The 275,756-nt window shown below is 40.2% G+C and overlaps 2 protein-coding genes across 5 annotated transcripts; one reads left to right on the top strand and one right to left on the bottom strand.

The window, feature by feature from the left end:
- Positions 1 to 32,574: 32,574 nt before the first annotated feature.
- FYB2 (FYN binding protein 2) lies at positions 32,575 to 163,847 on the top strand. Its single transcript, XM_079928988.1, has 19 exons — positions 32,575 to 32,754; positions 76,831 to 77,572; positions 81,674 to 81,835; positions 83,651 to 83,684; positions 105,232 to 105,332; positions 113,459 to 113,493; positions 115,768 to 115,799; positions 119,817 to 119,919; positions 122,926 to 123,085; positions 132,472 to 132,583; positions 132,680 to 132,720; positions 141,607 to 141,667; positions 142,749 to 142,847; positions 147,282 to 147,310; positions 149,072 to 149,132; positions 157,434 to 157,520; positions 159,448 to 159,529; positions 162,561 to 162,717; positions 162,823 to 163,847. The coding sequence occupies exons 1-19, from the start codon at positions 32,746 to 32,748 to the stop codon at positions 162,858 to 162,860; spliced, it is 2,145 nt and encodes a 714-aa protein (XP_079785114.1). The 5' UTR covers positions 32,575 to 32,745; the 3' UTR covers positions 162,861 to 163,847.
- Positions 163,848 to 170,080: 6,233 nt separating this feature from the next.
- On the bottom strand, positions 170,081 to 232,412 carry PRKAA2 (protein kinase AMP-activated catalytic subunit alpha 2). 4 transcript variants are annotated; one of them, XM_079919032.1, is made up of 11 exons: positions 232,286 to 232,344; positions 213,932 to 214,090; positions 200,314 to 200,455; positions 190,278 to 190,371; positions 189,553 to 189,697; positions 188,226 to 188,313; positions 186,585 to 186,809; positions 178,413 to 178,917; positions 176,572 to 176,698; positions 175,098 to 175,302; positions 170,081 to 170,704 (listed from the first exon to the last, which is right to left on the bottom strand). In XM_079919032.1, the coding sequence occupies exons 2-11, from the start codon at positions 213,936 to 213,938 to the stop codon at positions 170,602 to 170,604; spliced, it is 1,641 nt and encodes a 546-aa protein (XP_079775158.1). In that variant the 5' UTR covers positions 213,939 to 214,090; positions 232,286 to 232,344; the 3' UTR covers positions 170,081 to 170,601. The 4 variants fall into 4 exon arrangements, with proteins under 4 accessions (XP_079775158.1, XP_079775157.1, XP_079775155.1 ...); XM_079919031.1 differs by lacking the exon at positions 232,286 to 232,344 and adding an exon at positions 215,108 to 215,974; XM_079919029.1 differs by lacking the exon at positions 213,932 to 214,090 and having other exon boundaries at positions 232,286 to 232,412.
- Positions 232,413 to 275,756: the final 43,344 nt, after the last annotated feature.

Raw genomic sequence — 275,756 nt, 5'->3', positions numbered from 1 at the left:
CTCCACGGTGTGTGTGTGTGTGCGCGTGTGTGTGGTGTGTGCGTGTGTGTGTGTGTGTGTGTGTGTGTGTGTGTGTTAGGGTTGGGTTTGACTTTCTTCTCCCTGCAGAAACCTGCAAAATATTCAACACAAGACCTGGCACAAAGTCTGCAGGCAGTAAGTGAGCAGCTCCCGTCATGTCCACTACCTTGCCTTCCCTACCCTCCTTTCGAAACCCTTTGTAAGACTGCGTGTCTCTGACATCTGCTTTTCCTCCTGATTGCTTCATCAGCCCGGGGCTGTGGCCAGCAGATATCAGTGGTGGGTTTTCAGCTGGAAATGAAGTGGAGCTGGTTTGAGTAATTGGTCTCCATCAGAGGCTCTACAATGGGTGGGCTAATGCGCGCCCACTGCTCCCACTTCCTGGCGAAGCTCTGCACTTGTATTTAAGGGCGTAGGATAGGAGGGAGCCAGTGTGTGGCTCATTGGCATAGAAATTAAAGACCTTTCCTCAAAGAAGGCATGGAGCGCTGTCAGCACCTCTGGCCAAATCGAGGTGGTCCTTTGGGAAAGTCCTCTTGGACTTTGGCTGCAATAAAAGCCAGAGTCCATTTTACACCTGAGCAAGTTCTCCAGGCGTCATCAATTGATCGATCGTCTCCTTTGTGAAGCCTCCACTCACAGCATGATGCACGAAACCACTCTCCTCTGCTCCCGCTGCGCCCTGGCCACATCCCCCTCTCTCCGAAAGACCGCCAACTTGTGATTCTGTGACCCTTGGAAGACAGGGTGGTGCTGGCCCAGAGTCTCCGTGCACCAGATGTGTGAGAGTCTGGGAATGGAACTAGCCTTCCACAGCCAGACTGACTTACTGTGCCCCACAAGCAGGCAATAAGGGACCACGGTGTGTGCACAGATATTAAAAACAACACTAAAGCCCACTAGAAGTCAGTCAGCTTTCGTTCGATCACCATGTGCAGGCAATTCTAAACCATGTCTGTGGCGAAATCTCCTTCCCCACAGCCTTGCATGCTCCGTTTCCCTGCCAGCGCCACACTGGGAGAGCTGGTTCCTTTCCATCCCCCAGGACACTGGGAGCTTCTTGAGGGCAGGGGCCATGTTTCAGTCACCTTTGTATCCCCAGTGCTGACACATAGGAGGTGCTCCATACTGCGTTTTATGCAGCACAGTAGGAAGATGACAGTTTTCAAGTCCAACATACCTGGATTGAAATCCCAGCACTATCATGAACCAACTGTTGCAACTTTGGACAAGCTATTTCACCACTATGCCTTAACTGCCCCTCCTGTATAATGGGTTTGATGATATATATACATATATATATATATAACACACATAGACACACATAGTACCTCATAAATATTTGTTGAATTGACCTAAATTAACAGGCATTTCCAGGCAAAATCATGATGGATCCTGTTTTTCTTTGTAATCCTCTCACTTCTTGCCCTCTCTGTCATGACCCTCTGCTCCAGAAACACACTCCTGTGACACTCAGGTGGGGGCTTGCTCTCAGTCCCATGACATCTGAGGAGTCAGTGATGCAGTGAGGGTCACTGAGAAACTGATACAGTAGACCTATGCATGTGTCATTTTTCTGTACGTTAGGCATCCCTATGTTATCAGGCCGTAGGTATATACCGCTTAAATGAGGCTTCTTAAGGATAGCGGCGCCTTTAAGCCTCAAACCAACGGTGACCCAGGGGATTGATCAGTCAGACCATAAGCTCTGGGAGGGCTACCCAAGCGTGGTGGGTTTTTTGTTTTTGTTTTTGTTTTTGCGGTACGCGGGCCTCTCACTGTTGTGGCCTCTCCCGTTGCGGAGCACAGGCTCCAGACGCGCAGGCTCAGCGGCCATGGCTCCCGGGCCCAGCTGCTCCGCGGCACGTGGGATCTTCCCGGACCGGGGCACGAACCCGTGTCCCCTGCATCGGCAGGCAGACTCTCAACCCCTGCGCCACCAGGGAAGCCCCCTAAGCGTGTTTTGTTCCGCATTGTACCACAAAGTAGCTGCATGTTGTAACCAATCAGTTTATTACCTTCCTTCTATCAAGGATTGGGGCTCAGCCCTGTGGGGGGCACTAAGTACTCAGGGATGGGTGGAGAGAATACAGCCCCTGCCATCACTGTGCCCTGCCCCAGATTGAGTGTGCCATGGGGACTTGCAGGGGGACCAAGCTGAGAGCATCCCAAACGGTTGCTTGTCTGTGATTTGAGCTTTGAAGAAGGCGGTGGGTGTGCAAGGGTAGAAGTTTCCTTAGACAAAGAGGCGAAGAAAGGGCATTTCAGATGGAGGAAACAGCATGAGCAAAACCATGAAGATGCAAAGGGACATGACCAGTTTGGGGATCAACAGCTACCTGGTAGGCAGAAGCACAGGTAAAGGCCACATCAAAGGGTTTTTTTTTTTTTTTTGGCCAAGACTAAGACGTAGATTTCACCCCTAAGCACGTGGAGGGGCTACTGAATAAATTGATGCAGCAGAGCCCCGTGATCAGGCTCTGGGAACACCTGGAGGATGGACTGGAGAGGGCTGAGCCCGAGGCAGAGAAACCAGCTTAGAGACTGACCCCCGGGCGCTGACACGGAAGGGGAAATGCTTGGGGGTGAGGGGGGTCGGTGGGAACTCAGAAGCTTGGGAGTCAGGCCTCAGGATGCGTGTGCCGACCTCTGCAGGGTGGCATTGCATGACCTTGGGACAATCACCTCCGTGTCCACACCTGAGGGCTGACTCCTCTCTACAGCCTCCTTTGGGTCTGAAATCTTAGGCTTCTGTGATCCTGATCTGAAACCTTCCCCTTAGAACTGCAGGGCTAGGAAACAAATCTCTATCTATTTCCAAACGCTTCAAGCTTCTCTTAATACTTTTATTCAGGACCCGTCTTCCCAGGAGACACTCAGGGCTGTCAGCCTGTAATTAGACTTTCTCCCTGCTCATACAGCCAGGCTGTGCGGCACGGCAGCCGAAGCTGGATTAGCCCACTGTAAACAAATTTGGTCAGTCCCCTTCTCGCCGGCCTCCATTCCAGTTGAGCGGATTTCAGCAGCTCCTGGGTGAATGTTAATGCCTCCTATGTACATGGCTGCAAGAAAATAATCACGTGTGCCTCCCTTTGTTGAGATGCTGTGGCTTTCGCTTCTCAGGTGTCCAGGTGACACAGTGGGGTGGAGGTAGGGGTGGGAGGTGAGAGGATTGTGAGGGGGCAGGGAGACAGTGCAAAGAAACTCGAAAGAGCCTTCAGGCAGGACATGGGGGACCTGGGTTTCAAGGCAAGCTCAGCCACTAATTTTCTTTGTAACCTTGCAAAAGCTACTTCAGTTCCCTGGGCCTCAGGTATGTCAACCGTAAAATGAGGCCGAGAACACCTGCCTCGCAGACCTGCTGCAAAGGGTAATTGAGGTAATGGACGTGAGAGCCTTTGGTAAAGCTTTGTGGCCGAGGGGCCAGTGTCAAGGATCACAGGCTTAGCTTTCCTGTGCAAAGGATAGGGGAGTCAGGGCAGGTATAGAGCACGCAGGAGAGCTAGCTTCCAAATTCCTTTTGGCACCAGAGTCCTAGAAAACAGAAGGAGGGGTGCAGATCGGATGCGCCGTGAACTGCCCTCCGATTGAAATTGCCCTGAAACCGCATGTAGGTGTTCAATCTACAAGAAGAGTATTAACATTTACTGAATACTTGTGTTCTTCCTGTGATCTTTATGGTAGCTTTAGGTGAGGATTCTTATACCCAGTCCAAAGATGGGGAAACTGAGACCAGAAGAAAGTGATGGGAGGGAGAGAGGATTTGAGGCCAGGTTAGTCTGACTTTAAAGTCTGTCTCTACTCCCTGTCTTTGGAATTACAAGCAGATGAAGGTCAGATTTAGATAGGGGACAGATACATAGCACGTTATGAAAAAACAAAGGATGTATTTGGTGGAGAACCACTAATCTTTTCCCAGGGCATCTAGGAGGATGAAGCCATGTCATAAACTGTAAGTGTCATGAGGGCAGGGGCTGTATTCATCACGACGTCCCCAGCACACAGAACGCTGCCTGGGACAGAGCAGGCACTCAGTAAATATTTGTCGAATGAATGAATGAATCCCATGAGGCTCACAGTCATCCCCTTAGCTTTTCTGGCTGATCACAAATAGAAAGGAAAAGAAAGTCCTTCACAGAAATTGTCCAAGGAATACACACCTTTGTTGTTCCAATTGTTTCTGTGTCTACAGCTGTGTAACAAACCCCCCAAAATTCAGCGGCTGGAAACAACGTTGCTTTATTATTTCTTAGGATTCTGGGGAGGGTCACTCATGGGGCCGCATTCAGCTGAGAGCTGGAACGCCCATAATGGCCTCTCTGCCTTCCAGATTTTTCTCTACAAGTCCTCTCATCACGCAGTAGTCTAGCCTAGGCGTCTTTCCAGCAAAGCAGCTGACTTCCAAGAGAGAATGCTCTGCTTATATCATGCTCGCTAACGTCCCATTGGCAAAGCAAGTCACATGACTAAACCCAGGATCACTGTGGGAGGAGACCGCACAAGGGTGTGAATCTCAGGACGTTCATGGAGGCCCGTTGCTCAGTCTTCATGAGCAGCACATAATAATGAATGTATGTGTGTAAAGCAGTTAGAAATGCGCCTGGCACTTAGTTTCTACTACTTCAGTATTAGTAATAGCTAATTATTATTAATAGATAATTACTGTAACTAAGTTAATCACTGCAGTTGCCTTTATTTTATGGACTATGAAATAAGAACCCCCACTAGGGACACTCTGGTGTATCCCTCGAAGTCTGAGCACAGTAACCCACTGAAACTGTGTTTGAGGAGCTGCATGAGCAACAAAATATGAAGTTGAATCCTTCTTTCACCTCTTTCTCTACTCATTTCTTTTTACATGGTTTCCCTAAACGTGGGTATGCTTTTTGCTTATTCCTAAAAGTGATGTCGGAACCTACAGGAGGATTACTCATTTCTGTAAGAATCCATTCACTCAACAAGCATTTGTCTAAGCCATTGTGGTATCTCTTTCCCTTTTCCAGAGACTCTTTTGGAGTTGGACAGGGTACCCAGTTCCAGCAGATGAGACGACAGAAAAATTTGTTGAGAACTTCTGAGGAAGACTGTCCATGCTGATGAAAAGAAAAAGGTATGCAAGGGGAATCCTTGGGTCCTTTCCTGCTTTTGGACATAGCCATATGAGGGCATGATAACTAGAGATGCCCTTTATGCCTCTGTTATCACCGTGAGAAGAATATGCTCTGGGTAGCCCTCTAGTCCCAGAGGAAAAAGACATGAAACAGAACAACTCAGCAAGCCTGCAGAACTTCACCTTGAAGTAGATTTGCTCAGTCAGATCCAGACTCAATCTAGCTGCCACCCCCTAAAGCAGAGCTGCTTAGCTGGCCATAGCTAGATCTGTGGTGAGAAAAAAATGTGATTTAGGCCACTGAGTTTGGGGATAGTTGTTACGTGGCATTAAGTGACAATAGCTAACCCATACAGTATCTTATTCCCTAGAGTCTGCTGTCTGCTGAGCTGTAGAACCTGAGGTCTCAGCCCAGCGCCATCCTGAAATGGAGGAGAATACAGTAAGAAAGTTCTTGAGAGAGGTGCCCTTGGAGTCTAGGAATTTAGGAAAACACAGGGACTTGTGTCTGCTTCCCTCCAGGTTTCTGAAGACCAGAGACTTGCTGACACAGCCCACATAAGCAAGGTTGAGTAGGGACCAAGGCGTAGAATGGTTGGGACAAGGAAGTTAAAATACTGGACTGAGTCTATCCTAATAGCAGAGAGCAACCAAAATGCTCTGGATTTACAAACAAAATATGAGGAAGCAGATTTAAACAGAGCTTAGCTGAAGTCCATGACTGGAAAAGAAGTGAAACTATATCTGGTTGATACCCCTCCGTGTAATTATTCAATAGATCTGCTCCACTTGGTACTTCTCTCTGCCTCAAAAATACAGTGTCACCTTCAACATGGAAATTTCACGGTGCCCTCTTTCACCCGAGCTGTCGGTGAGATTGCGGGCGCTGCTCTCAATATGGCTTCCTTTCTGTTTATGTTTTACTTTCTCACTTTGTGCCAATACATGACTTATATACCAGGCTTTTGCAGGAGAAATCTTTCAAATGGTATTCGAATGTATACAGAATTTAAACCTTGTCTCCGAGCTTCCAGAATATTAGGAATTTAGTCAAGTGTGATCAACACTGTTATTGCTAAAATTAAAATCATTAATGGCAGCAGCAGCAGTGACTACAATTTCCAGGGCACTTTCTACGTGCTTAGCTCCGTGGAGGTGTTTTGCATGCAATTTATTCCATTCTCCTACCAGTTGATTAGGTGGTTATTATTATTCCATGTTCTTCTAATAATAATAAAACAACATCTGTTTGGCACCAGGTATTGAAGTGAGCCTTTTACATGCCTTGCCTCACCACCTTCTCACACAGCCCTGTCAGCTGGAGTAATTATTTCCCCGTTTGTCAGATGAGAAAGCTAGAAGTCCTGACAGTAGAGGGACTTGCCCACAGCACACAGGCAAGAAGAGGCAGTGCCAGGCTTCGAACCCTGGTCTCCCTGCTTCTAAATCCATATTCAGTCGGCTTCATGATTATCTCTCAGAAACAGACCACGTTACCCATCCTGCGACTCTGACCTTTTCGCTCCAATCTAGATTGGTCTGCTCATTGGCTCCAGAAATCTCCCCTAGCACCAAAAAAACTGGATTACAGGATTCGAATGTAATCCCATGTAGATGAAATCCACTGACTTCAGGGTACAAGGCAAGCACAGAAGGAAAGGAAAAGCTAACGCCCAACTAGCAGCTCCATTTTGTAGCTTCTGCCTCAGAGATCAAACTATCACCAGCCCCAGGGCGAAGGGGACCCCACCCTGCTGATGCTGGGACGTTGGCTGGGGAGCGGCCAATGGACGTTAACAAAAGAAACAAACACACACGTTTTTCTTTTGCAAGGTGTTACAGCTCACAAATCCCTTTTGTATATTTTGAGCTATGCACTCACTCTGTGAAATAAATATCTTTATGCCCAATTTATTTGCATGTCTCAGATTCCAAATTCAACTCTCCTTTATCGAAGACCTAGTATATGTCAGGAAGATTTCTGGGCTGTTTCCAGGACAACACCTCATTTAAATCTTGCAAAGTCTCTATGAAGTAGAGATTATTAGCCCCATTTTGAAGAAAAGGGAATGAAGGTTCTGAGCAGTGGAGTGACATATTCAATACCGCCCATCAGATCAACGCTAGAGTCTGGATTGGAACCCTGGTCACCGGTGATCACCCCTGTGCTCGGTCCACGGCACTAGGCTGCTGCAGGAAACCTCCCCGCTAGGCTCTGACACAGCAGCCCCGCCTCTGCTGAGTGCTGATGCTCTGATGGTTGGCCATGGTCTGTGTCAACATTGTATGAGGAGGCAGGCGTCCAGTCTTCTTTAGCTGCCAGGACCTCTGATCAAGAAGGAGCTGTATCTCAGGTCTCGTATCCAAGGAGCCTCACTGACACCTCGACCTGATTAGACGACAAAAGCCTGAACCCAGCACCCTATCCAGAGGAGACTTTCTGGGGATATTGGTAGGTGCTGGGTATAATTAGTCTGTGGAATAATATAAATAATTTGTGGCCAGAGGACAGATTAGGGGTGAGTGGGGGGCTGTTTTAAAACATCCCCAAACCCACTGATGCTCTTCCCACTAAGAGGGGATCCTATGTCCCTTCCCCTTGCATCTGGACTCTGGAATGGCTTGGCCAGCAGAATATGACAGAAGTGGCATCGTGCCAGTTCCAGGTTTAGGACTTAATAAATTGAGCGCTTTCGCTTCCTGGGTCTTGGGACACCTACTCTTCACACCTAGCCATCACACTGTGAGGAGACCCAAGCCATGCTGCAGAAAGACCCACATGGGAGGCACCGACAAGCAGCTTTACTGGCCACATGGGTGAGCCGTCCCGGAAGAGGGTCCCCAACTGAGGCCCTCAGTCGTCAGTGCTGTATGTATGGAGCAGTCAGTGCTGTATGCATGGAGCAGTCAGTGCTGTATAGAGCAGTCAGTGCTGTAGGTATAGAGCAGTCAGTGCTGTATGTATGGAACAGTCAGTGCTGTATGGAGCAGTCAGTGCTCTATGTATGGAGCAGTCAGTGCTGTATGTATGGAGCAGTCAGTACTATATGGAGCAGTCAGTGCTGTATGTATGGAGCAGTCAGTACTATATGGAGCAGTCAGTGCTGTATGTATGGAGCAGTCAGTGCTGTATGTATGGAGAGTCAGTACTGTATGTATGGAGCAGTCAGTGCTGTATGTATGGAGCAGTCAGTGTTGTATGTATGGAGCAGTCAGTGCTGTATGTATGGAGCAGTCAGTACTATATGGAGCAGTCAGTGCTGTATGTATGGAGCAGTCAGAGCTGTATGTATGGAGCAGACAGTGCTGTATGTATGGAGCAGTCAATCAGTGCTGTACGTATGGAGCAGACAGTGCTGTATGTATGGAGCTGTCAGTGTGCTGTATGGAGCAGTCAGTGCTGTATGTATGGAGCAGTCAGTGCTGTATGTATGGAGAGTCAGTGCTGTATGTATGCAGTAGTCAGTGCTGTATGTTTGCAGCAGTCAGTGCTGTATGTATGGAGCAGTCAGTGCTGTATGTATGGAGAGTCAGTGCTGTATGTATGGAGTAGTCAGTGCTGTATGTATGGAGCAGTCAGTGCTGTATGTATGGAGCAGACAGTGCTGTATGTATGGAGCTGTCAGTGTGCTGTATGGAGCAGTCAGTGCTGTATGTATGGAGAGTCAGTGCTGTATGTATGCAGTAGTCAGTGCTGTATGTTTGCAGCAGTCAGTGCTGTATGTATGGAGCAGTCAGTGCTGTATGTATGGAGCAGTCAGTGCTGTATGTATGGAGAGTCAGTGCTGTATGTATGGAGTAGTCAGTGCTGTATGTATGGAGAGTCAGTGCTATATGTATGGAGCAGTCAGTGCTGTATGTATGGAGCAGTCAGTGCTGTATGTATGGAGCAGACAGTGCTGTATGTATGGAGCTGTCAGTGTGCTGTATGGAGCAGTCCGTGCTGTATGTATGGAGCAGTCAGTGCTGTATGTATGGAGAGTCAGTGCTGTATGTATGGAGCTGTCAGTGTGCTGTATGGAGCAGTCAGTGCTGTATGTATGGAGCAGTCAGTGCTGTATGTATGGAGCAGTCAGTGCTGTATGTATGGAGAGTCAGTGCTGTATGGAGCAGGGATGAGCTGTCTCTGCAGAGCCCTGACCACACTGTAGATTCATGAGCAAAATAGAGGATTGTTGTGGTTTTATGCCATGATGTTTGGGGGTGGTTAGTACAAAGCAAGTGGTAATTGGAAGAGAGGTGAACCTGACGTCTGTGGAGCCTCTACTATACAACAGGGTCATTACAGCGATGATCACTTTGAATTGTTAGAGAAACCCAGTGAAACAGATGAAGAAACTGAGACTCAGTAAGGATAGATGACCTGCTTGAGATCCCAGACCTAGTAAGTGGATCACCATGGATTTGGATTCAGTCTTGGTAAGGTCTCCAATCCCCTCCAATCCATGAAACCACAGAGAAGTGAAACAGAGACAACCACTCTCCAGCTCTGTGACCACCCGTTACCTTTTTCTAGCAAGATCCTGCATGGGTTGTAAATGCAAAACAAATGAACCGGACAACTGTTTTTAGTTTTTATTTTTGTTTTTCATGGAAAGGCATTTTATTTTAAATAGAGCAATGTGTACATGTCAGTTCCAAACTCCCAGTCTATCAGACAACTGTTTTTAGATTGCATGATGCTTATTTGGGATCAAATTCCAGACACACCTCCAGGGAGCACCCCTTGGTGTTGGTGGTCAGTTGAGCAACTTTCTCTCTTAACTTCTCTGAGCCTCAGTTTCCTCATCCATAAAATAAGGACAAAAACATCAATCTCATAGAGTTATTATCGGGATATAATGAGGCCATATTAGGTAAATGACTTCACATAGTACCCGGCCCCAAATAAACATTCAGTACATCTTGTGACCCTGACCTTAAGGCTTTAAAGTCAGAAGGGTTTTCTTTGTTCATTTCTCCTTACCCCAGAGACAGACTCCCTAGGGTCACAATGAAACAGATGCACCCCACCCCTGAGCATCATTTATTTTAACCTCAAAGACTGAGCTCTTTATGCCTGCACTCCTGCAGCCCCTCTGGACAAGAAGAAAGCACAAGCCACAGCCAGTGAGCTTTGCTCACAAATTCCTCCTTCACGACTGACTGAGCCCCGATACCGGAAAGAAACATTCCGTTGAATCATGTAAATCCCCACTCATCTCCAAATTGGGTGCTGGAGTGCCTCGGGGAAGCGATTTTACAAGCTCGCTGACTCCAGCCAAGGTAGTCGCCAGTTGCTGTTGAGAGATAATTCAGCCTGACCCCCACTCCCGCCCCAGCAGCAAGATTGAGGGGCTCCCTCCCTTCTCACTAGAGAAATGGCCCCCTGAGCTGCCAGGGAACAGTCCCTTCCCCCAGGAGGCAGAAGGAGAGAGGCCATAAGCCGCTTGCCTCCTGTCATACTCCCCAAACAGCACAGGTGGAATTCAGTGACTCGTGGCTCACCTTCTCACTTGAAAAAAGGATCTCTGATACTGATGGAGAGGACTGTCTCGAGAGATGGCGTCTGGAGTACGAGGTCAAGGTTGCCTGTGCTTTCCCTCACAACCTCCTGGATTTCAGAGGCAGAGGGATGCTATGATGGACCCAGCCACCGTTGTGACTCCGGGCAAGAAGATGCTTTCTAGCCTGCTGTGCCTCTAGGGAGAACTGTTATCTTTTCTTGTATTGCTGCCTTTTTTAAAAGTTTATTTCCAAAGCTCAGCTTCACGAATAGATTATTCAAGCCACAGCCAGCCCTGTGTAATTCAAGACGCTGTGTCTGCCTTGTCATCGATGGCAGGACGCCCCATTTTGTTTGGAAAGATTATTTCCTTCCTAAGTCTTTGGGAGCCCAAGTCCAATCTAATATTTAGGAGCAAATATTAGAAGATAGGTCAGCAGCTCTACCGTGCTCATAATCATAAAAATTACTATCCATTTCTGAGAGCTTGGTCTCTAAGAATTTGATACCCACCCTATCATGGATTTCTTGCTTCCACTCCAAAAGCTAGAACTTACTGTCTGTATTTTGTGTATGCAGAAACAGGTTCAATAATCAAGTAATTTGTTTAAGGTCACACAGCTAATACATGGCAGAGTTGGGATTTCCATTCTGCCATCACTGACACTGCAAAAGTCTCTGGGGAAAGTCCTCCTCTGATGGCTGTCCACGCTAAAGAGGAACTTGCTATCGAGACTGGCTAAGCGACAGCACTTGCCTACCCCAGGCTCAGCTGGAGTCCCCTTGGATCTCCATCCATAGCTCACCTTCTCCATGTCCTGAGTCAGTATGGAACAGGCCAGAGTCCTGCTCTGTCCTCACCAGCAGATAGTGTCTGGGATTTGCCTTGCAGCCTCTAGCTCACTCTCTGGTATGTGGGGGACAGTGACCTCACCAAACCTCAAGGCCTACTGTTTTGGCCCAGGCTATATTCCCTCTGCTGTCTGCATTCTGCTTTCAGGGCTAGAGTAGATCAGCAGAATTCCTTGCAGAGGATGGAGCCATAGAAAAGACTCCCAGGGGCCGCAAGGGACCTGAATCAACAGATGTTTACAAATCATCCACAACTTCTTTATGAAGAGCACAAATGATTGACAGCGTTGCCCACGTACACCTCCCTCCCCGCCCCCACTCCACAGCCCCCTGAGCTGCCACATTTAGCATGTGACTCCCCGGGAGCCTGTGACTGCACTAAGGGTGGACAAAGGCCGGCTCCCAAGTGGCCAAACATGGGAAGCTCCGCCCAGAGAGAGGTGAGCTGGCCAATCAGATTTTCACTCTAGGGAAACTGAATTGAAAGATATAAGGAAAATCCAGTTATGAGTAGCAGAAACTAAGGCTGGTTGGATGCCCAGAGAAAGGCTATCAGGTAGAACAGAGGCCCTAAATAAACTGATGTGAGGTGCAAACAAAAGTCATGACGATGTGGAAACCCGAATAACTAGAAGCTCTAAGGAAGGTGAAAGACAAGTGCAGAAAAAGAAGCAGAGAGAAGCCACTCCTTGGACAGAGCTCAGCTGTGCTAACGGCAGAACATAGGACGGCGATCCAGCCGTCACTTCCTCGAGGTTCTGCAGGGACCCTGGATCCAGGCCAGGACTGGAGGGCCCAGCCACGCTCTGGTCCTGCTCTTAGATTCCCAGGGTACCCTCCTCTCTGTCACTGCCAAGGCCATTATTATGGTGACAGCCTCCCCACCTCCTTCCCTTTCTGGCGCTGTCTGCACCACCCTATTTTTGTAACCTAGCAGGACCCTAAGGGGCCTTCCCGGGACAGGCCCTTACCCCGTATCCTCTGCTTTAGCTCCTCCCTGAAGAACTTAGGTAACAGTATTTGATGCACATTTCCTGAGCTGTTTTATACAGAGGTGAACCCCCCCCCCCACCACCAAATGGAAGATGTTAACTACTTGATGACCTTGAGCACATAGCCCCAGGCCTCCTGGAGCCAAGGGTTGATACTGTTAACCCCTGTGACACCACCCCGCTACCTCACCATCAGCCAATCAGAGAATTGTGCAAGACCTAATCCCATAGCCTGTGACCTCCCTCCCTCACCTGGCTTTTAAAAATACTTTGCTGAAACCCTTCTGGGAACTCCAGCATGAGCCACTCATCTCCTTGCAAGGCCCTGCAATGAACCTTTCTCTCCTCCAAACGCCGATGACGTTTCGGTGAGTTTGTTCTCACTGTGCATCCGGCACACGAACTTGTGCTAACATTTTCATTACAGCTGAGAGAAGGCTGCTGAAACTCCTATCTCCAAACACTTGTGTTTGTGCGGGTAACTGACTTATTTGTATTATTTGTATTTTATAGACTCGGAACTTAATAGATGCGAGACTTTGTGGGAGAGCAAGGGGCTGCGTGTGTGGCCTGCCAGTGATCAAGGGGGGAGGTTACGATGCACGCAGTTTTCTTTTTTTGTGTTTTTGCGGTACCGCGGGCCTCTCACTGCTGTGGCCTCTCCCGTTGCGGAGCACAGGCTCCGAACGCGCAGGCTCAGTGGCCACGGCTCACGGGCCCAGCCGCTCCGCGGCATGTGGGATCTTCCCGGACCGGGGCACGAACCCGTGTCCCCTGCATCGGCAGGCGGACTCTCAACCACTGCGCCACCAGGGAAGCCCCCCAGTTTTCTTACTTTTATCTTTGGTTCCAAAGCATGCCCTTCTACCCACAGTTTTTAATTCCACTTTTAACGTTGGTGATTTCATATCTTATATATCCTGATAAGCTCCTTTCTAAAACAAGATAATATATAAATAATAAATATTCATAAAGGGATGCTATATCCATCAAGGCCCTGGTGGAAATCAGAATTTAGGTTGGGTCATTCAAAAGGAGAGATTTGAATGATGGGGCCTCTCAGGGAGGTGTGGATGAAGTTGAGGGAACTGACAAGGGGCGTTGAGGCAACCAGAGATTAGCAAGAGCAGGAAGCTGTTACCACCCATATGGCTGGAGGAAAGGTGGTGAATAGAGCCCAGTGGGTACCTGGCCAGGAGGAGGGCAGTGACGCTGTAGTGATGAGAGGACACAGGTGCTTCCAGAGACACCACTGCAAGCAGGGAGAGGGGCCAGGAGACAAATGCCCTGACCTCCTTCTCATCTCACCTTAGGAGTTCCCACTGGCGCTCCACAGCCTGAACCAAACAGTGAGGAAGGCCAGGTGATGCAGTCTGTGCAGGTCAGCCTCCCAGGGCCCAGAGAAAGGCTGAGGGAAGTGGCGGAGAGTGGGGGAGGTGGAATTGAGAATAGGCAGTCGTTATGCACACGGGGTCACAAACAGGGATCAGACAGGGAGGAGCGGGAGGGAGCAGAGGTGAGTGTAGGACCAGCTCTGGGAATGGAGAGCTGGCTCTGGGCTCTCCAGGCGGCTTGCTGGCAGTCCCTGTGGCATAGAGGACCTTCCTCCTAGGATCATCACTTTTCTCTCAGTTCTGGGGTGCTAACCTGATTCCCCAGAGTCCTGGCCCTTGCAGGATGCCTGCAACCCACCCTCCTTCCAAGCCCTAGGCCTGGCATGTCTGAGTTCCCCAGATGCTAGCTGAGGCTCTCAACTTCACCAGCTCCTGTTCTGCTTTTCATGCAATCGGGGAAAAGAGTGTCTAAGTAACCATGCCAGCTGGTGGAGAACGTGGGGTTTATGTGTTCTTGTTCCCACCTCTCTGCTCCCTTGGTCTCTGTCCTTAAAGCACTTGTTAGCTCAGTTAAGTGCCTGGGTCCCCTGGAGAGCGCACACCCCAACAAACAGGCTGCCTGTTCCAGAGCTAAGGGATCCGGGGAGAGAACTCCCGCTGTGCCTTCAAAGTAAGTCCTCATGAATCCAGGCCCACAGACTCAGAATTTGTTAAAATGCGGAACCAGACTCCGTTCAAACTTACTTGTTGCCCTCTTTAAGAAAACAAGGGGGCTCATCAAAGAAGAAAGCTGATATTCATTGACCACTCACGATGTGATGGTTACTCACGCATCCCACTTCATCTCATCTTAGTGCTCATTCTGTGAGATGGGTTTTGCAGAAACTGAAGATCAGAAAGGTTAAGTACTTTGCTCGAAGTCTCATTTTTACTAGCCCACAGAGGCAAGATTCCGGCTGTCTCTCTGGAGCCGAGGACCACGCTTGTCTCATTACCCCCAGGCTGCTGCTTAGCAAGAGTGCTGCTCAGAGGATCAGCTGGACAGGGCAAAAGGGCCTGTCTTAACACAACAACCTGGTTTATGAAAGCAAGACCTTTTGAGCCACATTATTTTGTTTGTCTATAGAGCTGGGAATACCAAAACTATGCTTCCTAAAATAGTTCTATAATGTTCATCATTCAGTTGTTTGGACAAGATTATTCTGCCCTACCTCCCTTGTGCTGGGAAAGAATAAGGAGTCAAATGGGGTCAAATTCACTGTGGTTGCGCACACACACACACACACACACACACCACACACACACCACACACTACACACTACACACACACACACCACACACACACCAAACACACACACACACCAAACACACACACACCACACACCACACACCACACACTACACACACCACACACACACCACACACACACCACACACCACACACACACACACCACACACCACACACACACCAAACACACACCACACACCAAACACACACCACACACACACCAAACACACACACACACCACACACACACCACACACACCACACACACACACCACACACACACCAAACACACACACACACCAAACACACACACACCACACACCACACACCACACACTACACACACCACACACACACCACACACACACCACACACACACACACCACACACACACCAAACACACACCACACACCAAACACACACCACACACACACCAAACACACACACACACCACACACACACACCACACACACACACCACACACACCACACACACACCACACACACACACCACACACACACCACACACATACCACACACACACCACACACACGCTACACACACACACCACACACACACACCACACACACACCACACACACACCACACACACACACCACACACACACCACACACACACCACACACACACACCAAACACACACCACACACACAACCACACACACAGACCACACACAGACCCCACACACACACACACCACACACATACCACACACACACCACACACATACCACACACACACACACACCACACACACACCACACACACCACACACACATACAACCACACACACACCACACACCACACACAGACTACACACACACCACACACACCACACACACACACCACACACACTACCCATACACCACCCACACACCACATACACACACCACACACAAAGCACACACACACCACACACACAGCACACACACACACCACACACACCCCCCACACACCCCACACACACCACACACACACACCACACACATAGCACACACCACACACATACAGCACACATACACCACACACACCACACACACACACCACACACACACACCACACACACACCAAACACACACCACACACACACACACCACACACACACCACACACACACAACCACACACACACCAAACACACCACACACACACACCATACACCACACACACCACACACACACACCACACACACCACACACCACACATCACACACACCACACACACCCCCACACACCCACACACACCACACACCCACAGACACCACACACCACACACACCACACACACACCACACACACACCACACACACCACACACACCACACACACACCACACACACCACACACACACACACACCAAACACACCACACACACACCACACACACCACACACACACACACACCAAACACACCACACACACACCACACACACCACACACACACACCACACACACCACACACACACCAAACACACACCACACACACCACACACACACCAAACACACACACACCACACACACACCACCCATACACCACACACACACCACACACACACACACACCACACACACCACACACATGCTACACACACACCACACACACACCACACACACACACCAAACACACACCACACACACAACCACACACACAGACCACACACAGACCCCCCCCACACCACACACACCACACACACATACCACACACACACCACACACATACCACACACACACACCACACACACACCACACACACCACACACACAGCACACACCACACACAGACTACACACACACCACACACACACACACCACACACACACACATCTCACACACACCATACACCACACACACACACACACACCATACACCCCCCCACACACACCACACACCACACAAACACACATCACACACACCACACACACACACACCACACACACCACACACACCCATACACACCCACACACACCACACACACACCACACACACACCACACACACACCACACACACCACACACACCACACACACACCACACACACCACCCATATACCACCACACACCACATACACACACCACACACACCCCACACATACCCCACACATACCACACACACACACACCACACATAGCACACACCACACACATACAGCACACATACACCACACACACCACACACACACACCACACACACACCACACACACACACACCACACACACACCAAACACACACCACACACACAACCACACACACAGACCACACACACACACCACACACACACCACACACACACAACCACACACACACCAAACACACCACACACACACACCATACACCACACACACACACCACACACACCACACAACACACATCACACACACCACACACACCCCCACACACCCACACACACCACACACACACAGACACCACACACCACACACACCACACACACACCACACACACACCACACACACCACACACACCACACACATACACCACACATACACCACACACACACACCACACACAAAGCACACACACAGCACACACACAGCACACACACACACACCACACACACCCCACACACACCCCACACACACACCACACACACACCACACACACACCACACACACAGCACACACACCACACACAGCACACACACAGCACACACACACACCACACGAACACACACCACACACACCGCACACACACACACTCTCCAGCCACCTCCCCCAAGCCCATCAAATTCTACTGCCTTCAGGGAAATAACTCATGTCCACCAGGGCCAGAATTCACATCCTCTGATTTGAGTTTTAAAGACAGGGATTTACACAGGATTACCTTTTTTTTTTTTTTTTTTAGGTTGTGGTTGCTTCCGATTTCCATTGTCTGAATCATAGCCATGGAAATAATTGAATCTTTTTCTAACATAGAATATATTACTCTTGAAATAGTAGGAAGTGTTGATGATTTCCTTTTATTGGACTCACAAATAATTTATAAGTTGGTCCGGTTTGGAAAAAATATCATAGTCCTTTATTTCTTTGGCTTCTTCCTTGAGGCTAGGAGCAGCCTCTAAAATAGCTGCCTGTGCAGGGATGGGCCTAGCGCTCCCCCTGGTGGCCGTTACGTGGGATTGCGGGTCCAGTAAATGGACCGAAAGCTGCCGACAAGACATTTGAATAATTCTTTCTCCCCTAAGTACATAGAGAAATTTGATTTATTCTTCACAGTCATGTCTGCATTACAGAACACTTCTCCTTATAAAGTCCATCTGCTTTGAGGTTAAGTAAATGATCAATCCCTCATATACATTATCATGCAGTGAGCACTTCTCTGAGGTAGTAACAGCTTCTGTGGTTCTACCAAACGTCAGGGAAGCTGGGAGTTTCTTCTTTCCTTCAGAAGATACTGAAGAAAAATACAAATTGACCTGTATGTAACTGCTTACAGAGGGAATTAACAAAAATGTGAATGTGTATGGTGGCCGGCAGGCGGGGGTGTTTAGAGGAGGAAAAAGGAGAAACCGGAGAAACAGAAGGCTTTGGAAACACAATGCTCAGCTTAGAATCCTGGCTCCGCTTACAGAAGGTGGTAGGCGGCATCCTGAGATGGCCCTCCACAAGGGAGACAGACAGACATGCTCCCTCTTCCCTGGGGCACTTAGGAAGACTCTTCCCAGCCCACCTTGCAACTGGGAGCCATTGACTGAGTTCTGGCCAGTGGGATGTGGGCAAAAGTGATGCAGCCCTTTCAGACCTTATCCCTAAAGCATCCCTAGTGATTTTTCACACACTCTCTGTCTCTGTATCCACACCGATGGGAACAGAATAATCGAGGATGTCAGGGTCACACAAGGGAAGTGAGTCAAAACCGTGTGTTATCACTTAAGGACACTCACATAGGAGAACCACCTGATTACCTTCGAACTGTGATGTGAGCAAGAAATAAACTTATATATGCGAAGCCACTAATTAAGAGGTATTTGTTACAGCATCCAGTGTTAATTATCCTGCGAAAGCAAGTCAGGTCACCTGTTTCAGCCACAGTTTCCTCAACTAAAAATAGGGGTAAGGTATGAAGATTCAATTAAAAAATGTATATGAAAACATTTGGCACAGACTCAGGGCTCAATAAGTGCTGGTTTAAGAGCAATTGTGTCTCACATAAGCAATATTTTCATTCTACAAAAGAATTTTGTATTGTTATCACACAGGTTTCTATCACAAGAAAAAGAAGACCCAACTCCAAATGGCAAGCCAAATGAGGACTTTATTGGCTCCCAGAGCTAGAAATTCCACGTGTAGATTAAGCCTTAGGGCTGGTTTAATCCATCCAGCAGCTCGAAGGACCCATGTTCTTTCTTCTGCCTGGTAAGCTTAATTCTTTTTTTTTTAAATTTTTTATTGAAGTATAGTTAATTTACAATGTTGTGTTAGTTTCAGATGTTCTAAACCTGACTCTCCTGATGGTCAAAGATGGCTGTCAACAGCCCTCACTACTACATGTTCCTAGTGTACTTTGAGAACAAGAAGAAATCTCATTCCAGTATTCTAAGAAAGAATCCCCCAACTCCTCTGATTGGATTGGCTTAGATCACATGATCACCACTGATCCAATCACTTTGTTGGGGTGGAGGCAGGTGCTGATGACCTGTCAATCAAGACCCATACCTGGAACTAGGGGTGGGATCAGCTTTCCCAAGATCACATGGGCTTGTGGGGGAAGAATGAGCGCATACATTTTTTTGAAAGAGTATTTTTAAGCAGGAGAAAGAGGGAACCAGGGGAAATGAGTGCTAGCTACCAAAAGTGTGTGCTGCAATTGGTATGTTTATTGTCCTTGAAGCAAAAAAAAAAGTTGTAGGAGTAGATAGTAAATGTTATTTTGTGATCACTCGGAATGATCATCCAACCTTTCAGAGATCTGAAAGTTAACTGGACGTTATGGTTTTCAACTTCCAAACCTCTGACAATGAGTTCCCTAAAGTATCCTCAGGTAGTGACGTCTTGAAATATATGCAGATATTGACTTCCTGTCTCTCTTGACAGTGCAGTGTTAAACAATTGTCTCTTAAGAATAATTTAGTTTCTTGCCCTTCTGCCTCCTTTACCTATCTTTATTTCTTTGTAATTTCCTTGGATTTTGTGCAAGTGTTTTAGAAACCATGAGATGCTATACCAATGGGAGGGGCTGTCCTTTTCATCTGCTCTTCATGCCTCAACTAAATCATAACGACGCTCAATCATAAAATAATGAGACTGACTTTTAAACAGACTCCTCAGATATAAGAATGAGTACCGCTCTTCTGCGCAGCCACCTAGAGAAGTGACCTTCACAGTCCAGTGATGGAGCCACAGCTCAGACTGTATTAATTACACCTCAGTTTTAGCCACAAAAGCACAGTGGCTTGTCTGACCACATTCTTCCTCTGATTGGATTCCCAATCCCCTGTGAGGTTTTCAAAAAAGTGAACCTGTCCTCCAAAGCAAAGTTGTGCCTTTTCAGAAAATCTATCTTGAGATCTGAAGACAGTTGTCAGATCAGAGGATTCCAAACCTATTTTGAATAAATGTTAAAAGTGAGCATTCAGGAGGACACATGCATTTCCCACTGGTTTAGTAGGAGAAGAGAGGATATTGGGGTATTAAATGTTTCCTGTACAATGAAGATGATCTGCAAAGTCACTGGACAGCTGAATTCCCCAGGCCTCCAGGCTAAATCTGAACACAGCAGACCCTTCAGGCCTCGGGCTGCCCCTACATCCTGCTGTTACCTCCTCGGGGCTGCTTTCCTGCCCACATGCCCTGCCCTCCTTAAGGCTCTCTCTGCTCCCGGGGATGCCAGCACCTCTACAGAAGCTGTGGTCCTCTGCATGCCATCGCCTCTCCTGAAATGTCCCCTCCCTGCTTTCACTTCATCCTCTCATGCCTCACTGAAGACCTGGCTCATCTGTCATCTCCTCCAAGAAGTTTTCCTAACCCTTGCCCTCCACAAAAAAGGCACGTTGTTACTCTATCTTTTTTTGGTCTTGCAACTTTAGAAAAGAAGTCTATTATAGCGTTGACTTTTTCTCTCCTGGTATTTGTATTTATCCTCTGTGCTTGACCTGGGTGAGATTGCCCACAGATCCAATCCTCACCCGACCCTGCTCTCTCCTGGGTGGCAGGGTGTCTGACCCTGCGGGCTGCATGGCTCAGGCCCTTGCACTGACTGGCATCTGCCTGGGTTTGTCTACTGGGAGGCACTGACAGGAGACAGGATGGGAGGAAGGGAGAAGCCAGGCTGATTGCATCCTTTCTATAGAAGCCTCAGGAGGTATATGTGCCAGAGGCCATTTCTCTCTCATCGCCTCTGTGTGATTCCAGTTCCTGAGACCTGATAACACCACCTTTTCTTTTTCACTTCAGCCTAGTGGCTTCCAGCTGTTGGGAATCTCTAGGTTTCCTCGTGGTCCCCATTTTGGTCCTAGCTCTTCCATCCCCGGTGTAACCAATTCTTTGTGTTAAATCCCCTCTATTTCAAACATTTAGAGTGATTTCATTTTTCCGTACTGGACCCTGACGGATACATCAGCTCATGTCCCCCATCCAGCAGTCAAGAATGGTTGGTTAAATGAATGACATCAGTGAATGTATGAACAGACGACCATGTTTACCTGTCATACATAATTTGTATATTTCTATTTCCTAAGACACTTTTACGACTCTTCCTATCGATCTTTTTTTCCTTCTGCTACCCCTAATATTTGTTTTCAAGCTCTATCCACTTCTCCTAGCTGAATTCCCCAACCCCAAACCCCTTGTTCAAGTTTACCCACACTCAAGTCCGGCATGGCCTCTGCGTCACTGACAGATGGTGAAGACATCAGGTGTAGAGTGAGATCATCAAGATGAGAACAGCTGCGGAATCCAACAAACCCAGGCTGTTGGCCGGGACCCACAGGATGACAGTGGAGGATTCATGATCTCTCCACTCTTCAGGTCTGTCTGTGACTTAAGCCAGAGCCAGGCCAATTCACAGTGACTCCTGGAGCCCAGTGCAATTTGCAGATAAAGGGAAGATGCACATTTGTGGCCAACGTGGAAGATTCGAGTATTAGCCTGGCTGCTAAAATGCTCCCCTGTGCGTGAGACCAGCACATGGCTCGTTGGTCTCCACAGCGCTGCCCAGAGCACCATTTTATTGCCATGGTCTGGAGGCCAGGTGAATACAAACCAGGCATTAGGAAGGGATCTGGGAGCAGCTGGAGGTTAATGCTCTGCTCCATGAAGAGGGAGGTGCCGCCCACCTTCCTGCCCCTTCCTGCCCCAGGCGTCTCTCAAATCACTTTGACCCCACATGGTTTAAAAGTTAGTTGCAATGTAGCTTTGCAAAAGTGACAAGAAAATGGGCTTCCTGCTGAGGACAGTTTCCTGCAAAGAGCTGCTTACAGCAGGGGGACCACCAGCCTAAACCTACACCCCCCCCCCCATATAGGGGATGGAGGGAAGCAAACTAGTTGAAGAGATGTTTTTGAGTACTCTTGTCATTTTCTGAGGTGAAACTAGACTGTAAGCCTCTTGAGGGCAAGGATGGTACCTCTTTTGTGCCAGAAAACCTCAAGTGCCTAACACAGGAATGGGCAAATATCTGTAAATATCTGTGAATGTTGTTGAATGAGGCACAGTCAATTACACTTGAAAAGTGAGGATTGATAGGAGTCAGGAATAGCAAGATTTCATGAGCTGTTTGTACATTTTGGAGATTAATCCCTTTTTGGTTCCTTCATTTGAGAATATTTTCTCCCATGCAGCTCAATATCAAAAACACAAACAATCCAATCAAAAAATGGGCAGAAGACCTAACTAGACATTTCTCCAAAGAAGACATACAGATGGCCAAAAAAGGCCATGAAAAGATGCTCAACACATCATTAATTATTAGAGAAATGCAAATCAAAACTATAATGAGGTATCACCTCACACTGGTCAGAATGGGCATCATCAGAAAATCTACAAACAACAAATGCTGGAGAGGGTGTGGAGAAAAGGGAACCCTCTTGTACTGTTGCTGGGAATGTAAATTGATACAGCTACTATGGAGAACAGTATGGAGGTTCGTTAAAAAACTACAAATAGAACTACCATATAACCCAGCAATCCCACTACTGGGCATATACCCTGAGAAAACCATAGTTCAAAAAGAGTCATGTACCAAAATGTTCATTGCAGCACTATTTACAATAGCCAAGATATGGAAGCAAACTAAATGTCCATTGACAGATGAATGGATAAAGAAGATGTGGTACATATATACAATGGAATATTACTCAGCCATAAAAAGAACAAAATAATGCCATTTGCAGCAACATGGATGGACCTAGAGATTATCATACAAGTGAAGTAAGCCAGACAGCGAAAGACAAATATCATATGATGTCACTTACATGTGGAATCTAAAAAAATGATACTAATGAACTTATTTACAAAACAGAAACAGACTTCAAAAACAAACTTATGGTTACCAAAGGGGAAAGGTGGGGGGAGGGATAAATTAGGAACTTGGGATTAACATATACACACTACTGTATATAAAATAGATAATCAAAAAGGACCTACTGTTATAGCACAGGGAACTCTACTCAATATTCTGTAATATATGGGAAAAGAATTTGAAAAAGAATATGTATATATATATATATATATATATATATATATATATATATAAAAACTGAATCACTTTGCTGTACACCTGAAACTAACACAACATTGTAAATCAACTATACTCCAATATAAAATAAAAATTAAATTCAGTTTGAAAAAAGGAATGGCAGGTTTTCTGCTTTGGAAAGTGGGTGAGCTTGATGCCATTTGAGTGGGTTTAGGGCATCGGGTTATGGCATTGGCTCAGTTATGGCCCTGTTGAATGTGAGGTGTCTATGGAGCGCCCAGGTGAGCAGTCCATCAGGTAGTTGGATACATGGATCACTGTTATACAGAACAATGCCTAGCGCAACAAATAAACAAATCTTTGTGGGGGCGAATGAATGAGTGAATGGGTCTGGAATTCAGTTATGACCTAGACTCCTTAACCACCTTCTACAAAGTGGGGCTCCTTGTCATAGTGTTTCCTGTTGTTTTCCTTCACAGAAATGATGGGTATGAGTCATCAGATGACAATTCACCTGTTTGTTGGATGCCTGACTCCCTGACTAGACTGCACGTTCCATGGCAGTGAGCACAGTGTGTGTTTTGTTCTTCACTGGATGTCTTGGCCTGACCTAGCTCAGAGTCAAGATTAGGTCAATACTGGTTGAATGAATGGAGGGCCAGAGATGTGGATGTAGGCACAGACAGGATGTAAATGCAAGCCAAGGGAAGGGATGGGTCTTGGTGAGCTGGAGCGTCCAGGTTCAGTTACTTGTTTGTAACATTTTTTTTCCAACTTCCTCCATTCCCTCCTCTTTCCCCACATGCTACTTCCCCCAAATCTAACCCTGATCAAGTCCTTTCAAGTCCTTCTCTGAGCTGCTTTTCCCTCATCTGTATAAGGGGGATTTATTATGTGCCCTGGTTGTGACATCAAATGAGGTAATTCAATTCACCAAATGTTTACATAGGTGATTAAATGCCATGGTGAGAAATGCCTTTGAATAAGTACACTGACCTCCATGCTCTCTGTTACACCTGGCTGGAGGCAGCATCCTCTGCTCTGGGAAAGAGTGGGAAAGATACATGCCACCCCTCTTCCCAGGAAGCCCTTCACTGCAACGACAAAAGGCTTTCATCTTGCAACCCGAACAGGGGCCGAATGGCCTGTCCCGTCCAACAGCCTCATTCAGACTTGACTGAGGTCTTTCACACAGGGCTTGGGGTGGGGGTGGGGGCCTGGCTGCAACCCACCTCCCTGCAAGCTGTTGGACCAGCTCTTGGTAGTGTGGGACCTGAGCTGCTGGCCGCTCTGCTAGCGTAGCTAGTGAGCAAGACACCAGCATTAGAGCAGAAAAGAATGCGCCATCACAGGGCTGCTTTCCGGACGACAAAGGGTCGGAGCAGCAACTCCTGAAAGCAGAGGCCATAAAGGGCCTGCTTGGGAGGCTTGGTTGTTAAAGGCAGGCCTTTGCACAGGCCCCTTTCTCCCTCTGGACTGTCCTCTCCTTGACTACTCTAGCACTAAGATCAAGCCTTGTTTCCCTCCCTGAAGCCTTTCTCCACCCCCTGGGCAGAGATACATAACTCCCTCTCTATGGAGAGAGAAGAGGGGAGAGATCCAGCCTTCACCGAGTGCCTACTAGGTGTCAGCTACTGCACGGGATTCTTTATATTACCTTTTACCATTGCATACTAGAACCATCTGAGGGGTTGAGTTTGTTAGACCCCTTTTACAGATCGGGAAGCTGAGGGTCAAAGACACAGGTCACTTGGCTGAAGGAAAGCTCGTAAGTGGCTGAGGCAGAATTGGTCAAAACTCAAGTACCCAGTGGATTTGCTTTCGCCATATTTCTAACAGAACACTAATTGTGTGGCTTTGGTTGATCTGTTCACAGCGGGTGCCTCAGAGCCAGAATCCCCTCTAATCCATCTCCCCTCCTGTCCCAGCTATACACTGAGCAGGTCTAGAGGCCTTTGCCCACCAGGGCTCAGACCCTGAGCACCTCCTAACCAAGGAGGAGGATGGTAGCGGGCATCCACACCAGCAGGGGAGGGCTGGTGCTAATTTGCTACTCTGATCTGGTGTCCATTGTTCTCTGGGATGAATTTTCTGTCACCAGTGTGCCATTGTGCCTCAGCTGTCACCCAGCCTTTGCTGTGTGTACCTTGTTCCACGGATGAAACATTTGCCTCTATTCTTGGTTTTTACTCTTTTTGCTCTGTGAGTCCTTAAACCCTAGTCTGCTTGCCTGATGCCCTAATAACTTTTCTAGACGCTGCAGCTTCTTTCCCTAGGTGTTGAAATCTATCCCCCAGATGCTGCCAATAATCCCCTAACGAATGAATACCATCCCTCCCCTAAAATCACAACGATGCCACCCCTGTGGGCTTCAGCTTGGCTACAACCTATAGATTGTGATCAATAGCACTTGACCCCAATCGAACAGATGAGTTTGAACCCAATTCTGCCTTTTATAGGCTTTGTACCTAAGGGAAAAACGCTTAGTCTCTTTGTACCTCAGTGTCTTCATCCATAAAATAGGAGTAATGACATCTACCTCCTGAGATTAATGAGAAGATTGAATGGTGTATGTCTTTAATGTATATAAGGCAATTTGATATATGTAAAGTAATGACCACTGTGCCGGATACAACACAAGCACTCAATAAATAAAGGATGTCTGTTGTTATTCCCAGCAGCCCAGAGAATGTCATTTAAGCATAGATATCTGGTCTTCAATTCAATCCTCAAGAAGTTGGCTAAACCCACCCAAGGATTAGTTTCCTTATTCCCTGACCCAACTCTTCCTATTTCCTCTGCTTTTCCTACCAGCTCACTAATACATTTCACTCGTCAGAATAAGATAGATTATGCTGCAGGAACAAATAACCCCCCAATTTTAATAGCTTTATATAGCAAAGATTTATTTATATCATAATCTGGTGACTATTGGACAGATCTCCTTAGTAGCTCTCTTAGAAGAAGGGACTTTGGGATCCAGGCTCCTTCTGTTTTGTGATTCCACCATCTTCAGCTCATGGCTTCTGAGATTGCTGCAAAAGGAGAAGAGAGAAAGTGGACAATTGAGCAGGCAGTCCTTCAAGTAACATTCACTCATTCTTCCCACCTCCCGTTGATGAGAACCTAGTCACACACCTAAATCTAATTGCAAGGGCGGTTGGGAAATATAGCCTTCTCACGTACCCAAGAAAAGGAGAGGGAATTGGGATTTGGTGGATACAAAGCATTTTCTCTGCTCATCTTACCTCCCTTAATAAAATAACCTCCATAGCCCCCAACAAGTGAGAAGAGGTAGCTGTATCTCAGAACCCTGAGTCTTCCATCCCCTGTCCTCCAGGCTCACCAGCACTGAGTCTCTCATTAATCAGTACTGCACACATCAGTACCTTTTCTACATCAGTACACCCATCAGTCATCAGTACTGCTGACCTCAGTGGACACTGCTCTTCCTTTATTTAACATTCCATCCCAAATGTGGACCAAAGGTGTTTCCTTTTTCACTATGCCAGAGCTGAAGTTAAATATCTAACAATATTAGATTTTACCAAAGATTGGGGGATGATATATGAGGAATTAAACAGAGAGTATACATGTCGATCCCAATCTCCCAATTCATCCCATCTAGCCCCCCTTGGTATCCGTACGTTTTTTCTTTACATCTGTGTCTCTATTTCTGCTTTGTAAATAAGATCATCTGTACCGATTTTTTCAGATCCCACATATATGCGTTAATACACGATATTTGTTTTCCTCTTTCTGACTTACTGTATGACAGTCTCTAGATGGGGATTGACATATATACACTATGGACACTATGTATAAAATAGGTAACTAATGAGAACCTACTGTATAGCACAGGGAACACTACTTAGTGCTCTGCAGTGACCTAAATGGGAAGGAAATCCAAAAAATAGGGGATATATGTATACGTATAGCTGATTCGCTTTGCTGAACAGTAGAAACTAACACAGCATTGTAAAGCAACTATACTCCAATAAAAATTTAAAAAAATAAACAGAGAGTAAGTTACAGTTGCTAATTTGCTTTTTTAAAATGGATTTTATGCATCTTCAACTGAGTCTTCCGTAGGACCACCTGCCTGCCGCACTCCTATCCCACAGCCACAGGTCAGGGGCCATTTGACCCCTCCTACCCAGAAATGCTACACAGGTGTCTTAAGTCCACAAAACATAAGCATGGCATTTGAGGGAGAGTGGCTAGAAAGAGAGGGGGATGTGTACATGGGTGGAGGAGAGAAGTTATGCCTCCCTAACTCCTGGCAAGGAGAGCAAATCCAATTCTTATCCTTTGATAGAGCTTTCAAATATATATAAAATCAGCTACCCAAATTATGATTCATGAGTCACATGCCAATTGACCTGTACCACTCCTATATCTTAGTACTCCGAGCTTCCAGGTTGCAATCATATGGTATTCCTGTGCCTTGAAATCCAGACCCAAGGAAACATGACCAAAGAGAGAGAGAGAGGAATTCCTGCTTGAATTGTCCATCTGAGGACCCCTTTTTCTGGATGATGGGATATGGGAATGGCTGATACTGGGAACAATTCCCTACTTCCTGGCAAGCCCCATCTCCTTCCCGCAGAGGAGTGGTATTCCTTTGATCTCTACAAGATAAGCAGATCGGAATACATCTTAATCATTCATCTGAGTGATGCATACATAATGTAACTGGCATTAGTGGAGGAAGATGAGCCTAAAGGGCTGCTATGTCTCCAGCTCCAAGCACAGCACTTGACATAAATAGGTGCTTAGATTCTTGGTAAAAGGCTGTTAAAGGGAAGGCAACTTGGCTTGGTCATGTTGTTTAGCATCCTTCAAAAAAGCTCTTACTAAATTATGATATAGTGTTAAGTTGATACCTTAGATGAGCACAAAATTCAGCTGTGAGCTTCCTTCCAGGCAAAAGAGAAACCAGCTGGCTTATACAGTTTTTGCAAACCAGTAGAAAAGAAGCAAACCCTGTTTTGAACCCACATACCTCCTAAGATAATTTCAGGTATTTTATCCTTAAATGATTTCCATTTAGATAACTGTATACCTTGTAGTAACCATCCCATATTTCTGTACTGTTTATCCATCCCTTCTGCCTTCGCATGCACCCTGTCCTCTATATGGCATTTATCTTCCTGTTCAACCATCTTACTTTATTTGGCTTTGTATTGCCCAATCCTTCAAGTCCTCTGGTCGCAGCATGGAAGGGAGGAAGGAGCCATGTGTGGAGGCAGGGTGGAATCCAAACAGAGAGTCAGACTTGGACTCTTCAAGGCCAGGGTATCTGCCTTGACCTTCCAGAGTCTCATGTGCTTCACTTGTCAACCAGGGATAACATCTCTTATCTCACCATCATGCAAACCGTGTAGCTTCTTACACAATAGACTCTCAATAAATTTAAGTTCCCTTCCTCTTTCCTTCTCTCTGTTTCAAAAGTAGTCAGGATATAAATTATACATAAATAAATCATGCATTGTACTGGAAGTCCTCAGAAATGATTAATGTAACCAATAATAATTTCAATATTAATCATATGTTGCCCTAGCAGCACCGTCCTGATTCTGACAATCTACTTGCTCCACCCTTGTCCTCATATAACAAATGGTGCTCAAAGTTTACCCTAGAAAGAGGTGAATGCACGTGATTTCCCACTTTTGGATATTGTTTAAAATCTTTTCTACATCACAGTATTCTGCTACAAACCATTACTTATGGTGCAATTTGTAGCAATATGTTTGCCGAGAAATGAAAGACAGGAACGGAAACACTACAAGTCTACAAGCAGTATCTGAGACTGAAAGTAAGGTTTGGCAGCGTGAAGAATGTGCTGGAAATACTGATATCTACTGCTCAGTATGCCCAGGAATGGGCGGGACCTTGTTGGAGAGTGTGGTCCATTATCCCCATTACCACGGGGGCAAGCTGAAGCTAGGGGTTTGAGAGACAGAAAGGTCTAGAAGATATCGAGCCTAACTTCAGCCAAAGTATCTGCTAAGCTTTCTCACTGAATGAGAGGAGGATTCAAAGAACCCTTCAAGCTCACAGATTCTGTGAGTTTATTATTCTGCATTTCTCTAAGATTTAAATGGGAGCAGCCAGAGTGGTGGTGAGTGTGGGCTCTGGAGCCGGACTTCCTGGATCGCAAGGACTGCTCTCCCACATGTTAACTATGTTGCCCTGGATTGGTGACTTTAACTGGTCTGTGTCTCAGTTTCCTCAACTGGAAAATGAGAATCATAATAAGAACTAAATAAGGTGATGTTTCTAAGGTCTGGGAGACCATTCCCAGTGGGCAGTACACCCTCAGTCAGTCACTTCCTGGTCCATAATTAAGTGCAGATCACTGAAGCTCACAGTGGGCCACCAAAGCACCTTGTAGATAGAGGAGGATCTCATAGTTCTTTATTCAGTTGAATTACTTATTCCTAAAATGTAGCCAGAGCTAAACTTAGATCAAAACCCATCCCCCCCGCAATGTCTGCACTTTGTACCTCCCTCCACCCTCCCACATAAGCCTGTGTGAGTTCTCCTTGTATCAAGCTGGATGCAAGGACCTGTGTACTCACGGCGTGGGAGCTCATGAGCAAAATGGGATCATTATACGGAAATAAAACAATGCTCTTTCACTAGTACATCCAAGTGCAACATGTGCATTTTGACAGTGACATAACCACCATGAATTGAGAAGGAGAAAATAAAGAGAGGAACCAATATTTTTGGTGCTCGTTAAGCAGTAAGCACTGTAGAGATTTTCACCTGGCACAGTAATCCTCAAACTAACACCGCCAGCCCTCTTTTCTAGTTGTACACAAGAGAAACGTACATCCTAGGGGTTTGTTGACATCCCCAAGGCCAACATTTAGTGGGAAAACTGAGTTTAGCATCTCATAACGTAATAACAGGGTTCTAACAGTCATGGTTCTTAATCCCACTTGCAAAAGACTCCTAACAGCTACCGATAAGTAGTGCCCACTACATCCTATGACCTGCCACTGTAACTTGTCCTGACCCAAACCAAAAATCACAGAGCTGCCAGTCCTGGCAGGTCCAGGGAGGTGAGAGCCCTTCTGACCTAGTCCATCCGTCTCTGCCTTTGTAGGCTGGTCTGAAGCCACCAGGGGGAGCCCTTGCATTAAGAGCAAAGGAAATTTGACAGCCTAGTTATCACCTGGGATTGGGAGACGGGCTCAAGCTCTCCTGAGGGCTTCTGCCCTTGACTCCTCACTGTATCCTGTACACATGTATACAAGAAATACTTGCCTTTGACCTGAGTGAAGGCCAGGCCGGGAGGGAAAGTTACAGAGAACCTTGGGCTCGTGCCCCATGTAGCTTGGAGGAGTGGGCTCCTAATCTGATTGCAGGCTGAGCCCCCATAACGACAGTGTGGATCAAACTGTGAGTCATGAAATCAATGGAGTGGGTGTGTTGACCATTGATTTTTTAATTAAATATCACATCATGGCTCAGAAGAAAATAGAAAATATCACTGTGATCACACACAGCACGAGTGATTATTGTTTTGAGAAATTTTAATTTTAGTGTGTGTGTGCCTGTATGCTGACTCATGATGTAAAAGATAGGTCTGTGAGTCATTTATTATTAAAACATCTTGACCTAAAAAAGCTTATTGAAATCCAGATTCCCAGACCCTAGACTAGAAGAGTGGGCTCCTGTCTGCCCTGGGGCCTTGAAGCCTGTATTTGTAACATATTCCCTGGCAGCTGTGATGATCAGCACGGTATGGGAGCCACCTGTTAGAGGAAATGGGCAGGCAGGTGGGCTCTCCTCACCTGCCCTCCCCCCCACCTCTGCCCTGGACAGGGCAGGAGTCGCTTTTCACTTCATGAGTTTGGCCCTAACAAAGCAAGAAAAGTCACACAGACTGCCTGCTGTGCTGGCCTCCCAAACTCCAGGACAGCTGTGAGCTCTTAAGAACTGGGAATTGACACGGGTTCGTGCCCCGGGCCGGGAAGATCCCACATGCCGCGGAGCGGCTGGGCCCGTGAGCCATGGCCGCTGAGCCTGCGCGTCCGGAGCCTGTACTCCGCAACGGGAGAGGCCGCAACAGTGAGAGGCCCGCGTACCGCAAAAAAAAAAAAAAGAACTGGGAATTGGGTTTCCAGCACCAGCTCTGTCAGAAAAGCGAAAGAGCGCGCACACACACACAAACCCACACAAACCTAGAAAAATAAAATCCCTTTAGAGTCAGCCAGACCCGTGTTGAAACCCTGATCCTTCTACTTACTACCTGTGGGGCAGGTTACTGGGTCTCTCTGCACCTCAGATTCCTCCCCTTTTGAATGGGATTATAACACTTCCCAGGGCGATTGCAGGATTTGGGTAGAATAATGTATCATGCTTAGATAGTGCCTGACCCCAAACAGATGCCCTATTATAGCAGCTCCCTTTCTGGCCTCCCTGAAATCCTTCTATGAGTTTGGGCACTACCTGCCCCCGTTGGGCTTCGGTTCCCCTGTCCTTTTGTGAGGGTGAGTAGCCATCCGCAGGGTCGGCCGGGATAGGCCGAGGCTTTTACTGAGGAAGATTACATGGTCGGGCCTGAGCCTGCTGCCCTAACGGGAGCCCCGCCGCCCCGTTCCCCAGCTACTCCCCCGAGCCTCGGGCACAATGTGAACTCCCTGCAGGGTGACTGTCGGCCCACCCTGAGGGAGAACAGTGCGGAGAGCCGCTTGCCGAGAAGGGCCTGAGTCTGCAGATCTTTGGTCGGAGAGATCCCTCTCGACCCCGGCAGGTGCCGGTCCTGCGAACTCGGCGGACGGAGGCCGGCGCGCGCCCCGCCGCGGGCAAGAGCGCTCCAGCCGCAGCAGAGGGAGGAGCTGCCGCCCAGGTGGGGCAGGTGGGGAGCCTGGGCTCAGGTGTGTGCGTGGCGGCCGGGGGAAGCGATTGCTTCCTGGCCGGTGCAGGCGGAGCAAAACGGACCCTTGGCCCCAGGATCCAGACTCTGTCCCCCAGACTCTGCCTCGGAGGAAAGCCATGGAAGGGGTAAGTCTTGTGGGTTTGGCTGTGGGCTTTCTGTGGATCTTTTCTTGCCGGGTCCAGTTCCTCCCAGTAGAAAGCGTGGGGAGAGGCTGCCTGTGCACCTCCGCCGCCCCATGGAGAGGAATAAACAGGATGTGTTATTTGTGTTAGTGCCGCCCAGCTCACACTGGCCTGGCGTGGGGGTGGGGGGGACGGAAGAGGCGTATGTACCCTTCCTGTGCCACCTTGGAGGCTGAGGGCACAGAGGCTCTCAGGCGTGGTGGCATGAGGGACCCTACCTCTAACCCTGCGAGCTGGGCTTCCAACCTCCCCTCCTCCCCCCTCTCCCCGCCCCCAGCCTGGGTGTCAGTGAATGTTGGCCTCTTTGTTTGCTTGTCCTTGGGGACTGTGCCGGCCCTCCGGAGATTCGTGGGCTTCCTGGTCAGAGGGCAGGGCCGCGGGGGCTCTCCTGTGGCTTGTGACTTTCCTGCCGGCTCTGCGTCTTATAAACTGTGTGGCCTGGGGCCAGCAAGTGCATCTTCCTAAGCGTCTGGCTCCTCGCTGGTAGAATAGGATTACTTAGAATAACTCGCTTGTGAGATGATTGGAGCTGCTTGTGAAAAATAGACATGACCTATGGGGACGTGCCCAGCACAGAGCACGTGGGCTTCCCTTCTCCTTGGCTGGCCACGTGCTGTTTGCCTAGTTGGAGTTTCTCCGCCTGACTGACCATAGTTTCCTTTTTCCTTCTCTAATTCGCCACCCCCTCCCTTCCCCCCTTCAATGTCAGTTTCTTTCCAAGGGAGCGGGGCAGGGATGCGTTTCACCTCCATACCGTCTTTTTTATACGTTTGGAGTCAAGTCGTTTTCTCCTGTGAATCAGGCGGCTTCCTTCCCAGAGGGACATTGGGATGGAGGACCCACTTCAGCAGTCACCCATCAGGAGAAGCTCCCCTTTGTCCCAGGGCAGCGGACATGTGTCTCTCTGTGGCCGACCCTCCAGTCTAACTAGCTGAATTTTGGAAAAGAGAGAGCAAAGGCACGCTGGTATGGCTTCCGTCTCCCCTCCTCTGAATTCTCTCTCTCCCCTACCCTGCGGTTTAGCAACTTCTGAGAAACTCCTCCTTGATGGAAAAATGGCAGGCTGAATAGATCTAGTGTGATTGTGAGAAAAAGAAACGGACTTATGTTTTGCTCTCTCTGATGTGCCAGGATATGCACTGGCATCCATGATTTCAGTTTACCTACATGACAACACAGTGAGGTCAATGCCAATTGCCCCAGCTCTTATGGCGGGAAACGGTCGGAATGTTGTCTGTTGCTCAATATCACACAGTAAGTAGCACAGGCTGCAATTTGCCAATAATAAATATTGAGTGCCAACTGTAAGCCAGGTATCACTAGCAAGGATGACAAGAAAACAGGTGGAATGTTAGGCAACTGAGGAGAAAAATGTACCAAAGGGCATGTTAGCTCATAACATTTTTATGGGGGAAGATAATGCAGTTATGGGGTAAGCTGATATGGTGATGCAACTTTTTCTGCTCAAAGAGGGAAAAAAAGATCAAAAGAGAGATAGGGGTTATTTCTCATTTTAAAAGGAGGATTTGGTTTTTTTCTTAAGTCAATAAAATATCCATTCAATATGTATTACTAAGCACCTGCATTGTGTTGTCAGGCCTGTTTCAGGGGCTACAGATGCCTCAGTGACCCAGTCAAAAATGCCTGCCTTTATACAACTTATATTCTAGTGGCGAAGACAACACACACACACACACACACACACACACACACACACACACACACACAGACACAGTATATATATATATATATATATATATATATATATATATATATGTATATATATATTAGGTCAAATGGCAGTGAATTCAACATAGAACCACAGCATGAGGAAGAGTTTAAGCAAGGGGAGGCACCAAGCAGGAGAGGCTGCTATTTTAAATGGGATAATTTCAAGAAAGGCCTCAATGTAAGGTGCCATTTGAACAGAATTTTGAAGCAGGTGAGGAAGATGGCCCTGTGGATCTCTTAGGGAAGAGTACTCTGCAGAGGGATAACAGCGAATGCAAAGGCCCTGGGGCAGAAGCTTGTCTGATGTGTTCAAGGGGCAGTAAAATGGCTGGCGAAGAGAAATCAAAGGACAGAGTGGTCAGAGGTAGAGGTCAGGTCACGTAGGGTGCCGGAGGCCATTGTCGGAATTGCAGGTTTTCCTCTGAGTGAGATGGAGAGCACCTGAGTGTCATGAGTGGCAGAAGGGAATGATCCAACTTACTTTTTAAAAGGGTCACCTGGCTATTGTTTACAAACTCGATGATAGAAAGAGCAGGATTAGCAGTTGGCTGACCAGTTAGGAGGCTCTTGCCCTAATTCAAGCAAGAGAACATGGTGGCTCAATCCAGAATCTTAGCGGTCAAGGTGGCTAGAAATGGTCAGATTCCAGATATATATTAAAGGTAGATTCAACAGGATTAACTGAAGGATTGGACCAAAAAGATGTGAAAGAAAATGACTCCAAGGTGTGAAGCCTGAGCCCCTGGAAGAGTGCAGTTGAGGTTGAATGAGATAATTTAAGGTAGCACAGGTTTGCAAGGAGATCAGGGGTCAGTTTTAGACATAGTAAGTTGTAGGTTGAGGGGCTGAGTAGGCAGTTGGATATTTGGGTTTAGAGTTCAAGGTAGAGGCCCAGGCAGTAACTATGATTAAGAGAGTAAACTTTCATTGCCTAGCAAATACTGGTGCATAGTAGTGTTTAGTATATGTTACCGTGGTGGTTTTCAAACTTGGCTACATATTTTCTGACATTCCTCCATAAAGAGGTGGAGTTTGCGTTCCCTTCCCTTGAATCTGGGCAGAATCACGACTGCTTTAGCCAGTAGACTGCAACACATGTGACATTATGTGACTTCAGAGGCTGTGACATAAAGGGCTATGCAGCTTCCATCTGGTTTGTGGGAACCCTCACTCTTGTAGCCCTCAGCCTCCACATAAGAGGTCTTTGGAGACACCTCAGGTAGGTGCTCTGGTTGAGCACCTAAGCCTAGCCTTCCAGCATCCCTGCAAGACAAGAACCAGGGCCCTGCAGACCAGCCCATCCACCAGTGAGGTACCACTGGGTCAATTTCATCAACACCCTGTGGAACAGAAGAGTCACCCAGCTGAGCCTTGCTCAAATTCCTATCCCACAACATTGTGAGATATGGAAAAATGGTTATTGTTTCAGGCCACTCAGTTCTGAGGTGGTTTGTTTTGCATCAATAGGTACAAGGTACATTTTTTTATATATATAAAAATATAGTTTATATAAAAATATATAAAATATATTAAAAATATATAAAAATAAAAATATATATATATAAAAATATATATATAAAAATATAAAAATATAGTTTATTATGTAGTTTAGCTACCCAAAGAGAGATTGATGAGCTTTTGTTTTTCTAAATCTGAGAGTGAAGTTCTACCCTAGTGCACTCCCTCAGCTGGGTAGCCCCACAGTCTTGGCAAGAGAGAATCCTAGCATTTTTGAGCTGGGAATGCTAGTAAGCTTAGAAAATGGTACTTGAATTTTTGATCAATGAGCATTGGAGTTGGAGTTGAAAGATCCATATTTTGTTTACTTCTGCCTCTTAATAGGCAAGTGATTGGAGCCAGCCATTGAAAAATAAAATGTAGGAGTTGGGAGATTTTTCAAAGACCAGCCAGTCTAACAACTCCCATTTTAGAGATGGGAAACTTGGGACCCACGGGGGATAGTGGGCACATGCTTTGTAACTACTTCCCCACTGTGCCTCACACAGAGTGGATGCTCTTAAATGTTGTTAATTTTGAGAGTAAACTCCGAGCAGCAGATGCCTACACTCTCCCCTTGCATTATTTGATAGAAATTCACCAAACAGCTTCTCTGAAGCAGGCCCTTGCTTAGAATTTCTGAGAGGGGACCTATCATAGATGCCCTCTAGTTGTTCAGTTTTGCAGGGGAGAGTGTCAAGAAAACAGACAGCTGCAGTATTAATGAAAAGTCGAATAAGGAAGAAAGGCTCAGGTTTCAACAGGAGCACCGAGAATAGGGGGCTAACCCAAAGTGCAACCATCCTGGGCGCATTGGAGGACTTGGTATCTGACTTGCACGTCAGAGAACTAGGTGGCCCTTCATCAGGGAAAGAGGAAAGGAGGGGAGGAAAGCAGAGCATGGACAAAGGAGCAGAGCTGAGCAACATGGTGGGGTGAGAATCCAGGAAGGAAGGAGCTAGAATCAAATCCCAAGAAGTAAATAGGGACCAGAAAGCCCCTGAATGCAGATGTACTTCAACCTGGAGGCCAAGGGAGCCACTGAGGGACGGCACCTCCCAAATGGGACTAAACGTCCCCTGCAGTCTTCTCATGCTCTGATGTCCTGGGACTGCAGGACCTTCTCAAGGTCTTATGTGGCTTATTTTTGACAGCACTTAGTCTAGAACCTGGGTTCTAAATGCCTGTGAGACCACTTAACAAGCCCTCAAGAACAATTTCAGGGTTTTTTCCTGAATATTCTGATTTTTAAAAAAAATTTATTAAAGTATAGTTTATAATGTTGTGTTAGTTTCTGCTGTACAGCAAAGTGATTCAGTTATTATACATATATCCACTTTTGTTAAGATTCTTTTCCCATATAGGCCATTACAGAGTATTGAGTAGAGTTCCCTGTGCTATACAGTAGGTCCTTATTAGTTATCTATTTTATATATAGTAGTGCATGTATGTCAGTCCCAGTCTCCCAATTTATCCCTCCCCATGCCTTATCCCCTGGTAATCATAAGTTTTGTTTTCTACATCTATAACTCTATTTCTGTTTTGTAGATAAGTTCATTTGTACCCTTTTTTAAGATTCCACATATAAGTGATATCATATGTTTGTCTTTCTCTGATCTTTAATAAATAGGTCATGAGACAGGGTAACATCTGAAAAAGGGGATGGGCCCTCTGAGAAGGATGTAGCCATAAAAATGGTCTCCCAGTCTGTTCTTGGGAGAGTGGAGTTCACTGGGGATTCAGATCAGATCGTTGGGGTGAGGCTTCTTGGGAGGTCCAAGAGAATATCTGAGAAGGGGACAAGGAAAGATCACCCAATTATTCACGATTCCTAAAGACTGGCCACCTCACCACTGTCTTTGCAGAGAAAATGTGCTGCAGGGGCCTCTTGAATTGTGTTGCTTTGTCCTTGACCGTGAAACATCAAGTGGCCTGCACAGCTGCAGGGCTGATGTCCGGTCTTAACCAGCAGCTTGCACCCTGGATTTACCCAGTGTTACCTTGACATTGAGTCAAGCTTTCCCTTCCCCAAACTATGCACCTACATTTCTCCACTGGAGAGGTGGTTCTAACAGGCTAATCTGTTCATGTCACACCCCTGCTGAATCTCCTTCAGTTGTCCCCTGTTGCCTGTGCAGGTAGAACCCAAGCCCCTTCACCTGGCTGGCAAGGCCAAGGTGCTCCCACCACAGCCTCCTGGCCCTGCACCCCTTGTGCTCCAGCCTGTTCTACCCCATGCACACTCCTCTCTCCAGAATCCTGATTGTCATTTCATTAATACTCAGCTCAGGTATCACATCCCTGAGAAGCCTTCACTAGCCCCTGGGTCACAATTGGTCCTTCTCCACCTTGCAAGACCCCAGCCCTTTGAACAGCCCCAGGTTTGGACTGTGAGATCCCAGAGGCAGCACAGCCTGGCACTTAGAAGCACAGACTCTGGGGCAGCCCAGCTGGTTTCAATTTCTGGCTCCACCATTTACTAGCTGTTCAGCTTTGAGCAAGTTACCTAACCTCTCTGTGCCCAGTTCTCATTTGTAAATGGGATAATAATAGCTACCTCTCAGCAGTCAACTGAGTTTTATATAAAGAGCTTAGGACAGCTCAATGAGCTCAAAGGGCAGGTAATTCTACAAACTAAAATAGCAATACGGTACAGTAATAATAAGTGGACCATTATGGGTTGAACTGTGTCCCCTCCCCACAAATCCATATGTTGAGGTCTTAACCCCCACTGCCTCAGAAGGTGACCTTATTTGGAAATAGGGTCTTTACAGAGGTCACGAAGTTAAGGTGAGGTCATTAAGGCAGGTCTAACCCAATATGACTGGTGTCCACATAAAGAGGAGGGATGTGGACATGGAGGTACACACAGAGGGAGGACAGCATGAAGATAAAAGGAGAACATCTTGTGAACATGAAGACGGCCATCTACAGGCCAGGGAGAAAGGCCTGGAACAGAGCCTTCCCTCACAGCCCTCAGAAGGAACCAACCCTGATGACACCTTGATCTTGGACTTCCAACCTCCAGAACCGTTGTCTGAGTCACACAGTCTGGGGTACCTTTTTTATGGCAGGCCTCGCAAACTCTTACGTGGACCTGACCAGGAAATTAAGAGAATTTATGTGAATACCCAATGCAGTGCCCTTCCTCCATCGACCTGGGAAGGATTTTGTGCCATGTTGTCGTTTTGACTTCTCAAAAAACAGACAGCTGTGCTTAGCTCTTCAGAGAAGAAATCTGAGAAGTATTTATTAGTACCCCGCTTTGGAAATGGAGTGACATGCTCTCAGGGCCAGGGGTCCGTGTTCCTTTCTGATCACTGACTCTTGGGTTTGGTTTTCCTCGTCTGTGAAACTCTAAAATAGCAAGCTCTTGGGGTGATTTTTTTAAATTAATACTAGTATTTTGTTAGGACATGCTAAATACAGGCAAGTTACAGATAACATGCTTCAGCAATAATGAACAGTTTTGAATCATAATACTGGGAAAAGTTAAAGTTTTACTCCTTACTCTTCACTCTATTACTGTTTTCATCTTACCCATTTTGCAGATAAGGCAGACTCAGGACTCAAACTCAGACATATGTGACTCAGGGTCCCTATTCTTTTTTTTATTATTATTATTTTTTAATATTTTTTGCGGTACGCGGACCTCTCACTGTTGTGGCCTCTCCCGTTGTGGAGCACAGGCTCTGGACGCGCAGGCTCAGCAGCCATGGCTCACGGGCCCAGCCGCTCCGCGGCATGTGGGATCTTCCCAGACTGGGGCACGAACCCGTTTCCCCTGCATCGGCAGGCGGACTCTCAACCACTGCACCACCAGGGAAGCCCCAGGGTCCCTATTCTTGATCCCTGGTTTGGTTCCTTTTTAGAATGATCACAGTGAGTGGTTTATCGGACAGAGGTGTTTAGAAATGTTTCAAACAGAACGCCTGAATTTGAGTCTAGGTCTGCCATCCCAGCCACTTGTTATGTGGCCTTGAACGAACCACTTGTGTCTAATGATACCTACTTGATAGTTTGTCCGTGAGGATTACATAGGATAATGTATCTGAAGGTACTGTTGTAAATAATAAAATTCCATACAAATATTCAGAATTGTTGATATCATTACAATTCCCCAACCAAAATTTGAGCAGAGAAGACAGTAGAATTCAAAGCACTTTCCGAGCCCTGCACTCTCCACTTTCTGTGAGCCAGCCAAGAGCTCATCTCAGAGATCCGTGTGTGATCTCAGGTAAGAAAAAGGAAAGAAAAAGGAAATTGTAAGAAGGAAATCATACTTGGGAAAGGTGTTTAACCTTTTGAAGTTGATACACAAAAACAAAGCAGCATCGTCATTTAAATGTTTAAAGGATCAGTACAGGAGTACCACCTTCCACACCCTTAAAAATATCACCCCAAAGCCTCCTGTGTTTTGTTTTTCACCCGGTGCTGTTCCTGAGTACATGCTCTGGAGCTTTTCCCCAAGCTGCGGTACCCAGGAAAGGACACTGAATTGGGAGTCTGAGGACCGCTTTCTGAATTTAGTCTCTGCCGCTCCCGCCTGTGTGCGCTGAGGCAAATGTTTCATCTCAGGGAGGGCTCAGTTTCCTCACTTACTAACGAGGATTAAAGGAATGAGGTGACATATTGCAAAAAAGCAGCTAGCATCAAATATATCCATGCACTCTTAGTCTAACCTGCTAGTCCTTTTAAGCTGGGTGGTAAGACCTTAGGAAGAATTTAAGATGTTTCTGCCTCATTCTGATCTCCATGTCATGGGCAAGGGACCCTAATGCCTGGCTCTGTAATTCTCAGAAACAAATGCATTAACAGTAGATGTGCTCTAGCCAGCTCTGTGCTCTTAATTCCCCTTAGCGCCCACCCATGTGCCTTGCTTAGTGACTGTTGTGTTGAACTATGTTGCAAGAAGGAAGGAAGGCAGTATTGATGGAGGACCCACTCTGTGCCAATCCCTGCCTAAGTGCATTATTTCATTCAAGCCCACAAGTCACCTGAGAGAAATATTATCCCCATTTTACAGACGAGGAAAAACAAGTTCTTTGGGGTTACGCGGTTTTGCTATTGTCATTATTAACAACAGCAGCTAACAGTGAGCACATCTGTGCATCAGTCATGACTCTGAGCGATAGATATGTATTAACTCACAGCCACTCTAAGATAGGCTCTGTCATTAGGGAGGTAGACACTCCCTCTGAGAGACCCGGAGAGGTTGAACAGTTTGCTGAAGGTCACACAACCAGTTGGTGGTGGCACTGGGATGCAAACCCAGAAGCTGCAGTTTTAAAGAACATGTTCTGTAAGAGTTCCTCTCTCCCAGAAACTCTAGGATAGTGGTGTCAGGCTGTCAAAAGTACAGAGCTAGCTGAAAAAGGGGAGGTATCCCAGCACACTGATGCCGTGAAACCCAAGGACACAAGTAGCTTCAGTCTCTGCTTGGAAAACCCAAAGCAGTTTTGACCATATACTACCCCCAGGGAAAATAGCATAGTCAAAACATTCTTACCGTTCCTCAAGCCTCTCTTTCAGAAGACATCTCTGCATAGCATGCATTCACAATGAAAAACAGTAAGAAATCTCCCAGCAGAAAAACAGAACCTGGTAAACGCCCTTCATCTGAAAAGTAGTTTCCAAATGTATCTGTAACTGTTTTGAGTACTTTCCAGTTAACTCCTTCAACAGGCAAGGCATTCATCTTTGCCTCACGGGCTATAAATCTCCCATATCTTTACTAGTGCTGAAGACAGATTTCTATTGACTTTTAGCTTCACAAGACTGATTTAGGAGAGAATATTCGACTGGCAGACTCACTGTTGGGATGTTCCCTGTTTTCTCCTCCAACCCAGGAGTGCAGTGTGGACCTGGGGGCGGTAAGGGATGAGAAGGAATCCCATTATTGCCTTTCCATGCTACCAGCACTGATGGAGAGAGGGCCACGTCCACCCAGATGAGGCAGTGTGGTACAGGTTAGGAGCCTGGGCAGGGTTCCAGAGGCTGAAGGTTAAGCTGTACCCCTTGGGACATTAACTCCATGGACCTCAGTTTTTAAAACCTGAAATGTTGGAATAATATCTGAATCTATCTTATTAAAATGGTGCAAAGATTTACATGGAATGTCTTTCTCTGCTTCAATTCTCCCACCCAAAATGTTAAGAAAAGTGCTGTTTTGAGAAACAGTCTTGGCCTTGGCAGGAAATCTACGTGACTTTGGGCAAGTCTTCAGAATCTTCATCTATAAAACAACAGGTTGACTCAGAATCTTCAGTTACCACTTTGAGTGCTGACATTCAAAGATTTTATACCTAACATCAAGGGGAAATTTCTGGTTCGTGGGGCGGTTAAGAGGGTGAGTGACAGTTACTTTATTCATTGGTAAACCCACTGTTTTACCAAGTAGAATATGAAGCAACAACTCCACATTTCTTTTTGCTTCTCTGGCTAATGATCTCCAAATGTAGGATCGTAGTCAATACTGAGCATCTAATAGCTTCAAGTCAAACATTTGGTTCAAATTGTAGCTCCATGACTTTCAAGCCATGTGTTGAGAGGGTGACATCACTAGATGGCAGGTCCCTCAGTGAGGATGAGGAGCAGAGTCACTTCCAACTCATATCAGACATGTAGTGTGTGTGTGTAGTGTGTGTGTGTCTGTGTGTGTCGTGTGTCTGTGTGTGTGTCTGTGTGTAGTGTGTGTGTCTCTGTGTGTATGTCTGTGTGTGTGTAGTATGTGTGTGTCTGTGTGTGTGTAGTGTGTGTGTGTGTCTGTGTGGTGTGTGTGTCTGTGTAATGTGTGTGTCTCTGTGTGTCTGTGTGTAGTGTGTGTGTGTGTGTAGTGTGTGTGTGTCTGTGTAGTGTGTGTGTCTGTGTGTGTGTAGTGTGTGTGTGTCTGTGTGGGGTGTGTGTTTGTGTGTGTCTCTCTGTGTGTAGTGTGTGTGTATTGTGTGTGTCTGTGTGTGGTGTGTGTGTGTATGTCTGTGTGTGTGTGTCTGTGTGTGTAGTGTGTGTGTGTCTGTGTAGTGTGTGTGTCTGTATGTCTGTGTGTGTAGTGTGTGTGTGTCTCTGTATGTGTGTGTAGTGTGTGTGTCTCTGTGTGTGTCTCTGTGGGTGTGTGTAGTGTGTGTGTGTCTCTGTGTGTATATTGTGTGTGTGTCTTGTGTAGTGTGTGTGTGTATGTGTCTGTGTGTGTGGTGTGTGTGTAGTGTGTGTCTCCGTGTGGTGTGTGTGTCTGGGTGTGTGTGATGTGTGTGTGTCTGGGTGTGTAGTGTGTGTGTGTCTGTGTGTGTAGTGTGTGTGTGTAATTTGTGTGTGTCTGTGTGTGTGTAGTGGGTGTGTCTCTGTGTGGTGTGTGTGTGTCTGTGTGTGTAGTGTGTGTGTAGTGTGTGTGTCTGTGTGTGTGTGGTGTGTGTGTATGTGAGAGAAAGAGAGAGAGCGAGAGAGAGCGAGCGAGCCTGACCTTGAGGTTAAGCCGCTGAGATTGAGCAGTTGCTTGGTTACAGTGAAACCTCCCCATCCTAACCACTATATGCCGCAAAGTTTTATTTCAGAGCATGTGTACTAGTTTCCTGTTGCTGCTGTAACAAATTACCATAAACTTGGTGGCTTAAAGTACCGCAAATTCATTCTCTTACCGTTCTGGAGGTCATAGGTTTAAAATGGGTCTGCGGGGCTGCGTTTCTTCTGGAGGCTCTCGGGAAGAATCTGTTTCCTTGCCTTTTTCAGCCTAGAAACGACCCACATTTTGGTCTATGGGCCCTTCCTCCAGCTTCAAACCGGCAGCAGAGTATCTTCTCTATGACCTCTGTTTCCGTCTTCATATCTTCTATGACTTTCCTCCCTTCCTCTTATAAAGGTCCTTATAATTATATTAAGCCCACCTGGATAAACCAGGATAATTTCCCCATCTCAAGATCTTTAACTCAATCACATTTCTAAATCCTCTTTTACCATGTAAGATGACATATTCACAGGTTCTGAGGATTAGGGCATGGATATCTTTGGGAGGGGACATTATTCAGCCTACCACAGTCCTAGCCTATCCTGACCATATTCACCCCAAAGTTGTTGTGTTTTCTTTTTCAGAGCATGTGTCACAGCTTTTTTTTTTAAGTGTAAATATCTATTTAATTTCTCCCATTCTAGGTTGTAAATTCCATTAGGAAGAAGCAGTGCCTACTTCTTGTTCACTGTTCTCTCTCCTGATGGTTTAAATGATTAAATAACAACAATAATGACAATAGATAACATTTTGGAGTCTAAGCACTGTGTCTAGCTCTTCCTTTGAATAATATAATTTAATCTGCCCAGCGATCTGGCAAGGAGGAGTAACATTACTGTTCCTGTGAGTTTAAGTGAGTTTAAGTAGCTAGACCCCAAAGCCACACAACTGTTAAGTTGATCCAGGAGTTGAACCCAGATCTTTCACTTAATAGACAAGGTGCTGAGGGACCACAAAATCAAACACAATTTATACCTTCCTCAAATTGCTCAGCGTTTAATAGGGAAGATGTATAAAAATAACAATTATCATACAGTGTGACAATTATAACAATGTGAACAATGACACTATGTTCAAGTAACTGAGGGAGCAGAGAGAAAGAATCTTTTAACTAGACCTGGGTAAGGTAGAAAAGGCTTTCCCAAGGGAGGTAATTTCTGATTTGGGTTTTAAAAGATGAAAAGCGTTCACCAGGCAATGGGGGATGGGAAAGGGAAAGGCATTCACCAGGCATAGGGAATAGCATATACGCAGGAACTGAGGCAGAAAATGACATGGCGTGTTTGGGTACAAAGGGACAGTGGCATAAGGAAAACTTGGGGACTTGTGTGCCTCTGCTGAGGACTGCATCCTCTGCACAGCAATGGACAAGTACTAGGGTGAAGAGTGTGTGTGTGGGCTGACAGCAAGGATAGAACAGATTCTGAATTAACTAAGTCCTTTCCCCCTTCCTCAAGTTGCTTATGAGCCAGCGGATATGTGGTTAGGGAACTGCTTAGTTTCAAAGTTTCAGATAGAGCTTCATAGACTCGTTATACTGAGTCCTGCTTTACGCCATTCTCCCTCTTTTTACCCCAGCCCCCCCATGAGGTTTATTCATCTATTCATTAATTTAGTATGTACTTTTGAGTATCTACCACGTGGTAGCTGCCTTGTTGAACACTGAAATCCCAAACTAGTTGCCTCTCCCCTTTGGTAAGCCAATTCCAAGGGTTAACTGCTCTTTCCATCTGGAAAATCCTTTTGTGTCAGATCTATAGCATTTATACACGTTTTAAGATAACGTCTTAAATCTGTGTTGCATTCCGTTTATCTTTCATTTTATTCAAAGTGTCCTCATGATTAATTGTATTTGATATTTATAAGGACTTTGTGAGGTAGACAGGACAAATACAATTATTTACATTTTAAGTATTACAAAAAAAGAATGATTTTATATCTTCAATTGGTCAATATGTGTTTTAGCTAACTTCTTCAAGCCATGGTAAGTGCTGTGAGAAATAACTTCTATATGGTTGAATAAGGTTGTGGTTAGTAAAGTTCTTGTATGCATGTTTCTCTAGTCAACATAAATTCATTAACTGTTTACTGTGTGATCAGCATCAAGTTAGACTCAGGGATTTCCAATCCTTACCACGAACTTTCAAAAGCAAGGTATCCTATTCTATAGATGAACAAATTGAGGCTCTGTGAAACTAAATGACTTCTCAAAGATCACAGAGTGACATAGATATTCACCCCTGGGCTGATTCCAATATTATTTCTATGTTCAATTTGGCCTCAGTGAGTCAAAAGCTTACATATTCTTCACAAGGACCCAAGGAGATACACCTTAAAAATCAGCTAGATCACTTCTGTCCTAGTTCTCATATTTCTTCTCTCGAAGTTAGGCAGTTTTCAATGTTTTTTTTTTTTGTGTGGTACGCGGGCCTCTCACTGCTGTGGCCTCTCCCGTCGCGGAGCACAGGCTCCGGACGCGCAGGCTCAGCGGCCATGGCTCACGGGCCCAGTCGCTCCGCGGCATGTGGGATCTTCCTGGACCGGGGCACGAACCCGTGTCCCCTGCATCGGCAGGAGGACTCTCAACCGCTGCGCCACCAGGGAAGCCCTCAATGGTTATTTTTTGTTTGCCAGCGTCATCTGTTATTAAAGCCTTATTATTTCCTCTGGTCACTTAACACAAAGAAAAATCTCAGTTAATGTACCACTACGCCATACATTCTCCTCATTTTGCCCTTCAATTATTCTGCCTGTTTACCTCAAGCTAGTATCTCTGAGCTAAGTGACAAAGTCTGACCCAGCACCCATGAGATCAGTACAAGGCTATCTCCATCTAGTTGCCTTGTCATTTTTTTTCTTGCTTGGGGCCCCTTTGGTATTTCTAGATTTAGCTGCCAATAAACAAGAGAAGCCTTCAGGAGGGAGTGCAAATGTAGATTGAGCCTAAGTAAAGCCACACTGAATGTTTGAAAGGTGGGTCCCGTATTGCCGTCCATTATTCTGAACTAGCTTTGTTGGCTGGGTTGGGGCACGGGTGGGGAATGGAGAAGGATACAGAGATTTCACAAAATGAGTAGAACCAAGGGGTAAAATCCATGGATACTTCAGGTCAGTGAATGCAGAAGAAGAGGGGGGTCAAATGGAAGCATTTCTGTTACTGGAAACCAAAATGCCACCAATTAGAATGGATACAATTTTTCCATCTGAAATCATCAGGCCAATTAATTCTGTACCTATTTCCTAAGCATGTGCTCTTTGACACAGATAATCATTTCATCATTGTCAAAATCACCATGATAATCATGATCGTCAACATCATGGTCCTCCTCCTGTTCATAATCATCATTCTTTTTATCTATATTACAGCTCTTCTCATCAAAATGTCGTTACTGGAGGCCTGCTTTGTGCCAGGCCCTGGGCCAGTGTTGATGCCATGGCGGTTCTATGATGTGAATAGTTGAATCTCCAACTTACTAACCTGGAAATAGGGAACAGAGAACAGAAATAGTTTTTTCAAGGTGACAGAGCCAGAATTCATACAGATAGGGTTTTTTTTTTTTTTTTTTTTTTTTTTTTTTTTTGTGGTATGCGGGCCTCTCACTATTGTGGCCTTTCCCGTTGCGGAGTACAGGCTCTGGACGCGCAGGCTCAGCGGCCATGGCTCACGGGCCCAGCCGCTCCGCGGCATGTGGGATCTTCCCGGACTGGGGCACGAACCCGCGTCCCCTGCATCGGCAGGCAGACTCTCAACCACTGTGCCACCAGGGAAGCCCCCAGATAGGGTTTTAACCTAAGACTTTCAACTCCAAACAAAGCTTACATGCTTAATCCTATTGCTGCACTTACAGTAGCTCTTAGTCTAGGAAGGAAGGAGAAATGTAAAAGACAATAACTATGTAATCAACGCTGCAACTGAGAGAAGCACAGGATTTCCGGGAGCAGAGAGGAGTCAGTACCTCTCGCTGCATACTTGATGGACGGCTTCCTCAGGGAGTTACAACTGAGCCGAGTCAAGCAGTGCACCATTTCAGACAAGAAAAAAGGAGAAGAACATTCTAGGCAGAGGGTGAAGTGTGTGTGTAAGCATGGAAGCATTCATTCCTTCAGTAAATATTTACTGTCTTCTCTGCTCCAGGCACTATGTTAGGAAACCCAAGGGTGAGTAAGAAAGAAATATATCCAGTGCAATGGATGCCCTAGAGAAGATAAGTCTGGAAGCTTCAAGAACAATAAGAATTTAGAGGGGGAAATGAGAGGAAAACAAGCTGTTGATAATATCCTGTATTATGATTTAGCGTGCCTTTTCACATGCCTAGAACACAACCTAGTACATAATAGGCATTTGACTAGTTAGTGAACGACTGAATGAATTACCTCTCTTGACCTTTAACACAATCCATTTGCTTATAATTAGTCCCACGAGGACAGAGAACATTCGCTCACCGCGATCACCACTTGTATCTGCAGGGGAGCCACTGAGTGGCAGGTCTCCAGAGGACACTGTCTACAGGGTAGTCTATGTGAATGGTCTGTGTCATCACAATGTGACAAGTGCCCCTGGGGATGTGCAGCTTGGAAACTTGGGTTCACATCTGCTCCAGGGAATTCATATTTGTTGATTGAATAAGCTAACGAATGAAGAAGGCAGGAAGGAATGCTCAACAGGGATTAGTGTTATTCAGCCTCTTAGTCATGAAAGAGGCATTAGTTAACGCTCATGCTGTAAACCAGCATGTCTGTTTCACAGATGGGGAAGAGATATAAAGGGCCTCCCTCAAAACACACATCTAGGGAGAAGAGCCAAAAGAGAAACCCAGGCCTCCTCCAGTCAATGCTTCTCTGCTACAGTGTGCCGTTTCTCTGTAAATCCATCAGTGCATGGTTTCTTCCAAGGGGCCGAGGTTGCCTCTTTCCTAGGAAATGGCTGGGTTGCAGTTTGTCCCTGGTCCCACACAGCTGGCACCCTCCCAGGGTGAAGGAAATTGGGAGCTGGTGCCGGGAGCCTGTGTCAGGGATCAGTGTGTAAGTAAAATTGCTGCGGCAAACCTCTCACCAGAGGCTTTGCCTTCACTAGTTCCTTGAGTAAAGATCCCGAGGTTCAGTGAGTGCATCAGCAGGATATGTATTCAGAAAGTACAAAGATCGCTGAGCATCAGCTGTGGATGAAGAAATCTTGTCCCAGATAAAGGGCGTGGCAGACACTCTTCTGTTGCATTTCTTGACTGTTTTCAGACAAAAATTGAGGCTGCAGGAGTGTCTTAGAGATAACTGGGGATGGTGGTCCCAAGGTCTAGGGTCAGCCATTTCTTAGCTCTTTGATCTTAGGCAAGTAACTTGGTCCCTCCAGTTGAGTCTCTTCATCTGTGAAAAGGAAGTGAACCACTTCTCCATGGCAGCGTTGAGTAAACAAAACAGTGTATGAAAAGGGTCTCACCCAATGCAGTAGAATGAAAGAGCTTGAGTTTTGGAATCAGACTTGATTTTTAAATTCAAATTTACCTCTTAATAATGATGCAAACTTCGACAACACCAGTAATAATAATAACAATAATAATAATAGCTAAAATTTATTGAAAACATGCTATGCACCAGGCCCCATGCTAAACACTTAACAAGGATTGTCTAAATTAATAGGCAACAGTAGAGTAAACACTATTGTTGTTTCCCTTTTATTCATGAGAACTGAGGTGATAAAGGTAAAGTTGGACATCACCTTGCTGAGAGTGAAAGGACAGGATCCAAACACACGAAGTCCACAACATGGTTTTTTTTAATTGAAGTATAGTTGATTTACAATATTATGTTAGTTTCAGGTATACAGCATAGTGATTCTTTTTTTTATGCAAATTATATTCCATGATAGGTTATTATAAGATATTGGGTATAATTCCCTGTACTATACAGTAAATCCTTGTTGCTTGTATATTTTAAGTACAGTAGTTTGTATCTATTAATCCCATACTCCTAATTTATCCCTCACTCCTCTCTCTCCCCTTTGGTAATCATAAGTGTATTTTCTATGTCTGTGAGTTTGTTTATGTTTTGAATATGGATTCATTTGTATTATTTTTTAGATTCCACATATAAGTGATATACTATTTGTTGTTCTCTGACTTACTTCACTTAGTATGATAATCTCTAGGTCCATCCATGATGCTGCAAATGACAATATCTCATGCTTTTTTGTGGCTGAGTAATATTCTATTGTATATACATACCACATCTTCTTAAGCCAGTCGTATGTTGATGGACACTTGGGTAGTTTCTAGGTCTTGACCATTATAAATAGTGCTGCTGTGAACACTGAGGTGCGTGTATCTTTTCAAATTAGAGTTTTCATCTATTCCGCATAGTATGCCCAGGAGTGAGACTGCAGGATCATATGCCAACTCTATTTTTAGTTTCTTAAGGAAACTCCATACTGTTCTCCATAGTGGCTGCACCAATTTACTTTCCCACCAACAGTGTACGAGGGTTCCCTTTTCTCCACACACTCTCCAGCATTTATTTGTAGACTTTTTATGATGGCCACTTTTTGATGATGGCCACACCTGACTGGTGTGAGGTGATACCTCACTGTGGTTTTGATTTGCGTCTCTCTAATAATTAGCGATCATAGCATGGTTTTTAATCTCCTAAGCTAAACTGTTCTCTCCAAACCTCAGTTTTCTTATCTTTAAAATGGGGATAATAACACCGGCCCAGCCTGGTTGGTAGGAGGTTATATCTGGAAAGCACCTGTTGCAGGGGTCCACACAGCTTAGTGTGTGGTATGGTGGTGGGGCCATAGTGGTAGAGGTGGTGGAGGGGATGGTGATACCCATGGGGATTTTTGGCACTGCAAATCTTCAAGGTGACTTCTATTATTGGAGAGAGAAGATACTGAATGGACAGAAAAGGAGATAGGAACTGCTTTCTCTTCTTTAGAAAACAAAAACAAAACAAAAACATCAAACACCTGTAACATCTGTTCCCTGTTGCATTTAGAATGATGTCTTTGATTTACTGTTTCTTCATGCAGCTGGGACTCTAATATGAAAAGCAAACCTAAGAAATTAAAATGGCCGCATTGGCTAAGGAGTTTATCTCACACGCCGTAGGGTCAAAGCAATAAAGCGGCTCAAAGAAGTTATTCAGCCCTTCTCTTTCCAGTGTTCAGTGAATTGCGCTTTAAATAAAACTGTCACAAACCCAATGGACGCTGAATGACTGTTCTGTCTGGGGCACGAGAAGACGGTACGGAGAGCAGGAGCGTTTTCAAATAAGGACGCTCTGTGGTCGATTTTTCCAACTTGCTGGCAGCCAGTCTAGGGAAATTTCCCTGTTCTAGCTCCAACTTTCAGTGCCAAACAAGCAGGGAGAATGTAATGAGGAGGCTGGTAATGGGGTAGTTTAAGGACTGGCTGCCGTCGGAGATCATAAATTCTGACTTCAGGCCGTTATCCCCAGACTATTAACTCAGTCATACTTGAGCCCCTCTGCTGGGAGCTGCATTTTGAATTAGGCATCTGAGGATGTATGGCCCAATATTTCCTCTGAGACCTTCACCCCACCACAAAATGCCCGTAAAAAGCAACATTTTGGTATCTTAAAGCAATCTCTAGACCATTGCGGTTTTTCTGGTTTAGGTTGTTTTTTTTTTCTTCCGATTTCCTAAAAGGCATCATAAACCTCATTTGTTTGAAATGAATAGCTCCCTCCATTTTCTTCATCTTGTGGGTTTCTATATTGCTGTGACTTGAATGAGGGTACATTGCAAAATATTGATTTCTAATTTACCATTTCCCTGTATAGCCTGTGAAGGTATTTAGAACCATAAAAATGCAAACATGTAAACATGTGTTGAGGAGTTTGTTTTTAATGGCTTGCAGGGCCTTTCAGGTTGCAGCCTTGGCCCAATTTCTTACCTCTCCCCATCTCACATTTCAACCACACTCTCCACTTTGGAAACCCACACATACCAGACTTAGGTCTTATAAATGTCTCAGTTCTTACAAATGTCTCTTCTGCCTAGAATGTCCCCCACCCTTCTGATGGTCAAGCTCTGGTTTGTCCTTCACATCTGGTTTTCTCCAGGAAGGACTTTGCACTCCCCAAACCTGGTTAGGTTTTCCCTCTGCTAGCCCTGATGCTGCCTGGTCACAGTGACTGTTGGGTGCTGTTATCATCTGTTTACTTGTCCGTCTTTTCCATAAGACTGTGAACACCATGAGGGCAAGGCCTGTGTGTGTTTTAATCATTTATGTTACCCATAGTAGGAATGCAATACACAATTGCTGAATAAATTTGGGGAAAGACAAATGAAAGCCTGTCACAGAGAAAAGGCATGCTATAGCATAGAGTTCATTTTAAAACATCACAGGCTTTAACTGTTTACAGTAGCCAGGACATGGACACAACTTAAATGTCTATTGACAGATGAATGGATAAAGAAGATATAGTATATATATACAATGGAATGTTACTCAGCCGTAAAAAAGAATGAAATAATGACATTTGCAGCAACATGGATGGACCCAGAGATTATCATACTTAGTGAAATAGGTCAGACAGAGAAACACAAATATTATATGATATCGCTTATATGTGGAATCTAAAATATGACACAAATGAACGTATCTATGAAACAGAAACAGACTCACAGACATAGAGAACAGACTTGTGGTTGCCAAGGCCAGGACGGGAGGGAGGGATGGAGTAGGAGTTTGGGGTTAGCAGATGCAAACTAGTATATATAGGATGGATAAACAAGGTCCTACTGTATAGCACAGGGAACTATATTCAATATCCTGTGATAAACCATAATGGAAAAGAATATGAAAAAGAATATGTATGTATAACTGAATCACTTTGCTGTACAGCAGAAATTAACACAACATTGTAAATCAACTATACTTCAATAAAATTAAAAAAAAATAATAAAACATCACAGGCTTTAATATCAGGACTGGGTTCCGCCCTTGGCTGGGCACTCATTAGCTATGTGACCTGAGCAAGGTACAGAAAACTTTGATCCTTGGTTTGTCCTCACCTTCAGGGATATAGCTCAGAAGACCATTATAAGGATTCAATTAACTGAGAGGAAATACATGTTGTGTGCACAGTGCCTGGAAGCTCAATACATAATAAGGATTCAATGCACCTTTCATTTTTTTTTTTTTTTTTTTTGCGGTACGCGGGCCTCTCACTGTTGTGGCCTCTCCCGTTGCGGAGCACAGGCTCCGGATGCGCAGGCTCAGTGGCCATGACTCACGGGCCCAGCCGCTCCGCGGCATGTGGGATCTTCCCGGACCGGGGTATGAACCCGTGTCCCCTGCACCGGCAGGCGGACTCTCAACCACTGTGCCACCAGGGAAGCCCTTTCATATTCTTTTATTTGGAATTATTCCTAACTTGCCCTCAGTTTCCTCCATCTATAAATCCATCCAAATGCTTTCTAATCAGCTCAGTTCAATTCAAAAGAACATATACTGTCCATCTAAGTTCAGTGTGCCCAAGCACAGTGACAGAAGCACAAGTAGAAAAGAATATAGTCTGGTCCATGACCCTGAGGACCTCACAGTGTGAATGGGATGTGAGTAAGCAGACATAAATATAGAAGATTTTAATAAAATTAAACAAATGGGAAGGTAGAGGTAAGCCAAAGGTGCTACAAAATTTGGATCAGGTATTCCTAGCCCAACCTAAGAGCTGGAAGGTGCTTCCGGGAGAGATCGATAACTCAGCTAAATCTCAAAAGATGAATACGTTTAGCCAAGTGAATAGGTATGGGAAAGGCATTCCAGGCAGAGAGAACGGCATGAACAAACGCACTGGTGCAAGTTCAGTTTTGCTGGAGGGGTGAGTTAGAGGCAGGAATTGGGAAACGAAGCTGGTGATAGAGGCAGGAAGATATCAGAGGTTCTTATATGTGTGGCTGAGGAAGGTATGAGTTTTCATCAGGGTAATGGGGAACCACAGAAGGGTTTTAACAGGGAGTGACATAATCAGAACTGCATTTTAGAGGCAGCATTGGCATGAACTTGATTTATAAGTCTCTAAGAAAGTCTTTTTAAAGAGCATCCTGGGACTTCCCTGGTGGTCCACTGGCTAAGGCTCCATGATCCCGATGCAGGAGACCCAGGTTCAATCCCTGGTCAAGGAACTAGATCCCACATGCCCCAAGTAAAAAGACCCTGCATACCACATGCCACAACTAATGCCTGGCGCAGCCGAACAGAAAAAAAAGAAAAAGAGCATCCCCTCTAGGTCATTACCCCAGAAACCCATTTATTTGTTTCATTCAGTATTCATTTGGCAAATACTTATTGACTACTTACTAGGAGTAAAGCACCATGCTTGAGCCTGTGGGCTCTACAGAGGAACATATTATTGTTCTACCTGCTGCCAAGGAGTTCACAGACTATTGGGAAGACGAGGCATCTATTTGAGTAATAGTAGTAGGACATGAAAAGTGATAAGAGGCATGAGACCAAAAGAGATATGCAGATAAAACTCTATAGACATGTTTCTCAATCTATTCCTTGGACCAGATGCAGGCTACATCATAAGCCCTCAAGATGATTCATAATACATGGGCTGTCCAGAAATTCTGTTTTAGTGGGGCAGGTTTAGGAGTCCCCAGGACATTCCAGTGCACAGCCAGATTTGAGAACCATTGCCAGAGAGCTCTGAGGAAGGAGAGGTTACATTTTTAAAGGGGCCGGTAATGAAGGGCTTCATGGAGTAGGAAGCATTTGAGCTGTGTCTAGACAGGTGAGTAGAATTTGGACAGCAGATGTCTGGCAAGGCCATTCCAGGTGGCAGGTGCATAGGCTATGATGGGATGTAGGAAAATAAACCACACATTGGGAGAACCCCAAGAGTTGTACATGACTGTAACATAAAGAGGTATAATGGTGGTTTGGGACCAGATCAAGGAAGCAAAGGAGTTGATACTTTAATTGCTAGATAATTATTAAACATTACTAATTTTTCAAAAAATGGAATGACATAACCAGAACTGTATTTTAGAGCCATTGGGTCACTGAAGAAATGTCTGAATGAGGCTAGATCACCCGTTAGAAAATGATTGAAAAAATCTTAGTGGAAGATGACCAGCTGAACAAGGGATAATTATAGTAACAGCTACCATTTACTATGCTTGGAGTTAAGATAATTGTTTTGCTTTATTCTCCTTCTTTAAGCCTTGAAAGAATCCTAGGAAATGAATAGGAACAAGTCCATGATTTCTTACCCATAATTCCAAAATCCAATAAGCTCTAAAACCCACAAGGTTTTCATAAAAGGTAGGCTTTTTCAGAAGCCTACCTGAGCCAACATGAGCCATGTTATAGTCTTTATTTTTGCTACATTAGATGAACGTTAATATGTCTTACTACAGAAATAGTACCACATTTGATCACAGTATGCTGCCTTAGACCGCATGTATAGAATTTGTAATCTGTAACCTTTCAAAAATTGAAAAATTTCTGAATTCTGAAGTACATCTGGCCCAAGGGTTTTGTAAAGGGATTATAGACGTAAATTAACATTGTTTTGTAAAGGCTGAAACTAAATATTAGAGAACCCAAGTAATTTTCCAAGGAAAGAGGAAGAAATGGGGCCTGAGCTCCTATGAAGGGGGAGATGTGGATGGAAGAGGCTTTACAGAGGTAGCGCTAACAGGATTTCATGTTGAATGCAAGGGAGGCGGTTATGTATGTTGGTGTCAAAATACGATTGGGATTCTTGAATGAAAGTTCTAATGGCTCTGTAGTTAGAGATGGGTGGGCAGAAAGGCCCTCATGAAGAGAAGGGCGTAGGTAGATGTAGATAAGAAAGTAGCAAAGTGATAGGATATTAAATCTTCCAAAAGGCTCTCTGCACCCAAATATCTTTTCTCTCTTATTGTCCATCAAAGGCAACTAAAATTTCTTATTACTTCTTTTTTTTAAAAATATTTCTTACTACTTAAAAAAAATCGTATTACTTCTTCTTTTTTTAATATAGTTGTGTAATTCCAGAAAGTTTCTCTTATATTTTTTTTAAAAAAATTTAATTAATTTATTTATCTTGGCTGCATTGGGTCTTTGCTGCTGCTCACGGGTTTTTCTCTAGTTGTGGTGAGCGGGGGCTACTCTTTGTTGAGGTGCGTGGGCTTCTCATCGCGGTGGCTTCTCTTGTTGTGGAGCACGGGCTCTAGGTGTGCGGACTTCAGTAGTTGCGGCACGCAGGCTCAGTAGTTGTGGCTCGCAGGCTCTAGAGCACAGGTTCAGTAGTTGTGGTGAAGGAGCTTAGTTGCGCCACAACATGTGGGATCTTCCCAGACCAGGGCTCGAACCCGTGTCCCCTGCATTGGCCAGCGCATTCTTAACCACTGCTCCACCAGGGAAGTTCTCTTATTACTTCTTTGAGTGAAAGCTTTGAAGGCCCTAAGTGAGAAGGGCTTCAGGGAAGAATAATGCCTTTCTCCTTCCACCTCACTCACTCTGTCTACTCGCCTGAAAATACAGTGGACCCGCATGCCTCCTGCCTTTGCCTATGCTGTTCCTTTAGCCTCGAATTCAGAGCCCCTGCCTCTCTCCAATGAAAACCCACTTATCCTTCAATCTTACCTCCTTTGGGAAAGACTCCTTGAATGCGCCAGGCCAAACTAATTTTTCATCTCACTGTATTTTCATGGGTCCCATACACAGACTTTGTTAGGTAATTGTTTACCTAAGTGCCTTCACTAAACAGGGATCAAAAGTTTTGAATTGGTCTGTTTAGCTAGCCTAGCAGTCAACTGAAGTCACAGTGATGGAATGACATTGTCTTTGCCCTGGAAAAAGATCCCACGGGTCAGTAAACATTATGATAAGCTGGAGTGTGATAAGCACTGAGACAGAAGTCAGCAGAGGGAGGCACTTGGCCTAGAACTGAGAGAGGACAGGAGGTTTGGGAAACAATGCCTTGAATGAGACTTGAGTGTGTAGGGGTTACCTACTGTGTCTCTTTCCTGCTTACAATCTTTAGAGGCTTTCCAGTACCTACAGAATAAAATCCTAAATCCTTAACTCAGACTCCAAGTTTCTGCATGCTCCTACTCTAATAGTTAATTCCAGCTTTTTATATACTGCAAGGTAGGAGCTACCCTGGGTACGCTACAGGTACAGATAAAAAGTAGGAAGAGAGTTTACACAGGGATAGAATTATAGGCACATTTTATGCCTTCATCTAGGCATAAGTAATGGGAAGTGGGAGGGAGGCAAGAGAATTGATATACATGAGAGTGATTACAGTGACCATCCATGGGATCTAATCTGGGCGTACGGGGAAATGAAGACAGCAGGGGAGACTAGACAGGGAAGAAGTATTGGGGCCTGAGGATTAAGGTGATGGGGCCAAAAAATTGCTGGAGTTGAGGTACCAGAATAGGCAGGCTGAAATAGGAGGTGGTGATGCAGGAGTAAGATACTTGAAATTGATGTGTTGGAGATGGTCCAGTTATTGGTAAAGACAAAGTCTAAGGTGTATCCATGGAAACCAGTGGCTGAGGTCGGGGTGAAGACAAGGTCATCAGAAATGAAGCCAGGGTGTTGGAAGGATTATCTCTATGGATTCTGAATTTACTTGTTGTTATGGGTGTCGTAGGGAAGGGAGAGGAATGAGCCAGGTGCTAAAATCGTCATTAAAGAAGAGGATTGGCCGGGGATGTTGTAGATGACTTCCATAGGGAGCAGTGGGTTTAGTCTGGTATCCTGTTAGTAGCAGTTGGTATCTCTAAGGAAGAAGAAGTGATTTGGAAGCAACAGTGAAGAGCTAAGAGAACACTTTACCCACCTCCTGGCCCAGGAGTAGAGGAACGTGGCCGAAAAAAAGCCACACTTGGGAGAGCCTCAGGGGAAGCTGTGTCTTCAGGGGAGACAGCAGTTTGAGTTACAGTGAAGAGGCAGAGGGCGTGTTCCTAAACGAAACTGAAGATCTGAGGAATTTTCCTGACCACTGACTGTGATTTCCAGATTGCTCAGTGGAAGGATCGGGGAGGTGAGGGAAGGGTGAGAAATGGGATTCAACTGCGGATGTTGTAAAGGTCTGTGGGAGGTAAAGCCCTGTGCTAATGGGCTAGCTTGGCTTTCCAACAATGACCAAGGTAAACAGGGATATAAGGCATGATGGCCTGTTGTTTTAGGGGACGCTGAGTCATTGGCTAACTATTGCCCACTACAGCTTTCACGGTGATGCAGGGGATATTGTCGTGAGGGAGACACGGTAGTCTTCTTAGGACCACATGGGAATCTGTGGGCTGCTTTTAAAGGTGGCGGTGGGCAGTGTCATGGCTGGGACAGGAGGGGTTTTACAAGTAGCATGGGGAGCTCTAGATGCCTCCATGCAGCACATGTGGTTGCAACCACAGGAGGGGCAGTCTCACCAAGAGCACTGGCCTGGGGCTGGGCACTTACCAGGCTTCGTACTCATTTGACTGAAACCTTACAATAACTCCATGTCTCGGGCATTATTAGCCCCATTTCATACATGCAGAGAATTTAGTAGCTTACTCAGGATCACGCATCTGGCAGAGCTGGGCTTCTTGCCCATATCTAACGTGAAGGATGAAAAGTACTGAATTGACTTGATGGGTAATGGAGAGATGGTATGTGCAGTTATTGGTTCTTGCACGTGTATGATGGAAGCTTTTAACCTTTCTATCCTAGGTCTGTTCAGAGGGCAGGTGGGAGGATTTTAACAGCACTTCTATGCTCTGTTGTTCCTACCCCTTCCTTGGGGGCTTTGGAATCAATCATTGGTACCAAGAACACAGACCACTTTTCCCTTGTTACAGCTCTTGTAGTATTGAGGATTGAATCAAAGCCCTTTTATTCATAAAGGCTGACTCAGATGCTAATATTAATCAACTTTTACTTCTTTACATCTTAGGTAGGATTTGACAGCTCTTTTCTTGGGCCTGTAATTTTTTGACTTCTACTGCCTTCCCCAAGCCTTGGATTTTGAGTCTGCATTCTCTTTAAGGGTCTTGCATTTGCTTACCAGAAGAATGTTCAACATTATAAAGTGTTCCCATTTGATGTTGGTCATTGTTTCTCCCTGTGGAAGGCACTATTCAGTGATCTGCAGAAATTCAGGAATGAGTTCACTTTTCTTTTTAAATCAGCATCTAAACAGTGTCTTCTCCTTTGGGAACTTATTTTATGTATATTTTGATGGCGACTTTCACTTCCTGAGTCACTGCGAATCCACTGAGCACCTGTAGTCCTCGTTCACTGTGCTGGGATATATGTCATTGTAGATATAAACTCAGGGAACTGTGACGCAGGAGCGGCTGCCACAGCAGGGCAAACTCCAGAGAAGGTGGAGCAGCTCCCTGTACCATATTTTATAAACCAGAAGTCAGGACATGTGATTTGACACAGAATTTACTCTCATTTGCAGGTCTATTTTGAAAGGTTATAACAACACTAACTTGTATTTTGTTATCTGGTTCTGCATTTTTTTATCACCTTTTAAATTACGTTAAACCACTGCCTTGAAAATACAAGATACCTGGTCATGGTGTAATATAGTTAAGTGGTTTTATTTTTTAAATTTTATTGAAATATAGTTGATTTACAATGTTGTGTTAATTTCTCCTGTACAGCAAAGTGACTCAGATATATATATATATGTGTGTGTGTGTATATATACATATATATATATTTTTTCTTTTTCATATTCTTTTCCATTATGGTTGTCACAGGATATTGAATATACTTCCCTGTGCTATATATACAATAGGGCCTTATTGTTTATCCATACTACATATAATAGTTTGCCTCTGCTAATCCCCATTCCCATTCCTTCCCTCCCCTCCCCACCCTTCCCCTTGGCAACCACAAGTCTGCTCTCTATATCTGTGAGTCTGTTTTGTTTCGTAGATATGTTGATTTGTATTGTATTTTAGATTCCACGTATAAGTGATATCATATGGTATTTGTCTTTCTGACTTATTTCTCTTAGTATGATAATCTCTAAGTCCATCCATGTTGCTTCAGATGGCATTATTTCATTATTTTTTATGGCTAATATTCCATTGTATAAATATACCACATCTTTTTTATCCATTCATCTGTTGATGGACATAGGTTGTTTCCATGTCTTGGCAATTGTGAATAGTGCTGCTATCAAAATAGGGGTGCATGTATCTTTTTGAATTATAGCTTTGTCTTGGTATAGCCCCAGCAGTGGGACTGTTGGGTCATATGTCAACTCGATTTTTAGTTTTTTGAGGAACCTCCATATTGTTTTCCATAGTGGCTGTACCAGTTTACATTCCCACCAAAAGTGTATGAGGGTTCCCTTTGCTTCACACCCTCTCCAGTATTTGTTATTTGTAGACTTTTTAATGATGGCCATTGTGACTGGTGTGAGGTGATACCTCATTGTAGTTTTGATTTGAATTTTTCTGATAATTAGTGATGTTGAGCATCTTTTCATGTGCCTATGGGCCCTCTGTATGTCTTCTCTGGAGAAATGTCTATTTAAGTCTTCTGCCTATTTGTTGATTAGGTTGCTTTTTTGTTGTTTAGTTAAGTGTTTAAACAATGCCTGGCCCACAGTGATGTCATGTAAGGCATGTGTATGTCAAATAGCATGTAATGCCTGTCTTGGTTATTATTATTATCATCATCATGATCATTCCTTAGATTCCTGAAAAAGAAATACTGAATGAGAGACGTCTGTTTGATGGAGTCTTTTCCCCCTAGTTTGACTATACATATTCCTGTAGGTATAATAATACCACATTTAGAGAATGGGAGTTCAGACTTGTAACCTTCTCACACTGGTCTCCCTGTTCTTCTAGAATAGCAATGTCTTTGTTTTTCTTGGCTGATTCCTACCTCTTTGGTTAATTTCCATATCAAAGAGATAAATCCCTTCTGTTAAGAGGACACCAGGGTCTCTTATCTTCGGTTGTTCCTTCGATATCTGGAATTGTTTTGGTCTTTGCTTCCCTGATGGGGTATCTGAGTCTTGTTCCGTCCAGATCAGAAGCATGTAGATAACTTGTTTCTATGTGCATCCTAAGCTGTCCGTGGGAAAGAAAAGTTTTAAATTCTGTACAGTTACAGTGCATGCATTATATGAACCAGCTAATTTTTCTAAATGTTCATTCACTCATTCATTCATTCAACAAACATTTGGTGCTCCCCAGGGCTCTAGTACTGGGGGTACCAAAATAAATGAGACACTATCCTTGTCTTGAAAGGATGTTGAAAGACTTGTAAATCAAGGATTCATTCATTCACCTCATTTTACTGAGCACCTGCTACGGGCCAGATATGCTTTGGGGCACTGGTGCTATAGCGGTGAACACATACTGACAAAGTACATGTCCTCAAGGAGTTTACATTCTGATGGAGGGATATAGATGGTATATTGGGCATTGATAGATGCTATGAAGAAGTGTAAACGAAGATGTACTGTCAATGGGTTTTGTTGTAGACAACCAAATTTGTAGTTGCCAGTTTGAGCAGAAAGGATTTTTAATAGGTTATGTTACCACTGTCTGCACATTTCTCTTATCTGTCCCCTTCTTCCATTCCCGCCAACATTGCCCAAGTCCAGCCTCTCATCATTTTTACTTGACCATTGTAGTGGCCTCTTAATTGGTTTCTGGTCTCTAATCAGCATGAAATAGAAATCGAACCATGTCATATCCCCATGTAAAACTCATCAGTATCTCTCCATCCACTCTGAAAATTAAGCTCAGCTACTTTAAGGAGACTTGATCTGTACTTCCTTCTCCAGCCTTACACACTGAACACTGGGGCTCCAATAAGATGGAATTCCTATTCTTCCTATATGTGATCTGTTATTTCACATGCCATGTCTCCTTTGTTGATGCCCTTCTCTCATCTGAGCTGCCTTTCCTGCTGTTCTTTGCTTGACTGCCTATTTTATCCGAGGAGTTATCTCTAGGAAGCCTTCTTTGTACCCTCGCCCCCACCCCGCCCCCGTTGGCATCATGATCTCTTCTGATCTCTATGTTCTCAGAACAGGCTTTGTGCTGTGTACCTAATAACTTTCTGTTTTATGCCAGAATGATCAATTTGCATCTGCCTCCCTCATTCCACACGCTTAGAAAGGTCAGGGACTGTTTTTCCTCTTTTTTTTTTTAATTGAAGTACAATTGACATAAAACATTATATTAGTTTTAGGTATATAACATAATGATCTGATAATTGTATACATTGAAAAATGATCGCTACAATAAGTCTGGAAACATCCATCACCATACGCGTAGTTATAATTGGTTTCTTGGGATGAGAACTTTTAAGATTTGCCCTCCTATAGCAACTTTCAAACATGCAGCACAGTGTTATGAACTACAGTCACCATGCTGTACATTACATCCTCATGACTTACTTATTCTATAACTGGATGTTTCTACCTATTGACCCTCTTTACCCATTTCTTCTACCTCCCACCCTCCCACCTCTGGCAACCACCAGTCTGTTCCCTGTATCTATGAGCTTGATGGGGGTTTTGTTTTGTTTTCTTAGCTTACAAATATAAGTGAAATCATACAGTATTTTTCTTTCTCTGTCTGCCTTATTTCACTTAGCATAATGCCCTTAAGTTCCCTCCATGTTGTCAAAAATGACAAGATTTCCTTCTTTTATGGCTGAATAGTATTCCATCGTGTGTATGTGTGTGTGTGTATCATTTTCTTTTATCCGTTCATCTGTCAATGGACATTTAGGTTGTCTCCATATATTGGCTATTGTAAATAATGCTGCAGTGAATATGGGGGTGCTTATGTGTTTTTGAGGTACTGTTTTCCTTGTCTTTAGAAAAATAACCAAAAGTGAAATTGCTGGAGATCATATGGTAGTTCTATTTTTAATTTTTTTGAGGAATCTCCTTACTGTTTTCCACCAATTTAAGTGGCTGCACCAATTTACATTCCCACCAACAGTGCACAAGAGTTTCCTTTTCTCTATGTCCATGCTACCACTTCTTAGTTCTTGTCTTTCTCATAATAGCTGTTCTAACAGCCATGAGGTAATATATCATTGTGGTTTTGATTTGCATTTCCCTGCTTATTAATATATTATGTTGAGAAACTTTCATGTACCTGTTGGCCATCTGTATGTCTTCTTTGGAAAAAGATCTATTCAGATCTTCTTCCCATTTTAAAATTGGATTCTTTGTTTTATTACTATTGAGTTGTATGAGTTTTTAAATATACTTTAACCCCTTATCAAATATATGATTTGCAAATGTTTTCTCCTATTCAGTACATTGTCTTTTCATGTCGTTGTTGGTTTCCTTTGATGTGCAGAAGCTTTTTAGTTTGATGTAGCCCCACTTGTTTATTTTTACTTTTGTTGCCTTGGCTTTTGGAGTCAGGTCCAAAAAATCATCACCAAGACTGATGTCAAGGAGCCTACTACCTGTTTTCTTATAGGAGTTTTATGGTTTCAGGTCTTATGTTCAAGTCTTTAATCCATTTTGAGTTATTTTTTGTGTATGGTGTAAGATAGTGGTCTGATTTCATTCTTTTGCATGTGGCTGTCCAGTCTTCTGAACACCATTTATTGAAGAGACTGTTATCCCCATTGTATATTCTTGGCTCCTTTGTTGTAAAATAATTGACCATATATGTGTGGATTTATTTCTGGGCTCTCTGTTCTATTCTGTTCATCTATGTGTATGTTCTCATACCAATACCATACTGCTTTGATTAATATAGCTTTGTAATAAAGTCTAAAATCAGGACATATGATACTCCAGCTTTGTTGTTATTTCTCAAGATTGCTTTTGCTATTTGAGATCTTTTGTGGTTCCATAAAATTTTCAGAATTGTTTGTTGGAATTTTGGAATTTAGATAGGGATTGCATTGAATTCGTAGATTTCTGTGGGATATCTTTCCATTTATTTGTGTCTTCTTCAATTACTTTCATTAATGTCTTTTTTTCTTACTTGATTCTTTTTAAAAATTTTTTTATTGGAATATAGTTGATTTACAATGTTGTTACTTTCTGCTGTACAGCAAAGTGAATCAGTTATACATATATATACATACACACTTCTTAAGATTCCTTTCCCATATAGGTCATTACAGAGTATTCAGTAGAGTTCCCTGTGCTATAGAGTAGGTCCTTATTAGTTATGTGTGTTATATATAGTAGTGTGTATATGTCAATCCCAAACTCCCAATTTATCCCACCCCTCCCCCCCTTTTCCCTCCTGGTAACCATAAGATTTTTTTCTACATCTGTGACTCTATTTCTGTTTTGTAAATAAATTCATTTGTACCATTTTTTTAGATTCAACATAGAAGTGTTATCATACTATATTTGTCCTCCTCTGTCTGACTTACTTCACTCAGTATGACAATCTCTGGGTCCATCCATGTTGCTGTAAATGGCATTATTTCATTCTTTTTGATGGCTGAGTAATATTCCATTGTATATATGTGCCACATCTTTTTTTTTTTAACATCTTTATTGGCGTGTAATTGTTTTACAGTGGTGTGTTAGTTTCTGCATTATAACAAAGTGAATCAGTTATACATACACATATGTTCCCATATATCTTCCCTCTTCCATCTCCCTCCCTCCCGCCCTCCCTATCCCACCCCTCTAGGTGGTCACAAAGCACGGAGCTGATCTCCCTGTGCTATGCGGCTGCTTCCCACTATCTATTTTACGTTTGGTAATGTATATATGTCCATGCCACTCTCTCGCTTTGTCACAGCTTACCCTTCCCCTTCCCCATATCCTCAAGTCCATTCTCTAGTAGATCTGTGTCTTTACTCCCGTCTTGCCCCTAGATTCTTCGTAACCTTTTTTTTTTTTTAGATTCCATATAAATGTGTTAGTGTACAGTATTTGCTTTTATCTTTCTGACTTACTTCACTCTGTATGACAGACTCTAGGTCCATCCACCTCACTACAAATAACTCAATTTCTTTTCTTTTTATGGCTAATATTCCATTGTATATATGTGCCACATCTTCTTTTTCCATTCCTCTGTCAGTGGACATTTATGTTGCTTCCATGTCCTGGCTATTGTAAATAGTGCTGCAGTGAACATTGGGGTGCATGTATCTTTTCAAATTATGCCCAGGAGTGGGATTGCTGGATCATATGGTAGTTCTATTTTTAGTTTTTTAAGGAACCTCTATACTGTTCTTCATAGTGGCTGTACCAATTTACATTTGCACCAACAGTGTGGAAGGGTTCGCTTTTCTCCACACCCTCTCCAGCATTTATTGTTTGTAGATTTTTTGATGATGGCCATTCTGACCAGTGTGAGGTGATACCTCATTATAGTTTTGATTTGCATTTCTCTAATAATTGGAGAAATGATGTTGAGCATGTTTTCATGTGCTTTTTTGCCATCTGTATGTCTTCTTTGGAGAAATGTCTATTTAGATCTTCTGCCCATTTTTTGATTGGATTGTTTGTTTTTTATTGAGCTGTATGAGCTGTTTGTATATTTTGAAGATTAATCCTTTGTCCATTGCTTTGTTTGCAAATATTTTCTCCCATTCTGTGGGTTGTCTTTTCATTTTGTTTATGCTTTCCTTTGCTGTGCAAAAGTTTTTAAGTTTAATTAGGTTCCATTTGTTTATATTTTCTTAATTTAATTACTTTAGGAGGTGGATCAAAAAAGATCTTGCTTTGATTTATGTCAGAGAGAGTTCTGCCTATGTTTTCCTCTAAGAGTTTTATAGTATATGGCCTTACATTTAGGTCTTTAATCCATTTTGAGTTTATTTTTGTGTATGGTGTTAGGAAGTGTACTAATTTCATTAGTTTACATGTAGCTGTCCAGTTTTCCCAGCACCACTTATTGAACAGGATGTCTTTTCTCCATTGTAAATTCTTGCCTTCTCTGTCATAGATTGGTTGACCATAGGTGTGTGGGTTTATCTCTGGACTTTCTGTTCCGTTGATCTATATTTCTGTTTTTGTGCCAGTACCATACTCTTTTGATCATTGTAGCTTTCTAGTATAGTCTGAAGTCAGGGAGCCTGATTCTTCCAGTTCCATTTTTATTTCTTGAGATTGCTATGGCCATTTGGGGTCTTTTGTGTCTCCATACAAATTTTAAGATTTTTTTTTCTAGTTCTGTAAAACCTACCATTGGTAATTTGATAGAGATTGCATTGAATCTGTAGATTGCTTTGGGTAGTATAGTCATTTTGAAAATATTGATTCTTCCGATTCAAGAACATGGTATATCTCTCCATCTGTTTGTGTCACCTTTGATTTCTTTCATCAGTGTCTTATAGTTTTCTGGGTACAGGTCTTTTGTCTCCTTAGGTAGGTTTGTTCCTATGTATTTTATTCTTTTAATGTGACAGTAAATGGGATTGTTTCCTTAATTTCTCTTTCTGATCATTTGTTGTTAGTGCATATGAATGCAAGAGATTTCTGTGTATTAATTTTGTATCCTGGAACTTTACCAGATTCATTGATGAGCTCTAGTAGTTTTCTGGTAGCATTTCTAGGATTTTCTATGTATAGTATCATGTCATCTGCAAACAGTGACAGTTTTACTTCTTCTTCTCCAATTTAGATTCCTTTTATTTCTTTTTGTTCTCTGATTGTCATGGCTAGGACTTCCAAAACTATGTTGAATAAAAGTGGACATCCTGATCTTGTTCCTGATCTTAGAGGAAATGCTTTCAGTTTTCACCATTGAGAATGATGTTTGCTGGGGGCTTCTCGTATATGGCCTCTATTATATTGCGATAGGTTCCCTCTATGCGCACATTCTGGAGATTTTTTTTTATCATAAATGGGTGTTGAATTTTTTCAAAAGCTTTTTCTGCATCTATTGAGGTGATCATATGGTTTTTATTCTTCAATTTGTTAATATGGTATATCATATTGATTTGCATATATTGAAGAATCCTTGCATCCCTGGGATAAATCCCACTTGATCATGGTGTATGATCCTTTTAATGTGTTGTTGGATTCAGTTTGCTAGAAATTTGTTGAGGACTTCTGCATTTATGTTCATCAGTGATATTGACCTGTAATTTTCTTTCTTTCTTTCTTTTTTTTTTTTTTTGTGGTATCTTTATCTGGTTTTAGTATCAGGGTGATGGTGGCCTCATAAAATGAGCTTGGGAGTGGTCTTTCCTCTGCAATTTTTTGGAAGAGTTTGAGAAGGATGGGTGTTAGCTCTTCTCTAAATTTTTGATAGAATTTACCTGTGAAGCCATCTGGTGCTACAATTTTGTTTGTTGGAAGTTTTTAAATCACAGTTTCAATTTCATTACTTGTGATTTGTCTGTTCATAGTTTCTATTTCTTCCTGGTTCAGTCTTGGAAGGTTGTACCTTTCTAAGAATTTGTCCGTTTCTTCTAGGTTGTCCATTTTATTGGCATATAGTTGCTTGTAGTAGGCTCTTTTGATCCTTTGTGTTTCTGTGGTGTCAGTTGTAACTTCTCTTTTTTCATTTCTAATTTTATTGATTTGAGCCCTCTCCCTTTTTTCTTGATGAGTCCAGCTAATGGTTTATTAATTTTGTTTGTCTTGTCAAGGAACCAGCTTTTTGTTTTATTGATCTTTTCTACTGTTTTCTTCATCTCTATTTCATTTATTTCTGCTCTGATTTTTATAGTTTCTTTCCTTCTGCTGACTTTGGATTTTGTTTGTTCTTCTTTCTCTAGTTGCTTTAGTTGTAAGTTTAGGTTGTTTGTTTGAGATTTGTCTTATTTGCTGAGGTAAGATTGTATCGCTCTAAACTTTCCTCTTCGAACTGCTTTTGCTGCATGCCATAGGGGTTGGGTCATTGTGTTTTCATTGTCATTTGTCTCTAGGTGTTTTTTTATTTCCTCTTTGATTTCCTTGGTGATCTATTGGTTGTTTAGCAATATATTGTTTGGTCTCCACATGTTTGTGCTTTTTACATGTTTTTTTTTTTCTCTTAGTTGATTTCTAATCTCATAGTGTTATGGTTGGAAAAGATGCTTGATATGATTTCAATTTTCTTAAATTTACCAAGGCTTGATTTGTGGCCCAGTATGTGATCTATCCTGGAGAATGTTCCATGTGCACTTGAGAAGAAAGTGTATTCTTCTGCTTTTGGATGGAATGTTCTACAAATATCAGTTAAGTCCATCAGTATCTAATGTGTCATTTAAGGCCTGTGTTTCCTAATTGGCTTTCAGTTTGGATGATCTGTCCATTGGTGTAAAGTGGGGTGTTAAAGTCCCCCACTGTTGTTGCACTACTGTTGATTTCCCCATTTATGGCTATTAGCATTTGGCTCATATATTGAGGTGCTCCCATGGTGGGTGCATATATGTTTACAATTGTTTTATCTTCTCCTTGTATTGATCCCTTATCATTATGTAGTGTCCTTCCTTGTCTCTTGTAACAGTCTTTATTTTAAAGTCTATTTTGTCTGATATGAGTATTGCAACTTTTGGTTTCTTTTGGTTTCCATTTGCATGGAATATCTTTTTATCAATCCCCTCACTTTCAGTCTGTATGTGTCCCTAGATCTGAAGTGCATCTCTTGTAGACAGCATATATATGGATTTTGGTTTTGTATCCATTCAGTCAGTCTGTGTCTTCTAGTTGGAGCATTTAAACCATTTATATTTAAGGTAATTATATTGCCATTTTCTTAACTGTTCTGGATTTGTTTTCGTAGGTCCTCTTTCTTCCCTTCCTCTTTCATTCTCTTCTCTTGTGATTTGATGACTGTCTTTGGTATTGTGTTTGGGTTGCTTTTTCTTTTTTGTGTTTGTATCTATTGTAGTTTCTCGGTTTGCTGTTCCCATGAAGTTTTGATATAGCAGTCTGTGTATGTAAAAGGTTGTTTTAAGTTGCTGCTCTCTTTCCCGCCTAAAGAAGTTCCTTTAGCATTTCTTGTAAGGCTGGTTTGGTGGTGCTGAATTCTCTTAGCTTTTGCTTGTCTGTAAAGCTTTTGATTTCTCCATCGAATCTGAATGAAAACCTTGCTGGGTAGACTATTCTTGGTTGTAGGTTTTTCCCTTTCATCACTTTAAATATATTGTGCCATTCGGCTCTGGCCTGCAGAGTTTCTGCTGAAAAAGCAGCTGCTAACCTTATGGGGATTCCTTTGTATGTTATCAGTTGCTTTTCCCTTGTTGCTTTTAATATTTTTTCTTTGTCTTTAATTTTCGTCAATTTGATTAATACGTGTCTTGCTGAGTTCCTCCTTGGGTTTATGCTATATGGGACTCTCTGCACTTCCTGGACTTGAGTGAGTGTTTCCTTTCTCATATTAGGGAAGTTATCAGCTATAATATCTTCATATATTTTCTCAGGCCCTTTCTCTTTCTCTTCTCCTTCTGGGATCCCTATAATATAAATGTTGGTGCATTTAATGTTGTCCCAGATGTCTCTGAGACTGTCCTCATTTCTTTTCTTTCTTTTTTCTTTATTCTGTTCTGTGGCAGTGATTTCCACCACTCTGTCTTCCAGCTCACTTATTTGTTCTTCTGCTTCAATTATTCTGCTGTTGATTCCTTCTAGTATATTTTTCATTTCAGTTATTTTATTATTCATCTCTGTTTGTTTGTTCTTTATATCTTCTAGCTCCTTGTTAAACATTTCTTGTATCTTCTCGATCTGTGCCTCCATTCTCTTCCTGAGTTTTTGGATCATCTTTACTATCACTACTCTGAATTCTTTTTTAGGTAGATTGCCTATCTCCTCTTCATTTAGTTGTTCTGGTCAGTTTTTATCATGTTCCTTTGTTTGCAGCATATTTCTTTTTCATCTCATTTTGTCTAACTTTCTGTGTTTGTGGTCTCAATTCCACAGGTTACAGGATTGTAGTTCCCCTTTCTTTTGGTGTCTGCCCTGTCGTGGATGAGGTTGGTCTAGGAGCTTGTGCAGGCTTCCTGGTGGGAGGGACTGGTGCCTGCCCTCTGATGGGCAGGGCTGTGTCAAGGAGCATGTTTTGAGATAACTGTGAGCTCATTATGACTTAGGCAGCCTGTCTGCTGATGGGTGGGGCTGTGTTCCTACCTTTCTGGTTGTTTGGCCCGAGGAGTTCCAGCTTTGGAGACTGTAGGCTCTTGGGTGGGGCCAGGTCTTGGTTCCCAACTGGGGACTTCTGGGAGAGCTCACACTGAACAATATTCTCTGGGGCCTCTGCCACCAGTATCCTTGCCCACACAGTGAACTACATCCAACCCCTGCCTCCCCAGGAGACCCTTCCAGACCCCTAGTTAGGTCTAACCCCTGTTCCTATGTAAGTATTGCTTTGTGCTGTGTCCCAGCACATGTGAGGTCTTGTGTGCACCCTCCAAGAGTGGAGTCTCTGTTTCTGCCAGCCCTCTGGAGCTCTTACATTCAGGCCCCACTGGCCTTCAAAGCCAAATGCACTAGGGGTTCTTCCTCCTGATGCCTGACCCTCAGACTGTCTTGGAGGGCTATTTTTATGTGAGAACGTCCCTGTGTAGTCTGTGTGTGTTTAATATTTTTTGGTGCAAGGGCTGTTTTTAGTATGGATGACTGCCCCCTCTTTCCTCTGTATGCTGGCCATTATCCCCTTGATAGGCGGTGTGACTGATGTTGTGGTGAACTGAGCCTGCACCAGATATTCATCAGGGCCTCCCCTCTGCTCTGTGGTTGTTACTGCCCTGTCAGAGGCAGGGTCTGCTCCCTGGTTGCTGGAGTAGAGGCCCCCAGATCTGTTTCTGGGCTGTGTTTCTGATCTGCAGTGTGAGGTAGGTGGGATTGGAGCACTCCCACTGGGAGAAAAGCCACTGAGTTTTCCTTCTCTGGAGCTGTTCACCTGTGAGTGTACTCTTTTGTGTCACTTTTCACCCATTGTGCTGGCTCACAAATTACACTATTGTTGGAAGTGCTCTCAGCCCCACCTTAACTGTGGGTATGCCAGCAATTGGCCCTAGTGTCTCTCAGGAGTTGTTTTCACCAGGCCACCAACACGGATCCAACAAAGTCAGGTCCCAAGACTGTAATAATCATGTACCTGGATCCCCTGTGGGAGCTATGCAGACAGCTCAGATTCTGGCCTGGTCCAATCCCTGCATGTACGTGCCTACTAAAGCTGAGCCAATCTCAGCTGTGGGATCACTCATCCATTCAGATGTTCCGCAGGTGCTGGGTTTACAAAGCCAGCAGCGGGAGTGTAAATCCACGATTCCTGCAGCTGTGAGGAGAGAATTCAGCTCTTCTTTCTTAACTGCATGGCCCCTGGGGCTCAGCTGTGGTTTCAGCCCCACCTCTGCATGTGTTCCTCCCACTGGTGTCTGCTTCCCAGGCTGCCCCAGAGCACATGCACCTGCCCAGGCAGGCAGGGGTGGAGACAGAGACAGGCGGGGCACGCGAGCCCACTGGGGGCCAGCAGAGCTGGAGGAGGCATTGGTGGGAGGGTGAGCAAGACTGCTCAGGCGGGCAACCCTCCTAGTGCCCATGGAGGCAGGGGCTGGCACAAGGGAAAGGGGGCTGCAATGCAGCCCAGCTGCTTGTGTGCCACTCAACAGTGACGCCTGGCTACTGTGGTGGCCCAGGCTTCTTCCACAAACATTCCCGGTTGTGGAGCTCCTTACACCTGCCCCTTAGGCTGTCTCTTCGCAGCCAACAGCTGTCCTCTCCCTGGGTCTGCTCTCCAAACCCATGTTGCAGCACCCAGCCCCACTCCATGCCAGCAGACATGACTCAGGCTGGGCCGTGCAGGGCTGCAGCATGGACCATCCATGTAGGTCTTACTCGGTCCTACCTGCCACAGACTGGTTACTGTGCTCTCCTCCAAGCTTCTGAAGCTCCCTCTCTGTCCCAGCTGATCTCCCCACCTGTTAGGGGGCTTCTCTGAGTGCAGAAACCTCTCCTCTCCTGCAGCTGCCCCTGCAGGGGTGCAGGTTCCATCCCGTTTCCTCTTTTCTCCTTTTTCTTTATTTTGTCCTACCTGGTTTGGCAAGGATTTTTCTTGTCCTTTTAGCGTCCAAGGTCCTCTGCTAGTGTTCAGCAGGTGCTCTGTGAGAATTGTTCCATTTTTAAATGTATTCTTGATGTACTTGTGGGGAGAGGCAAACTCCATGTCTTCCTATTCCTCCATCTTGACTCCTCATCTCATTAATGTCTTATATAGTTTCAGTGTACAAGTCTTTCACCTCCTTGGTTAAATTTATTTCTAGGTATTTTATTCTTTTTGATGCAGTTGGAAATGGGGATGGTTTCTTAATTTCCCTTTCTGATAGTTCCTTATTAGTGCATAGAAATGTGACAGAATTTTGTATATTGATTTTGCATCCTGCAACTTTACTGAATTTGTTTATTAGTTTTGTTGACAAAAATTTAATTACTATCAAGTTAAGAAGAAAGAAGGGAATTTTATTTGAGCCAAACTGCAGATTATAACCCAGAAAGCAGATTCTCAGAAAGCTGTGAAAACTGTTCCACCTTTTAGAAGTCAAAGGCTTAGTCATATACATTTTTGAGATAAAGGATCATCCATCAAAATGACATACTGATATTTTACAGAAAGGTCACCAAGGATACATAGTCCAGGTAAGCATGTACAAAGTAAGCAGCAAGTCACCATGACCCCCTACAGAGCTGGCTAAGAACACTGTTCTTTTAAGAAGTTACACTGCTTGCGTCAGAAGAAAGAAAAAATGATCTTTATGGTTGAGCAGACACTCCCATCTTTGAGGAGCTTTGGTTAATGTGTAATGCAGATGCACACTGCATATTAGGGAGAGAGAAAGCCCAAACAAACACACAGAGAGAATTTTATGTTTGATTTTTTTTCTTGCCCTGCCTTAAAATATAAATTTTATTTCATCAGTTTTTGGTGAAGTCTTTAGGGTTTTGTATATATAGTATCATGTCATCTGCAAATAGTGATAGTTTTACTTCTTCCTTGCCAATTTGGATCCCTTTTATTTCTTTTTCTTGCCTAATTGCTCTGGCTAGGACTTCTAGTTCTATGTTGTGTAAAAGTGGTGAGAGTGAGCATCCTTATCTTATTCCTGATCTCAGAGGAAAAGCTTTTAGTTTTTCATCATTCAGCTTGATGTTAACTGTGGGCTTATCATATATGGCCTTTATTATGTTGAGACATGTAACCTCTATACCCACTTTGTTGAGAGTTTTTTTCTTATCATAAATAGATGATGAATTTTGTCAAATGCTTTTCCTGCATCTATTGAGATAATATGTTTTGTTATCTTCCTTTTGTTAATGTGGTGTATCACATTGATGGATTTGCCGATGTTTGACCATCCTTGCACCTCTGGAATAAATCCCACTTTGATCACGGTGTATGATACTTTTAATGGACTGTTAAAATTGGTTTGCTAATATTTTGTTGAGGATTTTTGCATCTATGTTCATCAGTATTGACCTGCAATTTTCTTTTCTTGTGCCATCCTTGTCTGGCTTTGATATCAGGGCTCAGGAAATGTCTTATTCATCTTTGTAACCCTATTGTCTAGCACATAATAGGAAACCAATGAGTATTTTGAGGTGCCACAAGTTGAATTTTGAACAAGTAGGAATTTGCTAATTCAAGAAATTGGGTGAAAGGTGGGCATTCCAGGCAGAGAAAATGGCATATTCAAAGGTATAGAGACATGAAAGAGCAAAATAAGTTTGGGAAAATGTAAGTAGTTCAGTGAAGTCAGAAGGAAGAAAGCATGTCAGGGAGGGGGCCAATATGATGTCAGAAAATTAACAGAGTTGGGATTTGGGGGTCCTTAGGTACTAAGCAAGAGTTTAAGCTATATTGGAAAGCTTTGAAGAAGCCAAATTGAAGGATTTTAAACTGGGATGTACATGATCAGATTCATGTTTTCAGTCAGATTTGTCTAACAGCTGGGTAAATGGTAGATTAGAGGGGCCTAGAGTGGAGGCAGGGAGGCCAGAAAGAAGTCATTTTAAGCAAAAAGTAAGGAAGACTCAAAGGCAGTGGCAATGGCATGAAGAAGAGGCAGGCTCATGGGCTTTTAAGAATTAAGATAAGCAGGATGTGATGACTGACTAGTTGTGGGCCCAGAAAAGTGGGGCATGCTTTTAACCAGAATGTCCCCTTGGCCACCTCCCAACCCATCCTCATTCAATTTGCTTCATACCCTCAACCCTCACCTCCCACCAATGGATGATGTATGATAGATGATAGTATGTGTAACTTTTATTTCCCATAGCAAGAAAAATAAAATCCAAATGTTAGTGATAGAAGGGGTCTTGGAGATCACCCAGGCAATTCCTTGAGTAGATAAATGATTGAACTCAGAAGAAGGGAATGACTTTCCTACGGTACCTCTGAAAATCAGTGGTAAGCACCCACTCTTTATCGAGTCATCTATTTAATTCCCCACATAGAACTTATCTCTAATATTTTCAGGTGTATTTGCTTATTTTTTGTCTCTCCCTGACATTAGAATGTGATATATAAAAGCAGAGCCCGTGACCGTTTAAAACAGTGTTTTGCCCATATAGTAAATACTTAATGAGCATTTGCTGAAAGAGGAATGAGCTAGGTATAATCAGGTTTAGTTCCTCCTGAACCAGCGATCTTTACCCAGGACCTTGGTTTGAAGGTTATCAATCCTTAATTCTGTTTCCTGCTGGGGTTTTTCCTAATCATTCCTATGGAGACTAAAATCTATCACAGTAACATTGTAGTTCACGTGGCTTCCTACAGTGAAGAGCTAAAAATTATCATTATTGTATTCCTTCAAAAATATTAACCACTGCTTACCTTGCACCTATTAGGATGGTTACTATAAAAAAAAAACAAAATAACAAGTATTGCAAAGATGTGGGAAAATTGGAACTCATGTGCCAATTAGGAATGTAAAATGGTGCAGCTACTGTGGAAAACAGTATGGTGATTCCTCAAAAAATTAAAAATAGCTTTACCATATGATCCAGCAACTACATTTCTGGGCATATAATCAAAAGAATTGAAAGCAGGGTTTCAAAGAGATATTTGGACACCTATGTTCATAGCAGCATTATTCACAGTAACTAAAAGGCAGAAGCAACCCAAATGTTCATTGATGAATGAATAGATAAACAAAATGTGTTATATACATGCAATAGAATATTATTTGACCTTATAAAGGAAGAAAATGTTGCAGTATGCTATAGCATGTGTGAACCTTAAGGACAATATGCTAAGTGAAATAAGTCAGTCACAACAAGACAAGTACCTATGATTCCATTTACATGAGGTACTTGGGGTCGTCAAGTTCGTAGATACAGAAAGTAGAATGATGGTTGCCAGGGTCTGGAGGGAGGAGGAATGGGTAGCTGTTGTTTAATGAATATAGTGCTTCAGTTTTGCAAGATGAAAGAGTCCTGGACATTCACAACAATGTGAGTGTACTTAACACTACTATACTGTACGCTTAAAAATGGCTATGGTGGTACATTTAAAGTTAGGTGTATTTTACCACAATTTAAAAAATATTAACCACTGAGGTATGTACATCTGTCATCTCATGTGACCCTTGCAATAACCCTGAACTGTTAGTAGCATCGTCCCATTTTATAGTGAGGAACATAAGGCTCAGAGAAACAAAGTGAACTGTCCAAGACATGTGAGTAGAAAATGGCAAAGCTGAGCCTCACACTTAGATCTCCAAGTTCCACGCCCAGTGCTGGCTTCTACCACATCAGGGGAAAGGAAGGTCAATGGAATCAACTTGACTGCTGGTTGAAATGTAAGAAATTAACCCTGGGCAATTTGTGAGGAAAGCTATAAATGTGTGTATGGTGTGTGTGTGTGTGTGTGTGTGTGTGTGTGTGTGTGTGTGTGTGTGTGTGTGTGTGTGTGTGTGTGTGTGTGTGTGTGTGTGTGTGTGTGTGAGTGAGAGAGAGAGAGAGAGAGAGAGAGAGAGGAGGAGGAGGAAAGAGGGAAGAGCATGCACGCAAGCTCCCGGACACCTGCTTCATATTTCCTGTTCAACTTTTCTCCCTTCCTAAATCTTCAGAGGGCGGTGTGAGTAAACTAATCTATAGTGTGAGTCAACTGTAAGCACAGTGAGAAAAAGTCACCCAACAGTCATTCCTTCAGCAGGCAAAATCAGAAGTCACTAGCATGGAGGTTGTCTGTATACATGAAATTAAGACCTTTAAGATGATCAAGAGAAGATGGTGGCTCTTTATTTGGAAATGGCTCTATTAGATGTCCTCCCACGCTCTATCTCCTCCCCCTCCAACCTCCTCTGAAGATGGAAAATGACAAACGCACTTACAAAAGTAAATTAAATCTCGTGAGAGAAAGGGGGAAACTGGGAAGAGCACAGAGCAGGAGTCCACCAACTCACCGTATAATCCCAGGTGTGTCCCTTCCTCTGCCCAAAGGGTTGCGCTGCTATTACTACCCCCATTTTCGTATACTGAATTTGAGCTGAATTTAGAAAGTGGAACACAGTCTCCCAAGGGGAGTCAAAAATACAAGAGCATCATCTCGTCTCTTATGAATAGCTTTTATTTACTATGTGTCAGGCACTGTGATGGACACTTTACATATGGCACCCCTCATCCTTCTGCCACTTGCAAGTTATTTCTATGATGAGACTGCACTGATGATACCAAGTTTCCCAAAGTATTTTTCTAGATGATAAAAGAGCAGAGTCTGAATTTGAACACAGACCTGTCTAGTTCCAAAGATTGCTCTTTTTTCCACCCTATGGTGTTAAGTTCAACAGCCAAGTTACGAGGAGCTGTGGAAGCAATGTGGAGTCAGGGAGGAGTTAGCTCTACGTGTCAGCCACAGGGGGAATGTTGATGGAGAAGGTGGGCATTACTGTTGGAAGAAAGCAGTTGACAAGTATACGGGGGATGCATTTGGGGGAAGCAAGAACACGTGAGTGAAGTCAGGGTGGTGGGGAGTATAAAGTTACAGGAAAACTGTAAATTATCCTGTTTGGTTTAAGTGTGATTATGTTGACCTATGGCTGGAGATCATAACCCTGCCATCTTTAAGATCATAATTCCGCAACTTTTGCCAGTGTTCTTGAATGTCATGCAAAGGGGTTTATTTGCATAGGCAGCAGAGAGCCACCCAAAGTTTATATCAAGGGATTTATCAGTAATTGTTGGTACTGTCTCTTTTACAAGCGTTCTTTGTATGTTGTGAAGAAATTAAACACACCCGAAGTGTTTCAGAGAGCACACAATTGTTTTCACTCTGCCTCACATAGACAATAGCATTACTGGCTGGTATGACTCAATAGATAAGCGATGGCATTACATCAGCACCTACAGCCTCTTAGCAGGCACAGTGAAGTCAGCTAATCATGCTGCTTTCTTCCTCGAATAACAAGACATTACGGTTTTCTTTTATGCTCTAGGAAGCGTTAAGAAACTTCAAGGAACTTCGAGCCAAATTTCAAAAGCTTGATGCGCCATCTCTTCCAGGACCTGTTAAATTCCCAGAAGGTGTTTCTCAAAAGGGTGACACTGGAAGCAGACAGTCCACAAAGACTTTGGCCAGTGGGAAATACCCCTCTTCCAACCACAATGAGCCCCTACCCAACTGTGCCAGTGGTGACTCCCAGACTCTTAAACCCCAGAAAGTGAAGTTGGCTCAGAAGAGTGACACTCAGAAATGTTCTAATTCCCTGGAACCTCCTGAGAGTTCTTCTGGTTCTTCAGTAAATTCACAGAAGGCTTCTCTGCTGTTAGATGTGAATCAGTCAAATGCTGAGATAACCAATAAGAAGAAAGTAATGGTGAACAACAGCTTCAGAAAGAAGCTCTGGAACTGGGAGGTTTTATCTCAGAAAAGTAAGATGTCATCAGTCTTTATCCCTGCCAGTTGTGGAAGCAGGGCCTTCCATGTGGAAGAGTGGAAAAGCATGGGGCTTACTCCAGAGGAGCCCAGGAAAAAGATGGAAAGAAAAGGAGGCCAGACCCTTCCTTCCCAGAGGCGCTTGATGGCCCAAAGAAGATTGTGTGCCACCTCTGAAGATCCCACTGTTCGACTTTCTCAACATAGCAGCAGGAGCCCAGCAAACCCCAGTCCTGAGAAGAGCCCGGCAGGGAGCACCTGCCACCCTGTCTATGATGGTGAGCTCACCAGCCAGGCCCCAGGTGAGAAATCGAATCCCCACAGGCCTGGGGGAAAGGGGCACTGTGTTTCTAATGTAGAGCTTGCTGGCTTGGGATGGTCACATACGTGAGCTGGGCAATGTTTGCTTCAAACTCCAGCACAGGTATTCTAGGCCCATTTGCTAGGTTATAATTTCAGGTTTGGGTAAAGTGATTAATCTCCTGGAATTATATGGAGACACAGTTGGGGCAAACTTGGATTTGAATCTTAGCTCTACTTCTTACAAGATGCATGAAACTGGACAATCTGCTTAACTTCATAAAGCCTGGTCTGCTCTCCTATCAATCGATCCATCACCAATCTTCCTTGTCTTGGTAAATAGTGCAACCATGTCTTGGTTGCTCAGGCCAGAAATCTAGGAGTCATGCTCTATTCCTGTCTCCTCCTCATTCTTTGAGACTAATCCATCAGCAAGCTCTTGGTTCTATCATCAAACTATGTTCTGAATCCCTCTACTTGCTCCCATTTCTGCCTTCTGCCCATGTCTACACCACCATGGACCATCTCTTGCCTGGACCTGCTTCCACACTCTTGCCCTCTTATATTGTACTTTCCTCCTTGCAGGCACAGTGATCCTCTAAAGCATAAATCCAATCATGTCACTCCCCAGCTCATTTCAACCACAGCCATATTACAGTGGCTCATATGATTTGCTCTTTGACTACCTCTCTTACCCTCTCCTCTCTCACCACATTGGCCTTCTTGCTATTCCTTAGATACGCCAAACTATTTCTACCCCAGGACCTCTGCCCCTGCAGATCCCTCTTCTGGAACATGTTTCCCCTAGGACTTTGATGTCTCACTCCCTCACTTCATCAACGTCTCAGCTCAATGTCACCTGCTGTGAGTGGACCTTGTAGATCGCTCTATCTAAAATAGCCACCCCACCGCCAGCATTCTTTATCTTCCTACATTGCTTTGGTTTTCTTCGTATCACTTATCCCTATCTGGTATATTATTATGTATTTGTTTGTTTATCTGAGTAAAATATAAGTTAAATGAGGATAAAAACTGTCTTCTTTACCACTGTATCCCCAGAACCTAGAAGAACAAGGCCAGTTCAGTGGGTCCTCAAGAAAGTATTTTTTGAATGATTGAATGCATGGATGAATGGATAGATGGATCTCCTGCTTATAATCTTATATGGTTTCTCTTTGCACTCAGAATAGCATCTAAACTACTTACTGACTTCATAGCTCTGCTTCTTTTGGTCCCTGCTTACGTCTCTGACTTACCTCCTGCTCTCTTCCCTGGTTCACTAGCCCACAGATAGCACCCTGGATTTCTTGCTGTTCCTTAAACAGACTTTGTTATGACTCAGGACCTTTGCAATTGCTGTTCCCTCTTCCTAGACAACTCTTTTCTTTGATCTTTGCATAATTGCCTTTAGATCTAAGTTCAAATGATACTTTCCCAGATAAGCCTTCTCTAGCCAGAGATCTCCATCTAAAGACCACTACCTCACCACCAAGAGTTCACATTCTTTCATATCATCATTATTTCCTTTATAGAACTAATAGATTGCTATGATTTTCTTTTCTGGGTTTTTTTTTAATTGAAGTATAGTTGATTTACAATGTTGTATTAGTTTCAGGTGTACAGCAGAATGATTCAGTTATACATATATATGTGTTTCTATTCTTTTTTAGATTCTTCTCCCTTATAGGTTATTACAAAATATTGAGTAGAGTTCCCTGTGCTATACAGTAGGTCCTTGTTGGTTATCTATTTTATGTATAGTGGTGTGTATATATGAATCCCAAACTCCTAATTTGTCCCCCTGCTTCCCACCGCCCGTCTGTGGTTTTCTTATCTGTTTATTTGTTTACATGTTTATCATCAGCCTCCTCCTATTAGAATGAAAATTCCTGAGGGCAGAACTCTATATGTTCTTGCTCTTAACTCTAGCCGCAGCCCCTAGAACAATGCTTGGAATATAGTAAATAGTTCTTGATGAAGGGATGGAAATGAAGAGAGGATGAATGGGAGGAAGGAGAGATGGGAGGAAAGAAAGGGCTAGATAACCTACCTGATGGAGCTGTTGGGAGGATTAAGTGAGAAAACCTATGTAAACTGCTTAGCACAGTGCCTGGTAAAAATTAGGAGCTCAGTTAGTAAGTGATCATTCACTTTCACTGTCTTCTACCTAACTTGATAAAGACTAAAATCTCTGACATTGCGGCTTATAATTCAAGCCTTAGAAGAATGCAACTCTGGCCCTGACTATGTAACCCCTGCTGGTAGGGCTAGAAGGAAGCCCCGCTCCCGCCTGCAAAAGATAGCAGGGCTTTGAGGAGGTTGCCCTGAGGTACTTGTGAAACACTAGCCAACTTCTCTAGTTTTGCCATGTAGTCAACCACTGTATTATGTAAACCGAAAAATCAAGGTTTGAATAATGAATAATATAAGAATAATATTATTCTTGAATAATATTGAGAATATTAAAGAATCTTGAATAATATAAGATTTGGGGCTATTTTCAGTGTAAGAGGCAGATACAATGTTTATATATAATGTTGAAATTTCTGTTGGTTGGCTTATCAGTGCAGAAAGACAAAATACATGAAATTGGGACTGTCCTGGAAAATTCTAGGACACAAAATCCACAGGTGCCCAGGTACCACAAAGCCAGCCTTGAAGCCTGTTCTAGGCATTGAGCCCCGGAAATCATTGACGAATTGTTACTCCTCTTCATGGCTCCCGTGTTAGTTGCCCGTCATCAGTGCTTGAAGAATCCTTTCAGGGAATAATCATTGTCCATTTCCCCTGATGCAGGCCCTGTGCTTGGTGCTGGGGGGAGGTCACTGGGGCCTAGTCCCTGCCCTCGAGGAGCCTACATTCAGTGAGAAGATAGACCAGCTCTTTTAATATGCCACCACACTGATGGAGAAGTGGTAACAATGTGCTAGGGGATACAGAACAAAGAGTGGTTGATTCTGAGTTTGTTTTCTGGTAGAAATCAAGAAAGACCTCCTAGAGGAGGTGTCATTGGAGCAGGGCCTTAAAGAATGAGTCAGAGTTCGCCAAGGGAGAAGTGAGGGAACAGCATTCCAGAACCAGGAGGAATGGCATGAACAAAATCTTGGATATATGAGAGCTATTTAAGGCTTTTAAAGTTAAATCTGGAATGCTGTTCCAGATATATATATATATATATATATATATATATATATATATATGGCTCATTTTGCTGTACAAACACAACTTTGTAAATCAACTGTACTTCAATTTAAAAAGTAAATTAAAAAAAATAGAAACTATAAAAAAAATCAAATCTGGAAAACGGAGAAGCCAGTGGTTGTGAGTGAAAGATGTTAGGGCTTAAGGTTGGGGAAGGAGGGTGGTAAATTGTGATAAGAAAAGAAATGTAGATTGAGGCTGTGTGGTGTTTAAATGCCAGAGTATGGAGTGAGTGGACGGCAGCTGAGGAAACTGGGCTTCATCCTCTGGGCAGCTGGATGGTGGCAAGATCGGGTTTGAACAGGGAACCCTATCTAAAAAAAAAAAAAAAAAAGAGTGACTATATGTGTATGTATAACTGTTTCACTTTGCTGTACACTTGAAACTAACACAACATCGATTGTAAATCAACTATACTTCAAGAAAAATTATTTATTTATTTTCTTTATTTTGGGGGCTGTATCAGGTCTTCATTGCAGTGTGAGGGCTTCTCCCTCGTTGCGGTGTGTGGGCTTCTGTCTAGTCGTGGTGTGCAGGGTTTTTCTCTCTCTAGTTGTGGCGCGTGGGCTCTGTAGTTGGCGGCACGCTGGCTGTCTCATTGGGGCGCGCAAGCTCAGTAGTTGTGACGCGTGGGCCTAGCTGCCATGCAGCGTGTGGGATCTTCGTTCCCCGACCAGGGATTGAACCTGCGTCCCCTGCATTGTAAGGCGGACTCTTCACCACTGGACCACCAGGGATGTCCCTTCAATAAAAATTTAAAAAACGAAAACAAAGAAAGGTCAGGTTTGCATTTTGATCAGGACACTCTGTCTGCTGGGTGGAGAATAGATGGTAGGGGAGTGAGGCTGAGGCCAGCCATGAAATGGAAATATTAACCTACATTTTGGACTGTTTATGCTCAGAGGACCAGCCAGATGTCAGTTATCCACAACTTCCCAACACCAAGCCACTGCCTTCCGTCAAGTCCCTGGGTCCTCCTCCCGCAAAGCCACCGAGGCCCCCGGTCGTGAACCTCCAGGCCTTCCAGACGCAGGCAGCTGCCCTTCCCAAGACCCACAGGGAAGGTAAGGAAATGCGCAGGGCCCCGTGCACAGCCAGCCAACAGAAGTCACGGCTCCCGTGGCCGGACCCCCGTCACCTCCCGCTCTGCAGCATCGTCTCCCAGGGGACAGTGCCGGACTGCTTTTCTGTGGGGCTCGACATCCATCACTGCTTATTCTCACGTAGAGGCTGTGGCAGCTCGCCTGTGAAATGACACATCTGTGGGAATTGGCCCCTTATCGCTGCTGGGCCAGCCTGCTTCCCCTGAGAGCACTGCATTTGATCACTGGGAATCTGTCCAAGAGGAAGAAAACAAAAAGTAGCTGAAGAGGGAGGCAGGGAGTCTTTGTTTTCCTACAAAGCCCATGTTGTCAACACAACCAAGTGCCGCAGGAGAGGGGGAGGGAGTGAAGAGAGGAAAGTCAGTGTGAACTTGACCTGGGATCGTGCTGGGAGTTCCTTGGGCCTCTGTGATCTGCCTTCAGGAATGAACTGAAGGGCCCCTACCCCTGCCCCCATTAGTCCTTTCCAGGACCTGCAGCATCCTTGGCAGTCATCCTTCTGTGCTCTTGTGTGTTTTCCTCTACTGTGTAAAGGGAAACACCTTCTCACCCCGAGTTTCCCCCACTGCAGCTTGATCCTGTTGACACTGTAAACACCTTTGCTTAATTTGCTCTAGTGAAACACAAGGTGAACATACACTTTGGGGTGATGCGTAGTGCTGTGCTAGCATTTGTCTTACTGTGGCCATGAGTGCCTGTGGATGGTACACTAAAAGAGCTAATTCTTCGTTCATTTATTCTTAGTTTGTTGTCTGTTCATTAGACTGCTTTGGGCAAACTTTGGGTGAAATTTCTTTAACTCAGTGATTCTCAAACTTCAGCATGCATCAGAGTTAGCTAGAGGGCTTGTTAAAACACAGCTTACTGGGCCCAACCCCAGAGTTCTGATTCAGTTGGTCTTGGTTTGGGACCTGAGAATTTACCTTTTTAACAAGTTCACGGCGAGATGCTGATGTTGCTGGTCCAGGGACCACACTTTGAGAACCACTGCTATAAGTCATCTGAAGTTTTATCCTAAAAGAAAATCCTATAGCGAGAAATCGAGCTCTGCTAAGTATACTTTGATAATATGGCCACCTCCATATCAAAGAAGGCTCAGTATGACTTTTATAAGCATTAAATAATTCAGGCCTCAAACCATCTCTCTGAAAAAGAAGAAGGTTGTCAGAGAACAGAGAACATAGGACTAAGATATCGGGAATAAAATGGGCTTTGTCGATCCCAGCTCCCTCCTCGCTAGCTGTGTAAGTCTGGGCATGGTACTCACTGAGGCTCATTGTCGTTATCTGTAAAATGGGGATGATAATAACCATCGATGATTGTGAGGAGAAGTGAGATGAGGCCTGGGGAGACTTTGAACAGTGCTCGGCACTCCAGTAAATGCTCAATAAAGGCACTGTTATCATTCACTCAAGCACACACTGAGCAGCTATACTCTCTTTGCCAGCCTCCGTGATAGAAACAAGGGATTAAGAGGTAAACCCCACAGGGCTTACCTGGAGGTAAGCCCCTCCAGGGCTCCAGGGGGTCAAAGTCTAATACAGGAGATTGCACTCATAAATAAGCACCATAAAGTGTAGGTGAACACTGCATGCAGGACCGACGGTCCCTGGGTGCCAGGGGAAGGGGCGGCTTGGGGCACAGGTGAGCTGCCCTTCTACATTTTGTCTCTGGGTCGGGGGAGGAGGTGGCGGGGTGTGGTCATTGCACAAACAATTCACTTAAACAGGCTGCCACTGAAACCCCTCTTTTTCACCCTGCCTCTTGCTCTTGCAGCAGCTGGGGAGGAAGGCGACATGCCTCCAGAGAGGTGAGTACCCGTTTTTCAATTGTGTAGGAGCGTAGCCCATCAAGGAGGCTGCTTAGCCTGCCCAAAAGCAGGCAATGAGCACACGCCAGGTGTCTGTATTTCTCAGAAGAGTTGCAGGAAGAGCAGATTTATAAGCACCAAACTGCAACTTTAGATTAAATGAGAGATTAAATAAACTGCATTTAAAAACCAGGCTGGCGTTAAGTTGCAAAGACGGTCATCTGAGGTCCTTTACTTATGATACAGTTGGGTCCAGTAAATTGAAACATCAGCCTCTGTAGTAATAAATCAGATTAGAGGCCAGAGTGCTGTGGGCAGCCAGTGTGATGTTAGGAATCGGTAATGGGACAAAGGACCTTCTGGTTTTGGTGCACTCATTGTAAGATTTTGGCCATGAAGTGTCAGTCCATTAATCACTCAGCCACAGACTATCTGTTGAGCCCTCTGATGTGTCATGCATCAAGCTGGCTACTGTATACAGATGTTCTCACTTCCTCTTCTCAAGAACGCTGTGAAGTTGCTGCCCCTGTCCTCATTTTCCAGCTAAAGACAGTTGGCCTCAGAAAGTTTGTCACTTGCAGAGGCAGGATTCCAACCCAGGTGTGCCCAAACTATCTTTTTAACTGAGATATAATTGATATATAACACTGTATAAGTTTGAGGTGCACAGTGTATTGGTTCAAGACACTTATATATTACAATATTATTACTACGGTAGTATTAGCTAACGCCTTTATCACTTTGCATAATTATTTCTTTTTTGTGCTGCAAATAGTTAAAAATCTAGTCTCTCAGCAGCTTTGAGTTTATAATATAGCATTATTTTTTACTGTAATCCCTATGTCGTGCATTGAATCTCCAGAACTTATTTATCTACAGGTTGCAAGTTTGTACTCTTAAACAACATCTCCAATTTCTCCATCCCCCAGCCCTTGGTAACCACCATTCTATTTTCTGCTTTTACAAGTTCTGTTGTTTTTTTTAAGATTCCACATATAAGTGATATCATGCAGTATTTGTCTTTCTCTGTCTGATTTATCTTACTTAGCATAATGCCTTCAGGGTTCATCCATGTCTTTGCAGATGGCAAGATGGCCTTCTTTTTCAAGGTTGAATAATATTCCATATATAAATGTGTGCATATATATATATCTCACATTTATAATATTACATTCATATATCTATAACATTATCTATCACATTTACACATTTATATATATAATATATGGATTATATATATATATATATATATGTATATGTATATATCTCATATCTTCTCTACCCATTCATCTGTGGACACTTAGGCGTCCATCCATATCTTGGCTATTGTGACTAATACCGCAATGAACGTGGGAGCGCAGGTATTTCTTTGAGATCCTATTTTTGTTTCCTTCAGGTGTATACCAAGGTATAGGATTTCTGGATCATATGGCAGTTCAATTTTTAAGTTTTCAAGGAAGTACCATACTGTTTTCCATAGTGGCTGTACTAACTGGTATGCCCAAACTATTTTGACTATACAAACTCCTTCACAAAGATGCTCCTGTTCTCTAGAAGGTCAGTCTTAGAAGGAGAACTAAACATAAAAATAAATAATCATACTACTTATTCATTCATTAAATGTTTATAATAGTAGAATGTGTTACATTTTGTAATAGAGAAAGGTATAAGTTTCAGAGGTTGCAAAAATGCAGAGGGATCATTTTTCCTTGGGAGGGTCAGGCAAGTCTTTATAGAAAACATATGAGTTGTCTATTGCTACAGTAATACTGCATAATACCAACAGAACATCAACAGTATACAAAGTGACTGTGGGTTCGGCTGATCTGGGCTGGGCTCAGCTGGTGTGGCTCACATGTTGAAGACTATCTAGACAGTTTTGCTGATACTGAGTCAGAGTGGAAGGGCATTGAAGCTTTACATGGCAGTGGGCAGGGATCCATGAAGGGGTGAAGAATAGGGGCATTAACTCAATCAACCTAACAGTGAAGAGGAAACATTTGAAATAAGTATTGAGGATAAACATCTGTTGGAAAACGTGGGAAGGTACACTGTAGGCAGAGGCAGGAAGTGTGGAGTAACAAGTCTTCTTTTGGAAACTAGAACTACTTGAGTTAGAGTATAGAAAGTATAGTAAGGAATGGAAAGAAATGGGAGGGAGACAGGAACCAAATCATGGAGGGTTTGTACACTAAGGACTTGATACGATGCTCTTGTTCAACAAGGAACAGACTGAATGATGCTAGAAAAGATTCATGTGCTCTAGGAACTCCTGGTTCAGTTTTCTGTTTGAAAGAGTTCAAGGATGGCATGAGGTAGGTCAGTGGAACCGCCTTCTATGTGCATTTATATGAAAGAGGGAAAAAAATTTAGAAGGCTTGGGAGATGATTTGCACTATTTACTCAATGAACATGGGCCTCAGTATCACAGTTTGAGGGGACAATGTAATTCTGCTGTGCTCTGAGTCAGTCTTAATTCCCTCTTGCCTCAAATACGGTGAGCACCTCAGTATGATTATGAGTGTGATTCAGCACACTCATAAGCTAGTGTTCAGCTAGATATGCGTTTTCCCTACAGCTTGGCTCTAAACTAAGCTGACTCCTTCTCTGGCACTTTAATCATCCATTTCAACATGGGGGGCAAACTTGCTGTGATGGGCAAGTATTGGGAAACTGTAGTCAGCCTCTAACGTGACACCTTCTTCCTAAGAGATTTACAAGGACAGTTTCACTATTCTGTCCTTTCACACTGGCTTTAGAACCTAGCCTCATCTAAAATGAGACTCACTCTACTTCGGTTATGATATGGGCCATACTGCTATAAGAGTGAAAGACAAGAGATGAAGAGGCAACAGAATACTTAGGCGTGGCTTCATAGAAGGAGAAACACCTTGAGATGTATCCTGTGTGATAGGTGAGGATTAGGTAGGCTTACTTATTTGTTCCCTTTTGTGTGACTGTAAGATAGGTGAGGGCAGGGTTTTGTCCCCAGAAATAACCACATTCTTGACTGGTAGTTGGTAGATGGATGGACGGATGGACAGATGGATGGACTAAAGGACAGAGCAATGGATGGTCAGTATAGAGCTAGAACATGATTGAAAGCAAGGTGGTAGTAATAAAAAAGAGGATATAAAGAGACAAAAGAAGTATGCTGATGTGGAAAAGTAAGAGATGACATTAGATCCTGAAATACATTAAGCGCCATGCTAAGGATTTTGAATTTTATCTTGTCAATGATAAGAAATTAGCTTGAACAAGTAAATGCCATGATGCTAGGCAGCCTTAGATACAACTTCTGTGGAAACTGGCGCTTGTTTGGGAAGAACATCTTCCATGTTCATGGTATTAATTTTCAATAAAGATATTAGATTAGAAATAGAATATGTCAGATCTTATTACTGGAAGGAGACATGGCAATTATCTAATGCAGCCAGGCCATTACAGCATAATGTTAACAAAAATCTGGGCTTTTCATCTAAGCCTTACCATTTAACACCTAGGTAGTACTGGACAAATGCCTTAACCTCTGCAAACCTCAGTTTCTACTTATGTAAAATGGGATATTGATAGATCCTAACTCATGCAATTGTGGTGTTGGTTAAATGAAGTAATGATTGTAAAGTGTTTAGCACATTACCTAGCATCTAGAGAGTGCTCAATACCATTTACTTGGCTGTTATACAACCTCCCACCAAAGGCAAGAATTCATGCTCAGAACCTTAGTCTCTTCAAAAATCCTTTGATGGGGACCTCATTGCCTGGAGAGTCCAGTGTTTTTCTTTGTTGGGCCAGATTTTATCCACTGAACATATATTTATTGAGCATCTACTATATGCCAAGCCCTCTTATATACATTGAGAATACAGCAGTGTATAAAATATCTTACATGTACCCACACACACATTTGTTCGTTTGTTTATTCAAAAGTCCTTCAAGTTGGGCTGGAAAAAGAAATGACTTCCTTACTCTAGATTCCCAACCATCCCTCCAAGATCTATTCATTGGTATTATGGATGTTGTCCTTACTCCTCCTTTACGTGACAGTTTTTAAAACATCTAAGGACTACTTTCTTCTCTAATCTCAAACTCATTGTTTTCAACCATTATTCATAAAACGGGAGTCTTTGTGTTTTCACTGTATTTCTGTGGATATATTTTGTAATCCTCTTCTTAGGAACTCAGTGCATTTAGAATAGACATTTTACTTCTGAGCCTCTCTATATTGTGTATTAAATATAAGCAGCATTGTGTAATGGAGCAAGTACAGGTCTGGAGTCAGATTAGCGTGGGTTCAACCACTCTATTTTACACAAGTCATTCAACAGCTCAGAGTTTTGACATGCGCATATGTAAAGTGAACATAGTAATATTTACTTCATTGGTGGTCACAAAGACTAAATGAGATAAATTATATAAAGCATGGAGTACACAGAAGATGATCAATGAGTCTTAGTTTCTTCAACTCTTGGCCTCTCCATTTCTTCTTATCTCTGGAATATTAATATCGCATTAATGAATTGACTCTGTGGAGTTTATCCTTTGTCATCACTCTTTCATGCAAACCAAGCTGGTTGGCATGCCTCTTGAATAAGCAGCTCCTATTTGTGTTTGTGAGCAAAGCAGGGTAGTCCCAGGGCAGCAAGCAGCCCTGGGTCTATATCAGTACTTAGCAGAGTTGGCTAATATTTTATTCATTAGCTATCAATATGGGTTTTCTCCTATTAAGAAGAGTCAGAGGGTAGTCCTGAGTCAGGGAATCTCTGACTTACACACTAAGGCAGGGAGAGGCTATTTATTTCAGGAGTAGAAAAGATTCAGACAGTACACTGTTTCTCGCGTGAGGGTCTGTGCCTGGATCTCAGGATTCCACCATATTCTCTTCTGGACTTTTAATTTTGTATTTTCATTTTGATGATCATCTTTAAAAGATAATATAAGCCCATTTTCAATCTTCTGGATGGCCTCCTTCAACCTAATACTTTGGGACATACTTTTGTGTTTTGTTTTTGATATTTCTTCCCCATGCAGAGTGGGAAACACAAGCATCTTCTAGGGCTGAGCAGATTATGTGACTATGTCTAGGACCTGTATTAGACAACCGGGAAGAATAGAACCTGGGGAATAAATGCCTTTACTAAAGCGTTCAAGTAAAATAATGATGATAACAGAGAAATGACATCGTGGCCAAATAAGATGAAGCTGTAGTCCTTATTTGAATAGTGGTAAGTGCTATAAAGAAAAAAAAATGTTTATACAAGTTTTAAAGGTTACACTCCACTTACAGTTATTACAAAATATTGACTATATTCCCTTTTTTGTACAACACATTCTTGTAGCTTATCTTACACCCGATAGTTTGTAACTCCCACTTCCCCACCCATATATTGCTCCCCCCAAATGGTAACCACTAGTTTGTTTTCTATCTCTGTGAGTCTGCTTCTATAAAGAAAAAAATTTAAAGCATATTAGGATAATAACAGGGGGTTGGGAGTGAAATAAAGGAGGTGTAGGATGATCAAGAAAAGCCTCCCTGAGGTGGTGACATTTGGGCTGAATGATGAGGACCCAGTTATGGAAGGTCTAGAAGATGTTCCAGGAGAGGGAACAGCTGGGGCGAATTCTCAAGAACCGCCCTCTACACATTTCAAGAACCGGAACGGCAGGGAGCACAGCTAAAACACAGCGCTCTAGGGGAATGGCGGTGCTGGTTCTTGGGAGCCGTGGAATGAGTTTGGATTTTGCTCTAAATGCACTGGGAAGCCAGAGGAGAGTTTTTAAGCCAGGCAGTGACACGAGCTGACATTTATTTTGTAAAGATCAATCTGGATTCTGTCTAAATACTAAATTTAGTGGAGAAGCAGGTGGAAATAGGCAGACAGTCTAGGAAGCCATTGTGACAATGAAACAGTTGCAATAACATTAAAAATAGCAATCAACACTGATATGGTGTCTGTTCTAAGTATATAAATGATTCCATTTGTGACAATCTTTAAGAAGTAGATGAAGCTATTATATATTTTATAGATGAGAAAACTGAGTCACAGAGAGGTTAAGTAACTTGACACAGACAAGGGGGTAGAAATGGAGATAAAGAAATGAACGGATTCAAGTTATGTTTTAAAGGAAAGCCAGCAATTGCTGGATCAGCTGTGGGGAGTGAGATGGGAGGGAAAGAGGAATCTAGAACCTGTAGGTGATGTGTTGTTTCCATCCCTGTTGATATTTAACGATGTGCTTGGCACATCACCAGTGCTCAGCACAAGATGGTACTTTCCTAAAAGCTATTGGGGATTGGTTTCTATTTAACAAAACAAGCATGTCTTTGTACTGTATGCATGTAACACTAGAACTTCTGAAGGCTAGTTTTTAAATCGTTTGTAACTACAGTGCTGTTTCATGAATGGCTGCATTTTAGGTAATTAATACTAGTATAGATCTGCTCCCAATGACCAACAGCAAAGTAGGCTCCTCATAATGCTATCTGGAATGTGAAAATTGGCCCCAAGATCCCAGTGTGTTAAACTGAGTCACTTTGGGGCAAAAATAAAGAGAAGGATTTTTTTTTTTTTTAAGCCTGTGCCTTTATTAATTTTTAGATCCAGAACACTCAGGTGGCTTCAGCTCAACCCACTTCAATAACTTCTTATTATCCCTTTTTAATTGGACTTTAGGGACATACCAAGGCCACTCTTCGCTCTGCCTTTCACAAGGGCAAGGGTGGTGGGAACAGTGGATTTATTTAGGCTCTCTCTCTTCTTTCATGTTTTTAAGTTTTCCTCCTTTTAAAAAAAATCACCTAAAGATTCTACTTATTGAGCACTTTTTATAGGCAAAGCCTTGTGCCCTATGTTTATGTCCCACTTTCATTTTAAAACTCCCAACTGCAACCACCCCATGAAGTAAGTGGTTAGTGGACTCTCTAACCATAGAGTCAGGTTAAGTAATCCAGGAAGATGCAACTGGATCAGCAGTGCCGGGGTCTGACCTGGTCAGCCCGACTCCAGAGCACAGCCTCCCAGGTGTGTCTTACTGTGGATTCGCATGGGACTCTTACCTGTGACAAAAGAGGGCAAGGTTTAAGAGACTCCTGGCCTCCTTGTTTTTTGTTTGGTAATTGACAAATATTTACAGCATCTCATGTGTGGCATAGCTGTGGATTCACCCCTCACGCTGTCCTCATTGCCTATTGTCCAGTTCTTTCTAATTAAAAATGAGTTTGTGAATAAAATGGAAATAAAATTATATATAAAAAAACAGACTTGTGGCCTTAGGATTTCATTTTCTCTTTGCAGAAAGATCTGTGTGAGGGAGGCTGGCTACAGTGGGAAGTGTTTAGAGTCAAGCAGTGCCTTCTCTCTTTGGTAGCATTCAGTTGATAAGGAAAAGGTCATGATTTAGGAAGAAATCAGACAATCACGAGTTGTAGACTTGGAGCCTTTCTTTTGTACATAGGCATATTCAGAAAACTTGAGTGAAAACTAATCTTTGGTTACTGGGCATGTCCTGGGCATTGCTCAGCCCTTTATTTATATCTGTTAGACTCATTTGAACCCCATAACCATTTTAAGAGGGCAAAACTAACATTCCCATCTTGTAGAGGAGAAACCACGAGCTCAGAGACATTTCATGACTTGACCTAAAGTATAAGATAATACAGAGCTTATCCAGGTTGTGAACTCAGAACTGTGTGTTTATAAATATTTTCAAGTGTCCTGTGTCAAAAGTTTTTCAACATGAGGGATTTTGGGACATTTCTGTTAGACTGTAAACTCAGTGAGGCAATGGATCATGTCTTTTTCACCTTTGTTTCCCCAGGAAGTAGACATGCAAGTAATAATGATGTATAACTAAGTAGGTGATGGACCAATGGAGTGACAGATAAACAGACTGATGGGGAGAAGGATGGACAGATAGAATGAGTTACCCTCTATGGACTTTGATATAACTAAACATTCCAAGACTCTATCTGTATATTTTGCATTGATTGTACATGCGATATCATATCCTTCTAATTTAAACAAAGCCGAATAAGGAGGATGATCTGACCTCTTCATTTACCCTTGTGTATCACGTAAGGGTTCCTGCCGTATGAAGATGTGGATTTACATGAAATCCTCTCTCTTCTCTTCTCCTTTTTAGTCTAGCATCCAGCAAGTGACACTCCGCCAACAAGCTTGTCCTTATTATTTTAGCCCTCTCTCCTCTCTTCCCTCTCTTCTGCGGACCCATTACACTCTGAATTAACTATTGATATTTATTTAATCAAACTAATCATTGAGAACTTCACCTCCATTTTACATTTAGAATAAAATTTTAAAATCCCAAACTCTCTACAAGGGCCAAGAAGGTCCCGTCATTCTGGCTGCCCTTTACTCCTCTCCTAACCTCCTCTTTCCCTTGTTCACTGTCTTCAGCCCACTGGCCTTTTGGCTTCTCTGCAGATACAACAAGCATGTTCTTCCCAGGCAGAAATACGTGCTTTTTCCTTTGTATAGAATGGCCTCTTCCCAGATCTTCACCTGATGACTCCTTCTCATCATGCAGGATTTGTTCGATTGTTCATTCATTCAATTAATCTTTTTTGCACCTCGAGTATGTGCCAGACATCATTTAGATGCTGGTAATCCAACAGAAAACAAAAGAGTCTCTGCCCTCATGACGCATACATTTCAGCTGGGAAGAAAAATAAATATGCAAATGATGGTATAACGTAAGGTAATGATAAATGCTGAAATGTCAGCCTCCCTGACTATAGCTTATTTCTCCTCTCCCAAGATACTATCTATTCCATATATAAGGCTGCTTTATTCTTCTGTTAGTATTTATTAATGCTTCCAATGATAATATTTATCCTAGTTATTTATTTTCTGTGTTATTTGAGACCATGAGGGTCTTGAGTTCAAGGACCTTGTCTCTCATTTGCCTTTATATTCTAGAACAGTGCCTGGCACAGAGGAGCTCAATGAAAAAATTAATGATATGACACCATCTACCTGTCCATCTAGTAGGAGTTTTCAGTATTTCTGTGAGCATCAGAGGAGCACCCAGATCACTGGAGCCTGTAGTGTTAGTCACTGGGGACCCAGCAGTGAGTGATACAGTATAAGACCCCGGAGTAAAAGAGACAATTAAACTAATAAAAGTAATGAAATAATTTAAAGATTAATGACAACTATTAAGAATGGTATAAAGCAAAGAATTATGGTAGACGGAAACAGGTGGGGAAGAGGGCTCTCGGGAAAAGGTAGCAGGAGAAGGACTTTCTTGAAGGTGATGTCTGTCGACTGAAAAAAAATGCACAACCTAAAAGCTGAGAATTGTGTTTTATTTGGCGGACTTGTTGAGGACTGAAGCCGGGCTGACAGCCTCTCAGATAGCTCTGAGAGACTGTTCCAAAGAGGTAAGGGAAGAGCCAGGGTATAGAAGAGTTTTGCAACCATCAGGTAGTTGAACATCAAAATATTTCTACTAATTAAAGGAAAAACAAAAATCTCAAGTGAATGAATTTAGCGCTTTTCTGTATGGGAAGGTGCAAGAGCCTGGGTTGATTGAAATTGTTCCTTTGATATGCACCTTAACTTACCTAAGGCCAGAATCCTGTTTTCTCCATCTTTAATCCCCTCAGGGTCCACAGTCAGGAGGTGGGTGGGGGTGGGGCGGGGTGCAGTGGCCTGATGGCCGCAATATCATTTTTTTTACTGATACAGCAGGTGACTTTCTTCGTCCACACATCTAAGGTGAGACCTCGTGGTTGAGAGGCAGCTGGCCATACAGGAGCATTCCAGGAAGCAGGAACACTATTTGCAAAGTCCTTGAGGTAGGAGAGAGGATAGTGTCCTTGCAAAACAGAAAGGAGGCCAGTGTGCTTATAGAGTGTAATGAGGGAGGGAGAGGGTGGCAGGACAGGGGTTTGGAGAGGTTACTAAGAATGAGATCGTAAAGGTGAAGCGTTTGATGGTTTTGTTGTTGTTGTTTTTTTTGGTACACGGGCCTCTCACCGTTTTGGCCTCTCCCGTTGCGGAGCACAGGCTCTGGACGCACAGGCTCAGTGGCCATGGCTCACGGGCCCAGCCGCTCCGTGGCATGTGGGATCCTCCCGGACCGGGGCACGAACCTGTGTCCCCTGCATCGGCAGGCGGACTCTCAACCACTGCGCCACCAGGGAAGCCCTGTTGTTGTTTTTAATTAAGAATCGCAAGCAGGATTGTGACAAGGTCTGTTATCTTTTAAAAAAAAATTTTTTAAACATCTTTATTGGAGTATAATTGCTTTACAATGGTGTGTTAGTTTCTGCTTTATAAGAAAGTGAATCAGCCATACGTATACATACATCCCCATATCCCCTCCCTCTTGCGTCTCCCTCCCACCCTCCCTATCCCACTCCTCTAGGTGGTCACAAAGCACCGAGCTGATCTCCCTGTGCTGTGTGGCTGCTTCCCACTAGCTATCTATTTTACACTTGGTAGTGTATATATGTCCATGCCACTCTCTCACTTCGTCCCAGCTTACCCTTCCCCCTCCCAGTATCCTCAAGTCCATTTTCTACATCTGCGTCTTTATTCCTGTCCTGCCCCTAGGTTCATCAGAACCATTTATATTTTTTAGATTCCATATATATGTGTTAGCATATGGTATTTATTTTTCTCTTTCTGACTTACTTCACTCTGTATGACAGACTCTAGGTCCATCCACTACAAGTAACTCAATCTCGTTCCTTTTTATGGCTGTGTAATATTCCATTGTATATATTTGCCACATCTTCTTTATCCATTCACGTGTCGATGTAAGTTATCTTTTTAAAAGATCATCCTGGCTGCTGTGTGGAGAATAGACTGTAGAAGGACCAGAGAAAATAACACTTAGTGCTTTAAAGAACAAGTGGGAGTTTGTGAAAAGGACATTGGAGGTTAGGACATTACAAGCAGGGGAACCACACATACAAAAGCACAGAGGCAGGAAACCTCCTGGTGTGTCCAGGAATCACAGATAATTTGACATAATTGGAATGTATAGTGGTAGCTTGTATACAAGGCAGTGTAGCATGTAATAACAGTTCAACAAATGCTGGCTGAATAATAGAATGGACTTAGATGGTTCTTAGCTTGCAACTCTATTATATTCAGTCTGTTTTCTGTTAGTTTCCAGATCCTTGGGTGTAGTTCACCTCCCTGTCTAAATTATAAATTCTTTGAAAGCAGAGGGAGAATCAAATACTTCTTTCTTACCAGCTACATAAATGAAATTTGTTTAAATCGAATGACATAGCAATACTTGAAAACGAGAAGATCCAGGGAGTGTGTTATAAGGGGTTAAGAGCATAGAATTTGGGGTCAGGTCAGATAGCCTTGGGTTTATATTTTGAGCACCACAGTCTCTGTGTCATCTTAGGAGAGTTATTTAATATCTCTGGGCCTCCTATTTCTTCACATGGGAAAATGGAGAAATCAATAAATCCTACCTTTTAGGGTTGCTGTGAGGATTGAGATAAATATCTATAATTCTACAAAGTACCCAGCAATGTTGTAAACACTTGATAATGGTAGCGATTTGTCGTGTGTTTCAAGTAGCAGGGTTTGTCTGTAACGAGGTGTAGGGCTACAGGAAGCAGCTGGGAGTCAGGAGGCTGGTCTCCTAGGAAAGTCTGCCAGCAGCTCAGAGGGTGACCTTGCCTTCTCCTTCTTAAAACAAATGCTCTCAGATATGATGGTGCACTTCAAAGCAGACACCCTGAAATTTGAAATTCAGATATTTTAAAGCTTGAGCTTAACAATGAAATTGAGGGCTTGAGGTCATCTTTTGTTCATGCTGTGGAAGTTGCCGCTGGATTATTGAGAAATTGCTTTCATGGTTGCATTAGTAGAAGTCAGGGTGCTTTTAAAGAGTCATTCCTAAGTTCAGCAGTGATTTCATAGATTCTGCTTTAACCTCAAAATACAGGTTAAGTAATACTGTTCTCTTATAGATGATAATGTCAGGCATAGGGAAGTATAGTAACTTCCCTCTCACATGTTCCCAATATAAGTGACTATTATATAGAGGAATTGATCTGTGAAACCATTGGATCAGCCTAATGATATTTTGAAAAATATCATCCCAAACTCACTTGTTAGCTCCTTGACTTTCACCATCAACCTGGGCTTCATCATTTTCATTGTAGTTTCTCCTTGGTTCTAGAGTGACTAGTAGTTTAGAGGAAAAGAGCATAGACTAGGAATTAGAAGGCCTGGTTTCTGGACCCACAGTGGTGCTACCTTGGGCAAGTACTGAATATCTCCAAGCCTTAGTTTTCACATATGTAAAATGCCTTATAGTGCTACTGAGAGGATTCAAGGAGAGAACATACATAACATTAGCATGAAGAGTTTGGTCAAAGGGGGAATGAGGGCGTGTGAGTTAGTGAATGGAAATCTCAGCTCTTCTGTACTTTCCCATCTTCAGCACATGTGATTGTTTCTCATCATGGCTTTGCTTCGTAGTTTGTTTTGTCGTCTGGGGGCCTCTCTGCTGTGTGTGCCAATGACCTCCTCCTGTGGTGACTTCCATGGCAGTGGAGCTGCTCATGCTCTGTTTGGCTTCCGCTGGCACTTCCCTTCCCTTCCGAGACGGTCTCCAGCAGAGTGGTTAGGACTCCAGATTCTGGACTCAGATATCTGGCTTTCAATCTCTGCTCTGCCGCTTACGACTCTGTGACCGTAGATTGTGCCTCAGTTTTCTCATCTGAACGTGGAAAGAATGACAGTATCTTCATAGGTTCAAATGAGAATCAAACAAATTGATACGTATACTTGAAACAGTGCCTGCACTAGTAAGTGTGTAATAATTATTAGCTATCATTATTGTTGACACGCCCTCCTTTTGAATGAGATCAATGGTTTGACAAGTAGCTTCAGAGTTAGTAAGACTCCCGAAACTGGGATCACTTTAATAACATTTACTTGGTCATTGTATTAGTCAGGGTTCTCCAGAGAAACAGAACCAGTAGTAGCACATATATTTTATATACTTATATTAGATTGTATATATTACATATATAATACTTATTTAATCATTAAGTATGAGGAATTAGGGACTTCCCTGGTGGTGCAGTGATTAAGAATCCGCCTGCCAATGCAGGGGACACGGGTTCGAGCCCTGGTCCGGGAAGATCCCACATTCCACGGAGCAACTAAGCCCGTGCGCCACAACTACTGAACCTGCATGCCACAACTACTGAAGCCCGCACGCCTAGAGCCTGTGCTCCGCAACAAGAGAAGCCACCACAATGAGAAGCCCGCGCACTGTGGCGAAGAGTAGCCCCTGCTCGCCGCAACTAGAGAAAGCCCGTGTGCAGCAATGAAGACCCAATACAGCCAAGAAATAAATAAGTTAAAAAAAAAAAAAGAAGGATGAGGAAATGGCTTACACAGTTATTGAGGCTAAGAAGTCCCATGATCTGCCATCTGTAAGCAGGAAAGCCAGTGGTGTAATTCCAAGTCCAACAGCCTGAGAACCAGGGGAGCCAATGGTGTAAATCCTAGTCCAAGTCAGGAGAAGATGAGTTGACATGTTCCAGCTCAATAAGTGAGGCAGGAAAAATTGAGCGAATTCTTTGCTTCTGCTTTTGTTCTATTCAGACCCTCAGTGGCCTGCATGATGCCTGCTCGCATTAGGGAGGGCAATCTGCTCTGCTGAGCCCACTGATGCAAATGCTGACTTCCTCCAGAAACACCCTCCAGACACATCAGAAATAATATTTATCAGGACACTCTGTGGCCACATAAAATTAACCATCCCGGTCGTCGTACTTTTATGGCCCTTTATAGAAAGAATTGGGTTATCCATTCATGAATTGGGAACAAAGAAATACCTACTGCCCAGGGCTGAATGACATTGGAGGCCTTGTATATGTTGTTTGTTGTTGCTGTTGGTTGTAGACGTCATAGTAGAATCCGTAAGGTTATGAAACATACAATAGTAGAATTAGACCTGCATACAAACACGTGTGTACATGTGTATATGCATAAACATATATGATTCATAAAATATAGGCATGATATACAAAGATGTGTATGCAGAGGTGTGTGTGTGTTCTGTAAAAATGGTAGAAGTGGGAGAACTGGTGGTAGAGGTGGGAGAACTTGAAGTCCAAGTGGTCGATGTGTGTAGAGGTGGAAGTGGTAGTAAACGTAGTAGTGCAAGTGGAAGTAGTGAACTCTTTGTGCCAAGCACTGCACTAAGCACAGCATAATGTACGTCACCTCATCCTCATAAAAAAGAGGATTAAAGGAAGAAGTGACTTGGGTCCAATTACCTGTCCAGGATCACAGCCAGGTGAAGCTGAGATTCAACCCCACTCCTCTCTTTCCATAGCCTGTGTCTCCTTATAAGCATTCTGCTCAACTGCTTCGTCTTTAACCACTATCTTATATGTAGAAGACAGAGGTTGGAATAGCTTATGAGAAAAAAAAAATCCTTTAAAATTTCTCGTGCGTTTTTGTGAACCTGGCATGAGTGCATTTTGAGATCGATTTTAGATAGAATGGATGCCATTTTTTAAAGTCTAATTATCAGTTATTTGATTCAAGAGTTAATTCCTTTTTTTTTTTTTTTTTTTTTTTTTTTTGCGGTATGTGGGCCTCTCACTGTTTTGGCCTCTCCCGCTGCGGAGCACAGGCTCCGGTCGCGCAGGTTCAGCAGAAATGGCTCACGGGCCTAGTCACTTTGCGGCATGTGGGATCTTCCTGGACCGGGGCACGAACCCGTGTCCTCTGTCTGCATCGGCAGGCGGACTCTCAACCACTGCGCCACCAGGGAAGCCCAAGAGTTAATTCTTTCATTCAAGAATTTCTTAAGTGAAAAGCCTATGGGGAGAGTAGTCTTACAAGAAGTATTTGTTGGAAACAGGAACTTTCCCAGTTTGGGACTTTGAGTAATTGAGAAATCGGATGGTCTCATCCTTCCTTGTCACCAGGAACCTGTGGAATGTCACAGAGAGCAGCTGCTGGCTAAGCTACAAGTGTTCTTCCTGTTTCCAGAACATGTGGGCCATTGACATAAGTGGAAGAAGCTGGATTTTTCAACTTAGGTCCACACCCCTGATAAAACAAATGCAAAAGCCTCACTGGTTTTGCTGTTCAAGTCTCAATCGTTCTACTTTAACGCAAGCTCTTTAGATTTTCCAGAACTGTCGCATTGAAACTTTTCGACCCACCCTCATGCAGTGTGGCACAGGAGAAGATGAGAAAGGAAACGTACCCATCAGGCATTTTCACATGTTAACTCAGTTATTCGCCCATCAAACTACCAATGACCCTATGAAGAAATGAAGGCTCAGAGGAGCTAACTGTTCGAGGCCACACGACCAATGAGAGGTGGATGGGATGAATCTAGGTACAGTGCCCAACACATGGTAAACCCTCAACAAATAGCACCTAATCCTGCCATGAACAATGAGCAGATGTTTGAATGAGCTGCGTGAGCTGCTTCCCTAGTAGCATGTACAGTCTGATACAGAGGTTGACGAATTATTTTCTCCAAAGGAAGGCGGTAGCCCAGGGGTGGACATGGCAAGTGGAAACAACCACAAGGGGAGTTCACAAGTCTGTGTTTTAGCCAGAGAGACCCCTAGTTGTTCAAAAATCTATTTTGAAGTTAGGTTTCCAAGCGTCCAAACACAATTAGAAAATACCTGCTTTTGTAAATCATCTGTAACATTTCCATTGCATTTATGGAGCTCTTGTTTCTCCAGGAACATGGATATTGTTGAAGATATCATTAAGAAACATTCGTGTTTTATTATGTAATATTTAAATTACTAGAGGTTTTCTATAAGAAAGTCAGAAAAGATAGAAACTGATGCTATGCCAGTAATAAAAGGAACTTTCCAAAATGCAAACCTCAACACTTCTTTTTTAAAATACTGTAATTTTGATAATATAATAAAATTACTAGCCCAATTTTGGTGATATGCCTATATACAGAGGGCAAATATTTCATTCAATATCTATAATATACCTTTAAAGTAGATTTTATTATTACTGTTGTATAGAGTAGGAAAGTGGGGATTTAAGGTATTTATTCAATACTTTAAAACTAGAAAATGGAAGAGATAGGACTCAAATTCATAAGTCTGACCCCAAGCTCCGAGTTTGTCTGTAATTCTGTGTTGCCTCCCAATAACGTCTGAAGTCCTGGAGACATGAATGTTTTAATAAATGTGGAAACAATGAAATTGAAGCATAGATGTATTTAAATTATAGAGTTATTTCTTCCCAGCAATCCAAGTTCATTATATTGACCCATGTTGTATTAAGTCAAGGTAGATCTCAGATCCGGTTTGTTTTTTTTTTGCGGTACACGGGCCTCTCACTGTTGTGGCGGAGCACAGGCTCCGGAGGCACAGGCTCAGCGGCCATGGCTCACGGGCCTAGCCACTCCGCGGCATGTGGGATCCTCCCGGACCGGGGCACGAACCCGTGTCCCCCGCATCGGCAGGCGGCCTCTCAACCACTGCGCCACCGGGGAAGCCCCTCGGATCTGGTTTTAATGGACCGGGAAAAAGATAAAAGACATCCTCAGGTAACAAAAAGGGAAGTTTAAATACATGTACAATATCTTTTTTCCCTTTCAACATTAATCCTGGGACTGCGTCTCTACAAAGACAATTGATCTGAAAGATGACTTTTTTTTTTACATTCTCTTGAAATTCTTTCAGATCATCTGAAGTCAGATATTTATTCATTTCTGACAAAAATAGTCCAAGAAATTAATTACACATCTTCTTTCAATATTTCCGCAAATTGTTTCTTATTAATAAAGTTAATTTACCGTAGACACATTGAGATTGTTAGGCCATTGGAGCATAAGCTATATGGCATAGTCTATAATTTAAGAACGTTTCTCTGGATTATTTCATGGAGGGGGAGGGGAACAAAATGATGAGGGGAGAAATTACTGGTGCATCAGAGTTCATATTTTTCCTCTTCAGCAAAATGAACTACTCATATACGTCTTTTACAATATTACAGAGATTGTGAAAAAAAAAACCTGAAATATTCAAAGTGGTCAAACATAGATGGGAAAACAGTTGGTGGAATATGCTTATAAAATAAATAGAGGGAAAAATGTAAAGCGAACTCCAACCTTTTCATTGTCTATAACAACTATAAGAATATGGGGAAAATAGGAAGATTACCAAAATGCAAAGAGCTCACTAGTGTGAAGGTGGGAGAATTATGGGTGATTTTTTTCTCTCTCTCTCCTATCCACAGTTGGGGTGAAGAAGTGGTTTTTCATTTGCTGTGGATACAGTTGAAGTCCCCTTTGTTTCATTCCCTAGTCCCATTTCTCATTCTTTCTTCCCAGTTGGAGGCAACTCCAACTGTGAATGTTGGAGTGAATCCAGTTAGGGTATTTCTTATTCTTCAGCTACAAACTCAGATATCTGTTAAAGATGCAGGATTTTATAGTTTTGTATAAACAGCATCTCATTTTATCCTTCTGAAACTTGAATTTTTTCAAAGCTGTTTTCATATTCTATCTATGATGATGCATGTACATCTAGTTTATTCATTATAATTGCATATTGTATATGTTTCATCATATGAATGTATCACAATTTGTGTATTTTCTTACTGAGGGACATTTAGATTGTTTTATATTTTCACCTTTTCCAATGATACTGCAATGGTAATCCTCATGTGTTTCCAGGTGAATATAAGCAAGTTTCACTAGGTTATTTACCTAAAGTAGAATTGCTAAACAATAGTAAATAAGGAACTTCAGTTTTACTAGATATTGAAAAATTGTCTCCCAAAATGGCTGTGTCAATTCATATTCTCAAACCCGTGTAAAGAGTTTCTATTTCTCCATGTTCCTGCCAAATGTGATGTTATTTTCCAGTTTGGGGATTCTTGCTGAATTGTTGGATATGAACCAAATTCTCATTGTCTTCACTCCATTTCCCTGTTGACTATAAGATTGCATATTTACTTCTATAAACTATTCCCTTTTTCTCTTCTGTGATGTCTATCATATCCTTTTGTCCAATTTTCTATGGATTTGGTTTTTTTCCTATTTCAGGAGTTCCCAACAGAGTTTACATATCAGCTGAAGTTTATTACACTTTGCCATTAAGTGTGCTATTTGTTAGTATTTAATCTAGTTAAGAGAGTTATCTATGTGAAATGCTTTTTTGCATCTACTAAAATAATTTGGGTTTTTTTCCTCTCTTACTGTTTCAGTGTGATTAATTGCAATAATTTGCATCAGATAGATTTTCTGATGTTGAGCCATCATTGAAGTCTTGGAATAAATTTTAGTTATTCTTGAGTTAATTTTAATACTGACTCATTTATTTAGTATTTAGTGAGTTTGGGCTAAAATTTCTTAAGTGAAATTGAGCTTTATTTTTATTTTATTGTTTGGTCATTTTGTGGTTTTCCTATCAAAATTACACTGTCCTCTGAAAATGAGTAGGGTAGCTTTTCTGTTTTTCTATCCCCTGAAACTTTGCTAAAAGTTGCCCATAAAACTACTTAGCAGACGAAAAGGAGAGAGGTGACCCGAGTGTGGAGGCGGGTGTGTGCACTATTGATTCAAGCCCTTTGATGGCTTATTGGCCTATCTGTCTTTCTAGTTCTTCTTCAGTCACTGTGGTAATTTTATATTTCCCTATTAATTTGCCAAATTTCCCTACATTTTCAAATTTATTGGCAGAGAGCTGATCTTAACATTTTCTTAGATTTCTGAAAATCTAAAACTAACTTTAGTTTTGTCCCCTTTCGTATCTGTGATTTACGTATGTGTGTGTGTATGCGTGCACGTGTGTGTAACTTCTCTCATTTTCTTGATCAGTCATGCTAAAGTATGGTCTAATATTTATATACCTACTTAAGCTTTCTTTTGGATAGTTTGTTTTGCATCTCTTTCTCCATACATTGATATGGGAGCTTTGGTTTGCCTGGTGGTTTTGAGCTGCATTAGCAAGATTTTTACAATGTCCTGTCAGATCCTCTCCATTTTTATTGGAGTAGACTAATCTATGTACATTTATTGTGATTCTTGATCGATTTGGACTTTTTCCCATTATATTTTATGTTTTAAATTTACTATGCAATTCCCTTACATGCATTTTTTTCCTTTTCTGCCTTCTTGTTTAATATTTAAGCTTTCTCATTGAATATTTTCCTTCTACCAGTTGAGAAGTTAAATATTCTATTTCTGTTCCTTTTAGTAATTACAATGAAAGGCATCCATAATTAACCAAGTCTAATGATAATCAAAATCTCTATCCTGCTCCTAAATGATACCTGAGAATAACTCCCATAGCCCTCTTTCACAATCTTCCATATTATTGTTTAGTATTTTAAGTCTATTTTATTCTTAAACTTCTACAAATTAGTTATTTTTTACAGTCAGTATTTATTTAGATTTACCAATAGCTTTATTAATTTCTTTGATCACCATTGTTTCTTATATGATATTTCATTACTAGTTCAGTTTTATTCGATGTTTTCAGCAAGGATCTGCGAGCAGTAAGTACACGTATCTGTACTCTGAAAATGTCTTTGTTTCTCTCTTGCCCTTGAATGATAGTATATCTGGAGAGGATTTTACATTGACAGCTATCTTAGCTCATTGCCTTAAGATATCCACAATACCCAGCATCTGTTGTTGCTAATGAGAAGTCCATTGCCAGTCTGACTGCTATTCCTTTGTAGATAATCTGTCTTTTCTCTCACACAACTTTTACATTTTTTTTCTTTCACTTGTTCTGATTTATTAAAAACTGTATACCTGTGGATTTATTATTAAAGCTGCTTCAATAGATAGATTTATTTCCCTTTTCAATATTAATGTCTTAGCTATTATCATTTGAATATTGGCTCCCTTTCATCATCTTCTTTCTTTTTTGCTCTTAGAATCCCTTGTATATATAGATCGGACTTTCTCATTCTATCCTCCCTACTGTGAGCTCTCTTTTAATACTTTCCATCTCTTAATCTCTCTGTGCTACATGCTAGGTGACTTCCTCAGGTCTAACTAATTCACCGGTTCTCTCTTCTGCTGTGTCTAGTCTACTTTTCAACTTCTACATTTTTATTTCAAAAACTATATTTAATGAAATATTGCCATTTGCAATAACATGAATGGACTTGGAGGGTATGATGTTAAGTGAAATAAGTTAGGCAGAGAAAGACAAATACTGTATGTAATCACTTAAATGTGGAATCTAAAAAATAAAACTAGTGAATATAACAAAAAAGAAGTAAATTCACAGATATAGAGAACAAAATAGGGGTCACCAGTGGAGAGAGAGAAGTGGAAAGGGGCAAGATAGGGGTAGGGGATTAAGAGATACAAACTACTGTGTATAAAATAAATAAGCTATGAGGATATATAGTACAACACAGGGAATATAGCCAATATTTTATAACTATAAATGGAATATAACCTTTAAAAATTGTGAATCACTGTGCTGTACACCTGAAACTTATGTAATATTGTACATCAGTTATACCTCAATTTAAAAATTAATTTAAAAAAAACTATATTTATGATTTCCATAACTCCTATCCTGCCCCCAAATCTATATTTTTTTCACACTCTATTGTTTTTCCTAATGGCTTTTATTCCTCACATTATTTCTTTGAACACTTAAAACATGCTTATTTTAATGTCACTTTCATATCATTCTAATATTTAATTCTCCCATTCGTTACATCTTCTGACTACCTATGGTGGTTCATCTCCTTGTGTGATTTGCACTTTTTCATTATACACTTGTTTTGAGTGGGAGTTGTTTCCTTTGGAAACCATAGGTGCCATGGGTGTGGGAGCATGTTTACAGAACGATTTCAGACTTCCTTTACAAGGCAGGTTGGGGGTGGATTTCAAGTAGCAGTTTTGGCTCTGTGTCTCAGAAATACACAGATCGTATGCATCTAGAACCCCTACTCGGTGCTGGGTTGTAGAGTTTCTGCCTTCTCGTGGGTGACTCTTTGAGCTCCAGTGGCCCTGGTCAGATAGCAAACTTCCCTGTTTGCTCCCTGGGAGAGTGCACAGTTATTTTTTAGAATTAATTTTAGAGATGGGATGGCATTTTGTGACCCTGGACCTTATTCTTTTAGCTCAGTTCCAGCTTCCCATTCAGGTGAGGCCTGTGGCTCACACTGAACTTAAATCCCCAGCCATCAAATCCCCAGCCACCCAATCAGTGAGATCTTTCTTTGATCCCAATTTCCCATGGAGTACCTTGGATGCAATTCTCACTCATATCTTTAATTGTAAGTTTCCTCTTTATGTCTGGCACCTGGGGAATTTTACCTTATTGATTTCTAGGTTAGTTATGGGTTCTTGTTATAATTCTTTGCATCGTTATACTTCATCCAGAATTCCTCTGTATTTAAAGTGGGGGTGGAATGCCTTCCATGTCTGTTTAGGTCACCATATGGACCAGACTTACTTATATTCCTTCTCTAATGAGGAAAAAAATACCCAAAGTTTGAAAATATGTTTTAAAAATGTTTTGCTTTAAGTAACTTTTTTCCTCCACACTTCTCAGTGCTGAATTTGAAGAACCACATAATTCTGAGGCAACAATTTCCTGTCTGAGACACTCCAGCAACTCCATTAACCTGTGCACCACAAAAGAGATGGCTGATTGTAAGTCTGCTAAGCCAATTAATATTGTAACCCTGTATGGAATGAAAATGTGTCCAAAATGGTATTTTCCCCCCAGCTAACTCTAAGTTTAAAAATTCACAGCCATGTTGCTTTACTATCCCATTTCCTTTTATTTTGTCCTTGTCTAGTCTCTTAAAAACATAAATAAACCCAGTTGGGCATCAAGGCTATCTCCCAGCCCTAGTGCTGCCTTCTCTCTACCCTCTTCTATTCTCTCCTTCACCAATCTGCTTAGATGCTTTGCCTTTTATAGATACGTGGGAGGGAAAATCAAGATATGGCGATTCATTTTTCTTCCTTCTCCTCCCATGGAAACGCCATCTCTTTTCTCGTGGTGTCTGACTTGAAGTCCCCTGGTAACTCAGTGTGTGGAGAGGGAGATAAGAGACTGTGGGAATGAGGTCCTTTTGTTTAGCCTGAATAGAAGCAGAGGATGCGTTAAAAGGATCTGACCGCTCGTTCCGAGTTAAGTCTTCCGACAAAGCTCAGAACTTTCAGTGAAAAAAGAGAACCCCTCAGCCAAGATGATGAAGAAGCAGGGACTCAGAGCATTTCTACAGGTTTCTATATCTTTGTTCTGCCTATAGGATCAGCCAATTTTCTACAAAAGGCATAAATATTAGTGCTGGAATAAACACTAGTATTTATGGATCCTGTACTATGGGCCACAGTTCTGTCACGACCTCTGTGTACATCCCTTTTGATCTAGAGGTTGTATGAACCCACTTTTAGAGACAGAAAACTGAAGATCAGAGAGATTGAGTTGCATAAGGTCACACAAGTAATACACGGTAGGGCTGTAATGTGCAACGGTTCAGACTGCCTCTAAGATCCATGCTCTTTCCACAATTTTATGCTGCTTCTCAGTCAGGAATGTTGACTTCCCTGAAAGGAGAGTTAGAGAGAGATCCTCTGCTACAACCTCTTTATTGTATAGACAAGAAGCCCAGGGCTCTGGGAGAGGAAGTCATTTGCCTGGGATCACACACTTAGGAAGTTCACATGTAACAGTTAGAACCCGTTGAAATTTCCCTCCCCTCTCCTGGGAAATAAGGGGTTGAAGAACTCCTGGAAAAATTCTCTCCTAGACTGGGCAAACTCTAGGTTCTCCCATTTGGCTTGTAAAGTACTAGACATAAGAAGCAGGACTCCTGTCCCCATCAACCCAGAAGGCAGTGCTGCTCCATACTTGGGGTGTCCAGGCCCTTGCCTTAAGGGCACGGCTTCTCAAATTATAATGTTTGCATGAATCACCTGGGGATCTTGTTAAAACATCGATTCTGGTTCAGTAGCTCTGGGTTGGGCCTGAGATTCTTCTTTTCTAACAAGTGCCCTAGTGATCCTGATGCTGCTGGTCCACAGACCACACTTTGAATAGAAGGGCTGTGGGCTCTGTTGGGACTACATTCCAAAGCTAAGAGCTCACAGGGCCAAGGGGGCTCTCCAGTCAGAGCCTGCACCTTTTCTCTGGATTACAGGAGACCCCCAGAATGCCCTCCCACAAGTGGCTTTCTAAGATCCTGCTTGGGCCTCTTCCCTAGGTCCTTCCTCCTCAGGACACATTGGGCTGCAGAGACATCTGTTCATGGGGGGCAGGAGAGGATGGGGTTGACATATGCAAGGCCCCTCCTGTGTAGGGTGAAGCTGAGGATTGAAAAGAAGGAAGGAAGGAAGCTGGACCAGAGGCCTGCATTTGTTCTCTCCAGGCCACGGATGTCCAAGGTGGGCCTGTGGGGGACATCATTTGAGATACCCAAAGAAGGAACCACTAACCCAGGCCTCTCTTGAGTCTTCAACTGAGGAATTCTTTGTGTCCCTCCGTGCTGCTAAGGAAGCAAGTGTTTATGACTGAAAAGAGACAGGGCTCAGAAAATAACCCACTGTTGCAACTGAGAGGTAACTGAGCAGAGGGCAGTAGGAAGGCGGTAGGGTGAGAGAAGGGTGAGTGTGTGGAGAGCTTCCCAGGCCAGAATGGCATCTTGTGGGAGTTAGGAAGAGGCCTGCCAGGGCTGAAGAAGCTGGGGAACTGCAGCCTGGGATCAAAAAGATTCTGTTATATCCCCCACTCCTTTCTCTGTCCCTCTCTAAAGAGTCAAGATACAATTACCCTACAGGAGAAAAAGGGAAGGAAGTGGACTATTTGACCCCCACTTGTCCCTGTTCGTTTGACTGTTCCCATGTATTTCATCCTCTTTACACTTACTGGTTGAATGATATATGAACCTCAGTTTCTTCATCTACCAAATTGGTATAATGTCTCCTTTGTGCAATTGTTCTGTATGTTTGAGAAGGTAATACATTTAAAGTCAAGCGAACTCTGCTCTGAGATGATGGAGCAGATGTACTTTTCCCTGGTCCCCCTGCTAAGTACAACTAAAACCCCTAGATATTCTATATAAAAGTTATATATATATATATATATATATATATATATATATATATATATATATATATATATATAGTATTTTTTATATTCAAACATAAGAAAACTAGAACATTCTGAAAATGTAGAAAGAAGAAGGTAGACCAGCTAGGGACCTCTGGACCCAACAAGGATAAGTGGTGAGATCCTTGGCTTTTCTTCTTGCTTCATATATCCCAGACTTGGAGCTGAAGTAGCTGCCAACCCAGAAACACCTATGGGCACAGACAAAACAGCTCCAACAGAAGCCTGCTCTTTCTGACCAAAGGACCAGGAAAAGGGGAGCCTAGAAAGGCCTCTAGACAACAACTGTTCTCCCCCAGCTGAATGTAACAGAAAACAAAACAAAACAAAACTGGCCCACCACCACCAGCCAATGCTGAGTGGGGAGTCTGGACATCCACCCTCATCAAGCTACAATGATGCACCCCAGCCCCTCCACTGAGGTGTTTTCAGAGAAGGCCAAGTAGAGAGCTGGGACTTTCATCCCTGCCAGGGTAACAAAACTCCACTTACAGGGATAGCCAGTGAAGACCATATGGGGAGCATAGACTCCAGCCCTCCACCCAGAAATAACAAGGCATCCCTTCCCCTCCCTGTTGGGTTGGTGTCAGAGCAGACCTCGTGGAGAGTCAGGACTTTCACAAACACCCAGTAGTAAAGGCAGCCACCCTCTCCCTGTGGTATCAGCAAAGGCTGTGTTGGGAGCAATAACAAGACTTAGCAATCCTAAATGTATACGCATGAAATTCCAGAGCTGCAAAATATGTGAACAAAAACTGAAAAAAGAAATAGACAAATAGACTATTATAGTTTGAGACTTTAATATTCCTCTCTCCACAATTGACAAAACACCTAGACAAAAAATCAGTAAGAATACAATAGAATTCAACAACACTGTCAACCAGTAGGATCTAATTGACATCAATAGAACACACAAGAGCAGAATACACATACTTTTCAAGAGCCCATAAACATATTCCAAGATAGACCATATTCTGGGCCATAAAACAAAGCTTAAAAAATTTAAAAGAATTGAAATTATGCAGAGTATGTTTTTAGACCACAATATAATCAAACTAGAAATCAAGAACTGAAAGGTAATAGTAAATTCTCCAAACACTCAGAAACAAAACAACACTTCTAAATGTGGATCAAAAAGTAAGTCTCAAGGGAAATCAAAACATACATTTGAACTAAATGAAAATGAAAATACAACATACCCAAAATTGTGGAACACAGCTAAAGCAATGCTGAGAGGGAAATTTTAGCCCTAAATTCTTATATGAAAAGTAGGAAAAGCCTCAAATCTAAAATCCTACCTCAAGAACATAGTAAAAGAGGAGCAAAATAAATTCAAAGCAAGTATAAAGGAAGAAGCAATAAAGAAACTTAAATAAACTTGAAAACAGAAAAACAATAGAGAAAATCAATGAAATCAAAAGTGTGTTCTTTGGAAAGAGCAATACAATTAACAAACCTCTAGTAAGACTGACAAAGAAACAAAGAAGACACAAATTAACAATATTAAGAGCAAAACAGAGATATCATTACAAACCCTGCAGATGTCAAAAGGATAATTGAATATTATGCACAACTGTATACATGTAAATTTTGACAACTTAGGTAAATACTGAACAATTCCCCCAAAATCACAACTCACCCAATATAAATCATTTGAATAGCCCTGTAATTATTTTAAAAATTGAATGCATAATTTAAAAACATAAAAAAGTGATCTCAGTCTAGGTAATTTCGGTGGGGAATTCTACCAAATGTTTAAAGAAAAATTAATACCAATTCTACACAATCTCTTCTGAAAAATAGAAGTAGAAGCTAGCATTAACCTGATACCAAACCCAGATATCAGTACAAAAGAAGAAAACTGCAGCTCAATATCCTTCATGAGTATAGTCATAAAAATCCTTAACAAAATATTAGCAAATAGATTTCATCAAGATAGAAAAATAATTATATACCACGACTAAGTGTGATTTATTCATTGTAAAGTTGGTTCAGTACTCAAAAAGCAATCAATTAAATCTGCCATATTGACAAGCTAAAGAAGAAAAAAAACACACAAACATATCAATCAATGCAGGAAAAGTGTTTGACAAATTCAACACCAATTCATGATAAAAAAAACTCTCAGAAAAATAAGAATAGAGGGGAACTTCCTAAACTAGATAAGAACATTTACAAAAAGTCTGCATGATACTTAATGATACAACTCTGAATACTTTACCCCTAAGATTGGGAACCAGGCAAGGATGTCCACTTTCACCACTCCTATTCAATGTAGTGCTGGAAGTTCTAGTGAGTGCAATAAGGCAAGAAAAGGAAATAAAGGAATACAGATCAAAAAGAAAGAAACAGTCATTATTTGTAGATGACATGATTGTCTAAGTAGGGTATCTCAAGGAATTTACAAAAAAAAAAAGAAAACCTTCTAGAACTGATAAATGAGTTCAGCAAGGTCACAGTATACAAAATAAACATTAAAAAATCAATTGTGTTTCTATATACTACCAATGAACACTTGAACACTAAAAATGAAAAAACTGTAATACCATTTACAATCACTCAAAAAAGATAAATGCTTGGACTAAAATCTAACAAAACATGTATAAGAGTTAAATGTTAAAGACTACAAAATGCTGATGAAATCAAAGAAAATCTAAATAAATGGAGAAACAGTTATGCTACATTTATGGATTGGCAGACTGAATATAGTAAAAATATTAATTCTCCCCAAGTTGATATACAGGTCTAATGCAATTTCTAGTAAAATCCCAGCAAGATTCTTTTATAGATATAGATAATATTATCCTAAAATGTGCATGGAAAGGCAAAGAAACTAGAATAGCTTAAAACAGTTTTGGAGAAGAAAAAGTGGGGGAGGTATCAGACTACCTAATTTTAAGAATTATAGCTTCTGTGACCAAAACTGTGTGGTATTGTCAGAGAGAAACACATAGAACCATAGAACAAAATTGAGAACCCAGAATTAAGACCTACACAAATAAGCCCAACTGATTTTGTTTTTTTACAAAATTGTAAAGCAATTCAATGGAGGATAGATAGCCTTTTTTTTTTTTTTTTTTTTTTTTTTTTTTTTTTTAGATAGCCTTTTGACAAATGGTGTTGGAGCAATTGGATATCCATAGGTAAAAAATAAATAAATAAACCTCAATGTAAGTCTCACATCTTATAAAAAAAAATTAGCTTAAAATGGGTTTCTTCCTTCCTCTGCCTGCCAATGGTGAGGAATCTAAATGCTACCTTTCTGGGACAAAGAGAATGAGGGGGAAAGGAAGGGAAGGAGAAAGAGGCTTTGACATCGCTTTTGGGTGAGTCTGTCCCTTAAACAATGCCCAGAAAACAGAAGGCCATCACCTCAGAGGTGCATAGTTCGGCATAGGTGCCTTTCTGGAGCTTCACCTTTTCGTACAGAACTTGGTGATGTTTATGCAGGATTTAGGCTTGTCTGGAAGCTCTGCAGAATTGTCCTCAGAGCTCATCTAGACCAGTGCCTTTCAGACTGTGCTTCCTTGGACCAAGGGCTGTCCTAAGGGGTCCTGGAGACCCTCGGGGATAACTTCCAGAGAAGTTCTGTTTATGCTCCTGTAATACTGCGTTTAAATGAATGATTCCATGGCTAGAAGAAAGTTTGAAAGCCATTTCCTATTGAGCGAAGCTGGGCAAGTTGCTTCCTTTCTCTGGTGTCTATTCCTCATTGGTAAATCAGAATCTTAGTAGTGATTTTCATAAAAATAGTTAGCTATTTTTTATTATTGTCTTTATAATATTAGTAATAATTGTCTCACCTCCTAGTATAAAACAGGTGAAGGGACTTTTCCAAAGTCACACAGGGAGTTAGTAAATGGAAAAAGAGCTGAGGCCTGGAGGACATGACCATGATAGGATACTGCAGTTGGAGGTTCGCTGAGGACCATCTTCTGATATTTGTCCTTTTTCTCCCAGCTGGGACAAAGCTATTCAGTGGAAAGAGTTATATAACTCCCTATGGAAAGTAAGTGAGGGCTCTAATGCTTTGGGTTACATCCTCCTGTTATAATTCCTAGTCCTTTCCTGACCCCCTGGGATGTGATATTTGTACTTTATATTCCTACGTTGGGAGCAGGTTTTCATGGCAACACTTACTATTGGGAGAACCTCCACTTTGCTAAAAAAACAGTATCAGATTATGAATGCATTATTAATTGTGTGTAGATTATCTTTGTTTACTAGCCTTAGCAAGTATTGAACAAGTCCTCTCTGAGCCTTGGTTTTCCCATTTCTAGGACAGAATAGTATCTCCCTCCCCACCAAGTAGCAGGTAGAAGCAAAGAGATCATGATTTGTTAATTCTTTCAAAAACACAGAACAGTAAATAAGTAGGGGGAGGGAGACAGAAGGAGATTATCATTTTTAAAATTGGAAAATAAATTTATGTTTGAAAAGGATGAGGCAGACTGCATTATAAACAGGTATTCTTAAATGTTTTTAAAGCACGTAATAGCAGAATAAAATGTGTTGATTCAAAAACTGGTGAAAATAAGAGTGTACAGTTACCGAAGCTGAAGTACATGTTATTAATCCTCCACACAGAATTTTAGGTCCCTGTGTCAACAATCACATGCACATAGTCCCTAAAGAAAAACTGTGATTTCATTTACTTTATTAATGGATTTTATGTGTAGAATAATAATGGCTAAGAAATGCATGTTATTGTTTGGTCAGTTCTGTAAACTAAAGCTTTAGGACTCTAGCAGCAAGAAAGAGAAAAGGAACTAGGGAAGTCCTGTTTATTATGCATGCATATTCATTAACAGTAGGGGGAAAACTTTTATAGATAACTTATAAGCAAAGAAAAATTAAATTAACAATTTTATCAAAATACATGTCACTTTCTATACAACGTCTGGTGTTCTGCTAGGTATACGTGACCTACATCATTTCCTTTAATCTCCCCATGAACTCTGGAAGGCAGGTTCCAGTTGTCCCCATTTCACAGATGAGCAATCTGAGGCTCGAAGAAATGAAGTAATTTGTCTGCAGTTCCACAGGTAGGAAGTGGCAGGACTAGGCTGTGAACCCAAGTTTTTGCTACTACTTGTATTTGTTAATGGTTAAATTTGGCATCGTCATTAAATAAAATCCACAAAAGCTTTGAAAAAATCAAAAGGTATTCGAGCCTTAGTTGGTGGTCAGTCTCCTCTTTCCAAGCTGTACCAAGGAAACAAAACGCTCAGGGAGCCAAACACTTTTAGGCGTGCTGTGGAGTTTGACTTGTTGAAGTGGGATTTGGACTTTTGTTGGCCTTTTTCCTTTCCCTTTCCTTTCAAGTTTGCCTTCTGATTGCTACCACTAAATTACAGCACTTTCTCTTCATCGTAGAGTATGAATCTGCTTAACAAAAAGGAAACTGAAAATTGTTTCAAATGTTTTTGAAACAAATTCACTGTCCATTCCATCCTAGAAATCCCCCAGAAGTGATACCATGATCAATGACCTGAGAATTTCCCAAACCACGTGGACAAGTCTCCCATAGGCAGATTGTTCTGGAGGTTGAGAAAACTGAACACTGCCACCTTCTATAATTGCTTTAATCCTGCATACTGTATAAGAAATGGGTACTATAAGAAACTGCCTTGAAATAATTTTTTCATGTTTATTTTAGCAACTTATGAAGTCAGAATTGAAGAACTCCAAAAGGTATTGTTTCTTCTCTTCTTATCAGCTTCATAACTAAAGCAAGTGTGTAGAGTTGATTTTGAAGTAGTTTCTTTCATGAGGGAGGAATGGTCTTTGTTTTGGGTTTTCCCCTGATTTGGGGGGCTTTTCCAGACTCTAGCTGCTAAGATTCTGAAGCCTGAGGCCCTATAAGGTCAGAGACAGAAAATGTGTTAGGATGGGAGAAGGTGGTCCTAATCCATTCCTGGCCCCTTATCTAGGGTGGCCAGCACCAACTGGCCTGTAATAACTGTCCCTTCAGAGAGAAGAGCTCCTGTGCTTTCACACGAATGACCAGACTCATGAAGGCATATTTTCTGGGCTTCTGGTGGGCACAGTGCTAGCAACTTGATTTAGGGCCCAAGCAGAATCACGGGCTTTGATCCCGGCTCCTGTCTGTGTGACCCTGAACCTCCCTTTCCTCACGTGTAAAATAGTGGTCATAGAAGCATCCCCATCAGAAGTCATTGTGAGAATGAAAAGAGGTAAATTCAGGTAAACAGTTTAATAGGAAGTGCTGGAATCTATCCCAGGCATTTTACCTCTCTGAGCTACAGCTGTCTTCTGTAAAACGGTGCGTTCCCCATGAGGTCAGGAAGCATATGCCTTGTAGTTACCTAATCTGCAGTAGTAGAGGCTCAATAAATGAGGGACCAATACTTGTTTCACTGAATTGCTGAGAGAACTAAGCCAGACAAAGTAGATGAGCACCTAGTACAGCACATGGCACACAGTAGGCACTTACCTAATGTTTTAACTGGGACAGTTAAGGTACTACTCCTTTATCACTGGGTACATTTAGTTGAGGTCCTTCATCTTTCTGCTTCATGGTTCTAATGCTTACTGGAAAGGATTATTCATTTGTGATATACTTTATAGATAGAAAAATTTAAATGATTATTATTCCTATTAATGAAAGCAGAAACAGTTCATTAAGGTGCTTCACTTAGCAATATCAGCAAATAATAAACTTCTCTGCACAAGGGAACTTTCCAAATGACCAAATTTTATCTCATTCAAAATAAAAAGCATGAAAGTATTTTTTTTCTAATCTTTCAGCCTTCAGATATGCATTATGTTCATCTCAGTGTTTTTGAGCTTGGTGGCTGGAATCTGATTTCACCCTTTCTTTATGACTTGGAGTCCCCTGGAACATAAGGGGCTGAATGGGCACTGTTCATGCTTTTCTTATGAGATGCTCTTGGGCCCTCATAGGTGTTCAGAGCCAGTTGCCCTCACACCAAACCACCACGGTCTGTTTGCTGTAGTTGTTTTCTTGTCTCTATCAATTATTATTTCCTTCTCCTGTCAGCCTCTTGTGTCCAGCAGTGAGTGTCTTTCATGTGGTCGAGCACACACCAAGTCCCTGTTTGGGGACAGGCACTTGTGCCTGTGTGTGTGTGTCCCAGCCACCCTATGAGCTGGTATCCCTGCTTGCATTTTACAGATGAGAACTCAAGGCTCAGAGAGGTTAAATAACCTATAAATAATATAGCAAAGATACAAAGCAAGGTCTGTCTGACTTGTCTTTCTACCAGTGCTGTCATCCAATCTGCTAGGATTATATGGAAAATGAGAGCCAGTCATCCCTGAATGAAAGCTGTGAGGCTCTCCTCAAAGGAGGGTATATGAACTCTTGGGCCTGGACTTTGTGGCAGCATTTTAGATGCTTAGATATTTTCTGTTCTCTTCAGGTTCTTGGCTAGAATCCAGATAGGGAATGGCATCAGATATGTGACAACTGACTAAATGAGGAGCTATGTTATGGTCATTGGGACATAGTTTTAATGGCACCAAGTCTAGATTACGTGAGAGCTGAATTTTGATCAGGTGGTACGTGATCAGGAACGGGGAATTCCCAGCATGGCTTGCACACTTGCCTGTACCAATTTTGCCCACTGGAACATTGCTCAAATATCGCACATTCCTGTTTGCTCATAAGATTTAAAAGTTCTTTATTCTACAGATGCATTCCTGGAAAGGTGTGCAGAGAACAGTTTATTTTTCTAAGTCAAATTACACGTTCCCGCTGGCACGCGCCGTAACTTCAGAAACGCCTGTTTTCTTTTCGATTGATCTTCAGTTACACTGGCAGCAGTTCATGGAATGTTCTGTTGTCAGTGTCTACCTTTCCTCTGTACTGAGACCTCACTGGCCGGTCAGGTCTCTAATGATCTGTAACCAAACAACAGAGGCCTGGTTGGGGTTTGACTTGGGTAGGTTTCTGAAAATGACCGTTTTCCTCTTTACTTTCAGCCTTGGAAGAGTTTTCTCCATCAAGGACTCAGGTGAGTTTTATCGTCCAAAGGAAAAGCATGAATCAGCTGCTGACACTCTGCACTGCACAGGTTTTCCTTAATGGGCCAGCTGTTTCCAGTGCCTGACCTGGTTCAACACCCCTAGCACCTTTCAAGGTGCCTGGTGCAGAAACGGTGCTCGGAGGTCCTGCCTGGCCTTTCAGGTTCATCTCGTTCCAGCACACTGCACTCACTCAGCAGGGGCTTGCTGAGTCCCCAGCGTGCTGGCCATCTGCTAACCACTAGGGCTGGAACAGAGACAGAGACCTAGCCACTACCCTCAGGGGTTCCCCAGCGGGAGAGACACAGTCAAACAGGCATATAACAATCACATGAATCCCAAAGAATTTGCAGTTTCCAAAATGCACCATGCTGTTTCAGGCCTCTTTGCCTTTGCTCATTTAATTCATTCACCCCAACTTAATGATCTGGCAGACTTCTGCTAACCATCAAATGTCCCCTCCTGTAAGAAGCCTTCCTAATTCCCCTCCTCAGAGAGAAGTAATCAGTCCCTTCCCTGCAGTACTGCTGTAAGGCACACACACGTTTGCACAAATGTCACGTATATCGTTTGTTTGCTAAGATTCCAGTTCATCCTCACTCTCCCCTCCCCTTCTTGTCTGTGTGCTCCTTGTGGGCAGGGCCCATTTTTCTCATTCTTGGTCCAGATCAGGGCCTCAGCACATAACAGTGCTTTCACCTGACTCTTCAGAGTCCGGCTCTCTCTCTCTCTCTCTCTCTCTCTCTCTCTCTCTCTCCCTGGAGGTTTTTTTTTTTTTTTAATTTTGCTTTAGCATCTTTATTGGAGTATAATTACTTTACAATGTTGTATTAGTTTCTGCTGTATAACAAAGTGAATCAGCTATACATCTACCTATATCCCCATATCCCCTCCCTCTTGCGTCTCCCTCCCACTCTCCCTATCCCACCCCTCTAGGTGGTCACAAAGCACTGAGCTGATCTCCCTGTGCTATGCAGCTGCTTCCCACTAGCTATCTGATTTACATTTGGTAGTGTATATATGTCCATGCTACTCTCTCACTTCGGCCCAGCCTCCCCTTCCCCCTCCCTGTGACCTCAAGTCCATTCTCTATGTCTGCATCTTTTTAATGCATTAAAATAAACATGGTCCATGAGCTCTGGAGGAGCAAGTATCAACATTTCCTGGCTGAGGCTAAAAACACACGAGCTGAATCATGGGGGAAAACCCTGCTTCATCTCTCTCCTTGGGTTCTTGCCTGACCCTAAATTCATGACCCCTGCAATTACCTTGTAGCACCTGGCATGGTGCTGGGCTCATAGGAGGCACGTGTCAGATGATTACCTATTTAGTTCAATATTTATTGAGCTTTTTCTCTGTTCAGACACTGCTAGACTCTGAAGTTCAAAAATGAATAGAATATATCTCTAATGCTTAGTGCAAGATGAGAGTGGAGACCAGAGTGGTTGGGATGAGGGGGTCCCTTGGAGGGAAGATGGCCACGTAAGTAGGAAATTATAATATCATATAATCACTGCTAAGGCAGTTGTGAAAACACAGAGGTGAGGCACCAGGCATGCTTCCTTCAAGAGTGACAACTGAACTGAATCATGAAAACATGTAGGAACTGGCCAGGTGAAAATGGCAGAAGGCATGCCCCAGGCAAAGGACAAGTGGGAACAAAGACATAGTGTTGAACCGTGAGGCCAGTACAGGGATCCACAAAGAGCTGGATGGTGCTTAAGCACAAAGTGCCGTGTGGGAACAGCAGGAATGAGGCCGGGGTCATATGCAGAGCTGGATCCAGGAGGGCCTGGGCTCCCTAATTAAATTCAGAGCAACCCTGTCCAATAGAAATGTAATGCAAACCACATATGTCACTTAATTTTTTTCTAGTAGCCATCTTTAAAAAGCAAAAAAAAAGTGAAATGAATTTTAATAATGTATTTTATTTATCCTGATAGATCCCAAACATCATCATTTCAACATGTAATCAACACAAAAGTTACTAATGAAATATTTTAGATCCTTTTTTTCATACCAAGTCTTCAGGATCCAGATATGTTTTATACTTACAGCTCAATTTTTTTTTTAATAAATTTATTTTTGGCTGCGTTGGGTCTTCGTTGCTGCGCACGGGCTTTCTCTAGTTGCATTGATCGGGGGCTACTCTTTGTTGCAGTGTGTGAGCTTCTCGTTGCGGTGGCTTCTCGTTGCGGAGCACGGGATCTAGGCGCGCATGCTTCGGTAGTTGTGGCTCGTGGGCTCTAGAGCTCAGGCTCGGTAGTTGTGGCCCACAGGCTGAGTTGCTCCACAGCATGTGGGATCTTCCCAGAGCAGGGCTCAAACCTGTGTCCCCTGCATTGGCAGGCAGATTCTTAACCACTGCGCTACCAGGGAAGCCCCGCTCACAGCTCAGTTTGGACCAGACACATTTCAAGTGTTCAATAGCCACATGTGGACAGTGGCCACTGTCTTGATGGCACGGATTTAGACCTTATCCTATAGGTCGGTGGAAACCATGGAAGAGTTTTAAAGCAGAAGTAATGTACTCCTCTCCCCTAGCATTCCTAGGAGTCACAATATTAAATGTAATTTGACAGTTTTATATATATATATATATATATATATATATATATATATATATATATATATATATATATAAAATCTCCATTCTGGAAAAATTTGATTTTTAGAAAAGTTCATCTTAGGCTTTTGGAAAGAGACAGAGTGGGGGCTGGAACCCAGCCCTGCCTACAAAGCCCCTGTTCTAATATATGTTCTAGAACTAGTGGCCTTAATGGTGGATAAGAGTCATCAGTCATTGGATGAATGGATGAGTGAAACTCCTTAAAATTCTTCCCGTTGTCTTTGGGAACAGCACTCTCTCCTGGTGTTTCTCCTTCCTTCATGACCACCTCTTCTGGTTTCCTTTTTTTTTTTTTTTTTTTTTTTTTGCGGTAGGCAGGCCTCTCACTGCTGTGGCCTCTCCCGTTGCGGAGCACAGGCTCCGGACGTGCAGGCTCAGCGGCCATGGCTCACGGGCCCAGCCGCTCTGCGGCATGTGGGATCTTCCCGGACCGGGACACGAACCCGCATCCCCTGCATCGGCAGGCGGACTCTCAACCACTGCGCCACCAGGGAAGCCCTCTGGTTTTCTTTGAGGGCTCTTCTGTCTCTGCCTTCCATGTGAATGTGGTTGTAGGACTGTCTACTTCACGCTGATGCCAGAAACAGAAGTTCTCACGTGGAGGCTGATGCTCCTCAGTGTTCTGTCCCGGCTTCCAGCTTTTTCACTAAACTCTCCACCTCGACTCCCTCCTCTGCTCTTCCACTGTGGCTGGTGTCCATATTACTGGTGCATGGCAGTCATGCCTCTTATGAAGGAATACTGGCTGGGGATCACTTTGCTACCACAGGTTACACAGCATTAGTGCTGGGGATACAGATAAATAACAGAGCTCTGATTTTTAGTTAGTTGACAAGGGAAAGTGGAGGAACTGGAAACAGATCCATAGACACTACAGTTTAATACAAGATAGAGGGACAGCGTGTTAGGGGAACAGATTAAAGGCTGCTTGGGAGGATCAAGCAAAGCTTCTCAGAGGTAAGCTGATTTAGACAGATTGGAAAGGGTACTGTGTTTCTCAGCAGTGTAAGGTGTGGAAGGCATGACTGACAAGGGAAATAGCAAATACGAAGGGAGAGTTGCTCAAGATGGGATGGAAGGATTGGGGAATTAGGAGAGTGTAGACGAGAATAAACGTGGATAGAAGGTGCAGACGGAGACGGGGTTGGAAAGAAAGGTGGGGGCTGATATCTTATCCATCAGGCAATGGAAGTTATTAAGAGATTTTAAGCAGGAATTCACTCTGGCATTGATTGGAGCAGGCAGAAACTCAGGGAAATGTTCTATGTTTGACTTGATTCTGGTCCCCTCATCTTTTAAAAAAAAAAAGGGTTAGGGGCACGTTATCATCAAAATACTCTCGCCTTCACTTTTTCCCTGGTATCTCTTCACATTTCAGCCTGAAACATGAAGACGAAGATAAAAAAATGAAGGAAAAAGAGCCGTGCAAATTGGAACCACGAAAAATGGAAAAGGATCTATGTTCAGACTATGTTTCCAAGGTATCTGTGTTCTAGGGTTCCAGACCAAACAGTCCACGTCAGCCACGTAATAGGATCAGTTCATGGGGTGACCTTTTAGAGGCTGAGCCATGTAACTCTCCAGAGAGACAGAGAGACAGTCCGAAGATGCAGTGGGTGTTGGGTGTTTTATCAAAGAAATCGACAGGACACTAACACTGAACTCTGTCTAGCCTTGGACTTATTAGCCAGGAAGCAGGCCTCATAAGCAGGGCTGAGATGGGTATGAGTTCAGCAAGGTACCCAGAGGGCAAAATACAAAGAGACAGTCACTCAGGTGCCCACCCTGCTCTTGCAGAACCTGGAGGGAGGGCTCCTCAAGTTCTGTGCTCTGAGGCCCTGCTGAGAACAGGGAGTTAGTCTCTGAGCTCAGGCGTCTCATGTGTACAGTGAGAATAAATAATCCACACCTGATTCTACCTCATTTGTGATGGGAAAATGAAGTGAAATAATGTAGATGAAGGCGTGCTGTAAGCCACAAGCTACCATTAAAATGAAATATATTGTTGTTAATAAATTAATGGATTAATTAACATTGTTTGTTAATAGTAAACACTGTATATGTGTGTATCCAATGGACACTATCCCCTTCAAAACCAGAGGCTTAAACAATAGATACCACTGGGGCTACTACCAGGGCTCAAAACATTCGAGATGCCTGTTTGAGATGTGCCTAGCTCAACCTACCAAATTGTTCCAGTTCCACCCAGGGCTTGGGTCGATCAAGCGCCTTGGTGGTGGTGTGGGCCTGAGCTGGGGTGTAGGCCCAGAGGCTGGGCTGGACCAGGTTGGGTGTTTACAGAGGGTCACAAAACGGCATAATTCAAAGAAGTAAGTCATTAATAACAAAAGACAGGGACCAGAGCCAGTGCGGCAGCATGGTGTGTCAAGGACAGAGGGCAGGAGCAAGGCCATAATGGGTAATGAGGCCAGAGATCAGGAAGGGGGTCATCAGGACCGTATGAGAAAGGCAGCAGAGGAACATGATTAAAGACACTGGCCATGAGGGACTTCCCTGGCTGTCCAGTGGTTAAGACTTCACCTTTCAATGCAGGGGGTGCGGGTTCGATCCCTGGTTGGGGAGCTAAGATTCCACATGCCTCGCAGCCATAAAACCAAAACATAAAACATAACAGAAGCAATATTGTAACACGTTCAATAAAGACTTTAAAAATGGTCCACATCCAAAAAAATAAAAAGAAAGAAAAAGGGATACTGACCATGAAAGGGCAAAAGCAGGGATGTGCCCTTTTTCAGTGCTGACCAAGTGCTGGCCAAGAGCCAGAGATGGGGTCAGGTTACCACCAAAGGGACACAGTCCTACTTTCATGGAGTGGATTTGAGTTTGGGAAATTGTTAAGTTATTTGGAATGTGTTAGGTAAATGTGGTGGGTAGTCTAGCTGGGCAGTGCTCTTTGGGGTCAAATGTAGATGGTACATCAGAAGGAATACGATCCATTGTGATTCAAACTGACTCTGTAGGAACCATTCCCCAGGACAGCCCTCAGAGAATCCATGCACTGCTGCAGTAGGGGCTCTGCTGAAGGTCGGTGGTCACTATATTTGCGTGAAACACCATATTTGTGTCATTTGTGGAAGGATATCATTACTTTGCTGTCATTTTTCCCCATTTAAAAATTTCATTCTTGGCTGTGTGACTTAAAAGAATGGCCCTCCTCTTCTTTTCCTCTTCATTTGCCCAGATCCCACCAAGAACTCAGGAAATTCCATGCCTTGTATCTATTCATTATTTTACCTTTTTGCAAATACTTTCAGATGATTGTCACAGTGAACCCTGTGTCCACTTGTAGTCGAAAGGACAGTAATCTCCTCTCCCATCGTCATCTCGTAATTATGAAATACTTGGATGGCCAGAAGTGCCCCAATTCGCCTCTGCCTCCAGCGTCTCTTCCTGCCAATCTATCCAGATCTTTCTGAAATGCAAATCTGGTCAGGTTTCTCCCCTGCCTAGCTCCCTAAGACTAGGAGATAAAGCCCACACTTTTTGCCTCGTGTGCAAGACCCTTCATAACTCAGCTCCATTCTAGCTGACATTTTCAGCCTCGCCTCCAGTCTTTCCTCCTCTGTCCTCTTCACTGTTCCTTCATCAGTAGCCTCTGTCCCACCCTTATGAGGACACTAACACTTCTGTCCCTTTGCCTGTGTTGATTTATCTACCAGGTATTCCTTATCCCTTCAACCAGTCTCTTACTTAAATTTTAAAATAGTTTCATAAAACCTGCTTTTGAAGTCTTCCCCACCCTGTCTCCTAGCCACAAGAACTGACCTGCCCCTCCTATTTCCACCTCAGTGAGCAATCCTGCTGTAGATGATATTCACTGCAATATACCTTAATTGTTTGCATGTATTGCTCCATGACCAGCGTGGAAGCCACTATGCCCATCGCATCTCTCTCTTTCTCCAGGGCTTAGCATGTTATTTCCTTCAGTAAGTGCGTGACAGATGCTGGAGGGAGGAAGTGTGGAAAGAAGCGGGGGGAAACAGAAGAATGGAGGGTGGGAAGATGAAATGTCAGGCAAAAGGAACACAGCATCCTTTGGTAGGCAAGAGCACAGGGCTCTGGGGTCCAGTCCTGCCTGGGCAGATGACTAGCTATGAGACCAGAAGTCAGTTATTTAACCTTTCTAAATTCTTTATCAAGAGGAATCATGATAGTTTTTGAATGGGGTGTCATGCAGAGTAAGTGAGATAAAATATATCAAGAGCCTATGCTGCGGTCAGAGCTCCATTATATCCTGACTGTGTCCTATGGGCCTGCCTCTGTGCCAGGCATTCACTGGCTGTTCAGAGTGCAACAAAAGACATTATATGTGCTCCTGTGAAACTTAGAGAGATAAGACTCTGTTAAATAAAGGAATAAACAGCAGCTACCTGGGAGGAATGAATGAATACAGAACAGCATGAGTAAGCAAAAAACCAACAGATAAACCAAAGCCCTGCCAGACTGTCCCTGTTGCATGTGTTTAGGTGGGTGCCTATGAAGACACACCTGGAAAAACACAGATGGTGAAAGTCCACAGGGGTAGGAGGAGCACACCGGCCGGGAAGCAGGACGCTGAGATTGACGTCATCCAGACAGAGGACTGCCCCAAGGACCCCAAGCTGGCCAGACACTCCGATGGCCACTGTGAGTTGTGTTTCTTCCTGGTTCTCTTCACCATTATCGAATTATTTTAAAGCTGTGTGTGACCAAAATTTTAATTTCTTTTATAAATATGTACTGAGCATCTATTATATACAAAGTCACTTGCCTGAGTGAGGCAGCTGTGCAAGAGTGAACAATCACTGGATTTAGAAGTAGAAGGCCTGCGTTCAAACCTAGGCTCTCATACTTATTAGCTACGTTACATAGTAACTCTATATTCCTTCATATTCCTCAGTTTCCTCATTTATAAAAAGGGATCATAAAAAAAGGGGGATCATAATATAGATCAGACTGGGGTTTGGTGAGGACCAAATCTGACATATGTTACACAATAGGTACTCAGCAAATGTTGCTGATTTCTTCTTATATGTACCGGCTCCTATTGTTCTTTGTAGACACTGATGACATAGTATGACATTATTCTTTGACTTTATTCAAGTCGCATTTTACTTTCATGTGAGTCCAGACTCTTGATGGCAAGTAATCAAATCATAGTGTGTTAAGCAAAAGAGGAAAAGGAGGCTCACCTAGCAGAAGGTTTGGGCATGGCTGGACCCAGGGACACAAACAGTATCACAAGGACTCAGTATTACTTTTTCTACTCCTGGCTTTGCTCTCCTCCCTCTTGTCTCCATTTTCAAGCAGACTGTACCCTTGTGGAGGCAAGGTGGCATCTAACAGTGACAGGCTTACGTACTATCTGTCCTCTTAGGAGCCCCAGAAGAAAACTAGAAGTGGTTATCCTCTCAACAGTTTCAAGAAAAGGCCCAGATTTGAGTCTTGTTGGCTTGATTGTGTCACATGCCAACCCCTATCCAGTTATCATGAATGTGGGATAGGATGGTCTGACTGACCCAGCCAGTGTCATAAATTCACATCTGGAGCTGAAGGTAGAATTAGTTCTACCCAAACGGTATCATTTCAGATTGAAGGATTTCCCAAGGAAAATTAGAAAGCTGTTATTATGAAAAAACAGTAGACACTGGGTAGGCAAAACAGATGTCTACTCCAGCCCAATAAGCCATGGCAAACATTTCATAACGTGCTATAATCAGAGTGATGAGAATACATTGCAATCATAAGATGGACTCAGGCCCTATAAAGTCTGCCTCCAGGCTAGATGGCCGCATCCCTGCCACCCACCTCCTTCCCAATATACTCTTTATTCTAAGTTAACTGACTATGTCATGTGCTTTAGTGCCCCTATAACTTCGCTTGACCTCTTTCCTCTGTCTGAGATGGTTTTATGCCCATTCTTTACCTGCTGATGTCCTAGTCATCTTTCAAGATCTATCTCAGAAGTCACTTCTTCTGAGGCCTTCCATACCTCCATCCTCCTCTTTCCCACTCTCCAGAGACCATAATCGCTCACTCTTAACAGCAACCAAATGACCACTTTTGCATATTAGGTTTTAGAGTCAAGCATTTCTGGGACCCAGAATTACTATGCATTAATCCTACATCCTTGGGAAATTTACTTACTTTTATGTACACATGGGGGTAGTACTATTTATTTCCCAGGGCTCTTTGTCAATGCATATAAAGTACGTGGTTCATCGCTACATAACTGTCAGTTCTCTTTATTTCCTTTGTTTTTTTAAAAAATTACAGTATGCCTTACATTATAATTCATGGTGTACATGTTTGTTTCCCACGGTACACAGTGAGCACCATGGGATCAGAGACCATTTGATATTTTTCTCTGTATCTCTGCAACCTGGCACAGTGGATATACCCAACAAAACTTTGTTAAAGGGAGGAATGAAAGAATAAATCAAACTTCAGTGAGAGAGAATGGTAGATTTGATCATCTGAATGATTCTCCTGACTAAAACAAGCAAAGAATAATTTTTTTTTGGAAAATTCATAAAAGTATAACAGAACTGATTTAAAAGGAAGCATCCACATACCTGCAGTAACCAGGAACCCTGGGCAATGAATGAGTGCCAAAGCTACACTGGCCCTGAGGGTTTTCACTGAGCTCTGAATCCCTTGAGCTCTGGTTTTGACTGCATGGTGTACAGAGGACAGGAGCTATAACCCAGGGCTTGCCCAAAGTGAGTTTATAACAGATACCTCAAAGAATTATGTCCACACAGAATGAATAGGAATGTGCCTATTCTTAACAGTACTATATAGTGTACTTATAAATTTATTATAAAAGTAGACCTCAAGTGTTATTAACACAATAAAATTTAGAAAAAATAAATGGGACAAATAAAAAAAGACATTTCTAATGAGATAAATGACACATGAAAAGCACAGAGGTAGTGTTGAATCTAAAACCACACCTTAAGATTAGAAGTGGATAGACTAATTTGGAGTGTAGAAAAAAGTGGAAGGGGGGAAAACAAGCTGAAGTGAATAAAAGAGTTAAAGGAGAGGCCTAAATATGGGGCTGAAAACCATTTTCAAGCAATTAAGTACTGTCCATGAAGAGTCACTATAGATTTGGGAATTACACTATGTTGAAAACAGTCTGAAGAAGATTCTTCTAAGTAATCTATACATACTGCTAAAGTACAAAGGGAGTTTGTGGTAAACCCGTTTAATAGTTCTCTGCAATAGTTCCCTACTCTCTTGTGATGAGAAGCACAAAATGTTTAGTCAAGGAAAGTGGGCGTGAAAACAGAGAGGAAAGTTTTGAGGAAAAAAAATACAATTGAGTGTCTTTCTAGACTCCCTCTATACAAATGGGCCTCTTTTGAAAAAAATAAGAAGAATTACTTCCTTCCATTAAAAGAAAAGAAGAATTAATAAGACAAACCCCAGGGAGCAGAAGGAAATTTGCCCATTTTGCCCCTGGTGCTGGGTAAAGGGAAAAAAATCTGTTACCATAGCTGATCCTCATGCACACATTGGGAAAATTCACTGATCTATACTCTTATGATTTGTGCCCTTTCCTGTATGTTATACTGTAATTATAATTTTAACTTTACTAAGGTAACTGTCAAAAGATAGACACAGCATGTAAACTTTCCAAATAAATAAAAAAGAAAAACAGAATGAAGAAAAGAGAAGAAACCTCAGTCAATCAAGCACAAGGAAAATGAGGGAAAAATAGAACAAACAAAAAGTATGTAATAAAATACTAGATATAAATTTCAAAATATCAGTAAACCCTATAAACATGAAACTCTCTAATTAGAGGACATATGCATTCAAATCATTCAATATTAAAAAATATTTGAGTAGCTTTTATGTCCCCAGAATTGTTCTAGGTGCTGGGGATATAGCAGTAAATAAACCAGACAAAAATTCCTGTCCTCATGGAGATTACATTCTGATCTGAGGAGACGGATGGTAAATATATACACAATAAAATATTCACTATGTGGAGTGGTAGTAAATACTATAGAAAAAAATAATAAAGCAAAGAAAGAGAATTAGGGGTCTTCCCTGGTGGTGTAGTGGTTAAGAATCCACCTGCCAATGCAGGGGACACAGGTTCAAGCCCTGGTCCTGGAATATCCCACATGCTGCAGAGAAACCAAGCCCATGCGCCACAACTACTGAGCCTGCGCTCTAGAACCTGCGAGCCACAACTACTGAGCCTGAGTGCCGCAACTACTGAAGCCTAGAGCCCGTGCTCTGCAACAAGAGAAACCACCACAGTGAGAAGCCCACACACCGCAGCGAAGAGTAGCCCCTGCTCGCCACAACTAGAGAAAGCGTGCACGCAGCAACGAAGACCCAATGCAGCCAAAAACAAAATAAATACATTTTTTTAAAAAAAAGGAAAATAAAGAGAATTAGGGAGGCAGGTGGAGGAAGTGGAAGTTGCAATTTTAAAGTGCGCACAGATGACCTCAAAGATGTAAAGTAGGTGAGGAATAGAGCCATGGCTATCCAGAATGTTCTAGGGAGAGAGGAAAAGGAGTGCAAATATCCCAGGGCAGGAGTCTACTAGATGTGTTGGTAGAATAGCAAGGAGGCCAGTGTAGCTGGAGCAGTGACTGAAGGAGACTGTAGGAGGAGATGAGGTCAGAGAGGTAACAAGGGGCCAGATAATATAGGGGCTTCTGTAGACCACTGCAAGAACTTTGGCATTTATTATGAGATATATATATATTTTTTAATAACATTGAAAGGTTTTGAGCACAAGAATAGAATGATCTGACTTGTATTTTAAAGAATCATATCTCGGCTGCTGTCTTGAAAGAAGAATGTAGAAGAACTGGGGACCTGTTAGGAGTTTGTTGCAAGAATTTAACTGAGAGACGATGGTAGCTTGGAGGAGGGTACTGCAGTCGAGTTGTTGAGATATGCTTGGATTCAGGATTTAGATCAAAAGTCAAGCTGACAGATGGCTGTGGATTGGAGGTGGGACATGAGAGAGAAAGGAGTCAAGGATGTCTTCAAGGTTTGGACCTGAGCAACTGAAAGATTGGGGTTGCTACTCTTTGTTGATATGGGGCAGACTTCAGGAAGAGCACATTCACAGAGAGAAAGCAAGAGTTTGGTTTGGAATGTAATGTGTTGAGACGACCAAATGGAAATGGTGTGAAGGTTGAACTCACAAGAGATGTCTAAGTTAGGGATGTAACTTGGGAGTTGTCTGTGTTTTTAAAATGAAGCCATAAACATTTTTCAATACATCTGCCTCAAAAAGGAAGGAGTAAGAAAGAAAAAAATTGTCCTGAAGTAAGAATTAAGCAACTGTGTGTTCAGCATCTTTGCTTTGTGCTGGAGAAACATACCGATAACTCCGTAAGAAAAAGTAGGGCCTTTATGCCTCTGGGAGCTGACATTCATTGAGACAGTTTGGGGCCTATATGCTAACTGACTTCTTGTCAGAGGATAAAATCTTGTTGCTTGGTGCCTTTAATTAATAGACAAAAGTCAGGGCTTCCCTGGTGGCGTGGTGGTTGAGAGTCCACCTGCCGATGTAGGGGACACAGGTTCGTGCCCCGATCCGGGAAGATCCCACATGCCGCGGAGTGGCTAGGCCCGTGAGCCATGGCCGCTGAGCCTGCGCGTCCAGAGCCTGTGCTCCATACCGGGAGAGGCCACAACAGTGAGAGGCCCGCATACTGCAAAAAACAAAACAAAAAAATAGACAAAAGTCAGAGAGTCCCATACAGGATAAATCCAAGGAGAAACACGCCAAGACACATATTAATCAAACTATCAAAAATTAAATACAAAGAAAAAATATTAAAAGCAGCGAGGGGGGCTTCCCTGGTGGCGCAGTGGTTGAGAGTCCGCCTGCCAATGCAGGGGACACGGGTTCGTGCCCTGGTCCGGGAAGATCCCACATGCCACGGAGCAGCTGGGCCCATGAGCCATGGCTGCTGAGCCTGCATGTCTGGAGCCTGTGCTCCACAACGGGAGAGGCCACAACAGTGAGAGGCCCGCGTATCGCAAAAAAAAAAAAAAAGCAGCGAGGGAAAAACAACAAATAACATAACCTTATGTTAACATAACATAAGGTTAACAGCTGATCTTTCAGCAGAAACTCTGAAAGTCAGAAGGGAGTGACAGGACATATTTAAGGTGATGAAAGGGAAAAACCTACAACCAAGATGACTCTACCCAGCAAGGATCTCATTCAGATTCAACGGAGAAATTAAAATCTTTACAGACAGGCGAAAGCTAAGAGAATTCAGCACTACCAAACCAGCTTTACAACAAATGTTAAAGGAACTTCTCTAGGCAGGAAACACAAGAAAAGGAAAAGACTTAACAATAACAAACCGAAAACAATTAAGAAAATGGTAATAGGAACATACATGTTGATAATTACCTTAAATGTAAATGGATTAAATGCTCCAACCAAAAGACATAGACTGGCTGAATGGATACAAAAACAAGACCCGTATATATGCTGTCTACAAGAGACGCACTTCAGGCCAGGGACACATACAGACTGAAAGTGAGGGGATGGAAAAAGATATTCCATGCAAATGGAAATCAAAAGAAAGCTGGAGTAGCAATTTTCATAACAGACAAAATAGATTTTAAAATAAAGACAATTACAAGAGACAAAGAAGGACACTGCATAATGATCAATTATGAAGGGATCAATCCAAGAAGAAGATATAACAATTATAAATACTTATGCACCCAACATAGGAGCACCTCAATACATAAGGCAAATGCTAACAGCCATAAAAGGAGAAATCGACAGAAACACAGTCATAGAAGGGGACTTGAACATCCCACTTTCACCAATGGACAGATCATCCAAAGTGAAAACAAATAAGGAAATACAAGCTTTAAATGATACATTAAACAACATGGACTTAATTGATATTTATAGGACATTCCATCCAAAAAACAGCAGATTACAATTTCTTCTCAAGTGCTCTTGGAACATTCTCCAGGATAGATCATATCTTGGGTCACAAATCAAGCCTTGGTAAATTTAAGAAAATTGAAATCATATCAAATATCTTTTCCGACCACAACACTATGAGACTAGAAATCAATTACAGGGAAAAATCTGTAAAAAATACAAACACGTGGAGGCTGAACAATAGACTACTAAATAACCAAGAGATCACTGAAGAAATCAAAGAGGAAATCAAAAAATACCTAGAGACAAATGACAATGAAATCACGACAACCCAAAACCTATGGGATGCAGCAAAAGCAGTTTAAGAGGAAAGTTTATAGCAATACAATCCTACCTCAAGAAACAAGAAACATCTCAAATAAAAAACCTAACCTTACACCTAAAGCAATTAGAGAAAGAAGAACAAAAAACCCCCAAAATTAGTAGAAGGAAAGAAAGCATAAAGATCAGATCAGAAATAAATGAAAAAGAAATGAAGGAAACAACAGCAAAGATCAATAAAACTAAAAGCTGGTTCTTTGAGAAGATAAACAAAATTGATAAACCATTAGCCAGACTCATCAAGAAAAAAAGGGAGAAGACTCAAATCAATAGAATTAGAAATGAAAAAGGAGAAGTAACAACTGACACTGCAGAAATACAAAGGATCGTGAGAGATTACTACAAGCAACTATATGCCAATAAAATGGACAACCTGGAAGAAATGGACAAATTCTTAGAAAAGCACAGCCTTCCGAGACTGAACCAGGAAGAAATAGAAAATATAAACAGACCAATCACAAGCACTTAAATTGAAACTGTGATCAAGATAGTATGGTACTGGCACAAAAACAGAAATATAGATCAATGGAACAGGATAGAAAGCCCAGAGATAAACCCACGCACCTATGGTAGTTGATTAGTTAATCTATGAATAAGGAGGCAAGGATATACAATGGAGAAAAACAATCTCTTCAGTAAGTTGTGCTGGGAAAACTGGACAGCTACATGTAAAAGAATGAAATTAGAACACTCCCTAACACCATACACAAAAATAAACTCAAAATGGATTAAAGACCTAAATGTAAGGCCAGACACTATAAAACTCTTAGAGGAAAACATAGGCAGAACACTCTGACATAAATCACAGCAAGGTCCTTTTTGATCCACCTCCTAGAGAAATGGAAATAAAAACAAAAATAAACAAATAGGACCTAATGAAACTTAAAAACTTTTGCACAGCAAAGGAAACCATAAACGAGACCAAAAGACAACCCTCAGAATGGGAGAAAATATTCGCAAATGAAGCAACTGACAAAGGATTAATCTGCAAAATATACAAGCAGCTCATGCAGCTCAATATCAAAAAAAACAACCCCATACAAAAATGGGCAGAAGACCTAAACTGACATTTCTCCAAAGAAGATATACAGATTGCCAACAAACACATGAAAGGATGCTTAGCATCGCTAATCACTAGAGAAATGCAGATCAAAAGTACAATGAGGTATTACCTCACACCAGTCAGAATGGCCATCATCAAAAAATCTACAAACAATAAATGCTGGAGAGGGTGTGGAGAAAAGGGTGCCCTCTTGCACTGTTGGTGGGAATGTAAATTGATACAAACACTATGGGAACAGTATGGAGGTTCCTCAGAAGTCTAAAATTAGAACTACCATACAACCCAGCAATATAACTACTGGGCATATACCCTGAGAAAACCATAATTCAAAAAGAGTCATGTATCACAATGTTCATTGCAGCTCTATTTACAATAGCCAGGACATGGAAGCAATCTAAGAGTCAATTGATAGATGAATGGATAAAGATGTGGCACATATATACAGTGGAATATTACTCAGCCATAAAAAGAAACGAAATTGAGTTATTTGTAGTGAGGTGGATGGACCTAGAGACTGTCATACAGAGTGAAGTAAGTCAGAAAGATAAAAACAAATACCGTATTCTAACACATATGCATGGAATCTAAAAAAAAAATGGTTCTGAAGAACCTAGGGGCAGGACAGGAATAAAGACACAGACGTAGAGAATGGACTTGAGGACACGGGGAGGGGGAAGGGTAAGCTGGGATGGAGTGAGAGAGTGGCATGGACATATATACACTACCAAATGTAAAATAGATAGCTAGTGGGAAGCAGCCACATAGCACAGAGAGGTCAGCTCGGTGCTTTGTGACCACTTAGAGGGGTGGGATAGGGAGGGTGGGAGGGAGACGCAAGAGGGAGGAGATACGGGGATATATGTATATGTGTAGCTGATTCACTTTGTTATAAAGCACAAACTAACACACCATTGTAAAGCAATTATACTCCAATAAAGATGTAAAAAAAAAGATAAAAGTCAATGTGCTTATTGTTATTTCTCAGATATATTTCTTATTTCTGATTAATAGTTCATGTCTGCAAATGGTTCTGAATCACCCATACTGTAAATATTAACCTATGCCAACTGATAAAAAGGTGACAGTTTTAGGGTTATGACAAGTTTACAGCTCTGTGAAATAAACCAGCTTCTGCATGTAACAGGCTAGCTACTTGTGCAAAGAATCCCTAGGCAATTTTTAACCTGGCACACTATCTGGCTGAATCCATTACTAATGCATAATAAATGTTGGCATGTGCTCAATCAACTTGTCTAAGAAATTTTACTTCAAGAAAAACTGCCACAAAGTGGATAAAGTCATCTAAATGTAGGGATTGAAGCCCCAGGGCTGCACCTTGGTAGACTTCAACATTTGAGGTCAGGGATTAGAGGAAGAAACATCCAAGAAGAGGGAGGACTCACTGGTTTACTGGGTAATTAGCCCCCTTCATAAATATGTATTAATCCTTGCCACAGTCATCCAAGAGGGGTTACTGTCATTATCCCAACTTGAGAGAATCATAACTGAGGCTTAGCAAGGTGAAGTGGTTTGCTAAAGGATCCTACATGTCAAGGTTATAAGCCAGTGTTACCGTATTTAATCTGCCTTTTCCTATTATTGTCTCCATTGCCAGTGACCTGTGTGAATGCATTTATGAGAGCAGTTGATGAGATGTTCTCAGGGTGTTCTCTGTTTTCCTTACAGGGGGGTATGTGAAGGCCTTGGAGATGACTAAAGAGACCCCAGGCCAAGGAGCCTTTAAGCCAAATTCCATCTCCGAGACGTATGATGATGTTGAGTACCCTGGGAGAGAGGGGTAAATACGTGCCAGCCCTTCAGTGAGATGAATGTGATGAGACTTTCAAAGTACAATACAACAGGTCAATGGTCTTTGTATCTTTTCTCCCCACAGAGCAAAGTCAGATTTCTCTAACTCATTTGTCTCAGATAATGGTAAGTTTAAGAAAACATTTGAAACTGTCAATAGGAATTGCTAAGAGTTTCTGTGGCAGATTAGTAGTAAGGTATCTTTTATTTACATATTTTTATTAATGCCATTTGGGTGGGGTGATGATAAGCTAATAGAAGTGGTTCAAGGTATGTGTGAATAAATGCATTTAGAATCATGAAGGTGAAGATGCTGGTAATGGGTCTTTTGTGGCAAGAAAGCAACTTTGATGTGAACTTGCTTTCTTCCTGATCTCTTCACAATCCAAGTCTGAAGATAGGAATGTGTTTTACTTAAAACACTTGTATGGATTCTCAATACTTTTAAAAAATATTGAAGTATAGTTTACTTACACATTAGTTTCAGATGTACAACATAATGATTTTATATTTTTATAGATTATAGTCCACTTAAATTATTATAACATATTGGTCATAGTCCCTGTGCTGTACGTCATATCTTTGTATCTTATTTATTTTATAGCTAGTAGTCTGTATCTCTTAATCCCCTTCCACATCTTGCCCATACCCTACCTTGCCCCTTCCTCCACCCTTCTTCCCACTGGTAACAATTGGTTCTCTATATCTGTGAGTCTGTTTTGTTATATTCATTTATATTTCTTTTTCTTTTTTAGATTCCACTTGTAAGTGAAAACATACAGTTTTTGTCTTTCTATGTCTGGCTTATTTACTAAGCATAACACTCTCCAAGTTCATCCATGTTGTTGCAAATGGCAAATTTTCATTCTTTTTATGGCTGAGTAGTATTCCTGTGTGTGTGTGTGTGTGTGTGTGTGTGTGTGTGTGTATACACTACATCTTCTTTATCCATTCATCTGTTAATGGATACTGAGGTTGCTACCGTATCTTGGCCATTGTAAATAATGCTAATATGAACATTAGGGTGCATCTTTTTTGAATTAGTGTTTGCATTTTCTTCAGATAGACACAGGAGTGGAATTGCTGGATCATATGGCAGTTCTATTTTTAATTATTTGAGGAACTCCATACTGTTTCCCATAGTGGTTGCACCAATTTACATTCCCACCAACAGTGTAGGAGGGTTCCCTTTCCTCCAAATCCTCACAAACATCTTTTGTCATCTTTTTTTTTTTTTTACCATCTTTATTGGAGTATAATTGCTTTACAATGGTGTGTTAGTTTGTGCTTTATAACAAAGTGAATCAGCTATATATATACATATATCCCCATATCTCCTCCCTCTTGCATCTCCCTCCCACCCTCCCTATCCCACCCCTCTAGGTGGACACAAAGCACTGAGCTATTCTCCCTGTGCCATGCAGCTGCTTCCCACTAGCTGTCTGTTTTACATTTGGTAGTCTATATAAGTCTATGCCACTATCTCACTTCATCCCAGCTTACCCTTCCTACTCCCTGTGTCCTCAAGTCCATTCTCTATGTGTCTTTATTTCTGTCCTGCCCCTAAGTTCTTCAGAACCACTTTTTTTTTTTTTTTAGATTCCATATATATGTATTAGCATATGATATTTGTTTTTCTCTCACTTACTTCACTCTGTATGATACCCTCTAGGTCTATCCATCTCACTACAAATAACTCAATTTCATTTCTTTTTATGGCTGAGTAATATTCCATTGCAAATATGTGCCACATCTTCCTTATCCATTCATCTGTCAATGGACACTTAGGTTGCTTCCATGTCCTGGCTGTTGTAAATAGAGCTGCAATGAACATTTTGGTACATGACTCTTTTTGAATTATGGTTTTCTCAGGGTATATGGCCAGTAGTGGGATAGCTGGGTCGTATGGTCGTTCTAATTTTAGACTTCTGAGGAACCTCCATACTGTTCTCCATAGTGTTTGTATCAATTTACATTCGCACCAACAGTGCGGGAAGGTTCCCTTTTCTCCACACCCTCTCCAGCGTTTATTGTTTGTAGATTTTTTGATGATGGCTATTCTGACCAGCGTGAGGTGGTACCACACTGTAGTTTTTGTTTGTTTCTTTGTTTGTTTTGCGGTACGCGGGCCTCTTACTGTTGTGGCCTCTCTTGCTGCGGAGCACAGGCTCCAGACGCGCAGGCTTAGCGGCCATGGCTCACGGGCCGAGCTGCTCTGCGGCATGTGGGATCTTCCCGGACGGGGCACGAACCCGTGTCCCCTGCATTGGCAGGCAGACTCTCAACCACTGCGCCACCAGGGAAGCCCCACACTGTAGTTTTGAGTTACATTTCTATAATGATTAGTAATGTTGAGCATTTTTTCATGTGTTTGTTGCCAATCTGTAAATCTTCTTTGGAGAAATGTCTGTTTAGGTCTTCTACCCATTTTTGGATTGGGTTGTTTGTTTTTTTGATATTGAGCTGCATGAGCTGCTTGTATATTTTGCAGATTAATCCTTTGTCAGTTGCTTCATTTGAAAATATTTTCTCCCATTCTGAGGGTTGTCTTTTTGTCTTGTTTATGGTTTCCTTTGCTGTGCAAAAGCTTTTAAATTTCATTAGGTTGTGTTTGTTTATTTTTGTTTTTATTTCCATTTCTCTAGTAGGGGGGTCAAAAAGGATCTCACTGTGATTTATGTCATAGAGTGTTCTGCCTATGTTTTCCTCTAAGAGTTTTATAGTGTCTGGCCTTACATTTAGGTTTTTAATCCATTTTGAGTTTATTTTTGTGTATGGTGTTAGGGAGTGTTGTAATTTCATTTTTTTAATATGTAGCTGTCCAGTTTTCCCAGCACCACTTATGGAAGAGGCTGTCTTTTCTCCATTGTATATTCTTGCCTCCTTTATTGAAAGTAAGGTGACTATATGTGCATGAGTTTATCTCTGGGCTTTCTATCCTGTTCCATTGATCTATATTTCTGTTTTTGTGCCAGTACCATACTGTCTTGATTACCATAGCTTTGTAGTTTAGTCTGAAGTGAGGGAGCCTGATTCCTCCAGCTCCATTTTTCTTTCTCAAGATTGCTTTGGCTACTTGGGGTCTTTTGTGTTTCCATACAAATTGTGAAATATTTTGTTCTAGTTCTGTGGAAAATGCCAGTGGTAGTTTGATAGGAATTGCATTGAATCTGTAGTTTGCTTTGGGTAGTATAGTCATATTCACAATGTTGATTCTTCCAGTCCAAGGACATGGTATATCTCTCCATCTGTTTGTATCATCTATAATTTCTTTCATCAGTGTCTTATAGTTTTCTGCATACAGGTCTTTTATCTCTTCAGGTAGGTTTATTCCTAGGTATTTTATTCTTTTTGTTGCAATGGTTAATGGTAGTGTTTCCTTAAATTCTCTTTCAGATTTTTCATCATTAGTGTGCAGGAATGCAAGAGATTTCTGTGCATTAATTTTGTATCCTGCTACTTTAACAAATTCATTGATTAGCTCTAGTAGTTTTCTGGTAGCATCTTTAGAATTCTCTATGTACAGTATCATGTCATCTGCAAACAGTGACAGTTTTACTTCTTTTCCGATTTGGATTCATTTTATTTCTTTTTCGTCTCTGATTGCTGTGGCTAAAATTCCAAAACTATGTTGAATAATAGTGTTGAGAGTGGGCAACCTTGTCTTGTTCCTGATCTTAGAGGAAATGGTTTCAGGTTTTCACCATTGAGAATGATGTTTGCTGTGGGTTTGTCATATATGGCCTTTATTATGTTGAGGTAAGTTCCCTCTATGCCTACTTTCTGGAGGGTTTTATCATAAATGGGTGTTGAATTTTGTCAAAAGCTTTTTCTGCATCTATTGAGATGATCATATGGTTTTTCTCCTTCAATTTGTTAATATGGTTTATCACATTTATTTGCGTATTTGAAAAATCCTTTCATTCCTGGAATAAACCCCACTTGATCATGGTGTATGATCCTTTTAATGTGCTGTTGGATTCTGTTTGCTAGTATTTTGTTGAGGATTTTTGCATCTATATTCATCAGTGATATTGGCCTGTAGTTTTCTTTTTTTGTGGCATCTTTGTCTGATTTTGGTATTAGGCTGATTTTGGCCTTGTAGAACGAGTTTGGGAGTGTTCCTCCCTCTGCTATATTTTGGAAGAGTTTGAGAAGGATAGATGTTAGCTCTTCTCTCAGTGTTTGTTAGAATTCGCCTGTGAAGCCATCAGGTCCTGGGCTTTTGTTTGTTGGAAGATTTTTAATCACAGTTTCAATTTCAGTGCTTGTGATTGGTCTGTTTGTATTTTCTATTGCTTACTGGTTCAGTCTCGGAGGGTTGTGCTTTTCTAAGAATTTGTCCATTTCTTCCAGGTTGTCCATTTTATTGGCATATAGTTTCCTGTAGTAATCTCTCACGATCCTTTGTATTTCTGCAGTGTCAGTTGTTACTTCTCCTTTTTCATTTCTAATTCTATTGATTTGAGTCTTCTCCCTTTTTTTCTTGATGAGTCTGGCTAATGGCTTATCAATTTTGTTTATCTTCTCAAAGAACCAGCTTTTAGTTTTATTGATCTTTACTATCGTTTCCTTCATTTCTTTTTCATTTATTTCTGATGTGATCATTATGATTTCTTCTGCTAACTTGGGTTTTTTTTTTCTTCTTTCTCTAATTGCTTTGGGTGTAAAGTTAGGTTGTTTATGTGAGATGTTTCTTGTTTCTTGAGGTAGGATTTTATTGCTATAAACTTCCCTCTTAGAACTGCTTTTGCTGCATCTCATAGGTTTTGGGTCATCGTGTTTTCATTGTCATTTGTCTCTAGGTGTTTTTTGATTTCCTCTTTGTTTTCTTCAGTGATCTCTTGGTTGTTTAGTACTATATTGTTTAGCCTCCATGTGTTTGTATTTTTTACAAATTTTTTCCTGTAATTGATATCTAGTCTAATAGCATTGTGGTCGGAAAAGATACTTGATACAATTTCAATTTTCTTAAATTTACCAAAGCTTGATTTGTGTCCCACGATATGTTCTATCCTGGAGAATGCTCCATGAGCACTTGAGAAGAAAGTGTCATCTGCTGTTTTTGGATGGAATGTCCAATAAATATCAATTAAGTTCGTCTTGTTCAGTGTATCATTTAAAGCTTGTGTTTCCTTATTTATTTTCATTTTGGATGCTCTGTCCATTGGTGAAAGTGGGGTGTTAAAATCCCGTACTATGATTGTGTTACTGTTGATTTCCCCTTTTATGGCTGTTAGCATTTGCCTTATGTACTGAGGTGCTCCTATGTTGGGTGCATAAATATTTACAATTGTTGTATCCTCTTATTGGATTGATCCCTTGATTGTTATGTAGTGTCCTTTTTGTCTCTTGTAGTAGTCTATATTTTAAAGTCTATTTTGTCTGATATGAGAATTGCTATTGCAGCTTTCTTTTGATTTCTGTTTGCATGGAATATCTTTTTCCATCCCCTCACTTTCAGTCTGTATGTGTCCCTAGGCCTGAAGTGGGTCTCTTGTAGACAGCATATATATGGGTCTTGTTTTTTATCCATTCAGCCAGTCTACGTCTTTTGGTTGGAGCATTTAATCCATTTACATTTAAGGTAATTATCGATATGTATGTTCCTATTAACATTTTCTTAATTTTTTCAGTTTGTTATTGTAAGTCTTTTCCTTCTCTTGTGTTTCCTGCCTAGAGAAGTTCCTTTAGCATTTGTTGTAGAGCTTGTTTGGTGGTGCTGAATTCTCTTAGCTTTTGCTTGTCTGTAAAGGTTTTAATTTCTCCACTGAATCTGAATGAGATCCTTGCTTGGTAGAGTAATCTTGGTTGTAGGTTTTTCCCTTTCATCACCTTAAATATGTCCTGCCACTCCCTTTGGCTTGCAGAGTTTCTGCTGAAAGATCAGTTGTTAACCTTATGGGAATTCCCTTGTTTGTTAATTCTTGCTTCCCTTGCTGCTTTTAATATTTTTTCTTTGTATTTAATTTTTGATAGTTTGATTAATATGTGTCTTGGCGTGTTTCTCCTTGGATTTATCCTGTGTAGAACTCTCTATGCTTCCTGGGCTTGATTGACTATTTCCATTCTCATGTTAGGGAAATTTTCAAGTAAAATCTCTTCAAATATTTTCTCAGCCCCTTTTTTTTTGCCTCTTCTTCCTCTGGGACCCCTATAATTTGAATGTTGGTGTGTTTAGTGTTGTCCCAGAGGTCTCTGAGATTGTCCTCAATTCTTTTCTTTTTTCTTTATTCTGCTCTGTGGTAGTTATTTCCACTATTTTATCTTCCACATCATTTATCCATTCTTCTGCCTCAGTTATTCTGCTATTGATTCCTTCTAGAGAATTTTTTATTTCATTTATTGTGTTGTTCATTATTGTTTGTTTGCTCTTTAGTTCTCTAGGTCCTTGTTAAACGTTTCTTGTATTTTCTCCATTCTATTTCCAACATTTTGGATCATCTTTACTATCATTACTCTGAATTCTTTTTCTGGTAGACTGCCTATTTCCTCTTCATTTGTTTGGCCAAGTGGGTTTTTACCTTGCTCCTTCATCTGCTGTGTGTTTCTCTGTCTTCTCATTTTGCTTAACTTACTGTGTTTGGTGTCTCCTTTACACAGGCTGCAGGTTCATTTTTGGTGTCTATTCCTAGTGGGTAAGGTTGGTTCAGTGGGTTGTGTAAGCTTCCTGGGGGAGGGGAATGGTGCCTGTGTTGTGCTGGATGAGGCTGGATCTTGTGTTTCTGTTGGGCAGGACCACATCCCGTGGTGTGTTTTGGGGTGTCTGTGAATTTGTTTTGATTTTAGGCAGACTCTGTGCTAATCGGTCGAGTTGTATTCCTGTCTTGCTTGTTGTTTGGCATAGGGTGTCCAGCACTGTAGATTGCTGGTCGTTGAGTGGAGCTGGGTCTTAGCATTGAGATGGAGATCTCTGGGAGAGCTTTCACCATTTGATATTACATGGGGCTGGGAAGTCTCTGGTGAACCAATGTCCTGAACTTGGCTCTCCCACCTCAGAGGCTCAGGCCTGACACCCAGCTAGAGGACCAAGACCCTGTCAGCCACACGGCCCGGTATGTGGGAAGTTTCTTGCCTTTTGGGAAGTCTGAGGTCTTCTGCCAACATTCAGTAGGTGTTCTGTAGGAGTTGTTCCACATGTAGATGTAGTTTTGATGTATTTGTGGGGAGGAACGTGATCTACACGTTTTACTCCTCCACCAACTTGAAGGTGCCCCTTTTGTCCTCTTTTTGATGATAGCCATTCTGACAGATGTGAAGTGATATCTCATTGTGCTTTTGATTTGCCTTTCCCTGATGATTAGTGTTGCTGAACATCTTTTCTTGTGCCTGTTTGCCATCTGCAGGTCTTTTTTGAAAAGATGTCTATTCAGGCCTTTGCCCATTTTTTAAATCAGGTTGCTTGTTTTTTTGATATTGAGTTGTATGAGCTTGTTATATGTTTTGGATATTAACCCCTTTTCAGACATATCATTTGCAAATATCTTCTCCCATTCAGTAGGTTGTCTTTTTGTTTTGTTAATTTTTTCCTTTGCTGTGCAAGAGCTTCTAAGTTTGATTAGGTCCCATTTGTTTATTTTTGCTTTTGTTTCCTTGCCTGAGGAGACAGATCCAAAAACAAATATTGCTAAAACTTATGTCAAAGCATGTTCTGCCTGTGTTTTCTTCTAGGAGTTTTCCCAGCACCACTTATAGAAGAGACTGTCTTTTCTCCATGTATATTCTTGCCTCCTTTGTCATAGATTAACCATAAGTGTGTGTGTTTGTTTCTGGGCTTCTTTTCTGTTCCATTGATTTATGTCTGTTTTTGTGCCAGTACCATACTGTTTTGACTACTATAACTTGGTAGTATATTCCCAATACTTTTAAGATTGACGTTAACATGGTATAGAGGACTTGAATGCCCCTACCTACCCCTCCATCCTCTTTTCATACATACTTAGTCTTCATCTTTGAGATCCAGTCATGCTGACCTGTTAGCTTCTCTGACTTTCTAGGCTCCCACTGCAGGGTGTTTGCATATTCTACTCCCTCTTCCTGGCATGTTCTTTCCTCCCCTGTGCCCCTTCGTCTAAGTGACTCTTAATCTTTCTTCTGATCTCAGCTCAATCCTTATTCCCCAGGGAATATTCTCTTAGGTATACAGTCTTATAGTACCATGACCCTCTTTTTCATAGCACTTGCCACAGTTGTAATTCTATATTTATGTGGTTCTTTGATTAATAATTCTCTTCCCTCCTAGATGATTTCCTTCTCTATGCTCACCATTTTCCCTAGCCCCTGTCATAATGCCAGGCACATGTTACATATTCAAAAAATATTTGTTGAATGAATGAAAAGTTAATGGAGGAGGGATAATCAAATGCTACTCTGGTTGTTTTTGTCCTTCTTAGAATATTAGAATTTCAGATGGAGAAACAATCTTAGAGATCATTAAACATGGTACCCTCATTTTAAAAAAAGGAAACTGAGGCACAGAAAAGTTAAGTGACTGTCCTAAACTCATTGTGAATCAAGTTCTGAACTTGAAAATCCTCCATTGCCAGGGTAGATTCAAAGTATAACTGTGTATTTTAAGCTTATGTGTTGGACTAGGTGAAAGCCATGCTATGATGGGGGAAGATTTTTCAAGATGTGTCTGGTTGTCTCCATTATTTCCCCAGCATTCAGCACAATGTCTGCTGTTTAGTAGACTGATTGTTATATGTAAAATATGCAAAGGGCGAGGGTTGAAGGCGGGAATCTGTTAATAAATTAACTTTCTTTGACTAAATCAGACAGACTTGAAAACAGGGTAGAAGCAAAAATTAATTTTTGTTTGTACGTACTTTTATAGAGGTTACTTATTTTTACCACGTGCTTGTAAAAACATGTGCATATGTTTCAATAAAAACTACTTCACAAACAAAAGATTAGAGTACCTAGCACCTGGTAGGTATCCAATAATTTTGTGTCAAATATGAATCTGAATTATTGCCATTATAATGAATACTTTTTTTTTAATTTCAAAAGAAAATAGTGAAGAAATGTATGAAGAGGTCTACAGAACAAAGAGCAACTACCCAAAGACAGAGTGAGTTTCTCTTTTTCTTGGCTTCATAGCTAAGGGTATTTCCTGTTAGTCTAGGAAAACCAAAGTTTAACAAATGACCTCCATCCCTACCCACCCCATCTTTAGGGAAGATATGCATAGAGAATGGAGATAAGCTATTGTAATACAACATTGTGATCAATAGGGTACTTGTAATTGTGTACAATCATATCTAATCATTTTGATCACATTGCTTTCTCTTTTGAGAAAATGTCCATCTCCCAGAGTAGAGGACTTTGATACTGTGTTAGGGAATAAGTGAGAAAAGAGAAGTAAATATCAATAAAATGCTTCAATTCTGTAATTGCTTTTCCAGGAAGAAATCAATGGTTATGATTTACCTGTATCTTTGAAAGTTAATGAGGCTATCTCTGGGATTGGGGCTTAATTTATTATCTAATAATTCAGTGTTATCAAGGACAGTATTTGTTCAAATGGGCATTATTAATCAAATTCAGTTATTAGGCACACATTGTGGGAAGGAAAACAGCAGTAGTCAAAAGCAAGAAGTTTGAGGGTTGAAGGGAAAAGAGGGCATTCGTGCTGGGTCGGATGATGTGAGTGTATCATTCCCTCTCCCTACGCTCCCCGGCCCCCAATCAAGAGCATATTTGGAAAAATTTTAATCATCAACCAGGCAGTCATTGTACCATCATTGTTATATTATCATTCCATAAATTAAAGATTAGTGATGTGAATTTCAGAAGCTAGGAATTTCTATAATGTATTTCTAGTATAGTTTGTAAACTATGGGTCCCTGAGTCATCGTCTCTAAAAGGAAGACTTTGCTCCATAAAGTCTTTAAAATAGAAACCATTTGGAGTAGATGAAAGTTTGTATTGAAATATAGTAATTCCATCCATAGCTGATATGTGCTACTTCCTATCAGCATCTAAAGAAAGAAGAAGAGCATAGAAGCTGACAAGGCATTTTCCTGCTCTTCCTCGAGTGGGGTGTGTTGAAGAAATGAGACTGAAGTCTCTGATCCTTTTTACTATAGCAGGTTTCCATCCCCAGTACTCTCTCAAACATCGTGTTATTTATATCCTCTGATTCCTCTTAGTTTAGATGGAAAAGAAGCACTTAAAAGACTGCAGAGGTTCTTCAAGAAAGAAAAGGATAGATTTAAAATGAAGAAAAGCAAGTCGAAAGAAAATATAAGGTAAAAGGTCCCTTTTTATTTCTCTTTCCCAGAGAGTATTAGCAGTGCTGGCCTGGTTAGTTACACAGCTGATGGTCTCTATCCTGTTCTTCTAGTGAAGCGGTACCAGAAACTAAAACCAAAGGCCCTGGTTATCACCTACCACCTCCTTGCCAATATCTGAGTGAACTACACCCACAGATGCTAATGAGAAACTGACAATGTCCCTTTTGAAAAAATTGATGAGAAAAGGCTGTGAACAAGGGTAGAGGGAAAGTCTTAATCAAACAAAGTCCAGGAAAGAAACTTTCCTCATCATCCTTGGCATAGATTCCTGTTGTTGTTACTGAGCATTATGTTATTAATTACATCCTATTATGCTGTCTCAGCCCTACAAGTTCCAGTGGTTTTATTTGTCTACACTTCCAAATTCTAATTTGCCTCTCTTGAGAGAGGCAGTGTGTGGAAAGGGAAGATGAATTTCTCAAAGTCTTAGACCTGGAAGGGCCCCTCCAAGATCACCCTAGCTAATTACCAGTGGGAATTGGGAAGGTTAGAAATTCATGAGTAGGAGAAAGAAACAAGAAGCCTAGGTTCTGGATTCTAGTTTCAGCTTCTCTGTTTATTCAGTGTGCAACCATGGACAAATCACTTCCATTTTGCATTCATAGGGATCAAGTTTCTTCTTGCATATAATAGGAGGGAGGAGGGAGACTGGGTGGTCTCTGGAGGTACTTCTCTCATATATATGTGTGTGTGTGTGTGTGTGTGTGTGTGTGTGTGTATGAGAGACACACACACACAAGAAAACATAGACATAGATCTGTATTTTATGAGGGCAGAGGATGGTAAAATAATTTGACCCAGGTTATTACATATATTGACACGGAATTATGTTATTCTACCTTGAAGTTCTTTTCAATTATAAAACCTCAGAGTAACATGACTTTAAGTCTAATTTTCTGTTGGATGTAGATCTACCAAGAGATTTATATAGAATATGGGGTTTACAAATTGTAGTCCTGACCATGGAAGAAGAGGGAGTCTAGCTCCAGTGGCCAATGAGACCTAAAGGCAGCCCCCGACCTTAGCAGGTTAGATGTTTCTGACAAAAATTATTAGTGTGATACCTGCAGTCCCTTAAAAATTTGATCCAGGTGAGAATGCTGATGCGTGTTTTTTTGTTTTTTTTAAAAATAATATTTATTTATTTATTTTGGCTGCACAGGGTTTCAGTTGCAGCACGCAGGATCTTAGTTGCGGTAGGCATGAGGGATCTAGTTCCCCCGACCAGGGATTGAACCCGGGCCCACTGCATTGGGAGCGTGGAGTCTTACCCACTGGACCACCAGGGAAGTCCCAATGCTGACGTTTTTAAAATTCAAATGTTATTTCCTTTTTCTTAGAGCTATTCTTAGAACTGTAGGTGACTGCTTATGACTTTTAGAACACATATCCAATCCCTTTTCATTGCAAGTCAATACTTTTATGGCAGCCCCTTCCTACTCGTCCAGCTCCATCTCTCGCTCAGATTTGCTCTCATCACCAGCCCATTAACACATTCCCTCTTTGTATATGAGGGCCGTGGCGTTTCATGCCTCCTTGCTTTTGACCACGACATTCCGTTGGTCTGGAATGTACCTGCCCTTCTCCAACTTCCTTTGATTATCAAAGTTCTAGCCTTCCCTTAAAGTTTGGTCAAATATTATCCTTTCTGGGACGCATTCCATGAACCTTTCTACCCAAACCTGTATTACCGGTTTCTCTTCTATGTTTCTGTAACATCCCGTGCACATCTTGTAACATCTATTGATACTACTGAGAAACCCTTTTTCTTAGAGTCAGAGAATCAGGGTAAGAAGAGAAATCCATATACCTAATCCAACCCACTACACAAGCTTCTCTGCAGATTTCCTAAGAAGCCAAATCTCTATGCCTGCACACCTCTATAAAGAGAAATTCACTATGTGCAGGGGGAGATCTGCCATTTGTAGGAAGGTCTAAAAAGCCTTTTTTTCCCCTTAAATTTTGCCAAAATCTGCCTCTCTACCTTAATTTTTCAATTAATAGCATGGAGACATACCAAGGTAACAACAGAACTTTATTTATTTGTTTCTTTGTTTACCTTTTGTTGAGCCTTTTGATTGAGGGCTCCTCTCTGGAACATCAACTCTTAGTTTGTTGCGTTTTCTTCAGAAGGAGGTTGCAACCATGAAAATGTGACCTTTAAAAAGAGTTGGGGGCTTCCCTGGTGGCGCAGTGGTTGAGAGTCTGCCTGCCAATGCAGGGGACACGGGTTCGTGCCCCGGTCCGGGAAGATCCCACATGCCGCGGAGCGGCTGGGCCCGTGAGCCATGGCTGCTGAGCCTGCGCGTCCGGAGCCTGTGCTCCGCAATGGGAGAGGCCACAACAGAGAGAGGCACGCGTACCGCAAAAAAAAAAAAAAAAAAAAAAAAAAGAATTCGGGCTCTCAATCTTCTCTCTCTCTCACACACACACACACACACACACACACACACACACACACACTCACAAACACACGCACACACTGCCTGTTAGGATAGTCCTTATTAAATGGCTTGATTTAGGCATAAATAAACCAAGAATTAAATGCCACGGGTCTTAGCTATGCTATGAGTTTTACATGGGAATTAAATGTTAAGCCTCTTCTCACTCCCTCTGTTCTGACTTCTTCTTTCAACAGGCCAAGCACTCCTCAGCCTGAGGGTCTCTTTGCTGTTTCCTCCCCTAGGAATGCTCTTACCCCCGATATCTAGCTGGCCTATTCTCTCACTATCTTCAGGCCTCTGCTTCAAAATCACCTTATCAGTGAAGCCTTCCCTGAACGTCCTCTGAAAAATGGCAAACCAGCTCTCACCTCCAGTCCCCCTCCCCCCTTACCCTGCTCTATTTTTCTTAATTGCACTTATCTCCATAAATTTCCTTACATGACAGATCATAAATTTCCTTGTTTGTTTTCTGTCTGTCTCACTCTACTAGACTCCATGAGGGCAGGGATTTTGACTATTTTGTCCACTGCAGTATCTCCAACATAAAGTACAGTGCCTGGAAGGAAAAAAAAAAAAAAACAAAAAAAAAAAACCAGTGCCTGGGATATAATAGGCACTCAATAAATATCTGTTGAATGAATAGATGACCTAAAGGAAGGAAATATCATTATAGATTTTTTTTTTTGTGGCCTTGGTTTCTGTGTTTAAACAGGAGCTACCAGCACCCTGACCTAATTAAAATGGAGGAAGGGAACGGGTGTTAAGAAAGGCTCCCTTAAGCAAGGGACCGCTTGCTTAAGCCATGGCCCCAAGGATATGTGCTCACTAGATGTGGAGGGCAGGAAGTGCACTAAGGCTTCACATGTGTTCTCTCTAATCCTCACAATAACCCATGAGTTAGAAACTTGTTCCTCCATTTTACAGATGAAAAACTAAGGCTTTGAAAAGTTAAGTGGCTTGCCTAGGGTAAGTGGCTAAGTGGCGGAAGTGAGAGTCATATCAGCTCTGACTCTAGTGACCATGTATTTCTTCTACTGCGCCCTGCACATCACAGTCCTGGTCTCATAGACACCAACGGAAGGGATCACTGAGTATCAGCCCTGTCCCAGGCACATTCACTTAGGAAAGCTTGTCCCGTACAAAGGGAACTCTACAAGATAGGTGCTGGTATTCATTTTGGAAATGGAGAACTAAAGCTTCCATGAAGGTTAGTGCTGTTCCTTTGGTCAGCCCTTTATTATGTTATCACAGAGTGTTATATTAACTTACTTTTGGTGCCCCTCACTAAACCGCGAGCTACTTCAGGACAGAAATTGTGTCTAATCATTTTGTATACCCAGCACATGGGCCTGGCCCGTGATGAGTGTCCCCAGCATACCTGTAGGACTGAAATTAAATTAATTGCTTAAAATACATGGATTTTTTTCCTACCACATCATGCTTCCTTTCATGTAATCTTAACTGTGAGATATGAGGAAAACCAGATGATCTACCTAGCCAATGTCCTCTCCTACTAAGCACATTTACCATCTTCCATTTCCACCTAGCCTGGAATTCTCCCCTCAAGTCACCTCTTTGGTTAAACATAAACATAGTCAGGGTCCAGCGTCTCCAGATGGTTCTCTCTCACCATACTTACCCCACATTGAATTGGCATCGTGGAAGGTAGAAGGCAGAAACAGAATCCTGTGGCAGGGCTAAGGGACAGCCTGAGATTGTCTCGTTAGGAAAGGGGGTGTGGGTGGTCACTGGGCATAAATAAGCTCATTTACAAGAGAGGGGAGGTGATCAGAACAAAGCTGCAGGAAAGGTTTGCTTCGTATCTTTCCCCCAAAGCATCTGTATCAAGAAACCTAGTCATCAATATATTATTTGAGATGTATCAGCTAATATTTCTGAACATGGCTTTTTCCCTTAACCCTTTGTGTCTTTTGTCAATTAACAGTGCATTTTCCATTTCGCTGCCTGATTTAGGTAAGTGACATTCGCTTATTTGCTGGAACAAAATTATTCAGAACTGACATATTCACAGTCTGAGAAAGAGAAGTAGTAATCCTTCCTGCCTTCCATGTTTAATGAAAAATTGATACATCAAAATCAAAGACATTTTACACAATAGTAGTACTTACATTGGGGAAGATGAGTAACATTTCTCAAGTGCCTCCTATACGCCAGGCCTCTTAAAATCCGAGAAATAGATGCATCTTCCCTTTTTAGGAAGGCTCTAGGACTCACATCCATACTTTAGTGACCTAGGATTTGTACTCAAGTCTCTGAATACGAAGCTCGTGCATTTTACATTATACCACCTAACCTTCTGAAGGATTTAACAGCCAGCTCACCGGAATTAAGACATAGTAATTTGAACATGACCACTTTGCAGTACACATACTAACTGAATCAAGGATGGGTCATTGGAATACTTTTTGCTTTGCTATAAAAACAACAGTGCACAAATTAATACAGTGCCTGACACCTAGCGTGCTCGCTCTCAATCACGTTCAGTAAGTTGAATCTATCGATGAGAGAGGGCCATGTGTTTTGTTGTTTGTCAGGTTTAGTTTATGGGCTCTAGCGATGGTGGCTACTTTGATTTTACTCTGACTTGACAATTCAAATGTATATTATATTCCACAAATATAAGTTTGCTGCACTAAATAACAAATAGTTACATAAACCTGGTATAATAACAGCTCTCCCAGGCTTCCATGGTGGCGCAGTGCTTAAGAATCTGCCTGCCAATGCAGGGGACATGGGTTTGAGCCCTGGTCCGGGAAGATCCCACGTGCCGCGGAGCAACTAAGCCCATAAGCCACAACTACTGAGCTTGCGTGCCACAACTAACTGAAGCCCGTGCGCCTAGAGCCCGTGCTCTGCAACGAGAAGGCACCGCAATGAGAAATCTGCACACCGCAATGAAGAGTAGCCCCTCCCCCGCCGCAACTAGAGAAAGCCTGTGTGCAACAATGAAGTCCCAACGCAGCCAAAAATAAAAATAAATAAAATAAAAAAATAACAGCTTTCCCAAAATATCCTCAGTCTATGTAAAAAAAAAAAAAAAGTGAGAATAGGCACACATTGTACCCCATCCAAATATATGAATAACTGAATTGTGAATAATTATGCCAAAAGGTTTCTAACTACTTCAAATGGTGAGTCACTTGAATATTATGGAATTCTATGTAGAGCACCAAGGAATGTGAATATCCTAAACTGAAAACGTCTAATTATGATTATGTACTAAGTCAGATTCAATTTTATGCAAGCTTATTATAAAGAAGCAGTTGTCAGTGTTTTGAAATAAAAATCAGGGAAGAAAAATCAACATTAATGTTCTATTAAGTTGTTTTTTTTCCCCTAGGAATTAAGCCCTCTCACTGCTCTAGCATTATAACATCTTTGTCCAGTTCCAGAATGATGGGAACCTAGTCTAAACATGATCCTTTCAGCAACTCATATTTTCTGGAAATCCACATGAAATCAAATTGATATAAATATTTATGCATGTGTTTGAGATACTAGGACATCTCACTATTTTTTATTCCTCAGTTGAACTTTTTCCCAAATGGATACTTGTTTTGTTCTTTGATCCTTTCTATATCCTATGATCAGATTTTGATAAAACAGGCATGGGGATGCACCTAGATAATTAAGTAATTGTGTATAATTTGGAAAGCTGGGGATTGTATAAACCATACCTAATAATAGACTATTTTGATCCTATCTTGACCCTAGAACTTAGGTCTCAGGAAGTTATTATCTATGATGATGTGGACATAAAAGAAAAAAAGTCAAAGTAAGTCAATTTACCGCATTGGTCATCCCTACTGATATTTAACCCATTTCCTGGTGCTTTGTTAAATAGGGTCAGAGGGCCTCCCTTCAGATCCTTGGTTACTGGGTGAAAAGTCAAGTTGTGATATATTGCCCCCATTAGGAAGGAAAATAATGAGTAATGTAGATGACCTAACAGTGGTAGGTGATTCAAAACTCACTGGAGCTTTGTTTCTTTTTTTTTTTTTTTTTTTTTTTTTGCGGTACGTGGACCTCTCACTGTTGTGGCCTCTCCCGTTGCGGAGCACAGGCTCCGGACGCGCAGGCTCATCAGCCATGGCTCACGGGCCCAGCCGCTCCGCGGCATGTGGGATCTTCCCGGACCGGGGCACGAACCCGCGTCCCCTGCATCGGCAGGCGGACTCTCAACCACTGCACCACCAGGGAAGCCCCTGGAGCTTTGTTTCTTACCTTTGAATCTATAGACTTGAAACTCATTTCAACATAACACATACTTATTTAAATGCCTCCTGTGGAGGATGGCAAGCACTACCTGACAGAAGCTCTGTTCTCAAGGTCTAAATAACTAAAATCTATCAAAAAAGAGAAACATCCTGAAACTCAATACCCTTATCTCTAGCTACTTATTATCTGTCCTTTCCCTCTCAACTAAATGGTTGAAAATAAAGGTCTCCTCTGCTCATCTTGGACCCATCTTTCCAAGCTCACTGCAACTGGGGTTCTGTTCCACCATGACAGTGGACTTGTTTTTGGTAAGGTCACTAATTCCTTTGTTAAATCCAGTGGATACATTTAAGTCCTTATTATACTTGGCTTCTCTGTAATATCTTAAATTGTTGATCATGCCATCCTTCAAAGGAAAAAAATATTAACTTTCCCCCAGGTTTCTATGTTACCATTATTTCTTATTCCTCATCTTTGGCTGTTGCCCCTCCTGTTTGATTGGTTCGTTTTGGTTTTGTGTGCATGTATGTGTTCTAATTCATTTCTTTAAAAATGATGTGTTTCTCAGATTTCCTGTATCAGTTCTCTTCCCTTCTTCCTTAAATATTCTTGAATGGTCTCATCTACATCTAGGGCTTTAATTACCATCACTATAGTAAAGATATCAAAATTTGCACTTTTGAGGTCAGATTTCTCTCTTCCACTTTAATAAGCCTGCTAGATAACTCTGTTTGAAACTCAGAATTCCATAACTCATAATCTCAACTGTCCCCATCCAAATATGATCCCTTTCTTCTAATCTCTATGTTGGTGATTGTTTCAATAAACACACAGTTGCTCAAACCAAAACCCTAAGCATTCACTGTCCTTGACTCATCCTCCTCTGGTGCCCTGCACCCTCTTCTGTTTAAATAACTCTCAAAATGTTCCTGCTTCCCCATCCCCACTGCACAGCCACATGAAGGCACTCATTACTTCTCAGCTGGATTATTGCAACGACTTCCTGAATGGCCACCTCACCTCCACTTCAGTTTATTTTCCAAACTTTCTAAAGTACAAATAGGATCATGTCACAAAACCACCATTCACCAGCTTAAAAATGGTTAGTGGTTGTCCATTGCTCTCAAAATGAAATCCAAACTGCTTAAGAAGGCATAAAATTCATTATTGATCCAGCTCCTGGCAAACTCTCAGCCTCAGCTGTACTTCCCACTCACTCACCATTCCTGTGTTCCATCCATACTGTACATTTGGGTGTTCCTTGAACTCTTCAAGCTTTCCAGCATTTCTAAACCTTCACATTTGTTCCAACTTCTTCAATTCATTCAACAAATATTTACTGAGCATGTACTATATGCCAGACACTATACTAAATGTTGGTATAAAGCAGTGAGTGAAACAGATGTAATTCCTATTCCTTTCCGATTGGAGAGGCAGATAAATAAATTAATTTTAAAAATCTATAGGGCTTCCCTGGTGGTGCAGTGGTTGAGAGTCCGCCTGCCGATGCAGGGGACACGGGTTCGTGCCCCGGTCCGGGAAGATCCCACGTGCCGTGGGGCAGCTGGGCCCGTGGGGCGGCTGGGCCCATGGCCGCTGAGCCTGCACGTCCGGAGCCTGCGCTCCGCAATGGAAGAGACCGCAACAGTGAGAGGCCCGCGTACCGAGAAAAAAAAAAAATCTATAATTAAACATAGGGATTTGATTGCTTTGGATATTTTGAAAGAGAGTGGACATATGGTGTGTGTGTTGGAAGGAGACTGATAGTCATTTTAAAGTAGGTATCTGGGGAAGGCCTTTCCAAGGAGGTGAGAATTTAAGAACAAAAGAATTGTTCTGTCTGTAACACAGTTTGCCATGCTTTTTGCTTGGCTGACTATTTTATCCTTCATTATTTAAAACTGAATTCATATTTTGCTTTCCCCAGGAAGTCCTCTCTGAGTTTATCTATTTGGGTTAGGTCCCCCTTTTTATCAGAACATTCTTTTCATAGTTGTATTGTCTTATTTCTTGCCTGTCTCCTCCTCTAGACGGGAACTCCCTGAGGTAGGGGCTGTGGCTTTCTGATCTCTATCATGTGGCCTCATACCAAAACATAGTTTGTTAAATCAGATAACAAAGAAGGACCTGCCTCCAAAAAATGTGCAAAATAATTTGGAAGCTCAGAATAGGTAGAAATTTCCATTATTTAGGGGATCAGAAAAGTCTCTGTGCCAAGTTAAAGAAGCAAGGATAGGAAACATTTTGACAGTTGGAGATTGGGGTTGAGAGAGAGAGAGAGAGAGAAGTGGGGAAGGTTTGCTGGAGGGAGAGGGGTGGACAGCTGTGTAAATGGAAAACAAGTGTGTTTGGGAAGTTTCATTGGACCATAAGGCATGTGATCAAGAAAGTGGGTGTTACGAGCAGGAAATGCAATTTGGCAGGAGATGGAGAGGAGAGCCCTGGAATATAAAATTAGAGTTAAGAATGAATTCTTTCTTAAAAATAAATTATATATTTGTAAAAATGAAAATAAGAAACATGTAAGTTTAAAGCAAGATAAAACAAATTTCCCTCAACCCATAACTCAACTTCAGAACTAGAACATATCCAGTGCCTTGGTTTCTCTACCTTGTGCACATCCCTTGGTCTGTCTCATTGCCTTCCCCCAAGGTAAACACTCTCCTACATTTCCTGTCTTTCACTTCCTGTTCAAAACTGAAATACTGTTATCAAGCACAGGTGATAAAAATATATTGTTTCATTAGGGATTTTAACATTGTAAAAACGGTATGTTGTATATAGAATTCTGCAACTTCTTTTTTACTCAAAATCCATCCTTTTTTAAGCCACTATTAATTTATTCATTTTTACTGTTCTATAATATTCTATGTACATACCACAATTTATCCATTTTCTTGTGAGTACTGAGGTAGTTCCATGTTTTTTGCACTTTTGAACAATACCGCTACAAATATTCTTATTTATATGTATACTTAGAAGGGAAAATAATGCAAATTTTATAGGGAATGAAAATTCATAAGAAAATGCCAACTTGTTTTCCAAAGGAAAATAGGCAGAAGATATGAACAGGTCTTCTATAGAAAGACATGAGGGGTGAATAAACATATTAAAAGGGGTTCAACATTGTTAGTAATGAAGATAATGCAAATTAATACCACAATGAGATAGTATCTTATACCCAATAAATTGGCAAAAATTAAGAATTCTTTCTGTGTTGGTGAGAATGTGGATCAGTATTCCCTTTAAATACTGCTGGGAAGAGTGTAAATTGGTACAACCACTTTGGAAAATAAGCTGGCATTTTCTTATGAATTTGCATTCCCTGTAAAATTTGCATTTATTGTATTTTCCCTTCTAAGTATGCACGTGATTTATGATTGTTGCTTTCTATATCTTTAAAGAAATCTTTATCCCAAGATCATATGATATTCTCCCATATTTTCTTCTAAAACTGTTTAACTTTTTGGCTTTTACACATAAGCCTTAGATCTACCTGGAACTGATTTTGGCATTTTTAGTGAAGTAGAGATCCAGTTAAATTTTCCTCCATGTGGGTAAATGTTCTAGCATGATTAATTGCATAGCCCCTATTTTCCCCATTTCTACAATGCCATCTTTGTCATACTAAGTTTCCAAAAATCTGAAGATCTGTTTCCATGCTCTGTATTCTATTTTTTAAAAAACATCTTTATTGGAGTATAATTGCTTTACAATGTTGTGTTTGTTTCTGCTGTGTAACAAAGTGAATCAGCTATACATATACATATATCCCCATATCCCCTCCCTCTTGCATCTCCCTCCCACCCTCCCTATCCCACCCCTCTAGGTGGTCACAAAGCACTGAGCTGATCTCCCTGTGCTATGCAGCTGCTTCCCACTAGCTATCTACTTTACCTTTGGTAGTGTATATGTGTCAATGCCACTCTCTCACTTCATCCCAGCTTACCCTTCCCCCTCCCCGTGTGTCATTTCTATCTTAATTGAATTGTGATCTGGAAGAGTAGTTGATATGGTATTAGTACACTGAGGAAGTAGCTGATATCAGTACTTTGACATATTCTGTGACATGATTCATGCCTAGTATATGGTCAATTTTTATAAATGTTCCATGTGTACTTTAGAAAAATATGACTTCTCTAATTGTTTGATACAAGGATCAACTTATGTCCTCTAAATCAAATATTTGGCTTGGCCAAAAAGTTCATTCAGGTTTTTCTACTGTTATGGAAAAACCCAAATGACTTTTTTGGCCAACACAATATGTGTTAATTCTCTTAATAAAATCGTTTATAGATTTATGGATTTTTAGATGCTTGATCCATTAATATATGAAAGTGGGTTGAAATCTCACAGAAAAATGGTAGATTTGTCAGTTTCTTTCAAAAGTCTATCATTTTTTTCTTTATATATTTTTTTCTTTTTTCTATATTTTATATATATATTTTTTTCTTTATATCTTTATATATATTCTAAGGCTCTTTTATTAGTTGCATACAAAATTTTAAATATCTTCTGGTGAATTAAATGTTTCTTTTTAGGTTGTAGCCATCTCCATTCCCCCTAATATCAACACTATTAATAACAAAAATACTTATGTAGGTCTTACTGTGAGTCAGTCACTGTTTTTAGATTTAACATATATTAACTCATTCAATCTTCACAGCAATTGTGAAGTAGATACTATTATTATACAAATTTTGTAGAAGAGAGGTTGAGACACAGAGGTGAAGTTATTTGCCCAAGCTCATAGCGCCAGTAAGTGGTAGAACCAGGATTCAAACCCCAGCAACTAGACTCCCAAACCATTCTCTTTACTACAACACTAAGCTAATTTCCTAGTGATGCTCTGTCTTAAAGTCTAATTTGCCCAATCTTATACCTACCTGACCTTTCTTTTAGTATTTCCCTAGTATACATTTTTCATCCTTTTTCTGCTTTCCATATTCTTGTTCAATATGTCTTATATAAATAGCATAGAGCTGAACTGGCTTTTAAAAATATCTAACATGACGATACGTCTTAACTCCTACCTTGCCCTAATGTAAAGTTTAATCTTCTGAAATATTGTGGTGCTGATAGCATTTTCCTCAGGATAGACTTGTTTTCTGTGCTTGCATACTGCTTACTGCTCTGTCTGGTTTCAGTTTATTTGCTGGGGGCTATTAAGGTATAGCGTACAGGACTTAATCTAAGTGTAAAGTGTGGCAATTTGTTAAAACAAACCAAAAAAACCTTTATCCAGGATCTAGCAGTTTTGTACTGGGAGGGCCCGATCAGAAAATTCTTTTGCCCTACTGCCAAATAAGGAAGTCCAGAACTGTGGGCAAGAGGACAATGTAATCAGAGCCACACTTCAGGAAGAGTAACTAGACCTAGACCCTCTGCAGAGTGCTTTGAAGGGAAGGTCGGAAGTCGAACATTTGTTAGAATATTGTTAAAGGTGCTCAGATGAAAGATGATCACAATGTGTTTTGGGGTGGTGAAAAAAATGAAGAAGATATTTTAAGATTAAATGATATTTACCAAGTCACTTAACCCTATCAAAATCTGACCAATTTCTTTTTCATGGGATAGAGTAAATCTTCTGTAGTCTGGCCTCAGAGAAATCAATTATTAAAGACATTTGTAGCAGATGGAACACTGATGGAAAATAGCAGAACTGGGGATAGGAAGGGAGATGGAAGATGATATCTGAGTTCTTGTCAGCTTGGCTAGTTTGCATGTCATGTCCTGGTACGTATTAGGTTGAAGAGATGCCTAAACAACTCTGGATTAAATTGTTGCTAGACAATCCGGACCTCTGATTTTCATTTGCTTCTGTTCATTAGAATTTCCCCTAGAGTCAGCAAGGGAAGAAGAGGGGAATCTTGAAAAAGACACTGGAACAGCGTCTACCACCTGGTCCCAGTGGGCCCTATGGCATGTCATGTTACTTCTCTGAATCTTAGTTTCTTAACCTGTGATATGGCAAAAAAACAATCCTCATCCTGCCAAATTAATTAAGCTCTCTAACTAGATCCCTATAAAAGCTAAAATAAGTTGACAAAGAGTTGACTGTAATGGTCACATGGTTAGCATGGGTAAAAATTAGTATGACTTTTCTGAAAATAATATGTGGTTTTATAATCATTAAAGAAAATAAACTGTTAAGCAGGCATTTGCTTTGCCTGTTCCCTGCCCTCACAGCTATAGCTCCTGCCTAAGAAGTCCATGCACAAGTTCTCATTAAACACTTGCTCTGTGCCTAGCACTGTGCTGAGCTTGTGGTAGGTATATCTGGAATGTGTGTGTCTGGATCCCATCTTTTGGGAACCTAAAGTGAAGAGATAAAATGAGTGAACATCAGACAATTAGAAAAGAAGTAACTGCTGAGCTCCTTGTTATAGACTCCAAAGGCAACAGACATTGAGAAAAGAGAGTGATCGGAGATCCCTAGACGAGTCCTGGAAGTCTTCTTAAAAGCTTTCCCTAAGCTGCATCTTTCTTTTTTATTGAAGTACAGTTGATTTACAATATTGTGTTAGTTTCAGGTGTACAACACACTGATCCAGTTATTTTTTCTGATTATACTCCATTATGTTATTATAATATTGAATATAATTTCTTGTGCTGTACAGTAAATCCTTGCTGCTTATCTATTTTATGTATAGTAGTTTGTACCTGTTAAACCCATATTCCTAGGCCTTATCTTTAATGCTGGTCAGGTGCTGAGTCCCTGATATTCTGTTGGACCTCGTGACCATAATCTGAAGGGAATTGTGACACAATGTCACTGAAAAAATTTTAAATTCCTCTGACGTAATATTCTTGTGGTTATAGTTTATCCAGTGAAAAGTTGTGTTCTGATGTGCAGACACCATACAGACGGTTGATAGAGGAGGGGCCAGTTTTGCTCCCATCAATGATGAACATATTGGTTACTTTGTCAAACCAGCAAAGTAAAGTTTTAAAGCAGCAGGCATGATGAAAGACCATAGACTTTGGAGTCAAACACACTTGGATTCAAAGCCACTGGGTTCAAAGCCACTATTTCTGTGACCATAATAAGTTACCTAGATCATCTCTTTCCCCCTTTGTAAAACTTTATGAAAGACTACTTTAAAGGACTGTTGTAATACTTCCTATAAAAACCACATTAGTTAACATATGTAAAATGCCTAGCATAAGACTTGACACATAGGGGCTCAAAACATATTAGTTCTTTCTATAATACCCTCTCTCCTCTCTGCATCCTTTTCTGCTAATGCTAAATACTAGTTGGATTAGTCTTGTCCCACAGTTAAAGTCCATTTTATCATTTACGTTTTAGAGGTGAAGAAACTGAGGCTCAGAAAGGAGAGGAAGTGTGATTATAAGCAGGTTGATTTCTTGCTTCTGGCTTCAATTTTTTTTTTTAATTTAAGTTTTATTTTATATTGGAGTATAGTTGATTTACAATGTTATATTAGTTTCAGGTGTACAGCAAAGTGATTCAGTTATACATATACATATATCCATTCTTTTTCAGATTCTGGCTTCAAATTTGGATTGCCACAGATCAGGCGTTGGCAAGCCATGGCCTGGGGGCCAAATATGGCCGGCCACTTGTTATTGTAAATACAGTCGCAATAGCAGAGTTGTTACCATAGAGATGGCATGTCGCAATAGCAGAGTTGAGTAGTTACCATAGAGATGGCATGGCTTGCAAAGCCTACAATATTTACGCTCTGGCCTTGCCATAGATTATCAAAATATACTTCTAGATGACTTTTTAATTAATTTTTTGGTAAAACACAGTTTCCCAGAAAGTACTGATTGTTCCATAAGGGTTTTAGTTCAATCTTAATTTACTTGCGCAAAATATTTTTCTTCTCAGTGATGAAGATAAACTAAAGACTTGGAAGCCCAAGTTTTTGATATCAAAGGGAAAAAAAGAGAAAAATGGTGCTAAAGAATCAGAAAGGTAAGCACAAAAGTACACTTAAATTACAGCTTATCTGCTGCGATTTATACCTCTTACTAGCTGTGTGGCCTTGGGCAGGCCATTAAATTTGACTTTCAGGTTCCTCATCTACAGAATGAGAATATTAACACCTACATTATAGTACAACTGAGAGGATTAAAAGACAAAAAGAATATGAAAATGTAAAGTGTCACATTTATCTTTATCATTCCTGCTTTTGGTGGACAGGGAGCAAGAGAAGAATTCTAGTCACTCCTTATCAAATGATGAAAAATTTCCAGTCTTCCTTTGGGCAGTAGGAACTTCTCCCCAGTAAGACAGAACTTAAATAATACACCAATTAGAACTTAAATGATGCTTTGAGAAGAGAAACTAGGTATCATATAGTAAGACTGATTTCCCTAAAATACAATATAATTCTAGTTATCACTACATTAGTGTTAGAAATAAAAAAGAATGTTTTATTGATTCAAGATCTCACCTTTATTCATGTGATTCAAATTCCCAGTTGGCTTGGTGGGGTGGTGATTTTTTTTTTTTTTTTTTTTTTTTTTTGCGGTACGCGGGCCTCTCACTGTTGTGGTCTCTCCCGTTGCGGAGCACAGGCTCCAGACGCGCAGGCTCAGCAGCCATGGCTCACGGGCCCAGCCGCTCCGCGGCATGTGGGATCTTCCCAGATCGGGGCACGAACCTGTGTGCCCTGCATCGGCAGGCAGACTCTCAACCACTGCGCCACCAGGGAAGCCCTTGGTGATGTTTTTTACTATCTCTGATGGTCACTTAGTGCTCTGTGCTTCAGTCTTCTCAGTTGCTGGGATATGGGGCAGGAGCTGAGGCACTTTGTTTAACAAGTGTCTTGGGGAAATCCTTGTCTAAACGGTCATTGAGCTGGGAACACTGCATGGTCTGTCTGCTCTGGGAAATCTGTCTAGAAAAGTCCTACATGGGCACCCCAAAAGAAATCAGACATCAGTCTATACCAAATTTAAACTCAGAGGATGGCATAGGATGGCCCTTCCCTTAAGTTTGTTTTCTTTAAGTTTAGACTGGATGTAATTTATTTTTCCCAAGTTGGAAAGATGTATTCCTTAGACAAGAAGAGCATCTTTCTACCTTAAACTTCACACTTCTACTTTTGCGTAGCATAATGTAACAGAATTCCAAGAGATGAAATAACAGTGAAATTGTTTACCTTCCCCACCCCAAAAAAAGCTTTCTAGTATTTTAATGTCTATACCTAAGTCTTTTTAGGAAACAATCTTCTCGTGCTTTTTTATTTCTTACAACAAACTGATATAATGGTTTACTTTTTTTCGCAACTGAGTAAATATGAAAATGCAATATTGAGTCTATTATTATTCCTGTAAATTGATGTATCAATTTTCTGTGTTCTTTGTTCCTTTTTAAATGGTTTCTACCATAACTGACTCTACCAATAAGAATTACTTTCTATATTAGTGCAACCCTTTTATTATTCCTTTATTAATCAAAGATGATGACCAGTTTTCAGAGAAGTCTGGGGAAGGGTATCCCTGGTATAAAGGCATAGAAATGACAGCCCACCTTCCAAGATGTTCCATGTAGACTTTGAATGTATATGGAAAAGGGCAGCTGGAAAGGTAGGTTGGGGCCAGATTATAAAATGCCCTGTGTACCACACTAAGGAATTTGACTTTATCTTATAGGCAGTAGACACAGATTGAAAGAGAGTGACATGATCAATTAAATTTTAGAAAGATGACTCTGGAGGAAGGTATGCAGATAGATTTGAGGAAGGAGAGGCAACAGGAAGATGGTATAAAATTAAACACATAAAATTATATCTGGATTTATCCTGAAACAGAATGAGTTTATGGCTTTGGAAGCTTAGAGTTTTATTATAATACACTTCACTCTACCTGCATATTTCTGCCTGCTTATCTCCCAGGAATTTCTTCAAAACCAAGAAGCAAAACTTAGAAAAGAACAGAATGGAAAGAGAAGAAAAATGTTTTAGAGAAAGATTCAAGGTACGTTCTCCTCTGAAAGTAAAAATTAACAATAAGAGGAATTTCTGTTTTTAAAGATTCTGTAAGTGTGTTGCACGTCTGCCTCACTGGGATTGACATGATCTTTGATTAAACATCTGATATGTTAATTTTTTCCTGATACACTTCTATATTATCATGCCTTCGTACATGCTATTTCCTCTGCCTGGAAAAACTGCTAAGTCATTCTTTAAGGCTCTGTTCAAATGTCACCCACACTTCCCTAACTCAACCAGGCAAAGTTACTCCCTCAGCACATTTCATACATCTATTATACAGTATCCGTTATAACACTGATCAGGGATATTACTGTGTGTGTGTGTCTGTGTGTGTGTGTCTGTGTGTGTGTGTGTGTGTGTGTGTGTATTCTGAACTAAAGTCTCGAGTCCCTTCTGAAGAAGAGATTTTTGTCTTGTTCAAGTTTTCCCTCCAGCTCCCAACATAAAAATGGTCACACTAAATGATTAAAAACTTCTTTCATTTAGAGTCCATGGAGCATTTTTCTATAATGGCAAGGTTCAAACACTCCTCCCTTTTGATTTCATATACTGTCACAGTGAGAATTTATTAATTTTAAGAAACATACATTGAACACCTTACATGTACCAGACATTGGATTGAGAGAAAGTATGCATCCTGCTCATGGAATCTGTCCAAATTACTACTTTGCCTAAAATCTTTCAAAAGTTCCCCATTGCCAAATAGATAAAGATTAGGTTTTCTTAACATGAGATATAAAGCCGTTCATGTCATGACCTTTGCTTGTCTTTCTGGTTTTATTTCCTGCCATTCTTCACCTTGCACTTTGTGCCTTGGCCACAGATTGTTCATAGTTCTGTTTCTTGAATGAACGTACACCTTTATCCTTGCCCTGCTATTTCCTTCCTCTAGGCATTTATCTGGTCCGTTCCAACTGTCTGGTGTACCCTTGCTACTTTTCTCCATCTGACCAAATCGAGGCATCTCCTCTAGGAACCCACACTTCCTGATTAAAGAAACTACATACCTATATACCTGAGCAAACCTCTAGCTTATCACAAAACATTAGCATTATTGCAATTACATGTTCACCAATTAAACTATGAGCTCCTGGAGGACAAGGGTATATTATCTATCCTTATATCCATACACAGAGCAGAATAGGAGTACCTAACACTGTGTAAATATCCAAAAACGTTTTTGGACTGAACATAGGAACATATACAAATCCCTCATAATCATTAATAAATTCTACTTGGACCAAAGCTGATTAGGGTTACTATATCTGGGAATTGTGATATGAAATGATTTACTGCAAACTGTGACATTATTTGATTAGCTGAAAAACAAGTGTGTAACAATTACTTGTTGAAAGGACCCTATGTTCCATCTAGTGCCCCCCACTGTAGCTGGGACACTCTGTGACACTCTCATATGGGACAGAAATCCCCATTCTCATATGTACGTGAGTCTATTCTTCCTAATCACCTATGATGAGTTTCCTTGATATATCTTTAGAAAAACTACACAGTTTCAATAATTTTTATTCAGCTCAAATCACAAAATATTGGGTGCCCCATTTGTACCAGGCATTGAGGGTACAAGGATGGATAAAACTGTTTTCCATTTTCAATGTATGAGACAGTATGTTAATCAGAATTCATAATAGGGGTATATACAAAGTGCAGTTAATAGTAAATTATACATGGCAGTCATGAAAGTCTTCACAAAAGGTACCTAAGAAAGAAGAGTAGTTCAGGCAGAGAAAACAGTAGGAGCAATGGCATGGACATATGTAAGGTACACGGCACATTCAGGCTTATCACATAGCTTGATGTGGCTTCAATAAAGGGGACAGAAACGGGGGGACGGGGAATGACGGTAGGCAAAGGACTCTGAATGTCAAACTAAGAAATGTGGATCTTACCCTGAATGAAGAGTTTCTAGGACTTTATAAGAAAAGAAGGTGACCACCTAATCAGGTTTATATTTTAAGAAATCACTGTGCATTCACAGTGAACAATGGCCTGGAAAGGGTAAGATCACTCTGTTAGGCAAAAGAAAAATTTTGTGGATTAGATCCCATTTGGTATAGGTTAATCATAATTTATCATCCAAATTCAGGACACTTCTGAGAGTGGAAGGAGGCACACTTAATCACAGTAAGTATTTATAAATAGAGACATTAACTATAAGTAGAGACTATCCCAAGCAAAGGAAGATGTTTGGCCACCCTAATTTGGTGAAGCGGACATCTGTAAATATAAGCTACATATTCTGGAACTATTATTTTCCAGTCAATGGATTTCAGTTACATTAGAAGGTGGTGTACCTGTTGATGTATGGGTTGGCTAGTTTACCACACAGAAAAAAACTCCCCTGAGGTCAGAAATCAAATTCCTCAGTTTTTTCCACAAATGCTCGTCTTTAACCACCAAGGGAGAGTGGGAATTGCCCCACACATCTTTAAAATGTGTGTGCTACAGCTGTATGTATATAAGAATATATGAGCCCACCAGAGAGGAAGGGTAGAAAGAACAGCTAGAAATGCTGTGTGTAAGAAAGAATTATAAACTCTAAAGCACTACACAAAGAAAGAGGTTTTTCTCTTTCCCTCTTTTTTTTTTCTTTTTTAACTTGTCCTTTCCCAGGTTTGGTGGTGACTTTATTACTGCAACAGTGAACGTACCATTCATGGTACTTAATTTATACCAATGTTAACACCTTCTCACTCACCAGAATTCATTCTAGTACAATTAGATAATGGGTGTGAAAACACTTTGAAAATATGTAACAATATGTAACAAACAAATGTAAGAAAGATTGTGATAATAATAAATGTACCATTATTTCCTTAAATAACTTTTCTTTCCCTGAATATCTTGCTATTATTTTCTGTGCCTTAGTCATTAGTTAACTAATTAATATCTAGCATCTTGAGTTTATTTTGAGGTTAGTATAGTATGTCTTCCGTTAATTTTGTTACAATGAAAAACTATGCAAGCACATTCCGATTAGGAATTTCTCCTTTCAGTATGACAAAGAAATTACTGTCATGAACACAGCAGTGGCATGTTCCAATAATTCAAGAAATGGAATATTCGACTTGCCAATAACCCCTGGAGAAGAACTGGAAGTCATTGATATCACTGAAGAAAATCTAGTGATATGTCGCAATTCTAAAGGCAAATGTAAGTTACTGGCTTATTGCCCATAAGATTTCAATCACTGTTTTTTAAAAAAACCTCAAAGCATTATAACTTTCAGATTAGTAATAGTGATTTTTATTTCTATAGATGGATATGTGCTAATTGAACATCTAGATTTCAAGTAAGTGGTTTGATTTTATACTTTAAATAATAAATTCTAAATACATAATACATTATTATGTCTATAAGTCTCAAGGAAAGACTATTTCATATATTTAAATTCAGGAAAAGTTTTTCAATATGCAATGCCCTATTCTGTAAGGATTACTTGGAAGAGACTATTTTTGTGTCTGCCGCTCCTGAGGTTATCAAACTTCTCTACGGAGCATATTTATAAACATTTTAAAGGAGCATAAAAATATTAAACTGGGGGCTTCCCTGGTGGCGCAGTGGTTGAGAGTCTGCCTGCCGATGAAGGGGATGCGTGTTCATACCCCGGTCTGGGAGGATCCCACATGCCACGGAGCAGCTGGGCCCGTGAGCCATGGCCGCTGGGCCTGCGCATCCGGAGCCTGTGCTTCGCGGCGGGAGAGGCCACAACGGTGAGAGGCCCGCGTAACGAAAAAAAAAAAAATTAAACTGGATAAAAAATTCCCCTGAAATCTCCTACTCACTATTCCATGGACCTGTATTTCAAAATGTTTGTCTATTTTTCTTTTTTCTCAGGCATGAAGTTTAGTCACCTTAGGAAGATCAAGATCAAATGGTACAGCCTGCACAAGTGAGAACTCGTTCTAAGGTCTCAGTCCTGCCTCACATCAGTTTACGTGTCAGCATGAGATGGTGGAATCTGTGGAAACTTTCATCAGGAATTTAGAGGAGAAAAACAAACCCTCCACATTTAGATGCAGATTTTGCTCCTAAGCAGTTATCTTTCAATGTCTATTTCAGTATCTATTTCACTGCTGGCTCAAGAGAATGTGAAACAGTGTGTGTTGGCATTCCAGCACTTGTTTAATGAGCCATGTCCAAAGTCAGAAATCACGCCTTATGGCACCTAGCCAGTTGTGCAGATGGTTAGTTTGCTTCTAATGCTTCTAATGTTAGTACACGAGTGTTTATAATTTCTAGACGATGTTGTGCGTTTAAATTGGGTGTAATTTAATTCTGAAAAGTAAATAGTATAACCAACATCTTTTAAATATTCCAATTTAAGGTATCATCTCAAAGCAGAAGGACATTTATATACCAGCTTTGTCACAAAACTAAAATCAGACAAATGCTGCCCAAAATTGGTTTCTTTGGGAATAGTATGCTGAAAAGTAGTTTTTTCCTAAATTCACCCAACATTTTGAGAATTGCCTAAATATATTTAATAAAATTTAAATAATATATATGCTGTTATCAGTTTAAAATAACCATTTTACTTATTTTAAACAACAGAATATTATTTTGCTTATGCCCAAATTATCTATTAAAATAATTCACAGGTATTTTTACTTACAGAAAGTAAAGAAACATAAATAATCTGAGCCGTAAATAACATTCTATTTTTCAGATGATGTACACTGCCTGTTAGGGTGATCCTGCCCTTCAAGGGTATGATACGTGGCTTCATCCTTTATACTGTGAGACTATTTTTTAAGCTTCTATATTTTTTTATCTTCTTTTTCTTGTTCCAAATGGCACGTGTCAATAAAGGCCAAGCTTATTCTAGAAGACAGGGATCAAAAGTATTCATAAAGTTTAGAGAGGAAGATAGGTACAGAGGTTATTACAATAACAATTATAACACACAACATACAGGTAACACTGAAGCTTGGCCTTTAAACACATATATTTGTTAGACAAGACACAGAGATGGAAAAATCCATGCTCTGCCTGGTGACCAGGAAGAAATTCAAGGTAAAAGGACTACAGTGTATCTGATAGGAAATGGCAAGTGCTAGAATGGAGTAAGTCAGGGCTAGAATGTGACAGAGTTCACTTGGACTTTTTTTCCTTTAGAGAGTAGGAAGCATTCAAAGGTCTTAAGCAGGAAGACAATGCCAGGTGTCCGGAGAAAAAAGGAAAAAAAAAAAATCATGGCAATATGGGTGAAAGATTATGGATGACAGATTGGAACGAGAGGAGACTAATTTTGCAATATTTGAGGCGTTAAGACTACTAGACCTTCAGACAGCAGCAACAGAAATATATCGTTTCAGGAGCCCCATTAGAGGTAGAAATGAGAGAGAAAAGGAATTAGGAAGTGACACTGAGATTTCTGGGAGATGAGATTAAGGCTGGCACCAAAGAAAGACTTACTTAGAATATATTTCTGCTTGGACCCCCCCCCCCCGCCCCGGATTGAATTTACTTCTCAGTGAGAGGCCGGGCAACCGGGCAACAGCAGCCCTCTCCCACACTGTGGGCACGGTAGAGGAGGAGGACATGGGACAGGTATGGCCCATGGGCAAAGCCAGAGGGAGTACCGGGCTATGTTGAGCAGACACCATTCCTGCAATAATCCTGTACAAACGAGGATCAAAACCCACATAGCCCACTTGCCACCGCACCAAAACATGAAGTATCTTAAATCCTGAGGTGGCAGGGGGACTACATTTTACCTGACATAGGTTTGTCCCATGCACATTCCATCACATCACATGGCCTCTTATTCTAATTCCATGACTCAGCTCTGCATCTCCATTTCCTCATCAGTAAAGCAGGGCTAATAACACTCACCTTGTCTACTTCTCAGGGTTGTTGTCAGGCTGTAATGTAATAATATAAATAAAAGTGTCCTAAAATCCTTAATACAAAATACTAAGTGTTGTTATTTTTAGTACCTGGCCTTTTCTGAAGTTGGAAGATGCTGAACACAAAAACAGGTTTTTGAAATTCAAAGGTTAAGACTTGAAAGAATGGCTAGGATGTAATAATTTTACACAGATATACTTAACAGGCTTTTGAAACTGAACACTTTTCTATGTTTTTTGAAGTATAAAACATTTGGTCTAACATAAACTAGTACCTAATTACTATTTATTGATATGGAATACACTTTTTAGGACGAACATTCCATCCACATCGAAGTAGTTGTTTCTGTTTCGCTATCAGCCACATTTCTTCCATTCTTTAAATCACGGCACTGAAACTAAACTTCATACACTATTAATCTACAAGGTTCTTTAATGTAAACATTATAACTAAAGTTTCAGTAATGTCTCAAGCAAATGTCATCTGTCTCCTAGAAACCCTCATCTAGCAGAACATTTCAATGGAAAAACGAGTGTCTATTTTACTGTTTAATTTTGCATAAAAAGAAAGAAATCATTAAAGATGAGAACACTGTTGGATAAAAGACAGCTTACAAAGGGACTTGACCCTAACAGAGGCTTCCACTGGGCCTCGCATTCATTTATAGGCTGGGCCACTAGCAACCTGTTAACATGCACCACCAAAGCTGTCCCTTCCTCCTTCTGAGTACCTCTGACACACTTGGTCTTCCAAGTCGACATAGCTTTCTCTTGAGCAGGGCCTCTCCCGCACATGTTCAGAACTTTAAAACATAGATTCTGAGGGGAAGAAGAGGAAGAGCAAAAAGTCAATATATAATGACAAATTCTTAAGAAGTGGTTGTTTCTGGGTAACAGGGTTTGGATGATTTTTTTCAGCTTCTTCAAACTTCCTGTACTCAGATTTCCTACGATAAGCATGTATTACCCATACAATTTAGGAAATAAAGGAAAAAAAGTATTCACTAATAAAAACAAATCTGTTCTTCTAAGTTTGGATAAAGCAAATTGAAATCTTATATAGCTTGACTTTGATGTGTTTTTAATGAGAGCTAGCATATATTTTTCAAAAAGTTGCTTTTAGATATATAAATAAATATGGGAGGTGACCATCATAAGCACATAGGACCACAGCTACATTGCTTGTTCTCTATTCTCAACAGCCTTCAGTGTAAAATTTTGTTGTAAACCTGAGGTCTTCTATGGTAAGCAGAATTTTGGCCTCCGTGATCTCCGTGTCCTGGTTTTAATACCTGTAAATATGTTAATGTGACTTGGAAAAAAGGGACTTTTTATAGATGAAATTGTTTGCTACCCAGCTGGCCTTAAATAGGAAGGTTATGGAAGTGAGCCCTATTTAATAGCATGGGCCCTTACAATCAGAAGAGGAAGGCAGAAGAGTCAGCCAGTTAGAGATGCAGTGAAGAAGAGGCAGGTGACATTTGAAGCATAAGCCCCCTGTCACTGGCTTTGAAGGTGAAGGGAGCCATGGACCAGAGAATGATGCTGGTCTCTAGAAGCTACAAGCCAAACCCAGAAAGGAAATGGGACTGCAATCCCACAGCAGCACAGAACTAAATTCACCACCAACTTGAATGCGCTTTGAAACAGACTCTGCCCCAGAACTATGCCCTACCAATGCTTTGGTTTTCAGCCTGTGTAACTTGATGCAGAAACACCAGCTAAGCCCACCGAACTTCTGACTTACAGACCTGTAAGACAATAAATTTGTGTTGTTTAAGTCACTAAGTTTGTAGTAACTTCTTATGGCAGCAATAGGAAACTAATACAATGGCTGAAGTTAGAAACTACAGTGTACAACAAGGAAGACAAAAGTGGGCAGAGATGGTATGGAATCTCCAAGGAATCACAGGAAGCAAAGTTCTACAATGGCTTTGTCTGTAACTATTAATTGAGTTGCAGAATATTAGCTTAACGACTGAACAGAAACAAAACGGCTTTCAAATTAACCAGAGACTTTAATTTGATTTTGTGAAAAAAGCTTATAAGTAATCAGATAGGCTGCTTTACTCTTTTGTGTTGTTTGTTACCTATGAGTTTGTACAGTGCAAGTATTAACTAGGGAGAACCTATAGCTATGAAATGCTGTGTAATTCAAGAAGACATCTTTACCACACAGTTGCTGGAAGACATTCTTCCGACTGATCATTTAACACTCACAAAAAATACATAACAAACAAAACTGAACTTTGAATCTATGGTTATTAAAACACAAAAACACTAAGAGTCTGGTCTTTTTTTCCCCCTCCTGAAATGAATTATAGAAAATGATCCCAATTTCAACAGTTAAAAAAATTATTTTAATAGATGATATGTAATCAAGTGCTTCGGCTGGTAAGTGCATCAGCCTATGGGATTTTTTTTCCAAAGATGGGCTAAGAAAGAATGAATGCAAAGTGTTCTTGAAAATTTTCTGAACAATTAATATCCAATCTTACATTTTCTTATGATTGTCATGGACACAACCTAATGGCTGTCAACTTTCAGTTTTGTTTGTTGCACTCAAAAAGTCACTGTATGATATTTAAGCATACATGATACAGAACACATTCTTCCTAAAACAACATTAAGATTACTATGCTTAGAGTTCACAGTTCTCTAACAATTTTACATTAAACACTCAAAACATCATACAACCATAGATATTTGTGAATAGTCTGGAGAGAAAGCTGTATTTTGGTACATTAAGGCATCTTCAGCCAACAGTTTAAGAAGTTCTGAATATCTGCTGCAACAAAAGACAAATTTGGTATTTGGATGTTCGATACGTTCAAGAAATTTTTAAAGTCCCTTAAAATAAGAATACCATAATTTGTGAAACTGTGGTCTTAAACATTTTTACCACTATATTCTTACCACATAAGACTTACCTAAAATCAAGATACTCACCCTATCAGTATCAAAGATATCTATTAAAGAAAAGGAAGGGATTTACATTAAATATGATGATAAACCCTGTATTTTAAGCAAGGGCCTTCAGTTTCTCACACACATCTGTGAGGTAGGTTATTATCCACATTTTGTAGATTAAAAAAACTAAATGAGGTTAAATGACTTGCTGCTGTCAAGCAGCCAAACTGAGAATCAGATTCAAAATTAGATTTTGTTCTTTGCTCCGCATTATTTCTTTCCTTTACAAACTTTTTAAAGGGTTGAAATATAAAGATTGCTATTCATTGCATTCATTTTAAAAACATGAAAAGGCAGCCATACTTTTACCAAGGTGACTTAAAAAGTGAAGCAACATAAAACAAACAGAAAAACACATTTAGTGAACAATTTCTGACAATGATAGTGAGGTCTGGCCAAAGGAACCTGAAAACAAATAGGCAAAAGCAAACAATGTGACCGTTTGTGGAGGACAGATTTAAGGAAAAATGAGAGGAATTAGGGAAAAAACACAGTTTAAACAAGTTTTTGACTAATTATTAGTTCTACAACTCAAGAGAAAAGGCACAATTAATTAAGGTGTTTTTGTTTTTTTAGTGGATCTGTTTTTTCCATCTTAGGAAAATGTTATCTGTCTAGAAAAATGGACTTTCTTTGTAACAAAACTTAAAAAGGACTTTTAGCTGTGAAAAATGCATGCTTAAATTAGCAGCAAAAATTAAATAGGCAGTTCTCCTTGGCTAGAATGTTCCTATTCCTTCCTTGAAATTTTTTTTTCTTCAGTCTTTTTTTTTAATACATCTTTATTGGAGTATAATAATTGCTTCACAATACTGTTAGTTTCTGTTGCCCAACAAAGCGAATCAGCCATATGCACACACATGTCCCCACATCCCCTCCCTCTTGAGCCTCCCTCCCATCCTTCCTTGAAGTTTTAAATCGACACAAAGTAGCAAACCGCGAATTAAAAAATTCCCACTGTATGAACCTTGTCAACATTCTCTGTATGTTCAAAAGAGCTGTCACGCTAGGATATTCTATAAGCACTTCACTTTTTTCCTGGAAAGAGCATTCTGCTCTCGGATTTCCTTAATTGCACTTTTTCAAATGTAACTTAAATTTACTTACCCTGCTTGTCCAAATAACCATGAGCTACTTCCATAACATCTGAGCTGCTTGACCTATAAACGGTAGTTACCAAAAGTCACATACACAATCACGGCTGCAAACTGGCGTTGCTATGCAGGCTGGCAGTAAACATTAACGTTGGCTCATGAAATTAATACAGCCCCACAGTCTAACTTCTAGACCCAGCCTGATTCTTATCAGGTTATGACTGAAAAAGTTTAATTAAAACTCAGCATAGTCTAGACTGTGGGTCCTGTTCTTTATGTTATTACTGTCCAGTGGCATCAAATGCATTATAATTATATAGGGAAAGGCTGGCAAGGATGCCAGCAACTTGCTTAAATAAGATACACTTTTAAAAGCTCAAACATAAATTACATTTCAAATTTTTATAAGGTTTAAAAGACTCCATATCAAGCCAATAATAATTAGGTAGTTTGTGAATAGAAATATACTCTATGAAAATAGCATCTTATCATCTAATATGCATATAAAATGAAAAATTATCAATCTGTATATGAAATTTAGATAAGCCTAATTTAGATTAATAGTCAAAAACTATGATAATTTAAGATAGGAGTTGGGGCTAGTTTTACTTTCTAAAAAAATCTTTGCTATGAGAATCATATAAATAAAGTTAAAGGAAGAATCATGTCCTAAAAAGTTTCTTCAGTATTTTTTAAGCACCCTCAATAACTTAGAAGTACTTAACAAAAATCAATATGCTAATCATAAATACTTACGATAATTACATCTAGTTAGTACAATCAACTGGTTCAAATAATTAAACTAAAAAATATTCAGTTAAGACTACCTCATGTCACTCTAAGACCTGAAAGCAATACATCTTTATTTTTATTACTCAACTATGCAGATATTTCAGTGATTCAGACTGTTTTCCCCCAGAGGAAGGGGGCATATAAAGAGCAGTGATCATCACCGAACACTTGTATGGCATTAAAGCCTCGTGAAGAGCTTTCTGGTCCTGCTTTCTCATCTGGAAAATCGTTAACTCACAAGGTTACTGTAACGTATTAAATAAGTTAATAGACGATATGGAGGGTCTCTGGATCTAAAACTCACTATTAAAATGTATGGAACACTTCCATCACTCCAAATGAGTAATCTTTCGCTGTATGGCAAGTACACATGACATTTGAACATGTTTGGTCTTCTGGATGATTTTTACCATTTGTATTCCAGGGAGGCAGCTGTATTTAGAAAAATATTTTAGTATATACCTTCAAAACACCTCGCCAAACAAATACAGACCATTCGCACTAGTATAAAATCTCTAAATGTGTAAAAAGTGAGCACTAATACACATCATATGAAAAGGCAGAGAAGACCGAACTTTAAAGCTGAAAGGTACCTCGGGAGTTTTTAATCTATCCCTCCCACTTCAGAGGTTACAAAAATGAGGCCCAACACAGGAGGCGACTTACAAACAGATTGCACAGATCCCTCATCCAGAATTTTAGAGTTTCTGAGAACTGTTATTAAAATAAAGTACATCCCCCTATTTTCAAAGTCACAGAGTGACAGAATGATCAGGTAAAGGAGTGCCAAATTGAAAACGTGGAGGTCTTTAAAAAGAAAGAAAAACAGACAAAACTGTGAACACGTCTAGCATTTAGATACTGAGATTTCACAGCCATTAACAGGATTTAAATTATTAACCAGTGAATAGACAAACATGCAGTGTCTATGGTAGGCACATTCCAAGACCTTATATTTTATAAATGGAAGGTGCATTGCTTATATTAACTCAATATACTGTACATTTACAGATAAATCCAAATAGTCAAAAAAATCTGTAACAGTTGTCTATGATTATCTTCTCAATTACGTCTCATCTAATAAAAATCAATCTGTATTCCCTGAGTACAAACTGGCTAGGGAATAAGAGAAAGCAAGCCCAGGATTCTGTAACTGTCCCAGGAAACCTATTTGCAGAAAGGGGAGAATTGTCTGTACTACATATAGCCAATTCCCTGACATGGAATACTGTTATTTCTGAATAATTTAGGCTCTTGGATTCTCTTTATAGCTGGCAAGTATCAAGGAATGCAAACACTAGTGGTTACAAAAGTGTCTCAAAAATTTGTTGATGAAAACAAAAGCCCAACTTATAATAGTTTGCCTCCCTCCCTCCCAACATATCTAATTTGGGATGTTGTTTGTTCCTTCATTAAAGAAGAACAGGAATTAGATCTAAATATGGTGTTCTATATATAAAAGTATTTAGAAAATGTTCACTGACTATACTTTCTGAAAGTAAGAATCAATGTTATTGACTCATTACCCATAGAGCCATAGCATTAGTTACTAGTCTCTTAGACAATTTTTAGAAGTAATCTTGTTTAAGGTTTTTCAGTTCTCCATTCAACACAAAAAAGAATAAATTTTGCTCTCCACAAAATACCACAACCTGATTAAGAAAATCAAGGTGCTATGAAACAAGTTGTAGACATATAAAATTCTACTAATCCAGCATTCGCTCAAGATGAATATGTCTACAGGCTAAAATGGAATTATTCTGATTTTGAACCAGATTCTCTCCAATAACTGATAAGGGAAAAGGAAATCTTATTCTTATCTACCCATTATGGCAACCTGGTACAATAATTTTCTTAAAATAGTATTTTTCAAATATGTTTTTTCCCAGGGGATGGTAAGTTTAAAACCATGTTTACATTAATCTGGGCAAAGCAGGATTAAACAAAGTTAAACGGTTTTCTTTTTTTCACAGAAGGACTGGTCAAAGGCTTTATGCCCGCATCCTTTGTCATCTTCAAGCAGGAGAGTAACATGCATCATTTTCCAAGCTTTGCTCAATGAAACCCCTTTTCTACAGAGCATCTGACAGAATGCAGTTTGGGAAATGCTGTTCTAGAACCAGTGTGGACTCCATTTCCATGATATAGCTAAGACTTTATCTATCTGTAGCCTAATAATAGAAGCTCTCCTCCAGAATCTTAACATGAAGAAACTGTTCCTACCCCAGGTCTGTCTACCACATACCATATCCACAATTACCCAGTTTACAAGACTGAAATGTGGGAATTTAGCAACTGATTTCCTTCCCTCTCCCTGCTCATTAGCAACAAAGAGCCTCCTATGAAAATGTTCTAGCCCTGTTATGCTGGGCTGAGCCTCCTGTAATCTTCTCTCTACAAACAAACAAAGTACTACGCCATCTACATTCACAGAAGAGCTGTGCTCTAAAACCTTAAGGACACAAGAACCCAAACTGTGACCCTTGGTTCTCCTAAAATTCAACAGATGGCTATCAAAATGTAGATATTCATAAATACTGGCAAGAATGAGAAAATAGTAAATAACTTCTTAACTCTTAAAAAACATGACAGTCATCCATTTAAAGCAATTTTGATATAAGTTTCTAACATTTGATTCATTAGACTAAAGAAGCTAAAATGCCACTGGATTCCTTCCTACCGTTTCTCTGTCTTCAAAATTGTTAGGGATTTTGTCCTTGGGAATAAGGAATCAGATTAATTCCTTATTTTGAAGGTCACCCCATTCACAGGCAAGTATTATGAGGTGGCCCTGTTTTTCCCTAAAGAAGTATTTACACATTTGTTGAGGCCAAAATTATGCCATACCTATATGCAGCAGGACTGCTTTTCCCTATAAAAATATTCACAAAAAAGTATCCTTCGATGCCACTAGGTGGCAATCTTTCAAAGGTTTAAACTTCACACATCTTAACTGCCTGCAACCCCACCCTCTTTCCCAAATTGGCTAATAAGGATTCCTTGTATTTTGATATTAAGAAGTCAGGCTTAAAAGTTATATAACACCATTTTTAAAAAGTTCTGCAAAACAATATGATGTGACACACCGCAAACTCCTGACTCAAAGCTCTTTAAAGACAGACATACTTGTCTTTCATAAACACAAGAGAAATCTGGTCTAACATTCTCATTTGCTTCTTGGTAGAAAACACATTATTTTTGGCAAAGAGAAACCTGTCAAGGCAATGTCACTTTTTGTTTTCAAGAGCTTAATCTTTTATAGGGTAAGTCAGGTGAATGAGATTGTTAATTATAACATATTAGACAAGACAAATGAATAAATACAAATTCGATAAATTATACATAATTTTAAAATTAAATATTTTTACTAAAACAAAATATAATCAATGGGCTCTTATCTACCCTGCTGTATATAGGTTTTTTGTTTTTTTAAAAGCCTTAAAAAAACCTGCACATAGCCAAAAAAAAAAAAATGTTTGGTTTTTCATTTAAAAGCACTGGTGCGAATACATATATGTATATATGTAAACAGCACATACATTTATTCAAGAGAGAATTTTTTGAATGTTTAAGGCTTCCCTGCCCTACCAGGTTCAAAAGTGAAAGTCACAGCCTACCAAACTTTGGAAGTACACAAAAGCCCTTAGGGCCAGAACAGTGTTTCAAACTGGATGGCTAGCAACCACGATATAGAAGAAAGAAAGAGAACCAGAAAAGATTTCAAAGCTGAGTCAATCAGCCACTAAGGATCAAACAATAAACAAAGACAAAGGTGACTAGGGAAGGTGAGGGAGGGGGGTGAATACAGTAACAAACTTCTGATGAATAATTAGCATTATGGGATGCAACAGGACACACACATACACACAGCTCCACACCACCACACACAATAAGAGATCAAAGATAAGAGTCCTCTTTTAGAGACTGCTGACATTTTGCTTTGTTTCATTTAACTGTCTATTTTATCATGCTTGGTGAAGTACAAAAATAAATAGAGTGAAAAAGAATCTGAGAAACGTAGATTTTGAAGGCATGTTGTAAAATGATATAAGTTTATGAAAAAGACAAAGGTGGTTGTAATTCCGTATGTTCCAGTACTGAGTAGAACCTTGAAGGCTCTTAAATATGTTATTCGGGAAAATCTCGAGATAAAACCTCTAGTTGGTTATAGCTGTTTTTAAGGAACCTGGAAATGACCGTTACCTGTTTCAGGACCACAGCCCTTCTGTTGAACACTGGGCAATATTTGCAAAAACTGCTAGCAGAACTTGGTTTCTGAAATTTGGGGGGCTGGCTCTTAAGATTTCAACATTTAAATACTATCTTACTAATGTTTGGGCTATTTTTTTAATCTTCTTGTGCATAAACACAGCTTAAAGCCTGCTGAAATTTAGGAAGCAAACTGGATTTATCTACACTAAACAGTAAAGCAAGAAGATGTTGCCAAACCACCCTTTGACTGAGATGGTTTACCAGTAAAGGTGGATTAATCATCTGTAGTGAACCCACAATTTTAGATTAACAATAATCTTCATCAATGTTCACGTATTAAAGATACTACCTATGTAAATTTATCATAGGCAGAACAGAATTACAGATATCTACAGTAAATGAAATGTCAGACTTTTACGTTTTCAGTCATTTCAGTGGCGTTGAGCGTCCCCTGGAGATAGTCACAGCTCTCAACCAGTACTGCAGAGTATGTGATATCCATAAGTAAAACAATAATTTAAAGAATATATCTGATTTTCACAGTGCAAAAACAGAAAGATAGAAACTAAGGAAAGATCATCAACGGGCTAAAGTAGTGATCAGACTGGCACACATTTCAAAAAAATCCATGGTGTGACTGCCCAGGCGAGGTGGAACTGAAGACGACGTGCTTCCGATCAGGGAGCCCGAGAGGGAGCCAGAGAGCAAATGGCTCTCCGCAGTTACAGAATCCAAACTGGATCGCGGTCTGTGTAAGCCAGCAGCAGAGCAGGACCGCTGGGGCGTTGAGGAGCCAGACCTCTGCTCCACCACCTCATCTGAAATGGACCAAAGAAGAGCAATTTATATGAAAGGTATATTTGCCCGAGCCCTTCCTATGAAGATACCTTATTCAGAATATTAAGTAAACACATCTGAGCAAGGGCAACCTGACAGCAAATGTCATGTTTCAGTGTTTTGGGAGCAGGGGTGGCAAAAGCTCTTCCCTCCCACAATCGTAACAGACATCACTCACCAATCTCAACACTCCCGTACGGTCAAAAATGGGACTCCTAAATCCTTCTCAACATAGTATTCGACAGTAACCTTGAAATCAAACTGATATCCCTTTCAGTTGAAGAAAGCACACCTTTGGAGGATTATTTTCTTGCGTTGTATCAATAGAAAAAAATCATTAAGATAAAAACAAAAGTTACCATTGCACTGATCCTTCAGCGTACATTGCAACCGCCTAGGGGAAGGGGCAAGGGAAATCTTGTTTAAAAGGCAGATTCCCAGTTTCCCAGGACCCATCTCCAGAGATTCTGATTTGCTAGGTCTGGGAGAGTTCCTAAGAATCCTCTTTTTAATAAGAACTCTGGGTAATTTTGATGAAGGTGGTCTGGGGACCATATAAACACAGCTATAGCTGATGGCAGTTTAAGAATAAAGTTTAAATGCTGTTGAAAACAACTTCCCTAACTATGCACTCCGTTTTCCTCTGGTTCCATCCAGCGGTGGACTCTTGGTTTATTCTGCTTGTATCCCACTTGGGCCCCTGCGTGGAATAAGCACATTTGCTCAGCCAGGTTTGACTCTTGGCACACACGAGGTCCTTGGACATGACCACCTCCGTTGACTCCTCTGCCTCCTGGATGGCCATGGGCACCAAAATCCAGCCCAAATCTCAGGAAAGGCCTATCTGGATTCCTTGGCCACCCAAGATGAAAGAAGCCGATGAAGAATGAAGTTTAGATATTGTAATGTTTACTGATAAAAGATGAATGGAGAAGTGTGACAAAGAATCTAACAACATCAACTAATTTTAGGTAAAAAATTGCTTTCCTGTTGTTCCTTACGTTTCTCCACAGGCAACACTACAAATGACTTTTTTTATGCCAAGGAAGCACTTCTTTTGGAGAAGTGCTAGATTAGAGATTTTCCACGTCTTCAATGCTCTTTGTTTCACTTACATTTTTAGTTAAGACTAGATTACTTAAAAACCAGTATAGAAGACCTACCCACCATGTCTTTGAGATGGTTTAATATCTTGTCAACTAGTGCCAAGTTTTATCTTCTCAGAGCTCATGCCTGCATGGCTTCCTTACCATCAATGCTTTTAAAGTCCAAAAGATAGCTTCTATTGTCAACTAGGTACAGCTGTAAGCTCATTTTCACATAATTGCCAGTCACTGGATTTCTTCTTCTTACACGTAGATGGTATGCATTCACTACCTAAAATGAAAAATCTTTAAGGAAAAACATTCGAAATAACAAACTGCAAAATGTCTCCCTTATTCTTATTACAAAGAATAATATCAAAACAAATAACTGATAGAGGTGGGGTAGAGAGGGAATTCCTGAATGATCTTTTTTTTTTAACATTACATAGTAGTTTAGTATTTATTTAATCCCACTAACAGTACTGTGTACAACAGTTATAATTCAAAGGGAACTCAGAGACTCTAGAGAGTCCGGCCTTCTTTCCAGATATGCCTCCACTCTAAACCATCAGTAATATTTTGGTTGCCCAAAGGTATCAACTTGGATACCTTTACCTATGAATATAGAATAGACAGAAAAAGGACAAATAACATGTCAATGGTTTGAATCAGGAACTGTTAACAGGTACTGCCACGAAATTTAAGTATCGTAGTAATCTTGTAAAGAAGATACTATTTGCCTTTTGAAGATAATAAAACCGCAACTCAGATAAAGAAGATTCTGGTTTTCAAAACATCTTATCAAATTAGTTCCAAGAATTTCTCAGTAAGAATTTTTTGTTTTTGCTTTTGCTTTCTTTTACGCGGGCCTCTCACTGTTGTGGCCTCTCCCGTTGCGGAGCACAGGCTCCGGACGCGCAGGCTCAGCGGCCATGGCTCACGGGTCCAGCCACTCCGCGGCATGTGGGGTCTTCCCGGACCGGGGTATGAACCCGTGTCCCCTGCATCGGCAGGCGGACTCTCAACCACTGCGCCACCAGGGAAGCCCCTCAGTAAGAATTTTAAAGACATTAACATCTCCTTTTAAACTAAATAAAACTGCTTCAGAAAAGGGAGATTTTTTTTTAATGGTTTTAAGGAAATATTATTTTGTTTATTCATTCCAGGTACAAATAATGAAATAAAAACATGTCAAATGAATATTCACATGATATGTTTGAAAATTTTTTTCTTCCGTTAAAGTACATTCACAGTCCTCGAGAAAGGAACAAGAGTAAAAGATGCCTGAAAATAAAAAACTGATTTTTCCCCCACATATACTCAAATAGAACTGAAATGAATTTGAGCACTAATAAAAAAGTAAAATGTGGGCTGAGAATAAGAAAAATAAACTGCAACTAAGGACTAAAAGAACAAGCCAAATAAGACAGATTTTTCTCAACTTACAGAAACGTATTTGTTTACTGAATAAATATGTCCTGATGGTATAATTTGTGTCAACCACTTGCTGTTACAGCTACTGGCAAAAAGAAAAAAACCCTCCCTTAAGAAGGGGAGAGAAAAGTAAAAACACAGTGTCTTGGAAGACACATGACGTTTTATTGTTACGATGCATGCTGAAACAGGTTTTCAAGAGATTTCTCAAGACATTCAAGAGATTAAATTCTCTTGAATTCAAGAGATTAATTTCTCAAGAGATTTCAAGTTGATTAAAACTTTGTTTCTCAGCCAAGAATGCTATTCTATAATTAAAAAAATACATAGGTCTCCAACACTGACAGTTCTTCATCCTTACAGAGATTTGTTTTGTTTTGTTTTGAATGCACATGGTACGTTATTGGAAAGAATGGGATTTATCAGCCAGAAGCATCAACACCACTAAATTCATATCTAAATCAAAACCAACTTTTTTTTATTGACCTTAGTACTCAACTCAGCAGCTCAGAGCAGCTTACTACACAAAAAATGGCTTCTACAAATGATCTTCATATACTACAATTTCCTACCTTCCATTCAAAATCCAGCTGCTTCATAGCTCGGTAAACTTCAGCCATGATGTCATATGGTTTGCTTTGACTTCGGATTCCAAGATGCCACTTGGCTTTTTTCACGGCTAAAGATTTGGGCTTAGTTGTATTCAGTGCGTCCAACGGACATCTTGCTTTAGGGCTGTCTGCTACAAGAGGTGGCATCCTTTCTGGGTGAGGTTTCAGGCCTGGGGGAATATGCATGGCACTATCATCCATAAAAGAACCAGTTGGGGGACTAGAGGCGAGGTAGAACTCACTGGCTTGGTTCATTATTCTCCGATTGTCAATGATAAGATGATAAGCCACTGCAAGCTGGTCTTGAGGGTCACCACTATATAAACTGTTCATTACTTCTGATTCTGTACACTCAAATTTTTCACACACTTCTTTCACAGCCTCATCATCAATGATGTTAGCATCATAGGAGGGGTCTTCAGGAAATAAGTAACTGGGCAAATCTTGTTTAAACCATTCATGCTCTCTAGGAAAAATACCACAATACACTATTGTAAGAACATGCTTTGGCAAGTCCCGAACAATTCAGACATGGGGTAATACAATATAACAGAATCAGAAAGACCTGGTCTCTAGTCACTTTCTAGCTATTGGACCCTGGGTAAGTTGATTCGTCCCTGCTCTTGAATAACTATGATTATTCAGACTTGGGTATTTGGCTGACATTTTCTCAAAAATAAATGAAATGAGCCTGTCACGTCAAAGGAAACAACTGGCAGTATCTGTTGCCAATCATAAAATTCAAGCTTTCAAGCAAAATGTTAGAATTTTGTATAATTTGTGTCTGTCTCCAAGAGTTTGACAGCTTCTCAATACTTAAAGACTACTACGTTTATCATGAAGAGGATAATGACTGTAATTTGATATTATATAATAAAATGTGTCACCATTTGGAACATCAGTCTACCTCAATAACCCAATATTTTCCATATGACCAATGCAAGATGTTACAGAATCATACATGGGCAAAAGATCCACTCAAAATACAGAACAGACCAGTGGATTTTAATGTAATAAAGTACAAAAGTTCACTGATATGTTTTCTTATTTGATATTGCAATTAACATGTTAAGCTTTGGTTTAATATCAAAGAAAAATATCTGTAACTATCTGAAAGGCTATGAAAATGTTCCTCCCTTTTCCCACCACTTATTTGAGATCTGATATTTTTCCTAGACTTCAACTAATACAGCATATTGCAACAGATGACTGAAGAAGCAGATAATGAGAACCTGGCTGCTGTCTCTGATTTAGAGGATTTGAAAAATGTAAAATAAAGGTACTCTTGTCACCATATTTTCTTGTTTTGGAAAATAAGGTTATTTTTCATAAGAGACATATTATTCAGAATAACATGTAGTAGGTTTTTTATTATTATTAAGTGAATTAAATATTTTTAAAATTTCTCAGTTTTGGTTTCTAATATGGTATTGATAAATACGACCTATATTTAAAAAAAGACTCTTTGGAGTCCTCAATTTTAAGACTGTAAAGGGGTACTCAAACCAAAATGTTTGAGAACCAGTCTCCTAGGTCTTATTTTCTCACTCTTCTGGGCCTTTGCACATGATGTTACTATTGCCACCCTAGAATATCCCACCCCTTTTCATTTAACTAACATGTACTACGCCTTCAAGATTGTGTAAGCATTGCTACATGGTAAACTGGGCACTCCCTAAGCTAAATTTAGATCGGTATATAGTTTACCTGAATGCCTTCTATTGACTAATTCATTTATGAATATTTACTAAGGACATACCGTGGTAAAAAGGCACACTCCTTCTCACAGAAATTATATTCTAGCTGAATACAGATTAAACAAACACTCTCAAAAATGAATATATAGTTACAAATACACAAATATAAAAATCCTGTGATAAAGATTATGAGTGAAAAGTACAGGGTAAAATAAGAGTATATAATTCAGAATGGGAGGTAGGTGATTAAGGAAGCCACTCTCAGTAATATTTAAGAAGATACCAGAATGACTAGAAATCAACTAAGCAGAGCTGGGGAACAGGTATTCACAGCAAAAGAAACAATACATGCAAAGACTCTGAGATAAGAAAAAATTTTGCCATGTTCAAGGAACTGAACTGAGGCCACACTCATGAAATCATAATGAGTTACGGGTTGGAGTGGCAAAAGATATCAGGTATTTCTGACAGCTGTAGGCTATAAAAAAGGTTTTTGGACAAAACTATGGGTGATGAAAATAACTGAAAGATTTTAAAGAGACAGGCGTGACATGATCTAATTTGCATTCTGTAAAGATCATTCTGCTTGTGATAAAGAAATTGAATTGAAAAGATAAGAGTAATAATGATGATGAGGAGGAAGATGCTAGTGCAATAGCCCAAGTGAGAAATGATGGTGTGCCAGGCCTTGAGTATACACAGAGATGAAACTTCTACAGCTTCTAGTAGATGATGTTATTATAACACTCATACTTTCTTACAGTTGTTACAGGTTTTTTTTCTTAATCCTCCCCACTAAACTGGGAACTCCTTGAAACAGGGACCATGCCTTATTCACCTGCATTCCAGTACCCAGTACAGAGTAAATGCTCAATAAATGCAGAATAAATGATGAATAGCCAATGAAGTCAAAAATGAATTCATAAATGTGTTTAATTGCTATATCATGATAATAATAAGCACTTAAATAAATGTTTAGTAATAAAATCTCTGGTGAATACTAATTTTTTCCAAAAAAATAATAGAAAAAATAAATTGTTACACATCTAACGTTTTTAAAATATCAATATCAAATAGGGAAGATGAACACTTTCGAATGAACTCCAAAAATTCATTCTTCCATAACAGAAATGAGATTACTAGTGAAAATTGTCAAAATCAACTTTTTCAGAACTCTGGAAATTAACCAAAGGCCTGTAATAATCTGAGGAGTGTTTGTTTAAAAAATTGGCCGAGTCTCAGTAAGAACAGCGAGATCTGTGACACTTTAACACATTTTTGACCAGAGACGTATTACAGCCACAGGTGTTAGTCTTAGTTTCTGCAAAAATCCCCCAGTCAATAAAGCGTTAAGTTACTCCATATCCATCTCCTTTCCCCATTTCTACGGGAGCCTTGAAAACCAACAGCCTCACAATCATTGTAGCCCAAAAAACCAGCATCTAGCAACCACTGGTGGGGGGATGGGGAGAAGAATAGGTTTAGAGTTCTCCAAAAGTCCTATCCCAAGAGAACTGTCGTTATTTGACATGGCTAGCAGATCTCTGGAAACCTCTACACTCAAGCCCTGTCTTCATCTGACCTGACTCAGAGCTCCCTCTACAAAGCCTTCTCCCCAGAACATTTGTCAAAAACAATCAATGGCAACTGTCTAACATCCCAGCTGCTAAAAGCAGCAATAAGAGTTGGAGCAAACAAGAAGCTCGTCAGAAAACTAAAAAGGAAAAGTTAGGGAAGTAAATTCCATAGGGGTCCTTGAAATACTCTTACATAATCCTGGGACTCACAAATGCAGGGCTGTGTTCATTTCCAAGAAAGGCCCTGATTTCTCATCACTGGTTGACTTTGAGGCTCTGTGCTAGCAGGAATGAAAACAAATGCAGAGTTATGAGCTTTTCATTAAAGCACTGAAGATATACCCCAACATGCACACGAAGTCTCTCAGCAAAGGCTGGGAGACTTATTAGATCAAGGCCTTTAAGGAAAGCTTTGTCTAATAATTAGCTGACCATTAAGCTAACCAAGCAGAGACTTCAGTGGCCACCCATGACAAAGAATATAGTCTTATGGAATTAGTTCAATAAAATCACTTAACAAACAAGAGCAACAACAACAATTACAAATTCTAGGCATCTATGCAAGAGGAATAAACACATATGACCATTTAAAAACCTATACATAAATGTTCATGGCAACATTATATAAGAGCCAAAAAGTGGAAACAACTCAAATATCCATTAAGTGATGAATAGATAAACAAAATTTAGTATATCTAAACAATGGAATATTTTTCAAGCAAAAGAGTAACGATGTACTGATACATGCTACAGCATGAAAGAACACTGAAAACATCATGCTAAGTGAAAGAAGCCATACTCAAAAGGCCACATGCCGTATGATTCCATTTATATGAAATGTCCAAAAGAGGGAAATCCACAAAGACAGAAAGTAGATTAGTGGTTGCCAGGGGCTGCAAGGAGGAGGAAATGGGTATAGAGTTTCTTTGGGGGATGAGAAAAATGTTCTAGAATTAGACAGTGGTGATGACCGTTTCACTTTGTGAACATACTAAAAACCACTGAATCATATAATTTAAAGAAGCAAATTTATGGTATGTGAATTATACCAATAAATGTTTAAAAAAATAAATAGAGAAGTAATCTAAATTTTCATTTCCAATTAATTCAGAAAAAGAACCACAGTTCTTCATAATAATAACAGTGCCGATTAAAAAGCCATACTTTGGGGCTGGGGGAGGAATAAATTAGGAGGTTGGGATTAACATATATACACTACTATATATAAAATAGATAAGCAACAGGAACCTACTCTATAGCACAGGGAACTATACTCAGTATTTTGTAAAAACCTGTAACAGAAAAGAATTCGAAAAGGAATATATACATATATGTGTGTGTGTAACTGAGTCACTGTGCTGTACATCTGAAACTGACATGACCTTGTAAATCAACTATACTTCAATTTAAAAAAATAATTATAATAATAAAGCAACCCTCCACATGTAAAAAAAAAAAAAAAAAAGCCATACTTCCAGCTTTTAATTTTCAGGAGTCAATTTCTAAATTAACTTGACCAAGGTAAGCAGTAACCAGGATGTTTATGAAGGTTCACCTGAGACAATCAATTCATTTCATATGGGTTACTACACAGCCACCAGAAATTATGTCTTTCTGTCACTATTGCCTAGTACCTGATTTTGATATATGACTTAAGACTAAATGAGTTATGATGACTACCAATCAAATTTTAGAAACTTCACAATGTGTGCAAACTTCTTTAAGTGCAGCTAAAAGGTCCTTATATATTCACTTTAAAATAATATTAATAGCTAATATTGTATGCTGGGCATTAGTCTAAAAGCTTTAATTATATTAGGATGAAAGTTTGCAGTTTCTAATATTCAACTGTGCTTAGACCTACAGAAATAGTCAATTCATATGGTTCAACCTATCCTCCAAACAAATCCACTATATATGATGTAGCTAAAGCACGAAGAGTTATAAGGAATATGCCAATAGCTAGTAAACAAAGAATCAGAATTCATAATTAGACAGTTGAACTTCAGACACTCACTTTTAACCACAATAACATTAACAGTAATACTAAGCTTACAGCACTTAAAGATGTGATTTTCCTGAAGACAATGTCTGTCTTGCCTACCAATATATTCCCAGCACCTAGCATAGGACCTTAAACAGAGTAGATGTTAAATAAATAATTGTTAAAGAAATAAAAGCAAAAATGATTAAATGAACGAATAAATACTGAGATATATTTTCTAACCTCCAATAGCTTACCATCTTAAAAGACAAAAAAGATCTGTACAAAAATACAGGCATACCTTAGAGAGATTGCTGGTGTGGTTCCAGATCACTGCAATAAAGCGAATATTGCAATAAAGCAAGTCACCAACATTTTGGTTTCCCAGTGCATATAAAAATTACATTTAGAGTATACTGTAGTCTATTATGTTTGCAACAGCATTATGTCTAAAAAAGCAGTGTGTATACCTTAATGGAAAAAAACTTTATTGATAAAAAATGCTAACCATCATCTGACAACACAAGGTTCCCACAAACCTTCAATCTGTAAAAAACACAGTAGCTACACAGCACGGTAAAGCGAAGCACAGTAAAACTAGGTGTGCCTGTAACTATAAGACGGAATGTGGTAACATGAGAGAAATATAACATATCATGGTATTTTGGAGAAAGGCTGGATGCCACAGAACTGGTGTGCCAAGCTGGATTAGTGGAAGTAGTACAGGTTCTGAGTAAGGCAATATCTGAGCCCTACTTCTGCCTGCCTCTTGTTAGCTGGGTAATTTTCACAAATACACATTTACTCAAAACCTAATTCATATCAAATGCACAATGCCTAGAACGTATTAATACTTGGTCCCTAATTTAAAGGACCCTAAAATTTAATAGGGACAAACAGATACATAAATCAAAACATAACCTTTCTAAGCTTCAGTTTCGTGGTTTGTAAAATGAGAATAATAATAGTTACCTGTTAAGAATCAATGCAATAAAATATGTCAAGTACCTAGCAAAATACCTGTTATATAATAATCGTTAATAATTAGTAACTCTGTTGAACCATATTTTGTCAAATGAAGAATTCCCAAACGTTAATAAACAGAATATGGATAAATAAAAAAATGATGAAAACTATAAATTCAAGTTATTATTTTAAGTACAGAGATGGTTGCCACTATTTTATACCACCTACATATGTGTAAATTAACTCATCCTAGTAGACTTTTATTTACATTTTTCTTCTAAAACTTGTAAATATACAGACACCTGTTTAATATTAACAGAATCAGTACTTTTACTATTCTCAACGTATGTGCTGATACAAACAGGTGCAAGTACATACTTAACTTTCTTTTCTAAGGAAAAGCCAATTTTCTTTCTAAGGAAAAGCCAATTAAGTGAACTATTTATTCTTTTTTTTTAAAATTTTTTTTTTTTTTTGCGGTACGCGGGCCTCTCACTGCTGTGGCCTCTCCTGTTGCGGAGCACAGGCTCCGGACGCACAGGCTCAGCGGCCATGGCTCACGGGCCCAGCCGCTCCGCGGCATGTGGGATCTTCCCGGACCGGGGCACGAACCCGTGTCCCCCGCATCAGCAGGGGGACTCTCAACCATTGTGCTACCAGGGAAGCCCCTGAACTATTTATTCTAAAGGACTATGAACACAACAGAGTTTTTCCCTGCTAAGTCCATTTCCATAACTAAATCTGGTTCTAATTTACAATTTTACATTTTTAGGTATGAGGCCTGGAACACTAAGAGAGGTTGGGGGAAGAAAACAGTACACGAATGCAACGGGAGTGCCAAAGAGATCAGCAGCAGTCACAAAAACAACTACCTCAGCCACCACTGACATGTTCCAAGAGTCGTATTCTGGCTTATGAAGACAAGGCAAAGTATTCTGGAAAGATGTCAAAAGAATGCGTTTGCAAATAAATACCTGATGAAATGTTAGGTGAGAACAAAAAACCCTCTAAGAAACATGACTGATAAATAAAAAGGAGAAGGCAATGAATCATCCTGACTTGTGTGTGCTATATAAAGGTCATATTCACAGTAACACCAGCAACTGCACTTTCCAAAGTTTCTCACATAACAAGAAATCCTTCTCAGCAAACCCACTAGCGGCTATTTTTGGATTCAAAATCTTAGCAAAAATTTTTATGGTTTATTTCATCAACCGTATGTAAAATATATAACTCTCACCCTGTTTTTCCATTTGAAACTTATTCAAATACTTTCTGAGTGTACACTATATTTCTAGGCCTTCTAGCACTGTATATACAAAGATGATAAGACACTCTCTCTACCCTTTTATAGTTACAAGAGAGGAGAAAGATACACTGAAAACAACTAGATACAGAATGAGAATGAAAGAATGAAAGCATGAACAAAATGTGGAAATCACAGAAGTGGAAGCAACTAAAACTGCTCAGGAGAATCAGAAGTGATTTCACAAGGAAGGTGATAAGTGAGCAGAATTTTAAAGGATGAATGGAAATCTTTCAGGTCCAAAAATGCAGAAAAGGCATCAGAGGCAAAGGGAATAATATAAACAAAGACATGAGGCGTAAAATATGCATTATGTTTGAGGAACAAGGAAAAGTTCACTGTGGCTGAAGCTCTGGTACAAGGGGTACGGCGTTGAGCCTTAACTATGAAGGGCCTTGTATGCTTTGCTACCTAAACTGAGAAGTTTGGGAAACAATCTGAAATATTTAAAAGTTGAGTGACAGGATCAGCTTTATGTAATAAGGAAAGTAAAATTCGTATAAAATCAAGTGTTACAGTGCCTAACATAAAGCAGCCATTCAGGTAGTGGTACTAATATTAATACTAGAGTATGTACTTAATAGCAACGAAAAGACTATTCACCTTATATCTTTGATAGTTGCTCGTTTCAGGGGGTCAACCTGTAGCATATGCATCAGGAGAGTGGCAACAGAACGATTGAGATATTCTGGGATATAAAAAACACCCCCTCGGATCTTCTTAAACAACGTAGGCACATGCTCATCATCAAATGGGAGGGTGCCACAGAGAAGAGCATACAAAATAACACCGCAGCTCCAGATATCAACTTCAGGACCTGCATACAGTCTAGGGGAAAAGATGACAACACAAACCGGAAATGCAAGTGTCACTTCCCATCTACGTGTACCCTGTTTCTATATGTACCTATATACACAGTACAGACTGTATATGTATTGCTTCCCAAGGTCTTTAGTGAAGTCCGTGGCCACTCCACAACACTCAATGTTGTTCCCCAGAAAGAATAAGTGATCTAACCAAATACTATTCAAACTTCCCAAGAGAAAACAGTATTTTTATTTTTTGACACAAACTAAACTGAGCTTACTAATTGACTAATTAAAAAATATAAAACTTTCTATGGTTGATTTTTGATAGAAACATCGAAGTGGACGACCATAAATTTGAAGAAAAGCAATACTATATAGTGTATAGGCTAAATCTTCTTACCATAAAGCTATTAAAAGAAAATGCATATATAACAGAATGTTTATGCCTGGCACACCTATTTTAAAGAATATTTGGAATAGTAAAGTACCTAACTAGTCCTACTGCAATTTCTTTCACAGTATTCATGCTGTATCACATTATCCTGGGTACCTACTACTTTCATTCCAACCACTTGGTAGCCCCTGGGACTAAGATTACCTTTATCCAGAAAACCTATGCCTAGAATGTTATTCCTTTTTCCTCTCACCTTTCTACATTATTAAGATTCCACTGATAGCACATTACCAAACTCAAACCTAAGTCTGAGGTAACAAAGTAGATCTCTACAATTCCAATTAAAAAAATACACTCCATTTCAATAAAAATTGCTGTCCATTATTTATATTGTTTGCTGTATAGTCCAAACTGCTATATCTGCAATAATACCTTTTCTTTATTTTCTCTCATAGAATTCTGTACACTTTTAAAATCAGACATTGGTCACCACAGAAGACTTGAATTTATCACTGCACTCTGTATAAACATTTTAAAAATGTACCAATGAGTAAGTTACATGAATAAATTACACGGTCTTCTCTTGTGCAGTTAACTTCATGAAATGACAATACTGTCCCCCCAGAAAACCTCATTCTTCTAAAGACAAAACATAAAAATAATACTCTGTATGCTTTATAAAAGAGTATATACAGAATTATTAAAGGACTATGTCTGAGAAGTAAATAATGACACTAGCTTAAATGCAGCAAATGCTTGCTCTCCTAGCGGCAATTTTCTAAAATGAAAAAAATAAATCAAGTTTTGTTGCAGTTTTTAGTGGAAAAACTCCTTAAATACATTCATAACAAAATCTAAATCAAATGTTTTAAAAAATTGTTTAATATAAGTAATCTCTCTTCAACAATAGAAAAACTAAAGGGACAATATGTTTCTATTATGTTAAAAATCTTATCTTCCAAAGAGAATGTATTATAGTTAAATGTTATCAGAATGAACAAAGCATTACAAAAAGCTTACTCTTCACTGATATATTATTACCTGCCTGAGATGACTTCAGGTGCTGCATAATTTGGGGAGCCACAACTAGTTCGCAGAAATTCACCATCTGACATCATATTAGATAATCCTAAAAATAAGAGTAATATGTTTACCTGGTGCTACATATGTTTAAAACTAAATACAGATAAATGCATAAGGAAAAACGTCAAGTCTGTAATGCCTCACATATCATAATGTTTATTTTTAAAAGCAGTAGAAAGCATTTGTTGGACTAGAAAGACTCCATTTCAGAGTGCTCATACATGACAAAAAAGCCAAAGCACACCATGCCTAAGATTGAAATTAAACTCCTTTTCTAAATAAGAATGTTGATTCACTTCACAAATATGAGGTTATTCTAAATTATATGAACTTTTCCAAACATAAAAGCATCAAAATATTATTTACCCACGTCTGCAAATGAAAGAAAATAGAGACTACGATTATTTTTTTATACTCTGCTTTCAAAGGCATTTTTAAATATCTCTAAGTAGAAATCAGATAGGCTCCAATTTATAAATATTACGTTCCAAAAGTTTTTAATTTGCAGAGCTTTAATTCAACATAGAAAAACATTCCATTGAACCAGAAATCTAGTTGCACTACAGCAGTAAATGAGCTTTGTGATTTAGAGAAGGAAGAGAAATAGGAAAATGACTTCCCTGGCTTTTAGATTAAAGACAAGGTACAGACAAAAATTTTAAATAAGTAATGCTGAACTCTGATACCTTTTCATCTCTTTCTATAAATTTCTCACTTTCTGATCCTCTCCTCTACTACGGCACCCTGTCCAGGTATGTTTATCCCAGAAAGTGATTGGGGCATAAAAATTACATTTTACCCTCTTATTTTACCACCAACAAAAACTCCTACTCTTCTACCAAGTTGTTACCTGTTACCCGTAGTCCACTGACATTCCTCCTCGATCAATTCAGAAGGACTGCAACGCTCCAAAACTGCGTGCAAATTTTCACGTACCTCCATTTAAGTGCATTTATCAGGGAAAGTGCCCATACTTTCATTAGATTTTCAAAGGAGTTTGTGGCCCTCACAAAAAAACAGTTAAGTCTCATTTCCTGAGGAAGCAACGCAGATTGAGTGGATTTACCTTGACGCAAGCCCTCTGAATGTCTCTAGAAATACTTGCATTTTTAAAAAGTGGTTTAAATGAATAGAGCAAGCTAGTGTGCAGCCTGTCCAGCTAATCCCTTTTCATGGTATAGGATTTACATCAATGAAGTTGAAAGTTCTTAGTTCATTAAGAGTTGGTACTGACACACCTGCAAAGGCAGCTAGCACACTTCTAAACAACCCTGGAGTTGCATACCAAAATCAGCTATCTTGGCATTCATGTGTGCGTCCAATAGCACGTTCTCTGGTTTCAGGTCTCGATGAACGACCATATGCCTGTGACAGTAATCCACGGCAGACAGAATCTGCTGAAAGAGGCGCCTGGCTTCCATCTCTTCAACCTATCAGGTATAAAAGAAACTGCACTAAGAACATTGGGGACATCTACATAGCAAAAGTTTTAGTTTCATAATCAGCCTAAATATAACTGAGTACACTAATTAGAACTGTGCCAGAATTCTCAACAAATGAGACAAACAAGCCAAAAACTTGCATTCAAGCTCAACATGTCAATCAACAGGTTTTTCTTTGCTGCTAGGCAGTTCATTTTCAATTAATATTACTAAGTGTGCACAGTGTTTCAGGGAATCAACAAGTAAAACATAATCTAAAACAGAACTTACGTGAAATTGCTAAGAAAAGGAAATAACTGAAGCGTCGATACGATGTTATGGAACAGATTTTTCATTTTGAAAAGCACAGGCTTTTCATGTTGGCAGTTAAGTGGAATATATTTCCTAAAATCAGTATTTCATAAAGTGTACTTTTTAAGGAAAAATATATCTAATACTCTGTATGTTTAGTTAGACATTATTACAGAAGCAACCCCGACTCTGAAGATACATTTGTGGTTTGCTATTTCTCACTACTTTCTTCTTTTTTAGCTTAAGGGCTTATTGTACTAAACAGCATGTTACTCACCCGTCCATGTTTACAGATGTAGTCAAATAATTCACCACCAGACACATATTCCATTACCATAAAAAAATCTGTTGGAGTGCTGATCACCTGGTATCTTTTTTGTAAATGAAAAAATTTAATAAAAAATGTTACTTTAACCAGAATCAACCTAGTACATCCATTCTTGCTATAAATTGATATTCCAGTATTCTACCATATTTTAAGATGGCAACAAATTATATAATGTTATCAAAATAATCACAGAGCTATGAACACGGAGCTTCACAAAACTCAATTACTTCCCAGGGCTTACAAACTTCCCTCCAGATCCCCCCTTTCATGTTTATAAAATGTAGGAAATCCTTCATTCCTCAACAACTAAATTAAGCATCAATTTTTCCATTTAAACAAAAATCTGTTTGTAGTCTATAGAGATGAGGTAGCTTATATTTAAACATAAGTGAAAAATATTCTTGGAAAGGTAAAATGATACCAAAAGGGATACAACTCAGCAAAATCTATGAAGTAGACAAATGATCCTTTCCTCAAAAAAATGAAATGCAAAAAAAGGGAGGGGAAGGTATAGATTAAAAGCAAATCAAGAGACATATTGACCAATTATACTGTATAGACTTGTTTTCATTCCAGTTCAAACAAACCAACTTTAAAAACCATTTATGAAACAATCAAGAAAATCTGAATACTGACTGGAGAGTTCATAATATTCTAACTGTTTAGGCGTGATACTGAACTGTGCTTGTTTTATTAAGATAGAGCCTTTAAATTCCACAGTAGATACTGAAGAATTTACAGACTAAAAACATACTATTTGGGATTTGCTTCAAAATAATTTGGGGTGGGAGAAGTAGGAGGAAGCAGATAAAACAATACACTAATAACTGCTGAAGCTGAATGACAGATAAATGAGGCTTCATCACTTTACTGCTGTATTCATTATGAAATAGCCATAATAAAAAATTAAATAGATGTATGTATTTACGCATGTGTATGTGTTTATGTGTGTGAAAATGTATATGTACGTTTTCTAGGCACTCAAAGCTGAGCACATAAAACAATAAAGAACCTTAGCTCTATCTGACAAAATAAAAATTTTCCTAAAAAACTACAACTTCCACATACACACACAATTGTACCAGAGTTTTGAAAACTTTAAATACAAGTTAAATATAACATTAATGTTTTAAATGAAGGTTGCATTTAACACATATAAAAGAAAAATTGTTCTACTCTGCTTTATTTATAAACAATTACTTATAATCTGGTTAATCATGAGCAGTATCTAATTTACACTGAGTTGCTATTTAAAGCCACTAAGTGTAGCTGGCAGTTCTGCATGCCTTAAAGGCACCCAGTGGAAGGCACAAGCAGGGGCTGAGAAGTGGCTCAGATGCCCCCCTGTAGGCAGTATACCTTGACACAGGATGTGCCAGAAGCAGGGGAACGTTTTGGTAATTAGTCCACCCAGATGGGGCAACTTTTATTATTAATGTGCAAAAAAAGAGAGTATGTTCGAAATGGCGGTTCTGGTTACTAGTCTTCATTAAAGAGGAGGGAAAAAATGACTAGGAAGTTGGTGATATAACTATATACTATATATTTTAAAAGAGGACACATCATGTATAAATTAAACACTTGCAAAAAGTAAAATATTAACACAACATTGTAAATAAACTATGCTTCAATTAAAACAATAGAAAAAAGTAAAAATTAAAGCTGTAGTATTGAAAATGATTATAGACTTTCAGAAGAAATATTTATAATAGCCATCGTCAGTCCTGGGGATGAAAAATGACAAGGTACCCCACTTCACACAGAATAAACTAATATAACTGGCAAATAAGGCTGAGTCTACTTCAAATGAACTATGAAAGGGGAATCTTCCCTGAGAACTAGAGAAAAAAGACGGTTCTGTAAGAGCAGCCCTAACAGGCAGCAAACTCTTTTTTTTTTTTTTTTTTTTTTGCGGTATGTGGGCCCCTCACCGCTATGGCCTCTCCCGCCGCGGAGCACAGGCTCCGGACGCGCAGGCTCAGCGGCCATGGCTCACGGGCCCAGCCGCTCCGCGGCACGTGGGATCATCCCGGACTGGGGCACGAACCCGCGCCCCCCCGCATCGGCAGGTGGACTCCCAACCACTGCGCCACCAGGGAAGCCCAGCAAACTCTAATTGAATAAAATGAATACTGAGGGGCCGGACCACCCGCTGTGTCACTTCACTGTAGGCTGATCTGATTTAGTAACAATTTTCAGTCACTTTTCTGCTCTGTACATCTTTGGGGTAAAAGAGAAAAGTGATACAATTCTAATAAATGTAGTTGCTGATTCCTCCGAGTACATTGGAGTCTTCAGTAAATACTGTTGGATCCAGAGGCCTGACCAGATTTCAGTTTGATTTTAATTTTCTTCTTAAAGACTAGATGGTGGTATGTGCTTCCAGCCACAGGTGTAGGATATCTGCCTCTTTTTTGAGATATCAGCAGTCATTACTGATCACAGCCTAGATTTTATTAACTCACAATGAAAACTTAAATGCTGGCCAATTTCCATAGTCTAGTAATGAACTACGGTCTAAAGGAAATATTCCCTCAAAAACCCACTGTCTCTGAAGTGCAGGCCACCAGATCACACTACCCAATACCTTTTCTTGTTATAGTCATCAACCAACCTCATTGTCAACTCCCTCCCATTTTGACTTAATGTCTCTTTCCCCACTGCTAATGCTGTCATCATTCTGGGTGAACAAAATATCCATCTAGATGATCTGTCCAATACATGCCCTCTAATTTCCTTCACTCCTCAGTTCTAACTCTCGTTCCCTCTACCACACACAATGACTCATTCCATGGTTATATACTGTCTAAGACTAACTCCTCCAATTATGCACTGGATTCCTTTGCCCCATCTACTAAAGGACTTGGCTTCTACAATTAGCTCTTCCTTCTCAGCCTCATTTTACTCAATATTCAGCAGTATAGCAAGAGTTAATAATCTCTCTTTCTTCAAACACATTTTCCCCTTGGCTTCAAGACGCCAAATTCTCTTGGTTTTCCTCCAATCATTTTAACTGTTCACTTTCATTCTCCTTTGCTGGTTCCTCCTCGTCTCCCAGACATCTTAACATCATACTGCCATAGAGATCACTCCCTAGAATTCTTATTTATTTATATGCACATCCTTGGTGACATCATCTAGTCTTTGGGCCTTAAATATCTTAAATACCATCTATACGCTGATGACTTCCAAATTTATCTCTGGTTTATACCTCTCCCCTTAACTTCAGACTCGCATATCAAATAACCTACTTGCATCTCTACTTGGATGCCTAATAAACATTTCAACTTCAAAAAACCAAAATCGAATTCTTAATACCTAACATCCCACTTCAAACTTGTTCCTCCTACAATCTTTTCCATTTCAATTAACGGCAACTCCATTTTTTTATTTGCCCACGCCAGCTAACCTTGGAGTCATCCTTGACTTCTCTCCTTCCACAGCCTACATCTAATCTGTCAGCAAACGCTGTTCTCTATCTTGAAAATATATACAAAATATGCTTACTTCTCAACACCCTCCACACTATGCTCTATTCCAAGCCACCATCTCTTTTGCTCAGAATACTGCAATTGACCCCTAACTGATTTCCCTGCTTCAATGTAAGTCGGGTCACATGACACCTGTGGTCAAAACTTGCCAATGGCTTCTCTTTTACTCAGAGTTAAAAGCCAAAGCTCTTACAGTGGTCTAGTGTATCCTACACAATCTGGCTCCCCTTTATGTCTCTGACCACATCTCTTACTCCAATTCCCCCTAGATCACTCTGCTACTATGATCTACCTACTACTGCCTGTAGCAATTTCCACCTCAGAACCTTTGTATGTGCTGTTCTCACCATCTGTTATTCCCCCCTCCAGATATCTGCAGGCATATGCCCTCTCCTCTTCACTGTCTAACATATAACATATTTTACTGACATAGCATTTATTGTCTATCTCTTCAACGCCACCCACTACACACACACACAAAAAATACACACACACAGAAATATGAGCTTCATAATAGCAGAAATTTTGTTGTTGTCTCTTTTTGTTTGGTGGTGTATCCCCAGTACCTAAATGGTACCATTTGTTGAATGAATGGATCAACAAGCTAACACTCTGGCCTCATTTTCCTCCATCTCCCTATACATACTCTGTACATGAGACAAACCAGACTGTTTGTTCCCACCACACCATGTTCTTTACACTTTCATTCTTTTGCTTTGCTGTCCTCCTAGAATCATCAGGACCTTGTTCACATGTTACTTCCTTATATATGCAGTAAGTAATCACTGAACACCTAGTATTATACTAGGTGTTGGAGAGATAAAGATGGTATTGGACATCTCCACTTGGATATCTAACGGGATTCTCAACTTAACACAGCCAAAGCAGACCATTAATGTTCACCTGTATCCCAACATGGTTCTCCTCCATTCTTCGTATCTCAGAAAATGGTATCATTATCAACACCTAGTTTTTCAAGCCAAAACCCAAAATCCCAGTTGCTCAGGCAAAAAAAAAAGTGGGGGGAGGGTCCTCACTCCCTTTCTTTTCCTCAGTAATTTATTAGTTTTACCTCCAAAATATATATTGAATTGACAGATTTACCTCCAGCTAGACCAGTGTTGTCAGATACAACTTTCTGCAATGATGGAAATATTTTATATCTTCTCTGTCCAATACGATAGCCACTAGCCACATGTGGCTATTAAGCGCTTGAAATGTGGATAGTGTGACCAGAGAACCAAAATTTTTAATTCATTTAATTTAAATTTATGTCACATATGGCTAGTGGCTACTGTATTGGACAGCACAAATCTATACCACCACTTGGCTAAAGCCACCATTAATCTGTCAGCTGGACCATAGCAACAGCTTCCTAACTGGTCTCTCTGCTTCCACTTCTGCCTCTGTACCCATTCCACACTATGGTCATATCATGTCACTCCCTCGGCTCTCTGAAAGTTTCCCATTTTGAACAGAATCCAAAATCAGCAAGATCTTCAAGATTCTATGATATGTGGTCCATGTCTACTCTCTGACCTCATGAACTACCTCTCTTTCCATCATTCACTCCACTCCAGACATAGCAATCTTCTTTTTCCTATAATACTCAAACTTTGTTTCCACCTCAGCAACTCTGAGGTTGCTGGTGCCCTTGCTTTAAAAACACTCTGTCCCCCGATTTTCAAATGGCTAGATCTTTATCATCCTTTAGGTCTTAGCTCAAACCTTACCTCTCAGTGAAGCTTTCTTAACAACCCAATCTAAATTAGCACCTCCTCCTTCCTCGGCACACCCTAGGACTGCACCCTGTTTCACTCTCCTCATAGCACTTATCAGTGCCTAAAACAGTCTGGTTAATTTGTTTACTTACTATCGAGAACGCTAGATACCCCTAGAACATAAACTCCACAAGGGCAGAGACGCTGTCTTTTACCACTGTACCCCCAATGCCTTACCTATCAGATACTAGGTGCCCAATAAAAATTTGCTGAATAAAAGAAAAAACAAACATAGCTTCTGCTCCTAAAGAATTCAGTCTCGTGGCGATACTAATAAGAAAATGACCAATTACAATATAATGCCCAGGACTTTGGAAAAGCTGAAATTCTGGGTGCTCCAGGACTGAGAGGATGAAACCTAACCCAGTGTTAGGACTAGGGCAAAGTAGTTTTTCTAGAGGTAGTTGCATTTAAAAGCTGATATTTAAAGGACGTTGGAATTGGAAGCCTAGAGGAAGGGAGATATAGGTAAAGTTTTCCAAGCAGAAGCAACAGTTGAAATATAGCAAGCAAGAGAAGGTGGTGACCTGACAATAAGAGCAGAGAGAAATGAACAAGATTTAGGGGACACTCAAGATTAAGAGTGGCAGAACTTAATGATCAATTATATGTAAGGGGCGAGGGAAGAGGAGTTAAGTATGATGCCCAAGTTTTAGGCTTAGGAAGCTGTGTGAATGGTATTTTCATTCACGCACAAAAAATATGTATATATGGGATAAAAAGTTCAACTTAGTTTCAGATGACTCTGTGACTCCAGAATGGAAACACCCAATAAATAGTTCGATAAATGTGTCCAGAATTCAGGAGCAATACAGATTTGTAAATTTTTAAGATAGAGATGACAAATGACACCCAAAAAGGGTTCACTAAGATTACTCTAGCTCAGAATGCTGAAATACATCAATATCTAATGGCCAGGCAGATAACAAGGGACCCAGAATAGAAAGTCTCAAGAAGAGGCAAGAATGTAAAAAGAAAATCAGAAGACTGTGGTCCCACGGAGACCTAGAGACTACAACATTTCAAGGTGGTAGTGGTGAATAATGTTAAAAGCTGTCCGTAGGTCGGATAAGATAAACATTTTTAAGAGCTGGCAGGCAAAACCATCTCTACCAAATTAGAAAGTATTGATCCTTTGACCAGTTAAAATGAAGTTTCCCTAAGAACCATGGGGGAATGAAAAACAAGGACAAAAGTCATTTCAACAAATTCTAGTTCTTGGGAAAGTTTGGAGTTTCCTTTCAATCCTGTTTATTCCTTTTAATTTTCTCCCAGTGGGGTTTTTTCAATTGGAATTAATAGAGAAATTGTGCAATATATAACCTTCATTCTTAGTATTTACTTTTCAAACTTTCTTGCTTACTCTAGAAGCCCATTCTGTAGCAAGGAAACTATTCTTGGCAGTTAGTCCAAGACTGCAGAGAACAAACAAAACGACTAAAAGGATCAGGTCTCTCTCCCTGTTTAAATCACCGACGCTGTTAAAGGCTATGTCAGTAAGCTTGTTGTGTAGCAAGAATACATGAGTGCCTTTTTTAAAAAAATTCAGATCCACAATTAAAGAGGAAATGTGGCAGAATGGATAAGCTCAAGGCTGGAAGCCAGAAGCTTTAAACATTAAATTCACCTCTGCCAATTACCTTTGAGTAGTATTGAGAACATTCTATAACTCCTTCACAAAACAGCAAATAATTAAATAATTCTAAAACAGAATGATATAAGTAATCAAACCAAAATCAAACAATTATAAGTAATTACAGAAATGGAAGGAAGAAAACACTAGTAGTTATAACATCAAAAATAAGCTTCTGGGCTTCCCTGGTGGCGCAGTGGTTGAGAGTCCCCCTGCCAATGCAGGGGACGCGGGTTCGTGCCCCGGTCCGGGAAGATCCCACATGCCGCGGAGCGGCTGCGCCTGTGAGCCATGACCGCTGAGCCTGCGCGTCCGGAGCCTGTGCTCCGCGACGGGAGAGGCCACAGCGGTGAGAGGCCCGCGTACCGCAAAAAAAAAAAAAAAAAAAATAAGCTTCTAAATCCTCACGACAACTGCAACTGCTTATTGACAAAATCTGATTTGTGTTTATAGGAACGGAACAGGAACTAGAACTCATACCCTAAATGGACAAAGGTTCCCTGGGATCTTTCAGGGTTGGCATTCTAAAAGTGGTGAAGTCAGGAAACAAGGAAAATACAGAGATCTCTCCCCTCTCCATTCTCACTTTGGCACGTGACATTTTTTAGTCTGGTTTCCCAGTTTTCTCCTCTTATAAGAAGTGACCACTCAGTAAGGAAGAGCAAAGAGACTTAGCTTAGAAGTCATTCAGTAACTAGAATAAAGTCATTACTAACATGGAGCTGAAGTCAGACATGAGCTGTTTCACTTAACTGAAAATCATTCGGAATCATGAGAGGACTGGAATCAGCTTGCAGCCTGCCAATTCCTGCTTCTGGGCCAATGCATATCTAATAGCAGGCATTGTAACAGTAAGAACACATTTAATCCTCAAAGAGCACCATGGGGTATCCCCATTTTAAAGTTAAGGAAACAAAGAATACAAGAGTGAGTCACTGAACTCATAGGTGATATTTTAATTCCTATGATCATCTTTAAAAGCTTGTATATACATATTCTGGATTATCTAGAATACAGGTCCTAGACGACAACCTCATAATCAAGTACTGCCATACAATTTCCTGTTTACGTTTATGATCAAGTGAACTTCAAATGAAGATCAAATGACACTGAAGCTTACTGTTAGAATGAAGTTTTCATCATAGTGATGTGAGAAAAGAGTCATCACAGGTCACCCAATGGCACACCAAACCCAAAAAAAGCCTTCTTTGAACAGTCAGTGACATATTCATGCTGTTGGTAAGATACACTGAGTGGGACCCTCATTTAACATACCAATTTGCAATGGTTCTCTAGCAATAAATGTATCTAGTTATAGAAATACTATAAATACTAGAAATATATAAATGCATGTTCCAAATCCCAGCAATAACTGGATCAGCCATTCATTTAAGGATTTCAAGAATGCTACTGTATTGGTTTCCTATTGTTGCCATACTTAGTGCTTAAAACAACACAAATGTATTCTGTATTATCTTACATAGGGGTAAGAAGTCTGATAGGGTAGAAGTCTGACACGTGCCTCACTGCGCTAAAAAATCAAGACATAGCAGGGCTGCATTGCCTCCTGGAGGCTCTAAAAGAAATCCATTTCCTTGTATTTTCCAACTTTTAGAGACCATCTGCAATCCTTGGCTCATGGCCCCCTTCCTCCATCTTCAAAGCCAGCCACAGCCAGTTCAGTTCTTCTCATATCCCATCACTCTGACCTTGCTTCCATCCTCAAATCTCTTCCTCTGGCTTATGATTCCCTCTTCCACTTCTATGGACCATTGTATTACACTCAGACCACCCAGATAACCCAGGAAAATCCCCCTATTTTTGTCAGCTGACTAGCAACCTTAAATCCATCCATAACCTTGGACTTCTCCTTTGCCATGTAATATAACATACTCACTGGGGATTAGGACATCTTGGGACTGAGGGACACTATTCCCTACCACAGCTACTACGCAGCCTTGTTATTAGGTAGACAACATACCTCTAGAGGGTTATCAAGTAGTTCCCCATCAATGCTGACATCTAAAGATTACTCACTAACAAAGTTTAGGCTAAATATAACCTCTGACTATAATGACCTAGCAAACAAAGCCTCAAAGATATTAATACTACTGCTTGTCATCTCAGTTTTCTCAGTACTGGAGTAGAAATTAACAGCATGGCATTTGAAATCAGATATGAACACAACTACTAGCTCTGCAACTTACTAGCTATTTAACCTTGGACAAGCTGCTGATCTTCTTTAGACATACAATTTTCTTATCAATAAAATGAGGATAATAATACTCCTTATATGCTTATTGTGAGAATGAAGTGAAGTGAAGTGAAATTATGTATGTAGAATGCTCAGTACAGTTTCTAGCCATTATCAGGTAGTCAATAAAATTAATATTTATTTTATTAAACTCTATCCAAGCTTTAAGATAAAAGTAAAGACAGTTTTCAGTGTTTAGCATATTACATTTTCACAATAAATATTAAACATAACTTCAAATGATGTAAAGGAACACTGCTGCATACTTAATGTCTAAATTGTCTATGGGTCTAGCTGATTTTAAATTATTTACCTTCCAATTTAATTACTTAGTGTATTTATTAAACTCTTAATTTACTTATCTTCTAAGTTTGTAACTTGTCTTATCCAAAAAGAAAAAAAATCATTTGCCTTCCTAAGGGCTTTACGATCAGTAATTAAATTAATGATTGCAGTTTGGCAAATAATATTCAATACTATGGCAGATAATCTTTAATAGTAACTGTCTACCTTTTCCATAAAGAAAATATCTTGGTATGTTAATTAAAAGTGACTAGAAAATAATTATAAAAGAAATCTAGAAATAGCAAAGTACTAAATGACCTTCAACACGAATATTAGCGATGAGCCAATTTACAATTAGACTTTTAATTCTAAACCAGAAGTATGCAAAAAAGGATTGATGAGGTTAAATGAATTAACACTTGCTAAATATAAATATGAAAAAATTGTATATTTATAAAAGTTTAACTAAAAATAAGTAATTATTAAATATAATATTTCAAGACAGTTTCTCTTTTATATTATCAAGTGCAAAAATACTTACAGTTTGATAATATGAGGATGACGAAAGAGTTTTAGATTTTGAATTTCTCGTTTTATTTTTCCAACAACATCTAAACTGCGAATCTTCTGTCTATTTAAAATTTTAACTGCCACCTTATGGCCTGTTAATTGATGTTCTCCAACTAGAGAAAAGAAAAAGGAAAATAACCTTGCTGTCATAGCAACATAATTATTTATTCATGCTTCCTTCCACTGTAACTCCAAACTTCTTTACTCATATATGCCTCTTTGATACCATTTATTGCATAGAACAGAAGATATCTCTTTTCATGTCTGTCTCTTCTATTGGAGTATGCACTCCTTGAGGACAGAAACTATATCTTAGTCTCCTCTGTATCCTCAACACCTAGTACAGAGATGTTAATTAAATCTTTGTGAAAAGGATGACTGAAGTCCAAATTCTTACCTAAAAGTATAATCAAATTTGAAACATCTTTTGTATAGAATAGAATAGAATTTACTATGTTTTGTTAATCTCTTTCTTTCTCCTCTTCTGGTTAATCCAGTCATTGTATTATTGAAGAATAAATAATTGCTATAATAAACTAAAACTCATAACTAGTTTCAAAACTATTTCATCAGAAAATCCACAAGTAACCCTTTTTTTTTTTTGCCTTTTCTATAAAGCTTTCCCATTTTCTCCCTGTTTGATGGAATCTCAAATGATGTAATACTGAGGGTTTGAACTTCTTTCAAACCCTCACAGTATATTTATAAAGCTCATGTGTCATTCATCATTTTGAGGCTATTTTATATATTTGTATTTTTGAAAAATCACATGACATGAGCTATTAGCTCTTATCCTCCTTGAATAAGACAGTCAGTATTCATCTGAATCTCCTAGGAAGTATATAAGCACAGTATTTTGTACATACTGGATGCATCATACTTCCTGATTTCAAACTACATTACAAAGTTATAGTAATCAAAACAGCACAGTACTGGCATAAAACCAGACACAGAGATTAATGGAATAAAGAGCCCATAAATAAACTCATGCATATAAGGTCAATTAATTTATGACAAAAGAATCAAGAATATACAATGGGGAAAAGATACTCTCTCCAATAATTGGTGTTGGGAAAATTGGATAGCCACATACAAAAGAATGAAAATAGACCCCTATCTCACACAGTACATAAAAATCAACTCAAAATGGATTAAAGACTTAAATTTAAAACCGGAAACCATAAAACTTCTAGAAGGGGGTAAGCTCCTTGATATTAGTCTTAGCAATGATTTTTTGGGACTTGACAACAAAAGCAAAGGCAACAAAAGCAAATATAAACAAGTGGGACTAAATCAAACTAAAAAGCTTCTGCATAGCAAAAGAAAACATCAACAAAATGAAAAGGCAACCAACTGAATGGAAGAAAAAATTTGCAAATTATATACCTGATAAGGGGTTTTAATACCCAAAATATATAAATTACTTAACAACTTAATAGCAAAAAACCAAACAATCTGATTTTTAAAAATGGACAGAAAAACTGAATAAACCTCTTGCCAAAGAAAGTATACAAATGGCCACGTACACAAAATCATCAGGTAATCATCACTAACCATCAGGAAGATGCAAATCAAACCCACCACCACAATGAGCTATCACCTCACACCTGTCAGAATGGCTGTCATTAAAACTGAAAAGATAACAAGTGTTGGTGAAGATGTGGAGAAAGGGGAACCCTTGTGCACTGTTGATGGGAATGTACATTGATGTAACCACTATGTAAAACAGTGTGGAGGTTCCTCAAAAAATAAAAAATAGAACTACCATATGATCCAGCAATCCCACTTCTGGATACTTGAAATAAAAACAGGATATCAAAGAAATATCTACACTCACATGTTCATCGCAGCATTATTCACAAAAGCAAAGATATGGAAACTACCTCAGTGTCCATGAACATATGAATGAATGAATAAAGAAGATGTGGTGTGCATATTCCCTCTCTCTCTCTCTCTCTCTCTCTCTCTCTCTCTCTCATGTACACACACACACACAGAGACACACACACACACACAGTGCAATATATTATTAGGTCATGAGAAAGAAAGAAATCCTATTTTCAACATGGATGGACCTTGAGGGTATTATGCTAAGTGAAATGAGCCAGATAAAGAAATACTACATGAGATCCTGTTATATGTGGGATATCAAAGAAAAAATGTCAAACTCATAGAAACAGAGAGTAGAAGAGTGGTTGCTAGGAGCTGGGGGATGAGGGAAATAAGAAGTGGGTAAAAGGGCACAAACTTTCTGCACTAAGATGAATAAGATATGAGGATCTAATGTAAAACATCACCATGATGAAAATTATTTTATAATTTTGTCAATTATACCCCAATAAAGCTGAATCTTTAATTAAAGTTTTTTCAAATCATTGCTTTGTCTATGATATCTGAAGAAATAACACACTCATTTATCTTCATACCTGAAGAAATTTTTCCTCACAAAGCAACAGCAAAGAAATGGCATCGATGGAGTTGGGGGAGGATCAAGATGGCAAAGGAGCAGGACAGGGAGCTCACCTTCTCCCACAGAAACATTAAAAGCACATCTACAAGTGGAATGATTCATACAGAAAATCTACTGAACACTGGCAGAAGACCTCAGACTTCCGCAAGGGCAAGAAAACCTCCATGTAACCATATAGGACAAAGGAAAAAGACAAAGAAAGGAACTGGGACAGGGCCTGAACCCCAGGAAGGGAGCTGTGAAGGAAGAAAGGTTTATGCCCCTTGGGGAGTACCCTCACCAGTGTGGAGATCAGCCTGCATGGAGGGGGAGCTTTGGAGCCTAGCAGGAGAGTGCAACAACCGGTTTGTGGAAGGCAAAATGGAGAGTAACGAACACAGAAGGTTGTCACTGCCACCCTGTGCTCCCCAGCCTTAGACACTTGCCTGTCAGTGTGGGTGGGGGCTGGGTGCTGAAGCTCAGCCTTCAGAGGTCAGACCCAGGAAGAGGACCGGGGTTGGATGTGCAGAGACAGCCTGAAGAGGCTGGACTGTGGCAACTGAGGGGGTACTCAGAAGAAACCAGAGCTCACTGGAGAGGCAAGGTGCCATTATTTGGGGGTTCACGAGGAGAGAGGCAGGAACACCATAAGAGCTTCCTTCCCTGTGGGCTCTCCCAGGCAAGAGGACACCACCTACAGGAACTCTGGGGGTGGGCACAAGTTGTCACCACCATCCTGGGCTCCAGAGGAGTGCTGTCCCAGGAGTGCATGGGTAGTGGCCACCCTTAGGAGACTGGTGAGCAGGTGCCAAGCTCTGTCCCGGGAGTGTGGGAATGGCAGCTGCCCCTAGCAGACCTGCAAGCAAGCAACGAGCCCTGCCACCGCTCTCCCCAGAGTGCACAAGGGCCACTGCACCTGCATACGCTGTATCAAGGGGATAATAGCCAACACACACTGAGGAAAGAGACAGCCACCATCCAGACTAAGGGCAGCCCCTCAATCCCGGAAAAGATGGTGGAGGAGAAGAACTTGAGCTCACTTCCTCTCATGAAAACACCAAAATCGCAACTTACTGCTGAATAACCACTGACAAAAGACCAGAACCTACCAGAGAAGATATTTTACATTCAAAGACAAAGAAAGAGCCACAACAAAACTGTAGGAGGGGTGCTTTCATGACATAATCAAACCCCATACCCCTTTGTAGATGACCCACACACTAGAAAATACCTGTATTGAAGAGGTTCTCCCACAAGAGTGAAAATCTTGAGCCCCTGTCAGGCTCCCCAGCCTGAGGGTCTGGCATCAGAAGGAGGAACTCCCAGACCATCTGGCTTCGAAGGCCAGTGGGGCTTGAGTGCAGGAGCTCCACAGGACTGTGGGAAACATAGACTCCACTCCTGGAGGGCTCACACAGGTTTCACATACACAGGGACCCAGCAGAAAGCAGTAACTCAATAGGAATCAGGGCTGGATCTACCTACAGGTCTTGGAGGGTCTCCTGGGGAGTCAGGGGTTGGTTGTGGTTCACTGTGGAGGCAAGGACATTGGTGGCATGGGCCCCAGAAAATATTGATCAGTGTGAGTTCTCCCAGAGGTCGCCATTTTGGTATCAAGACCTGGTCCTACCCAAGAGCCTACAGGCTTCACTGCTAGAATGCCTCAGGCCAAATAACGAGCGGGATAGGAACACAGCCCCACCCATCAGCAGACAGGCTGCTAACACCATACTGAGCTCACAGCCATCTCTAAACACATCCCTTGACAAGGCCCTACCCACCAGAGGGACAAGACCTAGATCCACCCACCAGTGGGCAGGAACCAGTCCCTCCCACGAAGAAGCCTGCATAAGCCCAAGGACCAACCTCATCCACCAGGGGACAGACAGCAGAAGCAAGAGGAGCTACAATCCTGCAGCCTGTGGAATGGAAACCACAATCACACAAAGTGAGACAAAATGAGACAGCAGAGAAAAATGTTCCAGACAAAGGAACAAGATAACCCACAAGAAAAACTAAATGAAATGGAAATAGGCAACCTACCCGAAAAATAATTTAGAGTAATGATAGTAAAGATGTTCCAAGATCTCAGAAAAATAATGGAGGCACAGATCGAGAAGATACAAGAGATGTTTAACAAAGAGTTAGAAGGTTTAAAGAACAAAGAAACAGAGATGAACAATACAACAGCTTGAATGAAAAATACACTAGAAGAAATCAATAGCAGAATAATCGAGGCAGAAGAACGAATAAGTGAGCTGGAAGACAGAAAGGTAGAAATCACTGTCACAGAACAGAATAAAGAAAATAATGAAAAGAAATGAGGATAGTCTAAGAGACCTCTGGGACAACATTAAATGCACTAACATTCACATTATAGGGGTCCCAGAAGGAGAAGAGAGAGAGAGAAAGGGCCTGAGAAAATATTTGAAGACATTATAGCTGAAAACTACTCTAACATGAGAAAGGAAACACTCACTCAAGTCCAGGAAGTGAAGCGAGTCCCATACAAGATGCTAAGACATATATTAATCAAACTGACAAAAATTAAAGCCCCCCCAAAATTTAAAAGCAACAAGGGAAAAGCAACAAACAACACACAAGTGAATCCTCATAAAGTAATCAGCTGAGTTTTCAGAAGAAACCTGGCAGGCCACAAGGGAATGGGCATGATATATTCAGAGTGAAAGGGAAGGACCTACAACCAAGAATACTCTACCAGCAAGGCTCTCATTCAGATTTGACAGAGAAATCAAAATCTTTACAGACAAGCAAATGCTAAGAGAATTCAATACCACCAAACCAGCATTAAACAAATCCTAGGAACTTCTCTAGGCAGAAAATAAAAGGCCACAGCCAGAAACAAGAAGAGTACAAATCACAAAGCTCACCAGTAAAGGCAAACACAAAGCAAAGGTAGGAAATCACCCACACACAAATATGATATCAAAACCAGCAACTGTGAGAAGAGTACAAACACAGGATATTGAAAAGGCACTGGAAATTAAGAGACCAGCAACTCAAAACAATCTTGTACATATATAGACTGCTATATCAAAGCCTCATGGGAACAACAAACCAAAAATCTCCAATGGATACACATACAAAAAAGAAAAAGCAAACCAAACACAGCACAAAAGCTAGACATCAAATCATAAGGGAAGAGAACAAAAAAGGAAGGGAAGAAAAAACACCTTCAGAAACAAAGCCAAATCAATTAACAAAATGGCAATAAGAACATACATATTGATAATTATCTTAAATTTAAATGGATTAAATCTCAAACCAAAAGACAGACTGGCTGAATGGACACAAAAATAAGACCCAAATATATGCTGTTTATAAGAGACCCACTTCAGATCTAGGGACACATACAGACTGAAAGTGAGGGGATGGAAAAAGATACTCCATGCAAGTGGAAATAAAAAGAAAGCTGGAGTAGCAATACCTGTATTAGACAAAATAGACTTTAAAATAAAGACTGTTCTAAGAGACAAGGAAGGACACTACATAATGATCAAGGGATCAATACAAGAAGATATAACAATTGTGAATATATATGCACCCCACACTGGAGCACCTCAATATATAAGGCAAATGCTAACAGCCATAAAAGGAGAAATCAACAGTAACACAATACTAATGGGGGACCCCACTTTCATCAATGGACAGATCATCCAGACAGAAAAGCAATAGGAAACACAGCCCTTAAATGACACTTTAGACCAGATGAACCTAATTGATATTTATAGACCATTCCATTCAAAAGCAAAAGAACACGCTTTCTTCTCCAGTGCACATGGAACATTCTCCAGGATAGATCACATCTTTGGCCACAAATCAAGCCTTGGTAAATTTAAGAAAATTAAAGTCATATCAAGCATCTTTTCTGACCACAACACTATGAGATTAGAAATCAATTACAGGGGAAAAAAACTGTAAAAGACAGACACATGGAGGCTAAACAACATGTTACTAAACAAACAATGGATTACTGAAGAAATCAAAGGGAAATTAAAAAAAATACTTAGAGACAAATGACAACAAAAACACCACAATACAAAACCTATGAGATACAGCAAAAGCAGTTCTAAGAGAGAAGTTAGGAACAATACAATCTTACCTCAGGAAACAAGAAAAATCTCAAATAAACATCCTAACCTTACACCTAAAGCAACTAGAGAAAGAAGAATAAACAAAACCTAAAGTTAGTAGAAGGAAAGAAATCAAAAATATCAGAGAAGATATAAACGAAATAGAGACAAAGAAAACAACAGAAAAGATCAATGAAATAAACCTGGTTTTTCAGAAAGATAAACAAAACTGACAAACCTTTAGCCAGACTCATCAAGAAAAAAAGATACAGGGCTCAAATCAATAAAATTAGAAATGAAAAAGGAGAAGTTACAACAGACACCACAGAAATACAAAGGATCATAAGAGACTACTACAAACAACTATAGGCCAGTAAAATGGACAACCTAGAAGAAATGGACAAATTCTTAGAAATACACAACCTTCCAAACTGAACCAGGAAGAAATATAAAATATGAACAGACCAATCACAAATACTGAAATTGAAACTGTGATTTAAAAACTTCAAACACACTAAAGTCCAGGACCAGATGACTTCACAGGTGAATTCTATCAAACATTTAGAAAAGAGTTAACACCTATTCTTCTGAAACTCTTCCAAACAATTGCAGAAGGAACACTCCCAAGCACATTCTATGAGGCCACCATCACCCTGATACCAAAACCAGACAAAGATATCACAAAAAAAGAAAATTACATGCCAATATCACTAATGAACATACATGCAAAGTCCTCAAAAAACTATCAAACCAAATCCAACAATACACTAAAAGGATCATACATGATGATCAAGTGGGATTTATCCAAAGGATGCAAGAATTCTTCAGTATCTGCAAATCAATCACTGCGATACACCACATTAACAAACTGAAGAATAAAAACCATATGATCATCTCAATAGATGCAGAAAAAGCTTTTGATAAAATTCAACACCGATTTATGATAAAACCTCTCCAGAAAGTGGGCACAGAGGGAAATTACCTCAACATAATAAAGGCCATATATGACAAACCCACAACTAACATCATTCTCAATGGTGAAAAACTGAAAGCATTCACTCTAAGATCAGGAACAAGACAAGAATGTCCCCTCTCACCACTATTATTTAACATAGTTTTGGAAGTCCTAGCCATGGCAATCAGAGAAGAAAAAGAAATAAAAGGAATACAAATTGGAAAAGAAGAAGTAAAACTGTCACTGTTTGCAGATGACATGATACTATACATAGAAAATCCTAAAAATGCTACCAGAAAACTACTAGAGCTCCTCAAGGAATTCAGCAAAGTTGAAGCATATGAAATTAATACACAGAAATCTGTTGCATTCCTATACATTAAGAACAAAAGGTCAGAAAGAAAAATTAAGGAAACAATCCCATATACCATTGCATCAAAAAGAATAAAATATCTAGGAATAAACCTACCTAAGGAGACAAAAGACCTGTACTCTGGAAACTATAAGATGCTGATGAAAGAAATCGAAGATGACACAAACAGATGGAAAGATATACCATGTTCCTGAATTGGAAGAATCAATATTGTCAAAATGACTACACTACCCAAGGCAATCTACAGATTCAGTGCAATCCCTATTAAATTACCAATGGCAATTTTCACAGAACAAGCCCCCAATTTTTAAAAATTTGTATGGAAACACAAAAGGCCCTAAATAGCCAAAGCAATCCTGAGAAAGAAAAAAGGAGCTAGAGGAATCAGGCCCCCTGCCTTCAGACTATACTACAAAGCTATAGTAATCAAAACTGTATGGTACTGGCACAGAAACAGAAATATAGATCAATGGAACATGATAGAAAACCCAGAAATAAACCCATGCACCTATGGTCAATTAATCTATGACAAACGAGGCAAGACTATACAGTGGAGAAAAGCCAGTCTCTTCAATAAGTGGTGCTGGGGAAACTGGACAGCTACATGTAAAAGAATGAAATTAGAACACTCCCTAACACCATACACAAAAATAAACTCAAAATGGATCAAAGACCTAAATGTAAGGCCAGACACTATAAAACTCTTAAGAGAAAAACATAGGCAGAACACTCATTGATATAGATTGCAGCAAATTCTTCTTTGAACCATGACATACAGTAATGAAAATAAAAACAAAAATAAGCAAATCGGAGCTAATTAAACTTAAAATCTTCTGCACAGCAAAGGAAACCATAAACAAAATGAAAAGACAACCCACGGAATGGGAGAAAATATTTGCAAATGATGTGATTGACAAGGGATTAATCTCCAAAATAGACAAACAGCTCATGCAGATCAAAAATGAAAAAAAAAAACAACATCAAAAAATGGGTGGAAGATCTAAATAGACATTTCTCCAAAGAAGACATACAGAAGGACAAAAAGCACATGAAAAGATGCTCAACATCACTAACTATCAGAGAAATGCAAATCAAAACTACAATGAGGTATCACCTCATACCGGTCAGAATGGCCATCATCAAAAACTCTACAAACAATAAATGTTGGTGAGGGTGTAGAGAAAAGGGAACCCTCTTACACTGTTGGTAGAAATGTAAATTGGTACAACCACTGTGGAGAACAGTATGGAGGTTCCTTAAAAAACAAAAATAGAACTACCATATGATCCAGCAATCCCCACTCCTAGGCATATATCTGGAGAAAACATAATTCAAAAAGATACATGCACCCCAATGTTCATTGCAGCACTATTTACAGTAGCCAAGACATGGAAGCAAACTAAATGTCCATCGACAGAGAAATGGATAAAGATGTGGTACATGTATACATGGAATGTTACTCAGCCACAAAGAAGAACCAAATAATGCCATTTGCAGCAACATTGATGGACCCAGAGATTATCATACAAATTGAAGTAAGTCAGACAGAGAAAGACAAATTTCATATGATATCACTCATCTGTGGAATCTAATTTTTTTAAAAAATGACACAAATGAACTTATGTACAAAACAGAAAAAGACTTACAGATATCAGAAACAAACTTACGGTTTACAAAGGGGAAACGTTGGGGGGAGGGATAAATCAGGAGCTTGGGATTAACATACACATACACACACTACTATATATAGATAACCAACAAGGACCTACTATATAGCACAGGGAACTCTACTCAATATTCTGTGATAACCTTTATGAGACAGGAATTTGAAAAAGAATGAACATATGTATATGTATAACTAAATCACTGTACTGTACACCTGAAACTAACACAACATTGTAAATCAATTATACTCCAATAAAATTTAAAAAAAAAGAAATGGCATCATCCCTTGAAACACTTAAGCACACTGATAAGCTAATTGGTTATCTGAGGTCAAAAGATTCAAATGCATTAAGAACACCTCCTCTTTTTGCTGAAATATACTAGCCTCTATTACCTAATAACTTATTAAGTGAATTAGTACTTAGCTATAATTAATTAAATCCAGATAGTTGTCTCATAATCACATCCTACCTGAAAGCCGAATGAATATTCCTAAAAATCTTGTAATATAAACAGATTTAACACCAAGAATTTCTTTTTGTGTATTACAGCTATAAATTTTCTATGGAAGTAACAGGGGGAAAAAGGCTTGGATTCATTAATGTTTAACTAACATTCATTTATTCAATCTAAAAACATTTACTGAGCACCATTTACATGCCACGGCTGTGTTGATCAAAGACACATGTAAAGAGAGATTTAATAGGTCTCCAAGTTTTAGTAGGGAGAAAAACAATCAGCAATAAAGGAGCTAAAATCGATTCTGTATGGTAGCAAATCTGTCTGAAAACTGTTAGGGATACCTTATTTGTGAAGGGAGAACATAGATGAGAAACAAAACATTTTTAAAAACCAAGGATGGACAAATTTGCCATAATTTATCATGTATATAAGTAAATATCCAGCTCAATACCTCTTTTGACAGGAGCAATAAAGAACACTCATCCATGGAACAACTATTTAATGAATGCCTACTATGGTGTATTCCATACCAAGTGAAGTTAATAGGCACTTGGGATGTAAGCAGTGAACATATTAGTTCTGTCACACTGCTAGGTGTCCCCCAATATCTATTCCAGCCTTCCTTCCCAGACATGTGATTCCCAAATTACACCTGTGCATGTGTCTACCCAGAGTAGAGACTGCATCCTAATATCTCCTGTAACTAGGTATGGCCATGTGACCTATGTTCTGGCCAATGACATGCGAGCAGAAATGTCTCTAGCAGCAGCTTCTTCATCCCTTCCTCCATCCTGAAGCCTGGAACTACCTGCTCAGACTGTTACAAGAGAGTAAAATACTACCTTGTTTAAGCTATTCTTAACTTTGAAAATTCTTGTCATTCACAGCTGAACCTCAATAATACCCTATTCAGAATACTTTAAAATGCAAAATGTTTGAACTTATTTCAAATTTCCCATTTTGCTGAACTACCATCCATGAACTAATGGAAATAGACTATAATTTATAGCCCATACAATTTCTTGGATTAAAGGATTCTACGAAATTATCACTCATTAGTGGTCCATTTTGTTTTTCCCAAACTCTATTCAAATTATACAAAATACTCTCTAAAGCGATTGAAAAATCTATACTTACCCAATCTATCCTTTTAGAATTTTACATTTGATAAGGTGAAGAGTTGTTATACAGAAGAAAGAATAAAACTGTTTTATATTGTTCTAGGAGCAAAACTGGGAATAATCAATACAAATTCTTTCAACAGAGTCCTCTGCTCTACGAAGCCCCTCTCACCTCCTTTTTCACCACTCAAGCCTATACTGAAAATTAAAACATTAAAATTTTTTAATGTTACTACTGTACCCTGAGTATCCTTTTTTTCACAGGATGTGTAACACTAACATTTATTGATTTTTCAGTTCATCTCTCAATACTAGATGGGAGGGGGCTGGAGGTCAGGTCCCCTGTAGTCTTTTTCTATTGCCAGGGTTGGCAATAAGCGGTAAGCCGAGAAAATGAGGCACAGAGAAGTTACGGATTTGCCCACATTCGTTCAGCTATGAAGTAGCAGGGCTGGAATTAAAACCCAGCAGCATGCACCATCCAATATTCAAACAGAGGACGTTCAGCCTCTGAACCTCAGCCTCTGATCAGCCTCTGATCTTTGTCAAGATCACCATAAGATAAATTCCTGCATTAAGTAACAGGTTGGACTAGATCAAGCCTAATTCCCCTTCCAATTCTAAGATTTTTGTAATTATATCCCCAGGGATCATTCCACACTACATCTTTTAAGGGTATAAATCTTTTAAGCCACTCTAGCCTCTTGATTTTAGTTGTCATTTTCTGGATGCTTTCCAGCTTTTCTTGATACACAAGACGCAGGACTTCTTATGGCTGTATTATGGAGTTGTAAATACATGATTGTTTTGCACGAAGACTATAATTTTTCTAATGTCCAGTATCATTCCCAATGAAGTCTAGCGTTTTTTACCACAAGCATGGACCCTATAATTTTATGAAAAATAACTTGGAACACTTCTCTTCCTATATATTATTCCATATTAATTCATTTAAAATACTTCATTCAATTTTACTATCATAATTTAGAACAGTAATATAGCTAATAAACAATTAAATCTAATTAAGATTTATTAAAATATTTTAATAAAATCTAATTGAATAGAAATCCTTTATTAAAATCCAATAAAAGAACAATCAAAAAATAAACTATTGTGTATTTTAGGTCTAAATTATAATCTATTTATATTTGAGGCTCAAAGAACTGTCAAAATGTCATTCTTCTGTAAAGGCTACAAACTGTATAATATGTATAATAATTTGAATTATTATTATTATACAGTATGTATAAATAATGGTATAGTCTTAATGTAATACTATACAGCAATGAGAATGAGTGAATTACAACTACATGCAATGACGTGGGTAAATCTCACAAACATAATCTTAAGTTAAATAAATGAGAGAAATATGATTATACTTCTATGAAGTTCAAAAATAGATGAAACTATTTATAATCCATGGATAGTGGTGACCTTTGGTGGGGGTGGAAGATGGAAACGTTAACTAAAATGGGACAAAGGTGGGGGGCTTGTGTGATACTGGTCACTTTTTGTGCCTTTAAGTAGTGGTTATATGTCTATGTTCAGTCTGTGAAAATTCATTGAGGATTTATGTAAGAAATCACTTGGAATGTATGTACCGCTTTACATACATGGTACAATTCAATTTAAAACGTTAAGAAAGAATGTTTGGATGACACTATATCCATACCTAGGCTATTACAAGCCAAGGGACACCATGTGTCAGCAAGCAGGGCCTTGTGTGGCATCAGCCACCCTTACTCATTTGTATCAAGAGCCTTCATTCTGGGAGTCAGGAGTGTCATCTGATGCACACATGGTCTGACCCCTACCTTCAGCAGACTCCTGCCAAAATAACACAAGCCTCCTTTCTTCTTTGCGCACGGTGAAACAAAACAGTCTCATTGCTTTTCTCAAAATTTCCTTTCCTTGAAAGTCCTTTAAAATTCTCTAAAGGACAGTTATGAACAGGAAGCAAAAGATTTCCTGTTTTGATATACCACTGATTAAAAAAGTACTATGGGCACCTTATATACAAATATTATTTATTCCCTAGAACCCTAAAAGTAAACATTACCCCTAGTTTACAGATGAAGAAACTAGAATTAGAGAACAATGAGGAGCAAGGTTTATCTGCCTCCAACACACAAGCTCAAAACTCACATTACTTTGCCTCCCAATAACCAGGCTCTCTTGATGATAACACGTCAACAGTGCTTACTTGCATGTTTATCCTTTTATGTCCAGCATTTCAGCAGAGAAATCAGGGCACAGTAAAGGGATGGAGTGAGAAAAATTAAGGAAGCAGAATTGCTATGTTCAGCTCAAATGCAGGCTGGGGTAGGGCTGTGGCCTTTGCTATGGATCAGATACATGAAAGTTGTTCTTTAAGAACTGCCTAATGTCAAGAAAATAAATTGCAGACTGAAATAATCCCATAATACAATATGCAACATGCACTAGATTTTTACTGAGAGAACAAACTCACATATCATTGAAGACCTTCTTCTCTTAGTTGTTTTTACTCCCTGTTGGCCTGAACATTCATTTGTTCATTCACTCAATCAACAAATATCTTCTGAGGGTCTAATGTGTACTAGCCATTGCTCCAGATGCTGAAAATGCAGGTATAAATGGAACTTGTATTCTGGAGGAGAATATAAACAATAAACGAACATATAATAATGGTGATAGAATGATAAAAAAATGAAAATCAAGCAGAGTACTGGGAATAACAAGAATGACTGGGGTGAAGGTGGGAAAACTAATTTGAACAGATCAGGAAGGGCCTGAGGATGTGATTTTTCTTTTTTAGCAAAGACTTGTTCTGAAGCTACCTTCTTTGAGAACTGATTACATGATATGCTGTATTCTGCTTTATTTTTGAAACCTGTGTTTATACTGGCTTGGACTATAATTTTAAAGTACTTCTTTAAAACTTAAGTCAATCAAGAATTCCATAGGAGAATCAACTTACTTTTTACAGAATCATTTAAGATGAATCATTTACATAGAGTCAGGGAAAAAGTTTTCTGGTATAGAAGAGATTATTTAAAACTGCTGGAGAAAGTATTAGCATTCAGGTCAGAGATAACGGATTTGAAAAAATGTTCATAGATGTTTCTCACTCCAGATGAACAACAGAATCTTCCAGAAACACTCCCAAAGATTCTTAAATCATCCCCTCTCTTCTCTTTCCAACTCTGGTCCTTACGTGTCTATTCTCTTTCTGTGTTTCTCTTATTCTACATGCTTTGTCTCACTCTTGTTCACTCTCCTTCCTTTTCCTGTCTTCAAACATCTCCCCTTCTATGCCCATCAACTGCCCCTACCTGAATAATTTTTGTTTTTGAATATATTTACTGAATATCATTTTATGTTCCATAAAATTTCTCCTGAAAGTGGAATTGTGGAATAATTTAAAGGTCTCTCCAAGTGTTCCTTTTAGTGGCTACCCTAGAGATTACAACATTCATCTTGGACATTAATAGAATCTAATATAATGTTTTCACCATTTCCTAGACAATGCACGGACTTTAGAACACTTTAACTCTATGCTTCCTCTCCTACTTTTCTGTTGTTGTATTTTAATCCTACATGTATTTTAAATCCCGCAAGATGTTATTACTTTAGTCAATATCTATTTAGTTACCCACATATTTACCCTTTCCAACGGTCTTCATTTCTTCTTGTACTCTTGCTTCCATCTGGGAAAGCATCACCTATTTTTCTGCCTGAAGAATTCCCTTTGGTGTTCCCTTTCCTGTAGGTCTGCTGGAGACGTATTCTCTCAGTTTATGCTTACCTGAAAATGTATTGTGCCTTTAATTTTGAAGACTATTTTTATTGGGTACAAAATTATAGGTTAGCAGTTTGTTTCTTTCACCTCTCTGAAGATATCACTCCACCGCTTCCTTGCTTTCATTGTTTTTGTTGAGAAAGTCTGCTTATTTTTGTTCCTTGGAAAACAATATGCCTTTTTTTTATCCTTTGGCTACTTTAACATTTTCTCTGAACATTTTCCCCCATCTCTGCATAGACAGATGAAGTCCACTCCATTATAGGAGAGTCTCAAGCAAAAACAAAACCAAACAAAAACAAAAAAACAGTTTTGAGCAGTTTTCCAATGATGTGCCTAGGAATGGTTTTCTTATATTTATTCTGCTTAGGGTTCATGTATCTTCTGAATCTGTGGCTTGATGTCTTTATCAATTTTGGAAAACTTTCTCCCATTATCTCTTCAGATATTGCTTCTGCCCCACTCCCTCTCCCTTCCTCTTCTGGAACTGTGGAAGTGCCTACTCTGCAAGATCATCAGTGGTCTTGGGTTCAAAATGACATTCATACTCACAGGACACAACAGGTAGTAATCTGAAGACTTAGCTTTTTGTTAGGACTTAGGACTGGAAACAGTCTATCAGCATGGCAAAATCAAACACATCTTTATCAGGAGTCCTTAAAAGATCAGTCGCTGCTTCCCAGACCCTTAATCAATCACACAGGGAGACTAGGTTGTAGATGGATACAATCTACTCCAGCATTCAGAAGTCTCAAACAGTAACCACATCAAATGCATGCAGCTTCTAAGCCCTGCACAAGGGGTGCACTGAGTTTTCCTTGGGTTATTTTTATAGATTCCCGTTCTCTGCTAAAATTCTCCACCTTGAACATATTAATCACAATTATTTTTTAATTGAATAAATTTGACATGCAATATTGTGTAAATTTAAGATGTATAGCATGTTACTTTGATACACTTAGATGTTGTAATATGTTTTTCAACACAGCAATATTTATTACATTATATAATTAGAGTATCATTGTCTATATTAATTATAATGTGAATTAGATCTCTATGGCTTATTTACTATTCATTACAAGTTTGTACCCTTAATACCATCACTCTTATCCCCCCTTCCAATCCTCTGGTAACAACCACTTTACTCTGTTTTTTACAGGTTTAACATTTTATATTCCACATATAAATGACATGATACAATACTTTCTCTGACTTATCTCACTTAGCATAATACGCTCATATTGTCACAAATTGGAGGATATCCTCCTCTCCCATGGCTGAATAATATTTCATTATGTACATGTACCACAATTTTTCATTCATTCATCTATTGATGAGCATTTGGGCTGTTTCCATATTTTTGCTATGGTGAATAATGCTGTAATAAAAATTGGATTGTATATATCTCATTAAAATCCTGTTCTCTTTTCCTTTGGGAATATACCTAGAAGAGGAATTGCTGGATCATATGGTAGATCCATTTTTAATGTTTTGAGGAACCTCCGTATCATTTTCCACAGTGGCTGGACCAAGTTACATTCCCACTAACAAGTATAAAGGTTCCATTTTCACCACATCTTCACCAGCACCTGTTGTCTCTTGTCTTCTTGATGACAGCCATTATAACAGGTGCGAAGTGATATCTCATTGTGGTTCTGATTTGCATTTCCCTGATGATTAGCAATGTTGAGCATCTTTTCATGTCTGTTGTCCATTTTCATGTCCTCTTTGGAAAAATGTCTATTTAGTTCTTCTGCCCACTTTTTCACTGAATTGTTTGTTTTCTTATTAAGGAGACTGCATTCTTTATATATTTTGGATATTAACCCATTATCCCATATGTGGTTTGCAAAAATTTTCTCCCATTCTATAAACCTACAGATGATTTAAGAAGCTTTGGGGGTGTTTCTGGAAGATTCTTTTGTTCATCTGGAGTGAGAACATCTACGAACATTTTTTCAAATCTGTTATCTCATTTTGTTAACTGTTTCTTTTGCTCTGCAGAAGCTATTGAGTTTGATGTAGTCCCATTTGCTGATTTTTGCTTTTGTTGCTTGTGCTTTTGGCATCATGTCCAAAAATCATTGCCAAAACCAAAATCAATGAGCTTCTTCCCTACATTTTCTTCTAGGAGTTTTATAATATCAGGTCTTTTGTTTAAGTCTTTGATCCATTTAGGGTTAATTTTTGTGAAAGAGGGTTCCAATTTCATTGTCCTGCATGCGTTTCTTCAGTTTTCTCAGCACCATTTATTGAAGAGACTATCATTTCCCCACTGGGTATTCTTGGCTCCCTTGTTGAAAATTAGTTGACGATACATGCTGGAATTTAATTCTGGGCTATTTTGTGTCATTGGTCAATGTGCTTATTTTTATGCCAGTAAAATATTGTTTTGATTCAAATTCCTAAGTATGATACCTTCAGCTTTATTTTTTTCCTCAGGATTTCTTTGGCCATTCAGAGTCTTTTGTGGGTCCACATAAACTTTAAGATTTTTTTCTTCTATTTCTGTGAAGAAGGCTTTGGCATTTTGATGGTGACTATATGGAATTTGCAGAGGGCTTTGGATAGTACGGCCATTTTAACACTATTAATTCTTCCAACCCATAAACACAAGATGTTTTTCCATTTGTTTGTGTCTTCGATTTCTTTCAGCAAAGGCTCAGTTTTCACTGTATAGATCTTTCATTTCCTTGGATAAGTTTATTCCTAAGCATTTATTGTTTATGATGCTATCATGACTGGGAGAGTCTCCTTTATTTCTTTATTTCAGATGCTTCACCATTAGTGAAAAGAAATGTAATTGACTTCCGTATATTGATTTTGTATCCTGCCACTTTACTGAAATTGTTGATTCATTCCAACAGTTTCTTGACTGACTCTAGGATTTTTATGTAAGATCATATCATCAGCAAAAAGTGATAATTTTACTTCTTCCTTCCCAATTTGGATGCCTTTTATTCCTTTGTCTTGCCTAACTGCTCTAGCTAGGATTCCAGTACTGATTCAGTCTTGGTAGGTTCTGTGTTTCTAAAAATGCATCAATTTCTTCTATGTAATCTGTTGACATGTAACTATTCATAACAGTCTCTTATGATTCTATATTTCTGTAGTCATCTGTAGTGTCTCCTCTTTCATTTCTAATTTTACTTGAGTCTTATTTTTCTTAGTCTAGCTAAAGGTTTGTCAATTTTGTTTATCTTTTCAAAGAACCAGCTCTCAGTTCCACTGATCCTTTCTATTATTTTTCTGGTCTCTATTTCATTGTTTTCCTTTCTGATCTTTATCATTTCCTTCCTTCTACTAACTTTGGGCTTAATTTGCTCTTTTTTTTTTTAATTCCTTGAGGTATGAAGTTAGGTTGTTTATTTGAGATCTAACTTCTTAGTATATGTGTATATTGCTATAAACTTTCCTCTCAGAACTGCTTTTGCTGCATCCCACAATATTTGCTATACTGATTTCCATTTTCATTTGTCTCAAGACTTTTTATTTCCCTTTTGATTTCTTCTTTGACCCAATGGTTTCTCATAAGTGTGTTGTTTAGTTTTCATATATTTTTAGATCTTTTCACTATCTTCTTGTTGATTTCTAGTTTCATACCATTGTGATCAGAGAAGATGGTATGATTTCAATCTTAGATGTGTTAAGCTTTGTTCTGTAGCCTATCATATGATCTAACCTGGAGAATGTTCCATGTGCACTTGAGAAGAATGTGTATTCTGCTGCTGTTGGATAGAATGTTCTGTACATGTCCATTTGTTTTAAAGTATGATTCAATTCCAACATTTCCTTGTTGAATTTGTTTGTATGATCCACTGTTGATAGAATACTGAAGTCCCCTACAATTATTGTATTATTGTTTATTTCTCCCTTAAGATCTGTTATTATTCGCTTAATACATTTTGGTGCTTGCATGTTAGGAGCATATATATTTACGATTGTTATATCTTCTTGATATACTGGCCCCTTTATCATTATACAGTGACCTTGTCTCTTCTTACACCTTTTGACTTGAAGTCTATTTTGTCTGATATAAGTATGGTTACGTCCACCTTCTTTGGGTTGCCATTTACTTGGAATATCATCATCCATCCTTTCACTTTGAGCCTTTGTGTGTCTTCAGAGCTAAAGAGTCTCCTGTAGGTCACATATAATTGGGTCTTTTTTTTTTTTTAATCCATCCAGCCACACTGTGCCTTTGGATCGGTGAGTTCAATCCATTTACATTTAGGGTGATTATCTGATATGTAAGAATTTACTACTGCCATTTTATTTTTATCTTCTGTTATTTTTATCTCACCACTGTTTCTTTTTCCTTCTGTTTCTGTCTAACTTTATAAGTTGGTGATTTTTCATGGTGATTTGCTCAGTCTCCCATTTTTAAAAAAATATTTATTTTCCTTGTTTTTTGTGGCTGCGTTGGATCTTAGTTGCAGCACACACAATCTCTGTTGAGGCATACAGGATCTTTTTATTACGGTGCGTGGTCTGCTCGGTTTCTCTCTAGTTGCAGATCCTGGGTGCACGGGCTCCAGGGCACCTGAGCTCTGTAGTTGTGGCATGTGGGCTCCAGAGAGAGTGGGCTCTGTAGTGTGTGGCACGCGGGCTCTCTTGTTGAGGCGCATGAGCTCAATAGTTGTGGCACGCGGGCTTAGTTGCTCCACGGCATGGATGGATGCTCCATGGATCCCTTAGTTCCCCAACCAGGGATCGAACCTGCGTCCCCTGCATTGGAAGGTGGATTCTTTACCACTGGATTGCCAGGGAAGTCCCTCCCCTTTTTTTTTTTTAATGTTTCAATCTCCATTCTAGATTTTTGCTTTGTGGGTACCATGAAATTTACATGAAACATTTCATAGATAAAATAGTCCTTTTTCTGCTGATAGCAATTTATCTTCATTTGCCTGTGAAGGTTCCATTCTTTTACTCTTCCTCTTTTACATTTTTGACATCACAAATTATCTTTTTATGCGGTGATTACAAGTTGTGGCAGCTACAGTTCTTTTCCTTTAAACTTTATACTCTAATTAAGAGTTTAATATACTATTCTAAAAAAGGTTAGTTTTCTGTCTAACATCTTAATCAGAGCTTTGTGTACTTTCACCTTTCATTTCAGCTTGAAGAGCTCTTTTCAACATTTCCTGTAAGGCAGGTCTAGTGGTGAACTGCCTCAGCTTTTGTTTGTCTGGGAAAGCCTTTATTTCTCCTTCATATATGAAGGATCATTTTGCCAAACTGAATATTCTTGGTTGGCAGCTTTTATCTTTCAATATTTTGAATATGTCACTCCACTCTCTCCTGGCCTATAAGAGTTTCTCCTAAGAAATTGCTGATAGCCTAAAGAGGGTAATCTTGTAGGCTACTATTTTTCCTTGCCGCCTTTTAAAGTTATCAGTGACCTTTGACAAGTTTAATATAATCTGTCTTGCAGAATGTCTTTTTGTGTTGAAATAATTAGTGGTTCTATTAGCTTTGTGGACTTGTATATCTAGTTCCTTCTCCGGGTCTGGGAAGTTCTCAGATATTATTTCTTTAATATACCCTCTGCTCCCTTTTCTCTCTCTTCTCCTTCTTTTGGCTCATCAGATGAAGTCCAAGAGTTCTTGCAGGGTTTCTTCACTTTTAAAAAATCTTATTTCTCTCTCCTCTGCCACCTCAATCATCTCTAAATTCCTGTCCTGGAGCTCACTAATTCCTTCTTCCATCTGATCTGCTCTATTTCCACTGCATTCTAATTCTTCATCCCACTTATTGAGTTCTTCAGCTACAGAATTTCTCTTTGGTTCCTTTTTAGAATTTCAATCTCTTTGGTAAAGTACTCCTTCTGTTTGTTAATTTTATTCCTGAGATCACTGTATTGCCTAAGTTTTCCTGTAGCTCATTGAATTTCCTCATAACAGCTAATTTCAACTCTTTCTCAGTTAGATCACAATATTCCATGTCCTTGGGTCTGGTTGCTAGAAAAGTGTCATTTTCTTTTTGTGATACCATATTACAATGATTTTTTTCCATGGTGTTTGATGAAAAGAGCCTTTGCTGCCACATTTGAAGTAGCAACACCTTTATTTAGGCAAGGCTTTGTTTACTTTGCTCCTAACAGTTCAGTACATTGGTAATTAGAAGACTTCCTCTTGTTTTCAAGAAGGTGGCGCTATAGCACAGGTTTTTTCATTTCTCTTACCAGTGCTAACTCATCCCTAAGGTTGGGAGTTGGGAGTGGTGCAATAAAAACAAAACAAAACAAAAACTGTCGGAGAAAAACGAAAGAGGGGAGGGTGGCTGGAGGCACAGTGAGGGAGCTGTATATTAAGCACTTCAGACTTTGGGTGTGCCCACATCCTAGTAGAGGGATCCCCAAGTTTGGGGCTGGGGGGGATGGGCAGCCAGCAACCGTGGGCAGTCGTCTTGCCAGAATCCTAGGACCAACAGCGGGAGATGCTTTCCTTCAGTTTTCTTTGTCTGCCTAATTCCCTTTCCTTTCGCTCCCCCAGTCACTGAGGTCGCTCCTCAGAGAGAGCAACAAGCTCCTGCAGCTGCAGCATGCAGAGGTGGGCAATCCCCACTGACCACCTTCACCCTCACCTCCTCTGCCAAAATGGTCTGTGCTGGCCCATGGCTAGACCTGCTGCCACCATTCCCTCACTCCACAGCCTCTTCCGCAGTCCAATCTACCCACTTTCAGGTACACAGATGGATGGATCTCTGGAGTGTCCTGGTATGCTATGCAGAAGCGTTTGTTGTTGTTGTTGTTGTTGTTATGCATGTCCAGTTAGATGTAAATTGAAGGGCAGAGAAAAAAGGAACAACTCACACCACCATGACGCTGACATAACTCCAATCACAGTTATTTTAACGTCCACGTCTGATAGCTTTAATATCTGAATCCCTAGGGGTTTTTTTCTATTGTCTTGGCCTTGTCTCCTGGAATGTTAAACACTGTGTGTGAAAAACTGTAGAGGGTCCACCTGATTTTATTTCCCTACAGAGAATAAAGATAGGAGGCAGATCATCTTAATAAGTCTAGGATTAAGCTGATTCTAAGGATTTCAGTCTTCACGGGGTTGCAACCAAAACCCAAATGGTTACCTGGGACTCTCCTCCTTGATAAGTTATGAACTCCAGCTGTTGTTCTCCCCAGGATTCAAACTCTGCAGTGCCTTTCAGCCACTGCTCTCTGTTTGGCTTCTTACAGTTACCATTTTTACAAATTGGCAAATGACTCAAAGAGAAAAGCCAAATAAAATGTCAGACTCCCTCCAATGCATTTTTCTTCTCCCAGGGATAGTGATCACTCAAGTCCTACCTGCCTTCAGATTTTTAATTTTCTCCAGATTTTCTAATTGTTTGTAACTAGAAAATTGATTTGATGCAAGTTAGAAATCACAGCCAGATATGGAAGTCAATCACACTGGAAAAAAAATGTATATGCAATAACAGAATATTAAAGTTAAAAAGAACTTTATAGATTATCTACACCAACTTTCCATTCAAACTAGAAATTTTATGGCAACGATCTTGGTAGCCATCTGGTACCCAAGCAAGTATGTCAATAACAGAAATAAAACTGACGTGTGGTGTAAGTTGTAGCATTCCTAGACAGTCTCCTTGATAGAAAGATCCTCATTGTTCTGGATTATAATTTGCCTCCTTAAAACATTCACTCAATAGTCACAGTTCTATCCTCCAAAGCATCACTGAATATGGGGACTCCTTTTTCCAGATGATGGTACTTTAATTGTCTAAAAACAGCTATCACACTTACAATAGGTTTTCTCATAGTATGAAAAATATTCTTTACCATACCTCATATGGCATACTTTTTGAACTCCCCTAGTTATAATGATCATTCTCTGAATGAAACATAATTGGCTAAGATTTTTTCCAAATTGTGGAACCAAGAACTAAACCCAATATTCAAAATTTGGCTTAATAAGAAGTACAGAACTATACTACCTCTACAGCTATCAACTAATACGGCCGCCATATGTCTATTTATATCCAATAACAATTTTTACATTTAAGCACTCATAATATATATTTCCAAAACTCATGGTCAGACAGAACTTCAACATCTTAGGAACTGCTATCAACTGTTCTACTCTTTTATGCACCTGGTTTTTGTTTCTGTTTTTAACCAAGTGCTAGATTTGACACTTATCCCTATTAAATTCTACCTAGCAATTCAAGCAGTCGATACAAATTTAAATTCTGATTCTTTGTCTATTAATTATCTCATCTAGCTTTGTACTACCCCAAATAGGAAATCTTACTATACCTGTTAAATAGAATAAACGACAAAGATTTCCCTTTAGAATGACTCCTAAATTCTTTGGGAATAGTTGTTCATCAGCAATAAGACATTCAGAGCACATTTCTTTATCTTATCCGAAAAGCTACCATAAGACACAAAGTCAAATTTCTTACTAAAAGCAAATTTACAGCATATAGTATAACTGTTACACTATCCAACTGTGAATTAGTAGAGCACTAAGAGGGCCTGGTATAAATCTGAGTAAAAGGTGGATTCATCATATCATATTTGACTTAGAATTCAAATGTGAGAGAAGAATCGTTTAAGTAAATTCTGTGATGAATATTTTCCTCTTTATTTTAAATTAGTAAATCATTTGTTGTAGTATCATTGCCACATTTTTAACACTGGTAAAAATAGTTTGCTTAAAATCCAGTATGACTAAACATGGTAGATGCTTAATATATATTCGGTCTATTATTTCATTAACTAAATCTGGAAGAACTGAAGTCAATTATGGAATACATATGGTACCAAGTTATGCTCCAACACATTAAAAACAAAAATTAAATAACTAATACTTATGGTATTTATCAAGTAAAGTAAGAATTTAGAAAAATTTATGGTATATTTAAAATTTTAATTCCATTATTTTCAATTATGATAGCTAGATAACTTATAATTAATTTATAATTTAGAAATTGAGAGATGTTAAATGAGAACATACTGCTCATTATGTTTTTAATAGCGTGTAAAATGTACAAAATACTATGAAGAAAAAAGATGCTAAAAAAAGTATTTTAATAAATTGATACATAAACATTCAGGATAAGAGACATTACAGCAAGATTTGATGATTATATAAAAAGCTGTTTAAAAAAACTAAGGGCAAATTGAAAAAAGAATTATTAACACTTTAAAAACTAAAGCACCACCAAAAGAAATACAGTAAAATTTATCAGAGGCAAACACTGTTAACCATAAGACACCACTTAAGCAAGAATACTGTTCCCTTGAAGGGGTGAAGGTTTCTATTATTAGCAGAGATAAGAGCTGCCTCAAATTCTTTCCTTAATAACACCAAACTAAAAATAAAATGGTTCACCACCTTTCAAAATAAACACATTACTTTGCACATGCATTTCAATGGTTTAAATAAGAGATAAAAATCTATTCAACTTGATTCAAAGTGTTTGCTCTTATATTTGCATCTAATAAATATACTAGGGAGACTGGCTCTCACTTTCATAATCCATTCAGTATTTTAGGGGTCCTGTGCCCCCACTTTCTCATTATCTCTTAAAGGATTTGAGATTAGATCTTCTGTTAGATCCAATTAAATTACCTACCTGGCTTCAAAAAATTAACTGCTTTCTCTATAAAATATTTTCTCTATCAAGGAAACCACAGGAATCTCAGAATAAATGGGGCAGTGTTATCATTACAAAACAGTACGAAATGCTTTAAGGAAGGCTAACATGGACCACGAGGTAAGTGAATATTTTTGCATGTTCTTACAAAAAACAAACAAACAAACAAAACAAAAAATAAAAAAAACCTAGATAAAGCAGTGCTGTGTCAGCATGGGAAAGGGAGAGAGGCCACAGAACTGAAGTAATTTCCTCAGTATATGATCAATTACAAAAATCCTTTCTAATTTACATAAATATGTTAGGAGAAAGTTTGTAGAAAGGCATTTTTAGTTCAGAGTCTGCATTTTCCATAGTTCTACAAAAAATGAACTGCATGTATTATTTTGGTTCTACTGTAAGTAGAACCTTGACAACAAGCCACACGTAAAAACTGCCAACTGCTGCTCACATCCTCCTCCCTGTTCCAGCTTTGCCTCCTTCTTCCAAGAGTTCTACGATCACTACCATGAGACCTGGAATATACATCTGTTACATGTTTGCATATATGCATTGCATGCATACGCACGGTGTACAGAAGATGGTGATAAGTGAGCAGTGTCTAGAGAATTAGATTAATGAACATATTCAAATGAAGTAGGAAAGAAGACCAGGGAAAAATAAAACAGGAGATAGTAAACTCTTCCTCATCATCATCAAATAAATTCTGGTCTCAGAACCAGATCACAGATTATTCTCAGAGTTCAGCAAATTACAGGTTTAAGTACATAATAGGACCCAAGTATATATAAAGTACTTAAAAGTTAAGTACTTGTATCTTTTCACCTACATTTTCTCCTGTACTACTCTCAACAGTATAAAAGAGCATACAGTCTTATTCCCTTTTTCAGAGATCAAGTGACTTTGGCTTAAGGCCGCATAGCTGGCTTATATAACAGCAGACTTCCACACCAGGCCTTCTAAAATCCAGTGCTCTCTATACTATATACCATGTTGCCTTTGTGGACTTCACCTGAAATCTATCCATCATTTATAACATTGTTTCCTATGGAAAAATATCTTTTGAGAGTCAATGGATTACACAAAATGAACAAAATCCATGCAGCACTAAGGACAAAATTACCTATGTTGAAATCATAAAAAACAATATATAGATCAGCAAAAACAAAAAACAAAACCCTAAATAGCACACTGTTCACTTAATTGTTTTGAGAGATACGATGAATTGATCTTCATTCCAACACTAATGTTCTAGTATTTCAGAAAATATATAGCTTCCTTATTTGGAAGTATTGTTTAACAGTTGTTTAGCATTTGCATATTTTCAAAAGTAAAATCAGTTCAGCTAGCAACTTACATGAACATTCAGTTATTTCCACTTCATTTTTATTTTATTCATTTTCCATATTTGTGAAAAAACAAATTTCATGGCTTAACCAAAAATGATACTGCATTTTTAATATAAACATTAATAATTATCATATAGCACAAATGAATTAGTCATTGGGAACTTTCCAATGCAGGTAACCAAAAAATAGGGGCAGATTATAAAAGCTCTGTCTCAATGTTGCAATCAGAATTGCAATCAGCAAACACTTATTAACACCTCACACAGGGTGCAGGATTCACTCACAATGGCCGTGTATCTAGTCATCTCCACAACAGTGCCATCTATTTGTACGGCAATTTATTTTTTAAAGCCATTTTAGTGCCTCAACTCATTTAATCCTCAAAAAAATTCTAGAAAGCAGGTAGGCCAAGTGTTGTTATGGCCATTTTACAAAGGAGGAAACAGGCTCAGAGAAGTTTAATGGTTTTCCTAAATTCATATAACTGGCTGTGGTATGGAATTAAAAATCCCCAGTTAATGCCTTCCTAAACCAATGTTCTTTCTTCCTAGGACATCAAGTTATTTTTTTACAAATTCTCTTTAGTCTGTTTACTAAAGGTTACTGGTAATCTTTAGTCAAGGTTATTTTCATAATGGGGAGGAACCCTGAAATACCTGGTATTTTTTAAAATTTGGGTGAAAACTGTCAGAATTCAGTAAATTTATCATGTAAAAAATGGAATGGATTAAGGCACCAGAGTAAAATTTATATGAAAATATAATTTTTAACCATCCATATGGAGTTTCAAAAAAACTGTTATTGGCTGTAAATTTGGATTAAAATAAATACATTTAAATCTTATTTTCTTAATCCTTGATAAATATCTATGGACATGTAAAACTTATATCCTTGTAGGTTTGAAACTCACAAGATATCACACTATGCATTTTTACTTTCCATTCCATATACCACAGACTTGCATCAGAGAACCCTGAATTTGCCATTTCTGCCACTTACTAGCACCATGACCTTGGGCAAATTACTTAAAGTAGCTGATTCTCAATATCTACAATTAGTAAAATGGAGATAATATCAAATGCAGGATTACTCTGGGGAATAAATAAAAATCAATTGCATATATAGTAAACATAGTAAGAACTGATTCAAGTTGCAGCTTTTATCACTAAAGTGTTACAAATGCGTCTCCCTTTTCTTTTGCTTTATATTACATCTTTATTTCAGCTCTGGTCTTCGGTAATTCAAATTTCCATTAAGCCAGAGGAAACAATTAAACGTTCCCATTTTTTGAAATTAAATCTTTAAAAAATAAGTTGTAAAAGACCTCACAAATTTCATGTTCTAGTGCCGTGCTTTAGGAGAAGAAGAAAACAAAGCCCAGAGAGTGTTTAGGGCCTCGATACTACATGAGAGTCAAAAACAATGCCAGTGTGGGCCCCAAATACCATAGGTGTAACTCTGAGGCCCACCAACTGACCAGGTAGTTGTCCAAAATCTAATTTACCATTTAGGACTTGCTACTTACATTTCAAAAAAGTAACACTACTTGTTTAAAGAAATTAATAAAAATTTTTCCATTTGCTTATCTTTCCTGTTATCTAAAAAATAAGTGGGGTATTAATAAAATATTTACTTAATTTCTTGAAAGCCAATTCTGTGAGCCATGCACATAACTATCTGAAAAACAGAAAAAGTAATGCCTTGATGAGACCTTGTTGACTAGAAAAGACTACTTTGACTACAAAGGATCCTATGTTGTACAATTCCAATGAAGAGTAATTATTTCATAAACCAAATCTATCAGTCCTCACCTCAAAAATACAGGCTTCTTTTTAAACAAATAATTACCATTATATGAAAAACATTTTTTTCTCCAACCAGTGTATAACACAAACACCAGATCTATTCTAGAATTTCTATCACGTTCATTATTTAGATAAGAACCGAGCAAGTCTAATTACAAGAGCTCTTAAACAGAAGTTCTACCTTACCCTGGAAAGAGTAAGAACCAAAACAATCAATATACAGAAAAAAAATTAAGTAGATAAAAAGCATTACTTCTAAACCCTGTCAACCCACATAATCTGTTTCCATAAGCACTCCCCTTGTACTCTTACACTAGAACAATAGAGAAAAATCAGTTTAAAATATTTTAAATAAGGCTTCAATTATTTATCAACAAACAGAAGGATTTCCATATGCTTTTTAAAAATAGCTTGAAACCAGTACAATTAAATGAAAACTAGTTATTTCCATTTTTGTTTACTGTACCCAACTTTGCTCTGTAAATTGATACATCAACAACTGAAGTTAAACTTTCAATATCTGTAAATAACAACAGTTAAGAGAGAAGGCACATAAAATATTCATCACTCCTCCATTTCCATGTTTTTATAGCCATATAAAACTAAATCACTTACTACTAAGTTTTTTAGTATAAATTAAATTTACAAAGTCTAACTCTATACCAAATAAAAATGCACGTATTTCCAACAAAGGGTGCTGGGACAATTGGATATCCATATTCAAAACGTTGGCCTTAGAACCTCATCTTACACCATATTCAAATTTTAACTCAAAATGGGTCATAGACGTAAATGTAAGAGCTAATAAAACATTTATTTAAAAAAAAAAAATACGAGCAAATCCTTGAAACCCAAAGCAAAGATTTCTTAAATATAACACCAAAAGCATCGTCCATAGAAGGAAAAAAGTCAATAAACTGGACCTCATAAAAATTCAAACCATTTATACTTTAAAAGACACCATTAAGAAAATGAAAAGTCAAACAACTGACCTGGAGAAAATATTTGCAGTAAGGGACTTGTATCCAGAATTTATAAAAAAAGATTCTTATAAACTCAACTTACAACAAACAACTCAACAAATGAACTAAATATATGAACAGACATTTCACCCAAGGAGATACCATTTCACTCCTCCTAGAACAGCTATAATAAGACAATAAATAAATCTTAGGATTTGGAGAAATAAGAACCCTCATACATTGTTGGTGGGATTGTAAAATGGTACAACCACTTTGGAAAAGTCTGCAGTTTCCCCCAAAGCTAAAAATAAAACCATGATATGACCCAACAATTCTGCTCTTAGGTCTATCTACCCAATGTGTCCGAGAACATATGTCCACACAAACATTTGCATGTGAACGTTTGTGGTGGCATTATTTGTAATAGCCCCAAATGGAAAACAATGGCCACCAACGGGTGACTGCAGAGGCAGAATGCGGCATACTCATGCAACGGAATATTATTTAGCAATAAAAAGGAACAAACTACTGACACATGCCATGTCATGCATGAACCTCAAAGGCATTGTTAAAGAAGTCAGACATGAGAGACTCCATGTTGAATGATCTCATTTATAAGAAATGTCCAAAGAAAGCAGATTTATCCAGACAGAAAACAGATTAGCAGTTTCCTAGGGCTTAGGGTTAACTATAAGTGGGCAAGAGGAATCTTACTGCGGTGATGAAAATGTTCTAAAATCGATTTATGATGATGGCTGTACCATGCGGTAGTTACTGAAAATCACTGAATTGTACACTTGGAATGGGTGAATTTTATGATATGTAAAATACACCTGAATAAAGCTGTGTTTAAAATGCATGTGCTTTTGTTTCTAGTCCCTTAAAGAATTACAAGTGACCCTGAACAACACTGGAGTTAGGGGCACTGAACCCCAAGCAGTTGAAAACCTGTATTTAACTTTACAGTCAGCCTGCAGTATCCATGATTCCGCATTCTAGGAGTCAACCAACCTGGGACTGTATAACACCGTAGTATGTCTTTAGTGAAAAAAGTCTGCTATAGGAGTACACGTGTGCAGTTCAAACTCGTGTTTTTCCAGGGTCAACTGTAAATGAATAACTTTAGACTGCAGCAACTTATATAATTTTTATTAAGCAATTGTACTAATTCTAACCTTGGATGGGAAACCACAGACTAACTTTGGAGAAGTGCTAATATAGTGTTAGGAACACCCCTCCAGTTGGTTGCTCACTGGGAAGGGGTCCTCCAAGAAAAGGATTTCTCATAAATCAAAGTACCTTCTGTTCGTTTATATTTTAAGAAGTGCCTAGAAGCAGCTCAAGAATATATACAAAAGATATTTAAGTTGTCCTATGACAATGGACCGATTGATCTGATGGGTGTTTTAGCCAACATTCAGATTACAGAAGAATTTAAAAGGACAAAATTTTAACACAATTTGAAAGGGCGTAGGGTACATTATATAACCTGGAGAGTGTACATGTCTAGATGGCAAAGGTTTGAGGGTATAACGTCAAAACACAATAGTCCTTAGTAATGGCACAGGCATTAATCCAATTCCTGGATCCTCCTATATTCATTCTAAATATATTCTCCTAACTGTCCACTTTATGATGTCTTTCAAACCTAAGCCAGGACTTCACAGCCCTCACGGGACTTCAAAGAATTTTACCAACTTGAGGTCTTTACACAAATACCACCCTGTCTGTGAGGCCTTGCCTGACAACCTTATTGAAAATTGCTAACCTCACTAAACTCCCTATCCTCCCTTCTCTGATTCATTTTTCTCAATAGCACTAAAAATACTGTATATTGAATATTTTATATACATATTGCAATTATTGTTTGTCTTCCCCTACTAGAAGAGAAGCTTCACAAAAGGATTTTAATCTGATTTTGTTCCTAGGGTATCCCCATTACCTAGAACAATGCCTGGCACATTGTAGGCACTCAGTAAGTGTTTTCTGAACAAACGATAGGGTATCAGACACGTGGAAGTAAGTAAGAGCCGATCCTTGCCACAGGAATGAACGAGTCTCTTCTATCCATTTAACAGCCTTGATTTAAGGTTAAAATATGATTTTTTAAGGAAATAGAGGCCTCAGTAAAATCTCCAAAGTGCCTACCTAATATTTCTCCTGCAAAAAGAAAAAAAAAAAAGCAAACATTTTACTTATAATATTGGATTTGCAACAATCAAAAGAGAAGTATTTTTAATACTTCTCGTTCTAGTTCTGGAGAGAGGACAAATTAATTAAATCCCACGTGACCCTTATTAACAAGAAAAACAGGAAAGTTCAATACTTAACTAGTAAGAAGTAAAGAAATTTCAAAACCAGCCTGTTTTACTACACCCAAAATGGGATCCCATCACCAAGAATACAGACCTCAGCAGAGCATGTCTTAGCAGTTCTGGCCTCAGCCCTACATAATCCAAGATCCCCATCACGGTCCTCCCCATCCCAGAAGCCTTCCTAGAACCATTTTACAAACACCAACCAACCTTCAGACCTCCCAGTTCTGATTAAGCCCTGACCCAAGCCAGCTGCATTCCAACGTTTCACACAGGCATCAGAAAGACCCACCCCGCTCTTGCCCCGGGAGCATCCCCTAAACTGTCATCCCCACCCAACCCAGAGTCTGAGAGCACGAAAGAATCGGAATGTCAGGAACCGCCCAGCCTGGCCAAAATTAGAGGACATTTTAGACCTTCATCACGGTTCTGCCAATTTCAGTGTGACCTTGAGCACGTTCCTATACCCCAGGGGTCCCCGTTTTCTCACGTTTAAGGTGAAGATAACACCTGCACCTGCTATAAGGATTAAAGGAGATCACACGTGAAGCACCTAACTGGGCACCTGGCACGAAATGGAAACTCCAACATCAGGAACGTGGGTCATTCCCCAGTCCTATCCGTACAGCCTCCCAGCTGGAAGGCACCTCGCCCTACAGCACAGTCTCCCGGCTTCACAGAGGAAGGCACTGAGGTCGGCCGGGAGAAGCGCGGTGGGCGCCGGCTCTGGACCCCGCGACGCCCGCGCCCCAGCCCGCACCCCCTCGCCCGGCGCCCACAGCTGCCGCGGGGCGAAGCGCTGCACGCTGCCCTCCCGGGGTCCCCAGGCTCCGCGCGGCCCGGGCGGGGCCACTCCACCTGCCGCCAGGCCCCGCCACCAGCTGCCAGCCGCCCGCCCGCGGCCCGGGGCTCCCGGGCTCCGGGGCTCCGGGGCTTGGCCTCCCGCGAGGTTGGCAGCTCGGCGCGGCGGCCTCGGCGCGTACTCAACTCTTCACTTTGCCGAAGGTGCCGACGCCCAGCGTGTCCCCCAGCACGTAGTGTCCGATCTTCACCCGCCCGTCGTGCTTCTGCTTCTCAGCCATGTTCGGGGCGCGCAACCTCGCGCCGCCGCCCGCGCCGCCGCCGCCGCAGCCGCCGCCGCCGCGAGCTCTTCTGTGCTGTCGCCGCCGCCTACCCACAGTTCAGCGGGCCCGCGGGGGGGCGGGGGCCCAAGACGCCGGGGACCAGGCGAGGCGGGGGCGGGGGCGGGGGTGGCCCCCAAGAGCAGGTGGGCGGGGCGGGGGCCGTGTGCGCGCCCAGACCCCGGGGCGGGCGGCCGGGGTGGGCGCGGGAAGCCGAGCGCTGCGGGAGGAGTGGAGGGAGGGCCCGAGCTCCGTGCGGGGAGGGTCGGAGGCAGACAGGTGTGCGCGGGAGGGGTGGGGGCGGAAGGCGCCCAGCTACCTGGGGGAGGGGCCCAAGGGCGGGAGCCGGGTTAGGGGGCCCGTAAGCAGGAGAACCGGAGGGAGTGGAAAAGAGAGGGTGAGATTTGGGCCGAATCTTAGGGAATGTAGAGATGGAAGTTGAATCTGGAGAAGAAACAGGCCTGAAGTGTGAGGAGAGAGGGACGTGAAAAGCAGCGTGTGGGTGCAAGGGAAGTGGGGCTGGAGACGGTGGGGAAGGGCATTGATCGAAGGTCAGTCGGAGGAGAGCCACAAGGAAGTTTCTTGAGTCACGGGCTGAGTGTTTTGATACAGGTCACGGCGCAATAGAGAACCCGATTCTGTGCTGGCTTCAGTGGTCCTCCTCTTCGTACTTTCTAATTCTCAATTATTTTGCCCTAGAGATGGAGGAGACCCTCTCTCCCAGAGCTCTCAATTTTAACTAGTTTGCACAAAGTTCTCCGGTCAACCAGTCCCAATATTTGCTCGATTGTATTTTAGCGCATACTTACATAAATATATAGAGTAGGAATAGTTTGTGGTAGAGCTGCACAAGAGGGAAACAGTGAAAGAAATGGAGAGGGAAACTGAATGTGGTGAGCATGGGAAATAAGATACCTAAGGGACAAAGAATTACGAAAAGCAAGAGCAATATAAGGACACAAATTAAAGGTAAAGATTGAAGGGGGGAGAAAACCGGTAAGAGGTAACTAGAAGCGTGACATCCAGGCAGAGCATTTAAAGACTGCCGAGGTATAGTAAATGAAATGATTATTGCTTCCTCCTCCCTCCCTTCCTTCTTTTCTTCTTTCTTTCCTAACTTGCATGCCCTATTCTTCAGTGTTGCCTGTCTTTTAGTGCTTTAGTGATTGGGAATAAATGTTTAAGGATTAGTTGAACATTTTTAACTTAGTGTCTGACAGTAGAGTTTCAAGGTCACATTCCCCAAACAGTAAGTCTCATCTCACTATTTATAGGTAAAGAGAAAAATGTATTGATCAGAAAGAATAAGATGCAACAAAAATTTGTTTTCTGAGAAGTGATAAATATACAAATGACAAACATGCATCCATTCTTGCTTGGACACCAAGACAATCCAATGAGAGATGATCACAGCTTATAAATTATAGACATCACAGCTGTTGAACAGAGGCTATTTTTGTTCATTCTTGGGATCATCTTTCTTGCTGACAAGAAGTATCATTTAAGAATCACTCTACCTAGCCGACAATTCGGGGAAAATAGCCAGTTATTTTTGATACTGAACCTTCATTTGGTTAAGGGTCATTCCTTCAGTATTCATTCAAGTTAGTAAGAAAAAATACCTCTTCTACTTTTGAGGTACAAGAAGTATGTGTCTCTTGTTATAACGTCTTAGTAAAAGATGTTAAAGAGTGTTAGATTGCTTTCTTGAAGCTATATGAAGACAGCCTATAAATAGAGATTTTAAAGCATTCAGCACGGTCTTAACTATTGGTTGATAATTGCAACTTGAACTATTATACACCTCATAACTGTGATTCTTACCTAGCAACTATGAACTACCTTGTAGCTTTATTATTATGCCAAACAAGTGGGTTGATACTTTGTTGATTAAAAAGTTCATTTAAACACAGTTATCTCACTAATTGTCATAAAAGAAACTTATTATTATCCCCGTTTCATAGATGATAAATCTTAGTTTTTCCCTTTCTGATTTGCCCAAGGCTAATCAGCTAAGTGGCAGAGTCAGAACTCATATCCAGTTCTGACTTGTCCATTTGTCTTTCTACTATACAACAGCTACCTATATAAAAAAGAATATGTGATGCTCTAAGAACGTTTACATTTTTCACAATTAAAGTCCAATTCTCATTTTTTTATTATTTTTAGGGCAGACTAACAATATATACTTTAAACTTACATTTTTGACTGTTTTCCCAACTTTTATTTAGAGGAAAGATCGAATGCTAGGTGGGTGAGGAGGGAGGGAAAGGACAACTCTTGGTGGCAGCACTCAGTCTTCTGTTGCCCTGAATATTTCAGATATGGGTCCATATTTGTCTCACCCTACCCCACAATGCAACCTGACGGTTCATCAGACTGAATCTCCTTAAGAGCTGTGCCACTTGGGGGTCTCACCTCCCCGCTCCGAAGAAGTTCTAGTAAATACAATATTCCCCATTTTATTATTTTCCAGTGATGTTTTAGTGTCCCTCTGTTGTTCAGTACCAGTCTCTAAGATTAATGTCCCACACAGCTATTCAATTCTTAACCCCAGTCCAACTGTTACTGCTTTACCCTCCTACTATTGTGACTTTGGAATTATTTTACTTCAAATATTCTAAGTTGGGGGCCTGAGTAATAGAATAATGAAGCACCACTAAACTTATATACTTAACTAGACTCCATTGATATTATCAATTACCAGATCCTTCGATTCTTTGCTTCTCCATGAGGCTTACCTACTCTGACCACCCCCAATGCTCCCTGCCCTGCACTCTCATCCCCTTCACCTTCTCCTTTTTCTGCGGCACTTACCTTCTGACATACTGTTTAATTTCCTTGTTTATTACATTTTTGTTTTGTCTGTCTCTCACAGCTAGAATGTAAGCTTCACAAGAGAGTTTTCTCCCCTCTATTTTTGCTCACTGATGGATATATCCTTAGCACTGACATATCCTAGCAAATTACAGAACCTCCAGTGGATGCAGCTGGTGGGGCACCTGAAGTTTATAGGGTGAGGGGAAACCTCTTTAATCAAAAAATACAAAATTGGGCATGAAAGTGAATATTTGAAATGAAAAAAACACAACTATCTACAAAATTTTTGAAGCTAACAAATAATACAAACATCCCTAAATCCAGAAAAATAACAATATTTTTATAAATTAGCTATTCCACATGTCTCTATAATACTTATTTTCTACATTTTTTTGGCTATGTTTTCTTTGATTGCCTCTTCATAGTTTATATTTTTATAGAGAGAAGAAAGATAATTCCATTCTTCCTCTAACATGATTGATCAAGTTTCACTTCACATCTTCCTCTTTCGGATTCCCATAGTGCTTTTTTCATATAGTTAATACAGCATCTATCAATTCTGTTGTTATATATATGAATACTTCGTATGTCTTTCACATATTTTCATATATAAATTAATATTTCACATACATGTGAAAATGACATACCCCATCTACTATTCCTAGGGCCTAACAGACCTGGTACGTTATTGAAGAAATATTTATTGAATTGAAATAAAGAAAATGATTACCAAATTGTAGAACCAAGAAACAGAATACAGGGAAGAGCAATTTTTTTATTTTTTAATTTAATTTAATTTATTTTTTATACAGCAGGTTCTTACTAGTTATCTATTTTATACATATTAGTGTATATATGTCAATCCCAATCTCCCACTTCATCCCATCCCAAACGGACAAAGCTTGTGTTTCCTTATTAATTTTCTGTCTGGATGACCTGTCCATTGGTGTTAGTGAAGTGTTAAAGTCCCCCACTATTATTGTGTTCCTACCAATATCCTCTTATATAGCTGTTAGCATTTGCCTTGTGTATTGATGTGCTTCTATATTGGGTGCATATATATTATAATTGTTATATATTCTTCTTGGATTGATCTCTTGATCATTACGTAGTGTCCTTCCTTGTCTCTTATAACATTCTTAATTTTAAAGTCTCTTTTATCTGATATGAGTATTGCTACTCCAGCTTTCTTTTGATTTCCTTTTGCAAGGAATATCTTTTTCCATCCCCTCACTTTCAGTCTGTATGTGTCCCTAGGTCTGAAGTGGGTCTCTTGTAGAGAGCATATATAGGGGTCTTGTTTCTGTATCCTTTCAGCGAGCCTGTGTCTTTTGGTTGGAGCACTTAATCCATTCACAATTAAGGTAATTATCATTATGTATGTTCATATTACCATTTTCTTAATTGTTTTGGGTTTGTTTTTGTAGGTCCTTTTCTTCTTTTGTGTTCCACACTCAGAGAAGTTCCTTTAGCATTCCTTGTAGAGCTGGTATGGTGGTGCTGAATTCCCTTAGCTTTTGCTTGTCTGTAAAGCTTTTGATTTCTCTGCCGAATCTGAATGAGATCCTGCTGGGTAGAGTAATCTTCGTTGTAGGTTCTTCCCTTTCATCTCTTTAAATATATCGTGCCACTCCCTTCTGGCTTGCAGAGTTTCTGCTGAGAAATCAGCTGTTAACCTTATGGGAGTTCCCTTGTATGTTATTTGTCATTTTTCCCTTGCTGCTTTCAATAGTTTTTCTTTGTCTTTAATTTTTGTCGATTTTATTACTATGTGTCTGTGTATTTCTCCTTGGGTTTATCCTGCCTGGGACTCTCTGTCCTTCCTGGATTTGGGTGGCTATTTCCTTTCCCATGTTAAGGAAGTTTTTGACTATAATCTCTTCAAATATTTTCTTGGGTCCTTTCTCTCTCTCTTCTCCTTCTGGGACCCGTATAATGCGAATGTTGTTGTATTTAATGTTGTCCCAGAAGTCTCTGAGGCTGTCTTCATTTCTTTTCATTCGTTTTTCTTTATTCTCTTCCACAGCAGTGAATTCCACCGTTCTGTCCTCCAGGTCACTTATCCGTTCTTCTTCCTCAGTTATTCTGCTATTGATTCCTTCTAGTGTATTTTTCATTTTAGTTATTGCATTGTTCATCTCTGTTTGTTTGTTCTTTAATACTTCTAGGTGTTTGTTTTTTAATTCTTCTAGGTGTTTGTTAAACATTTCTTGCATCTTCTCGATCTTTGCCTCCATTCTTTTTCCAAGGTCCTGGATCATCATCACTATCATTATTCTGAATTCTTTTTCTGGAAGGTTTCCTTTCTCTACTTTATTTAATTGTTCCTCTGGGGTTTTTTCTTGTTCCTTCCTCTGGTACATAGTCCTCTGCCTTTTCATTTTGTCTCTCTTTCTTTGAATGTGGTTTTTGTTCCACAGACTGCAGGATTGTAGTTCTTCTTGCTTCTGCTGTCTGCCCTCTGGTGGATGAGGCTATCTAAGAGGCTTGTGCAAGCTTCCTGACGGGAGGGACTGGTGGTGGGTAGAGCTGGCTGTTGCTGTGGTGGGCAGAGCTCAGTAAAACTTTAATCCGCTTGTCTGATGATGGGTGGGGATGTGTTCCCTCCCTGTTGGTTGTTTGGCCTGACGTGATTCAGCACTGGAGCCTACCCCACTCTTTGGTGGGGCTAATGGTGGACTCTGGCAGGGCTCACGCCAAGGAGTACTTCCCAGATTTCTGCTGCCAGTGTCCTTGTCCCCACGGTGAGCCACAGCCACCCCCTGCCTCTGCAGGAGACCCTCCAACACTAGCAGATAGGTCTGATTCAGTCTCCTATGGGGTTACTACTCCTTCCCTGGGTCCTGATGCACACACTACTTAGTGTGTGCCCTCTAAGAGTAGAGTCTCTGTTTCCTCCAGTCCTGTCGAAGTCCTGCAATCAAATCCCGCTAGCCTTTGAAGTCTGATTCTCTAGGAGTTCTTCCTCCCGTTGCTGAACCCCCAGATTGGGAAGCCTGATGTGGGGCTCAGAACCTTCACTCCACTGGGTGGACTTCTGTGGTATAAGTGTTCTGCAGTATGTGAGTCACCCACCCAGCAGTTATGGGATTTCATTTTATTGTGATTGCACCCCTCCTACCGTCTCATTGCAGCTTCTCCTTTGTCTTTGGACATGGGGTATATTTTCTGGTGAGTTCCAGTGTCTTCCTGTCGATGATTGTTCAGCAGTTAGTTGTTATTCTGGTGCTCTCACAAGAGGGAGTGAGCGCACATCCTTCTACTCTGCCACCTTGAACCAGTCTCTGGGAAAAGTATTTTTCAAAATAAGTCAAAATTAATGTTTCATTTCATGCATACATATGTTAAATACAAAGTAGAATTTCCCATCTCTGTGTCGCACTCATTAGTGAGGTTGGCGATAGGCAGAACCTAGAACATATAGGACCTTAGAAGGTCATGATAAGATATTCCTATTATCGTTCTCCAGTTTAAAATAAAAAGAAATTTGGGCACTCAGTGATTAATGAAGTATGTCGATGGTGTCTTATATGTGGTATAAGTTCAATAATTCCTTCTTTTTAATTTTTATTATGAAAAATTTCAAACATACACCAAAGTAGGATAAATAACTCCCACCCTTAATGATTATCAATATCGTTAACATTTACCAGTCTATCTTTGCACTTTTTAATTTGTTTGATTCCTAAGGTGTTTTATAGCAAACATATTGTTTGCTATGTCACTGGTAAATACTTCAGTATATACCTCTAACAGATAGGACTTCTTTTTAGCATAACCATACTACCACTATCATATCTAACAAAATTAACAATAGTTCCTTACTATTATAAAACACCCACTCTGTGTTCAATTTCCCTTGATTGTCTAAGAATGTAATTGTACATTTAGTTTATTCTAAGCAAGATTTTTAGAAGTCTACAGTTAGCACTTTGTTGAGATGGATCTTATATCTCTTTTAATCTATGATTTTTTTCTTCCCTCTTTTTAAAAAATGTCATTTATTTGCTGAAAAAGTGGGTCATTTTACCTGTGGAATATCATAAACCTTGTTGGACTTAGCTCAATAATTATTCTTGATCGTAAGAGGTAGTATGGTGTTATAGTAAGCATAGCATTTAGAAACAAAATCCTGAGTTCATGTCTCAGCTTAGTCACTTAACAGTGTGTCCTTAAACAGATCATTTACATCTCATTGGTAAAACTAGTAGTGTTGAAGTAGATTATTTTTCAAGTTCTTTTCAACTGTTAGGCAATTCAATTCCCAAATCCCACTCCCCATTTTATCAAAGGAAAAAGGGAGATGACTGTGAAGTGCTATAGGCTATAGTCCAAGGTATCTCAACAAACTGATCTTGCTACATTGTTTTCCCTGCATACATTTTACCTCTTGACATTTATTATTACTGGTTTGTAAGTTTGAGAGAATGATATTACCTGGCCCAACATTCTCCAAAAAGATTAGTAGATACAATACATGTGACAACCGTTAAAACCCTTTCAAGGAAGTGTAAAACTTTGCGATGTTATTTTTAGCAGATAGCCTAGTAACAAATATTAAGCTTAATGTAATCCATTTCCATTTTGTGGCCTAGTACGTTTCTAAATTGCTTCAATATGAGTCAACATTTTTTCAGCGTAGTTGAGAAAAAAATAAAACATTTTGGATCAGATTTCCTCCGTGAGCAGATTCATTAATTGGAATAACAAAGGTTGTTTGCTTTGCTGTATAAACATTATGGGTCTAACAGCATTTTTAGAATCTTGCTTTGATGTGTGTGTTGACAGCTTGTCTGAAAAAAGCTCAAACATACTTTTAAATCAGTTAAATCAATTATTTCTCCCCTGGCATGGTTTCAGTGCCTATCTATACTGTGCTTTTAAACTAGTGAGGTTTGAATAAAGAGATACCAATGTCACCTTGAAACGATTATCATCTTTGTTATGGCTGTGCTTTGGAATTAAAACAACCCTTGACAAAACTATACAGTATATACATTATTTGAAGTCTTTTATAATACACTTTTAATGACCTCCAGCAGGTGTTAATGCTTTGGCTTTTTGGTTCAGTCCTCTGAACATTAACTACAAAGCTTTAACATGATTAATTAGTGCAAACTTAAGATCAATTAGCTAATTTCAAATTTTGCAAATGCTCTGTAAATAATAAAATAACTCTCCCTCCGAGAATAAAGACCTTTAAAAATTGCCAGAGATTTCCATTTCTTTTTTAATTAGAATGTGGGCTTTCACTAGGTGCCCTTTAAGGGCTCTTAACTCTGAGGTTCTGATTTTATGAAATTAAATGTGTTAATAATTTTTTTAAATGTTCATTAATAAACTTTTCACTCTCATTTTTAAAATACTGAAATGTTTTAAAAGTGGTATAAAACTAGCTATTTCACTAATTAAAGATTCCCAGAGTCTTTGAGTATATTGTTCCTTGTTCTAAATATATTCATTCATTGAAAAAAGATGTATTGAATGCCTACTGTGTGCTAGGCACTATTCTAGATACTGGGGATATGGTAATGAACAAGACAACCTGGTGTCTTTCTTGTTTACCACTCGTAGTGTTAACATTGGTTAAAGAAAAAAATATTCATGCCAATTTTAAAGAAGCTAAGTCATCCTTTATTCAGGACTATTGTTATAGGTATAGGGACTACTGTAATAGGGTTTTGCAGGAGGTGAGAGAAATTGGATTGGGCTCAACTCTGAATACAACAAAGAATAGTTGGGATTTACAGCCAAGGAGCAGGGTGGGAGTATTGGTGGGTAGAAAATTACTAAGAGGGTAGGGTAATTCTTTGTTAAACTAACCTAACAGGATCCTTGCCAGAGGAAGGCCAAGGTGATGGTGAGGATGAGGAATTTTGCTGGATATCCAGGGTGATTATTTTGGCTAAACTGACTTAGCAGGATTCCTGTTTAAACTGGGCTCTTGAAGACGTGCCCAAGGATGGGGCCTATTTGGGCTCAGAGGAGCCTGACAAGAGTTAGGTCAAGGGGAGAGTCTTTGTCACATTCTAGTGGAAAAGCCAGACAATAAACAATCAAACAAATATATAATATAATGTACTGTTAGTGACAAGTGCTGTAAAGGAAAATAAGGAGAGTAAATGCATACAAAGATGAAAGTGGGGAAAGGGGGAGGGTTGAATAGGCATTTTATATAGGTTGTCAGAGAAAGCCTTTCTGAGAATGTAACATTTGAGCAGAGACCTGAGAATTCTGTGAAGGAAGGAGTCACTGAAATATCTGGGATAAGAGCATTCCAGACAGAAAGAAGGGGAAGTGCAAAGGCCCTGAGACAGTACAAATAGCATTTTGGAGGAATAGCAAGAAAGTCACTGTATTCAGAGTGGTAAGTACAAGAATGAGAATGGCAGGGTTTGCAATTAAAATGCCTGGAGCCGGATCATCTAGAGTAGGCTATGTTAAAAACTATGGATTTTCTTTTAAAGTGTAATCACATATTTTTGGAACATTTTGAACAGGGGAATGATATGATATGAATTATAAACATAAAGGATCTCTCTATTTGGCTGTGTGGGAAAGAGTCTAAGGGGACAAAAGTGGAAGAAAAACTAATTAAGAGCCCATTGTAGTAGATCAGTTGAGTGCTGATAGTAGCTTACACCACAGTGGTTACAATGAAGATGGTGAGAGGCATTCAGATTTGGCACATATTTTGATGTTAGCACCATGCGGATTTGCCAGTGTTGGATGGGAGGTGTAAGAAGAATCACCAAAGAGGGATCAAAGACTTGGGGGTTTTGGCCCGTACAACTAGATGAACAAGGGCGCCATAGACTGTCATGCAAAAGACTTCATGAGAAATAAGTTGGGAAGAAGGGAATGATGGGGGACAAAATTCTGTTTTGATCATTGTGAGTGTGAGATGTTTAATTGAAATTCGAAAGGATATGTCAAGTAGGTAGCTGACCACAAGTGTGTGAACTTCAGGAGAGAGGTCCAGACTGAAAATGTAAGTTTCAAAATCATCAGCATATATACAATAGGACTGGAGATACCTTAGGAAGTAAATAGAAACAGCAAAAGGAAGAGATTCTCAGACTGAGATATCCCAGGTTTAAGGATATGTAAAAGGAAGAGGAGTTAGCAAAAGATACTGAAAAGGAATATCCACTAAAGTGGGAGGAAATTTAAGAAACTATTGTCAACTATTTCAAGACACTTATCAACCATGTCTCATGCTACCAAAAGATCAAGTGAGATGAGAATGAAGAGTTGACAGTTGGATTTGATGACCTTGACAAATGACTTTGTAGTGGAATGATGGAGATAAAAAGTGGACTGAGTTTATGAGAAAGTTGCAGTGAAGAAGTAGAGAGGTGATTCTATACAATTCTTTTAATGTTTGCCATGAAAGGGAGCAGAGAAAGTTTTGTTTTGCTATGAAGGGGGCAGTAGCAAAGCGGGGATGTGGAGGCAAGGGTAGATTTTTTTAGGGTGAAGAAAAACTCAACATGCTTGTATGTTGATAGGAATGATCGTGTAGAAAAAGAAAAAAGGATGGTGTGTGACAGAATGAATACTATAGAACATTTAGCTGTGGATCCCATTTTGACATTCCTTCAGGAACACCCATACCTGCTTTCAAGGAACTTAAACTCTAATGGAAAACATATACATTTAAATTAATAAATTTCAAAATGGTACAGTGAGTGATATGACAAAGCCGTGGATAAGACTGACTGAAGAGTATAGAGCAGGAAGTTAAAAGGCTCTTGTATTTAACCAGAGGAAAAACAATAAGGACCCGAACCACTGGCAGTTCCTGTAGGGAAGGAGAGGAATGGATGAATTTGAGAGATATTTAAGAGAGAGAATGAATAGGATTTAGTGGTGCTTATTTATAAATTAGGAGAGAAACGGGGCAATTCTGGATGATGGTATTGTGATAGATGAATCTTCCAAAAACCATTCTTAGTCTATCACTTCCTTCCTTCAAAATATTCAAAGACTTTACATTGCCTAAAAATTAATGTTTAAAACTCTATACTGGAATTCATGGACCTCTAAAATCTGCCCTTTTGCCCTTCATCTTCCTGAGGTACTTCCTTGGAACTCAAGGACTTAGTGGAATGCAGTTTGAAAAGTACTGGTCTACAGAGTCAAATTCAAAGTCTTTAACTCTGCGTTCAAGGCCCTCTATATGGTCTCTGCCAACCTCATCTTCCTTACTCAAAGCTCTATTCATATCAAATTTCTTTCCATTCTGTGTACACACCAAGCTATAGTAAGCCTCTGTACTCATTCTCCATTGTTCTCATTGTCTGTAACTTCTTTAGTCCTTGGTACTCTCAATCAGTCTGCCTAAAAGACATAGTTTCAAAATTCACCTCCTCTATGCAGGCTTTCTTCAACCTCCCGGATGCATTTGACCACTTGCATGTAATAATGCTGTGTAAATTACACTTAATTAGATCCATCACTGTACTTATCTATTTATGTCTGGGCCACCATTTGACTGTTAAGTCCTTGAGAGCAGGCACTGTGAACATAGTAGGCATGAGTAACAAATGAATGAAATCTCAGTTCAGGCAAAACTTTATCTCAATTTACCTATCCCCTCCTAGGCAGCACTAAAGGCTTCTTTTGGTTTATTCCTATAAGGCCCTCTATCACTTCTGTTCTAGCACTATGTTGTGATATAACACTGTATTTGTTCTGTGGGATTGTTTTTTCTCCCTTTTTGAGAGAGAAAAACATTTCTCCCCACCTGAAATATTCAAGGGCGTGGGTTTTATCCTGTTTATCTTGGTATCCTAAGCACCTAGGTTCTCAATAAATGTTTTAAGAATGTATTACTTAATAATTAAAGAGCTATCTTACCTTTTAAAGTCTTATATCATGTAATCATGCCCATCTTTTTCCACCTTCACAAAGAATTCCCTAATCACTCTTGGCTAGAATTAACCTTTTCCTCTGGCATCCTATTAAACTGTAGCTATATCTCTTCTGTGTAATTATCACTCTCTAGGATATTATTGATATACAGTATCTACGAAAGCCTAAGAACAAGAAAACTTTTATTCTTCATTGTATGCGCATACGTTGTGATTCTCAACTCTTCTATGTACTGCCGCACTTGGGTAGCACACACCCCTACCAATTCCTAGAGCACTTGGTATAATTCTACCCTTTCCCACTGGAGAGGAATGTAAATCAACACTCTTGGATCTGATATGGTTTATTTTGTTCAAATAAACAATTATTCTACTGCATTTACACTGTCATTACTAACTATTTATGATTATCTTTTGCTCCACTGAGGCTTACACATTGTAGGTATTTTTTAAATGATTGCTGAATGAATAAGAAAAGGAAGGAAGGAGCATTATTTCTACTACCAAGTTCAGATGGAATTCAGACTTTGTCTTTTGTACAAAATAAGTCCACTCATTTAACCTATTACTATTTAGAGCCAGAAATAATTATTTGTGCAGGTTAGGGGAAGACAATAATGTCCTTCATAAACTAAATTCTCAAGAAGACAACAGTTTTACTTTTAAAAATGATGCTTCTTTCCCCAGGTCATGCTAGTCTTGGAATCAAGTAGAAATGTTTCAGGAACTGAGTTTACCCTGAGGTTTTATTGAGTTCTGACCTCTATTCTCTGTGGAACCCATGTGACCCACACTCATTTCCATCTCCCAGTGATCTTCAGCACTGTTTGTCCATCTGGCGCCCTCTGCTGCCATCCTGATTCTCAAAATTAAGGAGGAAGGATTTTTATTTTCTCCTCACTGTGACGACTCTAACAATTGACGAGGTGATTTTGTTCTTTTAGTCCACAGCCCCTGGCAATGAAGAGCTTGCAACAGATTTCTCAGGGAAAGAACTCAGCAACATACTAAGGACATCATCCACAAGTAGTCATAAGCAGTATCCCTGCAAGCCATAACTGAATAGCCCAAGTCAACTGTACCTGTCTTTTCTGCTTTCTTCTACCACTTGGGTTACCTTCGCAGGGAACATCTACTTTTCCAAAGATTGGAGGCAGCTTTTATTTCTCCCACTTTGTTTTTTTTCTTTTTCTGTCATCATCCTAGTGCCCCAGAAGGCTTCTCCTGTTACTGAGATAAAGGGAGAAGGGAGAACAAGCCATGTCGTGGGGAGAACCCTGTGCAAATTTGACACTTTGGTGCCCTTGCCAGAATTCGGAAAGTGAGCCTGTGGTTGGCATCTCCACAGGGATCCTTCTCCTTTACTCTTTCATTACTTGATCTACCTGATATCTCACATAGATTATGTAATAAGTTGTGTAGAATTTCAGGCGTACTTAGCTACAGACATAGGGAAATGCTAACAATTATGATGTATAATGAAAAACTTATCACAACATTTCTCATGAGTTGTTCCAGGAAAAAAAAAAAAAGAATTCAAAGCTATCTTTAACTATATTCTTAAAAATAGGGCTTTAAGGTTTTCCTCCTAAGGAATTAAAAAAAAGCACCTGAAGTATCTTCCTCTCATTTTATAAAGTACATGTCAAGCCTTCTACAAACTGTTTCAAAGGCTGTTTGAGGAACAATTTTTTTTAAATTGGAGGCACTTTTTTAGCTGATCTAATTCACTTTTCTCAAATTTACAACTACTTTTAGCATGACTTTTTTTCAGTTAGTTATTTGGCTTATTATAAAGTTGAATCATTAGAGGAATTTTTGGAGTAAGTTAAATGCTAATTTTTCAGAGTATGAGTCAAGCCTCTAGGATTTTTTAATGCCTACCATGCTAGATACAAAAGAAGTATCTCATGAACAATGCCCTGAAGGCTCTTACCTTCTCAAGGAGAAGACTTATACCCAGGAAACAATTTAAAGACAAGTTACTTATCTTTTAACTCATGGATGAAAACGGCGGCTCATTATATTTCTTTCACAAAACTCGCTTTAGTTACATAAGAAAGAAGTTACCCAATTTTTGTTACCTACTTTCATTACATTTAACATAAATACACTTAGAAACATAGACCTGTAAAAAAAAAAAAAAAGACAGAGAGAGACTGTGATTATACATTTTTTCCACCCTTTTCTTTACTTCTTCATTCTAAAATCTAATGATGTTTTTATGATGCCCACAGGACAAAAACTAAATGATATGGTGATTACTTAGTGAAAACAAGCTGGAAGGCAAAGAGGTTTTGGGTTTTTTTTTGTTTTTTGAGACAGAATTAATCAAACCTGTCTGTAATAAATCTTCTAAATCCTGACATTGATTATGTTCCTTGAATCCAAAATTCAGCTTCCACTCCGAGTTATTGCTGGAAGTGCTCTCTGCATTGGTCGTAAATACATGCTCACCAGCTCACCAGTGGTTCCTTACTTTCCCTCTTAGTTTGCCAGTTAATTCTACATTTTTGATGTTTACTCTTGTTTTCCATTTCTGTTCCATCCACAGTCTAAAGGTCTCAAAAACATCTGGCTCATCCTCACAGGTCCAAAATTCATTCTAAAAATTTTGGGCACCCCCTAGCAAGCTCCAGGCTTTTGCCTGAGTAAAAGGTTGCCATAGTATCAAATAAACCAGGAACATGCCAATCTGGCAAGTTTTTTGTCACACCAAGTAATCCCCAACCTTGTCCCTCACTAGAATTCATCAACTTTGGAAAGGAATTTTTTTTTTTCTCTTCCTGAGCTTGATTTAAGAAGTCAAGCATATTTAGTGGTATCAGATGAGGAAATGTTTGGATTGGTAGAAGGAATGAATAGCTTTTATAAATTGGAGAAATGATTTCTCAGTTTGGTTAAAAGTACATTCAACACCTTGTTTCCTCTTCAATAAATGGAGCATTTTAGTGGGAATGATCCAAAGGTTTTATGAATAGCTCCTTACTTTTTCCCATCTGTTAGAAATATTTTTCAAATATAAATTAAGAAATAAATCCCTACAAGAATTTGTACATGCTCATTCCTTTGCTGTTGGAAGCTGTATATCATAGGTTTATGTCATGAGTCTTAGCTGAGTCTGTATTTGATAGCATCCTTAGAATAGAATCAATCATCAAGTAAAAACGACAATCTTATTGTATTGCTAATATTTCTCAGCAGTCAGCAAAGATTTTGAGATTTCAAATGTTAACTATTTTTAATGACTTTAGTATCCCTGCTATGATATGTCTAAGTTCCAAAATTAAAATTTTCTTCTGAATATTCCTTATACATCTGATATTTCATGCGGCAAGCTGGCTTTGCTCTGTGCTTTGGATTATTCATTTAGTCTCTAAACTGTTATTCACATTTTAACCTATAAGGAAAGAAAACCCAAGGTCACTTGAACTGAGAAATCATCCCTCTGGGAGGTCAAAAGTTTTGTCATGAGCAATTAAGTTTTCCACAGTAAGATGATATGCATTTGTAAAAATCAAGAGCAAATTCTGTTTCTTTTTCTGTAGCTACATTGAAATATTTTCTACTCTTGCCACATACATAGTCTATCAAAAACCAGCCACAGAATTGGAAAGTCGTGGGGAACTGTAAAGATGATATCTCTATATTATTTCTTGATGACTTGCAAAGATGCAATTTTTTATGAACTTCATTTGAAAATACTTCAGTGTGAAGTTTAAAAATACACAATTGAGCCAAGTGAGTTTAACAATAATTTTATAGAAATTGAAAAGTTTATTATTTGTGTTGAATAGTAATAGAAACCAGTTGACATTCTGCTATTTCCATTTTCATTTCTTTTGAATTATCATAGCTTTCTCATTCCTTTATTGTTGTCTGATATTTACTGTGAAGGCACTGCATTATACAACCTACTTGAAATCTTTTTAACTGTGCTAGTATGGTAATAGTCCTTCTGAAAGGCTCATAACTATATAATGTGACTCTCTGAAGGTTTTCCCAGTAAGCAAATCACAAAAGAAATAAATGTGGCAAGAACTCAGTTCAAGAACTGATATTCATTAATATATAGTGAATACCCTAAAGATATTTCCTAAATGTATAAAAACACAGATGTCTTTCTCTCTCACACACACACACTCACACACACACCCAGGTGCACACATGTGCATTCACAAAGCTTATCTGCAGGAACACACTTGAGGTATATCAAACCAAGCATGTTCAACTTATTTTATTTAAAATAACCTCACTGACTGAGCTCTGCCCACCAGAGCAACAGCCGGCTCTACCCACCACAAGTCCCTCCCATCAGGAAGCTTGCACAAGTCTCTTAGATAGCCTCATCCACCAGAGGGCAGACAGCAGAAGCAAGAAGAACTACAATCCTGCAGTCTGTGGAACAAAAACCACATTCAAAGAAAGAGAGACAAAATGAAAAGGCAGAGGACTATGTACCAGATGAAGGAACAAGATAAAACCCCAGAAAAACAATTAAATGAAGTGGAGATAGGTAACCTTCCAGAAAAAGAATTCAGAATAATGATAGTGATGATGATCCAGGACCTTGGAAAAAGAATGGAGGCAAAGATCGAGAAGATGCAAGAAATGTTTAACAAAGACCTAGAAGAATTAAAGAAAAAAGACCTAGAAGAATTAAAGAACAAACAAACAGAGATGAACAATGCAATAACTAAAATGAAAAATACACTAGAAGGAAACAATAGCAGAATAACTGAGGAAGAAGAATGGATAAGTGACCTGGAAGACAGAGTGATGGAATTCACTGCCACAGAACAGAATAAAGAAAAAAGAATGAAAAGAAATGAAGATAAAGAGACCTCTGGGATAACATTAAATGCACCAACATTTACATTATAGGCATCCTAGAGGGAGAAGAGAGAGAGAAAACACCTGAGAAAATATTTGAAGAGAGTATAGTCAAAACTTCCCTAATCTGGGGAAGGAAATAGGCACCCAACTCCAGGAAGTGCAGAGAGTCCCAAGCAGGATAAACCCAAAGAGGAACATGCTGAGACACATAGTAATCAGATTGACAAAAATTGATGACAAAGAAAAATTATTAAAAGCAGCAAGGGAAAAATGACAAATAACATACAAGGGAACTCCCATAAGGTTAACAGCTGATTTCTCAGCAGAAACTCTGCAAGCCAGAAGGGAGTGGCATGATATATTTAAAGTGATTAAAGAGAAGAACCTACAACCAAGATTACTCTACCCAGCAAGGATCTCATTCAGATTCAACAGAGAAATTAAAACCTTTACAGACAAGAAAAAACTAAGAGAATGCAGCACCACCAAACCAGCTATACAACAAATGCTAAAGGAACTTCTCTAAGTGGGGTACACAAGAGAAGAAAAGGATCTACGAAAACAAACCCAGAACAATTAAGAAAATGGTAATAGGAACATACAAAATGATAATTACCTTAAATGTGAATGGATTAAGTGCTCCAACCAAAAGACACAGGCTCACTGAAAGGCTACAAAAACAAGACCCATTTATATGCTGTCTACAAGAGATCCACTTCAGACCTAGGGACACATGCAGACTGAAAGTGAGGGAATGGAAAAAGATATTCCATGCAAATGGAAATCAAAAGAAAGCTGGAGTAGCAATACTCATCAGATAAAAGAGACTTTAAAATTAAGAATGTTATAAGAGACAAGGAAGGACACTACATAATGATCAAGGGATCAATCCAAGAAGAATATATAACAATTATAATATATACGCACCCAATATAGAAGCACATCAATAAACAAGGCAAATGCTAACAGCTATAAAAGAGGATATTGATAGGAACACAATAATAGTGGGGGACTTTAACACTTCACTAACACCAATGGACAGATCATCCAGACAGAAAATTAAAAAGGAAACACAAGCTTTAAATGACACAATCGACCAGATAGATTTAATTGATACTCATAGGACATTCCATCCAAAAACAGCAGATTACACTTTCTTTTCAAAGGTACATGGAACAGTCTCCAGGGTAGATCACATCTTGGGTCACAAATCAAGCCTGGGTAAATTTAAGAAAATTGAAGTCATATCAAGCAACTTTTCCGACCACAACGCTATGAGATTAGAAATCAGTTGTGGGGAAAAAACATAAAAAACACAAACACATGGAGACTAAACAATACGTTACTAAATAACCAAGAGATCGCTGAAGAAATCAAAGAAGAAATAAAAAAATATCTAGAAACAAATGACGATGAAAAACGCAATCCAAAACCTACGGGATGCAGCAAAAACAGTTCTAAGAGGGCAGTTTATAGCAATACAAGCCTACGTCAAGAAACAAGAAAAATCTCAAGTAAACAATCTAACCTTACACCTAAAAGAACTAGAGAACGCAGAACAAACAAAACCCAAAGTTAGTAGAAGGAAAGAAATCATAAAGATCAGAGCAGAAATAAATGAAATAGAAACAAAGACAACAATAGCAAATATCAATCAAACTGAAAGCTGGTTCTTTGAGAAGATAAACTAAATTGATAAACCTTTAGCCAGACTCATCAAGAAAAAGAGGGAGAGGACTTAAATCAGTAAAATTAGAAATGAAAAAGGAGAAGTTACAATGGACACCGCAGAAATACAAAGCATCATAAGAGACTACTACAAGCAATTCTATGCCAATAAAATGGACAACCTGGAAAAAATGGACAAATTCTTAGAAAGGTATAACCTTCCAAGACTGAATGAGGAAGAAATAGAAAATATGAACAGACCAACCACAAGTAATGAAATTGAAACTATGATTTAAAATCTTCCAACAAACAAAAGTCCAGGACCAGATGGCTTCACAGGTGAATTCTATCAAACATTTAGAGTAGAGCTAACACCCATCCTTCTCAAACTCTTCCAAAAAATTGCAGAGGAAGGAACACTCCCAAACTCATTCTACGAGGCCACCATCACTCTGATACCAAAACCAGACAAAGATACTACAAAAAAAGATAATTAGAGACCAATATCACTGATGAACATAGATGCAAAAATCCTCAACAAAATACTAGCAAACAGGACTTCCCTGGTAGCACAGTGGTTAAGAATCTGCCTGTCAATGCAGGGGACACGGGTTTGAGCCCTGGTCCAGGAAGACCCCACATGCCATGGAGCAACTAAGCCTGTGTGCCACAACTACAGGAGCCTGCCCTCTAGCGCCCACAAGCCACAACTACTGAGTCCGCATGCCATAACCACTGAGCCCACATGCTGTATCCGTAACTACTGAAGCCTGCGTGCCTAGAGCCCGTGCTCTGCCATAAGAGAAGCCACCACAAAGAGGAGCCTGCGCACTGCAAGAAAGAGTAGCCTCTGCTCACTGCAACTAGATAAAGCCTGCACCCAACAACGAAGACTCAAAAATAAATAAATAAAATAAATAATTTTTTTAAAATACTAGGAAACAGAATCCACATTAAAAGGATCATACACCATGATCAAGTGGGATTTATCCCAGGGATGCAAGGATTCTTCAATATACACAAATCAATCAATATGATACACCATATTAACAAATTGAAGAGCAAAAACCATATGATCATCTCAATAGATGCAGAAAAAGCTTTTGACAAAATTCAACACCCATTTATGATAAAAACTCTCCATAAAGTGGGCATAGAAGGAACCTACCTCAACATAATAAAGGCCATATACAACAAACCCACAGCAAACATCATTCTCAATGGTGAAAACTTAAAGCATTTCCTCTAAGATCAGGAACAAGACAAGGATGTCTGCTCTCACCACTATTATTCAACATAGTTTTGGAATTCTTAGACAGAGCAATCAGAGAAGAAAGAGAAATAAAAGTAATACAAATTGGAAAAGAAGACGTAAAACTGTCACTGTTTGCAGATGACATGATACTATACATAGATAACCCTAAAGATGCCACCAGAAAACTAGTAGAGTTTATCAATGAATTTGGTAAAGTTGCAGGCTACAAAATTAATGCACAGAAATCTCTTGCGTTTCTATATACTAAAACGAAAAATCAGAAAGAGAAATTAAGGAAACAATCCCATTCATCATTGCAACAAGAAAGAATAGAATACCTAGGAATAAACCTACCTAAGGAGAAAAAAGACCTGTACTCAGAAAACTATAAGACACTCATGAAAGAAATCAAAGATGACACAAACAGATGGAGAGATATACCATGTTCTTGCATTGGAAGAATCAATATTGTGAAAATGACTATACTACTCAAAGCAATCTACAGATTCAATGCAATCTCTATCAAATTACCAATGGCAGTTTTTACAGAACTAGAAAAAAAATCTTAAAATTTTTATGGAGACACAAAAGACCCCGAATAGCCAAAGCAATCTTGAGGGAAAAAAACGGAGGTGGAGGAATCAGACTCCCTGACTTCAGAGTATACTACAAAGATACAGTAATCAAGACAATATGGTCCTGGCACAAAAACAGAAATATAGATCAATGGAACAGGATAGAAAGCCCAGAGATAAACCCACGCACCTATTGTCAACTAATCTATGACAAAGGAGGCAAGGATATACAATGGAGAAAAGACAGTTTCTTCAATAAGTGGTGCTGGCAAAACTGGACAGCTACATGTAAAAGAATGAAATTAGAACACTCCCTAACATGATACACAAAAATAAACTCAAAATGGATTAGAGACCTAAATGTAAGACCAGACACTATAAAACTCTTAGAGGAAAACATAGGAAGAACACTCCTTGACATAAATCACAGCAAGATCTTTTTTGACCCACCTCCTAGAGTAATGGAAATAAAAACAAAAATAAACAAGTGGGGCCTAATGAAACTTAAAAGCTTTTGCACAGCAAAGGAAACTCTAAACAATATGAGAAAACAACCCTCAGAATGGGAGAAAATATTTGCAAATGAATCAACGGACAAAGGATTAACCTCCAAAATATATAAACAGCTAATGAAGTTCAATAATAAGAAAACAAACAACCTAATCCAAAAATGGGCAGAAGACCTAAATCGCCATTTCTCCAAAGAAGACATACAGATGGCCAAGAGGCACATGAAAAGCTGCTCAGCATCAGTAATTATTACAGAAATGTAAATCAACACTACAATGAGTTATCACCTCATACCAGTTAGAATGGGCATCATCAGAAAATCTATAAACAACAAATGCTGGAGAGGGTGTGGAAAAAAGGGAGCCCTCTTGCACTGTTGGTGGGAATGTAAACTGATACAGCCACTCTGGAGAACAATATGGAGGGTTCCTTAAAAAACTAAAAATCGAATTACCATATGATCCATCAACCCCACTACTGGACATATACCCTGAGAAAACCATAATTCAAAAAGACACATGCACCCCAATGTTCATTGCAGCACTATTTACAGTAGCTAGGTCATGGAAGCAACCTAAATGCCCATCGACAGATGAATGGATAAAGAAGATATGGTACATATATACAATGGAATATTACTCAGCCATAAAAAGGAACGACATTGGGTCATTTGTAGAGACGTGGTTGAATCTAGAGACTGTCATACAGAGTGAAGTAAGTCAGAAAGAGAAAAACAAGTATCCTATATTAACGCATATATGTGGAATCTAGAAAAATGGTACAGATGAATCAGTTTGCAGGGCAGAAATAGAGACACAAATGTAGAGAACGAACATATGGACACCAAGGAGGGAAAGCGGGGGTGGGGGGTGGGCATGGTGGTGGGATGAATTGGGAGATTGGGATTGACATATATACAGTAATATGTGTAAAATTGATAACTAATAAGAACCTACTGTATTAAAAATAAATAAAATTAAATTTAAGAAATAAATAAATAAAAGGAAAAGAGATAAAATAAAGTAAAATAAAATAACCTCACTGAGGGAAGGAAACATGAAAAGTCCCAGGTAGAAAAATAAATGAGGAGTAGAAAAGCAAATATGTTAGTTCTCCCATGTCAGAAAATATAAATAACTTCACACTTAAAAAAAGAAACAATAGAACAATGTTTTCTGGGTTATGTGTGCATGGATTCATTTAGTCATTCAACAAACAGTCATTGAGTGCTTACTCTGCCAGGAATTTTACTCGGCCTCGGGTATACAAAGACAATCAGTAGTGCTCTTGTCTTAGAAATGAACAATCAGAAAGCACAGTGATAAGCAGCATGATAGAGGTAAGCACAGGTGCTAAGGAAGCCCCAAAGAGGAATGAATGTGTTTTGTTTTGTACTTTCTTAGATTTAATTAATGTACTGGACTTTTTTCTCTCAACTTCCACTCTGGCTCCCAAACAGTAATGTCCTTGGTAAGTAGCTGTTCAAAAAAATATTAAACTTTTACTTACATTTGCAATGATTTTTTAGTATTTAACTCTTTTTGTAACTCAGGGATATGACTTAACTTTATAATCGGTAGTCATGATAGAGTGTGTGAATATTAACTCTCCAATCCCCCTTCCCTCACAATGGGAGGAATGTACTTCCCCAGGGACTTAGCCGTGTGACTTGCTTCAGCCAATGGAACGTGGGCAGATGGGACATACACCCCTTCTTTGCAGAGGTGTTAAGTATGCTTGCACAATTTGACAAGGCCTCTTGAGCTTCTGACCTCTGCCAAAAGAAGAGATTTCCTCAGATAGTCCTAGACTGAGAAAACGCACAGAGCACATAAAGGCTGTAGGGAACTCACAGACCCATGAGTATGAAATAAACCTTTATTAGTATAAGCCACTGCAATTTGAGGCTGTTTGTTACTGCAGCAAATAAGATTAATATGAGTCAAACTGGGCTTCCCTGGTGGCGCAGTGGTTGAGAGTCTGCCTGCCGATGCAGGGGACACGGGTTCGTGCCCCGGTCCGGGAAGATCCTACGTGCCGCGGAGCGGCTGGGCCCGTGAGCCATGGCCGCTGAGCCTGCGTGTCCAGAGCCTGTGCTCCGCAACGGGAGAGGCCACAACAGTGAGAGGCCCGCGTACCGCAAAAAAAAAAAAAAAAAAAAGAGTCAAACTTATGAGCACACATATGTGAAAACAAAAGGCAAGATATCTGAAGTGATTTTCAATACAAAAAAACAAGCTAATGTTATATACAAATTGTGGCATATGCTCCATTTGATCACCCTTAATAGAATGTCAACTTTTTAGTACCAAAGTGTATGTAAATATTAGAATGCAAATATTCGGAGCCAGGCAATAATCTACAGGTATGTCTATATATCTGTATGATTGTATAAATAATTAATAGCTGTGTATCTGTAACGATTCTCCTTAGATTATAAAATTCAAAAGGACAGCAATTCATTTTTACAATAAAGTTTATTGCCATTAATCTAATGCAATGCAGAAAATTACATGAGGTAAGGGAGCTTCACTGTAATAAAATAGAACTTTAAGCTTATTAAATGCTTCAGACGGTTTTCATTATCCACCAATGGCCACAGGAAACAAAATCAAAAAGCCATGTTTATGAATACAATGCCATATAACTATACACTGGAATATGTGTGATAATAAAAATAAGAATCATACCAAACATGAGCAATTTCCTCATTTGTAGCAAGGTTGTAGTTCTAACACTAAGAAAGACTTCTTGCTGAATGCTGTGCGTTAGCAATACATCACAAAACTTGAAAATCATCTACAACTAACACTCATTTATATTTCTGCTCTTCTCACTACAAAGTATGTGTGATTCTGAGTTATGTGGCTATCTCAGAACAACCTCAGCGTTCCAAAATTAATTATAATGTTGAAGATTTGTATGTGTGAATGGAGAAAATGTAACCATATAAAACATAGTGATATTATGCCAGTTCCAGTGTGAGTATTTTTATAGCCTCTAAAATCATGCAAGAAAGCATATTTTTATAAATTGATAAATGTTTTATAAGCACAAGTGGGATATAAACTTCCTTCACAAAGACATGTATTGGCTCGTTCCTGAGCTATCCGGTATTTTTCATCGAAATGTGTATGATTTTTACAGCTGATTTTTTCAGTAGTTTTTCATTGTACCCTGCAGATGTATTAATGTGTTTTTATCATGATGACATCTTATTATAAACAAATCCATTTTATGTTAAGCTTATGGTGTTTCCCCCATGCTTATATTAAGAGGAAGTGGGAGACTACTTTCAGTCCAAAGAAGTATCTGTAATAGTCCCCCCAGGAGTCCCTAGTCCCTGTAGACCCTTACCAGCTTGCGGCTGATTTTTTTTTTTTTTGGAGTGGGGCAGGGTGGGAGTTGAACACAATTATCTAAAGTACAAACAAATGTGTGTTTTCCCAAAGTTCCTTGAATCAGAAAGAAAAAATATGTTTGGGATACACTACACAGATTTATTTGAATTCCTTTGCTTATTCCAAGTGAACCCACAGACAAATAAATGAAGCTTATGGTGACACAGCTGGACACTTATTACTTCTTCATTTTATAAAAATAAAGCCAAAGGTGATTGTGTACCAGTTGGTCTGAATTTGTACATGTAGCAAATAGGTAATGAATTACTTCCTCCACTTTCTGAATAGAAGAATTTGTCATAAATATGTCATATACTGGATGTAGGAGACTTTTTGAGTGGCTATATTGTCCATTCATTCCTTGATTTGTTCCTTTGTCCTTTTCTTCATTTATTTATTCATTCATTTAAAAAATAATTATGGAACTCTTCCTGTGAAGTAGGCACTGTGGGAAGTTCTGGGAATACGGTGTTAAAGAGATAAACACAGGAGGAGCCAAAAGACAATTCTAGATCCTTCTCAAATTCACTCATCCAGTTTTGCACGTTTATTTCAAATGCACAGTACAATGGAAAGAGTCAAACAAACATGGATTTAATTTGCACTTAAAAGCCGGGTGATCTCAGGCAAGTTGTTTAAATTCTCAGAGCCTCATCTTTCATATCTGCTATCTACCTCACAGAATAATAGAGTGGATTAAAAACATAACATATAAAACTGCATTTAATTTTTAATTAAAACTGGCATTTAATTCTCCCCCACTGCCACCCCAAATCTCACCTGTTCCCCACATGTTAGGTCCTAGGGAAATAAAATGGATGGATGCATTTACCATGTGCTTAGCTGTAGCTAAGAATATAGAGAAATATAAAACATGGTCCCTGCCTTTTGGAAAATTACATTTAGAATAATAATGAGTAACATTCATCAACAAAACAAAAAGACATCCTACGGGTTGGGAGAAAATATTTGCAAAGGATGTGACTGACAAGGGCTTAATTTCCAAAATATACAAAGAGCTCATACAGCTCAATATCAAAAAAACAGGGCTTCCCTGGTGGCGCAGTGGTTGATAGTCCGCCTGCCGATGCAGGCGACACAGGTTCGTGCCCTGGTCCGGGAGGATCCCACATGGCTGGGCCCGTGAGCCATGGCCGCTGAACCTGCGCGTCCGGAGCCTGTCCTCCGCAATGGGAGAGGCCACGACAGTGAGAGGCCCACCTACCGCAAAAAAAACAAACAAACAAGAAAAAACAAACAAACAACCCAATCAAAAAAATGGCCAGAAGACCTAAATAGACATTTCTCCAAAAAAGGTATACAGATGGCCAACACGCATATGAAAAGACGCCAAACATCGCTAATTATTAGAGAAATGCAAATCAAAACCACAATGAAGTATCACCTCACATTGATCAGAAAGTCTACAAATCATGCTGGAGAGGGTGTGGAGAAAAGGGAACCCTCCTACACTGTTGGTGGGAATGTAAATTGGTGCAGCCACTATGGGAAACAATATGGAAGTTCCTTAAAAAACTAAAAATGGGGCTTCCCGGGTGGCGCCGTGGATGAGAGTCCGCCTGCCGATGCAGGGAACACGGGTTCGTGCCCTGGTCCGGGAAGATCCCACATGCCGTGGAGCAGCTGGGCCCGTGAGCCATGGCCGCTGAGCCTGCGCGTCCGGAGCCTGTGCTCCGCAACGGGAGAGGCCGCAACAGTGAGAGGCCCACGTACCGCAAAAAAAAAAAAAACAAAACTAAAAATGGAGCTGCCATATGACCCAACGATCTTACTGCTGGACATATATCTGGAAAAGACAAAAACTCTAATTCAAAAAGATACATGCACCCCAATGTTCCTAGCCGCATTATTTACAATAGCCAAGATATGGAAACAATCTAAATGTCCATCCACAGATGAATGAATAAATACGATGTGGTATATATACACAATAGAATTTTACTCAGCCATAAAATAGAATGAAACAATGCTATTTGCAGCGACATGGATGGACCTAGAGATTATCATACTGCTTCACAAGGGGAGGCTACTGATACAAGAAAATAAATGATAAGCATCTTATGAGTGGTTTAAGCAGTAAGTGCATGAGGGGAGAGAAGTCAGGGGTATATGGTTCAGAACTGTAAAAATCAATAACATTTTAACAGAAATGTGAGTAGTGATAGATAATACAGGACATTTCGGGAAGGTTTTATTTTATCCCTTGAGTAAATGATTCTTCTATACATCTAACACAAATATATTATGCTGGAACATAAACCATTATATTCAGTGGCAATGGAAAAAAGATATTTAGAAAAATATCCTAAAATTTTTATTGTTTCTGATTTATAAAAGTAATATATGCTAATCATAGAAAAACTAATAAAATAGCAAAGAATAAAGAGATGCACTTTGAGATTCACCAACCAAAAAGATAATCACTTTAATATTCAAGAATATTTCCTTTGATTCTGTTTTCTATACATCTTTTTAAAATATATTTTTACATAAAAATAGGCAATGTATTTACATGCAGTTTTCAGTCCTGCTCTTTTCATCTAATATATTATCCTAAGCAACAAATGTTGTTTTTTCTTTGATGCCCCAATAGTCCCTAACCTCCTTTCCTGCTTTACTAATTCTGTAATACTATTTACATGCTGCACTTCTTTTACTTCTTTATTTTGTGTATCTATCTTCTATTTCTCCCCTCCCCTGCTTCTTATACACATGAGAAAGTAATCGCCATGAGGGTAAGAATATATTTATCCTGTTCTCTACTATATCCCCAGTGCCTAGAATAGTGTCTGGCACACAGTGGGTGCTCTCTCTGTGGAATGAATAATGCAAGGAGGAAGGTGTAACAGCACCATCACAGAAGATAATTCCTTGATTTAAAAGTTGGTCAGATACTGTGACTATGAAAACAAATATCCACAATGCAGAGTGAATCATTCTTACCTCATACCAGGTGCCCATTTCTAGTTATTCAGGCTAACAAACGTGGGTAGTTGGATGGACAATTCTTCATGAATAATGAATTAGACGGTTGCAGCTTACATGTAGTTTTGTTCTTATAAGTTCTCAAATCTCTTGTTTTTTCAGGCTTTTCTCTTATATCATCTTCTTTGTCCTGTCTTTTTGTTGTGCCTCATGCATTCCCTGTAATTCTGTGTCCCTATTTAACTGTTTTCTGGTTTCTTTTCATAGATAACTGGCAATATGTCAGGCATATATACTTTCTCTTTGAACTTGATTTCACTTTGATTGATGTTTTATTGGTTTGTTCAGCTAGTTAAGTCTTGTAATACATACCTATACCTTCAACTAATTAATCAGTTCCCTACATTACCTAGATATTAGGTGGTCAGGCATGGGCTCATATGAACTCCTATCTTCCTATCTAATTAAAACCTGGTCATTAGATATATTTGTATTCTATAGCCCTTTTTCTCATTTTTATCAGTAATGTTTGTTTTTTTCCTAGTCTTTTACATATGTACATAACAAGATACATATAAATAGCATTGACATTTTAACTTGACTAAATGAGATAATGTATATGAAAGTGCTCGATAAGCTTTTAAGTGCTGTACAAACAATACCCCAATACAATCACCATGAATTCATTATCTCAGACTATGTAGTACGTCGCATAAACACACCATTCTCTGTGTGAAACCCTTCATATGCCAGAAGGCCATTATCAAATGCTTATTCTAATTTTTAGACTCAATAGCCAAGTTTGCTTAAAATTTCCTCTCACAAGTTCTTTCTCAAACTTTCAATTATCTTTGTACTTTGTGACTTTGATCTCTCAACTGTCTTATTTTTGTTACCCTGATAATCTTACAATTGAACCTCACTTTATGAAATACAGCCATGTGAAAATAATTTTTTTTATAAATCGTGTCATTGTACAAATGCACTAAGAATGCTTAAGTTACTTCAAGACCCTTTGTAGAGGGAAAGGGGGAAGTTAGAAAAGGACTTGTGTTGACTGAGCACCTGCCCCACTGCTTTTCTGTAACATGACTTTGTCACTTAGCTTCTCTATGCCCTGGTTTCCTCATCTGAAAAGTGGGGACTCACTGTCACCCGCTCCTGCAGTGGTACATTTGAAAGCATGTGGGAGTGTTTTCAGTCCTCACAATAACTGGGGTTGGTTATTGCTATTTGGTGAGGAGGTGGGGTGGAGGCAGAGACACAAATATTCCTAAATGCCTGGGGTGGCCCCTCATAACTGGAAATTGTCCTGCCACAAAATGCTGGTAGTGCCGCCACTGGGAAACAGATAAGCAACTCCTTACAAATTTCCCTCTGATAAGCTAGTGAACGCTAGATGGCAGGACAGAGTGCTTTATGATTAAGGGGGAAAAAGTCAGCCTTCAGAATCCATAAGACTCTTTTGTCCTATTAAAATAACAATTTTAAAGTTGTTTTCTGCCCAATGCAAATCTGAAATCCTCCTGCTACGTTGAAAGTGTCTTAAAATCTCTAGTCAGCTCATCATCCGGATTAGAGGACTTTATCATGACTTTAGAAACAGACTAGTTGATTTGCATTTTTGTCTGTGTTTCTAAAGAATTAGGTGAGTTTAAGGACTCCCTGGTGGTCCGGTGGTAAAGTATCCGCCTTACAATGCAGGGGACCCGGGTTGGAACCCTGGTCAGGGAACTAAGATCCCACATGCCATGGGGCAACTAAGCCCACGTGCCACAACTACTGAGCTCACGTGCCACAACTAGAGAGACTGCGTGCCCTGGAGGCTGCGTACCACAACTAGAGAAGAGAAAACCTGCACGCCACAACTAGAGAGAAACCCGTGCGCCAGCAATGAAAGATCCCACGTGCCACAACTTAGACCCGACGCAGCCAAAAATAAAAAGGAATAAATAAATTAAATAAATAAATAATAAATAAATCTTTAAAAAAATAAAGTATTAGGTGAGTTTAGTCAAATCAAGGAAGCCATATTCCCAGTTGTATCAGATACTTCTTTGGACGTACCTGTCTCTTATTCTAGCTGCTATGGGGCCAACCAGCTCTGCATGGGCTCTGACAAACTTCACACAGGCCCAGGTTGGAAGCACTTCACCTCCTGGCCCTGCCTGGTACCTCTCCCTTCCCATCCCAGGGTTTCTTTGTGTTACAGCCCCTTCTGGACCCTACTAGAGTGCAGACATCCAGACATATAAGACCTGGAAGCACAGGGGGTGAACCAAGGATCTCACAGATTATAGCCAATGGCTAAAATCTTCCTCTCTTCTACTGCATTCTTTCCTAAGAATGCCCTTCACTCTTCTTCCTTGGGATTGCACTCCTTAACACAATAAGAGCACCTAAGCCCTCTGCTTCAGGCTCTGCTTCTGGGAGATCCAAGCTAGGACATAAATAAAGTGGAAAATTGAAACCATCATCTGGTTAATTCAGACCAAACTCTTGCAGAGATAAATTTGGATTAATTTTACAAGCTAGGAAGTTAAATTGAGAAGAACAGTAATGTTGCCAATTGACAAGTAAAATGAGCTGTCAGCACCTTCCAACCATAAGGCTACATTTCTCTCATAAGCTCACTTTCATATTCTCTGAGATATCTGTTTCATAGAATCTCTACCTTCCAACTTCCTATCCCCATTGCTATCACCTTCAACTGATAACCTCTCTTCATATTGAATGGGGAAAATAGAAACCATCAGATGGGCCCTCTGTCGTAATCTTATCACTAGGTCAACAAACCCTGCCCACATCTCCTCCTTCTCTCCCATTTCATCTGATGAAGTGCCCCTTCTCCTGTTGGCAGCCAGTTCCTCAATACAGATCTGATTCCCTCTGGCCTTCTCCCAGGCTTGGTTCCTTGTTATTTCTCCCTCCTCCTTGCAACCATCATCTCTCTCACTCGACTGCATTCAAAATGCTCTCCCATCTTCCAAAGACAACCCCTTACTGCACGTAGTCGTTTACTGCTTCTGTACTTCGTTTCTCAGTCTACAGGGAAAGCTGTCTCTGCTCTCTCACCTGCTATCCACCACTCAACTCACTTTAATTGGGCTTCCACGTCTACCACTTCACTAAAACTGCCCTTATAAAGGTTACCTAGGACTTCTCTGTTGCTCAATCTAATGATCTTTATTGATGGCTTCATTTTAACTCAGCCTCAAGCAGCAGTCAACACAACTCAGCATTCTCTCCTTTAAACACTCTCTTTCCCTGGCCTCCTTTTAACCCCACTTACACGCTGCCATTTTTCTATTACATTTGTGCTCTCCTCCTCTTTCTGGTTGTTAATGCTGTGAGTCCTCAGGACTTGGCCTAGGCCTCTTCCCTCCTCATTACATACTTAGGCGTTCTCATATACACCCCTGATTTCAAATTATGTTATTTGCAGATGACTCACAAGTATATCTCATCAATGAAGAACTCTCCTCTGACCCTTATTTCCATTTTGTGCTTACTATCTTATCTTGGAATCTCAAATGCACTGCAGGCTCAGTATGTCCAAAAAAGCAACTCACTATTTCCAGCCCACCTTCCACTCTGCCCAACCTGGTTGTCTTTTGGTGTTCTCTGTTTCAGTGATTGGTGTGACTGACCATCAAGTCATATAAGCAGAAACGTGGTTAAGGGGGAAGTACCCCCTTAACCAGTCCATCAATAAGCGTGTCTATTTGTAGAGTTTTTAAGTATTTTAATTCATTTAATTGCAATTAAATCTATTTAAAAATACTTCTTGAATCTGTCTGCTCTGCCGCCACCACTGCTACCAGTCTGGTATCTCTTGCCTGGATTACTCCAGTTCTTGTTGACCCAGGAGCCAGAATAATGTTTAAAATTTCCAAATCTGATTGAGTCACCCGGTTGCTTAAAATCTTTAAATTGTTTCTATATATTTTAGAATAAAACAAGGAATCCATAATCTAGCCTACAAATTCTGCATGTTCTAGCCTCTACCTACCTCTTCAGGTTATTTTATTTCGCTTTGTGCTTCTAACTCATTGGCTTTCTTTCAGTTCCTCACAATATTTATGCGCCCTCCTACCACAGTACCTTAGGATATGCTTTTCCCTCTGCCTAGAATGCCCTTTCTCTAGTTAATGTCTGTTCAGTCTTCCGGTATAATTTTAGAAATCATCTTTTTAATGCAAGCATTCTCCGACTTTCCAACTAAGTCAAATGCCTACTGTACACTCCATCCTAGGCACCAAGACACCAATAATATGATGTAAGAGACAACATGTCCAAACAGTTTACAAGGGTTTGAATGAAAGCAGTGGCTTTAGGGATTCAAAGTCAGAACCCAATTTGAAACCTACCTGGAAAGCAAAATTATTTTAATTTTATACCTATTTTGACGGTGGCAGGGAATAAAAGGAAGGTTGGAGGAAATTTCCAAAAGTCTGACTTGCTCGACTGGATAGAGAGAGGTTATTTGTGGGAAGATGGTAAATTAAAGAGCAGAAATGGATTTCATGGCAAATTAAAGAATGAATGCCAGTCAATATCTTGCAAAATTACATATTTATTTGCTCTTCGACTTGGCGATTATGCTTCTGAGACTCTATCCTAAAGATAAACTGATGACAAAATACTGAAAACAACCCAGTGTCATCAACAGGGAATTAGATGAGCATGCTATAGCACATTCATATAACAGAGTACCAAGCAAATGTAAAAAGAAAGGAATAAAGACATATATTACTATGGTGTTACCTTCAGGATATAGTGTTAAGTGTAAAAAGCAAGGAGGAGAAAACATACAGTATGTTACCACTTATCTAAAAATGGGAGGGGAGGATTCAGCTATATATATTAGTATTTGCTTATATGAAAAAACAAAATTGCAAACCATATATATCTTGAATAGTTACCAATAAAGCAGGGGCATAAGACTGAAATGTAGAGCTGACAAAGTCTTAATCAATCCAATGAGGAGCTCTAGAGCAAAGATTCAGGGTTCTGGTTGGACATAAATGGCCAGGTTGTAGTATATTGACTTAGTCTGCTCAGGCTGTCATAACAAAAGGCCATTAGACTGGGTGACTTAAATAACAGACATTTATTTTCTCATAGTTCTGGAGGTTGGGAAGCCCAAGATCAAAGTTGGATAGGGTTCAGTCCCTGGTGAGAGCTCTCTTTCTGGCTTGCAGACTGCTGCCTTCTCTCAACATCCTCACATGTCCTTTTAGTTTCCTTTTCTTAGAAGGCCACAAATCACACCATCAGGGCCCCACCCTCATGATCTAATCTAACCTTAATTAACTTCAAAGTCCCCATCTCCAAGTACCATCTGTCTTAGTCTGTTCTGGCTGCTCTAACAGCATACCACAGAACGGGTAGCTTGTAAATAACAGTGATTTATTTCTCACAGTTCTGGAGGTTGGAAGTCTTGAGGCCAGGGTGCCAGCATGGTTGCGTGAGGGCCCACTTCTGTGTCATAGACTTTGTGCTGTGTCCTCACATGGCAGGAGGGGCTAGTGAACTCTTTTATAAGAACACTAATCTTCAGAGGACTAAAGAACCTCTCCTTTTTGACCGAAGCATCTGCCAGAGGCCCCACCTACTAATATCATCACCCTGGGCATTAGTATTTCAACATATGAATTTGGGAGGCACACAAACATTCAGACCATAGCATCATCACATTGAAGGTTAGGGCTTCAACATATGAATTGGTAGAAGTGGGACATGAACATTCAGTCCATAACACACCTCCACTGTGTTTAGTCATTGGCTTGGTGTCGCCTGGAAAGAGGAAGTTCTCAGTTCAAAAGCCAAAATGAATCCTGAAGGCACTGAAACTGGAAGCTGTCAACTGACTTCACTCTTTGCAACTGTGGCTGGACAACAAGTTCCTTCTTGAAGGGAGAGCTAAGTGGTGCACCACTATGACCACTACAGTCCACCTCTTGTGTCATGCAGTCCCTAGGGAATATCTCCTCCAGGGTTCTTTGGATGTTTGGGATACCCAGTTATGCAGTTTACTTGTGCCCTTTGGTTCCGCTTATGCTTGATCTCAGATGTAACACTTTCATCTTATGATGGATTACTATTAGGATTGCCCAAATTTAGAAGTTGGTGGGTCTGACAGAGCCCAAGTCATGGCAGGCAGTTCTGAACACCTGGTCCTTAAGTCCTTAGTGACCTAAGTCATTCCACATCTAGCAGGAGCCAGTAACATGTCAGGAGCTGTTTCTCAAAAGGCACATAGTTCTTTGCTGTGAATAGAGTATCTTTGTTCCAGAAGCCCTAGGGCCTGCATTGTGAATCTACAACTAGAACTTTCCACAAACTCTACATGGAAATTTTTTCCACCACTATTTCCAACACATAGGATCTACCAAATGTCTGACCCAAGTGGCAGAACTGCTTGCCCTACAGCCTGGATCTTCTGCAGAGCCCTTTCGTATTCCAGGCCCAACTCAAGGCTGACAGACTTTCATGACACCAACATATGGGTGGTATTCCTAGGTGTGGACTGTACTACCTTCAGAACCTAAAGACCTACCAGGCATTGTGCTTCCATCTTTATAGAAAGGTGCAAGATGCATCAATTTGTCTTTTGCTCTGGAAGAGTTGTTCTGGCAAGTACCTGACCACTGGAGCTTTAAAAACTTTACCGAGGGCTTCCCTGGTGGTGCAGTGGTTGAGAATCTGCCTGCTAATGCAGGAGACACGGGTTCGAGTCCTGGTCTGGGAGGATCCCACATGCCGCGGAGCAACTAGGCCCGTGAGCCACAACCACTGAGCCTGTGCATCTGGAGCCTGTGCTCCGCAACAAGAGAGGCCGTGATAGTGAGAGGCCCGTGCACTGTGATTAAGAGTGGCCCCCGCTTGCCACAACTAGAGAAAGCCCTTGCACAGATACGAAGACCCAACACAGCAAAAATAAATTAATTAATTAATAAACTCCTACCCCCAACATCTTCTAAAAAAAAAAAACTTCATCGAAATAGCAGGCCCCTTAATTATCATGAGATATATCTCCCACCTCCTGGAGAACATGAATAACTAGTGTGCTAGCTACTTCTTATTCATCCTGCCAAATCAGCATGATGTCATCACTGCAATGGATCAACGTGATATTTTGTGGAACATCCGGAAAGGAAAGCCCTTATCTCTCTTGACTGTATTAATGTCAGAAAGCAGAAGAGGTAAGGTAGCTCTGGGGACAAAATTGTGAATGTACGTAGTTGTCCATTCCATGTGAACTGATTCTGGTCCTTTTTCTTGATTGGAATAGAAAAGAATGCATCCTTCAAGTTAATGATCACATACCATACACCTAAGGCCATAATTAATGTGCTCTTATAAAGGTTTATGTCCAGTCTGTTAGTTGAAATTAGGGTTATTACTTGGTTGAGCTCATAGTAGTCATTCTCTAGAATCTATCATCTGGTTTCTGCAGAGGCCAGACTGTCTGGACACATGGAGATATTGTAGGGATCATCACCCCCGCATCCTTGAGATCCTTAAGAGTGGTACTAATCCACTCCATCCTCCCTGGGATACAGCGTTGTTTCTATCTTGATTAAAGGGTGGGGATGGGGAAACTTCAGAGGCTTCTACTTGGCCTTCCTTACCTTCATATCCCTTACCCCACAGGCTGAGGGTTATTCCAAATGCCAAGTATGTCAATCTCAATTATACATTCAAGGATAGGGGAAATAACCACAGGGTGGGTGCACAGGCCTAGTATATAGATTTTAAGTCAGACTTTGGCCAAGAATCCACTTACTGCTTGGCTCACTCTCGCATCCACTGTACAGATGTTTAGGATGACATCGGGTTTCTAGGTATCTATATTAGCCTGAGTTTTCCAGAGAAACAAAACCAATACGGTATGTGTGTGTGTGTGTGTGTGTACGGAGAGAAAGAGAGATTTGAAGGAATTGGTTCATGTAATTATAGGGACTGGTAAGTCTGAATCCTGCAAGGCGGGCTGGCAGGCTGGACACACAGGCAAGGGTTGCTATTGTAGATCAAGTCCAAAGGCAATCTAGAGGAAGAATTACTTTTTCCTACAGAGGACCTATCTTTTTATTCTTAAGGCCTAAGCTGATTGGCTGAGGCCCATTCAGACTTTGGAGGGTAATCTTCTTTGCTCAAAGTCTTCTAATTTGAATGTTAGTCACATCTGAAAAATGCCTTCACAGCAACATCTAGACTAGTATTTGACCAAACATCTGGGCACCACAGCCTAGCCAAACTGACACATAAAATTAACCATCACAGAATCGATGTCAAAAGTCACACCCTTTTCCAATAGTTTAAAAAATGTGTTGGTATTTCTCTTTCCCCACTGTACAGTCACCCAAGCAAATGGCCCTAGGTCCCTTTGGGAAAGGTCTGGGACATCTGAGTATATACTTAGTGTGATATTTCAGGATCCTTCTTCCTGAAGACAATCACCTCTTTATTCAGTGGTATACTAGTTATCAACTTATTACCTTCCAGCTTTAAATTTACACATTAATACGTACTCTATGAAAATGGATGGAATCCTTCCTTTTAAGCATTTGTTCTTTACAGTGAGCAAAATGCTAAGCTTTCTCTTTTTTTTTTTTACATCTTTATGGAGTATAATTGCTTTACAATGGTGTGTTAATTTCTGGTTTATAACAAAGTGAATCAGTTATACATATACATATGTTCCCATATCTCTTCCCTCTTGCGTCTCCCTCCCTCCCACCCTCCCTATCCCACCCTTCCAGCTTTCTCAGTAGAGAGCGCTAGAGAGGCATTGCTGGAGGAAAGGGCTTCTTTCACTATTTCTGGCTGCTCAATGCTGTCCTCTGCCCCAGCCTCGCTCCATTTACGAAGGCCATCAGGTATACACCAGTGAGAGAGGCACCTGCATCACTAAGATGAATGAACGGCCCCAGCCTAGCTTGATGATCTTCCCATAGCCCTCTCCACACAGACATTGTACCCTCAAAGCATACTGCCTGCACCAGCACCCCACCTCCTGCTGGCCTCCAGCCCTCCCCCCCACCCAGGTTTTTCTTCTACATCCCCGGCAATCGTGTGGCTTTCCTGATACAGACGCTGTGCTCTCCAGGCATGGCATCTCCACTGGCACCCTGACTCCCCCTGCAGGCCATCCTCACTCCCAAAGGGTCGTCTCCCTGCTTGCCCAGAAACTGGTCCAGCCCTGGCCTGGGAAAATCAGCACATGTCCCTGCCAGTCAGTGTGTCGCAGTTATACCTTTTCCAACAAGATCTGAACCCAGTCTTCAGGAGAGACCTCCCACTTTACAAGTTGTCTTTTCTTGGGTACCTTCCCTCAGCCTTAGGGTACTAATGTCTTGTACTTACTCTTTTATCATAGCTTAATTATTCTTCATATTGAACGTTCCCTCTTCAAATTATGGTGTGGTTTCTGTCTCTTAATTGGACTTAGACTGATATAGAATGGGAATGGTCCCAGAAATTTAGGATTTGGGGATTGGGTAGCTCATGGGCTTGAGTGCAGTGCTGAGCACGTTGGTAATGGGAAATGGGACGCTAGGAACCCATGACATGCAATGGCATCACAATTAATCCAGCTGTGGTCGATTGTGACGAAATGCCAGATAGAGCATGTGCCTTGGAAGCTTGAGTGTCTACTGTGTTTGACCACTGTGACTGTCAGACGACTCTAAGGACTGTGGTATGGCGTGGATTCTTTTTTTTTCTGCGGTACGCGGGCCTCTCACTGCTGTGGCCTCTCCCGTTACAGAGCACAGGCTCCGGACACGCAGGCTCAGCAGCCATGGCTCACGGGCCCAGCCTCTCCGCTGCATGTGGGATGCCCCCAGACCGGGGCACAAGCCCGCATCCCCTGCATCGGCAGGCGGACTCTTAACCACTGCGCCACCAGGGAAGCCCTGGCATGGATTCTTTTGAGAGCACTTCAGCACATACAGAGAAAAAAATGACAAACTCAAGCTAACTCTCAGCTCCCTTACTCAGGGAAGTAGCTCTCTCCTACAACCTGTGCATGCCAACTGGTTTTGGCTTGCCTATGTTCCAGAGGGCTGTCTCCTGCTTTCCCAGCGACTGTGGACCAGCTGTGGTCTGGGAAATCAGAGAATTTTTCATCATCTAGTGGACTGCAGCTACACATTCTCCAGTGAGGTCTGAACTCCTGTACTTGTTTGTCCTTTCTTGGTTACTCTCCCTAAGCCCCAAGGTATACTTATATCTTATACTTACTCTTTTATCATTGCTTGATAATGTTTTATATTGAACTTCCCTTGTTTAAATCACAGTGTGGTTTCTATCTCCTGGTTGGACCCAGACTGAAAAAATTGGACTCCACGTTTGGTATCTGCCACAGATCAGAGACTGATCAAGGAATCATCAACTTTTATTGAGGCCACTGTTTTCAGCTCCCTGTTTATCTATTCTTGCTTTGTTTTTATTAAAGGCATAAAGCAGTACCTTTTTTCGACTGCCCATCTGTTTTGCCTCCAGGGACACTGTGTTCTATTAACCATCTCTACAATTCTGTGGGTCAGTATCTTAGATGCTACATCAACTTTGCCCATTATGATCATTGTGAGCCTTTGACTTCTGGTGGTTAAACACTACCTGTTGGCCTCATCCCCTTTCCTAACAATGAACTAAGTTCTCATACCTCTCTTACTGTCAGACCTGCCCTTTAAGAGGAAAGCCGCCACTAAACTTCTTGGTGATGCAGGTGCCTCTCTCACTGGTGTATACCTGATGGCCTTGGTAAATTGCATGATCTTTGGGACTTCCATGGAACAAAGTCTTCTGGTGGGTCTTTTAGCCTTACATGGTATGTCTACCCCAGCGTGTCCCTTGCCTGAACTTTTTATCCTCTCTGCCCACCATATACACAGAAATTCAAGCATTTCTATTTATCTTGGCATAAGCCATTACTTCCTGCAGCCACCCAGGCAGTGAGTTTGCACTGTCGCTTGAGTGTCTTAGAAGGGTGTTACATGCAATATCTCAAGAGAGTTACCATTCAATATCTCAAGAGAGTTCCCACTGAGTTAATAAACTCTCCGTTATTCAGGTTTATGTTCCTTTGATAAAATGTTCTAAAATCCAGTACCACAGGTAACCCCTGGCTCCACCTGGAACATGCTTATGAATTCTCACAGTGCATTTGGAGTACTAACCTTATCCTCTCTTACCAGGCTCAACATGAACTCAGCTGGCTTATGCCGTTACTCTGTGGAGCGACTGGCTTGGCAGCTGGGTCCAGGTGCCCTGTCAAGAAGAGATCCCTCGGGCTTCCCTGGTGGCGCAGTGGTTGGGAGCCCGCTTGCCGATGCAAGGGACACGGGTTCGTGCCGCGGTCCGGGAAGATCCCACATGCTGCGGAGCGGCTGTGCCCGTGAGCCATGGCCGCTAAGCCTGCGCGTCCGGAGCCTGTGCTCCGCAACGGGAGAGGCCACAGCGGTGAGAGGCCCGCCTACCGCAAAAAAAAAAAAAAAAAAAAGAAGAGACCCCTCGAGTGTCTTCCTCTATGAAGAGCATGCTGGCTCTAAGTGAGGAAGGGTAGGCCACCTCTGTGGGCTCTGAGGGTTTAGATAAGTCTGGGGAGCAAAAATCTTCAGGGTATGCAGTTATCTCTATTCCATGGGTCAGGATCCTAGGCTTTCCCAACCAGGTCACTGACATGGGCATGATGGACCTTCTTTGGTTATGTGTTCAATTGTCTTTGAAGTTAGGAACTCTCTCTAGTTCTTTTTGGTTTTAACTTTTTCTGCTTCTCACTGCAGGTGATGCAGGACTCTTTCTAAGATACCACAAAGGATCTCTGGCCTTCACAATTAACTTTCCATTGTTAATTGCCCTCAGCTTTTCATTATCCCTCTGTAGGAGGGAGAACCTGTAAGATACAACTTAGTAACAACTAGCCAATTACATTGTCTTTCTATGCATCACCTCCCACTCCCATGCTTGAATCATTACACCAACCAAGGAACCCCCTTCACCAGAACATTCTTTCAAGCTACAACCTATGGGTTTTAGCAATTGGCCACAACCTTGCATCAGGGACAATCCATGCCCCAATCCACTGAGATGAGTTTCCTTTAGCCTGAAGAACTTCCTTTATTATTTCTTGTAGTGCAGGTCAGTTGGCAATAAATTTCATGTTCTTGTCTGAAAGAATCTATATTTCACTTTCATTGTTAAAGGATATTTTTCCTGGGTATATAATTCCAGATTGACATCTTCCCAAGAAACTTTCAGTATATTGTTATATGTTTTTCTGGCTAGAATTTTTTCTGACAATGTCTCATATGTGTAATATGTCTATTTTCCTCTGGTTGCATTTAGATTTTCTTTTTACACTGGTGCTCAGTAATTTGTTTATGATGTGCCTTTGCTGTGTGTGTGTGTGTGTGTGTGTGTGTGTGTGTGTGTGTGTGTATGTGTGTGTGTATTCTGCTTGCTATTTGTTGAATTTCGTGGATCTGTGGATTTATAGTTTTCATCAAATTTGGAGATTTTTCAGCCTTTATTCCTCTTCTGGGATTCAAATTACATATATATTACATGGCAAATAGGCATATTTTTGAGATACTGTAGATTCAGTTCCAGACCACTGCAATAAAGTATTGCAATAAAGTGAGTCACACAAACGTTTTGGTTTCCCAGTGCATATAAAAGTTATGTTTATACTATACTGTAGCCTACTAAATGTGCAATCACATTATGTCTAAAAACACAATGTCTATATCTTAATTAAAAATACTTTATTGCTAATAAATGTCAAAACAATTACAAAAGTAGTATCAAAGATGAGTGAACACAGATTACCATGACAAATATAATAATAATGAAAAAGTTTTGAAATACTGGGAGAATTGACAAAATGTGACACAGAGACACAAAGTGAGCAAATGCTGTTGGGAAAATGGCACCAATAGGTGCAGGGTTGCCACAAACCTTCAATTTGTAAAATATGCATATCTGCAAAACACAATAAAGCAAAGTGCAATAAAACGAGATATGTCTGTGTTATCCCACAAGCCACTGTAACTGCTCACTCTTTTTCAGTCTTTTTTCTCTGTGTTTCACTTAGTGATATTTCAGTTTACTATGTCTTCAGATTCACTCATCTTTTCTTCTGTAGTACCTACGCTGTTAAATCCATTCAGTGAATTTTTAAAATTTGGGATATTGTATTTTTCAACTGTAGAATTTCCATTCTACTCTTTTTCAAATTTTTAATTTCCCCTGCATTGTATTTATATTTTCCTTTAAATTCTTGAACTGTTTTAAAGCTCCTGCCTACATCTGTCATTTCTGAGTTGTTTATATTATTTTTCTCCTAGTTATGGGTCACATTTTCCTGCTTCTTTGCACGTTTCTTTGCTTCTTTGCAATTTTTCACTGGAATCTAGACATTGTGATGTTATGGTGCCAGGTATCAATTTTGATGTCTTTTTAAAAAGAGTGCTAAGTTATTTTAGCACTACTACTAAAACATATCATCCTATGTTTCTAAATATCTCTGATTGAAAACCACATGTATAAGAGTTATGGATTAGGAGGCAGAGGAATAGGTATATAAATGTAAAGTCTCTTTTCCCCTCAGTTTCTTTGGTGAAACAGAATCCTTTACATGTAAAACAAAACAAAACAGGAACAAAATCAATGTGGTGTGGTGAAAAATGCCCAGGACCAGGAATGAGAAGATCTGGGATTTTTTAAAAATTCAATTCATTTAAACTGAAAAATAAAAACAAAAAAAACAGAAGAACAAAAATCAGATCACCCCAAATCTGGGATCTTGGTCTTTCTCTATTTTAAGCAAGTTCCTTAGTCTTCCTAAAATAACTTCCTTCTTATAAAATGAGGTCCAAATGACAACTAAGAGTTCTTATGGCTCTAAAATTTGATGATGTTTATGCATTAAAGAATTAATTCTGCTGAGATACCTTATTTGCGTGGCAAAGGTGGTCACAGACCAGTTTTGCAACTTGTAAATTGCAGAGGGGAGGAGTGTAGATTCTATCACCCTTCTTCCTATTTAGATACAATCAAATAATCTAGAGGTCAGATGACAAAGCCTAGGAAGAATTTCAACAGCCTCCCAGGCTTTTTCAGAGGAAGATTTTTATTGGTCTACATGAACTCACAGTCTTGTTTTCCTCCTTAGCTCTCTTTCTGTTTTGATGAATCTGTTTGCCTGGTTTAGAATACTAAGTTTCCTTTCTCTTTTGTCTATACATTTTAGAAATTTCAGTTAGTTACCGAATGTGAAGCATTATTCCTTCATGACAGAATGTAGTTTCTAGGGAGTCCTCCCATTACACTGCTGAAATATAAAACACTTACTGTGAATGGAGCATGTTATTTGGGACTTTATATACATTCTTTATTTAGTCTGCCCAGGAACACTTCAAAGCAGAGCTAGTCTCCTCATTCTATGGATCAGGAAACTCTAGGGACAGAGAGCTGAAGTCAATTGCCCGTGGTCACACGTGCTAGTAAATAGTTCATCCTGACTCTGTACTATCATAATATCGAGTTCAATCAAATGAATCATTTAGGTAATTCAAGGAAGACATCCATTATCCTCCAAATTAAAAAAAAAAATTCAGAAACATGCCTATTAAGGGTTAAGGCATGTCCTCAAACATTAGTCCTAATAATTTCTCCTGTTTTCTGTTTCTTGCCCTATTTAATTTATTTTTTTAATTATTTTATTTTATTTTAGTTTTTTTTGCGGTGTGTGGGCCTCCCACTGCTGTGGCCCCTCCTGCTGCGGAGCACAGGCTCCGGAAGCGCAGGCTCAGCGGCCGTGGCTCACGGGCACAGCCACTCCGTGGCATGTGGGATCTTCCCGGACCGGGGCACGAACCCGTGTCCCCTGCATCGGCAGGCGGACTCTCAACCACTGCGCCACCAGGGAAGCCCCCTGCCCTATTTTAAGAGAGAGTATCTGTGTCAAATCCTGAAACCTGAATAACTACTGATTATGACCTAGAAGGAATACTCAAGGAAAGAACACAAACTTTTATGTGTGATTACCTTGAGGCAGTGACCTTTAACCTTTACTCCAACTCACAGATTAGGGAAATAGACAAAATACTTTACCCAGATTCAACTGTGAGTTAATATATTCTTTATGACTATATTACGAATTGGGTTAAAAAATGGAAAATTTGAATTTAAATAATACTGTAAAAAAAAAAGACTTAAAAAAAAAAAGATGAACAGGCTTATCATTCTTATAAAAGATTGAGTGACAAGTCCCTTTGTGTTAACCCTTTCTTTTTGTTACTGTGGGACCACCTTTAATATTGTTAAACTTTCTCAGTGAGGTCACTGGGATCCCAAGCCCCCAAGTGGCTGCCTTTCCCATGGGGTCCTGGATGAAGTTTTCTTTCTGATGCTTCAGCTACTCCAGGTCTCCCTGTTTCTCTGACACTTGCTGGGCTCATTCCAAAACTGCCGCTGCTTCCCTTCCTGGTATCACTGGGAATGGATAAGGCTCTTCCCCTTCCAGCATTCATAGCTCTGAATTTGGCTCACAAAGGGCTTTATAAGTTTTTCCCCATTGGCTGGAATGAAACATATTTGACAGTGATTCAATGTCTTGCTTAAAACAATTCCTCTTGTCAAACGATCATATTGAGCCCCAAGCTGTCTTAAGTCTTTCTTACCTCAAGATTTTACCACATAAAAATTAGAGATGGTTTTTATCTCCCCCCCACACCTTTTTTCCTTGAGGCTTAAACATCTATAAATTATAAATATATCTCTGAAACTATCCACAGAATTTATCTGGTGCTCCATTCTAAGGCTCTCCATGCTTTTTAACCACATGGCTGACTACCAGGACTGCTATGCTATCTGTACAAGACCAGAGGCCTTCATATATGTCCACGTGGATGGAGATCCTGGAATTGTGTAGTCACGTGTGGTGGCCCTAAGATTTTATACATTTCCAAAATCTTTATGGACATATTTCTCTGTCCCCTTATTTGAAAATTACAAAACATGCCTCTCTAGTAAAATCCCTATCAAATCTTAGCATTAAACTAGGCGTCGGCTAACCTATTCCATTGAAGAATTATGATCCTTTTAACAGTAAAAATAATGTAATAATAGTATATCTTCTCAGAAGTTAATTTTTTTAAAGGTGACTTTTTTAATATGGTCATTTCAGTCTGCAAAGAATTTCCACATTAATTATCTCATTGTATTCCCACATCAGCCCAGAATATAAGGTCTGCAATTCTCGCTTTCTCACACTGGGAACTGAGGCTTAAGAAGAGACAGCAACTTGCCCAAACTCACACAGCTACTTAGTGACTGATTGGAATTCAAATTGCTGATTCTACTTGCTGTGATATTTCCATTATGCTACTTTTTTCAAAAATTAGAAATATCTTGCCTGTGCCAGAGATAATTCCAGT

This window comes from Stenella coeruleoalba (assembly GCF_951394435.1).
Source record: "Stenella coeruleoalba genome assembly, chromosome: 1".
Classification (NCBI taxonomy): Eukaryota; Metazoa; Chordata; class Mammalia; order Artiodactyla; family Delphinidae; genus Stenella; species Stenella coeruleoalba.
The sequence above is the reverse complement of the archived record's forward strand: the minus strand, read 5'-3'. Positions and strand labels throughout refer to the sequence as shown.

Excerpts from the sequence above, each read along its gene's own strand:
- PRKAA2 (XM_079919029.1), bottom strand. The coding sequence starts at position 232,379 with ATGGCTGAGAAGCAGAAGCACGACGGGCGGGTGAAGATCGGACACTAC. Across the intron at positions 189,698-190,277 it reads ACATCTGTAAACATGGACGG|GTTGAAGAGATGGAAGCCAG; the intron begins GTGAGTAACATG and ends TATACCTGATAG. Across the intron at positions 178,918-186,584 it reads GCAACTATCAAAGATATAAG|AGAGCATGAATGGTTTAAAC; the intron begins GTGAATAGTCTT and ends TATTTTTCCTAG.
- FYB2 (XM_079928988.1), top strand. Across the intron at positions 81,836-83,650 it reads TCCCAAGACCCACAGGGAAG|CAGCTGGGGAGGAAGGCGAC; the intron begins GTAAGGAAATGC and ends TTGCTCTTGCAG. Across the intron at positions 147,311-149,071 it reads CATTTCGCTGCCTGATTTAG|AACTTAGGTCTCAGGAAGTT; the intron begins GTAAGTGACATT and ends TCTTGACCCTAG.